The sequence below is a fragment of the Bubalus kerabau genome, chromosome 1 (assembly GCF_029407905.1).
Source record: "Bubalus kerabau isolate K-KA32 ecotype Philippines breed swamp buffalo chromosome 1, PCC_UOA_SB_1v2, whole genome shotgun sequence".
NCBI classification, from domain to species: domain Eukaryota; kingdom Metazoa; phylum Chordata; class Mammalia; order Artiodactyla; family Bovidae; genus Bubalus; species Bubalus kerabau.
This window is the reverse complement of record NC_073624.1, coordinates 33,422,464-33,710,821: the sequence shown is the minus strand read 5'-3', so window position 1 is coordinate 33,710,821 and position 288,358 is coordinate 33,422,464. Positions and strand designations below refer to the sequence as shown.

Genomic DNA, 288,358 nt, shown 5'->3' with positions numbered 1-288,358 from the left:
TCTTTTGCCTATTGTTAACTTCACATGGGTATTCCTCAGGAACTCGTATTATCATTGTCCTTCTCTATACTTTGATGGGGCTTCCCTGGTGGCTCAGCTGGTAAGGAATCCTCCTGCAATGCGGGAGACCTGAGTTCAATTCCTGGGTTGAGAAGATCCCCTGGAGAAGGGAAAGGCTACCCACTCCAGTATTCTGGCCTGGAGAATTCCATGGACTGTATAGTCCATGGGGTCCCAAAGAGTCAGACACCACTGAGCCACTTTCACTTTCACTTTCTTCCACTTTCATACTTTGATGTTCTTGATCTTGGTCAATGGCATCAGAGTTCTTTCTCTCAAGTAATTTAGCTGAAAATTTTAGAATCATATTTTTTTTTTTTGAAATTGCAAATTTATTTATTTATTTTTTAATTTTATTTTATTTTTAAACTTTACATAATTGTATTAGTTTTGCCAAATATCAAAATGAATCCGCCACAGGTATACATGTGTTCCCCATCCTGAACCCTCCTCCCTCCTCCCTCCCCATTCCATCCCTCTGGGTTGTCCCAGTGCACCAGTCCCAAGCATCCAGTATCGTGCACAAAGGAGGCAAGAATATACAATGGATTAAAGACAATCTCTTGGGGAGGGAGGAGCCAAGATGGCGGAGGAGTAGGATGGGGTGGACACTTTCTCCCCCACAAATTCATCAAAAGAGCATTTACACGTCGAGTAAATTCCACAAAACAACTTCTGAATGCCGGCAGAGGACATCAGGCACCCAGAAAAGCAGCCCAACTCTTCGAAAGGAGGTAGGAAAAAATATAAAAGACAAAAAAAGAGACAAAAGAGGGAGGGACGGAATTCCGTCCCGGGAAGGGAGTCTTAAAAAGAGAGAAGTTTCCAAACACCAGGAAACCCTCTCACTGCCGAATCTGTGCCGAGCTTTGGAAGCACAGAGGGCAACATAAAAGGGAGGGGAAAAAAAATAAACAATTAAAAATCGCGGATTGTGAGCCCTACGGTAACTCCCCCAGCGGAGAAGCAGCGCAGATGCCTGCACACGGCATTAGCAAGCGGGGGCTGGGCAGGGAAGTGCGGCGCGGGCTGTGTCCCTTAGAGTAAGAATCCGGCTGAATGTCCTGAGCGCTATCTGAGCGAAATAATTTGGGCTAGCAAACCAGACTGTGGGATATCTACCACGCGAAAAGCCAGCCCTAACCTAAGACACCGCCAGGCCGGCTCACAGAACAAAGGACTGAACAGAGATAGCCGGCTGCAGACCTTCCCCCTCCGGTGACAGGCAGCCAGAGCCGGAAGGGGGCAATCGCAGCCCCAGAGAGACACTATCTATAAAACTGTAAGCAGGCTTCTTTGCTAACTAAAACTTCTTGGGGGTCTGGACGGTCAACAGCTACCTGAGAAGGTGCGCCAGTTTTACACCCAGATAACCGAGTGGCGGGGAGGCGATAAGTCGCAGCATTGGCGCCCGCCAAACACCTCATCACCTGAGCTGCTCGGATCTGGGAAGAACACAAAACGCAGGCCCAACCGAGTCTGCGCCTCTGAGGACTACCCGAGTGCCTGAACCTGAGCGGCTTGGACCTGGGAGCTCAGCCCAGGGCCGGCCTCTGATTGTTCCCGGCGGAACAACCTAGAGCCCAAGCAGTGTGGGCAGGGAGGCTACACGCGCCGTGAGCGGGGGCAGACCCAGTGTGGCTGAGGCACTGCGAGCGCACACCAGTGTTAATCTGTTTGCAGCATCCCTCCCTCCCTCCCCACAGCACGGCTGAACAAGTGAGCCTAAATTAAAAAAAAAAAAAATAGTGTCCTCAACCATCCCCTTTGTGTCAGGGCGGGAACCAGACACTGAAGAGACCAGCAAACAGAAGAAGATATAACAGAGGGAAACGCCTTGGAAGCTACAGGCCATAGATTAAAACCCTGTGGTTACTACGGATTACATAGGAAGGGGCCTATAGATCTTGAGAAATATAAGTTGGACTAAGGAACTGCCAAAAATGAGCTGAACCCACAATACTCACAACAAAACCAGAGAAAGACCTAGATATATTTTTACTATTTTTATGATCAATCTTTCTTTCTTTTTTTTTTAATTAAAAAAAATTTTTTTAAGTCCTCTATTGTCCTTTAATTTTCACTTTTATAACTATTACTTTGCAAAAAAAAAAAAAAAAGACCCTATTTTTTTTTTCTTCTTCAGCAAACTTCATATATATATTTTATAATTTTTTGAGCATGGTTTTTTTTTTTTTTCTTTTTCTTCTTTTCTTTAACATTGTATTTTTGAAATTCCAAACTCTACTCTAGATTTCTAATTTTTGTTTTTATGTATTTGTTACCAATTTTGTACCTTTAAGAACCCAATCTTCAGGACCCATTTTTCACTAGTGTACGAGATTACTGGCTTGACTGCTCTCTCTCCCTTTGGACTCTCCATTTTCTCCACCAGGTCACCTGTATCTCCTCCCTAACCCCTCTCTACTCTACCCAACTCTGTGAATTTCTGTGTGTTCCAGACGGTGGAGAACACTTAAGGAACTGATTACTGGCTGGATCTGTCTCCCTCCTTTTCATTTCCCCCTTTTATCCTTCTGGCCACCACTGTCTCCTGCCTCCTTCTTCTCTTCCCTGTATAACTCCGTGAACATCTCTGAGTGGTCCAGTTGTGGAGTGCACATAAGGAAGTGACTACTGGCTAGCCCACTCTCTCCACTATTGATTCCACCTCATCTCATTTGGGTCACCTCTAACTCCCTCCTCCCTCTTCTCTTCTCCATGTAACGCTGTGAACCTCTCTGAGTGACCCTCACAGTAGAGAAACTTTTCATCTTTAACGTAGATGTTTTATCAGTGGTGCTGTATAGAAGGAGAAGTTTTGAAACTACTGTAAAATTAAGACCGATAACTGGAAGTAGGAGGCTTAAGTCCAAACCCTGACTCCAGGGAACTCCTGACTCCAAGGAACATTAATTGACAGGAGCTCATCAAACGCCTCCATACCGACACTGAAACCAAGCACCACACAAGGGCCAACAAGTTCCAGGGAAAGACATAACAAGCAAATTCTCCAGCAACAAAGGAACACAGCCCTGAGCTTCAAGATACAGGCTGCCCAAAGTCACCCCAAAACCATAGACATCTCATAACTCATTACTGGACATTTCATTACACTCCAGAGAGAAGAAATACAGCTCCATCCACCAGAACATCGACACAAGCTTCCCTAACCAGGAAACCTTGACAAGCCACCTGTACAAACCCACACACAGCGAGGAAACGCCACAATAAAGAGAACTCCACAAACTGCCAGAATACAGAAAGGACACCCCAAACTCAGCAATTTAAACAAGATGAAGAGACAGAGGAATACCCAGCAGATAAAGGAACAGGATAAATGCCCACCAAACCAAACCAAAGAGGAAGAGATAGGGAATCTACCTGATAAAGAATTCCAAATAATGATAGTGAAATTGATCCAAAATCTTGAAATTAAAATGGAATCACAGATAAATAGCCTGGAGGCAAGGATTGAGAAGATGCAAGAAAGGTTTAACAAGGACTTAGAAGAAATAAAAAAGAGTCAATATATAATGAATAATGCAATAAGTGAAATTAAAAACACTCTGGAGGCAACAAATAGTAGAATAACAGAGGCAGAAGATAGGATTAGTGAATTAGAAGATAGAATGGTAGAAATAAATGAATCAGAGAGGATAAAAGAAAAACGAATTAAAAGAAATGAGGACAATCTCAGAGACCTCCAGGACAATATTAAACGCTACGACATTCGAATCATAGGGATCCCAGAAGAAGAAGACAAAAAGAAAGACCATGAGAAAATACTTGAGGAGATAATAGTTGAAAACTTCCCTAAAATGGGGAAGGAAATAATCACCCCAGTCCAAGAAACCCAGAGAGTCCCAAACAGGATAAACCCAAGGCGAAACACCCCAAGACACATAGTAATCAAATTAACAAAGATCAAACACAAAGAACAAATATTAAAAGCAGCAAGGGAAAAACAACAAATAACACACAAGGGAATTCCCATAAGGATAACAGCTGATCTTTCAATAGAAACTCTTCAAGCCAGGAGGGAATGGCAAGACATACTTAAAATGATGAAAGAAAATAACCTACAGCCCAGATTATTGTACCCAGCAAGGATCTCATTCAAGTATGAAGGAGAAATCAAAAGCTTTTCAGACAAGCAAAAGCTGAGAGAATTCTGCACCACCAAACCAGCTCTCCAACAAATACTAAAGGATATTCTCTAGACAGGAAACACAAAAATTGTGTATAAATTCGAACCCAAAACAATAAAGTAAATGGCAACGGGGTCATACTTATCAGTAATTACCTTAAACGTAAATGGGTTGAATGCCCCAACCAAAAGACAAAGACTGGCTGAATGGATACAAAAAGAAGACCCCTGCATATGTTGTCTACAAGAGACCCACCTCAAAACAGGGGGCACATACAGACTGAAAGTGAAGGGCTGGAAAAAGATTTTCCATGCAAATAGGGACATAAAGAAAGCAGGAGTAGCAATACTCATATCAGATAAAATAGACTTTAAAACAAAGACTGTGAAAAGAGACAAAGATGGTCACTACATAATGATCAAAGGATCAATCCAAGAAGAAGATATAACAATTATAAATATATATGCACCCAACACGGGAGCACCGCAGTATGTAAGACAAATGCTAACAAGTATGAAAGAAGAAATTAACAATAACACAACAATAGTGGGAGACTTTAATACCCCACTCACACCTATGGATAGATCAACTAAACAGAAAATTAACAAGGAAACACAAACTTTAAACGATACAATAGACCAGTTAGACCTAATTGATATCTATAGGACATTTCATCCCAAAACAATGAATTTCACCTTCTTCTCAAGCGCACATGGAACCTTCTCCAGGATAGATCACATCCTGGGCCATAAAGCTAGCCTTGGTAAATTCAAAAACATAGAAATCATTCCAAGCATCTTTTCTGACCACAATGCAGTAAGATTAGATCTCAATTACAGGAGAAAAACTATTAAAAAATCCAACATATGGAGGCTGAACAACACGCTGCTGAATAACCAACAAATCACAGAAGAAATCAAAAAAGAAATCAAAATTTGCGTAGAAACGAATGAAAATGAAAACACAACAACCCAAAACCTGTGGGACACGGTAAAAGCAGTCCTAAGGGGAAAGTTCATAGCAATACAGGCACACCTCAAGAAACAAGAAAAAAGTCAAATAAATAACCTAACTCTACACCTAAAGCAACAAGAAAAGGAAGAAATGAAGAACCCCAGGGTTAGTAGAAGGAAAGAAATCTTAAAAATTAGAGCAGAAATAAATGCAAAAGAAACAAAAGAGACCATAGCAAAAATCAACAAAACCAAAAGCTGGTTCTTTGAAAGGATAAATAAAATTGACAAACCATTAGCCAGACTCATCAAGAAACAAAGGGAGAAAAACCAAATCAATAAAATTAGAAATGAAAATGGAGAGATCACAACAGACAACACAGATACAAAGGATCATAAGAGACTACTATCAACAATTATATGCCAATAAAATGGACAACGAGGAAGAAATGGACAAATTCTTAGAAAAGTACAACTTTCCAAAACTCGATCAGGAAGAAATAGAAAATCTTAACAGACCCATCACAAGCACGGAAATTGAAACTGTAATAAAAAATCTTCCAGCAAACAAAAGCCCAGGCCCAGACGGCTTCACAGCTGAATTCTACCAAAAATTTAGAGAAGAGCTAACACCTATCCTGCTCAAACTCTTCCAGAAAATTGCAGAGGATGGTAAACTTCCAAACTCATTCTATGAGGCCACCATCACCCTAATACCAAAACCTGACAAAGATCCCACAAAAAAGAAAACTACAGGCCAATATCACTGATGAACATAGATGCAAAAATCCTCAACAAAATTCTAGCAATCAGAATCCAACAACACATTAAAAAGATCATACACCATGACCAAGTGGGCTTTATCCCAGGGATGCAAGGATTCTTCAATATCCGCAAATCAATCAATGTAATACACCACATTAACAAATTGAACAATAAAAACCATATGATTATCTCAATAGATGCAGAGAAAGCCTTTGACAAAATTCAACATCCATTTATGATCAAAACTCTCCAGAAAGCAGGAATAGAAGGAACATACCTCAACATAATCAAAGCTATATATGACAAACCCACAGCAAACATTATCCTCAATGGTGAAAAATTGAAAGCATTTCCTCTAAAGTCAGGAACAAGACAAGGGTGCCCACTTTCACCATTACTATTCAACATAGTTTTGGAAGTTTTGGCCACAGCAATCAGAACAGAAAAAGAAATAAAAGGAATACAAATTGGAAAAGAAGAAGTAAAGCTCTCACTGTTTGCAGATGACATGATCCTCTACATAGAAAACCCTAAAGACTCCACCAGAAAATTACTAGAACTAATCAACGACTATAGTAAAGTTGCAGGATATAAAATCAACACCCAGAAATCCCTTGCATTCCTATACACTAATAATGAGAAAACAGAAAGAGAAATTAAGGAAACAATTCCATTCACCATTGCAACGGAAAGAATAAAATACTTAGGAATATATCTACCTAAAGAATCTAAAGACCTATATATAGAAAACTATAAAACACTGGTGAAAGAAATCAAAGAGGACACTAACAGATGGAGAAATATACCATGTTCATGGATTGGAAGAATCAATATAGTGAAAATGAGTATACTACCCAAAGCAATCTATAGATTCAATGCAATCCCTATCAAGCTACCAACAGCATTCTTCACAGAGCTAGAACAAATAATTTCACAATTTGTATGGAAAAACAAAAAACCTCGAATAGCCAAAGCGATCTTGAGAAAGAAGAATGGAACTGGAGGAATCAACCTACCTGACTTCAGGCTCTACTACAAAGCCACAGTTATCAAGACAGTATGGTACTGGCACAAAGACAGAAATATAGATCAATGGAACAAAATAGAAAGCCCAGAGATAAATCCATGCACATATGGACACCTTATCTTTGACAAAGGAAGCAAGAATATACAATGGATTAAAGACAATCTCTTTAACAAGTGGTGCTGGGAACTCTGGTCAACCACTTGTAAAAGAATGAAACTAGAACACTTTCTAACACCATACACAAAAATAAACTCCAAATGGATTAAAGATCTAAACGTAAGACCAGAAACTATAAAACTCCTAGAGGAGAACATAGGCAAAACACTCTCTGACATACATCACAGCAGGATCCTCTATGACCCACCTCCCAGAATATTGGAAATAAAAGCAAAAATAAACAAATGGACCTAATTAACCTTAAAAGCTTCTGCACATCAAAGGAAACTATTAGCAAGGTGAAAAGACAGCCTTCAGAATGGGAGAAGATAATAGCAAATGAAGCAACTGACAAACAACTAATCTCGAGAATATACAAGCAACTCCTACAGCTCAACTCCAGAAAAATAAATGACCCAATCAAAAAATGGGCCAAAGAACTAAATAGACATTTCTCCAAAGAAGACATACAGATGGCTAACAAACACATGAAAAGATGCTCAACATCACTCATTATAAGAGAAATGCAAATCAAAACCACTATGAGGTACCATTTCACACCAGTCAGAATGGCTGCGATCCAAAAGTCTACAAGCAATAAATGCTGGAGAGGGTGTGGAGAAAAGGGAACCCTCTTACACTGTTGGTGGGAATGCAAACTAGTACAGCCACTATGGAGAACAGTGTGGAGATTCCTTAAAAAACTGGAAATAGAACTGCCTTATGATCCAGCAATCCCACTGCTGGGCATACACACTGAGAAAACCAGAAGGGAAAGAGACACGAGTACCCCAATGTTCATCGCAGCACTGTTTATAATAGCCAGGACATGGAAGCAACCTAGATGTCCATCAGCAGATGAATGGATAAGAAAGCTGTGGTACATATACACAATGGAGTATTATTCAGCCATTAAAAAGAATACATTTGAATCAGTTCTAATGAGGTGGATGAAACTGGAGCCTATTATACAGAGTGAAGTAAGCCAGAAAGAAAAACACCAATACAGTATACTAACGCATATATATGGAATTTAGAAAGATGGTAACAATAACCCTGTGTACGAGACAGCAAAAGAGACACTGATGTATAGAACAGTCTTATGGACTCTGTGGGAGAGGGAGAGGGTGGGAAGATTTGGGAGAATGGCATTGAAACGTGTAAAATATCATGTATGAAATGAGTTGCCCGTCCAGGTTCGATGCACGATACTGGATGCTTGGGGCTGGTGCACTGGGACGACCCAGAGGGATGGAATGGGGAGGGAGGAGGGAGGAGGGTTCAGGATGGGGAACACATGTATACCTGTGGCGGATTCATTTTGATATTTTGGCAAATCTAATACAGTTATGTAAAGTTTAAAAATAAAATAAAATTAAAAAAAAAAAAACAAAAAAAAACAATCTCTTTAACAAGTGGTGCTGGGAAATCTGGTCAACCACTTGTAAAAGAATGAAACTAGAACACTTTCTAACACCATACACAAAAATAAACTGAAAATGGATTAAAGATCTCAACGTAAGACCAGAAACTATAAAACTCCTAGAGGAGAACATAGGCAAAACACTCTCTGACATACATCACAGCAGGATCCTTTAGAATCATATTTGTACTTTATTTTGTCCACCCTGTGTTCAAAGTACCTCCAATCTAATCTTCTTTTTACTTCTGCTGATATCACTTTGCTTTGGACCCTACACCTGGATTCTGCAGACTGTTGTTCTTGGCTGTCTTGGGTGCATGTTTAGTCTCTTCTGTCATGTCCAACTCTTTGTGACCCATGAACTGTAGCCTGCCAGGCACCTCTGTCCATGGAATTGTCCAGAAGAATACTGGAGTGGGTTTCCATGCCCTCCTCTAAGGAAAATCTTTCTGACCCAGGGATCAAACCCATGTCTCTTACATCTACCTGCATTGGCAGGTGGGTTCTTTGCCACTAGCACCACCTGGGAAGCCCCTTGGTTGTCTTATCCATTGTCAGTTCAGCTACTTACTGTGCCAGAGTTAACATCCTTAAATACATCCTGTTATGGTATTCCCTTCCTCAAAACTCTCCATGGTTCACCAATATAAATGGAATAATCTCTTTAACCTCCTGTAAATTGACATCTGAACTCTCTACCAACATAAAATTAGTTGTTGTTTCTTAAGACCATTCTTCATTATTATCATAACTGTGTTTATCTTTGTTCCTTTACCTGGTAAGTATACTTCTTCATCTTAATTTGCTAATATTTTGGCTGTTTTCCAAGACATTATGCTTAATAAAGCCCTTTCAAAATATCCATTTGCAAATAATCTCTCCTTTCCCACACTCTTATAAAATTTTTTAACCTATTTGTTACACACATCATTTTATGCTGTGCCTGTATTTGCCTTTTGCATTACTCTGAGCTCCCGAAGTACAGGAGCCATGCCTTCTCAGCTTATATTATTCACATCATATAACATAGGTGATGCATAGTGGACGTTGTTCCTTGATATGAATTTAAACAATGTATGTTAATGGGCTTCCCAGGTGGTGCTAGTGGTAAAGAACCCACCCGCCAATGCAAGAGACATAAGAGATGCAGGTTCAATCCCTGGGTTGGGAAGATCCCCTGGACAAGGGCATGACAATCCACTCCAGTATTCTTGCCTGGAGAATCTCATGGACAGAGGAGCCTGGAGGGCTACAGTCTATAAGGTCACAAAGAGTTAGACACAACTGAAGTTTTGGAGCACAGGGACACATGCACACAAGATATGCTAACAGATATGTGTCTAATGGATGGAGATCTCTCTCTCTCTCTCTCTCTCTCTCTCTCTCTCTCTCTCTCTCCTCACACACACACACGGCTTCCATCAGGCTTGCATTGAGCCAAAGAGCTGCAAAGTCCCTTCCTGAAGGGACAATTGACAACACCAATCCAGGTTTGGTGGTCCGAGGTGATGGCTGGAATTATGTGAAACTGGTAAAAATCTAGGGAGAAAATATTTCAGCTTCAGCCCATCCCAAAGTCTCCTCTGAGAGACTCCCTTACTCCTCCTCCTCCCTTACTCCTCTAGCAGTAGAAAATCTCCATTTCCACAGGGGTGAACCGTGGCTTCTGGGCGGCTGACAGGGAAAGGTTTCTTGTGGCTGAGAAGACAATGGTGGGGGAAGTGGAACAGAGCAGGGGAGCTAAGCCTTTAACTTTCTTTCTACCTTAAAAGTTTGATGAGGTAAACTCACCTTTATGATCACACCAACATTTTGCAGTATTTTCTCTAAACCAAAGTCCAGGTTTTTGTTGCTTATCTTGTTTTGTGAGGAATTCTGCCTTCTTTGGAGGTTCATCAGCTCAAAATGCAGCAATTAATTATTATATGATGTATTTTGTTCTATTACAATTTTTAGATTTTTAATTTCTCTTGAGCTTTCCAAGATTAGTTAATGAGAGGCATAATGTCTATGTATTATGGGCTTTATTCTTTACTTCATTACCTTAATGTCAATTCAATACATTGTTCTTGCTCTTAACTCACCCAGTGTTGATGACTTGGTCAAGTCTCTTAATCTACTTGAAGGAAAGTTGTCTCATGTGTTTAGGTAGATACAAAACTACTTGTTTCAAGTTTTAAGACTCTCTAAAGCTGGTGGAGATCCTGATGCTGGGAAATATTGAGGGTAGGAGGAAAAGGGGGTTACATGGCATCATGGACTCAATGGACATGAGTCTGAGCAAACTCCAGGAGATAGTGAGGGACAGGGAAGCCTGACTTGCTACAGTCCAGTGGTCACAAAGAGTTGGACATGACTGAGTAACTGAACAACAAAAAACCCAGTGGGTCATAAAAAAGCACTGAATTACTTGGAAAAAGTTTGTTCTCTCTGGTCTATTTAATCTTGACTTACTTAGACCCATGATAATAAAATATCTCCTTTAATTGAATATGCAAGTAACTAATGAATAATGCTAATAACTTTAATAATTGCTTATCACTATACCAGAAAGTGGCATCAAAACCAATCTTTATTGTCAAATTTTTGAAGTTAAAATATTTTAGTATCCAAATAGTATTTTCAGAAGGTATTTTGTGTTGCTATATGTGAGCATGTTGGCTTTATAAAATACTAAGATAAAGGTCAAGACTTTAAAGATTTGGGTTTAATAACCATATCTGTATACTTTTGTTTTTTATTTTTTTACACATAATCTCAAAGTCTTGAATATCATAAAATTCTCATGTCATTAACAATAACAATTTTATGGGATACAAAATTAAAAGCAAGTTGACCAAATTCCCTACATTATTCATGGAGTAACATAAATTTAGAGAAATATAGAATTTAATCCCATAGCCAGAGCGTACTTCACTTAAAATCCCTGGGAAAAATATGTGTGAATTATCTGATTTTCAGATATAAGAAAGGGTAATAAATTTAGAGTCTAGTTTGCTTAACTTTTAAATAGAAACCAATTTAATTCAGTGGGTACCTGCTGAGAATATATACAGGCTATCTAAGCAGTATAAAGATGAGAAAGTACTTAGAGCCTGGTTAACATGCTGATACAAAATATTTTAATTCACATGTTACCTAAATCAAATTACAAAGCTACTTATATTTATAAAGTATATGTAAATACACTTATGTATAAAAGCTATATTGTATTATGTCATATCTTACCTCCATCATGGAAGGTAGTTTACTATAGACTTATTTTTATTTGCTACTAGAGACCTGGATTAACACTGAAGAAACTCAAATGATACAAAGATAACTAAGGATTTGACATTTAAAAACTGTTCAGTAGATTGCCTTGAATTCCTAAGAAACAATAATAGCATGCATTCTTTCATAAAGAAATCAAAATTGAGTGAAATGAGAGAAAAAAGTCAGTTGTTTACCTAAGAATAATGTCCTGAAAATCTTAACCCAGGACTTTTCCTTCCACCAGGCTCAGAAAATACTAAAAATCTCATCTCGGGCACTCGGATGTCTTTATCATTCCTTTTCTCTGAATGAAATAAACTTCTATTTTGCCTTAATTTATTACCTAAATCCTAATCTACTGTTATAAGTTCTTTGTAGCAATCTTTTATTAATGAAAATTAAAAATCCTAGCCAGAAGTTGTGCTTAACTAGATGTTTACTGCCTTGCTAAAGATATAAGTCAAGGGAGTATCTATTAGAGGGAGCATTTATTTGGGACCTGTTTCACACGGCCAGGATCTGAGTCATTATAACTGCAATCTAAATCCATTGTGAACCCTTTGGGTTCTAGCACTAAACCGTTTTATGGTGTTTCTCATCGTTTGGACTGCTTCTTTGAAAGTCTACATTGCAACCTGCCACTTTCTTTTGAGTTTTGCTAACCTTAATTCACAGACCTTGTTGGCAGAAAAGTTACTAAGAAGCCTTCCTCAGAGATGATTACAAAATGTGATTACTGTGTATATTTAGCTTCTGGATGGTACAACAGATTTTCTAATATTGTTCAGTTTTCTCAGTGAACAAAACTGTGCAAATCTTATATCTTTTTGTCTGCTTTTGATTTGCTCTTTCAAATACAGGTACTCTTTTGTATGCCTCATACTCTTTGGGGAGGTGGGGGGTAGTTATCTCCTACTAGATTTCAGATAGCCAAAGAATTTTTAATCACAACTTTTATTTTTCTCATAAAAGTTTATGAATTGAAGATGAAAGCCGGTTTAGTAACCTGGAAAAGGATTTTATTTCATTCAATGGGATCTGTTTGATAGCACTCATGAAATGACTTTTTATATTTGAAATGATCCCTTAGGTACTATGATAGAGTGGTTTATAGACTAGAACATTTCATCATATGAAATATATATACTTGTATAAAATATAAATGATTGCATTTTGTGTATGTATATATACGCACACAGAATTTTGAATTGAGTGCATTTATATTGTAAGCTTTTAAAGGACAATAGATGCTAAACAAGTCAGTTTGATTTGTGTAACATTAGGTTGTAGACAGATTAATTATGATTTTAAAGATTCAATCTATAAAAAAAGAATGTATATATATGTATTAATATAACTGAATCACTTTGCTGTTCAGCAGAAATTAATACAACATTGTAAATCAACTATACTTCAATAAAAAAGAAAATAAATAATAAACTTTTAAGACTAGAATTAAAAAAAAGATTCAAGTAATCAACATTTATTGATTTTGTTATGTAGAAGATACTAGAATGAGTAAGAGACAGTTTTTATCTTCAAGGAATTATTGAAGGGCATTGTGTAAGTAGAGTTAACAGAAGGTGGGTGGAGAAATGTGAGTACCAAAGGATAAATAATAGAGCTTAGTATTTAAAGGGGAAAGGAAAGAGAAGTCGTTCAGTCCTTTCCGAGTCTTTGCGACCCTATGGGCTATAGCCTATCAGGTTCCTCCATCCATGGAATTTTCCAGGCAAGAGTATTGGAGGGGGTTGCCATTTCCTTCTCCAGGGGATCTTCCTGTCCCAGGGATTGAACCCAGGTCTCCCACATGGGAGGCAGATGCTTTACCATCTGAACCACCAGGGAAGCACAAAGGGAAAACTACCTCCAGTTAGAGCATCAGAAGACTTACAGGAGGACACAGCCTTTAGGAATGAGCCCTGCAGAGGATGGGAGGGGACAGATGCAGGACAGCACGTGTTCTCATTTCACTGTCATGACTACATTTCTTTTCCCCTGGTCCTCCACCCAGGCTTCTTTCTCTTTACCTACTAAGAGGACACAGGTGAGTGTGAGACCTCTTGTTTCTTTAACACAGTGGAGTATTAATGTGGCCTGAAGATGAGCTGGTTGGAGTAGAAATAAAAATGACCAGAATCTTCAACTTGTAATTCTGTCTCTGTCTTCTCCTTGCTGTTCCTGTTCCTATGATTCATTCTTAGTTCCATGAGCCATGGTTTGTTCACCACTGTAAACCCAGAGCCTGCATGTAGCAGGAATTCAGTAAGTATTTGCTGAGTGACTGAACAAATAGAAAGATGGAGGAAAGGAAGGGAGGAAGCATTGTAATTTCTTCATTTGACTTTGCTAAAGTTTGACTTACCTTTAAAGTTTACTATTTACCATTCTGTAAATGATTTGTAAAATAATTAAAGTGTTGGCAAGTGAAGATGATAACATGATTTCCTTATAGATGAGGGGTGCATAAAGCACAGAGAAAACAGTAAACAATGATCTTCTACTATCATAAAAACACAAAGACCTATATCCTAGTGGAGTCGACAGATTGATCTTATCGAATGAATAAAATATTTTTCTGTTGATTCCAAAGGGAGAAAAAATAAGGAAAGAATAAGGAGAGAAGATGTTGAGTATAAAATACACTCAAAACAGATTAAAAACGTAAATGTAAGGCCAGAAACTACAAAACTCTTAGAGAAAAACAGAGGCAGTACACTCTTTGACATAAATCACAGCAAGATCCTCTTTGATCCACCTCCTAGAGTAACAGAAATAAAAACAAAAATAAGCAAATGGGACCTAATAAAATTTAAAAGTTTTTGCACAACAAAGGAAACAATAAACATGATTAAAAGACTATCTTCAGAATAAGAGAAAATAATTGCAAACAAAACAACTGACAAAGGATTAGTCTCCAAAACTTATAAGCAGCTCATACAGTTCAATATCAGAAAAACAGTCTCCCCTCAAAGTGGGAAGAAGATGTAAATGGCTATTTCTGCAATGAAGACATACAGATGGCCAATAAACACATGAAAAGATGCTCAGCATTACTAATTATTCCCTGCTGTCACTTCAGTCGTGTCCAACTCTGTGTGACCCCAGAGACGGCAGCCCACCAGACTACCCTGTCCCTGGGATTCTCCAGGCAAGAACACTGGAGTGGGTTGCCATTTCCTTCTCCAATGCATGAAAGTGAAAAGTGAAAGGGAAGTCGCTCAGTCGTGTCTGACTTTTCGCGACCCCATGGATCGCAGCCTACCAGGCTCCTCTGTCCATGGGATTTGCCAGGCAAGAGTACTGGAGTGGGGTGCCATCGCCTTCTCCAAATAATTAGAGAAATGCAAATCAAAACTACAATGATGTATCACTTCACACCAGTCACAATGGCCGTGATCAAAAAGTCTACAAACAATAAATGCTAGAGAGGATGTGAAGAAAAGGAAACCCTTCTACACTGTTGATGGGAATGTAAACTGATGTAGCCACAATGGAAAACAGTATGGAGATTCTTTAAAAAACTAGAAATAAATCTACCATATGACCCAGAAATCCCACTACTGCACATATACCTTGAGAAAACAATTCTAAAAGACACACGTACCCTAGTGTTTATGGCAACACTATTTACAATAGCCAGGACATGGATGCAACCTAGGTGTCCATCTACAGATGAATAGACAAAGAAGATGTGGTACATATATGCAATGGACTATTACTCAACACAAAAAAGAACAAATTTGAGTTAGTTCTAGTGAGGTGGATGAACTTAGAGCCTGTTGTATAGAGCGAAGTAAGTCAGAAAGAGAAAAGCAAATATTGTATATTAATGCATACATATGGAATCTGAAAAAACAGTATTGATGAAACTGTTTTCAGGGAAGGAATGGAGACGCAGATATAGAGAACAGACTTGTGGACTCAGTGGGGAAAAGAGAGCGGGACGAATGGAGAGAGGAGCATCGACATCTATACACGATCATGTGTGAAATAGATAGCTGCTGGGAAGTTGCTACATTTAACAGGCAGCCCAGGCCAGTGCTCTGTGACAACCTAGAAGGGTTGGATGGGCGAAGAGAGGCTCAAGAGGGAGGGTATATGTGTATCGCTATGACTGATTTGCGTTGTTGTATAGCAGAAACCAACACAAAATTTTAAAGCCATTTTCCTCCAATTAAAACACAAATTAAAAAATTAGAGTTTGCTAAGTTCCATGGATATTTGAAATTAAATGATAATACTTGAACTCAGGTCATTGTCTATTAAAGATGACAAGAGTGTGTGTAACACACATTAACAACCGAAATGTGTTCCTTAGTCTTCTCAGTGTGTCAACATTTACAGACAGACCCCCTCAAAATCCTCCCCTTTTAAACATTTTCCAGTTAAAAATGACTTTGGCTTTTTATACTTCAGCTCCATAGAACATATTTCTCTCTCCTTAGAATGTTTCTATAAGAATATTTTTAATGTATACTACTAAAACTCAACGTAATTTTTCACCCCTTTCACCTTATTTATTGGAATTCCTTTTCATATATAATAGTGTGTATAGTTATGTTGGTGAATCTACTAAACAGAGTATATTTAATGAAGCTTTGCTTCTACTCCTGTTTCCTCTGCTCTAATCTCTTTTTCCTTCTCCAAGATATTGTATTTAAATCTTTAAAAATAGTTTATGTGCTGGTTTTTAAAACAGCACATACATATGTGTTTATAATACACATTATAAGTGTATATAACATGTTTACAATACATATTATAATAATACATAATGTCTTATCTCCATTCTTAGATAAGTTATAGCTTATACACAATTTTCTCTACTTTTTCATTTAATGTTATACTCTAGTGATAATTCTATAGTAAATATAGCACATTAAACAAATGATTAGAGGAAAAGCCAAGTTACATTTCAAAGAAAATTGAAATTACTTGTAGACTTTTGAAAAATATGGCAGCTAATGTTACTGTATACAAAGCAGTTGTTTATTAAATAACCAAATAATTTGTTTGGTAATCAGAAAGTAATGTTTTAAGCATTAATATCCTAACATAGTTTGTTTCATACATGTGTATGCATTCATACATACACACATTTGCTTTGGTGAGCTTTTGTTACATTTTATAAAATTGGTAAGAATTCTGCCTTGATGTGTAATGCATTAGTTGTAATTTTTCCTGATATATTTTTCACATTACTGTTATCACGCAGAATGTCTGATTTCCAGAAAGGGATTACTGATACATGTATTTTATTTCTTTATCTTAATTCACTAGTATGTTATGATCTTACTATCAAACAGTAGATGGCACTCTAAGAATGCACTTGTGTGTGTGTGCTAAGTCACCTTAATCAAGTCCAACTCTGCCACCCTATGGACCATACATAGCCTGCCAGGCTCCTCTGTCCATGGGATTCTCCAGACAAGAATATTGGATGGAGTGGGTTGCCATTCCCTTCTCCAGGGGCTCTTCCCCAGCTAGGGATCAAACCTGGTCTGCTGCATTGCCAGGTGGGTTCTTTAGCACTGGCACCAATCCGGGAACCCCGTAAGTATGTACTCATTAGAAACCAAATCAATTTATTCTAATTTACAATTTATATTGTAATATTTGAGGTTGTTTACCTAATGTTCAAAAAGGAATGGACTGTTGCCTGAGGTCTAGAAATAAAATATTTAGAAAAATATTTTACTAAAAATTTATTTGAAATGCTATCAGTTGTAACTACTAAGGGCTTTTGTGTAGATAAAACTATTCTTTATTTTGTGTAGATTAAGCTATTCCTGATTTTGTATAGGTAAAACTGTTCCTTATTTTGTGTAGATAAAGTTGACATAGGGACCTTTGTTGGCACAATAATGTCTCTGCTTTTCAATACACTGTCTAGCTTCGTCACTGCTTTCCTGCCAAGAAGCAACTGTCTACTGCTTTCACACCTGCAGTCACCATCCACAGTGATTTTGAAGCCCAAGAAGAGGAAATATGTCACTATCTCTACCTTTTCCCCTTCTATTTACCATGCAGTAATGGGACTGGACGCCATGATCTTAGTTGTTTTTTTTTTAATGTTTAGTCTTAAGCTGGCTCTTTAACTCTCCTCCTTCACCCTCATCAAGAGGCTCTTTAGTTCCTCTTTGTTTTCTGCCATTAGAGTGGCATCATCTGTATGGTCAAGGCTATGGTCTTCCCAGCGGTCATGTACGGTTGTGAGAGCTGAACCGTAAAGAAGGCAGAGTGCCAGAGCATTGATGCTGAAAGTCCTGAAAGTCTCTTGGACAGCAAGGAGATCAAACCAGTCCATCTTAAGGGAGATCAACCCCGAATATTCACTGGAAAGACTGATGCTGAAGCTGAAGCTCCAGTATTGGCCATCTGATGAAAACAGCCAACTCATTGGGAAAGTCCCTGATGCTGGGAAGGATAGAGGGCAGGAGGAGAAGAGGGTGTCAGAGGATGAGATGGCTGGACGGTATCACTGATGCAATGGACATAAACTTGGGCAAATTCTGGGAGATGGTGAAGGACAGGGAGCCCTGCGCACTGCAGTCCGTGAGGTCACAAACAGTCGGACAGGTCTAGGCAACTGAACAACAACAAGTTGATATAGATACGATTATACTCACTTCCTTATCCACACTCACTTCCTCACTGATGTCATCTAGGTTTACAGTTTTAAATACAAGAAAAATGTCCACATTTTACATGGAGTTCAAAAGATTCCATTGTGTAAAAAAAAATCACGTCATCAGTTTAAGGCTAACTGAAGCAACCGAGTGGGTGGCACTAGTGGTAATTAATCCCCTGCAATGCAGGAGACGCAAGAGGTGCGAGTTTGGTCCCTACATTGGGAGGACATGGCAACCCACTCCAGTATTCTTGCCTGAAAAATTCCATGAACAAAGGAGACTGGCAGGTTGCAGGTGGTGGGGTTGCAAAGAGTCGAACATGACTGAACCTGCCGGGGGCAAGTAGGTAACTGAGTAGTGGTTGTTAATCAAGTGATAATTAAATTCCCCAAAATCATGGAATCTGTTGTTGTGGGTCATCCAAATTTCGTGACTATCTCTTTGGTGACAATGTTCAAATTAACATCTACATCCTGAACCTCCTCTCTGAATTCTATATTCAGCTGTTTTTCTGGAAATTCTACTTTGATGTCAAATAAAAATCTCAAATGTGCCCAATTTTTTCCCCCATCTCCAAATCTCCTCCACCATAGTCTGATTTATCTGTTGATGGCAGCTCCATAACCTTTCAGTTGATCAGACTAAAACATTGAAAGTATTCTTGTCAATTCCAATCTGTCAGGAAGTCCCGTTGACTCCTCTAACTTCAACATACACCCAGAAACTGACCTTCTCTCACCGATTTCTGCTGTTACTGAATTGGTTTGATCCATTATCATCTGTCGCAAGAATTACTACAATAGCCTTCCAACCCGTCTCTCAGCCTCCACTCTCGTTGCATTATTTTTTAAAAACTCTTGCATGTTCTGTGCAAAAGCATTTGAAGACACAATTGCCAAATTGCTTTCTATTTATTTATTTGGCTGTGCTGGGTCTTAGTTGCCTCATGTGGGATCTTTAGTTGTGGCATGTGGGATCTATTTTCCTGATCAGGGATCAAACTCAGGCCTCCTACATTGGGAGCATGGAGTCTTAGCCACTGGACCACCAGGGAAGTCCCTTTGACTACTTCACAACTTATTTTCAGCACAGCAGCTAGTGTGGTCCTGTTTATGTGACTTTTATGCTCAAAACCCTGCAAAGTTTCCACATTTCACTCACAGTAAAATGCAAATCCGTACGTTGAACTACAAGGTCAAGTGCAAACTGGCCGCTATTCACATCTTTGTGTTCATCTCTTACTACTCTTTCTCTCCCTTGCTTCACTCCAGCCAAGCTGACCCCCTTTTTTTCCTCAAGCACCGCAGATCCACCCCGACCTTAGAGCCTTTGCACTAGTTACTCCCTTTGCCTGAAAGTCTCTCCCCTCTGTGTTTACATGGCTTGCTTTCTTTGCTTTTCAAGTTGATAAGTATATGGAGGGTCCTCTTTACAATGCTGGACCTTATCCCTTGCCCCAGCATCCCATGTCTCTTACCTTAGTCTCTATTTTTCTCCAAAGAACATAGCACTTTTGATACAGTATTTATTATATTATTTCCTAGGCTAATATATAAACTTTGTATGGGCAGAGGTTATTGTCTTTGGGGATCGCTTTTCTGTCAGTGCCTAGAACAGTGCTTGACATATTGTAGGTAATCAATAAGTATGTGTTAAATGACAAATGACCAAGTGAATGCATGATAAGGAGGATAAGGCACCATAATCTTTGCAATATTTAGGGTCTTGGCTTCCCAGGTGGCTCAGTGGTAAAGAATCTGCTGCCAATGCAGGAGACACTGGTTACACGAGTTTTATCATGGATGGGGAAGATCCTATGGAGGAAGATATGGCAACCCACACCAGTATTCTTGCCTGGGAAATCCCATAGACAGAGGAGCCTGCCAGGCTACAGTCCAGGGGACTGACAAAAGAGTTGGACATGACTGAGCAACTAAACAACAAACAAGTATCACTTGTTTTTCACTTGGAAAGTATCACTTGTTTCGAAGGCAACCTTCCGCTAGAATAGGCTTTTTTCTGGGCTTCTCTGGTGGCTCAGCTGGTAAAGAATCCTCCTGCAATGTGGGAGACATGGATTTGATCCCTGGGTTGGAAGGATTTCCTGGAGAAGGGAAAGGCTACCCACTCCAGTATTCTGGCCTGGAGAATTCCATGGATTGTGTAGTCCATGGGGTCGCAAAGAGTCAGACAAGACTGAGCAACTTTCTCTTCATTTTTGAATCTGAGTGAAGCAATAGTGGACTCACTAAAATGAAATTCCAAAATACTAGACAACTGGCCTAGTGAAAAATGTAATTCACACAATTTAAGGTGTATTGCTGCTGCTAAGTCGCTTCAGTCGTGTCCGACTCTGTGCGACCCCATAGACGGCAGCCCACCAGGCTCCCCCGTCCCTGGGATTCTCCAGGCAAGAACACTGGAGTGGGTTGCCATTTCCTTCTCCAATGCATGAACGTGAAAAGTGAAAGTGAAGTCGCTCAGTCGTGTCCGACCCTCAGCGACCCCATGGACTGCAGCCTACCAGGCTCCTCTGCCCATGGGATTTTCCAGGCAAGAGTACTGGAGTGGGGTGCCGTAGGTGCTAATATCTAAGGAATATTTACTATCTTAAAAATCTAGATGTCCTAGTAAGGAAGAAAATTGACATTAATTGGACTGCTAACATATATACATATAATATATAACATAATATATATGACATAATAGGCTTTTCACATATACATTGTCATTTATTCTTTGTATCTCGGCGAGGGAGGTATGGGCATAATTCTGCTGACTTGGAGGTTTTGGCTGAGGTCTAGAGTGAGTGGGAAAGAATAAAATTACTTGACAAACATCACATATGGTAGCTAGTAGCAGAGCTGGGATTCAAACCCAATTTTGATTCCTAAGCTCACTATCTTTTCATCACATTCACTACCATAGCTCCCTTAATTTTTTAAGGGGAAATATATTCACACTGTATTATCCCAGGGCTTCCCAGGTGGCACTAGTGGTAAAGAATCTGCCTGCCAATGCAGGAGATCTAAGAGATGCAGCTTCAGTCCCTGGGTCGGGAAGATTTCCTGTAGAAGGAAATGGCAACCAATTCCAGTATTCTTGCCTGAAGAATCCCGTGGACAGAGGAGCCTGGTGGGCTATTGTCCATGGGGTTGCAAAAAGCTGGACACAAATGCAGCTACTGAGCACACACGAGTGTATTATAACAAGACATGGCATAAATCAAATAGTATAAAAATCAGGTATGTTAAAAATCAAATAGTATAATGATTCTTGACAATTTATATCTCAGAGATGCCTCAGCTTCTGAACTCACCTCTAATTCCAACCTGGTCCAGAGGAGCTTGATTTTTTGTTGTTGTTGTTCACTCAGTCATGTCCAACTGTTTGTGACTCTGTGGACAAGCATGCCAGGCTTCCCTGTCCTTCACAATCTCCCAGAGTTTGCTCACACTCATGTCCACTGAGTCACTGATGCCATCCAAACATCTTATCCTCTGTTGTCCCCCTTCTCCTCCTGCCTTCAATCTTTCCTGGCATCAAGATCTTTTCTAATGAGTTGGCTCTTCGCATCAGGTGGCCAAAATATTGGAGTTTCAGCTTCAGCATCAGTCCTTCCAATGAATATTTGGGATTGATTTCCTTTAGGATTGACTGGTTGGGTCTCCTTGATGTCCAAGGGACTTTTAAGAGTCTTCTCCAATACCACAGTTCAAAAGCATCAGTTCTTTGGTGCTCAGCCTTCTTTATGGTCCAACACTCACATCCATACATAACTACTGGAAAGACTATCATTTTGACTAGATGGACCTTTGTCAGCAAAGTAATGTCTCTGGTTTTCAATATGTTGTCTAGGTTTGGCACAGCTTTTCTTCCAAGGAGCAAGTGTCTTTTAATTTTATGGCTGCAGTCACCATCTGCAGTGATTTTGGAGCCCAAGAAAATAAAATCTGTCACTGTTTCCATTGTTTCTCCTTCTATTTGCCGTGAAATGATAGTACTGGATGCTGAGATCCTAGTTTTTTGAATGTTGAGTTTAAAACCAGCTTTTTCACTCTGCTCTTTCACCTTCATCAGGAGACTCTTCAGTTCCTCTTCAATTTCTATCATAAGGGTGGTGTCATCTGCATATCTGAGGTTATTGATATTTCTCCCGGCAATCTTGACTCCAGCTGTGCTTCATCCAGCCTGGCATTTTACTTCATGTAATCTGCATATAAGTTAAATAAGCAGGGTGACAATATACAACCTTGATGTACTTCTTTCCCAATTTTGAACCAGTCCATTGGTTCATGTCCTGTTCTAACTGTTGCTTCTTGATCTGCATATAGGTTTCACAGGAGGCAGGTCAGGTGGTCTGGTATTCCCATCTTTTTAAGAATTTTCCAGTTTGTTTTTGTTGTGATCCACACAGTCAAAGGCTTTGGCATAGTCAATAAAGCATAAGTAGATGTTTTTCTGGAACTCTTTTGCTTTTTCTATAATCCAATAGATGTTGACAATTTGATCTCTGGTTCCTCTGCCTTTTCTAAATCCAGTTTGTACATCTGAAGGTTCTTGTTTCACATACTGTTGAAGCCTGGTTTGAAGGATTCTGAGCATTACCTTGCTAGCATTTGAAGTAAGTGCAATTGCCCGGTAGTTTGAACATCCTTTGGCATTGCCTTTCTTTGGGACTGGAACGAAAACTGACCTTTTCCAGGCCTGTGGCCACTGCTGAGTTTTCTAAATTTGCTGACATATTGAGTACAGCACTTTCACAGTATCATCTTTTAGGATATGAAATAGCTCAACTGGAATTCCATCACCTCCACTAACTTTGTTCGTAGTGACGCTTCCTAAGGTCCACTTGACTTCACACTCCAGGATATCTGGCTTTAGCTGACTGATCACATCATTGTGGTTATCCGGGTCATTACGATCTTTTTTGTATATGACTTTCTGCGACCTCATGGACTGTAGCCTGCCTGGTTCCTCTGCCCATGGGATTCTCCAGGCAAGAAAACTGGAGTGGGTTGCCACTCTTTTCTCTAGGAGATCTTCCTGACATAGGGATCGAACCCAGGTGTCTTGCATTGCAGGTGGACTCTTTACTGTCTGAGTCACTGGGGAAGCCCAACTTGATTTTAATTTAATTTAGATATATATTAAAAAAGTACATAGATGTGTATACACACATATATATATATACATAAATATGTATCCTAGATTTGAACAAATGGAGGTAGAATACTTCAAATCATGTTGATCATTGAATACTTCAGTCTTTTCCTAAAAAATGAAGCAGTCCACACAGTAAAATTATCCTGACAAGGATACAGCTGCCCTGGTTACTCTGACCATTCTAACAAGCAATCTAGATTTGTTTTGATTCCCATAAAACATTAACCTAGCTCTTGACCTAAATTTGGGTGGGAAAATAATAATAGGACAAAATACTTTTGTCTGAAGTAGATTCTCCTTCCGGTCCCAGACTCTGGATGATAATGAGTCAAAGGGCAAAGCACAGACAAAGTGCGTGCAAAGATCACAAGCTGTTTAGAAGTACAGCGAGGTCCCCCAACACTCCCAGCTGTTCCCCACACCTGGGTCTCTGGAGACTGCTGACGGTCAGGCAGAACCCACGTTCTCCCCATTTCACAGCAATACCACCAGGAAAAGTGTTCTTCCCCTGACACGTACGCTAAAGTTGGAGTCACAGAGAGTTCTCTCCTCTCTCATGCCCCGGTGTTAGTAGAGTGACTTTTAGGCCTGAGGATGTTTCACGTCACTTTTATTTTGGGATCCCATGTCTGGAGACAGCTGGTGAGTGTTAATGACCGGGCCACAGCACTCAGGTCTGCACGTCCACTCTCCTCATTTCAGAACAAGGGAAACATCCTGAGATGTGGTTCTCACAACACAAAGGAGACACAAAAGCCTCAGATGGTCCTCAGTGGGAGAGAAGCTATTTTTCAACTTGGCTTGGGACCAAGCGCTGAAAAACGTGAGACCATTGTTACATATTATTCCTTTTGGCCAAAAAAATAGAAATTATACAAACATGTAAGAAAATCATATTATATTTTTCCCACATTCTTTCTTTTCCCCAGATATATTGTTTAAATGTGAACAGTCGTACAAATATCCCATGGGAGTGACACTTTCCACAAGGACAGCTTCCTTGCTTGTAAGAGACTCAGTTCAATTCTCTGGTGGATGAGGGGCCTATTCAGGGCTTTATTTTAACCATAGACGTCCTTACGTGCCATTAGGTGGGGGAAGGGAAGGGAAGAATGATAAATGCCAAATCTCTATAAGCTGATTAAAAATCGTCCTCCATGATATTGAATTTAGTTGTCTTCATGTTATGCTTGACTGCACCAATACAAAGCCTGGTGACATAAGATAAAAGATAAAGAGGACTCAGACATGCTGTAATTCAGTTCAGATAAAAAAACCCACACATCTAGATCCATATTCTAGGAATTAATCTATTTGCTGAAAAGTCAAAGATGAATTACATTCAGTCCTTGCCATGAGCTTTACCATCCAAGTGGAAAGAATGAAAGGAAGCTCAGTCATGTCTGACTCTGCGACCCCATGGACTATAGCCCACCAGGCTCCTCTGTCCGTAGAATTTCACAGGCAAGAATACTGGAGTGGGTTGCCATTTCCTCCTCCAGCACATACATGGAAAGAATGGGCTAGAATTTAAACATGGTATCTCACAAACCACAAGAAAGGATCATACCTAGAGCAGATAGATATGATTCATTACCTTACAATTCCTTTTGACACAATGATAGTACCCTTGTGGCTGCTGTCCATCACAGGGATGAAAATAATTAACTGTTTCAGCTAATGAACTCACTAGATGAATGAACCGTCCAAGGTACATTGAAAATGAGAAGTTGGGCTTCCCTGGTGGCTCAGTGGTAAGGAATCCACCTGCAGTGTAGGAGACACAGGTTTGATCCCTGACCCAGGAAGGTCCCACATGCCTCGGAGGAAATGAACACGTGGGCCACACTACTGAGCCAGTGCCCTAGAGCCCAGGAGCTAGAACTATGAAGCCCACATACTGCAACTACTGAAGCTGCATACCTAGATCCTGTGCTCCACAAGAGAAGCCACAGCAATGAGAGGCTCTCACACTGCTACTAGAGAGTAGCCCTCACTTGTAGCAACTAGAGAAAAGCCTGCACAGCAATGAAGACCCAGCACAGTAATAAATAAGTAAAATCATATATGTATAAATGAGAAGCAAGCTATGTAGTTTCAGGAGATAATTTATGTTGTTGCGTGACTCTACTATATTCTTATAAAATTCAAATTATGCTCCCTTCTAAACAGAAAAAGATTTGGTATAGGGATAAAATTGAAAAGGTTTAGGGAGATAGTCCAGTTTTTTTTCTTAATAACCTTAGTTGTTATTGTTTTAATCATTATACTATCAGAGCTTTGTAGGGCTACAATCCTCTTATCTCTAAGAATAAGGAGGAACTGATTTCTTTTATGCTATGAAGACTTACTTTACATAAAATCTTGATAGCTCCTGTTTGAGCTACAGACTTCAACCTACAGCAAAGCCTAAAAACACAGCAATTTCTTGAATGTGACTTTACACCAGGCTTTAATTGTTTGTCCATACATAATCTTATTTCCTCTTTGTAAAAACTCTCCAAAGAAGCTAATATTGCTTGTCCTATTCGAAGAAATTGTTTGAGATTAACTAATTTGCCCAAAATTACTAATCAACTAAGTGGTGGCATCAGGATTCAGAGCCAATGTGTCATAAATAGTGAAACTTAATTGTGAATATGACATAATAAAGAAATTATGCTCAGATTTTTTTAAAAATTCATTACAAATACAATTTGTCATTAAATAGCTCTTTTGCTATATATGTAATTGCTCTTTGAGAATATCTGTGCATTTTCCAGAGTAGTTTTGAACTTCACAGAGCTTTAATTCAGCAGGAAAGAGCAGTTTTATCCTTGTAACAAATTAAGGTCAAATACTTTTCTCAAACAAATGATTTAGGGAAGAAGACTGCAAATTTAAGAAAAAGCTGTGTGTGTGTTTTCTAATCTTTACTAGGAAATCAACCAATGCTTTCCTGTTGACATAATTTCTGCCTTGTTAAAAATACCATATATCTAGAATACATATGCTTTATAGAACAGATAAGGAAAGGGAGTAATTTAATCACAACTAAGCGACTAAGCACGTTTGAATGGGAAACAGGAAACTAGGCTTAAAAATAGAGTAGAGTATGTGATTCAATTGGCCTCAAAGCCTAAAACATGCTTTCTCTTTTGTGGTCTTAATAGCTTTCCTCATTCTTTTTTCAGTGCATAAATTGCTTTTTGCTCTGTGAAGAAAGTATTTGTTTGGTAAAAGTATAGGTGAGGATTAAATTTTAATACAACAGTGAAACCCCACAGAGCACAAAATCCATAAAAAATGCACAATTCTTAGAAAGACAGAGAATATAAAAACAAATCAGCTTCATGTCTGTCCTACATCACTATTTTTTCTGCTTTCAGTACCCACTCGGGCTAGAATGAGGGTGGCTGGAAACCAGCTCAGTCTCTGAACACTGACTGGTTCTGGAGATCAATTTAGTTGTACCAATGGCTCAGATGGTAAAGAACCTGCCTGTAATGCAGGAGACCCAGTTCCAATCCCTGGGTAGGGAAGATCCCCAGGAGAAGGAAATGCCTACCCACTCCAGTATTCTTGCCTTGGAAATTCCATGGGCAGAGGAGCCTGTCAGGCTACAGTCCATGGGGTCACAAAAAGTCAGACACCACTGAGGGACTACCACTTTCTTTCTTTCTTTTTAGTTTATTATCTCATTTCACTGCTTCCGTAACATCTGAAGAAAACAACTTCCTTTGAAGTCTTATAGCGATGAGCATCTGCATGATAATGGTAACATTGACTTTTAATATAATTAGGTGTTTTACCTTTAAAAGAGATTGAGTTGTAATATTTAAGCTGAGAAGAAGGTTCTTTCCTTTGGTAGTAAAGCTGGGAAGATGTGAAGCTGCAGCTGCCGCAGGCCAGAACCCCAGCCATGTGTAAGGAGCTGGTTCACACTGGGGGAAAGGAACATGACACAGAAAGATACAAGAATGAGAGGGAGGGAGAGACATATACACATTCTTGGTGGCACTGGATTCTTGTTTCCAGTCCCTGACAGACGAATCTACTTTGACTTTCGGTTTCCTGACACCTGGCTTTTCAGCTTTAATTCTGCAAGTGGCACCAATAGCTTTCCAGTAAATATCATTTGCTTTATTATTGCTACTGCTGTTTTTATTGTAACTCTTGTGTAAGCTAGCTCAGGTTGTGTGTCTGTCACCTGCAACCGGAGGTCCTGATACACAGAGGAACATTTTCATCTCATGGGCTGAGGTATGATCTGAACTCCAGAGGTTCTGTGACCAAGAAGCAAAGGATCACATAGGCTGTTGCCCCAGCCAATGAAATTGTCTTCAGGGGCTGAACATCAAAAGGCCTAGAAGAGTCCATGGTAAAATCATGCTGAATAAGGTCCATGATAATAGGGCTGGCTAATTAAGAGGTAAATCTATACATTGTGGTTTTCCTGGGAAGTCCAAGTTTATACGAGTTGTCTTGGTCTCCTGTCTGGTTTAGCATTAGTCTCAGAGATTTGATTTTCTAAATTAAGCATTGTTATCGATAGTTCCATTAAAATTGTCCAACATTGGTTTGTTAGAGTGCAGCCATTTTTCATTTCTAGCTTCTGCAGTACCTGCCTCATCAGGTAGTATGTGAGATGTGTGTGATGAAGATGCTTTGTAACATGTGATGAGGATGAAAGGCCTCCAGCAACAGCCTGTCTCTCTTCCCCTAATCTACCCACATGCAGTGTGACTCACATGTCTCATGAAATGGCAGAATGCAGCGTGATTAAAGTTGCATCTAAAACAGCAAACTATTGCCATTCTCCAGGGTGGTTGAGAAATATGCAAACTTACTGCCCTCACCAACCACTTAAAGGATTTACCAGTTATGTCCTGGGCCATGCCATTGTGTAAGAGGCAGGAAGCTGCCAGGCCACAGGTTAGGGTACCAGGGTTAGAGTGAACTGGAGGGAATCGTAGGTTGTGTGTGTGTGTGTGTGCATGCTCAGTTGTGTTCAACTCCTTGCAACCCCGTGGATGGTAGCCCACCAGACTCCTCTGTCCATGGGATTTCCCAGGCAAAAATATTAAAGTTGGTTGCCATTTCTTTTTCCAGAGGATCTTCCTCACCCAGGGATAGGACCTGTGTCTCCTGCATTGGCAGGCAGATTCTTTACCATTGAGCAGCCTCAGGGAAGCCCACCTGTTATGTTATAGATGTTTAATAAATACTTGTGGACCAAATAAGGACCTTCTATGGGTCAGTTAGATAGATGTTTGATATCTTTCAAGGACCACTGCACTCTTCAGCAATTTCAAAGCTTTCTGGTGCTTTCATTAACTTGTACAATGACAACATTGAAGTCATTAATACCTGCAAGCTTAGAGATTTCATTACCTAAATCCTAAATATAACTGCAGTAGTTTCTTTTGCTGGTACAGATTATTTTGCAATGGTTACTGGCAAGTTTAAAGAATAACACAATAGCAATTGGCCTAACTCCAGGTTAAATTCAGGAATCCTTTTCTGTATGGGGTTACCATTTCAGGATCTTTTTGGGTGGTATTTTGTCCATAAGTAGGGCTGTATTTCAATTTATTAGATTTGCCTCGAAGAGTTCAATAAAAATCTAACCTTTTAATAAGTCTTCAAAACACAATGCTAATTTTTTGAACTTTCTTCTATCAATCCTCTCCTTTTAGTGACCTGCAAATAAAAAATTACACACTGAAAAGATCTCTAGAATCCTTTCAGAAATTCAGGAAGTCCTTTTATCATGCTAATAATTTCCTAATTTAATAGTTTTATGGGTTGAGTTATTTCTATATCTTTTATGTCATTAAGCAAGGAATCAGGATAAAATTTCTAAATAAGTAAAAGAATTATATAAAGGTTCACTGTTCTTCTTAATTCCAGCTTCTCTCTCTCTCTGTGTTATAACCTTAGACTTTTAATGTATAAGTCACTCCCTAATTCTTTAGAAATCCATGGCAAGCTAAGTTGAGGAGTGTGTTGGGCAATTTTCAATGAATTTAGTCAAAGGAAATAACTCACGCTGATAATTAGCTAATAATTATCCTAAACTCATTGCTTATCCTAAAATCATTGACTAACTCAACTGATAATTGCTCATAACTTTATTTTTCTTTGTTTAAATATTGCATGTTTGACCCAAGTGTATCAAAATATGTTGCTGGTAGAGAGAATCCTACCCATTTTAGCACCCAAACTTGCTTTTACTCTTCCCTTTCAATGTGAGAAGCAATGATAATCAAGACAGAGGCTTAATTACGTATTTCAATTTATCATCTTATTCAAAAAGAGCTATGGTCCAGGCAGGATATCACTGGTTCATGGTTCTCTCCTGTATCCTGTACTTAAACCCTCTTCACAAAACCTAAACTTTCCATTGATGGTTCTTGCATGTGAAGGATAAAGAGGGAATATTTTCAAGTTAAGATAGTGTAGTGATGTGGAAGCCTAAAACTGCACTCCCCTAATACTCACATGCAAGTAGGCAAAAATAATAATGATAAGCAAAGCTAAGGATTCACCAGAAGAAACCAACTACAGGACAAGATTGGGGCAAACATTTCCACCTTTCAAACATTTTATTTTCTAATAACAGAAGCCAAAGAATCTAAGGTGGCCAGGCTTCTTTCTGAGCAGCCTTATCCAAGAAGCAAAAGGGGAACAAACAAGATCCTGAGAAAAACCTCTTAGATTCTTCAACTTGGAAAGAGGTTGACTAAGGGGCTGAGAAGACAGTGCAAGGCGAGAACCCATGCACAGGTCAAGCGAAGTCTCTCGAGAGTAGTGACCTTGAATGCCATCAGAAGACCTCAGCATAAGCTCCATGTCACTGAGTTGAGACAGAGGAAATGAGTCACAGCCCAAAGGGATCACCTCCTGTGTGGACAGAACAGTCTCTGCTATAGAATAATTAAGGAGGAGGATCTTAGAATATTAAACTGAATCCTTTCATTCAGTTCTTTCATTCAGTCTTAACTGGGTTTTCCCACTTCCTTTCTCCACACACCAAGACTATGGCCAGTGTATAGACTATTGAGCACTTTGAGTGTAAAATATAAGGAGGTGGAGGGAATAGCCTGGAATAACTAGGAAGAATATTTTTCTATCCCTTTCTAGAAAAATTTCAAATTTATGAAAATGTCTTTCTAGTGCAGAAAGTTCTGGGATTGGCTTACAAGTTAGTTTCACGTGGACAAACAACCAAAGGGAGAATTTTGATATTAGCTTTTTAAGTTTGGATGTTAATTCTCCAAGTAACCCATAGTTATTTTTTTTTCTAACCCCAAAGTGTATTAACACGCTTTCCCACAGACATTTTGACTTTTCTGACGTTTCCTTTTAATCAAATTGTCATTAACATCTGTTTCAGGCAACAAGACTTTCCCACGGTAGCAAAACTATGATGATTTTTTCATATGGAGAATGTAATGGAAATGCGTGAATTGAGGAAAACAAACCAACAACTTGAAAAATCATGGGATGAAGGAAAAATTTTGATTGAAATATAAGTTGAATATAAATTTTATTCTGTGGGGAAGATTATGAGAAGGATACATTACTCACAGGTTTTTTTTTTTTGGCCTAAAATCTTGTAGAGGACCGACCAGTAGTAGCAGCATTTTGGTTTTCTTGGGACAAGCCTCAATTAACTCCTCTCTTACTGCCCTTCCTGGGGACTTCCCCAAGATGAAAGGAGCCTTTCAAACTTAATCTCTGTTGTCATTAGTGGGTCTTTATTGTCATGAGCTATGAGGCAAGTCAAAAATTTTTTCATTAATAGTACAAGGTAAACCAATGTGTCAAAAACTGTTGGATAAGGAAATTCCTTGGTGGTCCAGGGGTTAGGATTCCATGCTTTTAAGCTGGGGTTTGATCCTTGGGCTGGGAAGAGATCTTGCAGGACTTGCAGCACAGCCAAAAACAAAAACAAAACCATTGAATGATAACTAGTGGGGCACTTGTCTTTGTTATTATAGCCATTCAATGGCTAAAACTGTCTCTAACTCTCATCCCCACTGGCATAAACTTTTTACCCATTTACCCATTCCCATCACCAAGAAAAGTACTGAAAGAGCACAGGTACCCCAGAACTAACTTTGTTCATATATTCTTTTTAGAACAGGTTCTTGATTACTTTCTATGAACAACAGTATTCTTAAGCTCATCAAAATTTACTACAAGGCTCCTGGCTTGTTTTAAACACCATACTTGAGTATTGCATCCAAAACAAGTTTGCTTCAAAAAAGGCAAAGGAAGAATTGTTTAGCAAAAGCATTCTACATAAGTGCCCTGAGAGGTTGACTAACATTCTAGAAAATTCTTTATAGAATTAAAATTAAACAGATTAGAATCTTAGAGCTGGAAAAAATATCCAAGATATCTAGTTTCTCTCTCTCTCTCTCTCTCTCTAGTATACTCTTGTTTGATATGTAATTTTTCCTAATAATCTTTCTTCATTTGTCTGTTCTACAGGTATTTATTGGTGGTGGTTTAGTCACTAGGTGGTGTCTGACTCATAGTGAAGTAGCCCGCCAGGCGCCTCTGTCCATGGGATTTCCCAGGCAAGAACACTGGAGTGGGTTGTCATTTCCTTCCCCAGGGAATCTTCCTGACCCAGGGGTTGGACCTGTGTCTCCTGCATTGCAGGTGGATTCTTTCCCCGTGAGTCACCAGGGAAGCCACAGGTATTGATTAATCTTTGTCAATCTCTGCTAGGTACTGGGTATAGAGGGCTGAGCAAAATGCATAGTCTCTGATCTCATGGAGTTTCAATTCTCCTGAGAAAGACAAAACCAAATTATTATGCAAATAACTCTATAATCCCAATTTGACAAGTTTTGGTTGCTCAAGTTGTATAGGATTTATTATATTTATAGGTAGCTATTCTATTTATATAGTACTATGAGAAAGTTCTTTTAAATATATTTCTATATCCTGTAACTCAGGCCATCATTTTTACATGCTTTGAGGAACCTTCATAACATCATGTTTGCACCATCTTCTTCAGTCTTTGCCAGGGTTTTAAATCAGGAGGGTATTTCTTAGTTGAGTTCATGTCCTACCCTTATTGATCAAGCACTCAGAATCCAGATCCAAATAGAAAACTTGGTCTGAAAGAATACAGGCTCTCCAGTGTTCATTGCAGCACTGTTTACAATAGGCAAGGCATGGAAGCAATCTAAATGTCCACTGACAGAGGAACAGATCAAGAAGATGTGGTACATATAGACAATGGAATATTATCCAGCCATTAAAAAGAATGAAATAATTCCATTTGTATCAACAGGGATGGGCCTAGAGATTGTCATACTGAGTAAAGATACATCAGACAGAGAAGGAAAAATGTCATATGACTTCCCTTAAACTGGGAATCTAAAAAGAAATGATACAAATGAAATTATTTACAAAACAAACTCACAGACTTAGAGAACATACTTAAGGTTGCCTGGGGGAAGGATGGGGAGAAGGGATAGTTAGGGAGTTTGGGATTGACATGTACATGATCTTATATTAAGAACAGATATGGGCTTCCTTGGTGGCTCATTGGTAAATGTGGGAGACTTGGGTTTGGTCCCTGGTTCAAGAAGGTCCCACATGCTGCTAAGAAACTAAGCCCATGCACCACAACTGTTGAGCTTCTACTCTAGAGCCCAGGAACCACAACTACTGAGCCCTGTACCCCAGCTACTGAAGCCTACTCGCCCTAGAGCCTGTGCTCTGAAATAAGAGAAACCACCTCAATGAGAAACCCATGACCCGCAACTAGAGAGTAGTTCCTGCTCAACACAACTAGAGAAAAGTCTGTACAGCAACAAAGATCCAGCACAGCCACAAATAAATAATAAATTTAAAAAAAAATGGATAATCAACAAGGTCCTACTGTATAGCCCAGGGAACTCTGCTCACTATGATGCTGCAGCCTGGAGGGAAGGGGAGTTTCAGGGAGAATGGAGACATGTATATGTACGGCTGAGTCACTCTGCAGGGCACCTGAAACTACCACCACACTGTTAATCGGCTATTGTTGTTGTTCAATCGCTAGGTCCTATCCGACTCTGCAACCCCATGGACTGCGGCATGCCAGACTTCTCTGTCCTCCACTCTATCCCGGAGTTTATTCATGTTCATGTCCATTGAGTCAGTGATGCTATCTAACCATCTCATCTGGCTGTATATAATCGGCTATCCCCCAATACAAAATAAAAAGTTAAAGAATCCAGCTCCCTGGGAATTCTCCCAACTTCTGCTAGTACATGTTGGCTGGATGCTACAGCTCTGTCAGAGTGGAGTCTCTTTTCTTCCTTATCAGGTCCAACACATTCCAGCTGGGTTATTGTTGTCTTTGTGGCCAGTGGGGAAAGTGGGGGTAGATCCTGACTATGATTTAGACTATTTCACAGGAGAACTTCTGCAGAAGTAAAGGGGGAAGTTCAGTCCCTTAATGGGAAGGAGTAGGCTATTCTGGGCTCACAAGGCAGGGGAATCTAGAGATTCAAGAATTTCAGATGACCTCATCCATATGTCAGCATCTCATTCTTTGTCACATAAAGCCTGATCTTGGCCAAACAGGCTGAGAAGAATCTTGAGTTCTTCTCCTCTTAATCAGTGCTGGACCTGGTCATCTGCTTTCATTGCCCACTAGCTATAGAACATTATAATCTTTCATATGTTATTGATACAAAAGATGCCTTCGGGTTACAAACTCAAGTTTTCATTGCCAATTAATAACTTTCTGCCTTTGATCTCTTCCAATTTGTCAATCAAGCTTAGCACTCAATTGTTCCGTCATTATAGTTATGCTTACTTCTATTTCTCAAATGCAAGAAACATCACATATGCATGTGAAATTTCTTTCACCAGAATCCCATTTCAGGCCACCATCAGCGAAAGTTTTAGCCGTAGCCCAGTAAACTTCTGCAGGGACTGTGTTTCAGCTTCTGTCAGTGCTAGAGTCCTCATTACCAGTTGGGTGGCACATAATCTAATCCCCAAATCCCATTTTAGTGTCTGCTTTCTTAGACTCTGGTACTGATAGTTGCACTATTGGGTTTCCCAGGTGGCGCTAGAGGTAAAGAATCTGCCTGCCAATGCAGGAGGCATAAGAGACATGGGTTCAATGCCTGGGCCAGGAAGAGTTCCTGGAGGAGGGCGTGGCAATCCACTTCAGTATTCTTGACTGGAGAATCCCATGGACAGAGGAGCCTCGTGGGCTACAGTCCATGGGGTCACAAAGATTTGGACACGACTGAAGCAACTTAACACACACATTGCAATATTAGTCCCCTCGGAAGCAGACTTCTAGACAGAAATGAGAGAGAGAGGAGTTTATTAAGGTGTGCTCTTAGGATGGTGACTTCAGCCATGAAATTAAAAGACTCTTGCTCCTTGGAAGGAAAGCTATGATCAGCCTAGACAGCATATTAAAAATCAGAGACATTACTTTGCCAACAAAGGCCCATCTAGTCAAAGCTATGGTTTTCCCAGTATTCATGTATGGATATAAGAGTTGGACTATAAAGAAAGCTGAGCACTGAAGAATTTATGCTTTTGGACTGTGGTGTTGGAGAAGACTCTTGAAAGTCCCTTGGACTGCAGGGAGATCCAACCAGTCCACCTTAAAGGAAATCAGTCCTGAATATTCATTGGAAGGACTGATGCTGAAGCTGAAACTCCAGTACTTTGGCCACCTGATGCGAAGAACTGACTCACTAGACAAGACCCTGATGCTGGGAAAGATTGAAGGCAGGAGGAGAAGGGGATGACAGAGGATGAGATGGTTGAATGGCATCACTGACTCGATGGATGTGAGTTTGAGTAAACTCCAGGAGTTGGTGATGGACAGGGAAGCCTCACATGCTGCAGGCCATGGGGTCGCAAAGAGTTGGACACGACTAAGTGACAGAACTGAACTGAATTTAGGATGTACTTCTATGAAACAGAAGAGGAAGAAGGGAGACAGGACTGAACAAAGATATACTGGCCTTGACATATTCTCAACAAAGGCCTCAGCTCATCCTGAGGGAAGTTCTGAAACTGGGATATTCTTTAGTGTTGTTCAAACTTGGGACAAGGTGGCTAGACTTTTATACTCCTAAGTCAACCCATCAGTGAATACAAATCACCCTAGAAGGCACCATGACCTTCGGTGAGATGGTAGAAACACTCACCAGAGAGCTGAGGCTGTCTGCTGGGCATTCCTCCAGCAGCTTGGGAAATAAATCTTTCATTTATGAAAGACCCCATATGCCATGTGGCAAAAAAAAGAAAAGCAAAACAATTAAACAAAAAGAATTCCATGATGACCAAAGAAAGTTCATAGCAGTTCTGAATGCAGATCTTCAGTCCTCTTCTATATAAGAAGGAAATAAATTTAAAAATAAATAAATAATAAAAGTTTATTTGGCAATAATAGTTGACTAGGGAATTTACTGGAGAAAGCAATGGCACCCCACTGCAGTACTCTTGCCTGGAAAATCCCATGGACAGAGGAGCCTGGTAGGCTGCAGTCCATGGGGTCGCTAAGAGTTGGACATGAAAGTGACTTCACTTTCACTTTTCGCTTTCATGCATTGGAGAAGGACATGGCAACCCACTCCACTGTTCTTGCCTGGAAAATCCCAGGGACGGGGGAGCCTGGTGGGAGGCCGTCTATGGGGTCACACAGAGTCGGACACAACTGAAGCAACTTAGAGCAGCAGCAGCAGGGAATTTATGGTTCTCCTAAAAGTCAGTGTTTCAAAGGATGGAGTTTTAAAGAATCACTAATTGAAATGAATATAGCTGTGTTTAAAGTTTTTCCAAACTCTAGTTATTAGACAGTAGTGTTCCATACTTTACATATATATTGGCATACTATTTAAAATGTAAAAATTATTTGCATCTCATCCTTGTTTTTGTATCCATTGCTAAACTCCATTCAAGTGGTAGAAAGAACTTTTTATATGTACTTTCCTGAAGATTGGGCTGATACAACAAATAAGCCAATTAAATGCTTAATAAGATTTGTAAATCTACAGCAGAAACAAATAATCTTGAAAACAAAGCTAAAATTTGCAACAGCAAGGCTCTATTGAAAATAAAAAAAGGATAAGTGAATTCCGGCTTCTCTGAGCCAGTATAACTTGAAGCACATTCAAATGATACAAGATGTGACCTGTGTGCTCAGTCATTCAATTATGTCTGACTCTTTGAACCTCATGGACTATAGCCTGCCACACTCCTCTAACCATGGGATTTTCCAGGTAAGAACACTGGAGTGGGTTATCTTGATTCAGTTCAGTTCTGTTCAGTCGCTCAGTCATGTCTGACTCTTTGCAAACCCATGGACTGCAGCACGCCAGGCCTCCCTGTCCATCACCAACTCCCGGAGCTTACTCAAACTTATGTCCATTGAGTCACTGATGCCACCCAACCATCTCATCTTCTGTCATCCCCTTCTCCTCCCGCCTTCAATCTTTCCCAACATCAGAGTCTTTTCAAATGAGTTAGTTCTTAGCATCATGTGGCCAAAGTATTGGAGTTTCAGCTTCAACATCAGTCCTTCCAATGAATATTCAGGACTGATTTCCTTTAGGATGAACTGGTTGGATCTCCTTGCAGTCCAAGGGACTTTCAAGAGTCTTCTCCAACACCACAGTTCAAAAGCATCAGTTCTTCAGTGCTCATTCTTCTTTATGGTCCAACTTTCACATCCATACATGACTATTGGAAAAACCATAACTTTGACTAGACAGACCTTTGTTGGCAAAGTAATGTCTCTGATTTTCAATATGCTGTCTAGATTTGTCATAGATTTTCTTTCAAGGAGCAAGTGTCTTTTAATTTTATGGTTGCAGTCACCATCTGCAGTGATTTTGGAGTGAAAAAAAAAAAGAAGTCTGCCACTGTTTCCACTGTTTCCCCATCTATTTGCCATGAAGTGACGAGACCAGATGCCATGATCTTAATTTTCTGAATGTTGAGTTTTAAGCCAGCTTTTTCACTCTCCTCTTTCACTTTCATCAAGAGGCTCTTTAGTTCTTCGCTTTCTGCCATTCGGGTGGTGTCATCTGTGTATCTGAGGTTATTGATATTTCTCCCGGCAATCTTGATTCCAGCTTTTGCTTCATCCAGCCCGGCATTTCACATGATGTATTCTGCACATAAGTTAAATAAGCAGGGTGACAATATACAGCCGTGACGTACTCCTTTCCCGATTTGTTGGAACCAGTCTGTTGTTCCATGTCCAGTTATAACTGTTGCTTCCTGACCTGCATAGAGATTTCTCAAGAGGCAGGTCAGGTGGTCTGGTATTCCCATCTCTTTCAGAATTTCCCACAGTTTATTGTGATCCACACAGTCAAAGGCTTTGGCATAGTCAATAAAGCAGAAGTAGATGTTTTTCTGGAACTCTCTTGCTTTTTCGATGATCCAACAGATGTTGGGTTATCTTGATACCAAAGTATAAATTAAACTACCCCCAGGAAAGATATAGGAACTTAATAAGATGAAAGAAGGAAATAAAGATGATGCATTATTGATGAGAGCTTAGAAAAGTTGATTTTCAAGAAAAAGTTCTTTCCTACCTGTTGTTTGTGTAGGAGAACTGAAATTCTAGATGGGTTTAGAAGTATCAGAGAACATATAATCACCATATTCTGGACTCCTGAAAGTGACATAAGAGACCACAAACTTCACAGAGCAGTTTCATGTGTAACTTTACTGTACCTTAGGGATAGATCAGCAGTGACTGAGGGGGATGACTAGGCTGATGGGCTTGGGGTGGCCTTAGAAAGCCACTTGTAGCTGAAGCAGTAAACATTACACTTTTGTGCAATACCCTTTCTCTTTCTCTGTCTCCCTGCTTGCATGTGAAAGAAACGTTTCCCAGTCCTCTTGCAGTTAGATGGGACCATGTTCTTAATTTGGCCAATAATGTGTAATTAGAAGTGATGTGCCAAGTTAGAAGCTGAGTTAGTGAAAAATCCCAAGTTGATTCTCTAGTTCCTCTCTTACCTATCACAGTGACAGAGAATCATGTTGTCTAGATAATATGGCTGCTGCTGCTGCTGCTGCTGCTAAGTCGCTTCAGTCGTGTCCGACTCTGTGTGACCCCATAGACGACAGCCCACCAGGCTCCCCCATCCCTGGGACTCTCCAGGCAAGAACACTGGAGTGGGTTGCCATGTCCTTCTCCAATGCATGAAAGTGAAAAGTGAAAGTGAAGTCGCTCAGTCATGTCCGACTCTTAGCGACCCCATGGACTGCAGCCTACCAGGCTCCTCCGTCCATGGGATTTTCCAGGCAAGAGTACTGGAGTGGGATGCCATTGCCTTCTCCGAGATAATATGGCTACAACATAGTTAGTGAAATCTTCAGCATGGTCCCTGAGAGACCATGGAGCCAAGTCCTCCAGAAAACCTCACCAGGCATAAAGCATTAGTTAGAAACAAACTTTTGCATGCTCAGTCACTGATATTTGGGATTAGTTTTCTTTCTTCCTCTCCTTCTTTCTTCTGTATCCTATCAATAGGTAAATAGATGAAAATTCTCTAAGTCCCAAATGGAGAGAATTCAGAGGGCCTTAACAGACTCAAGGTTAGAATGTAGAGGATTAGTGTATGTGGATTTGGGCAGTAATTCCTGTCTTCATGACGTCAACAAAAAGCCTACATGTGCTATGCATAAGTGCTAAGTTACTTCAGTCATGTCCAACTCTGTGCAACCCTATTATCTGTATTCCACTGGTCTCTTCTGCCCATGGGGTTCTCCAGGCAAGAATACTGGAGTGGGTTGCCATGCCCTCCTCCAGGGGATCTTCCCGACCCACAGATCAAACCCACGTCTCCTATGTTTCCTGCATTGGCAGGCAGGTTCTTTTACTCCTAGCACTACCTGGGATATGTCATATAACAAAGCCCACAGACCCTATTCTTGTTGCAGAATAATGTGTAAGTATCATGTAAGTAATAATTACATAAGTAATATGTATGTAATATATAAAGTGTTCTCTGGAAATATAAGTTTGCACTAAAGGAAAGTAAGAAGAAAAAAGGTCAGAGGGAAAATTTTGAGCAACTGATTTTAAATACTGAATGGTTCACTTTAAAAATCATATATAATGGCATTACTTTAAATGCAGAATTAATTTTTTCCTGTCATCCACAAAAAGTGAGAGTTCATAATGTACATTGAGTAGACCAAGCAGAATCAAAGATAGTACCAAAAATAAATAAAAGGCAGAGTTGGCTTTGTAGAAAACTGGGCCCGTGAAGAATACTTTAGAAACCTGAGAATGAGTGAGGCACAATAATTAAAAAGAAGAGACAGCATTACTTTTATTTCCAGATCATGAAATGACTTTTTTAATATTTATTTTTAATTGGAAGATAATTACTTTACAATGTTCTATTGATTTCTGTCACACAATAACATGAATCAGCCATAAGTATAAATAGGGAGTGTCCCTATTATAACTATAATTGAACTTCCTATTGAACCTCCTATTGAACCCTCCCTATTGAACCTCCCTCCCACCCTCCAACCCATCCCTCTCCTCTAGATTTTCACAGAGCCCTGGGTTGAGCTCCTAGTTTATACAACAATTTCCTGCTAGCTATTTTACGAATGCTAATGTATATGTCTCAATGTTACTCATCCCACGCTCTCCTTCCCTCGCTGGGTCCATACATGTGTTCTTCATGTCTGCGTCTCTATTCCTGCCCTGCAAATATGTTCCTCGGAACCATTTTCCTAGATTCCATATATGGAATCTAAGCATATATGATTCCATTGTATATGCATCAATATATGATATTTGTTTTTCTCTTTCTCACTTAGTTCACTCTCTATAACAGGCTCTATGTTCATCCACCTCACTAGAACTGACTCATTCATTCCTTTTTATGGCTGAGTAATATTTCATTTTATATATGTACCACAGCTTCTCTATCCATTTAGGTTGATGGATATCTAGGTTTCTTCCATGTCCTGGCGATTGCACATAGTGCCACAGTGCACACTGAGGTACATGTTTTCTTTTAAATTATGGCTTTCTCAGGGTATATGCCCAGAGGTGGGATTCTTGGGTCAGATGGCAGTTTTGTTTTTAGTTTTCTAAGGAATAAGATGACTAACTTTAAAAAGTCCGATGATTCAGCAGCAAAACTATTAGAACAACGATAATCTCAGTAACTTATCTAATTTCAATACAAATAAACATTGATTCAATACAAATGAAGCCACCAATTTCCCAAATTTAAAAAGCAGAAGTTATAAAATACAATGTTAAGACATTCTATTCACACCAGTATATCAATTATGTATTTGTGTTGCATTTTGCTGCTAATTACAGAATTTGGTAAGATGTATAGCATTTAAATGATAACTAAAATAATTTTTCTATATAAAAGAATCACAAGCTATAATACACAACTTGAAGAAATTCCGTTTACAATAGTGTATCGGTTTATGAAATGCACTTTGCTGCTTGGGATGGGGACTGAAACATAAAAGCTGTGTAAACAAAATGGAAGTCCTTTTGCTTTTCACTAAAAAAAGTCTAGAGATAGATAGTCCAGGGCTAGTATGGCTCTAAAATTTCAGACTTCTTATCTCTTTCTGTTTTGTCATCCTTGGAAAATGGCTTTCTATCATTAAGTTGGCCCCATGTTTATAATGACTGCTGGAACTCCAGCCATCATGTCCATAGTCCCAACAGCAGGAAGGTGAAAGTTAAATTGTACACTTATCCTAGTTGTCTGTCCTCATCTTAATAAACCTTTCTAGGAGTGTCATCTGAAAACATTCACTCATGTCCCATTGGCCAGAAATTAGCCACAGGCTAGCTATAAGGAAGAAAGTGAAAGTGAAAGTCACTCAGTCGTGTTCAACTCTTTGTGACCCCATGGACTATACAGTCCATGAAATTCTCCAGGCCAGAATACTGGAATGGATAGCCTTTCCCTTCTCCAGGGGATCTTCCCAACCCAGGGATAGAACCCAGGTCTACCCCATTGCAGGCAGATTCTTTACCAGCTGAGCCACAAGGAAAGTCCATAAGGGAGATGGGGGAATGTAATCTTTGTGAAATTTTTTTCAAGAGATGGGAATACCAGATCACCCTACCTGCCTCATAAGAACCCTGTATGCAAATCAAGAAACAACAGTTAGACTTGGACATGAAACAACAGACTGATTCCAAATCAGGAAAGGAGTATGCCAAGGCTATATATCGTCACCCTCCTGATTTCACTTCTATGCAGAGTACATCACGTGAAATAACAGGCTGGATGAAGTACAAGCTGGAATCAAGATTGCCTGGAGAAATATCAATAACTTCAGATATGCAGATGACACCACACTTACGGCAGAAAGTGAAGAAGAACTAAAGAGCCTCTTGATGAAGGTGAAAAAAGAGTGAAAAAAGATGGCTTTAAACTCAACATTCAAAAAATGAAGATCATGGCATCTGGTCCCATCACTCCATGGCAAATAGAAGGGGAAACAATGGAAACAGTGACAGACTTTATTTTCTTGGGCTTCAAGATCACTGCAGATGGTGACCACAGCCATAAAATAAAAAGACACTTGTTCCTTGAAAGAAAACCTATGACAAAACTGGACAGCATGTTAAAAAGCACAGATATTACTTTGCCAAACAAAGCTATGGTTTTTCCAGTAGTCATGTATGGATGTGAAAGTTGGACCATAAAGAAGGATGAGTGCTGAAGAATTGATACTTTTGAACTGTGGTGTTGGAGAAGACTCTTGAGAATCCCTTGGATTGCACAGAGATCAAACCAGTCGATCCTAAAGGAAATCAATCCTGAATATTCATTGGCAGGATTGATGCTAAAGCTGAAGCTCCAATACTTTGGCCACATGTTGCTAAGAGCTGACTCATTACAGAAGACCCTGATGCTGGGAAAGGTTGAAGACAGGAGGAGAATGGGAACAACAGAGGATGAGATGGTTGAATGGCGTCATTGACTCAGTGGACACAAATTTGAGCAAGTTCCAGGAGATAGTGAAAGACAGCAAAGCTTGGAGTGCTGCAGTCCATGGGATCACAAAGAGTTGGACAACACTGAGCTACTGAACAGTAACAGTCTTTCCACTGAACACTTTACCACTTTGAATCAAACCAAGATAATTTTATTAAAGGAGAAAAGGAAAATGGATATTAGTTTTGGCAAGTAGCCATCTCTGCCATAAGAACCATTTGAAAGTGCATAATGTTTAGAATTATGGAAGATCTGTTCTTGGGCATGTAAAATAAGATTTGAATAAACCAAATTTCAGCTAAGTTGAAAAATATCTGAATGTAATTAGAAGTGCAAGGGTGGCTTTGGGTGGGAGAGACCTGAGGATGGAATGGCTTGCTGTCAAGGTTCTAGCTTTCGTTCAGGGTGGCATTTGCAAGTGCTCATTTCATTATTAAAAATTACTGGGCTTCCCTGGCTGTCCAGTGGTTAAGAATCCACCTGTCAAAGCAGAGGACACAGTTTCAATCCTTGGTCGAGGAAGATTCCACATGTCATGAGACAACTAAGCCCATGCACCACAACTACGAGCTCACATGCTGCAACTACCGAAGCCCTGAGTGCCCTAGAGCCCGTGCTCCCCCACAAGAGAAGCCGCTGTAATGAGAAACACGCGCACTGCACCTGGAGAGCAGCCTCCGCTTGCCGCAACTGGAGAAAGCCCATACACAGCAATAAAGGCCCAGAGCAGCCAAAAGTAATAAAATAAATTAAAAATAGAAAAATAAAGCCAGCTTTATTACCAAAAAAACCTAAGAAAAAATTACTAGTAAAAATAAATAGAAGCAGACCCCACATGAGCGAACAATAAGAGTGTGTCACGAGCCAAGGTTTTGTTATTCATACATTTCAAAAAAAGGTGCAATTTTCAAATTCAAATTTTTTAAATTCAAAAATAACTTCAAAGTTAGAGCTATGCATATGGAAAAATACATGGCTGAGAAAGCCAAGAAAACAATGGGAAAAGAGAAGAAAAAAAATGTGCACTGTCAAAATTTTAATGCACCAAGCACACTATTTTAGCTAAGCACTTTGCTTCTTGGAAGAAGGAACCAGATCCTAGTCATAAACCCACACTGTCATAAATTCATGGGTGACATCTTGCGTGTATTTTATTGGGAGTAATGGAAAGGAATTCGTTGTTCTTCTTTCTGCACCAAAGAAAGGTGCTCCTTGCTGTATTCGTTCTACTTCATTCTGCCATGACTCATTTAAGGATTTCAAGGTCTTTTTTTTTTTTTTTTTAATGCTGTATCATTATCACCTTCTGCAAAGACTCTTACTTACTTAGCCCAATATCCATCCTCTATTTCTGCCTTGATCTTATTCAGAACCACCAATGGTGTGGAAGTGAAAGCATGTAACTTCTAGGAAATTTTCTGAAAAGCATGCTCCTTTTGGTCTTTCTACTGTTTCTTCCCTCCTCCTGCCTAAAATGCAGAAATGATGCATTTGTGAGCTCCGTGCATGACTAAAGCATGAAGTATGTGACTCCACAGAGCCTCTGTATCAGGCTCAGGCTGCACACCCTGAACTCCCTCCAACACCAGAGCATAAACTCATGCTTTTTATTTTCCTTAGTAGGGTCTGTGTTATACGCAACTGAACCCAATCCTAACTGACACAGCTACCTTCTCTTGGTTATTTGTATGCTTGCTCAGTTGTTCAGTCATGTCTGACTCTTTGTGACCCTTGGACTGTAGCCCACCAGGCTCCTCTGTCTATGGGATTCTCCAGGCAAGAATACTGGAGTGGGTTGCCATGCCCTCCTCTAGGGGATCTTCCCAATCCTGGGATCGAATCTGAGTTTCCTGCAGTTCCTGCATTGCAAGTGGATTCTTTACCCACTGAGCCACCTGGGAAACCCCTTTCTTGGTTACATGTCAAGCAATTTTAAGAATCACAGGAAGCCAGCCATAGAATGCTAAGCAGAATCTATATTGTGAAGTGGGATCTTAAAGACAGTGATGGAAAAAATTCTTTATCCTGTGCATTGGAGAAGACATCCTCTAAGACACACATGGAGAAGGCAATGGCACCCCACTCCAGTACTCTTGCCTGGAAAAACCCATGGACGGAGGAGCCTGGTAGGCTGCAGTCCATGGGATTGCAAAGAGTCAGACACGACTGAGCGACTTCACTTTCACTTTTCACTTTCTTGCATTGGAGAAGGACATGGCAACCCACTCCAGTGTTCTTGCCTGGAGAATCCCAGGGACGGGGGAGCCTGGAGGGCTGCCATCTATGGGATAGCACAGAGTCAGACACGACAGCAGCAGCAGCAAGATACACATACGTTATATTTTACTGTTCAGTTCAGTTCAGTTCAGTTGCTCAGTCAGTGAACTCCGGGAGTTGGTGATGGACAGGGAGGCCTGGCGTGCTGCAATTCATGGGGTCACAAAGAGTCAGACACGACTGAGCAACTGATCTGATCTGATCTGATCCGACTCTCTGCGATCCCATGCACTGCCACACACCAGGCTTCTCCGTCCATCACCAGCTCCTGGAGCGTACTCAAACTCATGTACATTGAGTCGGCAATGCCATCCAACCATCTCATCCTCCGTCATCCCTTTCTCCTCCCACCTTCAATCTTTCCCAGGCTTCAATCTTTCCCAGCATCAGAGTCTTTTCCAAGGAGTCATTTCTTTGCATCAGGTGGCCAAACTATTGGAGTTTCAGCTTCAGCATCAGTCCTTCCAATGAATATTAAGGACTGATTTCCTTTAGGATGGACTAGTTGGATCTCCTTGCTGTCCAAGGGACTCTTGAGTCTTCTACAATACCACAGTTCAAAAGCATCAACTCTTCAGTGCTCAGTTTTCTTTATACTCCAACTCTCACATCCATACATGACTACTGGAAAAACCATAGCTTTGACTAGACGGACCTTTGTTGACAAAGTAATGTCTCTGCTTTTGAATATGCTGTCTAGGTTGGTCATAGCTTTCCTTCCAAGGAGCAAGCATCTTTTAATTTCATGGCTGCAGTCACCATCTGCAGTGATTTTGAAGCCGAAGAAAATAAAGTCTGTCACTGTTTCCATTGTTTCCCCATCTATTTGCCATGAAGTGATGGGACCAGATGCCATGATCTTAGTTTTCTGAATGTTGAGTTTTAAGCCAGCTTTTTCACTTTGTTCTTTCACTTTCATCAAGAGGTTCTTTAGTCCCTCTTCAATTTCTGCCATAAGGTTGGTGTCATCTGTGTGTCTGAGATTATTGATATTTCCCCAGGCAGTCTTGATTCCAGCTTATGCTTCATCCAGCCTGGCATTTCACACAATGTACTCTGCATATAAGTTAAATAAACAGAGTGAAAATATACAGCCTTGATGTACTCCTTTCCCTATTTGGAACCAGTCTGTTGTTTAATGTCCAGTTCTAACTGTTGCTTCCTGATCTGCATACAGATTTCTCAGGAGGCAGGTAAGGTGGCCTGGTATTCACATCTCTTGACAAATTTTCCACAGTTTGTTGTGATCCACACAGTCAAAGGCTTTGGCATAGTCAATGAAGCATAAGTAGATGTTTTTCTGGAACTCTCTTCCTTTTTCAGTGATCCAATACATATTGACAATTTGATCTCTGGTTCCTCTGCCTTTTCTAAATTCAGTTTGAACATCTGGAATTTCACGGTTCACGTATTGCTGAATCCTGGCTTGGAGAATTTTGAGCATTACTTTACTAGCATGTGAGATGAGTGCAATTGTGTGGTAGTTTGAGCATTCTTTGGTATTGCCTTTCTTTGAGATTGGAATTTTTACGGTTATAGTCTTACAAATAGGAAAATTACCTCTTCTAAAGCAGTCTCTTCCATCTTAAGAGCTCCTTATACTTTTAATGTGGAGACAAGATTTGTATTTACAACTATTAAATGGAATATTAGAAAACAAGAATTCTCTGGGATTAATATTCATTAATCAAAATTAAATCTGCAGGCCAGAAAGCATGTTTGATGAAGTGTAAATTATCTATACAATACACAGGCCCAGGAAAGTATGCCATTCCTAAATGTCTGCACCTCGGCAATATTTTTCAATTTTTGTTGATTAATATAAGAAATAATCTTATTCAACAACAAAAACAAGAGAAATAGCTTATCCAATTCTTTTCGATTGACTACTAATCTGAACAGTAGAAACCCTCAGTATAGTGCCACCTTGCTTTTTTTGTATCCCTTGTGACTAACCTGATATAATATCACCTGACTTTAAACCAGTAGGCCATGGAAGCCAGTTGCTGCCAATGCAGAGGCTTGCTCTCAAATGAGGATTTGTAAACACTGAAGGGAAAGCTAAGAATTAGCTATTACGTCCATAGTTTAAAGAGGCATCGAGAGTGACTTTAAACCTTATGTAAACATTCCAAGAATGGGCAGAGTAAAAATTACCAGAGATATTTTGTTCCCCCAGGGTTGTAAGAGGCTAAAATATTTTTATACAATTTCTGTTCTCCAAACCCAATAAAAACATTTATGGCATGAATTAAAACAATTTAAATACATGTATGTTCTTAACCTCTCTTTTACTTGTACCCACTTAAGTGGCACTAACTCTTTCTGCCACATTGCCTCTCCTCCTCTGTCTCTGAGGAAAGTTTTACCTTTCCCAGCTGGGTTACCCTCAGAAATAAGGAAGAAAATGATAGGCACAGGACAAATACTATGAAAGATTATAGAATTAAGCAAAGATGGAAAAAATAGAGGGGCCAGGTATACAGGGTTTACCTTACAGTGTTTGTGGAAAAAAAGCAAAAACGTGGAGTTATTTTGAGATTACTATTTTTGTATATGGATTGTGTAATTTTGAACTATTGCTCTGAGACTTTAATAAGGTAATGGACTTTAAGCCCTAATCTAGACCCATATTTGTCAACTGTTGAAAACCCATGCTTTTTTAGATACATGCAAAACTTGCACTGCTACCCTCCTGCAGGGATGCTGACATGGCCCCCCAAGGCATAGTTGCAAGTCACTGGGTATCTACCAAGGCAAACTTGTCAAGATTTATTTTCTGTAGACTGAATTATGAAAACAATAGATGCTTTTTAAAGAATATAAGTATCCTGTTATATGCCAAGTGATGTATGACCTCTCATTCCAAAATTGGATAAGTCTCTTATGATCAAGACCATCCTCAAGAAAAAGAAATGTAAAAAGGCAAAATGGCTGTCTGAAGAGGCCTTACAAATAGCTGAGAAAAGCAGAGAAGCTAAAGGCAAAGGAGAAAAGGAAAGATATAAGCATCTGGATGCAGAGTTCCAAAGAATAGCAAGGAGAGATAAGAAAGCCTTTCTCAGTGATCAGTGCAAAGAAGTAGTGGAAAACAATAGAATGGGAAAAACTAGAGATCTCTTCAATAAAATTAGAAATACCAAGGGAACATTTCATGCAAAGATGGGTACATTAAAGGACAGAAATAGTATGGACCTAATAAAGGCAGAAGATATTAAGAAGAGGTGACAAGAATACACAGAAGAACTATACAACAAAGATCTTGACCCAGATAACCACAATGGTGTGATCACTCACCTAGAACCAGACATCTTGGAAAGCAAAGTCAAGTGGGCTTAGGAAGCATCCTTATGAAAAAAGCTAGTAGAGGTGATGGAATTCCAGTTGAGCTATTTCAAATCCTAAAAGATGATGCTGTGAAAGTGCTGCACTCACTATGCCAGCAAATTTGGAAAACTCATCAGTGGCCACAGGCCTGGAAAAGGTCAGTTTTCATTCCAGTCCCAAAGAAAGGCAATGCCAAAGGATGTTCAAACTACCGGACAATTGCACTTATTTCAAATGCTAGCAAGGTAATGCTCAAAATTCTCCAAGCTAGGTTTCAACAGTACATGAACCGTGAAATTTCAGATGTTCAAATTGAATTTAGAGAAGGCAGAGGAACCAGAAATCAAATTGCCAATATGTACTGGATCATTGAAAAAGCAAGAGAGTTCCAGAAAAACATCTACTTATGCTTTATTGACTATGCCAAAGCCTTTGACTGTGTGGATCACAACAAACTGTGGAAAATTCCTCAAGAGATGTGAATACCAGGCCACCTTACCTGCCTCCTGAGAAATCTGTATGCAGGTCAGGAAGCAACAGTTAGAACTGGACATTAAACAACAGACTGCTTCCAAATAGGGAAAGGAGTACATCAAGGCTGTATATTTTCACTCTGTTTATTTAACTTATATGCAGAGTACATTGTGTGAAATGCCAGGCTGGATGAAGCATAAGCTGGAATCAAGACTGCCTGGGGAAATATCAATAACCTCAGACACACAGATGACACCAACTTTATGGCAGAAACTGAGAGGAACTAAAGAGCCTATTGATGAAAGTGAGAGAGGAGAGTGAAAAAGCTGGCTTAAAACTCAACATTCAGAAAACTAAGATCATAGTATCCAATCCCATCACTTCATGGCAAATAGGTGGAGAAACAATGGAAACAGTGACAGACTTTATTTTCTTCAGCTTCAAAATCACTGCAGATGGTGACTGCAGCCATGAAATTAAAAGATGCTTGCTCCTTGGAAGGAAAGCTATGACCAACCTAGACAGCATATTCAAAAGCAGAGACATTACTTTGTCAACAAAGGTCCGTCTAGTCAAAGCTATGATTTTTCCAGTAGTCACGTATGGATATGAGAGTTGGACTATAAAGAAAGCTGAGCACCGAAGCACTGATGCTTTTGAACTGTGGTGTTGGAGAAGACTCTTGAGAATCCTTTGGACTGCAATGAGTTCCAACTAGTCCATTCTAAAGGAAATCAGTCCTTAATATTCATTGGAAGGACAGATGCTGAATCTGAAACTCCAATAGTTTGGCCACCTGATGCAAAGTACTGACTCATTGGAAAAGACCCTGATTGATGTTGGGAAAGATTGAAGGCAGGAGGAGAAGGGGACAACAGAGAATGAGATGGTTGGATGGCATCACTGACTCAATGCACATGAGTTTGAGCAGGCTCTGGGAGTTGGTATTGCACAGGGAGCCCTGGCGTGCTGCAGTCCATGGGGTCTTAAAGAGTCAGACACGACTGTGTGATTCAACTGAACTTACTGTCACCATTACTTCAATGGAAAGGATTTGCTCCCAATCTGAAGTGAGAGATACATGCATCCCACCTAACAACCCAAAAGTCAAAGAGTGAAGTATGGTCGGCTGGGGGATGGAGCTGCATAGATGTAGGAAAGCTAGGGAGGAGAGTGAAAAGTAAAGACTGGAAACATATGGTGGACTGTTGAGTACAGATGCAGGATAACTCTTACAGGGCTTTGTTAGAAGCTACCTCCAGCTCTAAAGGATCATGTGATTCCTGGCTATTCCGTAGCTCTTAGCCTATTACAGGCAAACAGATTCCTCAAAAGTCTGGGGACTCCCTTGGCAGTACAGTGGTTAAGACTTCGTTTCCAGCGCAAGGGATAGGTGTTCTGTCCCTGGTTGGGGAACTAGAATCCCAGATATCTCTTGGCCAAAAAAATAAAATAAAAAATCTGTGAGCACAATATCCAATGGTCAGAGTCACTTTGAGGTTGAAAACTGCTACATTGTTTCTCTCCAAATGTATCTGAATCCTGTTTCTCATTCTTTGAAAATATAAAACAATTTTTAAAGAATTAAATATTCCTTTTTTCATAGCTAGTTAGATAGTGCCATTTTATGATAAGATGTTTCTAAAAATATGCCACCATAAAAGACATATCTTAAATTTAAGGTGAAAAAAATAAAAATTTAAGACAGAGGCGATCTTCATATTTTTCTATTTGGTGAATATGTTCTCTCTGGAGTTTGGTTCAAAGGCTACTGGTTCAAAGGCTACTTGTGCAAAGGCTATATTGTATTCGTTGCTAGAGATACAGTGATGAAGAGGACCATACCCCTGCCTTGTAGAAATACTTTCAGCGTGTAAATACTATCATACTTTCTGCAATTATCTTTTTTATTCATTACTGTTGTTCAGGTACTAAGTTGGGGCTGATTCTTATCAACCCCATGAATTACAGCATGCCAGACTTCTCTGTCCTTCACTATCTCCTTGAGTTTACTCAAATTCATATCTACTGAGTCAGCAATACTATCTAACCAGTCGCTTCCTTCTCCTTTTGCCTTCAACCGTTCCTAGCATCAGGGTCTTTTCCAATGAGTTGGTTTTTCGAATCAGGTGGTCAAAGATTGGAGCTTCAGCTTCAACATCAGTCCTTCTAATGAGTATTCAGGAGTGATTTCCTTTAGGATTGACTGGTTTGATCTCCTTGCAGTCCAAGGGACTCTCAAGAGTCTTCTTCAACACCACAGTTCAAAAGCATCAATTCTTCAACACTCAGCCTTCTTTATGGTCCAACTCTCATTTCCATTCTTTAAATAAGCAAAATGCTTACGTTGTCTCAGGAATACTCAGTCCTTTAACTCAGCACTAGAGGGAGCAACACTGCAGAAGAAAACTGCAAATCTTTGAGTTTCCCAATCACTATAGGACTACAGAAAATTAGCAAGTTTCAGAAACAAATGGCTGAGAAATGGTAGAAAGTCTAACAATCTCTGTGGTGAGCAAATTCTATAACCAGACAGGAAGGCACTTTCTAAGTGAAGTTAGGTAGTGAATGGGGATCCTGCTTTGGATATTTAAAATCTTTTTCAGGACATTTTTTCCCCAAGACTGAGACTTTCAAGTCCATACATCAAATAGTATCCAGGAAATGAGGACACCAGTCTTAAAGATTTTGCTGTCCAGTTTTGCTAGTTCACAGGGATAAGGCAAGAATAATTAGGTAGAAAAGTGTTTGGCTGAGAGCAGTACAAATATGTTGTTGTTGTTCAATTGCCCAGTTGTGTCTGACTCTTTGCAACCCCATGGACTGCAGCATACCAGGCCTCCCTGTCCCTCACCATATCCTGAAGTTTGCCCAAGTTCATATCCATTGCATTGGTGATGCTATCCAGCCATCTCATCCTCTGATGCCCTCTTCTTCTGCCCTCAATCTTTCTCAGCAGTAGGGACTTTTTTAAATGAGTCGGCTGTTCGCATCAGATACTCAAAATACTGGAGCTTCAGCTTCAGCATCAGTCCTTCCAATGAGTATGCAGGGTTGATTTCCCTTAAGACTGACTGGTTTGATCTCCTTGTTGTCCAAGGGACTTTCAGGAGTCTTCTCCAGCACTGCAGTTAGAAGGCATCGATTCTTTGGCATCTGCTTTCTTTATGGTCCAACTCTCACAACTATACATGAACACTGGGAAGACCATAGCCTTGACTATACAGATATTTATCCACAGGGTAATGTCTCTGCTTTTCAACACACTGTCTAGGTTTGTCATAGCTTTCCTGCCAAGTAGCGATCGTCTCCTGATTTCATGGCTGCTGTCACCATCTACAGTGATTTTAGAGCCCAAGAAGAGGAAATCTGTCACTACTTCCACCTGTTCCCCTTCTATTTGACATGAAGTAATGGGGCAGGATGCTATGATCTTATTTTTTTTTAATATTTAGTTTTAAGCTGGCTCTTTCACTCTCCTCCCTCACCCTCATTAAGAGGCTCTTTCGTTCCTCTTCACTTTCTGCCATTAGAGTGGTATCAGCCGCATATCTGAGGCTGTTGATGTTTCTCCTACCTGTCTTGATTCCTGCTTGTAACTCATCCAGCCCGGCATTTCTCATGATGTGCTCAGTGCATAGGTTAAACAAACAGGGTGACAGCAGACAGCCCTGTCGTACTCCTTTCTCAATCTTGAACAAATCAGTTGTTCCATACAGGGTTCTAACTGTTGCTTTTTGACCTGCAAAGAGGTTTCTCAGGAGATAGGTAAAATGGTCTGGTATTCCCATCTCTTTAAGAACTTTCAACAGTTTGTTACAGTCCATACAGTGAAAGGCTTTAGTGTAGTTAATGAAACAGAGGTAGATGTTTTTCTGGAATTCCCTTGCTTTCTCTATGATTCAGAGAATGTTGGCAATTTGATCTGTGGTTCCTCTTCCTTTTCTAAACTGAGCTTGGACATCTAGATGTTCTTGGTTCACATAATGCTTAAGCTTAGCGTGCAAGATTTTAAGTATGACATTACTAGCATGGGAGATGAGTGTAATTGTCTGATGGTTAGCACACTCTTTAGTATTACCCTTCTTGGGAATTGGGATGAGGATTGACCTTTTCCAGTCCTGTGGCCACTACTGGGTCTTCTAGATTTGCTGACATATTGAATGAAACACCTTGATGGCATCCTCCTTGAGGGTTTTGAATAGCTCTACTGGAAGTCCCATCGCATCCACTAGCTTTATTAGCAGCAGTAAGGCCCACTTGACTTCCCACTCCAGAATGTCTGGCTCTGTGTGACTGACCACACCATCCTAGTGTGTGTGTGTGCACGCTAAGTCGCTTCAGTCCTATCTGACTCTTTGTGACCCCATAGACTGTAGCCCACCAGGCTCCTCTGTCCATGGGATTCTCCAGGCAAGAGTTCTAGACTGGGCTTCCATTTCCTTCTCCAGGGGCTCTTCTTGACCTAGGAATCGAACCTGTACCTCTTATGTCTCCTGCATTGGCAGGCGGGTTCTTTACCACTAATGCCACCTGGGATGCTCCATCGTAGTACTCTGGTTCATTAATACAAATATGACTTGGTCATAATAAGTAGGCCCCTGAACACTAAGGATTTTTAAAATGAATGATAATTCTATTTGTATTACACAGGGAACATACTATGTTGCTCTTGATTAAAAACATTTTTTTAAAAAACTGAAAGTGTTTGAATCAGGGACAAAGAATTATGGGTAAAATATTGCAATATTGAAGACAAAATAATAACTATCATGTCTTAAGTGTCTGTCTTCTGTTTTGTATGTTATCCTTTAGGTTTCTCTATGATCCTAATGGAGGCTTCCCAGGGGGCTCAGTAGTAAAGAATCTGACTACGAAGCAGGAGACACTGGTTTGATCCCTGGGTCAGGAAGATTTGGGGAGGAAATGGCAATCCACTCCAGTATTCTTGCCTGGAGAATCCCATGGACAGAGAAGCCTTGGGGGCTACAGTCCATGGGTCATAAAGAGTTGGATGCAACATAGCATGCATGCACATGCATGACCCTAACAAGACAGGCAGTGCCAACCACATTTTTCAAATTAGAAAAATGCTAATTTGAAATGCTTTGTATAATGCTTCATACAAACCAAGCATTATGTTTATACTTAATTATGTGATCATCACACTATATTTACATAATAAATATTATCAGAATCAACATAAAACATGGTTAACTTTATTTTGAAATTCTGTAAAAACACTAAAACTGTATATTGTCTAAGAAAAGCTAATTGTTGGTGTTTGACATTTGGTAGAAAAATTAATCCTTCAAAAGTAAATTGTACAATTTATTACAAAAAGAAAAAGCTCAACTCATACTGTTCTTGACTTTTAAATGTGTTGGTTTTAATGCTAACTTATTTGATCTGAGCGTGTAATGGGATGTGTTTATAATCAGAAGTCACTAATACCCTGTAAAGTCTCTGTAATTCCTTATGACCATTCCAGTGGTGTTGATGTCACTTTCTTTTGGTGCTTTTGTATTATGAATGTGCTAACACGGACATGAGGATATGATGTACTAACTCAGATCCTTTCCAGTAATCCTGTGGCATTACTGACTGGTATGTGGGACTTCCTAAACTCATAATGGAGATCAAAAGATATTATGAGCTCACATTTTGAACACAAAGAATGTCCCCTACTCCATAATCCCATATCATTCTACCATTGGGTTTGCAAAGTGGTCGGTTTCCACAGAACCTTGGGTGAGGGGACAGAAAAGTGACCACCCTCCTGGAGAATATAGTTCCTGAAGCATTTAGCTAATCCCCAATCCCCAAATTGGAAGAGGCACTAGACTTGCATATTCTGAAATCTGAAAAAAGTGAAAGTGCTAGTTAGTCATGTCCAACTCGTTGTGCCCTCATGGACTGTAGCCCACCAGGTTCCTCTGTCCTTGGAATTCTCCAGGCCATAATACTGGAGTGGATTGCCATGCCCTTCTTCAGAGGATCTTCCTGACCCAGGGATCAAACCCGGGTCTCCTGCATTGCAGGTGGATTCTTTACCATCTGAGCCACCAGGGAAGCCCAAATGCCTCATTGCAGAGGAAACAGGTAGTACACATGGAGATGCCAAGGCCCCCGTTACCAAACCCAACCTCAAGAACAAGCACGGACAGGGTTCAAACCCATGGTCTTTGGTTTACCGGACCAACACTTTACCAACTGGCCACTGCACCTGACAGCCAAAAGGTGAAGCACCTAGCAGTTAAAGCTGTATTTGGAGGCTTCTAAAAACTGGGGGATGATGTTGACTTTTCATCTGGAGATTTCTGAAGACAGGAAACACACTGATGAGGGGTTCACTGGAGTAGGAGGCTGGCAGGGCAGGAGAGTGTCGAGTGTCATAAGGTGCCATGAAAGGGAAGCATGAGGGCCACCTTATCCCTGTTCCCAGACAGCATGGAAGCCAGTGCTCAGGGTTCCACCTGCAGGAGCCCAAACCCGAGCAGAGGGACAGGAGCCACTTAGTCTTTGGTTCAGCAGAAGAGCTTGGGCACCACTGGTGAGGGCCTCGGAGAGATGCACATTGGCTAAGAAAATCCCACATGCCACTTCCATGGAGGCCCCCACATCAGCGGAGACAACTGACATCTGACCGAATCTGATTGACTGTCTCGCCTTCCTCTGAAAGGACCTCACTGTGAATTTGTCTTTGCTCAGGAGCTCCAATTCCTGGGGCCGAACCAGAGTATGACATCAATAGCCAAAGTCCAAGGAGAGAAACAGGATGGGAGATGGGGAGAGAAAATCAGGGAGGTAGAGAAGGAAGTCATGAGAAGGTGATATATAGCCCTACGGGACACGTTTCATAACATCAGAGGGCGAAGCTCAGTGGGCAGAGTTGAATTCATCAGAAGGACTGAGTCAGCACGGAGCAGTGGTTCATGGGCTTCAAACCAAACGGCCATGTTCGAAGCCTGGCTACTCCATTGACAAACTAGAGACCTAAAACAATTAATTGTCCCTGCACCAAGGTTTTCTGAGAAAATTTAATGAGTTAGAACAGTGTCTTGAACGTAAGAAACACTCAGTCCATGTTAGATGTAATGATGATGTTGACAAGTTCACCACCCAGACACGAGTGGGCTCATGAAGTTGACCCCAGTCAGGAGAAAATAAATTCTAAGTTTGTACATAATTGAGTTATCAATGCTTGATGTACACCTCTTTTAACGTTTATGTTTAAATAAAACATGCTTTAAAGTTGTTGCTAATAAAATGTTCTTTTAGCAATTGTATAGTTATGCAGTCATAAAACATTATGTTAATTAAAGTCTAGTTCATAAAAATAAATTGTAACCAAAGAGCTTGTTTTGTTTAAACAAAAGAGAAACATTCTTTACTTTCTATAATCAAATCTCAAAGCATGGATTTAAAAGTACCATCTTGTGTTGAAACAAATGGCCAATCACACACAAGACTTACAAGATGAAATGTTAATTCCTTTGTGTGGCGCACAGACTAGTTCTGACCCCTGCCTGCCTGTCTAACCACTTATTCTTCCACCATAAAATCCATTCTCTTGTCTTTATATGGTTTTTTTTCCTGACACAAACCAAGACAGATATGCACAGAGACACACAGAGACACACACACACACCTTTGCTGTAGGCAACTTCTTTTGTTTCCTTCAAATATAATTGCAACCATCCATGAATTCGTTTCTTCATCATTTATTTTGTACTATGGGGTATAGTCACTTTGCTCTGTTGTGTCAGTTTCTACTCTTTAACCAAGTGAATCAGCTATACATATACACACATCACCTCCCTCTTGGACTTTCCTTCCACCACCCCCATCCCATCCATCTAGGTCGCCACAGAGCACCGAGCTGAGCTCCCTGTGCTAACACAGTAGGCTCTCACTAGCTATCTGTTTTACGCATGGCAGAGCACATATGTGAATCCCACTCTCCCAGTTCATCCCATCCAACTGGTGTGTCCACACGTCCGTTTTCATTCAACATTCATTTTCACTCTTTACAGTAATTCTTTTAACAACTATTTCCTTAACACATAATTGGTTCAGGCAGCATTCTGCCCTTGAAGTAGAATGATGAACAAGACAGACAAGGTCCTTCATCTCAAAAAGTGGCACACACGTGGGAAGAGACAATAAATAGGAACACAAAAAACTAAATAACATTGAACTTTAGATTGGCGATCAGAAGAGACTTCCTGAATGATCAAAGATGCCAGCTGCTAGGACAAACACTCAGTGGTAGCAAAGACTTTTGCCTCCTCTGCCCACTGCTATATCCCCAGTGTCAGGAACAGTTCCAGAAGCATAACTGAGTCTCAGTAAACATTCACAAAGAGTTGGACACGAATGAGCGACTGAACTGAACTGAAACATTTGATGCAAACATGTATGTAATTGATACTTTGGGAATGCAAGGGCAAAGCGGTCCACACAGAGGAAAAAGGGAGTGCAAAAGTCCTCCAGGAAGAAGGAGCTTAGCATGTTTGAGGGAGATAAAGAAGCCCAGGGAGCCAGAGGAAGAGCAGTAGGAAGTGGGGTCAGATAGGGAGACAAGGCTTTGTAGATCCTGGTCTGGAGTACACTTAGAAAAACTCACGGTCACTGTCTGAAATGTCTTTATTTTCTCCTTCTTTAGTGATAATTCAACTTAGTTTAGTTTATTTTCCACTTTGAAAGCTTTCTACTGCTGTCTTCTGGCCTCTCTCACAGCTGTGGATTATATGCTCTGGTGGTCTAATTATTGTTTATCTTTGGGTAATCTGTCTTTCCCATCTGATTACTTTTAAGACGTTCTCTCTGCTTTTGTGTTGTGTAATGTCTCTTTGAGGCCCATTGACTTTTTATTCATCCTACGGAGGAATTGGGTTGTTTCCGATCTTCCATGACTTCTGTAAGCCACTCTGACAATATTTCTTCCAATAGATCTTGCCCCTCCACAGCCCTCTCTTCTCGTCTGAGGAGCTGCTACTATCCCTGTGGCAAACATTCTCATCATTCCCCTGTCTTTCTTAAACTCTGTCATCCTTTCCATTTTTAGTTCTCTCCATCTGTATCCTGGATAATTTATATAGTCTGTCAACTTGTTTTTCTATTACACAAAGTCCTGAGTAGCACTAATACTTCTGTTATGTTTTTGCAGACTGTCTCAGAGTTTTTGCCTTGCATATTTTATCATTCTTTTTCTAGAGTGCTTGTCTTTAGAGGTGCTTGTTTGTTTTTTTGACAGAATTCCATGGGAGTCGCGTTCTCTCAAACCAGACACTTGAGAATTCAGTGGCCATGCTTCATTTCGATGTTTGGCAAAACTAATACAATATTGTAAAGTTTAAAAATAAAATAAAATAAAAAAAAAAAAGGAAGTGTTCCAGGAAAACTGGCAAGGGCATGCGGGGAAAAACAGGACAGAGAAGAGGAGGAATGGGAACAAGGGTGTGATCTCAGGATGATCCTGCAAGGGACTCTAGAGTTTAAAGTTTATGCCACAGAGTTGTACCAACTGAGGTGAGATACTGAAAACCATGGGGTAGGGATGTGTATTGGAGGGCAGGTCTCTGAAAAAGGAGATCCAGCAGGGGCTGGATGGGAAAGTGCACCAAAGAGGGAGTCCCCCACCCCAAGGAACAGTCAAAATTGGCTCTGGGGGATCTGGGTGAAGCACACACATTGACATAGTCCACTGCAGTGTCTCCATGGGGTAATTTTGCATTAGATTCTGCCAGGCACTTCAGAGCATGACTGGCTGAGAACCAATATTTATGTTTGCTTCTCAGCTTGGGGATATCATGTAGGTTTCTATTCTGAAAACTGAAGGCTCAGGGAACTGAATTATCATTTAAGACTTATTTTTGCCCTGAGTACAAGCCAAGCTGAGTTTGCAAAGTCAGTTCCCTGGGCAGCTGAGCCATTTTTTTCTTCCTTCTTTACATTAAAGTCACATCTGCAGGAAAGGCTTTTAAGCAAGGTTTCAGTTCCAAACCCTAATCTTCTACTCTCTGCAAGGATTACAATTCAATCCAGGTGTTAGCTGGTCTAACCACACTCTTTCCAACATTCCTCCCATATCACTCTTAGGTATAAACTCAATATAAACTGTCAACTCCTACACCTCTTTTTTTTTTTTTAATTACATCTGGACACCTGAATTACTGGTTTACATATTTATTTTTATTTATCTACTTGACTGTACCAGGTCTTAGCCATGGCACACAGAATCTTTAATTGCGACATGCAAACTATTTGTTGTTACAGTGGGATCAGTCCCCTAACCAGGGATTGAACCCCCAGGAACCCCACATTGGCAGCATGGAGTCTTAGCCACTGGACCACCAGGGAAGTCTGTGCACTTATAAGTCTTTGATTCTGACATTCAGATACTTCCTTTTCTTTTGGGAGAGCTTAGCTATGCATCAATCTTTTAAGTCTAGATTTTCTAGCAGACTGTGGTATGGAATATTTTTCATGTAAGATTTGTCTACCATCTTATAGAAATGAGAAGTCTCACTGTAACTTTTGCCTCTTATCATTATAAGAATAAAATGTAAGGAACTATACTCAATATTTTGTAATAATCTATAAGGGAAATAATACACATATACATAAAGCTGAATCACTTTGCTGTACACTTGGAACTAACACAACACTATAAATCAATTACATTTCATTTTAAATAAATAAATAAAAGTATATATTATACCCTCCTTGAGGGTCTATACTGTATTTTTTTATCTCTATAACCTGGGCCAAATAAACAGTCTTTGATAAATATTTTTCCAAAAATGACTAAGTGGCTCAGAAAACATCTACTTTAAGGAAACAAACACTATTTGGTCAATAGTTCACATTTGAGACCACAAAAAACATTTAAATATATATCTGTGAAAGGATAAGGCTTCTCAGGTGGCTCATTGGTAAAGAATTTGCCTGCCAATGCAGGAGAAACAAATTTAATCCCTGGGTGGGAAAGATCCCTAGAGCAGGAAATGGCAACCCACTCCAGTATTCTTGCCTGAGAAATCCCATGGACACAGGAGCCTGGCAGGTTGTAGTCCATGGGGTCACGAAGTGCTGGACACAAGAGAACGACTGAGCAGGCACGCCCACACATAAAAGGATAACACCAGGTATGTACTAGCAGTAAAGGCATAGATCCTCCCACAGAAAAAGAACTCAGTGCTATTATTTTTCAGTCACTAGGTTAAAAATGAGTTGAAGATAAAAGTGTCTTGGTACTTTCCTCTCTATTACTAAATAGCTTCACTTTCTCATTAATTCAGAGTAATTGGATTCTTTGATATACACATTGTTCTGTTAATAGCTCTATCTCAGAAATTTAGGTCTAAAACCTGAGACAGCTTTTACTTTTTTCTCACTTAGCTCCCAAGTATGTCAAGTTTACCCTTCCGAGTCCTTCCCTCTCAGCCCAACATCTTATTCTTATTTCTGGTCCGTGAAAACCAAGCCAGTCTCACAGCTGGTAGATGTCTCTGCCTCTAACAGGTCTCTTTTCCATCGTCTAACATGCAGATACTATCAGTTTAATCTACCTAAAACACCATTTTAATCATGTCTTTTAATTGTTTAAGAATCTCTTTTATCTAAAGAGTACAGAAACATCACAATCCCTAGGATTTAAGTCAATATCATGATTTTTTTTAATGAAATACTGATCCCTAAATAAAGAACATGATAAACTAAAAAAAAAACTCTAATCATTTCATGATGAAACAATATATTTTCTAATCTGCCATTGAAAGTTCTCCTGGATTTGGATCTAACTCATTTATTTTTCATCTTTTCTTCTTCTCCCTTTCATTTCCCACACCATCCCCAACCCTCACTCTGATCAAACTGAATCTGTTACTGTTTTGATGACAGATCCTGTCTCTTTGCTGAGTTTAGTCCTTTTACTCGAATGTTCTTGGCTTAACCAAAAGTTTCAGTTATGCTCAGCTTTTTAATGAACACATACTTGTGGCATTAACTGTTCTTTGAATTAAGTGCCAAGTCCTGAACTGTGTATGATCCTTTGGCTAATTTGCCCTGCATTTAAATGATAGTGGATGCCACTGGAGCTCCAAGGGTTTTTTAATATTCATTTGGCCAGGAGTCACTGTAACCAAAGAACATTAAATGCTATTAGGACCATGGTAATGAGCTCCTGTTTTTCACTTTGTGGAGTAAAGGGAATTGAGTGTTGATGGCCAAACATGTTTGCACTCTAGTCTGGATAGAGACTTGGCGCTGTGTCCACGAAAGGGCACTTTTCACGTCTCTTTTGGTTTTTCAGCTTATTTAATCCTTCAATTTTGGATCTTCTGTTTCTTTTCTTTCAGACAAGTTTTATTTGGAAAGAACTTCAAATTCAAACTGGCAGTAAGATCCTTGCCCAGCTAGTCTCAGTTTGGATGCTAGGAGTCCTGAACGAACCCTAAATGGGTCCTAACTGTTAAGTTCAGTGATGGAGAAAAGCTGGAGAGAGGAAATAAAGACCAAAGAGTTCCAGGAACTGAAATGTGGAAAAGTTGCTATTCCTGAGAAGGATAAACAGGAAGGACACGTCACCACTATAACCAGAAGGGGAGGTGAATGCATTTGTGTGCTCTATGGCCCACAAATGTATTTCTGTAGCATGAAAGCAATTGGTTTTAAAAGTCTCTCTTTTATACTCTTTTTTCCTAGAAAATAATATGTTTCCAAGCTGGCTGGAGAAACAACCGAAATGCAACTTTTCTTAGCTTTCATTTTATCTCAAAGAAACTGAAAAATCCCCATTTGTTGACTGTATGACAGGAAATGAGACTGAAGTCTTGAATTCTGATTTTTTTTTTTTCTTTAGCACTTTCTTAAAAGTACTGGCATAATATTATCTCTTCTAGTTTTGCCCCTCCTAACATTGTCTTATAAGGTAACAGCCCAGGGAAGGCTGTGTGAGAAGCATTTAGGTTTCCAGAAAGAAAATATTTTAACAAATGATTCAACTGCACCTGACCTCTTCAGCTATGGTTTCAAAGTATTAAGCATTATTTTGATTTCCTCAAATGCAAGTAGTTGGGCTGAAAACATTCCAGCTTGTATTAGTGTAACACATAGAAAAGTCAAATAGAAGCTTAAGACTATTTATGAGGAGGGTTACTCATGATTCTGCCCAGCTTGGCAAACAGACTTGTCACTATCCTGGCTGTATAGACCTACCATTCTGGCTGGAAGAGCTTTTTTGACTAAGACTGAAAAAGGATTTGTTGAGAATAATTCTGTTTACGCCATAGATGATAGTTGTCTTCAGTTTCTTAGAGCGATTGCATGCATGTTCTGTCATGCCAACTCTTTTGCCACTCCATGGACTATAGCCGACCAGGCTCCTCTCTCCACGGGATTCTCCAGGCAAAACTACTGGAGTGGGTTGTCATGCCTTTCTCCAGGGGATCTTCCTGACCCAGGGATCAAATCTGCGTCTCCTGGATTGCAGGCAGATTCTTTACTGTCTGAACCACCAGGGAAAACCCCTTACAGAAATTCAGTTCAGTTCAGTTCAGTTGCTAAGTCATGTCTGACTCTTTGCGACCCCGTGAACAGCGGCACACCAGGCCTCCCTGTCCATCATCAACTCCCGGAGTCCACCCAAACCCATGTCCATCGAGTCGGTGATGCCATCCAACCATCTCATCCTCTGTTGTCCTCTTCTCCTCCTGCCCTCAATCTTTCCCAGCATTAGGGTCTTTTCAAATGAGTCAGCTCTTCGCATGAGGTGGCCAAAGTATTGGAGTTTCAGCTTCAACATCAGTCCTTCCAATGAACACCCAGGACTGACTCATTTACGATGGACTGGTTGGATCTCCTTGCAGTCCAAGGGACTCTCAGGAGTCTTCTCCAACACCACAGTTCAAAAGCATCAATTCTTCGGTGCTCAGCTTTCTTTATAGTTCAACTCTCACATCCATACATGACCACTGGAAAAACCATAGCCTGGACTAGATGGACCTTTGTTGGCAAAGTATGCTTTAGCAATTTTTCATTCTCTAATAACTGGAGAAACTCGTAGGCAAATGCCCTAAGAATCTCAGCTTGCATCCTAACATGTAAGAACAGCTGCATAAGGCTGGAAGATTAGGAGTGCATCGCACAACCAGGAGTTGTTTTTCCTACTGAGAAAAAAAAAAAAAACCTCCTAAGATAAGAGTGAAAATGAACACAGACAGAGTCTGATCAAAATCTAATGTCACTATCAGAAGGGAGTGTGTTTGCATTTGGCACTTAGATGATCAATCAGCCCAGTCTTCCTCAGCCTCAGAGCAAGGGAGCTGCAATGAAAAAGGAAGCGAGATCTCAAAAAGCTGTACTTCTACAGATTCCATGAGAACTTGGGTCCCCTGGAAGTGGCAACACTGGTGGCATCGTGATAGAATGTTAGCAGTGTTAACAACGCCTGCGGTGTTGACAACGCCTGCAGAGTGATATGGATGATGGTGAAGGGCTGGTTTTAGTGCCTTCTGCTCCTGCATATGGCTTCTGGTGACTCAGCAGTAAAGGACCTGCCTGCAATGCAGGAGCCGCAGGAGACACGGGTTTGATCCCTGGGTCAGGAAAATCCCCTGGAGGAGGGCATGGCAAGGCACTCCAGTATTCTTGCTGGGAGAATCCCATGGACAGAGGAACCTGGTGGGCTACAATCCATGGAGTCGCAAAAGAGTCGGACATGACTGAAGGAAAAGAGCACGCGCACACTCCTGCACCTAAGACATCAGAATCCCTGGCTCGAGATCAGAATTCCTGGTCTTGGGCAACTTGGCATCATCAGGGGTACTTCCTGTGGAGCAGTATCTGGATAGTCATGCTGTCCATGGGTAAAAAAGGCATAGCTGCCATTCTTAAGTGAAGTGAAGTCAGTCGTATCCGACTCTTTGCTCACGCTCAGTCGTGTGCGACTCTTTGCGACCCCATGGACTGTAGTCTATCAGGCTCCTTCAGCGATAGGATTTTCCAGGCAAGAGTGCTGGAGTGGATTGCCATTTCTTTCTCCAGGGGATCTTCCTGACCCAGGAATCGAACCCAGGTCTCCTGCATTGCGGGCAGACGCTTTACCGTCTGAGCCATCAGAGAAGCTTAGAACCCTTCTTTACTTAGGTGTAGTTAGACACATTCTCTTGAATCTGTACTGGGAGTTAAGAAAAACCGTAGGTTCCCGCATGGCAGTCAACAGAATGTCATCAGGGCTCATGTAAGACACCCACTGGATATTCTTAAATTTATTTAGGAAGATCTTCTGGAGAATAGATTTCTTGAAGGGTAAGTAGGATTACAGATGGGCTTCCCAGGTGGTGCTAGTGGTAAAGAATCCACCTGCCAATGCAGGAGACCTAAGAGATGAGGTTTTGATCCCTGGCTGGCGAAGACCCCCTGGAGGAGGAAATGGCCACCCACTCCAGTATACTTGCCTGGAGAATCCAATGGACAGAGGAGCCTAGCGGGCTATGGTCCATGGGGTCACAAAGAGTCGGACATGAGTGTCTGAGTATCATCAATGCTGAGTAGGATTACAGACAGCTTTTTCTTTAAAAAGATGTTGGTTTTTGTTATCTTGTTCTTAGATCCAGACTGCTGTGATTCAGGAAATACAGGTGATGATCTTAAGAATGATCTCTGCTTTCTCTTTGCTAGTCTTTCAAGCTCTGCTGCTTTTCTGTGTATCTGTGTAGACGCTGAAGTGTGCTGCTCAAGTCTCCCTTCCAAATGGTCTGCTGCCCAGCCACAAGGAATGTTAGAGCTGATGGTCTCCAGCAGTTGGCTCCCTTGGGATGTACCTCAGCGTTTGAACAGAAGTCAAGTTCTCAGAGAGCCCCTCCAGCCAGTGATGGAGCAAAGTGATGCTACAAGGTGGTATAAGGGCTTAGCTTTGGACAGTCATTGTTCCAGAGAGCCCCAGTGGACTGGCAGAGTTTTGTCGTGACAGGACCCGACAGCACCCCCCGGCAAAATCCTACTTCCTTCTGTTTCCTTTTAAGGTATTATACTTATTAACAAATCATTCACACACACAACTCATCTCAGTATTAGCTTTATAGAGAGTCCAACAGGAAGGGTAGCTCTCACTGTCCTCCTATCCTTTGACTAAGTTATTGTTTTGTTTTCCAATGTGGAGAGGAATTAGCTCTTAGTCTTCATAATTAATAGGCCAGATTTCAGATGTGAATTTTGCCCTTTGGGTTATTTATTGCATTTCAAAAGAGAGATCTCACTCCATTTAACTTCTTCTTTGTCTTTTTAAAATAATTAATTGAAATATTTTCCCTGATGTTTTTCCATAGAAACAAAAAATTGGGAGAGAGATAGAGGAGAAATATGGAAAATGTTTCAAGTGAAGTTAGTTTTTCTTTTTTGCTTTTCACTTTCCTTGCCAAGTTTAAAACCATGAAATCTTGACTAGATACTAAATACAGAAAAGTCCCAAACAAACTGAACCTGGTTTAAGTATGTTTACGTATTCCTATATTATGTTTTGAGAAGGGATCTTTTCAATGTAATGAATATTTATAATAAATAAACACTAAATAATACTAACATCTTATGATTTTATGGTGTTTTACACTTTGCCAAGGACTTTCACTTTATCTTATTTTAATCTTGTGTAAAAATACCCCCAAAGGTTGAACTGTTCCTTCTAGACTTTCCAGTCTTCTTTATACAACACTAAGAAGACTGAAAATGTGTAATAGAACATTAAATGAAAGTCTTGCTTAAGATCTTAAGACCACAGAGCCTAGAGACTCCAGACATACTTGGGACAGTTCTCCCTCAGTGGTAAAGAACACACCTGCCAATGCAGGAGACACGGGTTTGATCTCTGGGTCAGGAAAATACCCTGGAGAAGGAAATGGCAATTCACTCCAGTATTTTTGCCTGGAAAAACCCATTGACAGAGGACCCTCAGTTCAGTTCAGTCACTCAGTCGTGTCCGACTCTTTTCGACCCCATGAACTGCAGCATGCCAGGCCTCCCTGTCCATCACCAACTCCTGGAGTCCACCCAAACCCATGTCCATTGAGTCGGTGATGCCATCCAACCATTTCATCCTCTGTCGTCCTCTTCTCCTCCTGCCCTCAATCTTTCCCAGCATCGGGGTCTTTCCAAATGAGTCAGCTCTCTGCATCAGGTGGCCAAAGTATTGGGGTTTCAGCTTCAACATCAGTCCTTCCAATGAACACCCAGGACTGATCTTTAGGATGGACTGGTTGGATCTCCTTGCAGTCCAAGGGACTCTCGTGGACTACAATTCATGGAGTCACAAAGAGCTGGACATGACTAAACAACAACTATAATATATTAAATATATATATGATATATTAAATATATTAAAATATAGCATAAGAAATGAAGATATTTCTACCACTTAAATCAGTAAGCTTATTCTTAGTAATGTATAGAAAAAATAATTCAACACAAGAAAGTAGATGAATACAAAAGATCTCTATATGGGTTTATATAAAAATAGAAAAAAAAAAAAGAAATCATTTAAATGTTCATCTTCTGGTTGATTTCCTACTGAAATTAGAATAAAATTCACGATCTTTCTTATGACCTTCCCAGGCCTTGCCCATCTGTCATCTCTGACCCTTCTTTGCCCTTACCACACTTTAGCCACTGGCCTTCTGTTAGTGCCTCAAAAGCATGCAGTCCCTTCTACCACAGGGCCTTTGCATATATTCTCCAGGTTTGTTTTTGTTTTTTTAATTATTTTATACTGGAGTATATTTGATTGACAACGTTGTGTTAGCTTCAGGTATACAACAGAGTGGTTCAACTATACATATACATCTATTCTTTTTTAAAATTCTTTCCCTGTTTAAGTTTTTACAGAATATTGAGCAGAGTTCCCACTGCTATACAGTAGGTCCTTGTTGGTTATCCATTTTAAACATAGCAGTTGCACATATTCTCCTGACTTACAACATGATTATCCTCCCTGACCTCTCTTACAGTGTGCCTGACTTACTCCTTCTCATTCTCCATGCTACAGCTGAAATGTCGTTTCCATGGGAAAATTCCCCTGGCTAGGTCTGGTCTGGCAATAACAAGCTGTCACCATACTTTGTATGTTCTGTTTGTAGCACTTATGACAATTTTATCTTTAACAATGTTTCTTCTTATTCCTTGCTAGATTTAAACTTCTAGAAAGGCATGTCTATCTTATGTAATGATATTTTCTCCTGCCGCATGTGAGACACACAGTAGCCCATCAGTAAATATTCATTGACAGAATAAATTAATCCAAGTCTTAATTCTCTTCATTTCAAGAAATGAATGCTCTGAGTGCTGGTGGAACCAAGCACATCAACTGTGGATTTTCAGAACTTCATTTTCATCAAGCTCTAATGAATTGGACTGTTCTTTTGGCTTAAGACAGATATCTTTTTTCCTCCCCCTAAATGAATCGTTAGAAAAGGGAAATTCACTCTCTAAATGGTTCACGTTTGCAAAAGAATAAAAAATCTTTATTACGTGACTCGGTCAATGTAATCTTAGTGCTTATCTGACTTTATTAAATGCCCTCAGGATCTGTTTCCCAGATTAGCCTCTGTGATCTGCTATTCCAGGAACAACATTGGATTTTTTTTTTTTTTACTCTAACCTTATATCCTTTTATAGTATTTCCTAAGGAAGTTCGTCTGTATTCACATCCTCAATAGGAGTGTGTGAATATTCAGTATTACATGCACGTGTCTGAGTCTGTATTTCCAGATTTGCAAGACATAGTTATGGAGATTTAGATCTTACTCATGCTTTTACTTTTGTATAAACATTATGAATAGCCTTTATTCCTACAAACCATCTCTGGGAAGATGGTTCTCTGGTTTCTACTGCTCAACTCATGTAACTATAGCATGATTCAGAACAAAGCTCATTGTTTTATAAACAACACACTGGGTTCAAAATCCTGTTGGGCTCTTACCTGCAAGAGTCCTCACTGATAACTCTCCGAGAACACAGCTCTTAACCTCTGTAATTCTTCCCTCTTAAATCTCTGCTCTCATTTAAAAAAGACGTTAGGACAGGAGAGTATCAAGATATCCATGAAGCTTGCTATGAGGTAGTGGGACCAAAAAAGAAAAAAAAATACAAATTAAATTATTTACAAAACATAAATGGAGTCACAAACATAGAAAATAAGCTTATGGTTACCAAAGGGGAAAGGGAAGGGAAAGGATAAATTAGGAGGTTGCAGTTGACATGTACAAACTATATATAAGATAGATAACCAACAAGGACCTGCTGTATAGCATAGGGAATTAGACTCATGGGGTCACAAAGAATCCGACACAACTGAGTGACTGAGCATAAATGCACATAAGGGAAAAGAATCTGCGAAAGTATATATATATATACACATACATACATATATATATATACATACGTATATATATATACACAAACACACACACATATACATATGTATACACACATGTATATACATATATGTATACACACATGTGTGTATACATGTGTATGCACATATATAGGTATACACACACATGATATACACCTGAAACTAGCACAACATTGTAAATAAACTATACTTCAAAAAAAATTTAAAAGATACTTTACTGTTAAAAAATGCTAACCATCCAAATTAACACATTTAAAAGCTGACTTACTAGAATTTGAGGATTCTAGATTGAGACCCAAGTAAAAGCAATGTTTTCTCCTGTGAATCAGCACATTCTTTTGTAAACAAAAGTTTGTTTCCCATTAAATTAATCTTGTACAGTTGACTGCTTTTGGTAACTATAGATGTGATGGGAATAGGGAAAAATAAAATATGGATAAAAATGGGGGAAAAAATGCTAACCGTCATCCTACAGCACAGGGTTGCCACAAACCGTCAGTTCATAAAAAAACAACACCTGCAAAGTGCAATAAGGCAAAGCACAATAAAACCAGGTGTGCCTGTAAAAAACAAATGTTTGATTAGAGTCCATTGGCCTTTTCTCATTTGTCTTCTGGATCATTTACACTTTGCAATTGAAGGGAGAAGGGAAGTAGCAGGGGACACAAAGACTGCTGTCTTGAGAGGCCAGCTTGACCTGGAGAGGAGTGATCTGACTGATAGCAGAGCCCATGCTGTGTGTGTGTGGAGGGGGTGGGGGGGATGCTGCAAAAGCCACATCGAAGTGGTGCCATGACTGCAGTTATAGAGAGAAAGGGCTGTAGCAATCAGTTTCACATCTACTATGTACTTGATCCACAGTGGAGTGATGCAAAATATGAAGGCATTTGGAAAACAGGTTAGAATTCAAAAAGGGAAAAGAATCAAAGAGATCATTTGGCAGTTGGATAAGCAAAAGTAAGGGTATTGAGGTGGTCAGAGCAGCGGGTGTACTGGAGCTATGTGTAGTAGAGTTTGGTTGGAAAACAAGGGGTCAGGGAGGATGGGGCAACTTTTGCAAGAACCTTAAATGACAGAGTGAGTCATGAGAGATTTGGGAGTGTGGTTATTCTATAACTGAAAATGCCCTGTAGGAAGATTAATATACTATGCATATGTAAAATGCTTTAGGGTGAGAGAGACCATAATTAAATCTTAAGCCTTGAGTGGTTGATATAATAACTAACGAAACTCTAAGATAGAAAGGAGGTAGAAAGAAAGGAAAAAAGTCGGGAAAGTCATTGCTAAGCATAACTTAAGTGATTTAATAACTTTATGAGGATGCAAGATCCTACCAATGCTTTAAATCTGAGTTATTGGAGCAATTAAGGAAAGTTATGACCAACCTAGATAGCATATTGAAAAGCAGAGACATTACTTTGCCAACAAAGGTCCATCTAGTCAAGGCTATGGTTTTTCCAGTGGTCATGTATGGATATGAGAGTTGGACTGTGAAGAAAGCTGAGCACCAAAGAATTGATGCTTTTGAACTGTGGTGTTGGAGAAGACTCTTGAGAGTCCCTTGGACTGTAAGGAGATCCAACCAGTCCATTCTGAAGGAGATCAGCCCTGGGATTTCTTTGGAAGGAATGATGCTAAAGCTGACACTCCAGTACTTTGGCCACCTCATGCGAAGAGTTGACTCATTGGAAAAGACTCTGATGCTGGGAGGGATTGGGGGCAGGAGGAGAAGGGGACGACAGAGGATGAGATGGCTGGATGGCATCACTGACTCGATGGACATGACTCTGAGTGAACTCCGGGAGTTGGTGATGGACAGGGAGGCCTGGCATGCTGCAATTCATGGGGTCGCAAAGAGTTGGACACGAGTGAGCAACTGAACTGAAGAGAGAATAGGGAGGTGGGGCGAGTTTGGGGAAAGAGAAGGAATATACTACAGAAAGTTTACATTTTGATTATGCCTACTGTGCTTAGTCACTCAGTTGTGTCTGACTCTTTGCGACCTCATGGACTGTAGCCCGCCAGCCTCCTCTGTCCACAAGATTTTCCAGGCAAGAATCCTGGAGTGGGTTGCCATGCCCTCCTCCAAGGGAGCTTTCCAACCCAGGGATCAAACCCAGGTCTCCCACATTGCAGATGGATTCTTTACTGCCTGAGCCACCAGAGTTTACATTTCAATTATGCCTGTAGTTCACTCTAATAGAAAAAAGTTTAGATTTTATCAAGTCCTAATGATATGGTTATGGGGTCGCACAGAGTCGGACACGACTGAAGTGACTTAGCAGCAATGATGTGGAGACAAGTTTTCTGTCTAGTATCTTGGTTTCCCCTACAGCCCTCCAAAATTAAGTCTAACCCTTATGGAATTGTGAAGTGAGCATGTTACATTTGCTTATTTGCTTATTTCTACTCTGCAGTGTTCTCTGTGCTAGTCAAATCCTAGCTATATTCCCAGTACCAATAAGTTGCTGGTGGGAGTGGCAAGAAATACGTTTATTATCTTTTCATTCATTTCTTCAATAGATAAGGGATTGTGAAATACTCAGCTGATACGATAGTAGTGAGGTTCAATGAGATGCTTAGCGTAGTGCCTGACACACAGCAATTGCTCAAATTACCTGTCACTGTTGTCACTTCTCATGAATAAAGGAGTGAATTTTTGTGCCTTCCAAGGCAGCTCAGAGAGATTTTCTATTGTCCCCCGCAGACTCCTTCTCTAGTCAAATTACCTGTATAATTTTATTATTTCCCAATACTTTCTACTCTTATCTAAGTTATGAAGATGATTTTTTTTCAGCTTTCTACTTCAAAAAGACTGGACAGAGAAAGTGCTGACAATCGGCAGAAAGAAGAGAGGCACTAACAAACCACCTGGGCAATGGAAAGTGTGGATTTGACAGTTTAAATAGTAATTTCATTATTCCATGGTGAACTGAATAGGAAATGAAAATGAAAGTTAAATTGTAATTACTGTAGCCTAAAAGTGGTATTTTGGTACTCAGCATTATTATCTGTTTTTAGAAGTATTTTCTGGGGACTTCCCAGGCGGTCTACTGGTTAAAACTCCGAACTTCCCCTAATGGGGCATGGGTTTCATCCCTGGTTGGGGGAGCTAAGATCCTACATGAACCATGCAGCATAGCCAAAAAAAATTACCAGAAATATTTTCTGGAAGTTATCCTGGTAAACAATTAGTTGTGAGGCCATTTTACCACCATGTTTCTGAAACGGGGATATGCGCATTCAACACTTGACACCACAGAGCAATCATGGAACATATTCTTAAGGCATGGATTTTGCTTGAAGATACACTTACTCCCCTTACCCACCACCCCATTAACGTCAATTTGGATATATTACTTAGTCATTCAACAAGTATTTGCATTCAGGCAGAATGTTGTTTGCTAGGCAATACTGATTTAGAAAGCAGAGATATCAGTTTGTAAACAAAGTTCTGCATAGTCAAAGGTATGGTTTTTCCAGTAGTCATGTACGGATGTGAGAGTTGGACTATAAAGAAGGCTGAGTGTCAAAGAATTGATGCTTTTGAATTGTGGTACTGGAGAAGACTCTTGACAGTCCCTTGGACTACAAGGAAATTAAACCAGTCAATCCTAAAGGAAATCAGTCCTGAATATTCTGAAGGACTAATCCTGAAGCTAAAGCCAGTACTTTGACCACCTGATGAGAAGAGCTGACTCTCTGGAAAAGACCCTGTTGCTGGGAAAGACTGAAGGCAGGAGAAGGGGGCGACAGAGGATTAGACGGTTGGATAGCATCATTGACTCAATGGACATAAGTTTGAGCAAACTCTGGGAGATGGTGTAGGACAGAGGAGCCTGCTGTGCTGCAGTCCATGGGACTGCAAAGAATTGGACAACACTTTGTGACTGAACAACAATAACAACTGATTTAGAAAATGGATATGGCTCTTGGTGGTTGTGGGGATTACAGGATAAAATGCAAAATCTGTATACATTTTTAAGTTGCAATATAAGACGACAAGAAATTTTGACTTTGTGGGGGACCTCTTTGGATTAAACTGCCAGGTCTATGAAGGTATAAATTCACTTCCCTTAAATTTTGAGGATGACTCTAAGGAAAAGCTTGGCGAGTAAGTATGGAAAGATGGAGCACCATAAGAGAAACAAGCCCTGATAAGTTTTGCTGAAGCAGACACAGCAGTGTAAGTTCCCTGCTGAGTTGTGAGCTTCCAAAACTGTGAGAGGCCAGCAGCCTTCTGGAAATAATATTTTCACTGAAACTAGTGATTAGTTTCTGACCCAAAGAATTCACTTTTCTTATGGCTTTTGATTTAGAAACCTAGACAGAGTATTAAAAAGCAGAGACATCACTTTGGTGACAAAGGCCTGTATAGTCAAAGCTATGGTTTTTCTAGTAGTCATGTATGGATGTGAGAGCTGGACCATAAAGAAGCCTGGAGCACCAAAGAATTGATACTTTCGAATTCTGGTGCAGGTCATTAATGGACCACACTTTGAGAGATTGAGAAAGAAGGCCATGACTAGATCTTTACAAGGATAAGTCTGGAAAATGTGGTAGAAAGGGGGAGGAGGACAGTTCAGCCACAGAATCATCAGTTTGCAGGTATCAAAATAGTCTTAGCGAGAGACATGAAGATCATGAATTAAGGCGGCAGCAGCAGTGAGATGGGGAAGGGCTTCCCAGGTGGCACTAGTGGTAAAGAAAGAAAGAAAGAAAGTGAAGTTGCTCAGTCATGTCCAACTCTTTGAGACCCCATGGATTGTAGCCTACCAGGCTCCTCTGTCTATGGGATTTTCCAGGCAAGAATACTGGAGTGGGTTGCTACTTCCTTCTCCAACGAACTTACCTGCTAATGCATGAGACATAAGAGATGTGGGTTCGATCCCTGGGAGGGGGGTGGGGAAATCCCCTGAAGGAGGGCATAGCAACCCACTCCAGTATTCTTACTGGGAGAATCCCATGGACAGAGGAACCTGGTGGGCTACAGTCCATGCAGTCGCAAAAGAGTCGGACATGACTGAAGTATCTTAGCGTTAGCATGCATATATATATGTTTTTTTTTTTTTCCACAGTTTATTGTGATCCACACAGTCAAAGGCTTTGGCATAGTCAATAAAGCAGAAATAGATGCTTTTCTGGAACTCTCTTGCTTTTTCCATCTCTGGTTCCTCTGCCTTTTCTAAAACCAGCTTGAACATCAGGAAGTTCACGGTTCACATATTGCTGAAGCCTGGCTTGGAGAATTTTGAGCATTACTTTACTAGCGTGTGAGATGAGTGCAGTTGTGTGGTAGTCTGAGCATTCTTTGGCATTGCCTTTCTTTGGGATTGGAATGAAAACTGGCCTTTTCTAGTCCTGTGGCCACTGCTGAGTTTTCCAAATTTGCTGGCATATTGAGTGCAGCACTTTCACAGCATCATCTTTCAGGATTTGGAATAGCTCAACTGGAATTCCATCACCTCCACTAGCTTTGTTTGTAGTGATGCTTTCTAAGGCCCACTTGACTTCACATTCCAGGATGTCTGGCTCTAGGTCAGTGATCACACCATCGTGATTATCTGGGTTATGAAGCTCTTCTTTGTACAGTTCTTCTGTGTATTCTTGCCATCTCTTCTTAATATCTTCTGCTTCTGTTAGGTCCATACCATTTTTGTCCTTTATCGAGCCCATCTTTGCATGAAATGTTCCTTTGGTATCTCTGATTTTCTTGAAGAGATCTCTAGTCTTTCCCATTCTGTTGCTTTCCTCTATTTCTTTGCACTGATCGCTGAGGAAGGCTTTCTTATCTCTTCTTGCTATTCTTTGGAACTCTGCATTCAGATGTTTATATCCTTCCTTTTCTCCTTTGCTTTTCGCTTCTCTTCTTTTCACAGCTATTTGTAAGGCCTCCCCAGACAGCCATTTTGCTTTTTTGCATTTCTTTTCCATGGGGATGGTCTTGATCCCTGTCTCCTGTACAATGTCACGAACCTCATTCCATAGTTCATCATCTGACTCGATGGACGTGAGTCTCAGTGAACTCCGGGAGTTGGTGATGGACAGGGAGGCCTGCCGTGCTGCGATTCATGGGGTCGCAAAGAGTCAGACAGACTGAGCGACTGCTCTGCTCTGATCTGATATATATATTTGTTGTTTAGTCTCTAAGTCGTGTCCGACACTTAGCAATCCCACGGACTACAGCACGCCAGACCTCCCTGTCCCTAACGTATGAAATTTGTCCATATTCATGTGCATTGAATCAGTAATGTTATCCAACAACTCATTCTCTGTTTCCCTCTTCTTTTGCCTTCAATCTTTCCCAGCATCAGGATCTTTTCTAATGAGTTGGCTGTTTGCATCAAGTGGACAAAGTACTGGAGCTTCAGCATCAGTCTATTCAATGAGTATTCAGGGTTGATTTCCTTTAGGATTGACTGGTTTGATCTCCTTGCTATCTCTCTATATCTAGATAATCCAACTTGATTTTGTGTGGTCACACTCAGAGTCTGTCTCTTGGGACTATCTGCACCCCTCAATTCCAATTCGCTCTCCCTAGATGTGCTGGGAGCCTCTGGTTCCCCTAGAGGCTTGTTCACGGGGTCCCTGGGTTCCAGCCACACTCTCCGGATCCCATCCTGGAAGCGCGCTCTCTCCTTGCGCCTGCGTCTGGGCTAACAGCTTCAGGCTGCGCTAGACGAGCTTTCAAAGTCCGCGGGCCCGGGGTCTCTGGAACCCTCCCGGGCGCCACCCCTCGAGTCCTCGCAGACCCGTAGCGGCCGCGGCTTCCAGATTCAATCGCTGGCGGAGGCCAGGCTTCACTAGGGAACGCAACGACCTTGCAAGCGGGAGGCGCCCGGGGGGGAAGCCCGGGGCTGGCAGGAAATAGGACGCTCTGTTCCTGAGTCGGAGCGGTAGCCAGGGTTTGGGGTTCGGGTCTGGGGACCAGCTCCGGCTGCCCGCAGCCCTGGAGCTATGCCCCTCGGGGGTCGCACACCGAGCCCTGGAGGCCCCAGCTCCCTCCCCTGCACCCGACACCCCTCCCCCCGCCACCCCCCACCCCGGACTGACCATCCTTTATCAGATCAGAACAGTTGACGAAAACAATGGTTATTTCAAGTTGACAGCGCTATGACCCCTGATAAAAGCGAGTGTTAATTACAACGGTTGCCTGGGACAGTTTACCGCTTGCATCAAGAAGTGGGGGGGTTAGATCTTGTGGGGTGAGTGTATTTTAAACACGTGATCGCTTTGAGACTTTGCGATCTCTCTGGCGGGGGGTGGGGCAAGAGTGAGGGTAACTGTCTGTAAAACAGTAGGAAGAAAAAGCCCCAGTTTCGGGGGGCAAGGGTTAAGGGTCCCCTTTTGGGAGCGCGGTGCCGGGCACAGAACACCAAGTTACCCTAATTATTCAGCTGGAGCCTGCCTCGCAAGGCGAGACATACGCACAGCACGAATCCAGCCCGGCGGCCGGCTGCTCCGGGTGAAGTGAGCCCTTCATTTTCCCGATCAGCTCAGGAAGCGAAATAGTGAAACCCCCAAATCCGCTTCCTCACGTGGTTGCTAAAAGGGCGCGCGCAGAGCCTAGAGGGTGGGGGAAATTACAAGTGCAAGTGACTTTGGGTATACTAAGGTTAGTGATTCCCCCCACACCCGTTATCTGGGGATAACGGAAGCGTAGATTCTAAGTTTCAGTGTCTAATGAGTTGCGGGGGGCGCACATCACTCTTAAAGCCCTTGTCAGGCGCGCCCCAAGTTTGTGGCTGGCGCGCGGACGGCTGGGCTGAGCGGGGGTGGGGAGGGTCTCCAGTCCCAGGCATTGCGCTCGGGGCTTCTGCTCAGTTTCCTGCTTCGGAGTGGCCGCGTCCGCCCCAGCCCAGAGCAGTGTGTGCAATCCAGAAACTCGATAGGAGGCAGCAGCTGATCACCCACCGCCCTAAAAATAATCCGCTGGGCGCCCGGCGCGCTTCGGCCAGGGGAAGGAAAGCGCTGGCTTCGGGGTGAGTGAGTCCGTGTCTTTTTCATAAATCTCATTTCAAGAGTTTCAAGGATAACCCTCGGTTGTCGATTTTGATCTAACAGCAAGCGGAAGGCTCCAGCGCGCTCTCGCAGCGCTTCGCGGTTGCTATTTCTAGGATTGAAGGGACCCGGCCCCAGCCCTGGGGAAGAGAGGGCGTGGGGATCAGGTTTCCAGCTGTACTTAGAGAACTCTGGCCGGCTCCTGGTTAAACCAAGTGGATAAAGTGCAAAGAGTTAATACAATTGTGTTTTGTTTTGTTTTTCCTTTTAGATATTTCCCGTCTTGTTCACGAAGTAACTTTCTGCTTAATTTCTGTCCCTCTTTGCTTTATAGGAGTTCTGCGTCCGGCTTTGAAATTTATACTTAAAGACAGAGTAGGAAGCTGGTGTTTTGAAGGTAAAGCAAGTGCACCAGTAGGGGTTTGAAGCAGCGTCAAGCGATTACCCAAGGTATCTATTTCTTGCTTTATTTCTACAGCTTGGGATTTTTTTTTTTAAGGCCACTGGACTGTCTGTGTAAGGAATCTTATCTACTTAGTAGTTTCAACATTTCCTTTGGTGTGCAACAGAACTTTGATGGGTGCGTTGAGATCAGACACTAAATCAGATGTCTGTCCTTTTTGCTGATGATTTCCTGCTTGGTTCTGTAGTTCATAGATAAATAGACCAATATCTTTTAATTCATGTTTTATAAACCATGGACTGAATAACTTCAAATAACTTATTATTAAATACATTGGTTTTCCTGAGTGATCCCATCCTGAGCATACCTGAGATGATGATAAAGCCCTGAATAAGTTCTTTAAAATATCGTGTTTCTGTCTCACAAGTGTAATTTGGTTAATCTCTGAATAAGTAAAGGATGAGTTATTTTGTGTGTGAGAATGAAAGCTTTTATATTGCATTTAGTGTGCTTTCTTCAGGGGTCACCAGCTTGTTAAATTCTCTGTGATTACTCTTCCATCAGAACTGATACTGTTTGCTGGGTGAACAGTGAAGAGTGCTGGTTTTCACTTTATATTATATTCATCAACTGAATCCAAATGTTTTCAGTCCTGAGGGTGTGGAACTTTATAAGATGCATTTCAAGGCACAAGAACACTGAGGGTAATATCCATGAAATCATAAGTTTGGTCACCAAGACCTGTAGAAAGATCTGTTCTACAGACCATTCCTGTAATCAGAGTTTCACTTTTGGTGTTTGTGTTCCAAGTTCACTGGGTCAAATTCTCCAACCCTATCGACTGTCATAAACACTTGAACGTCTTTCTGTGTGTTTATGTTTGTGGGGAGAAAAATGTCCTGTCTTCTTCTCTGGCCTGCTTCCCTCTCTCTCCTCTTTGATGCTGGGGCCTGTCAGTGTTAGCTGAACTAGAAAGCTCGAAGGGGCGGGGCTGTCGGGTGTCACATGAGGGCATTTATCTGGGGAGAGCAGCAATTTATACTTTCCCAAAGTATCCCCAACTTACCCTGGGTTCCAGGGAGGGAAACCCTGAATGACAGTTGGAGATTTAAGAATTAGTTTAAAAATCCTGATTGAATAAAATGCCTCAGGTGAACACAAATAATGTCAACAGGTCTGCAATAAGTTTACTTTTTCTCTGTCTTTATTCATGTTGAGTTGTAATAAGAGTTGGCTGTTAAGAGTGTGCCACGTGCAGGCTAGGTGTCTGGAGGAGGGGACTAAAGGGCAAGGGGAAGAGGATGAAAGAAGAGGCAGAAGAAAAAGCAAAAGGAGAGATGCAGTGAGAGACAGTGAGCAGGTTGTGAGCCAAGGGGAAATGTGAGGTTTAAGATTATGGCAGAAGGAAAACAGCATTCTAAAGTTTTTACTCTATCCATATGCACTTTAGTGAGATTATGTCATTATGTATTTCCCAATCTTTTGAATCATAACTTTTACATTATACCAAGACCTTTTGGGTTTTATCTAGTCTGATTTATACAGCCTAAGACCATAGGGACTGTTTCTGCCACGTGCACTGTTGAATTCTTGGTGCCCAAGTTGCATGGTCAGCATCAATAAATATTTTTACACTTAATTAATACCTGAAGTCCCAGACATCAAGTGCATGGCTAAAAATGTTCTTGGACTTTTTCAGGTTATTGTACTTCTCTGATATTTTCTTTCCACAGTTACACAAATTTATCCAAAGGTTACTTAATTGGTAGGTTTCAAGATTGGTTAGATAACTGGCAGGCAGTGCTTATAGCTAGTTAAGTGTGTATATATATACATATATATACACATATATCTATGTTTTGCAAATTCAGATTATATTTTAGCAGCTGCCTTAATGATCATGATGAAATATCAAGTTGTAGCATTGAATAAAGCACTGATATACTATAACTTTCAATAACATTTTAAAACTAGTTTAAGAAAAATGGGAAACCCCAATGGCTCAAGAGGTAAAGAATCCACTTGCAGTGCAGGAGATTCAGGAGATTCAATTCTTGGGTCAGGAAGATCCCCTGGAGAAGGAAATGGCAACTTATTCTAGTATTCGTGCCTGGGAAATCCCATGAACAGAGGAGCCTGGCGGGCTACAGTTCATGGGGTCACAAGAGTCAGACAGGACTGAGCATGCACATGCAATGAAAAAACAAAAAAAAAGTAAGCAAAGGAAAAAAAAGCAAAAAGAATTTCCCAGTTAGTTCTAGGAAACAGTTTATGCGTGCCTTTCAATTAAGTAAGCTTAAAGTTTCCTTTTATCATTTCTATTAAGTAAAGGAAATAGTCTTATAAATTCCATTACAAGCTATTTTTTTGTTTCTGTTTCCTCTATTTTTATCCAAAATATCCAACATATAATTATAAAACTCAGAACTTCCATTTTATTGATAATTTTAAAAGCTCAAGTCCTTTTGATTCTCTTATTAAGCTTAGAATCTTAACAGTTGGTAAGGATTTGGCAAGTGTATAAGCTGATCTTGAGGTTTTTTTTTTTTAATATAACATTTTTTTTAAAAAGATGAAAAAAGGTCTTGACTAGAGAGCGTATAAAAAAGTATTACCAGAAATAATGTATGAGAAGAATTCCATATGACCATTGACAGACTGTCAACACACAGACTTTCTAACTAGTTCTTCTATTCATATGTTTTATAAAAATTTTGTTTAAAATTTGGTTTCTCCAATAGTTTGCCTCTGCTGCCTATCTTTTCTGTATAACACAGTTTGTTTCTTTCTAGGAAATTATATGATTCATGACCATTGCTAAATCAATTATGAATGAAAGGGAAGAGAGAAGAGGTACCACTTTAGTTATCCAAATTGTTGCCAACCTTGAATAATCTAATTCAGAATCCAGGGTGACATAAATATGGAAAAGAAACAAAGTCCAGAGAGGTTGAAATCATAAAATACTACTTATTTTAATATGAATAGATAAGAAGTTTCTTTAAAAAATATAAGTCAGGAGCTATATGATGGAGTGGAATGAACATGGTTTAGAGTCAGACACATGTGGGTGTGGATTCCAGCTACTCTACTGGTTGGGAAGTTACTGAACGCATCTGAACACCCATATCATCATCTGTAAAATTTGAAGAGCTCCACAGATATTGCTTCATTGTTCTGAGGGCTTAAATGGTATATGCAAAGTTCGCAGAATTTAGTAGGTGCGAAGTAAACAGTGCTGCAGTCCATGAGGGGGACTGCTCAGTCCATGGTGTGCTGCAGTCCATGGGGTGGCAGAGTCAGAATTGACTGAGCGACTCCACAGCAATAAATAAATGGTAGGCAGTATAAAGAAGTTTTCCGAACGCTAAAACTCTTGGTGGCATTTCACGGTAGTAAGAATTCATTTAAAATGTAAGTCAGAGCTTGTCACTTCTCTCATCTCCACCCTCTCAGTGGCTCCATTGCATTCCGAGAAGAAGCCAGAGTAGAAGCTCCGTGTCCCACAATGGCTAAGACGACCGTGTGTAATCTTGTCCTCTGTTTCTTCTCCCAGCGTGTCCATGTCTCCTCTGATGGAATACAGCTCTCCAATAAAAAGGCATCCTTTGTTTCAAAATCTGAGTAGAGTGCATTTCATGTAAAAATATTGTCTGATTCTGGGACCTGTGTAGTTTCATTTTCTTGTCACTTGAGTTATATTTAATTGGTCTTAAACACTTGATTTTACTGTTGTTCAGGGAAAGGCTGTATGCTGGTGGACTCCACATTGCTCTCTTGGTATTACTATTTCCTGCAGTGAATGAAATGCTGCAGTAAATTGTGTTCAGCTGAAGTTGTTTGTGAAAGCATTTTCAATGAATGACCATGGGAAAGGATTTGATATTACAGCATTTTGACTTTTCAGTCAGTTTCATCTTCCCCTCCTTTTTCTGTATAAACAACCATTTTTGGTTTTTGATAATTTATTTAGACAAACACTCCTTGGAGGTAGCACTATTGGTAGATATCAATTATAATGTATTTTCCAAATTAAAATGGAATATTTTAATCAGGAAAAACACTATTGACAAGTGGACCTTATAGGATGTATAAGGCCTTTCTAAGTAATTCTCAAATAACTTTGACCACAAAGATTTCCTATTTCTTCAGCTACAAAGATAAAGGGGGTTAATTTTATGAAATAATACCTCTTTAAGGCTATATCCCTCGTAGCTCAGTTGGTAAAGAATCTGCCTGCAATGCAGGAGTCTGCCCGGGTTTGATTCCTGGGTCCAGAAGATCCCCTGGAGAAGGAAATGGCAACCCATTCCACTATTCTTGCCTGGAAAATCCCATGGACAGAGGAGCCTGGTGGGCCACAGTCCACGGGGTCACAAGAGTTGGACATGACTTAGCAACTAAACCACCACCACCAAGGCTATAATTTAATGAAGGAGACTTTTGTAGTAAGAGGCTTTTCTTCCTTTCTCTCCCTTTTAGAGTGAACTATATAAGAAGAAATGAGCCTTTCATTCTGCGGTAACAACATTTCTTCCTATAATATCTATGATGGTGTGTTACAAAATCCCTGCTTTGTGGATGCCCTTAACCTGGTTCCTCATGTCTTCCTGCTGTTTATCACTTTCCCAATATTGTTCATTGGTAAGTAACCTACTTACCAAAGTAGAACATTCTTTTTTGTTGTATTTCTATGGTTAATAATTCCTTCTTGACATCCAGTTAACTTATTGAGAGCAATCGTTATGGCAGTGTTGTTTGCATCTCTGCCATGGAACACAGAAGCTGGCATTCTTCACAAAGGGTATTATAATCAAGTGGAATTAAAATTAACATTGTCAAAGAGAAATGGCTAAAAATGCAGACTATTCATAATCTTGGCTATTTGGGTTAGTGAGAAATCACAAATAAATCTCAAAGAAGTATCAGGTATAAGGAAAATTATAGTGATGCAAAGAAAGCCAGAGCCTGCCTCGAAGAGTTTAATAGCATAAATTATAGTAAAATATGTTAAAAGTAACTAATTTTCAAATAATGAAGTTCTTTTGGGAACAATTTAGAGATGAATCAGTATTCTTTTCAAAGAATGCTTCAGGGGTCCGTTTTGTCCAGAAACAGAAATTTCTTCCTTCAGTACTTTTAGCACTCATATCCCTCCCAACCCCATTCATTCTTGAAGTTTATGGGACTTCTCTATAGTTGAAAAATTGAGAGAGGGAAAAAGAAACAAACAGCGGTGACAAGAGACAGAAGGAGGGTCTTGTCTTAGCACATCATATATGAGTTGGCATTGCACTCTTTTTGAGGGGAAACCATCAACATTTTCTAACATGTAATCTGGTAACTTAATTTTTTTCTTCAATGAAGAGCTAAGGGTGAACAGGTAATGTTCTTGAGCCTCCTTAAAATCTCATCAATGAACAAAGCTTTAGCTTTCTTTCAGAAAATATCAGTAGCGTTATTGAACAGCGCCGGCTGAGTCATGGGTTATGATTTTTATTCCATGGCATGCGTGTGAGTAAGAGCTGACACAGCCAGTCGGCCCTATATCTTGTTACCAGATGTGGCCATTTTATTTTTTTGGTTAGGCCTCCCACAGATCCCATCTTTTGAAAGATTTGAGACTTTGAATTGCTTTTATTAACGTCATCATTAATTTATTTTTATTTTGAATGAATGAGATCTATCAGTAAGAATTGTGATGAGCATGAAATAACCAGGTTGTCACCCAGAGTTTGTTATTCCTGAGCTAGACAGCAAAGTTGATGTGTTAGCTTAGGGAAGCTTGGAAAAATCCTTTGAAATTATTCCTTTTTTTTTTTTTAACATAATGAAAATAGAGAAGGATTTATGTTGCTGCCCTAGAAAGGAATAAGGTTTTAGGACCTCCTCTCCCCGATCTGCAAAGCATATCACAATGTAAATTATTTTCATGATTATAATTAATTCTTTACTTTTTCTCTTTTTTTCAGGGTGGGGGAGTCAAAGCTCGAAGGTACAAATTCATCACAACACATGGCTTCATTTTCCTGGACACAACCTGAGATGGATCCTTACATTTGCCCTCCTGTTTGTGCATGTTTGTGAAATAGCAGAAGGCATTGTTTCAGATTCGTAAGTGACTCCATTTAGTTAATGGGATTACACTATCCTAGTGGACATGTTGATATGGATAGTAGCTAAGAGCGTACCAAATCAGCCTTAACTTTTTGGTTATAACTTATTAGGCGCCACAGCAGTCACCAATTTTATACGATACACATGCCTATTGTCCTGTGTTCTCTGTACTGTATCCTTTCTCTACTAACACAAGTTCAGATCTTGGGGTTTGTGCTCATTGCTGTGCTTTCTGTTTCTTTATCTACATAGCACTGGCAGAAAGTTTTCTCCATTTAAACACCTCAGTGATTATCTTATTTTTCAAAACAAATATAAATGGTAAGAACGACTGTCTGTATTAACATATAGCTCTAACTGGCATATTTGTTGTTGTTGTTCAGTTGCTAAGTCATGCCCTACTCCTTGCGATCCCATGGACTGCAGCATGCCAGGCTCCCCTGTCCTTGATTATCTCTCAGAATCACATCCAGTGAGTTGGTAATGTTATCTAACCTTCTCATCCTCTGTCGCCTTTTCTCTTCCTGCGCTTAATCTTTAAGAGCATCAGGGTCTTTACCAATGAGTTGGCTCTTTGCATCAGGTGGCCAAAGTATTAGAGCTTCAGCTTCAGCATCAGTCCTTCCAATGAATGTTCAAGGTTGATTTTCTTTAGGATTGACTGTTTTGATTTCCTTGTCATCCAAGTCTAATATATTTATGTATAAATATATAACCAGTTCTCAGATATTTCTATTTATTTTGTAAAACTGCAGAGATATATGAGGCAGGCATTAAAAGAGCCTGAGAATCAATGAGGATATGACTACAAATTGAGGCAGAGTACATAATTATTTCAAAATCATGATTTGCTATAAAACCCCTATTTTTAAAGGAATTTTGTCTTTCTTATAAAAGAAGTTTATATTAAGCAGTTAGAATGTAATGAATTCTATTTATAAAGCTGAACATAATGCATGATAATATTTTTATTACATAATAATAGAAAATAAACTCAAGTAATAGGAAAACTTCGATTATGAAATTATGCTAAATGGTGTATCTTTCATTGAAGAATTGATAGGAAAAAATCTTTAAAGTCTATGAAATGAAAGCTTCAAAACTCATTTTCTTCTTATCTAATAAGAACCTCCCCTGACATCTGTTTATGTTTTTCTGTTGCAATTTACAAGGAGTGAAACTTAGAGACTTTTGTCATGGAGCCATCTATTTTGTAATGTTTTATGACAGTTCTTTGCATTTATGTGCACATCTTAGTTTCTGATTAAAAGGAAAATTAAAGACCCTAAGTCTCCTCTCCAAGCATTTAGAAGCTTATCAGCCACTCTTTTATTGAGAATTGCTTACAACTCTTTGGCATATTTATGTTATGTTGTATTGCTGCTGCTGCTGCTAAGTCGCTTCAGTCGTGTCCGACTCTGTGCGACCCCATAGACGGCAGCCCACCAGGCTCTGCTGTCCCTGGGATTCTCCAGGCAAGAACACTGGAGTGGGTTGCCATTTCCTTCTCCAATGCATGAAAGTGAAAAGTGAAAGTGAAGTCGCTCAGTCGTGTCCGACTCTTCAAGACCCCATGGACTGCAGCCTACCAGGCTCCTCCGTCCATGGGATTTTCCAGGCAAGAGTACTGAAGTGGGGTGCCATTCCTTCTCCGTATGTTGTATTAGCATAGCCGATTGTAGTCTTCATTTTTTAATTCCCTTACCATATGGGCTGACCTTCCATGTTATTATGTGTTTGTATAAAGTGGAAGATAGTAGAAGTCCCATGAGTCCTAAAAAGTTGACATCAAGTAGGGAGAGATGGCTCCTCCTTTCCAGCCTCATGGTTGATATGTAGGTTCAGAGACTTTAGGACAGAGGCTGAGGTAATAATGAGGATATATACTTATGGGGGAAACCTGTTTCATAGCGGTAGTGATACAAGAGACCCATGCTTAAAACAAGCAGAAATACGCTCTTGATCTTGTGTAGCCTCTCCCATTCTTTAGCTACAGACTCTGATCCTTGCCCTTTTCATCCAGAACTCCTAAAAAGACGTCTTTCAGGGACTTTTTTGGTGGTCCAGTGGTTAAGACTTCGCATTCCAATGCCAGGGGCATGGGTTCGATCCCTGGTCAGGGAACTAAGAACCCTGCAAGCTATAAGGCAAGACCAGGGGGGAAGAAAAAAAAAAAAAAGACATCTTCCAGTATTTCTGAATAACTGGAAGATATAGTTTGGTTTCTCTCTTACCTTGTCCTAGTATGGAAGCTGCTTCTACAAGAATGCCAAAGAATATTAATGACACTTTCATGGATATCTTTTCCTCTTTAACACACTTATTATATTAAGACCCTGCTGATTATGCCTTCCTTCTTTCTTTTTTTTAAAACAAAACTTTATGAACTATTTTTTACTTAAAATACCACAGATGTTCACTGTAGTTTCACTATAAGTGAAATGATGCAAAGACTTTCCTAATTGAATATTGGATTTTTTAAATTAATAGTAATACAAATATTAAAGCTATTGATTTTTTTTTTATAGAAATACATCCTGTTTTACACAGATTTTCATAAGAAGTGTTCTCTTTTTTTACTTCTGTCTAAATAATTTGTGATTCCAGTGGAGAAACCCGTCTAGGTTTAAGAATCATTTTTAGTTTGCTCTTCAGCATAATTTGATTAGTTTATTACTAAAGCATGTCATTCGTTAAATGAATACCTTTGGGAATTTATTCGCATTTTTCAAGATAGTCATATATTTGGTTAATTAATATAATTAATAAGCATTAAGAATTTACTGATTGGATTACTCAAGTCCTTGTGTTGATTATTTTTTACTATTCTTCAAATTATAAAAGTGTGCATTAAAATCACTATTATTGTGTTTTCATTTAGGTTTTTATTTTCCATCATTTTCTCTTTTTTGAAATTGTTTTCTGTGATATATAGTTTTTGGTTTTCTCTTGAACTTTCCTGACTAAAGATTTTCTACCATAATGGGAGATATATGCTTCAATACTATATATCTACCATTTGAATATTTATACCAGAATACCAAAGTCTGCCAATTATTCTCTAAAAATAGTAGTGTAGTGTAGTATTAGTCATTCAGTGGTGTCCGACTCCCTGCAACCCCGTAGACTGTGGCCCGCCGGACTCCTCTGTCCATGGGATTTTCCAGGCAAGAACACTGGACTGGATTGCCATTCCCTTCTACAAAAAATAGGAGAGGTTAAAGGAAAGGATAGAGTTTGGGGCACCACTCAAAACCTATACTACTTTGTAAGGAGAGCAGTAACACTATGAAAAGAATCTTAATAAAAAGTACTGCTGCTGCTGCTGCTGCTAAGTCGCTTCAGTCGTGTCCGGCTCTGTGCTAGTATGGTTAAAAATCACTAAAAAAAAATACTATAAACATAAACCTTACTGTAGCTTCTGCTGTCTTTATTAATCCTTCATTACTGCCTTCCTTACTGATGATTGTTATTCTTTTTCAAGATAACTTGAATTGACTACTTAATTTATTTATTATAATAATTTCTTATTGAATTTGTTTACGATTACAAACTTTCTTCTGGGTATGGTTTTAAACTGCATTATATAGGCCTTCACAGGTAATATGCTTATTTTTAAATTTTCTAAATATTATTTTTTTTAGTTCTGTCTTTTCTTTAATAATTAAAGAGTATTATAAGCATTTTCAATTTTTTACTGATGAAATATTTATTTCCTATTTTTTCTCTTTGATTATTTGAACTATTTCTGGGAGGTAGTTGGTGTTTTGTAAGCCAACTCTTACATGATCGTAATATTATCACATTTTCATTATCCTGTCAGTATTCATGACTCCAAATCTCTGCATACACTTGCCTGTTAGACAGCTTCTTTTGCAGATTTATTAGAAACCTTCACAATCCACACATTCCTGTTGAAACGTATTAGCTTCCTCTCTCCAATGGGCTTTTCCTCTCTAAATCTTATTTGGTTGTACCATCATCTACTCAAGCACCCTGGGGATTATTCTCCCCATTGCCATCACCATCACACTCATACTCAAACACTATTAAAAGTCCTATCCATGTTGACATTTTCCAAAGGTATTATTTCCTCCATGTTACTGCTGCCAAAGCTTAACTTGGGCTTTCATCATCTCTCATCAGGCCTCTCCCCGTAGTTTCCTAACTACTGTCCTTCCTTTGTGTCTCTCCTCTCACCTCAGACACATATTACCTGCCAACTCCATTATCCATACTACTACTACCAGATTGATCTGTTTCTAAAACCCTAATCTGATGGTACCACTTCCTTGTTAAAGTATTTGTGTTTTCTGCAAGATTAGATTTTAGCTCCTTACCACAGCACATGAAGCCTTTCATAATATATCCAAACTCAAACTTTCTATTTAAGGGACATTAAACTTCTTGGAATTTTGCCCATTCTATTCCCTGCTTATTAAGTGCTCTTCCACCAGTTTCCTGATGAGTGGCTTTCTTTTTATATTTCAGTTCCCATTGTCAGCTATACCTCTTCTGATATGACCTTCCTAAATTGTTTCTCTTTTCCGCATTCGTAGACTACTTACTTTCTTCTTGATATCATCTGTGTACTAATACATTTAAATCATTTGAGAAAATGTAAATGTTTAGCTGTATGGCATTTTTAATACAAATGGAATTGAAGGCTATCTGCCCATTGTCCTGGCATATTTCTGATCTAACTGAAGCTCTTTGTTGCCCTCAGAATGAAGTGTCATGTCCTTGCAGTCACACTGAATTGCTTAAAGTACCCTTGAATGTATGGGCTTCCCAGGTGGCTCAGTGGCAAAGAATCTGCCTACCAATGTAGGAGACGTGGGTTCGATCCATGGGTCGGGAAGATCCAGTGGAGGAGGAAATGGCAGCCCCACTCCAGTATTCTTGTCTGGAGAATCCCATGGACAGAGGAGCCTGGTGGGCTACAGTCCCCGTGGTTGCAAAAGAGTCTGACACAACTGAGCAACTAAACAACAGCAGCCACAACTCTTGAACATATCTAGACTCTCTACTTGGAACAGTCTTCCTATCCTTCCTCTGAGTAGCAGTTCCTCATTCTTAAGGTCTCAGTTTAGAAGTCACTTCTTTCAGGGCTTTCTCTGTCTCAGGCACTAGTTCTACATGAATTCCCAGTCCCTTCACCTATGTTATAATTTCTTGTTTCCAGTTGTTCTTCTCAGTGGACTCTAGACTTTGTGGCCACAGACACTATCTTATCTTGTTCATTGTTGTATCCCACAATCTAATGCAGTGTCTGGACCAACAAACATATACATGTGTTGAATGAATTAATGAATGTGGAGAAATCATTGAAGACCATGAATGAGTGAGTGAAAGTCGGTCAGTCGTGTTTGACTCTTTGCGACCCCATAGACTAATACAGCCCTTAGAATTCTCTAGGCCAGAATATTGGAGTGGGTAGCCTTTCCCTTCTCCAGGGGATCTTCCCAACCCAGGGATCGAACCCAGGTCTCCCACATTGCAGGAGGATTCTTTACCAGCTGAGCCACAAGGGAAACCCATTGAAGACCATAACGTTTGGGAAAACTATCAAAAGAATAAATGTACTTTCACATACAGTAGAGTTCATATTCAGTTTATTGTTTTTACTCGCTTTAGGTTAAATTATTTCAGCAGTTCTGCCCTTCAATGTAGGAATAGTTATCTATTTGCTTTTGTTGTAAGCATTGTAGTGTTTTGTTTAGCTGTATTTATCCAACCCTCCATGTTAGGATAAACCCTTTCAGCAGAATTATATTTCCTTGGGCTTCCCTGGTGGCTCATTGGGAAAAAAATCTGCCTTCCAATGCAGGAGGCATGGGTTCGATCCCTAAGTCAGGTAGATCCCTTGGAGAAGGAAATGGCAAACCATTCCAGTATTTTTGCTTGGGAAATCCCACGGACAGAGGAGCCTGGCGGGCTACAGTCCATGGGGCCACAAAGAGTTAGACATGACTTAGTGATTGAGCACTCAAGGTAGTCTTCCTTATTTGTTCTCTTAGCATTCTGTATATAAAATACCTCATTCTGCATTTTAAATATTGGTAAGGGAGCATTTTAATGAAAAAATTGGAAGCAACAATGAGAAACTGTCTGAACCTTCAGCTGTAGACACTGACACTGTACCACTCTCTGTAGACGGCGGGAGTCGAGGCATCTCCACCTCTTCATGCCTGCGGTGATGGGATTTGTTGCTACCACCACATCCATAGTATATTATCATAATATTGAAACATCAAATTTTCCTAAGTTACTTTTAGGTGAGTATGATCAAGTGCTGTTGTTGTTTTTTCCCAAAGAACTATTTGGTTTTCTTTTTCCTCAGAGTAAATGCTCTCAGCTATGGTTGGACTGGAAGGCATGGGAAAACCATAATAATTTATTCTCTTTAGTCTCCCATTCAATGTGGAGATGAAGTCAGTTGTTTATTGCTCTAGGCTGTGAAAACTCCATCCCCTCAGGACATCTAATGAGCAAGTCACCTCAGCTATTTCTGTGTATTTCTGACTCTGGCTTGGGAGTCTTGAGGCATTTCCAAAGACCCAGGTCTTTCATAATGGATACTGTGGGCATGTCACACTCTTCTTGGGATTTCTGTCGAGACAGATGTAGGGGCACAGGGAGGCTCTTTGCAGCAGAGTGTGCTCCATTGTATGCTAACAACAATACTGTCCTGAGCAACAGCTGCCCCCAGAGCACAGCCCTTCACCTCGGCATCCTGCTTAGCATTATTTTTTCTAAGCCTTTCTTGCCTTCTTGTCCTGTGGAAATCAGAGACTGTCTAAAGTTTTCCCAATTTTATACTCTGCTTTATGCTGAAATGATTGAACTCATCCCAAATAGTTATAAATATAATACTCTGATCCATCCTTGCATTCCTTAATGGACACTTTCATACAGAAAGCTGAGATGAAGATTACAGAACATGGATTATGCATGGGCTGCCGGGGCCTCTGTGTCCTCTAAAATAGTAGGCAAGATTGTATGTGTTTGTGTGAATGTTTAGTTTTCTAAGGTTTATGGATTTGGTTTGATTGCTATTTGATGAAAATGACATCGACTACTACAATTAGGAAAAGGAATAATTAAACCGTGCAAATATTATTTTATTTGCATATCCAGCAGGCATCAAAATTTGAAGTGCATAAGTGATAAGTGCTGTTTATTTAATTCTGTGTTGCATCACGTTATATGATTTGGTAAAGGTAATTAAACAAAGACAAGTTGTCAGAATTAAATATTAATTTAAAAGGCTTGTCCAAATCCTAATTATCTCAATAGAAACCTGTTTGGTTCAACATGGTAGTCAGGCATTATCAGAGAAATCTTTTGATGTAGATGCCCAGAAAGGCAACAGCAAAAATAAATGTAACATTGAGAATTCGATACTCTAGACAATGTTTCTGAAAAACTGATGAGGATATAAGAGTTATAAGATGTGATTAGAAAGGAGATGTGCATTTTAATAATATTTTAAGAGAAATGCAGTCAGAATCCTGCTCTAAATTTTTATGTAGATATAAGCCAGAGGGCACAAACTGATCATATTTCTGAAAGGACTTATAGAATTAAAAGCTTATCTAACTTTTTCCTTACTTTTGGTTCAGTTCAGTCGCTCAGTCGTGTCTGACTCTTTGTGATCCCATGAATCACAGCATGCCAGGCCTCCCTGTCCATCACCAACTCCCGGAGTTCACTCAAACTCAAGTCCGTTGAGTTGGTGATGCCATCCAGCCATCTATCTCATCCTCTGTTGTCCCCTTCTCCTCCTGCCCCCAATCCCTCCCAGCATCAGAGTCTTTTCCAATGAGTAAACTCTTCGCATGAGGGAGGAATATTTGGATCTAGAAGAGTCACACATTTTTAGAACACAGAACTAGTAATTTTGTCCCAACATTACATTATAAACATCACCAAACATATAGAAAATTGAAAGAATTATATGAATACTCATTTTCCTACCACCTAAATTCTTCTATTATTTTCTTCTATTTATCAAGTATCTGCTTTCCTCTATTCATCTATCAATTCATCCCAATTTTTTGATGCATTTTAAAGTATGTTGCAGGAATTGATGTTCATCACTTCCTGATTATTTCAGCATGTACATTATTAGCTAAAGTTAAATATTTGCAGTTCTTTTTGTGAGATAAAATTTACATACCAAAGTACAGAAATCTTAATCTACTAAACGCACACACCTGTATAACTCTGTAATGATCTAAAGTGTTGCCATCATCCTTGAAAATTTTCTTGTGCTCCTTACTAATCAGTCCTTTTTTCATCTCTATAGCGGAACATCTAATCTGATTTTTTTCTCACTGTAGATTAGATTTGCCTGTTGCAGAATTTCACGTAGATTGAATCATACAGTGTAAACTCTTCTAAGACTGCTTTCTCTCAGCAGAATTTTTGGAGGCTCATCCATAACGTAGTTTCAGTTGTATTTTGTTCTTGTGATTTTTGGATCATATTCTGTTATATACCACAAATATTCCATAAATATACTCCAGTTTTTCCATTCTCTTGTTAATAGTCTCCTGGACTGTCTCCAGATTTTGACTATCATGAAAAAAAACAAGCTGCTATAAACATTCATGTGCAAGGGGTTTTTTTGTTTGTGTTTGTGTGTGAATTATGTTTTATTTCTCTTGGGTAAATACCTAGGAGTGGAATTGCCGGGTCAAAGGGTAAGTAACATGAATGTTTATATTTGTGAGAAACTACTAGATCATTTCTCAGTGGTTTATTTTACACACACTAACAGCGTATGGGAATTCCAGTGGTTTCACATCCATTTGAAGATCTTGATTTTCTAATTTAGCCATGCTGGTGTTTACTGATAACACATTGTGGTTATAATCTGCATTTCCCTGCTGACTAATGATCTTGAGCAGTTTTGATGAGTTTATTGGCCATTTATTATCTTTGTGAAGTGCCTGTTCGTATCTCCTGCCACTTTTTATGGCATTACACTTTTATTATGGAGTTGTAGCAGTATTTTGTATATACTAGACACTAGTATGTCATTAGACACATGTTTTAAGAATATTTCCCTCCCAGTCTGTGGCTTGCAAGCTCATTTACTTAATAGGGTCTTTTGATGAGCAGAAGATTTTAATTTTAATGTGGTATAATTTATCATCTTTTCATGTAAAATTACTGCTCTGTCTCTTAAGAAATCTTTGCCTTCCCTCAAAATATACTTCCCACGTATATTCTTGTTTTTTTTTTTTTTAAGACTCTTTATAGTTTCAGTTTTTATTTTTAGGACTGTGACCCATTTGAAGTTATTTGTGTGGATGGTATATAAGGTGTCAAGTTACTTTTTTTCCAAATGTACATCTATGTGTTTGAGCACCATTTGCAAACTTGACTTTATATTTCTCATTGGATTGCTTTGGGACCTTTGTAAAAGATTAAAGCAAGTGCCTGTTTAAATATAATCTATTTCTTGCCTTTATATTTTCCATTCCTTTAATCCATTCATGGACTTTTATGTCATCACTATTCTGTCTTGATTACTATAACTTTGGAGGTCTTGAAGTCATGTATTATGATTATATAGCTTGTTTTCTTTGTTTTTCTCCCAAGACTACTTTGGATAGTTTAATTCTTTTTCATTACCATGTGCAGGTTAGAATCAGGTTATCAGTTTCTACTGAAAAAAAAAAAAAATTCCTGGTGGGGTTTTGATAGGGATTGCACTGAATGAACAGAATAATTTGGGGGACGAAATGACATCTTAAAAATGTTGAGTCTTGCAGTTTATTATCTACTTTTATAGATCTTTCATTTCTTATAGCAATATTTTTTAAATTTTAATGTAAAGGTCTTTTATGTCTTGCTAAGAATTATTACTAGGTTTTTTGTTGTATTAAAAATTTTATTTTCCAATTGTTTTGCCGTTATATAAATGCAATTGGGTTTGTATATTGACCTTACATCTTGCTACCTTGGAAATTCAATTAAAAAATAATTAAAACTACTTTAACTTATTTCTCTGTAAGTTTTTTGGGATTTTCTATATAAACAAACATGCCATCTGAAAATAGAGGCAGTTATATTTGTTTCTTTTCAAACTTTATGCTTTCTTTTTTATTTTTCTTGCTGTATTGCACTAGGGAGAATATCTAGTAAAATTCAGAATAAACATGGTGAGATGAAATCCTTATCTAGCTCCTGATTTTAGAAGAAAAGTAATCTTTTGTACTTAATTACAGAATTGATATAGACTTTTTATATAAGACTTTATCAAGTGAGTAAGTTTGCTGCTATGCAAAGCTTTGCTTTCTCAGAGGTTTCTTTTTTTAAAAATCGTGAGTAGCTCATATTTTACTGACAGACTTGTTTTCTGCATCAGTTGTAACTGTTATATTGCTGTTAAGGTGCTTCTGCTGATGTTCACTGACTGATTTTTCAAATGGTTAAGTAACCATGCGTACTGGGCTAAGCCACACATGGTCATGGTTTGTTACCCATGCTATATGTTGCTAGAGTTTATATGTTAGGGTTTTTACATCAATCATGAGGGATATTGGTTGTTTTTTTTTTTCTCAAAATAGTTTTGCCAGGTTTTTATATGTTGGGATACATAAATGAATTGGAAAATGCTCGCTATTTCTGTTTAATGAAGGGCATTGTGTGAGATTAATTTTACTTCTTAAAAATTCAGTAAAATTCATCAGTGAAGTTATCTGGGCCTGGAGTTTTAACTAAGGAGGGGATTTTAAATTATAGATTTATTTCTTTATAATAGACTCTTCAGAGTATCTGTTTCTGTTTATGTCAGTTTTGATAATTACAGTTTTTGAGAAAATTTCTGTTTCATCTAAATTTTTTTTGATTTATTGTCATAAAGTTGTTCAAGATACTCCCTGATTATCCATTTTAAGTACATAGGAGATACAGGGATAACTTTTCCTTTATTCTTAATATTGGTCATTTGTGTTGTTTTCTTGATCAGTCTAGCTGGGGACTTATCAATTTTCTTGATCTTTTAAATAGTCAACCTTATTGGTTTATTTTCTCAATTATTCTTTTTCTGTTTTATTGCTATTTTTTACTATTATCTCTCATTTTTTCATTTTGTTCATTGTTCTTTCCCTACCTTTTTAAGGTGGAAACTTTAGGTCATTGATTTTGGATCTTTTATTTTTTCTAAAATAAATATCTAAAGCCATAAATTTTCATCTCAGTATTGTTTAAGTTACAATTCCTAAATTTTTAATCTGCAGTATTTTCATTATAATTTAGTTAAAATATTTTCTAACTTCCCCGGTAATTTCTTTTTTAACATATGGTTACTTAGAAATGTATTGTTTAGTTTCCAAATGTTTTGAGATGTCTAGACATCTCAGTGTGTGAAAATACCCCTTCCATTATCTCTGCCTGGTGTTCATACTATATAATCCTCTCTCCTTGAGTGTGAGTGGACCTGTGACTTCCTTCTAGCTAATAAGGTTTGGCAACGATGAAGATATCACATCTGTTGGGATTGCAGCCTTTGTTCATATCTGGATTAATTCAAACAAAATTATCTGAAAATAGAATATCTTAAATTGTCTTTGTTATTAAAAAGTATTGTATTTATATTGAGATTTCAGTAAAATCTTTAAAATAGCAGTGACGGGTTGTATCTTTTCTTTTTCTGTTTAATTTTCCAGCCTTATTCCTGTATTGGGTAATGGCCTTTATCACAAAAACCATAAAGCTGGTCAAATATTGGCAGTCTGGTTGGGGAATATCAGACCTGCGTTTCTGCATCACAGGCATAATGGTCATTTTGAATGGACTCTTGATGGCTGTGGAGATCAATGTCATTCGGGTCAGAGTGGGTATCTAATAATTTTTGTTTAGTTACTGGAGTTCAGAAGCAAATATTAGAGATCATGGCCAGCTTGGCATCATTAGTATTCAAGAGCCTATACAATGATATATCGTTTATGTGTACAAATATAAAGTTGAGCAATTACTAAGTTCAGACCATTAATTTTCCAGAAATCTCAATATAACCCTGGAATCTATTGATTCACTTGCAAATATTGATTGAGTGCCTAGGATGTGCCAAACAATTATGCTTAGTCCATATTATAGATTAAACTGTTTTCATCAGGAAATTCTACCACTTGTAATTGGTCCAAAGCAAACCTGGCTCAATCAAACTAGTGTATTCTCAGAAATGTCAAGCTGATAAGAAGATAACTTAATCCACTTTCTTCACTTCATTGATGAAGAAACTTCTGTAGACAGAACTCTAGCTTTATAAACAAAGTAACATGATCAAATCTCATACCCGGTCTGTGATTACAAATCTGTTCTACTTCCAGCCATATAACACTGCCTGTTACATTGTGTGACATACCAGTGACCTGTTTTTCAATGTTCATTTTCTGTCAGAGCACTCTGAATTTGCTATGAATAGCAAGATACATGTTGCCATGGATAGTGGAAACAGCAAACATCAGCCAGACCACAAATTAATAGAGAGTGACTCAACAATGCTGTTGATAAAACATTTAAGCAATCTGCACAGTGTAAAAATCTTCATTTAGTTGACTAAATATCATGAAATATCAGGAAAGGATATCATGAAAGACTGATTTTTAGTGATAACTCTTTTAAAGAAATAATTGATTTTTTAACATTCACCTAAGTGTAATTAAATATGAAATTCTGGAATTTAACTAGAATCTAGTCACAATAAAAGGGAATTTTTTTCTAAGAAGAATATTTCAGAAAAGGATGGAAAGAAGTATGAAAATGTAAAAATTAGCTTCATTAAATGAAAATGTAAAAAAGTTTAAAAATTTATTTTTAATGTGTGGGAAAAGAATCAGGTTAATTGTTCTGGAATTTTTCTTATCACAGAGATATGTATTCTTCGTGAATCCGCAGAAAGTAAAGCCCCCTGAAGACCTCCAGGATCTGGGTGTGAGGTTTCTCCAACCGTTCGTGAATTTATTGTCAAAAGCAACCTACTGGTGGATGAACACGCTCATCATATCTGCTCATAAAAAGCCTATTGATCTGAAGGCAATTGGAAAATTACCAATAGCAATGAGAGCAGTAACAAACTATGTTTGTTTGAAAGATGCATATGAAGAACAAAAGGTAAGTCAGTAACCATTTTTCATGTCCATGATTGTAAAGAATGGACCTCTTAATACAAAGGCACTAAGCTTAAATAATGTTAAGCTTTTGTTGTTTAGTTGCTCAGTCATGTCTGACTCTTTGTGATCCCATGGGCTATAGCCTGCCAGGCTCCCCTTTCCATGGGATTTCCCAGGCAGAGAATACTGGAGTGGGTTGCTGTTTCTTTTCTCCAGGGGATCTTCCGAACCCAAGAATCAAAGCCCTCTCCTGCATTGCCGGTGGATTCTCTTAAATAACAGTAAATAATATTTAGTGAGAGCAGATTTTCTCCATCTGTCTTTCCCAGTAGTTTTGAGTCATGTTAACTGGACTGCTGGAAATATACTGGAAAAGCCAATGAAATATGTTATGTTAGTTGCCCAGTCACTACATGAAGAGGGAAAGAGTGCTATCTTTTCTCTGGCACCTAATGGAAAGTAAGAATTAAAATCAATAGTCATGTATGTCGAATCCTTGTCACCATATAATATTAATAATCCACAGATTTTTCATTGTTTTGTTTCAAGTATCTTAATAATTTTTATTATTTAAAGGGAAAATAGGTCATATCCATGAATAACTTTTGAGAAATGAAAATCCTTAAATTAGTTATTAATTAAAATTTGAACTCTGCATTTCAAAATTGGGGAACTAAATTAAATAAAGGGGCATCATCTGCCTATTCCATGTATCACTCTATATGTCTGGCAAAATTGATTTCTTCTGGTATTTTCTGTGGATATTTATAACTGCCTTTAAAGATTTAAATATGAGACTATGGATATTTTCAATTTGTCTTTTTATAATTCTGAGTAGTCTTGTGTGCTATTCACAGTGGTAGATGTATTGCTGTCACCTACAAATATTATTGTAACTAAAATATGAATATTTATACCAACATTGGAAGGAAATACTGTATGGTGGATCAGTCAAAGAGTTTTTGGCTGTTCTAAATCTAGATCAACAAAGCATTTATGGTAAATGATGAAAATGACCTCTGTTTTGTGTCAAAAATGTGTGTTATGAAATTAATAATCCAGGAAATGGTTACTACAGATGAACCTGAGTCATCACTCTGGTTTCACCTCTGGGAAAAGTATTGCATTGTTTTTTAACAACTTCTAAATAAAGATTAATAATATAGTCTAAGCATAGCTTTAGTTTTCTGAATGCTCTTTATAACAGATTTGCTTAAATATCAGTAAGCTTTAAAATATAATCGAATTATTCATCTCACAAGGAGTTGAATATGAAACATAATTGAACTCTACTGCATTGAGTTAGCTTCTTTGCCAAGTCATAATTGTGATTGTTTGGGTCTTGAAATCTTTTCAACAAATGATTATAGAAGTGTGAAGCCATGAGTTGGCATAAGTAGATATACCATTCTTCATTTTGCATCTCTTTAAGTAATAACTAGGAGGCACAAGTCTAACATAACTTTAAAAAGTATTGACCCCATTTAATGGAGACAGGAAATACCTGGAGAAGAAGCAGTTTGAAGCTAGGATTGATCTCAGAGGGAGAGCCTGAAGAGACGTGAGTGGTCCTGAAGGGTGGGGTTCCCTTCCTGGTAATTAAACCTGGATAACCTGGATGAAAATCAAGAGTCCTAGCCACTAGACCACCAGGAGCTAGAGACAGAAGCATAGTGGCCCTGGCTCTTGCCCCTATTTGAAAGCAAGAATGTTTCAAGGAGAGAAAAACTGTAATAACAGGTACAAAGTTTATTATTAGAGACATAGCACAATGTATGGGAAAGCATACAGGAAAACAGTTTGTTTATCTAACTCAGAACCAGGGCAGAGATACACACCCAGAGAAAAAGGGTATGGGCATCCTCTCTAGTGAGGAGGGCAGTATGTCAGAAACTACGCAGAGAGACACACCCGGAGAGGAGTTGGAGCATCCTGAGTGAGGAGGAGCTCAGTACAGAGGTGATGTAAATCACTTATAAAACAGTCTTTCTGGGACTTTGTTTACCTTTGGCCAATTACTTTGTTTCTTTCTTCACCCCTGACTGGTCCATGGACCCTCCCCAAGATGTGTGAGCAACTTTTCTCTAAGGTGGATCCCACCACAGAGGCCTATGGGTGCATGTCCACACTTAAGGGGTGGGTTCCCCTCCCTTTTCAACCCCCAAGAAGCCTTCCTGCACATGTGCAAACAGGGAAGTCTTTCTTGACCTCAAGAGCGGGTACTTTATCTCTTTGGTTTAGCAGAGCTCAGCTTTTGCCACTAGCTTTGTCTTTGGAGCTTCTGGGTAAGAACAAAAGCTCAGTTTTACTCCACTTGACAAACACCAGGTGTCTGGCACAGAGGCACATTGTCTCCTATCTCAGGATGATCTCTTTTGTTTAGCTTGTAATAATGTGATAAGTTAATCTCTTGTGACCTAATATCTTAGATCTTAACTAAACTTCAGAAATCTTAACTAGACTGTCAATAACCTGTACTTTGCGTTTCACTACGGAATGAAGCAGGGCAAAGACTAATGGAGCTTTGCCAAGAAAATGCACTGGTCATAACAAACACCCTCTTCCAACAACACAAGAGAAGACTCTATACATGTACATCACCAGATGGTCAACACCGAAATCAAATTGATTATATTCTATGCAGCCAAAGATGGAGAAGCTCTATACAGTCAGCAAAAACAAGACCGGGAGCTGACTGTGGCTCAGACCATGAACTCCTTATTGCCAAATTCAGACTTAAATTGAAGAAAGTAGGGAAAACCACTAGACCATTCAGGCATGACCTAAATCAAATCCCTTATGATTATACAATGGAAGTGAGAAATAGATTTAAGGGCCTAGATCTGATAGATAGAGTGCCTGATGAACTATGGAATGAGGTTCGTGACATTGTACAGAAGACAGGGATCAAGACCATCCCCATGGAAAAGAAATGCAAAAAAGCAAAATGGCTGTCTGGGGAGGCCTTACAAATAGGCCTTCTTTTCTCTTGTGAAAAGAAGAGAAGCGAAAAGCAAAGGAGAAAAGGAAAGATATAAACATCTGAATGCAGAGTTCCAAAGAATAGCAAGAAGAGATAAGAAAGCCTTCTTCAGCGATCAATGCAAAGAAATAAAGGAAAACAACAGAATGGGAAAGACTAGAGGTCTCTTTAAGAAAATCAGAAATACCAAAGGAACATTTCATGCAAAGATGGGCTCGATAAAGGACAGAAATGGTATGGACCTAACCGAAGCAGCAGATATTAAGAAGAGGTGGCAAGAATACACAGAAGAACTGTACAAAAAAGATCTTCATGACCCAGATAATCACGATGGTGTGATCACTGACCTAGAGCCAGACATCCTGGAATGTGAAGTCAAGGGGGCCTTAGAAAGCATCACTACAAACAAAGCTAGTGGAGGTGATGGAATTACAGTTGAGCTATTTCAAATCCTGAAAGATGATGCTGTGAAAGTGCTGCACTCAATATGCCAGCAAATTTGGAAAACTCAGCAGTGGCCACAGGACTGGAAAAGATCAGTTTTCATTCCAATCCCAAAGAAAGGCAATGCCAAAGAATGCTCAAACTACCACACAATTGCACTCATCTCACACGCTAGTCAAGTAATGCTCAAAATTCTCCAAGCAGGGCTTCAGCAATATGTGAACCGTGAACTTCCTGATGTTCAAGCTGGTTTTAGAAAAGGCAGAGGAACCAGAGATCAAATTGCCAACATCTGCTGGATCATGGAAAAAGCAAGAGAGTTCCAGAAAAACATCTATTTCTGCTTTATTGACTATGCCAAAGCCTTTGACTGTGTGGATCACAATAAACTGTGGAAAATTCTGAAAGAGATGGGAATACCAGACCACCTGACCTGCCTCTTGAGAAATTTGTATGCAGGTCAGGAAGCAACAGTTAGAACTGGACATGGAACAACAGACTGGTTCCAAATAGGAAAAGGAGTACGTCAACGCTGTATATTGTCACCCTGCTTATTTAACTTATATGCAGAGTACATCATGAGAAACACTGGGCTGGAGGAAGCACAAGCTGGAATCAAGATTACTGGGAGAAATATCAATAACCTCAGATATGCAGATGACACCACCCTTATGGCAGAAAGTGAAGAGGAACTAAAAAGCCTCTTGATGAAAGTGAAAGTGGAGAGTGAAAAAGTTGGCTTAAAGCTCAACATTCAGAAAACGAAGATCATGGCATCTGGTCCCATCTCTTCATGGGAAATAGATGGGGAAACAGTGGAAACAGTGTCAGACTTTATTTTTCTGGGCTCCAAAATCACTGCAGATGCTGACTGCAGCCATGAAATGAAAAGACGCTTACTCCTTGGAAGGAAAGTTATGACCAACCTAGATAGCATATTCAAAAGCAGAGACATTACTTTGCCAACAAAGGTTTGTCTAGTCAAGGCTATGGTTTTTCCTGTGGTCATGTATGGATGTGAGAGTTGGACTGTGAAGAAGGCTGAGCACCAAAGAATTGATGCTTTTAAACTGTGGTGTTGGAGAAGACTCTTGAAAGTCCCTTGGACTGCAAGGAGATCCAACGAGTCCATTCTGAAGGAAATCAGCCCTGGGATTTCTTTGGAAGGAATGATGCGAAAGCTGAAACTCCAGTACTTTGGCCACCTCATGCGAAGAGTTGACTCATTGGAAAAGACTCTGATGCTGGGAGGGATTGGGGACAGGAGGAGAAGGAGACGACAGAGGATGAGATGGCTGACTCGATGGACGTGAGTCTGAGTGAACTCCAGGAGTTGGTGATGGACAGGGAGGCCTGGCGTGCTGCGATTCATGGGGTCGCAAAGAGTCGGACACAACTGAGTGACTGATCTGATCTGATCTATTTCCATATGGCGTCATTTGGTAATATTCACTACTGATATATTTATTTTCTAAATCAAAGAGAATTAAGCTTAATTTGGACTTTGGAAATTTGGGCTCATTCTTTGACAACTAAAAATAATACAAAATGTTTGAAAAATTTGCCTAGTTACTCTTCATTCTCTTTCTTTCATTAAAATGAATTCAATAATGCATATATATGGAATTTAGAAAAATGGTGATGAACCTCTTTGCAAGAGCAAGAATAGAGATGCAGACATACAGAATGGATTTGTGGACAGAGTGGAGAAAGGAGAGGGTGGGATGAATTGAGAAAGTAACATTAAAATATATACATTACCATGTGGGAAATAGAAAGCTAGTAGGAAGTTGCTATATAACTCAGGGAGTTCAGTCTGGTGCTCTGTGATAACTTAGAACTAAATATATATATTACATACATATAAAGTTTTGGAATGTGTTCAAAATTAAAATAACTAGCTAAATAAATGGGAATATATTATAAATGGAAATATATTAAAAATGAATTAAGTGTCTGTTGGTTGCAAGAATGCAGGAATACCAAACTATATGTAGTATATTGAAAGTGACTCAGTAACATTTATTTTTATCTTTTAAAATATCAGAAATACTAGAAGAGATTTCCATAGTGGCTAAGATTAATTGCCACTCTATCATTTTATTTTGGTTCATCAAATTTTTTTTTTATTTCAGAAAAAAGTGGCAGATGACCCAAATCGGACTCCATCTATATGGCTGGCAATGTACAGAGCTTTCGGGCGACCAATTCTACTTAGTAGCACATTTCGTTATCTTGCTGACTTACTGGGTTTTGCCGGACCTCTCTGTATTTCTGGAATAGTTCAGCGTGTAAATGACACCCAGAATGAAACAAATAACCCAACAGGAGTAAGTTTGTGGTGCCTTTGAATGGAAATATATTATTGGCAAATTTCTTTTGTTACTTTTTTAAAATGCGGTTTTATGAGCAGTGCAAATAATCTTATTAACAGAGAATTGAATGCTTTTTAAAAGAATGAAAATTAATTTTCCTTGTAGAGAAAAACATTAGCCTATGTATTCATTGAATGGATTTGGCCAACAAAATTATTTCTCAGATTCAGAGGCTATAAACATTTAATAGCATTTACTGTGTTCTGCAAATGATGCTCAGAAATTTAACATTGGTTATTTTATTAGATCTTTTTAGCAATCCTGTAAAGAATTTTCATGCATGAGTCCTTGGGGGTGGCTGAATCACTTTTTTTCCCCTGATGGCTCAGATGGTAGAGTCCGTCTGCAATGTGGGAGACCTGGGTTCAATCCCTGGGTTAGGAAGATGCCCTGGAGAAGGAAATAGCACCCCACTCCAGTACCCTTGCCTGGAAAAGCCCATGGACAGAGGAGCCTGGTAGGCTACAGTCCATGGGGTCACAAAGAGTCGGACATGACTGAGCGACTTCACTTTCAATGGCCAGTGATGTGGGCAATGTGATTTGATTTGGTTTCCTATGTAGTGAAAGCCACCTTGCTTCATAATGATCAGGTCAAGTCACATTATATTTTTATTAGACATTATGTTACTATTGGGGACTATATAGTGTAAAATATTTGCTGTTATAAATTTACAACCTTATATTTTCTGTTCTTAAGAAAGTCTGCATCATGAGCTTCCCGATTTCCTTCTAAAATAAGAATTGATTTCCCTAGTTTCACGTGTAGAAACTCTAGTCCAGATGAATCAGTTTTCCTTTTTTACGGTCTCAATCTGATTTCCACTCCTCTTTTTTTACCTTTTGGAATTGTATGCATTTCTAAAGCCTTCAGTAAATGCTGCCTTCTCATTGAAGCTTTTTTTGATTGTCCTTGTTGGTGGAATTTGCTTCTCTTTGGTCATCTCCTAACACATTGTTCGCTTCACATTGGCACTTGCCATAAATGCTATTTATAATGAAGCATGTTATCTATGGATATGCTTATCTTTCTACGTTGTGAGCTCTCTAAACAGAATGACTATGAAGCTCCCATTTTTGCCCTCAAAACCCAGTTCTTTGCATATATTAGTGCTCAATTATTACTAATGTAAACCAGCTATTTTACCATTGAATACATGTTTGTGATGTTTTATCCTTGCTAGCCTGATTATATACAGATATTGAAATTCCACATAGTATCCAATCATCCCTTGTACTTAGGTGTATTAACCATGTATTTTTCTGAGAAAAAAGAAAATTTACACATTTGTGTATATCCCCTGGAAAGACGAGGAAGGGACCAGAAATATTTAGAATTTAACTGATTGAAACCATAAAAAAAAAAGTGGCTCAATTGACATGTTGTGTTTATCTGAGTGTTACTTTTCCCTCATTTCTAACAAATAAGTGACCATATGCTACTGTTACAAACAAAAAGTTATTAATTTGTATATTCTTATGATGACTTCAGTTATAATCTGACTGAAATAGTTTTTAAAGTTATGCTTTGTCACTGAAATTGTCTTTTGGGCAAAATAGCCAATTTATGTTTTTTACCATTTATAATTTATGTTTTCATCATATGAATTAAGATGAAGATCAGAAAAAGTCAACTGTGTAGACTTTATTATTTTTAATTAATAAGGCTATGGAAGTTGTATATTTGTCCCATTGGTCTTGCTGACGTTGTAGGTTCTACTTCTAAATTACAAAGAATCTAAACTAACTTTGTCTTGGTTTACTACTAATGTTTTCCAGTTAACCAAGGTAGACTATATCTTTGTAGAAAATGTATTAACTTAAAAAAATTTAAATGTACCTTTTTTCCTACAAAAAGGCTTTTCCAACAATCTTAATGATCAATTTGAAATTTTTTATGTTCAACTGGTTTGTGTTTGTATCTGTTGACATTATGAGGAAAAGCCAAATCGTCTTACTCTGACTCATTCTACTGCTGTATTATAAAGACATTGAATTTTTATATTAAGCAACCATGCATTATTTGATAAATGCAAACTATATACTGGTATATGAATAGTTTTAATTTATATCTTTTTTTTTCATTTTGGGATAAGGCTTCAGAAACCCTCTCATCAAAGGAATTTCTTGAAAATGCTTATGTTCTAGCAGTTCTTCTGTTCCTGGCTCTTATTCTGCAAAGGACATTTTTGCAGGCTTCCTACTATGTGACCATTGAGACTGGCATTAACCTGCGTGGAGCCTTGCTGGTACGTATAAGCTCTGAAGGATCCTGACCACAAACCATTCAGTGATAGGAATAGTTGAGAATTCAGTTTTATTTTTCTCCTTCCATTTTCAGTTTGATATTATGACATCAATACTTTCAGGATCTACTTAATAAAAAAAACGTAAAGTTGATTAATAAGCCCACTGAATTAAAAATATTCTAATAATATATTAACATATTTTGAAATCTTGCATTTATTTACTTCTGTTACTGTTTGTTCCAGAGATTATGTTTAAATTTGAATATATGTTGAGATTATATCATCAGGAAAAATAAGTTTGTATTTAGTTGAGGACTAAAAGTAACAATGCTGAAATAAAAATAATAGCTGACTTAAGATGGCATTATAGGGTTTTCTCCTTTTTTTCAGAAAATTTAAAAATCTTAGTTTTTTCAATGCAAATAAATAAGGATAGTGTTGACTTTTAAAATTTGATCTTCAAGTATGTTTTTTTCCCTTTTTTGCAGGCCATGATATATAATAAAATCCTTCGGCTTTCTACATCTAATTTATCCATGGGTGAGATGACCCTGGGTCAGATCAATAACCTGGTCGCCATTGAAACCAATCAGCTCATGTGGTTCTTGTTCCTGTGTCCCAATCTATGGGCCATGCCTGTTCAGGTAGATCAATATGAGTAAGATTCTCATTTGCTGAGGAAATAATAAGAAATTGTCAGTTTTTAAATTTGTTTGTGTCCTTTTAAAAGTTTGATGACTGTTTCTGGTCAAAAGCGTCTTGGGGCCCCTCTGCAACTTCATGTAGTAAATTGGTTCGACACCAGTTGTACACATCATGTTGCTAAAAATAAATTCCTACTCCTTAGCCTTCCCCAGATAAATCATCATGAAATCCTACTGTCACAGCTGAGTTGACTTCCAAATAAACTTAATGGTTGTTCAGTTGCTAAGTTGTGTCCAACTCTTTGTGACCCCATGGACAGCAGCACGCCAGGCTCCCCTGTCCTTCACTGTCTCCCAGAGCGTGCTCAAATTTTTAAACTTAATAATTAAGAAATACTACAATTTCACTAAACAATATTTCCTTTTGTGCAGTGGTCCCCACACGCCTGTTCTTTCACCCCTTGCTTGTGTTTTCCTTTAGATCATCATGGGAGTGATCCTGCTCTACAACTTGCTTGGGTCCAGCGCTCTGGTTGGTGCTGCTGTCATTGTGCTCCTCGCGCCAATTCAATACTTCATTGCTACAAAGTTGGCAGAAGCTCAGAAGAGCACTCTTGTAAGTAACATCTCTTGGAAACCTTATTAGGAAAATCTAGTAATGTGGTTTCATTTTTAAATATATAGGAAATTAATACCATTCAGGGTTCTTTGGAAATCATTATACTGAAATGAAACACCAATATTTCTTTTCCGTTCTTGGGCAGTGAATGTGCCCAGGGGTTGCACAACCGGTTTTAAAAGTGGATTTGACATCTAAGATTTAATGACCTTAAACGCTAAATACCACCACAAAGCCTGATGTTTTTACAAGTCATGATGTGATGATGAGGCTTTAGCTCTTGTAGATCACATACTTACACTTAGCATATACTAGAGAATACACTTACTTGTGCATTTGATTACATATATATTGGATGTCAATTACTGACATAGGACAAATGGATCAAGGAATAAAGGGTCAGATTTAGTGCTTCTGAAATTAAATGTTCTGAGGGTTGAGTCAGACCACGTGATGAGCTATGGAGTTACACTGAAATGTTTCAGTAGCAGCTGCTCTGCCTGACTATGTTCATGGTCAGCTTGGCAAGTAAGAAAAAGCTCGGCTATTGACCCTTTCTGGCTTCAGTTGGGCTTCCCAGGTGGCACAGTGGTAAAGAATCTGCCTGCCAATGCAGGAGATGCAAAAGATGAGCCCTGGGTCAGGAAGATCCCCTGGAGTAGGAAATGGCAACCCACTCCAGTGTTCTTGCCTGGAAAATTCCATGGACAGAGGAGCCTGGTGGGCTGCAGTCCATGAGGTCGCAAAGAGTTGGACACAACTGAACACACGCACAAACACACACACTCTGGCTTCAGTTTGCCATGAAATCATTTTTTTTGACCAAGAATTGGCTTCTATTAAAGAAATATTTGCAAATGATAAAATTATTGACATCATGTTTAGAAATAAAGTTTGATTAAACATGAGCAAGTTTGTCTATAAATCAGACATGAAATGTAGAGATGCTACCACTGGTGGACCGTTTTCCAAACTGGTGTTTCCACCATGACAAGCAAGTCCCTTGTTACGCAAATGGTTTTTATCACTTGTTTTTTCTGCTGCTTCTGGTGAGGTTACTCATTACTCTAGGACAGGAATACAGAAAGGTGTGGAAGAGAGACACAAAGAGGGGACATGACAATCTAACATCTGATTCTCATTTTGCCATTCATACTATAGTCATTCACTCACCAGCAATCATGGGTAGGCAGTTAAGAGCCTCAAGAGACAAAAAGGTGAATAAAATCAGATCATTTGCTAATGCCATTTGCAGCAAGAGGGATGTGACGAGATTATCATCATACTAAATGAAGTAAGTCAAAAAGAGAAAGACAAATATTATACGACAACACTTATGTGTGGAATCTGAAATATGACACAAATGAACCTATCTATGAAACAGAAACAGAATCAGGGACATAGAGAATGGACAGGTGGTTCACAAAGAGAAGGGCTTGGGAGAGGGATGGAGTGGGAGCCTGGGGTTAGCAGATATAAGGTTTTATATACAAAATGGATAAGCTACAAGGTCCTCCTGTATAGCACAAGGAACTGTATTCAATATCCTGTGATAAACCATAATGGAAAAGAACATTTAAAAAATAATGTGTATGTATGTATATGTGTGTGTGTGTGTGTGTGTGTGTATATATATATATATATATATATATATAATTGAGTCACTTTGTTGTACAGCAGTAATTAACGCAATACTAAAACTCAGCTGTACTTCACAAAAGCAGATCATTTGCTGCTTTTGCTTCTTCCTATCTTTTGCCACTCTGCAGCTCCTTTTAAGAGTTCACAGGTGATACTGTACTTTCCTAGTAAATCTAATAGAATTTGGAGGAAGCTGATAGAGTTGACCAAAGAGAGGCTTTTGTATCAGCCATGTTTCTATAGTTAATCCAAGTTGTTAGCAATCAGTAAATCTAATTTAGCAATATGTGAGACCAGGTTTGATCCCTGTGTCAGGAAGATCCCCTGGAAAAGGGAATGGCAACCCACTCCAGTAGTCTTGCATGGAGAATCCCATGGACAGAGGAGCCTGGTGGGCTACAGTCCATGGGGTTGCAAAGAATTGGATACAACTGAGCAACTAACACAACACAATAACAACAAAATCTAATTTAGGCTCTGTGACAGAGCTTATGAAGAAGGAGGTAGGAATCTCTTGAAGTTAAAGATTATAGGCTTGGTTTCACTAAGTGTCTTATGAAGACTCACAGTGAATACACGCAACAGTGTACACTCACATTCCCAAATCAGTAGTGACCTAACTTTTTTTACATTCATTGTTTCTCATCTCCTAAGCATGAGTAATGGAGCTGAGGGGAGAATTAAATGATTTAGGTATGAGAAGGCACCCTTGGAAGTCTCTTTATTAACTCCTTACATGTCTGTATGTGTTTTCTGCAGACATCATTCAAGGAAATCGTATGAAACTTAAGACACTGCTTTTATTTAAACCAAAGCAACAGAAGCATGAACAGTTTTTAGGTGGAAAGAAATTGGAGGCTGTCTCATTCAACTCTTCATTTTCACTTTGGAGGCAGAAGCACAGAGAGTTTCACTATTTCTCCCAGGAATCTCAGAGCCATCATTAGAGGCCAAGCCAGGCAGAAATCAAGTTCTTCTCAATCCATATCCAGTAATGGCCTTGCCTCTCTGATTCACTTGGATGCAGCTTGCATTGTTTTTTATTCCTTCCTTTTATAGGATTATTCCACTGAGAGACTGAAGAAAACAAATGAAATACTGAAAGGCATCAAACTTCTAAAGCTGTACGCCTGGGAGCACATCTTTTGCAAGAGTGTGGAAGAGACAAGAATGAAAGAACTCTCCAGTCTCAAAACTTTTGCTCTTTATACATCACTCTCCAGTAAGTTGCTATCGCTCTGAGGACCACCAAAAACATGTGGTCTATTTGGTGTAACTTACGATCATTGAGACATTGTAGACATCAGAGGAAGTACATTTATTTTCTCCATTTGTGAGGTCCTGTAGCCACTAGCTAAACAAGTTTATTTAAATTTTTTTTTTTTTTGATGTGGACCATTTTTAAAGTCTTTTTGAATTTGTTACAGTATGGCTTCTGTTTTACATTTTGATTTTTTGGCGGTGAGACATGTGGGATTTTAGCTCCCAGACCAGGGATCAAAGCCACATCTTCTGCATTGAAAGGTGAAGTCTTAGAGACTGGACAGCCAGGGAAGTTCCTATTTAAATTTAAATTAAAAAGCAAAGTCAGAATGAGCTTAAAATCAAGTAGAACTGAATTTGACTCCTTGCAAGTTTATATCTTTGCCATGTTACTTGACATCTGAAATCCTTGGTTTCTTCATCTGTAAACTGGGGATGGTCTGATCCTTGAAACCCTCGTTTCAGTTGCAGTTGGGATGCATAGTGGGTTTTCAGTAAATATTTGCTTATGGAGAATAGACTTGTGGACCCAGGAGGAGGAAGGAGAGGGTGGAATGAATTGAGAGGATAGCATTGAAACATATACATTACCATATGTAAACTTAGGTAGCAGTGGAAATTTGTTGTATGACACAAGGAGCTCAAATCCAGTACTCTGTGACAATCTAGAGGAGTGACGATGTCACTCCTCGAGAGGAAAGTGGAAGGTGAGGGGGTGGTTCAAGAGGGAGGGGACATACGTATACGTAAGGATGATTCATGTTGATATATGACAGAAACCAACGCAGTATTGTAAAGCAATTATCCTCCAATTATTAAAAAATGTAAATTATAAATATCCATTGTAAAAATATAAATAAGTAAATTGATTTGACTATATTACTATTGATCTTATCCCCTAAAATCCTTAAAAATTATCTGTGGTTGTCTTCCCTGTCTCTTGGGGAGCTTATGATATTATATTTCCTTGAAGATTGTACTTGAAATGCCAGTTTTGGAAACCGAAGAGGAAAAAAGTCAGCATTTCCAGGTGAAAAAAGCCAAACTGCATTTACATAAAACCCTCTTTTTCCAGTACATGCTTAAGACTTTTTAAATACAAAGCTTTTCCTCCACAACTCTAATTTTAAAAACATGATTGTTTCAAAAATATTGTTGTTGTTTTCCTCAAAGGATGACACTGAGTACTTGTAAGAAGAATGAGTTCATATTAGTAGAATTCTTATGAACTTAGCCAAACTACTCCCACTAATGTTTGATTTAATTTGTATGTCAGTTTTGCTTCTTTCTATTGTTCTCAAGATTTTCAACAACTTTAAGTTTGGAGGTTTATAGATGGTTTCCTCTTGAATTCTGAACTACTTGAGTCCTTAGAGATTATAAACACTTCTTTTGTGAAATGAATGTAAGGAAAGTGTTTGGTTTATATAGCTCATTTATTTTAGCCCTAATGCTGGATACATTAGAAAGGAAGCGGGAAGGAGATTTATATTCCAGCTCTGCACCACGACTCATACAGTGTCAAAATACTAGAAGATGAAATGATTGATATCTACTTGCTTATATGATAGAACTGTAAGTTGCTGGCTCCTAAAATCTATTTCTGTCTGCAGTATACTAAAGTTCTCATGGGGTAGATGGATGTGGCCAGAAATGGTGATGATGCTGGTAATAGTAATTATGATAATAATAACAAAAACATTTTGAGATACTCAGCCAATTTTGCCATAAGTGACTTTACATATTTCATCCTATTTAGTCCTCACAGCAGCCCAGTGATTTTGATTCCATTATTAACTTCATTTTGCAAATTAGAAGATTGAAGTTAGAGCTTAAATAACTTGAATTTCCCCAAATCATCCAGTGGCTAAATAATAGAGGTGGATTGTTTAACTCAACCCAGTTATATAAGATTTGGGTTAGTTCTTGAAAGCCAGAGACAAAGGAGGAGAGGACAGAGGAGACCATACTAGAAACAAAAAGAAATCATGAAGGTCAAAGAGCATAGTCACATTTTTATGATTATACACAGCAGGAATTCTTGATGCAATGATGTGAAGTTCCACTTATACCATGTCCAGGTTTTATGATTTGATTACTTTGAGTGTTGGTGGTAGTGAAGAGCTTCCACTATGTGAGCTGAATACAACTGGTTGTGAATCTCACCTCTGCCATGTCATAGCAGGTTCAGTTCAGTTCAGTTCAGTCGCTCAGTCGTGTCCGACTCTTTGCAACCCCATGAATCACAGCACGCCAGGCCTCCCTGTCCATCACCAACTTTGACCAAATCACTACTTCTGTTCTCCAAGCCTCAATTTTTTTCATCCGTAACATTGGATGATAAAAATCTCTATCATGTGGATTGTGGTAAAGATGATAATAGATTAAAGAATGCTGCAGATGTTGATTGACTTGTTGGTTGACTGTATTCCAGGCAGTACATCAAGTGCTTTGTACTCATTGTGTATAAAGCACCTGGCAAGTGGGCTAGTGTTCAGTAACCTCACTCCCTCAGTTTCCTCCTCTAAAAATTGGTATAATAAAAATAATGCCTTTCTCAGGACTTCCCTGGTGGTCCAGTGTTTTAAGACTTCACCTTCCGATGCAGAGGGTGCGGGTTCAACCCCTGGTCAGGGAGCTAAGATCCTACATCCCTCACAGCCAAAAAACCAAAACATAAAACAGAAGCAGTGTTCTAACAAATTCAGTAAAATACTTCAAAGATGGTTCACATCAAAAAATCTTTTTTAAAAAAAAGGAGAGAGAGGATACCTTCTCACAGGTATAGTGTGAGAATCAAATGAAACAGTGAATGTGGCACTGTTCTGTAACTGTTAAAAATATCTAGTAAATGGTATTTGCAGAAAACCATAAAAAAAATCAAATAAAAAAGTCAGCCATACAACATAGTGGTTATTGTTGGGTCTTGGAGTGCAGGCTGACGTGAAATGAAATCCTGCCTCAGTCCCTTGTCCACTCTGCAACCTTGGTCAGCGTTTGGTGGCATCTCGGTTTCCTCATCAGGAAGTTGGGCTGTATTAAGCATGCCTGGGGGAATTAAGTAAGATAATGTACATAAAAATCCTCAATCCATGGTATCGGGAAATATTGAAAAACAAAGTTAAACGGGACAAATGCTAATAGAACAGAAGATCCATCTCTGTGAATCAATGTTCTTGCCACTGGAGATGATATCTGGGGGCAAAAGAAATTCGGTTGAATTATTTCCTAATCTCCACTTCCAAATGGATAAGTGCTGTTTATGGATTTAATTTATTGGCAAAAAAAAAAAAGAATGAACAACACTTTTATTTTTTCTCTCTTCACTTTGATAGAGTTTTACATGAAGAAGTGGGAAGAACATGAAGCTTTTGACCAGAAAAGTGTGGGTTTTAATCCAAGCTGTGTCATCTCCTAGTTTAGAATCTTGCCTGTTACTCATCCTTGCTGTTTTCTTTATTGCACTGGGGTTGTAATCATTAAATAGGAGAATACACATGAAGGTGCTCCTATCATATGTGAGTAATGTGAGTTGCTGGGTAGTGGCAGAATGAAGTGGTGGTGAGCACTGTCTGAGAAGCCCAGCTGTGACCTCGTGTGTCTCATTCTCATCTTTATGCTGAGGTAGAAATGGTTCCACTTCCTGCATTGGGTGCAGGGTGCCAGATAAGTAGTTTTTAATAAAATAGCAGCTGTTCTCGCTCTCCCTTATCAAGAGATTACTTATTTAAAGATATTTAGAATGAGTTATTGGAGAAGGAAATGGCAACCTACCTCAGTATTCTTGCCTGGCGAATCCCAGGGATGGAGGAGCCTGGTGGGCTGCTGTCCACGGGATCACACAGAGTCGGACACGACTGAAGTGACTTAGCATGCATGCTTGCATCGGAGAAGGAAATGGCAACCCACTCCAGTATTCTTGCCTGGAGAATCCCAAGGATGGAGGAGCCTGGTGGGCTGCCGTCTATGGCGTCGCACAGAGTCGGACACGACTGAAGCGACTTAGCAGCAATAGCAGCAGCAGAATGAGTTATAAGTAATGATATGGAGGAAAAGAAAAAGATAAGGTAACTTAGAAAAAAATAAGGTAACACTAGCCTGAAAAAGATGATGGAAACACGGCTCTTCATCTGTACTATTACGACTCTCAGAGCTGTGTTTGGATTGCTGGTACCGTACAAGAAGTCAGATTTGGTATCTAAGCCTCTTCTGGACCTTTAAAAGCACAGGCTAAGTCTGTATGTGATGGTAAGGACAGTTCATGAAAGCAGATCCTGAGAGCTGGTGGTGACTTTGGAAGGATTCTCTTTTTTATTAATTAATTTTTATTGGAGGGTAGTTGCTTTACAGTGTTGTGTTAGTTTCTGCTGTACAGCAAACAATGACTCAGCCATGTATACATACGTATGCTGCTGCTGCTGCTGCTAAGTCGCTTCAGTCGTGTCCAACTCTGTGCGACCCCATAGACGGCAGCCCATCAGGCTCCCCCGTCCCTGGGATTCTCCAGGCAAGAACCCTAGAGTGGGTTGCCATTTCCTTCTCCAATGAATGAGAGTGAAAAGTGAAACTGAAGTTGCTCAGTCATGTCCAACCCTTAGCGACCCCATGGACTGCAGCCTACCAGGCTCCTCCGTCCATGGGATTTTCCAGGCACGTATATCCCCTCCTTTTTGAATTTCCCTCCTGTTTAGGACACCAAGGCACTGAGTTCCCTGTGCTATACCATAGGTTCTTGTTAATCATCTATTTTACACATAGTATCAATAGTGTATATGTATCAATCCCAATTTCCCAGTTCCTCCCACCCCACACCTTTCCCCCTTGGTATCTATACATTTGTTCTCTATGTCTGTGTCTCTTTTTCTGGTTTGCAAATTAAGTCTTCTATACCATTTTTCTAGATTCCATAAATGTGCATTCATATACTATATTTGTTTTTCTTTTTCTGACTTTACTCTGTATAGGTGGACTCTTTTGAGTGTTGAGAAAATTAGATTCTAGTTCTTACTCTGCCATTGCCTGGCTCTGTTACCAACAATGCAGTTGCTTTTTGGTCCTCTGTCCCTAAAACTCTATGTTTTATGACAAAATAACTACAAATCATCAACTTGGCTTTTGATTTTTTTTTTCCCCTATTACTTCCAAATGCAAGTATTTTAGCCTAAATCTGAGTTTTTCTTATTTCGGTTCTGTGTATCGTGTTTACCAAATGATAGTGCACTATAGCCCTGGAGAGATTTAAACAAGCAGAGGGCCCAGGATATGGAGTTATTTTATCAAACAAAAGGTCTCTAAGTGAAAATTAATATCACTTCGGGAAGGAGATTTTTCACATAATGTCAAATTCTTGCTTTTTGTCCGTGTGTGAAAATGAAAGTGTTAACCGCTCAGTTATGTCTCTTTGCAAACTCATGGACTGCAGCCCACCAGGGTCCTCTGTCCATGGGATCTCCAGACAAGAATACTGGAGTGGATTGCCATTCCCTTCTTCAAGGGATCTTCCTGACTCAGGGATCAAACCCAGGTCTCCTGCATTGCAGGCGGATTCTTCACCATCTGAGCCACCAGGGAAGCCCCCCTTTATCTGTGTAATATCCCAGTTTTCATATTTTTAAGTTAGTTTAGTGGGGAAAAAATGTAGATTGTAAATACTCTGAAGAATGTGTATTTGTTAAGTTCTAATAACTTCAGTCATTAAAGGATTATTTTATTTAAACTTTGCTTTTTGTAACATTTCATAAAAATATAATTTTGGGGGACTTCCCTGGTGGTCCTGTGCTTAAGACTCCACACTTCCAGTGTATTCCAGGGCAGGGGGTTCCTTGCTGGGGAACGAAGATCCAGCTTGCTGTGTGGCTCAGCCAAAAAAAGAAATCAATGCTCAAAAATAATTTTTCAATAAACTAGAACATTTTCTGCTTAAGACTCATGTGTGGGAGTTCACAACTGTGAAACAAGAAATACCAACTGGGAAATGTTTGTGGACTCAAAGACAAAATGTTATTTAATGCATTCAATCCTTGATGTCTTCAAGGAAAGTTAAAATAATAATAAATAAATAAAGTTCCTGAAGATGTTTCACAGTTCAATGACACTAATGTCTTTGCTTTCTTTCCACAGTTTTCATGAATGCGGCAATTCCCATAGCAGCTGTTCTTGCTGTAAGACATGTTTTCTTACCTTTAGAAATGGAACCAAATCAGTGTTTAGAAATGACTTAGGAGTAAGCATGTGTGGGTGGTAACATGTATTACCGCCTTTTTGCTATCTCCGGTTTTCTCTTTGCTGTCTCCACTGTGATGGTTCTAATCTGGGGTTTCTCAACCATGGCACTATGGAACTTTGGGCTCAATAATTAATTCTTTGTGTGTTCTGCATTAGGATGTCTAGTAGCATCTCTGGCTTCCACTTATTAAATGCCATTTGTACCATCAAAAATATCCCCAGATACTGCCAAATGTGCCCAGGGAGCAAAATTAACAGAGGCTGAGAACTTACTGTTCTAACATCCAGGACCTGGTTCCTGGACATCTTACAACAAGGATAGTACTAGATCAACAACCCCAAAATGTTAAATGATTACATTTCAAAAGAAAAGGACAAACCCAGGAACTGGTATTACATTTAGAAATGTAAGTTTGCCTTGGATACCAGTGTTGGCGATTTTAGGAAAGAGCCACAATAGGGACCCCCAAACAATGGAATTTTCTTTTTTCTTTCTCAAAAAATTTAGTAGTGGTTGGAAAGAGCCGTACTAGGTGTTAAGAATTCTGGATTCTCTCATAGCTATTCCCCCTTTTCAGTAATTTGACAGAAGTCAGTTTTCTAATCTTTAGAATCTGTTTGGCCCTTTTCTCAAGTTTACTGCTAGAACTCATGTAGACCATTAAGTACTCTAGTATTTTAGTACTTAAGTACTCACGTGTTGTTTTTCTTAGGGAGTAATTTGGATGAAGTAATAGTATTTTTCAGAGTTGCAGTGGGCATGCTGGCATAGAAGAAGGTGTTCGGTTTGCAAAATTTAATGTAAGTATTTGTGAAGCTTTCTCCAGCTTTCTCTAACACCCTTTCTTTGCACAGACGTTTGTGACCCACGCATATGCCAGCGGGAACAACCTCAAACCTGCGGAGGCCTTTGCTTCGCTGTCGCTCTTCCACATCCTGGTCACCCCTCTCTTCCTGCTCTCCACCGTGGTCAGGTTTGCAGTCAAAGCCATCGTCAGGTATGTGCTGGAATGTCTGGGTTTTTTGCTTGATTATAGAAATACTACTTGCTCGTGTTGGCACTGGTTTAGGCACTTCTGTTGTGTCCAACTCTTTGCGACCCCACAGACTGTAGCCCGGCAGGCTCCTTTGACCATAGGATTCTCTGGGCAAGAATACTGAAGTGGGTTGCCATGCCTTCCTCCAGGGAATCTTCCCGACCCAGGGATTGAACCTGCATCTCTTACATCTCCTGCATTAGTAGGCAGGTTCTTTACCACTAGCAACACCTTGAAAGCCCACACGCTCATGATAGTAAGTTAGAAAATGTATAAAAAAAAATCTTAATCACTGCCCAGAGATCACTTGGTATCAGAGATAACTTGTTAAAACTTTGCTATGAGACCTTTCAGTCCCTTATTTCATGTAAAAATAATTACTCTAAAATAAAAATGTTTTGGTTATTTTCTCCCTCATTAAGACCATAGGCATGATATTTACTGGCTACGTGATATTCCATTGTTTGGAACTATTTGAATTTACTTAACAGTTACCACTTTATTGGACATTTAGAATATTTCTGTTTTCACCCTACCATAAATAATGTCTGAGAGAAGCATCTCTTTATCTTCAAACTTTCCTCTGATCATTTTCTAAAGTCAGATTTCTAGAAGTGTCAACACTCATTCTGATTAGTGTGCATCTTCTTAAGGCCCTTAATGAGGATGGCCATGTGGTTTTCCCTTAAAGGAGATATAGGTCAAAAGGTGTAACAGGTTTTTAAGATTTTTTTAATGAGTATAGCCATAATGTTTTCCAGCAAAGCTGGGCCAGTTTATATTTTTACCAACAGTGATAATGTTCACATCAACACATATTTTCTGTTTTATTTTAGTTTAGTTTGGCAAAGAAAAAATAAATAAAATTCCAGACTCACAGTCTCTGCAAATGGGAAGACTTTGCAGAACTGAGTGCAGTGTTTTGTTCACTTTAAGTATATTTTTGTAGTGTTTCTAATCAGTGTGGACCTCACCTTCGACTCACAGTGTCCCATAGTACACAGCTATAAAGAGACGTGATCTGATAGCAATCATTTCCCCACCATTTTGACTTGTGTTATATAATAGATGTGTTAGAAAACTGTATTATACTGCACCGTGTGTGCTTAGTCTACTATATTTGATAGGTATTCTTAAGATAGTATTTTGCTTTTTGCTATGAAGTTTTATACACCTTATAAAACCTCAGCACGTTTCATAAACAGTATTTATCATATTTATATCTGGCCTTTGGAAAAAAAAAAACCAAGATGTTGCAATACAGAAAGAAAACTGGAAAATTGAAGCCTTAACTATACTAAGCGTAGTGTTGCCATTGCTAGTAATATGGAGCATCTATCATAAGACCTTTAAAAATGAGGCAACTTTCCCACTGTTTATGTATTATTGAGAAAACTGGTATTTAACATTCAAAATAACAGAAGCTCCAGTTTTAGGCAATAGTATATAGTGACTTAATGACTTAACCCAAAATGTCATTATGATGTGTGTAACTTGTGTTAGCTGCTCAGCCGTGTCTGACTTTTTGTGACCCCGTGGACTGTAGCTTGCCAGACTCCTCTGTCCATACTGTTCATGGAATTCTCCAGGTAAGAATACTGGAGTAGATAGCCATTCCCTTCTCCAGGGAATCTTCCTGACCCAGGGATTGAACCCAGGTCTCCTGTACTGCAGACAGAATCTTTTACCATCTGAGCCACTAGGAAGCCCCAAAGGTTAGCTCACTGCATTGTCCAGGAAATGAACCCAAGTCAACTGCTTGGGTAGATGGGTGAATTTAACTCAGATGACCACTATATCTACTACTGTGGGCAAGAATCCCTTAGAAGAAATGGAGTAGCCATCATAGTCAACAAAAGGGTCCAAAATGCAGTTCTTGGAGGCAATCTCAAAAATGACAGAATGATCTCTGTTTGTTTCCAAGGCAAACCATTCAATATCACAGTAATCCAAGTCTATACCCCAACAAGTAATGCTGAAGAAGCTGAAGTTGAACTGTTCTATGAAGACCTACAAGACCTTCTAGAACTAACACCCAAAAAAGATGTCCTTTTCATTATAGGGGACTGGAATTCAAAAGTAGGAAGTCAAGAAACACCTGGAGTAATAGGCAAATTTGGCCTTGGAGTAAAGAATGAAGCAGGGCAAAGGCTAACAAAGTTTTGCCAAGAGAATGCACTGGTCATAGCAAATATCCTCTTCCAACAACACAGAAGACTCTACACATGGACATCACCAGATGGTCAACACCAAAATCAGATTGATTATATTCTTTGTAGCCAAAGATGGAGAAGCTCTATTCAGTTAGCAAAAACAAGACCAGGAGCTGACTGTGGCTCAGATCATGAACTCTTTATTGCCAAATCCAGACTTAAATTGAAGAAAGTAGGGAAAACCACTAGACCATTCAGGTATGACCTAAATCAAATCCCTTATGATTATACAATGGAAGTGAGAAATAGATTCAAGGGATTAGATCTGATAGAGTGCCTGATGAACTATGGATGGAGGTTTGTGACATTGTACAGGAGGCAGAGATCAAGACCATCCCCAATGAAAAGATCAGAAGGAGGCCTTACAAATAGCTTAGAAAAGAAGAGAAGCAAAAAGCAAGGGAGAAAGGAAAGATATACCCATTTGAATGCAGAGTTCCAAAGAATAGCAAGAAGAGATAAGAAAGCCTTCTTCAGTGATCAGTGCAAAGAAATGGAGGAAAACAATAGAATGGGAAAGACTAGAGTTCTCTTCAAGAAAATTAGAGATACCAAGGGAATATTGCATGCAAAGATGGGCACAATAAAGGACAGAAATGGTATGGATGTAACAGAAGCAGAAGATATTAAGAAGAGCTGGCAAGAATACACAGAACTATACAAAAAAGATCTTCACAACTCAGATAAACACGATGGTATGATCACTCACCTAGAGCCAGACATCTGGAATGCAAAGTCAAGTGGGCCTTAGGAAGCACCACTACAAACAAAGCAAGTGGAGGTGATGGAATTCCAGTTGAGCTATTTCAAATCCTAAAAGATGATGCTGTGAAAGTGCTGCACTCAATATGCCAGCACATTTGGAAAACTCAGCAGTGGCCACAGGACTAGAAAAGGTCAGTTTTCATTCCAATCCCAAAGAAAGGCAATGCCAAAGAATGCTCAAACTACTGCACAATTGCACTTATCTCACACACTAGCAAAGTAATGCTCAAAATTCTCCAAGTCAGGCTTCAAAAGTATGTGAATCATGAACTTCCAGATGTTCAAGCTGGTTTTAGAAAAGGCAGAGGAGCCAGGGATCAAAATGCCAACATCCATTGGATCATGGAAAAAGCAAGAGAGTTCCAGAAAAGCATCTATTTCTGCTTTATTGACTATGCCAAAGCCTTTGACTGTGTGGATCACAATAAACTGTGGAAAATTCTGAAAGAGATGGGAATACCAGACCACCTGACCTGCCCTTGAGAAATCTGTATGCAGGTTGGGAAGCAGTTAGAACTGGACACGAAACAACAGACTGGTTCCAAATAGGGAAAGGAGTACGTCACGGCTGTATATTGTCACCCTGCTTATTTAACTTATATGCAGAGTACATCATGAGAAATGCTGGGCTGGAGGAAGCACATGCTGGAATCAAGATTGCTGGGAGAAATATCAATAACCTCAGATACACAGATGACACCACCCCTATGGCAGAATGCAAAGAGCTAAAGAGCCTCTTGATGAAAGTGAAAGAGGAGAGTGAAAAAGTTGGTTTAAAGCTCAACATCCAGGAAACTAAGATCATGGAATCTGGTCCCATCACTTCATGGCAAATGTATGGGAAAACAGTGGAAACAGTGACAGACTTTATTTTTGGGGCTCCAAAATCACTGGAGATGGTGACTGCACCCATGAAATTAAAAGACGCTTGCTCCTTGAAAGAAAAGTTATGACCAACCTAGACAGCATATTAGAAAGCAGAGACATTACTGTGCCAACAATGGTCTGTCTAGTCAAGGCTATGGTTTTTCCAGTAGTCATGTATGGATGTGAGAGTTGCACTATAAAGAAAGCTGAGCACTGAAGAATTGATGCTTTTGAACTCTGGTGTTGGAGAAGTAAGTCCCTTGGACTGCAAGGAGATCCAACCAGTCCATTGTAAAGGAAATCAGTCCTGAATATTCATTGGAAGGACTGATGCTGAAGCTGAAACTCCAATACTTTGGCCACCTCATGTGAAGAACTGACTCATTGGAAAAGATCTGGATGCTGGGAAAGATTGAAGAAAGGAGAAAGGGATGACAGAGGATGAGATGGTTGGATGGCATCACCGACTTGATTGACATGAATTTGAGTAAACTCCAGGAGTTGGTATTGGGCAAGGAGGCCTGGTGTTCTGCAGTCCATGGGGTCGCAAAGAGTTGGACATGACTGAGTGTCTGAACTGAACTATACATCTGCTTGGATGCAGCTATGCTCACCACTATACTGCCACACCTTATCTTATTATAAATCAAATTGTGATTGGTTATGCTGATTCATATCATGATCATTACAATCCTATTCTGTAAGATATGTCATTAGGAACAGACTCTGGGGCTGTTCAGCATTTAAAGCTCAGGCCCTCTGGACTCATCTGCCCTCATTTTCTTTACTCATTGTTCTGCCTCCTGAAACATTCATACGGATCACTGACTGATTTCTGTAGCACCACTTCCAAATTAGGCAGTGCCCTGGAAGAGAAGCCACTTCAAACAATAAAACTGATAAATGGCCAGAGTCTGCTATTTTGGTTCTTATTTTCATTTTCTCCATTTAATAGTTGCCCCTCTCATTGCTGCCTTCTTAATCGAATTTGACTTTGTGCTACAAGTGGAGATAGAAAACAGTTGATAACTAATAATAGATCACTCCTCTGAAATCAGGAGGTTACCAAGCAGTGAAAGGACTTTAACTATGTTGCTATGAAAAAAAAAAACCTAATTAATCTAGGGGTGTGTGTTTCCCCAAGTCCACAGTATATAATCCTGCTGTAGTGCATCCTACTGAAACTGAGAGTGGATCATAATCCCTGTATACACTGCACTGCATTGCACTCTCTCTTCTGTATGTTCCAGGGAACAGGCATTTGCCAGTTTGATAAAGACCAGCCCGTTTTCAGGGCTCAGCTCCAGATTTCCCAAGCCATAGGCCAAATGAAATCAGCTTATAAAAGCTTGCTTCTCTAAAGTGAATTTCAGTGGTTGATTTGTGGGTCCTAGGGAAATGACCAGTCAACAGAAGAGGCCAGTGCTTTTTCCCACTGTATGCTGGTTCTTGGAACCTAAATGAGCATTTTTCCCAGTGTGGACTGGGCTCGGCATTTTCCTCTGCGCCTGGGATCCCATGACCAGTCTTGAATGCCAGTTGGCCCACAGCGAGTTGAAGCAGCCTGTTTATAATTGGAGACTTTGGTTAGCTGATTTTGAAACTGCTTCTCAGGACTGGAGAAGTCCAAGTTATTTGCTACATTCAGATGCATTCTGAAATTTGGTGGGTTAGAATGGGGTGCACCATATACCCCGACATGTGCTACATGTGCATGGAAGAGACATCTGAACTTCTCTGCTATAGGGAAATTCTGTGCCATGGGAAATGTGTTGCCTTGAGAAAATTCTATGCTTTCTTTTAAAAATGTTTAGCTTGTTAGATTCAATTGCTTGTGGTGCTCAGTGGGTGGGACCTTATACATACATAATAAAATGGAAGAAAGAGGCAATTAAAGATTCAGGTTATCACTTCTTAACTCCAGCATTTTACATCATTTGAGTTCTTCCGACCTTTTACGATGATATGTTCCAGTCTGCATTTGCAAAACAGAAGGAAAGAAGTGAAGAAAAAGTAGGAAAGTCACTAATTTCTTAAATATTAAAATACTTGAATAAGAGTGGTCTTTTTCTGGACGCTTGCCTTTCTTGTCCTCTTTAGTTTCTTTGTAAGAAAATAGTTAATGTAAATTGCTTTTCTGGAGGAAAATGTCAGTTGCTATGTTGTATCCTTTATAAATAATTTGAGTTTAGGTTTCTGGTATTTGAAGTATAATGCAGTATCTATGTCCAAAGATGTCATTTGCCAAGGAAAAAATGTGTAAAACGAATCCCTTGCTTTGTTGGAAGATAATTTTGTGTCCTTTCTCTCATGGACCTCCCAGAGGAAAGTATATTTGGCTAGTCTACTGTGATTACCTTCAATCAAATAAATTGTTACTGATATTTATCATAGAGCCTGCTCACAGGTTGACCCGGTCTGCATTTACAAAACTTTCATGGTTCCGACAAGAAAAACATGTAACTGCCAGTAAAAAAAATCAGTTATTCCCCCAAAACATAGTACCTGTCCGAGATACTCATATATATGTATATGCTCAGTCATGTCTGACTCTGTGACCTCACAGACTGTGTAGTCCACCATCCTCTGTCCATGGGATTTCCCAGACAAGAATACTGGAGTGGGTTGCCATTTTCTCCTCCAGGGAATTGAACCCACATCTCTTGAGTCTCTTGCATTGGCAGGTGGATTCTTTACCAGGAGTGCCACCTGGGAAGCCCCAAGGTACTCAAACTGTATCTAACCACACAAATTTGAAAAGTGAAAAAATACCATGGGTAACATAAATTTAAATACTGGGACTTCCCTGGTGGTCCAGTGGTTAAGAATTCACCTTCCAATGTAACGGTTGGAAATTAAATCTGTGGTTGAAGAGCTAAGATCCCACATGCCAAGTGGCCAAAAAACCAGAGCATCAACAACAGAAGCAATATTGTAGCAAATTCAATAAAGACTTTAGAAATGATTCATATCAAAAAATTCTTTTTAAAACCTTAAATACTTTTATGAATTACCTAGTCAAATAAGAAATTAGTAAAACGCTGAACAATAAAGGTGATGGAGGCAGGATAGGAAATTGGTCGGGATCAAATTTACCTGCTTGCAATACCTGCATAGCAACTGTTCAACCGCAAGCTCTGTTACTGTTCAACTACAGGCATGTTATTTGGTGCCTCTGTGGGTCAGTTTCCTCGCTTATCAGATGAGCATCATAAGGCCTCCTGCTTATGGAAGTTGGGAGAATTAAATGAGATGATACATGAAAAATGTCCAGCACATTGCCTAAATATATTAAATATTGAACAAATCTCCATTTTACTAATGTGCCACTATTTTACTAAATTCCATTCCATGCTTCAGAGAAGTGTGTTTCTGTGGGTCCACATTCAATTATTAAGTGGTGTAGGTATCTTGCTAAACGCTGGGGATGGCAGCGATGAAAGATGGAGTGAGATCCACAGGAGTCCACAGTCTAGCTGGAGAAACTGGGCAGGGAAGCTAGTTATACCATGGTGCATAATGCTGTGATAGAGCACTACTCAGAATGCCATGGGCCATATCTAAGGCTCACTGAAGCTTATCGAGAAAGAAGGGAGACAGTCCAGTCAGTACTTTCTGGGGACTAAACTTAATTGCATGGAGTGGGAGAAAGGTTCTGATGTGGCAAGCAATAGCGGATAAAGCTGGAGAGTAAAATCCCAGTGAGCAGATAAAGGATGCCAATGATGCTGAAAAGTGCAGGGTGGCCATTTGTTATTTTAAGGCGAGGACTGTTTGAACAGATTTGCATTGTAAAAATACAACCCTGGCAGCATGGTGGCAGTTACTTCACCCTTGGTCAGGATTCATGCATTTTCCATAATTGTTTTGCCTCTGTGAGTTCTAAAAGGCCCTCATATGAACAGGAAATGCTTTTTGTATTACCTATTTATTCATTCAGCAGACATATTTGAGGAATTGCTATGTTATATTTTTGGCACTGGGCTAGATTCTGAAGATGAAGATCTTGTTTTAAAGACTTCACAGTCTAGTGGGAGAGATAGACAGTAACAAAACAAACAAAACAGCAGTTCAGGGGACCCTTAGCCAGAAAGCCTGGAATAATGGGGACAAGGGAGGGGAAATGGAGGGGGAGGTTCAGAAAAGTGCTAGTACTGGGTCCTCTGAGGTTCACTAATTGGAGATCCAAAGTGGGATCTTATGAAAAGGAAAGAAAGTCCTACCCATGCTCCAGTCACACTCTTTCACGACCCCATGGACTGTAGCCTGCCAGGTTCTTCTGTCCATGGGATTTCCCAGGCGAGAATACTGGAGTGGATTGTCATTTCCTTCTCCAGCAGAGCTTCCCAATCCAGAGATCCAACCCATGTCTCCTGCATTGGAGGCAGACTCTACCACTGAGCCACATGCGAAGACCTTCAGCCAGAATGGGGCTCGTTAATTTCATAAAAACTTCAGTAAGATTTGCATGTGTGCTAGAAATGGAAAATTGAGTCAACTGAGCTTACTTGAATGTCTGAATCATTGGTTTATACCTTCTTTGACTGATTCAACAAGCATTCATTGAGTAATGTGTGCCAGGGGCTACTGGACTTAGAGTTACAAAGACATATGAACCCGGCCGCATACTTTGTATACAGAGACATAGTGTGAGGTTGTTTAAAAGGTATTCCTTTGATTGATAAAGCTGTACTCCTTAAAATCCAATCTCTTCAAGACATTAGAACAGAATGACAAAGTCTACAAAAGTAAAGAAAGGAACGTCTTTTCCTAAGGCATTTCTATGCCATCTTTCAAGTCTGTGTGATCAGGCTTTGCTGTCAAAGACTTAAAGAGAGTGCAGAACCCCAAACTCTCTTTTTTTCTTCATTGTTTTTTTTTTTTTTTTTTGGTTCTGAAATTATTTTTAAAATATCAGTAATATATATACAACATACAATTTATCATTTAAACCACTTTAAGTGTACAGTTCAGTGGCTTTCAGTACTGTCATGTAAACATTACCACAGTCCATCTCCAGAACTTTTTCATTTTCTCAAAATGAAACTCTATAATCACTAAACAGTAACTCCCCTTGTGCCTCTCTTCCAAGGCCCTGGTGACCACCACTGACTTTCTGTCTCTATGAATCTGTATATTCTAGCTACCTCATAGAAGTGGAATTAAGTAATTTTTGTTTTTTTGTGTGTGTGCCTGGCTTATCTTATTTAGCATAATGTTTTCAAGGTTTATTATCCATGTTGTCATAATTCAAATATATTTGAGTCAGGAATCCAGAACCATGGAAAAAAAAGTATGGCAGATGCTCAAAAAATTAAACATAGAATTACCATATGATCTAGCAATTCCAGTTTTGGGTGTATACCCAAAAGAATTGAAAGCAGGGACTTGAATAGATGTCTGTACACTCATCTTCATAGCAGCAGTAATCACAATAGCCAAAAAGTGAAACAACCCAAATGTCCATCAACAGATGAATAAACTAAATACAGCATATACATACAATGGAATATTATTCAGTCAAAGCTTTCCTTAAACATTTCTTTTTAGTGAAATCTAAAAAATATTGGGTTGGCCAAAACATTAGTTCAGGTTTTTCCTCAAGATGTTCTGGAAAAGCCTGAACAAATGTTTTGGACAACCCAATACAATGAACTCGTGAATATAAAAAAAAAAGAGGTTCACAGATATATAGAGAACTAGTGGCTCTCTATAGTATTGTAATTACCACTGGGGAAAGGGAAGGAGGGAAGGGCTACAAAGGCATAGGGCATTAAGAGGTCCAAACTTTTATGCATAAAATAAGCTACAAAAGATATATTGTATAACACAGGTAATATAGCCAGTGTTTTGTAACTATAAATGGAGTATAACCTTTAAAAACTGTGAGCCACTTTACTGTACACCTATAACTTATATAATATTGTATCAATTAAACTTCAATTAAAAATTATTTCTCATATGAAATTAACATATACATACTACTACTGATATATATAAAATAGATAACCAATAAGGACCTACTGTATAGCACAGGGAACTATACATAATATTTTGTAATAAACTACAAGGGAAAAGAATCTAAAAAGTATGCGTGTATATATATATATATATATATATATATATATTCAGATATATATATCTCGATTCCTGTGCTGTACACCTGACACTGACATGATATTATAAATCAACTATTGTTGTTGTTGTTGTTTAGTTGCTAAGTTGTGTCCAACTCTGCAATCCCATGGACTGTAGCCTGCCAGGCTCCTCTGTTCGGGGATTTCCCAGGCAAGAATACGGGAGTGGGTTGCTGCTTCCTTCTTCAGGGGATCTTCCTGACCCAGGGATCAAATCCAGGTCTCCCACATTGCAGACGGATTCTTTACTGTCTGAGCCACCAGGGAAGCCCAAGAATACTGGAGTGGGTAGCCTATCTCTTCTCCAGGGGATCTTCCCAAACCAGGAATTGAACTAAGGTCTCCTGTATTGCAAGCAGATTCTTTACCAGCTGAGTTACCAGGGAAGCCCCTACTTCAGTTAAAAAAAAAAAAATTTTTTTTAATGATTTGTTTTCTGTAAATGAAATTTAGAAGTTTAATAGATAGACTGCCCCAGTGGGTTTTATTTACCTTCATGTTTCAGAAGAAAGTAAGCAGTTTCTATGGAATACGAGGCTATAGGGCTTAAAGTTCATGGGCAACAAACTGAATTAAATTTACTTTTCTTCTCTTTTTTATTATCTGTCTTTTTAAATTTTGTATTATATTATCTTTTTAAATTTTGTATTGTCTCTTGTGTCTCCTGCATTGCAGGCAGATTCTCTATCATCTGAGCCACCAGGGCATCTCCCTTTATTAATAACCGCTGTACAGCAAAGTAATTCAGTTATACATACAGATACTTTTCTTCATTTTATTAGTCTGTCACAAAAACAAACTACTGAGACCTACCTGGGGGCACTTGACTACCAGCTCAAATGAAAAATAAAAAAGAAATCTTTCGTTTGAAGTATATATTTCCTAGTTTCCTACCAATGGCAGTTTTTCCTCTATAGGTGATGCAGTTTTTCCTCTATAGGCAGTTTTTCCTCTATAGGTGATGCTGCCTGTACCAAGCCAGTTTGTCTACTATTAGCATCCTAGTGTGTTGAAAGGAGCATTTCTCGTCTTTCAAGTTCACTGACTTTTCTTTAGTATATCATTTTATTGATGGAAGGGTGTTTTCAAGTTATGTTATTGTTTTCTTTGATTCTTTCTTTTTACTCTGATGCTGTGTTGCAGGTTTGAGAAATTTAGGGTGGGTGGGGTCGGTGGGGCAAGGGGTCTTGTGTCCAGCCTTTGGAGAACACAGGAAAGGATGTTTGTGAACTCCTCTTCTAGAGCAGGGCTTCTTAAACTGTATCATGCTTATGAAGCATCTCTGGAGCCAATTAAAATACAAATTTTGCTTCAGGAGGTCTTGGGGGATGGGGGGCTGAGATTCTCTGTTTTGAGGAAGCTCCCAGATGATGTTGATACCACTGATCTTGGCCGACATTTTGAGGAGAGGACCCTCTCTATGCAGGTTGTTGGAATATGGGCAACATATAAATAATGCTTATGCAAGGTTGTATAGTGGGTGAGGACCCTTGATCTCTGTGTTATATGCTACATGCTTTTACTTACTTCTCTGTACCTTTTTTCCCCCTCACTTTTAAAATTAGAATAATGATACTTCCTTTGTTAGTAGTAGTATTATTTTTAACCACCTTGTTTCAAGTTCCTCTGCAATTCTGTTGTCTTGAACAAGAAATACAGTTGCAAAAAAAAAAAAAAAAAAAACAGTGCAAGAGTGATTTGGTTGAATTTAGGTTCTCATTTTTCTAAGATTCTTCCATTTTAAGCACTGAAAGGCTCAAGTCCCACGAGGCCATCAGTCCCTGGCATTCCCTAGCTGAATTCCCAGTTGGTCTTGAAAAATGATTCTTAGAGCTGACTTGCTTACCATGGAAATGGTTGGGGGAAAAGTTTGTTTACTTAGGTAGAACTTCTTTGGTGGTGGTTTTATTTTTAACCCTTATCCTGTGCTTGTTTGCCTTTTGTAGTGTTCAGAAGCTGAATGAATTTCTCCTGAGTGACGAGATTGGTGAGGACAGCTGGCGAACTGGTGAAGGGTCTCTTCCATTTGAATCCTGTAAGAAGCACACTGGAGTCGTAAGTGTTTTGCTTGTTACGGGAGCTGTGAATAAGGGACCATCCAGAGGATGGATAATTTAAAATGCGTGCAATTAGAAGAAATTGTCAGCTTTACTTGTAACCTATGTGAAGAAAAGGGGCTTCCCAGGTGGCGCTGTGGTAAAGAACCCACCCGCCAATGCAGGAGACTTGAGACGTGGGTGCAGTCCCAGGATTGGGAAGATTCCCTGGAGGAGGGCATGGCAACCCACTCCGGTATTCTTGCCTGGGTAATCCCATGGACAGAAGAGCCTGGTGGGCTACAGTCCGGGGGGTGGCAAAGAGTCAGACATGACTGAGTGAGCACACACGTGAAGAAAAATTACTACCTGCTTCTGCAACAAACTTATAGGTTTAGAATCAATAAAGAAATGTATAAGGCTTATCTTTATAAATTATCAAAAGGTTATCCCAAGAAGGACAGCTCATGTTTAATTCAAAAGGAAACAGAGAGGTTGTCTACCCCAAGCTTTATATAAAAATAATACAAAATAAAACTCATGTATCATATTCTTATAATACCTTTAATTGTATTATACTTTTTAGTTTAAAACTTGCTTTTTGATGCATTATGTCTTTTGATTCATTTAATATATTACATTACATTACCTGTATTATTTTCTAGATGAATAGTTTTATTTGCATGTTGTTTTAGAGTCATAAGATTGGTGAGTGACAGAGTCAGAATTGGGTCTTCCCTGGTGGCTCAGTGGTAAAGAATCCACCTGCAAGGCAGGAGATGTGGGTTCGATCCCTGGGTCAGGCTGATCCCCCGGAGAAGGAATGGCAACCCACTCTGATATTCTTGCCTAGGAAATTCCATGCGCAGAGGAGCCTGGTGTGCTACAGTCCATGGAGTTGCAAAAGAGTTGGACATGACTTAGTGACTAAACAACAATAGTCAGAATTAAAACCCAAGTCTTGTGACTCCTGAACCCGTTTGTTCATCCATTTCAGAAATATTTACTCATATCTCTGTAAAGCCTGGAAACAGTTGATATTATTTTTCATATTTTACATGAAATGTTACAAGTATTATATATTAGCTTGTGTTTCCAGACTTAGAAACTGCCCTATGCATTGTGTCAAGACCTGTCGATGTAGCTCTGAGCAAGGCAGGCAGGATCTTTCTTGTCTCAGAGTTTGCTTTCTTGAGGCAGGAGTCAGATGATAAAAAGTAAAAAGATGAGATCATTTCCCTGTTGGAAGAAAATTAAAGAAGGTGTTAGAGAGCAACTGGTGTCCTCAGAGCAGGGTAGTCATTCTCCAGAAGGTCCCTCTGAAGAGCTGTCATTGGAGCTGAAACCTGTCGGTACCTCTTCTGCAGAGGCCTAGAAAGGGGCCAGATGATTTCTCGGCAGCAGCTGCTTGTGACAGTGAAGTGGGAATTAATTTGGTGTGTTCAAAGAGCAGAGGGGCACTATGACTGATGCCTGGTAAGGAAGAGAGAGATAAAATGAACTAGGAGCAAGGATTAAGTGCTAAAAGTTGCTTTGGTTGTGTCCGACTCCCTGCAACCCTATGGATTGTAACCTGCCAGGCTCCTCTGTCCATGGGATTCTCCAGGCGAGAATACCGGAGGGGGTTGCCATTTCCTCCTCCAGGGAATCTTCCCAATCCAAGGACCGAACCTGCATCTCTTACATCTCCTGCATTGGCAGGTGGGTAAAGAACAAGGATTGCAGGTCCTTTAAACCAGGGAGAGAGTTTGGATTCTATTGACAAGCAATAGGAAACCGTTGGAGGGTTTAAAGTAGGGACGCATGTAATTTTGTTTATATGCTTAAAGGATCACTATAACTACTGAGGGGAGAGTGGTCACTAGGGACAAGAGTAGAACAGATGGACCAGTAAAGAGGTCATTATAATGGCATAGCAAGAAATGGGGATGGTTAGAATTTGTTTTGGTTGCAGTGGACCTTGTGAGAAGTTATCCAATTCAGCATACATTTTTTTGGGTGGAGCTGATGGAGGCTTGCTGATGGATTAAATGGAGATGAGGAAGGAGAAAGAAGACTCAAGGATGAATCCTAGGTGATTGGCTTGACTACTGAGTAGATGGCAGAGTCAATAACTGAAATAGGGAAGCTGAGAAATGAGTAGGTTGCTGTTGAGATGGAATCAAGAGGTATATTTTGCACATGATAATTTTGAGATATTTATTGGCATCCAAGAAGAGAAGTCACCCTTGGAGGTGTAAATTTAAGAGCCATTGATCATCAGATAATACTTAAAATAATGGGACTAGATTATACCACTTTCTTGAAAGCTGTGTCTGAACAATTCCAAAGAAAGTCTTTAAAATTAATATGTCTATTTCATAAGAGTAATGTAGAAAAGAGTTTGTCTAAAATTAGTTGCAAGTTAATAATTATTCATTTACTATTAGAGAATATGTGAATATATCTACCATTTGGGTAACGAAACAAAAATGGACATGCAGTCTCCTGACAGGAAGGAGTTGAGGCTTGGAGAGCCTTCATAGGAAGTCATTCTGCATTAAATTTTCTTCACAGTGTGTTTAAAACTGCTAAAAATACTTAAGACAAGCACTGGGCTGTCTTAGACTTGTTGATTTCTTCTGCTTTCCTGAAGTTATTTTTTTACTCTCTGTTGAGCTATTTTGTTAAGCAGGTGTGATTTTTTTTTTTTTTGTCTGAGAAGGAACTACCATTCATGCTTGTAGATACTGGAGTGACAAAGTCTGAGATGCTTGTGTGCTCTTGTGTGGACACAGACACCGAGATGGGAACACGTCATAGAGCGTCTACACTTTGAAGCAAGAGGAAACTCAGGCAGTTGATGAGAACCAACCTTGTCACCTTTTGGGTGATAGGTTCCCAAAGAAATTATTAGATCATCTTCCAGAGACGTGGGGATGAGTGGAGGGAGATGACCTCAGCAGAAGGGACAGAGGAGGTCAAGTGTGCAGAGTGAGGGGATTCTGAAGAGTCTTTTGCATGAGAGGAGGGATGCATGAAAAGTTAAACTGAGTGAAGGTTGGATGGAAAAAAGAATCCCCTTTAGATGCCGCCAATATCTTTGGGGTTATTGAAACCAGACTGGACTTCTGATGTCTTTTGGGGCCATTCATCAACTGCCGATGCGCCAAACCACAAATGACAAACTTTTAGAAATGGAGAGAAAAAAAGCTATGTGTTTGAAAAGAACACGAATGGAAACTCCTTCTTGAGAGTGCTTAAGAAGCTATGTATTCTGTAAAAGCTTAGAGCTAAGTGGTTTTGGCTGCGGAAGCTCCATGGAGAATTAGTGACTTTCTAGTGCCAGAGCCTCTTCAAATTACATCTGTGAGATTCGGACTCAAATCTCTGTCAACACATCTCCTCCTCCCACCCCTCTCCTTAGGTTTGCGAAGAACATGAAGTCATCCCTTTGGACCTCTGGGGGTGATACTACTATAGAAGTTAAGACTCTAGAAGACAGCAAATATATGTACAGATGTAGACAGGTCTTGTGTGGGGAAAATACTCAGCTGAAAGGATAGTTAGTGACTCTCTGCCCCATCCCCTGTGAGGTTATCTAGGAGGACTCTGAGAAGAAAAACAAAACTAAAAATGTCGTGAACATTCTCTTTTTTTCTCTCTTTCTTTTTCAAGTTTAAAATGCATTCAACAGTTTCTGTGTGACAGAACCGTTGCTAGTTCTTCTCCGTGGCTTTTTAATCTGCATATTGATTGGCATGTAGCCTAGCATTTGTTACTTAATTAGTTTGATTATGGTCTGAGCCGCCAGTGAAGCCCTAAAGTGAAAGTGTTAATCACACAGTTGTGTCCAACTCTTTGCAACCCTGTGGACTGTAGCCCTCCAGGCTCCTCTGTCCATAGTATTCTCCAGGCAAGAATACTGGAGTGAGTAGCCATCCCCTTCTCCAGGGGATCTTCTCGACCCAGAGATTGAACCCAGGTCTCCTACATTGCAGTCAGATTCTTTACCATCTGAGCTACCAGGGTAATGCGGTTGATACACTAATGGATGTAAACTGGACAGCATTATCTTGTTGGGATTAAATTGCTGATTATTTGAGGTCATGCATGATTCTCATAATAGAACTCGACAGATTTATCAAAAAAGCTAAACCTAATGTTCCAAAGCCAAAAAATCAGTTTTTCAATTATAGAATCTTTTGTTTTTGTTTTCTCTTAGGTTATTTGATAGTTTTGAAGTGTATTTATCTTTGGTAGTCTCCGTAAGTACTACAGATAGTTATTTATGTTAAAATAGTTGCTTACAAGATTTCTGGGACAAATTTTGAGCTTATATAATTTATGACTTAGAGGTTAACAGAGCTGAATTTCCTACCTTTCTTCAACCATTTGTCTCTATCTGTGTGAAATTAAATTCAAAATGAGAGAATAACAGAAGCTTCTAGTCATGACCTAATTCAAGTTTAAGTATAGGAAGATTGTCTAGCCTTAGCTGACATCCTCCATATTATGGATGCTTTAGTACTTTGGCTCAGAACAATAATGCTGTAATATTTGAGAAAGACTAGATCATTCTATAGTGCTTATAGATCTCCTTATGAAATAATATGGGCTTCCCAGGTGGTGCAGTGGTAAAGAATCTGCCTGCCAGTGCAAGGGCGTGTAGCTCTGAGGTAGAGTGCATACTTCACATGTACAAGGCCCTGAGTTCATCCCCCAGCTCCTCCATCTGTGTCTTTCGGGCTTCCCTGGTGGCTCATATGGTAAAGAATCAGGAATGCGGGAGACCTGGTTTCAATCCCTGGGTTGGAAAGATACCCTGGAGAAGGGCATGGCAACCCACTCCAGTATTCTTGCCTGGAGAATCCCCATGGACGGAGGAGCCTGATGGGCTACAGTCCATGGGGTCCCAAAGAGTCAGTCATGACTGAGCAACTAAGCATAGCACAACCAGTGCAAGAGATGCAAGTGACGTGGGTGCAATCCTTGGATCAGGAAGGTCCCCTGGGGGAGGAAATGGCAACCCACTCCAGTATTCTTGCCTGGAAAATCCAATGGACAGAGAAGCCTGGTGGGTAACAGTCCATGGGGTTGCAAAGAGTCGAACATGACTGAGTGACTGAGCACACATGAAATAATATACATGTTTGAGCAAAGAAATCCTAGATCGTTATGCTTTTCCTCATCCCACCATGGATCTTCGGGTGACATGTAGTCTCGTCTGATTTATGTGAGTGTATCAGACTCAAAATCCTCGTAATTCAGAGGGTGACCAAAAATGTACTGTTGGAACACTTACAAGCCTGATGGCCTAACAAGTAGACTCTAGTTTAACCTAAGTTAGCCTGCTTGTCTTTTGCCATGACACACACTTTTTTTAATCGCCTGGGTCTATTCATCCAGAAAAGTAGAGAAAGACTAGCCAGAGCCTAGTTTGGTGCTCAGCATTTTAACTTCCATCATTTACGAATATCACATCTTCATATTTTCATTTTTCTTTAAAAAGTTTGTGAATTAGGTTTAAAATGAGTGTATAACACTTTTTGATTATTGTTTGCTTTGCGGGGGAGTGGAGGGATGCCATAGAAATAATTAAAATATGACAATTCACTTTACTTCTTTTTCTTAGACTGTAAATGCAGCAGCAACCTTGTGAGTTAATGTTCAGTAAAACCTCAGTTTTTTTCATAGCACTTCAACTTGTGTTCTTTTCCGTTTGGAATGCAGCAGCCAAAAACTATAAACAGGAAGCAGCCTGGAAGATATCACCTGGACAACTACGAGCAATCAACACGACGTCTGCGTCCCATGGAGACGGAGGATATTGCAATAAAGGTTATTTTATTTCCTGGATTTTTATATGAATAGAAACATTGGTGTTACCATTTTTTTTTATTTTATTTTTTAAACTTTACATAATTGTATTAGTTTTGCCAAATATCAAAATGAATCCGCCACAGGTATACATGTGTTCCCCATCCTGAACCCTCCTCCCTCCTCCCTCCCCATTCCATCCCTCTGGGTCGTCCCCGTGCACCAGCCCCAAGCATCCAGTATCGTGCATCGAACCTGGACTGGCAACTCGTTTCATACATGATATTTTATGGTGAAGTTCTGCCAAGTGTCCCATGTCGTGTCTTTAAAGTCTCTCTAGAGTGGTCACTCATCCTCATAACATTTTCAGAAAATATTCTGCTGAGTTTATGATTCTCAATGCTGCCTAACCTCCCAACCACAGCTTTGCTCCAGGAGTATGTTTAGATAACTGGAAGATGAATCTTTCTTCTGAATCTGTGGTATACAGGATACACCTAGTATCCAGTGTATTTCCTCTCATACTCTTACTTCATCTACTCTATGTTAATTTCTATAAATTAATTTATAAAGAATGCTGATACTATAGGTCCAGGTTTAAGGAAGTAGATTACATAGCAATTATTTTCAACCAGGCTTAGACCAGAGCTGTATCTGTCCACCCAGCTTCCCAATATGGCCTTTGACTCATTTCAAACTCAGACTTTCAAAAAAGTTTTATTTTATCGAGATATAGTTAATTTAGGCTTCCCAGGTGGCTCTAGTGGTAAAGAATTCGCCTACCAATTCAGGAGACTTAAAGAGATGTGGGTTCAATCCCTGGGTTGGGAAGATCCCCTAGAAGAGGGCATGGCAACCGACTCCAGTATTCTTGCCTGGAGAAGCCCATGGACAGAGAAACCTGGCAGGCTACAGTCCATAGGGTCACACAGAGTGGGACACGACTGAAGCAATTTAGCATGCATGCACAGCCATGGTAGATTTATAAAGTTGTATTGATTTTTGCTGTACAGCAAAATGATTCAGTTTTCCCAAACACACACATATATACACATTCTTTTTCACATTCTTTTCCATTATAGTTTGTTACAGAATATTGAATACAGTTCCCTGTGCTATATAGCTCTATATTGCCCAGCACAGGTAGAGTGAGAGATGCTCAGGGAGGTGTACAGTTAAGCCAAGAGCCACATAGAATTCTTCTCTCTCTCCTCATTGCCTGATGCCGTACCTGTCCCACAATAGGCACTTAACAATTGGAGTAAATGTGTTATTGGATGGAATAAGCTAGTGCTGGCTTTCACTTTGTCATTAATTAGATGTGAATTTTGGGCAAAGTGCTTGTCTAAGCCATGGTTTGCCCCGTTGAGGTGGGGATGCCATACCTACCTCAAGTATGATTACTTTGAGGATAAAATATATCACCTGTGAATTTCAAAGAGCTGTAGTGATTCCTAACCTTGGCTGTATGTTAGAATCACCTAGAAGTCTTTATATATGTAAAACCTGGGCATCATTTTTTGAAAACAGCTCTAGTAGTTCCCTAGACAATTATAATTTACCAATAGGATTTGAACTAAACTATGAAAAAGTAAGTAATGAGAGACTAGAAAGGATCCTCTATGCTGCCAATTCACAAATATGCCCAGAAAACAAGTTATATTAGTAACTAAAAAATCAGTTTTTTAATTGGCATTTTCTATGCAATATTGTGGGAACCTAAAATATACATATTTTTCCATGTGCCTTATTCAATTTATTTTTGTTCTGAATGGGAAAAAAGGAGGCTATCATGATTTTTTTCCTGCAGAATTAACCCTCCAAGCACCAACTCCCCACCTCCAAAAAAGCCAAAAAAAAAAAACCCTGCATATCAATGGCCTAGAGTCCCCTGAGTGGGCACGATAATTTCAACCTTGAATTCATTGTTTATTCATGGTGGAAATAGCCAATTGGTAATTAACTCATTTGTCCTTTTGAATCTTTTTTGTTGCAAAATACAGAAGTAAATATAACATATATGTACTGTTAAGTGAAAAAGTAAATGTTTGTGCAACTATCACCAAGTAAAGAATATCACCAACTTCCTCCAAAGACCCTCCAACACACCTTTAACGTCACTGTCTTTATTCCTTAAAATATAATTACCACTTTGACTTTTATGGTCATCATTTCCTTGAACATTTTGCTATGTATGCCTCCAGTATTCTTGGGCTTCCCTGGTGGCTCTGACAGTAAAGAATCCGCCTGCAATGCTGGAGACCTGGGTTCTATCCCTGAATTGGGAAGATCCCCTGGAGGAAGGCATGGCAACCCACTCAAGTATTCATGCCTGGAGAATCCCCATGGACAGAGGAGCCTGGCGGGCTACAGTCCATGTGGTCAAAAAGAGCCAGACAAGACTGAGCGACTAATCAGAGCACAAGCATAGCTCATGCCTCCCTAAAGACGTACTTCAGCTTTCTTTCAAGTTTGAATATATGCATGTATATGTATGTGTTTTTCTTCTGCTGCTCAGCGTTATGTGGCTATAATTCATCCTTTTTACTGTGTGAAGCTGTAGTTCATTTATTCTCATCATTGTGTAGTGTTTCATTGTATGAATATCCCAGAACTTATTGATCCATTCTACTTTTGATGGGCTTTTGGTTAATTTTTATTTTGAAGCCATTGTGAAGAATTGCTGAGTCATGGGATCTGTACATCCTCAACTTGCCTTCATTATGGCCAACTTTTCTCCAAAGTGATTGTGCCAGTTTACACTTCCATTAACAGTGACTGAGAATTCCTGCTGGTCTCCATCTTCCCCAGTGCTTCCAATATTTTGCGAAAATGCATGTTTTGTATTGGGAGGAAGTGCTAATGTATCTTGCTGTGGTTTTTATATGCATTTTTCTGATTTCTAATGAGGTTGAGCACCTTTGCCAATGTATATATAGGCCATTTGTGTTTGGAGCTCCTTTTGTGAATTGCCAGGTTATTTGTTCCTCTTTTTTTAAAAATTTCCGAGTACTATTAATACTTCTTTGGCAGTTGTATATGTTGCAAAATTCTTTCCCCACTTTGCAACTTGGCTTTCCACTCTATGGTATTAGAAATTCTTAATTTTAATGTAGTCTAGTTTATAGAGCTTTTCCTTTATGACTAATGCTTTGCTTTTTGCCTCTTTTAAGAAAACTTTCTCTACCAAAAGTTATAAAGATGTTCTATATTGGTTCTTAAAAATCCTTGATGCTCTGCCTTTTCCTTGTATTACTTTAATTGATTTAGAATTGAGTTTTGTGTTGGTAAGAAGTCAGGTTGAGATTTAGCAGGGAAATCAGTAATAAATAATTTTAGCCATAAGTTTAGCAGTAGTAAACTTCCTGGTAGTAATTTTACTGTACTCAGTAGTAAGTCAGTAAGGTCAGACTTCATTTTTTATGTGATGTTGGGTTGTCCTGTATCAATGTATCATATATCAATGATACCATGTATCAATCTCTGTCCCCACTGACTTTTAGTACCGTTTTGTGAGTCTGGGTGAACTCCAGGAGTTGGTGATGGACAGGGAGGCCTGGCGTGCTGCGATTCATGGGGTCGCAAAGAGTCGGACACGACTGAGCGACTGAACTGAACTGAACTGTCACATACATTTCCTTGTTTATTTTTCTCTGATTTATTTGCCTGTTCAATATTCCACTGCTGTGATTATTACAGCTTTCTAATAAATATTGACTTTTTTTAGGACAAGTTCTTACACCTTATCTTTTTTCTTCTAAAATGTCTTAGCTATTCTTGGCCCTGTTGAGGGGAAAGAAGCTTAGATCCTCCAGAGCTTACATTTCTTTTTGTACTTCTCTTAATACTTTCACTAGACATTTCCTTACTCCTTGATTTAATTAGTTTTTTTTACAAACTATTTTATTCAGCATTGTGCTTCTTTTCAGTGGGAGAAAATGGAAATGGTGTATGTAAGGTCCCACCTTTAAATTTTTAAGCAATTATTTCATATTCAATACCCTGTAAATAAAACCATAAGAATATTGAAAGGAATATCAGAAAGAATATGCATATGAATATATGTAACTGAATGGTTTTGCTAATACACCAGAAACTAGCACAACATTGTAAATCAATTATACTTGAAAAAGAAAACAGTTATTTCAACTGAGGTGAAATTCACATAGCATTAAATTAACCATTTTCAAGTTAACAATTCAGTTGCATTTAGATTTACAGTGTTCTGCAACCATCCCCTCTATCTGGTTAGAAAATATTTTATCACCTCAAGAGGAAACCCCATACCTATTAATCAGTCATTCCCCACATCCCTCTCTCTTGTGCACCCACCAACCTCCAATCTACTTTCTGTCTCTGCAGATTTACCTATTCTCACTATTTCATATAAATGGAATCATAGAGTAGGTGACTTGGTGACTTTTTGTGTCGTGTTTGTTTCTGTCTTTACATTTTTTTTCTTTTTTTAAAATTTTGGCTATATATGAGCTCTTTGTTGTGGCGCCTGCACTTTTTCTAGTTATGATGAGCGGGCTTCTCTTGCAGCACACAGGTTTAGTTGCCCTGGGGTATGTGGGATCTTATTCCCCTACTTGGGATCAAACCCATGTCCCCTGCCTTGGAAGGTGGATTTGTAACCACTAGACCACCAGGGGAGTTCCTGCCTTTACATTTTAATTCATTCTTTCCCTTTATCCTGTTCCTCATCCCTGTATCCCTTCATCCCTCGTACAACTATGGTGCCAGCATAATGTGCTCCATCAGCTCAGTTCAGTTCAATTGCTCAGTCATGTCCAACTCTTTGCGACCCCATGAATCGCAGCACGCCAGGCCTCCCTGTCCATCACCAACTCCCGGAGTTCACTCAGACTCACATCCATCGAGTCAGTGATGCCATCCAGCCACCTCATCCTCTGTTGTCCCCTTCTCCTCCTGCCCCCAATCCCTCCCAACATCAGAGTCTTTTCCAATGAGTCAACTCTTCACATGAAATGGCCAAAGTACTGGAGTTTCAGCTTCAGCATCATTCCTTCCAAAGAAATCCCAGGGCTGATCTCCTTCAGAATGGACTGGTTGGATCTCCTTGCAGTCCAAGGGACTCTCAAGAGTCTTCTCCAACACCACAGTTCAAAAGCATCAATTCTTCGGCACTCAGCCTTCTTCATAGTCCAACTCTCACATCCATACCTGACCACAGGAAAAACCATAGCCTTGACTAGATGGACCTTTGTTGGCAAAGTAATGTCTCTGCTTTTGAATATGTTATCTAGGTTGGTCATAACTTTCCTTCCAAGGAGTAAGCATCTTTAAATTTCATGGCTGCAATCACCATCTGCAGTGATTTTGGAGCCCCAAAAAATAGTGTGACACTTTCTCCACTGTTTCCCCATCTGTTTGCCATGAAGTGATGGGACCAAATGCCATGATCTTCGTTTTCTGAATGGTGAGCTTTAAGCCAACTTTTTCACTCTCCTCTTTCACTTTCATCAAGAGGCTTTTTAGTTCCTCTTCACTTTCTGCCATAAGGGTGGAGTCATCTGCATATCTGAGGTTATTGATATTTCTCCTGGAAATCTTGATTCCAGCTTGTGCTTCTCCCTGCCCAGTGTTTCTCATGATGTGCTCTGCATATCAGTTAAATAAGCAGGGTGACAATATACAGCCTTGATGTACTCCTTTTCCTATTTGGAACCAGTCTGTTGTTCCATGTCCAGTTCTAACTGTTGCTTCCTGACCTGTACATAGGTTTCTCAAGAGGCAGGTCAGGTGGTCTGGTATTCCCATCTCTTGAAGAATTTCCCGCAGTTTATTGTGATCCACACAGTCAAAGGCTTTGGCATAGTCAATAAAGCAGAAATAGAAGATTTTCTGGAACTCTCTTGCTTTTTCAATGATCCAATGGATGTTGGCAATTTGATCTCTGGTTCCTTTGCCTTTTCTAAATCCAGCTTGAACATCTGGAAGTTCATGGTTCATGTATTGCTGAAGCTTGGCTTGGAGAATTTTGAGCATTACTTGACTAGCGTGTGAGATGAGTGTAATTGTGCGATAGTTTGAGCATTCTTTGGCATTGCCTTTCTTTGGGATTGGAATGAAAACTGACCTTTTCCAGTCCTGTGGCCACTGCTGAGTTTTCCAAATGTGCTGGCATATTGAGTGCAGCACTTCCTCAGCATCATCTTTCAGGATTTGAAATAGCTCAACTGGAATTCCATCACCTCCACTAGCTTTGTTCATAGTGATGTTTTCTAAGGCCCACTTCACTTCGCATTCCAGGATGTCTGGCTCTGGGTGAGTGATCACACCATCGTGATTATCTGGGTCATGAAGCTCTTTTTTGTACAGTTCTTCTGTGTATTCTTGCCATCTCTTCTTAATATCTTCTGCTTCTGTTAGGTCCATACCATTTCTGTCCTTTATCGAGCCCATCTTTGTATGAAATGTTCCCTTGGTATCTCTAATTTTCTTGAAGCGATCTCTAGTCTTTCCCATTCTGTTGTTTTCCTCTATTTCTTTGCATTGATCGCTGAGGAAGGCTTTCTTATCTCTTCTTGCTATTCTTTGGAACTCTGCATTCAGATGCTTATATCTTTCCTTTTCTCCTTTGCTTTTTGCTTCCCTTCTCTTCACAGCTATTTGTAAGGCCTCCCCAGACAGCCATTTTGCTTTTTTGCATTTCTTTTCCATGGGGATGGTCTTGATCCCTGTCTCCCAATGAATGTGAGAGTTGTACTATAAAGTTGAATGCCAAAGAATGGATTCTTTTGAACTGTGGTGTTGGAGAAGACTCTTGAGAGTCCCTTGGACTGCAAGGAGATCCAACCAATCAATCCTAAAGGAAATCAGTCCTGAATATTCATTGGAACGACTGATGCTGAAACTGAAACTCCAATTCTTTGGCCACCTGATGGGAAGAACTGACTCATTTGAAAAGACCCTGATGCTGGGAAAGATTGAAGGCGGGAGGAGAAGGGGACAACAGAGGGTGAGATGGTTCATGGCATCAGTGACTCAATGGACATGAGTTTGAGCTAGTTCCAGGAGCTGGTGATGGACAGGGAGGCTTGGTGTGCAGCAGTACATGGGGTCGCAAAGAGTCAGACACGACTGAGGGACTGAACTGAACTGAACCACCAAGTACTGTTGCTTCATTTTGTACTTTTTTCCTTCCTCCACTCTACTCTTTCAAGATCAATGAATAGCAGTAAGTCCACATAGTTCAGGAAATTCATTCATTACAAAGCCTTCATCCTTAGCTAACAAGTCATTTGTTGCAGTAATTTGTAGTTATTTCTCTTCTTGGCTTTACCTCACCAGGTTTCTGGCAATTGCAGCAGTGAGAGAATAATCCATGTCAGAGTTACACTGGATAATATTTGAGTGATTGCTTTTTAAATAATGTTCACATATAAACGATCCAGTTGTCGCACGCTTTCAGGGAAAATTATTGTAATTTCTAGCATTCTTCATAATATCACTGATTTAAAGATCTTCTCCCTTCCCTTCTTTTTTGTTTTTCATCTATGCCTCTAAATAGTTGTAACTCTATTACCACTGTGTGTTCTACTGTGTTGAAAGTCTTCCAGTGCTTTATAAAGAAAATTTATTTTAATTGGACTTATCCTGTGACACCACATATTTATGTAGTGTTATAATTAAATTTCTGTACTCATTTTCTAGGTCACAAATGGGTACTTTTCATGGGGCAGTGGTTTAGCAACCTTATCCAATATCGATATTCGAATTCCAACAGGTAAAAATCATTTATTACTAGTTTGTAACTGTTTTTTTTTTAAGGAACAAATTTCTTTTTGTGAATTCAGGGGGAAAATATTTGTCACCTTCAAAGCATTAGTTCTTTCATTTGAATAATTCATCATGAAATAATATAAAGCCACATTGTGAACTAGCATCAAGTTTATATCTGTTCATTATCATGACCGTGGTTTTCCAAGATAACTAAGCCTAACAAAAGGAAAGACTTCTTAAAGACAAACATTACTGATAGTTATCTGTTTGCACTGTGGAGCTCATGAATCCCTGTATCTCTGAGATAATGACTGGGAATTATAAGACCTGCCTATCACTACAGAGTGGGGACCTTGAACAAATTATTTACCATCCAAATGAACTGTTTTTACTTTATTTGCTGATTTGTGGCATTTAAATAATGGAGTAGTTGATTTCTAATTTTGTTGAAGAAAGATTTTAAAGAAATAGTGTTTGAGAAAATAGTTTTCTATCCCCAAAGAAAACTGATGAAATTTTCAGATATTTAAGACTCAAATACCCTATAGTTTTTACTAAAGTGTTTGGATAATTGAATATAAATATTTTTTGACTTGGCCTCATGGTCAATAACTTGGAATTTTTCTGTTAAACATGCAAATCAAAATAAGAACTGATTAAAGTGATTAATTATCTGTTTTAGTCAAAATTACCTTTTTCTCCAGAATGAATTGAATAATAAAGATAATACTAATCTAGGTGACTTAAGCAAGTATTTCACTGCTGCTTTTACTAGAGTCAGTTATTCTCATAATTTAAAAATAATACATCAAGGGACTTCCCTGGTGGTCCAGTGGCTAAGACCTCAAGGGCTGAGTTTGATCCTTGGTCAGGGAACTAAATCCCCCATACCACAGCTAAGACCCGGAACAGCCAAATAAATAAGTATTTTTAAAAATAGCATATCAAGACCTATAGATTTTAATTTTCCTTCCCTTTTCCAGAAACCTTATGTATCAGGAAAAGAAGCTGTTTAGAATACTATTTCTGGGGACCAAAAGTGGGCCATAGATTGTGAAACATCAGCCTTTTCTAAATGTGCTTTGGTTTTATTTTATAAGTGAATTCCTTCTCATCCTGTTATTATCCTTTATTTCTTTTCTCTAGGTCAGTTAACCATGATTGTGGGCCAAGTGGGATGTGGGAAGTCCTCTCTTCTCCTTGCCATCCTCGGAGAGATGCAGACCTTGGAAGGAAAAGTTCACTGGAGCAAGTATGTGTATTTTTAATCAGTTTCTGTTGGTGTCACGCATCCGATGATCTCCCAAGGGAAGGAATGAGAACAGTAGATTCCCATGTTCGAGGTCTGAGGGCCCCTTGGAAATAAGCACAGCTTTAAAAAAACAAATTAGTGGGAACTTTAAATGGTATAAATTTAAAAAGATAAAACAATTCATAATAGAGGTTTATATTATGTATAAACTAATATATTGCTTTTAGCAAGATAGGGATTGTAAAGGTAAATTTTGAAAGTTAAATGGACAACACAGATAAATAAAGTTTAAAAACTTATCCTATAATCAAAGAAAATTTGCGTTATTTATAAAGTTTAAATGCACACAGAGCCTTAGTGGTCCAGTGTTCAGAGAAGAAATATCAAATAATCTTTCTGAAACTCTTCCTAAGAGACTGAGAAATCATTCATTTCTCTTCACATCCAACTTAAACTAGAGACTTAAAGTGTCTAGTTAGGGATGTGGCTATGTCAGGCTAGTGTGTTGTGCATCCACAAAGACATTGTGCATCTTCTGAATGTTTGAATGGTTGTTTTGGGTTCTTAAAAAAACATTGTAGTAATAAGGTGACTCAGGAACATACTAGTATATAATTGTGTAATAATGAATAAGTCATATTTATTTATTTAGTTTGATCTACCCGGTAGACAGGCTTCCCAGGTGGTACTAGTGATAAAGGACCCGCCTGCCAGTGCAAGAGACAAAAGAGACTCGGGTTCGATCCCTGGGTCGGGAAGTTCCCTGGAGGAGGGCATGGCAACCCACTCCAGTATTCTTGCCTAGAGAATCCCATGGACAGAGGAGCATGGTGAGCTACAGTCCATGGGGTCACAAAGGATAGGACATGACTGAGTGACTTAACATGCACACACACACCTGGTAGACCACCCCAACCTCCATAGTCATTATGGAGAAATTGCTGACAGCTTATCTATGATATTGGACTGTAGACTTTCAGTCTACAGTCTACAGAAAATCACTGCAGTGATTTTCATCCAGGTTATCCCCAGGGAACACTGGACAATGTCTAGAAACATTTTTTGGTTGTCATACTAAGGGAATTGGTCTGCTTACTGACCTAGTTGGTGGTGGCCAGTTCAGTTCAGTTCAGTCACTCAGTCGTGTCCGACTCTTTGCGACCCCGTGAAACGCAGCACACCAGGCCTCCCTGTCTATCACCAACTCCAGGAGTCCACCCAAACCCATGTCCATTGAGTTGGTGGTGCTATCCAACCATCTCATCCTCTGTCGTCCCCTTCTCCTCCTGCCCTCAATCTTTCCCAGCATTAGGGTCTTTTCCAATGAGTCAGCTCTTCGCATCAGGTGGGCAAAGTATTGTATTTTCAGCTTCAACATCAGTCCTTCCAATGAACAGCCAGGACTGATCTCCTTTAGGATGGACTGGTTGGATCTCCTTGCAGCCCAAGGGACTCTCAAGAGTCTTCTCCAACACCACAGTTCAAAAACATCAATTCTTTGGCACTCAGCTTTCTTTATAGTGGCCAAAAATGCTACTATATATCCTCCAACACAGTTTACTGTGTGGACCACAATAAACTGTGGAAAATTCTGAAAGAGATGGGAATACCAGACCACCTGACCTGCCTCTTGAGAAATCTGTATGCAGGTCAGGAAGCAACAGTTAGAACTGGACATGGAACAACAGACTGGTTCCAAATAGGAAAAGGAGTACATCAAGGCTGTATATTGTCACCCTGCTTATTTAACTTACATGCAGAATACATTATGAGAAACACTGGGCTGGAAGAAGCACAAGCTGGAATCAAGATTTCTGGGAGAAATATCAATCACCTCAGATATGCAGATGACTCCACCCTTATGGCAGAAAGTGAAGAGGAACTAAAAAGCCTCTTGATGAAAGTGAAAGAGGAGAGTGAAAAGTTGGCTTAAAGCTCAACATTCAGAAAACTCAGATCTCAGCATCTGGTCTCCACTTCATGGCAGATAGATGGGGAAACAGTGGAAACAGTGTCAGTATTTTTCTGGGCTCCAGAATCACTGCAGATGGTGATTGCAGCCATGAAATTAAAAGATGCTTACTCCCTGGAAGGAAAGTTATGACTAACCTAGATAACATATTCAAAAGCAGAGATATTACTTTGCCAACAAAGGTCTGTCTAGTCAAGGCTATGGTTTTTCCTGTGGTCATGTATGGATGTGAGAGTTGGACTGTGAAGAAAGCTGAGCGCCAAAGAATTGATGCTTTTGAACTGTGGTGTTGGAAAAGACTCTTGAGAGTCACTTGGACTGCAAGGAGATCCAACCAGTCCATCCTAAAGGAGATCAGTCCTGGGTGTTCATTGGAAGGACTGATGCTGAAGCTGAAACTCCAATACTTTGGCCACCTCATGCGAAGAATTGACTTATTGGAAAAGACTCTGATGCTGGGAAGTATTGGGGGCAGGATGAGAAGGGGATGACAGAGGATGAAATGGCTGGATGGCATCACCGACTCGATGGACATGAGTTTGAGTGAACTCCGGGAGTTGGTGATGGATAGGGAGGCCTGGCGTGCTGCGATTCATGGGGTCGCAAAGAGCTGGACACGACTGAGTAACTGAACTGAGCTAAACTGATCCTCCAACACAGGACAGCCCTCCACAAGAATCCTCCTGCAATGCCGGAGACCTGGGTTCTATCCCTGGTTGGGAAGATTCCCTGGAGAAGGAAATGCTAACCCACTCCAGTATTCTTGGTCTGGAGAATTCCATGGACAGAAGAACCTGGCAAGCTACACTCCATGGGGTCGCAAAGAGTTAGGCACAACTGAGCAACTAACACACACATTCTCCAACACACAGGACAGCCCACCACATCAGGGAATTATCTGGCTCCAAATGTTAGTTGTGCTGGGGAGACCTTGCCCTAGACTTGCACATGTCCATTTAGTTCTTATCATTGTAAGTTCCATTGTGGCTTAATCTACTGTTAACATACACAGACATCTCTTCAGAATGAGTCAAAACTATTTACAGGCATTTTGAGAATAGGTTCTATTTTAAACTCCAATTAAGAGACGGAAATGCTTGGATGTGAAATTTGAGCTGGAAACAGCTGAACTGTAAATCCTATTTTTGGTATCGTTGGTGGAATAAGAAAGCTGAGAAATGTGGAGGGTACAGTTTATTCCTGTTGCAGTTGTAGACATGAAACTGTTTAGTATATATCCAGCAGTGAGCTCGGTGAATAACTGCCCCTTGCAGTTTCGTTCACTCGGGGGGCCTGTTGATCACTAAAGCCAGATGCTGTGTGATGTGTGCCCTACCACCGTCACCTTCCATCTTGGATGGATGCAGGTTTTGAGGAGCAAGTTTTACTGAATTAAATTATATCATGTGACATGTATGGCCATAATGAAGTTATTTGGGTTTTGTTTTTACCTGGTTTCATTAGCATTAAAACAGAAAGAATTAGAGACCATGACAGAAAAAGCTTGAGATTTTATTTTCATGCCTCTAGAATGTTCTTATGATCTAATCTTCTCTAGTATTACTCTACCTGGGCCAAATTTACTCCCAGTATTATCATTAAGAATTATTATCATTTTGTTAATAGATAAATAAATGATTTGAGAATTAGGAAAGCATTTTATACAGTCTGTTTATTTATTGAGTTTTCTAAACAAGATACATACATGTATATAAGTATACATATATATTTTTTAGACAAATTTATACCATTTATAGCCTGATTTCTTAAAAGTTGTAATGTATTTTATTTAATAAAACATATATAATGAAGCTTGAAAAACAAAGATATCAAGAAAGAAAATAAGGTTTAAATAATAATCTGAGTAATTAATAGGTAGAAATGCATGTATTGGAGTCCTGCATATTTATATAACATAGGCCACAAATTCTACTCTGAGTTCCATGGAAGCTAGTCAAAGAGGGAAGTATGAGATAAAAATAGACATATACTTAATAAAGGTTAAGATTTATTTTTTTAAGAAATAGAAAAGAAATATCTCCCATAAATCCTAATTTTTAAAAAGTTAAGAAAAGGTTATATCTTAAAGTCAGAGTCAATAAAATTAAAATATGAGAAAGGATTTAAGAAAATTCTAAGTATTTATAAAATCACTATAATTTAAAAATCATCTCTTTATGAATACTTGCCTTAAGAATATCCCATCTCTTCATAGCAGAAAGGGCTAAACTTTTCTTCAAAAAATATTTGGGTTGGCTCTGACACACACACAATAAAAACTAACCCCTAAAAATTGGATAAGCTAATAAAAAAATTTCTATTTTTCTTTATTTACAAGAACTACTTAATTTTTTCCCATGATATCCATGATTTTCTGATAAAATATATTTTCAAATCAAGAATGCTTAGAGGATGCTGACCTTTTTTTAAAGAAGTATTTGAAATAACTCTTTATTCTGGGAAAAAAAACTGTTGCACCTATTCCAATAAGGAAAGTTATATAAATGTTATTAGAATAAAGCTAATTTAGAAATTATTCATATTGATAGGTTGATTTTGTGTAAATGCTGAGAAGTACTTTACCTTGGGCTGAATTGTTTGCTGTTTTTTAAAGCTCAAGACAAAATAAAGTGAAACAGTAAATGGTATGGTAAAGTACCAAGCCCCTTGCTGTCATTCTTTCATCATTGCCTGTATCTCTGGTTGCATGAATTTTATTTTTAAATGTGCCCTCATGGTTGGCAGGAACAAAGTGCTGTAAAGTACCCTGTCCTATTGCAGGAAGAAATATTTACTTTGGACGGGAGAGAAGGCACTGGTCCTCATGCAGGACAGACCTACATGGATAGAACTTGGTACACAAAATTCATCTAAATTTAGATGCCTCCTCGGCAATTGCTACCTTTAGTGTAGCCTGACATGCAGTAGCCCCAGAAGAGAAAGAAGAGAGAGGTGAGGGAGGGACTTAAAAATTCTACAAGCTTGTCGGAAGGCCAGGGTTCTTGCTCTTGCATCTGGTGTGCTCTGTATTTGTTGAAAAGCAAGTGTTCTGCCTGATTAAAGTTGTCTTTTCCTAGTTGTCATGATAAATAATAATTCCTACTGATATCCCAGAAACTAGAACTCAATAAAACGCTTCACCTGTTGGATGGTCCAGGGAGGGAGTCCAGAATATGTAATAACCCCAGTAATTATATAAGACATAACCATCATTTATCTCTGGCTTCCCTTACTTTTTCTCCCACCTTGTCCATGCCATCAGCCATCCTGTCAGACCCCATCTGTTGTGGTGGTCTATTTTCTGATGTCTTAGTGTAACTGCCTTAATAGCAGTGACTCAATTACTCTAAGACTTGGCCGGGCATGAAGGGATAATAACACAATGAGTCAGCTTTCCTGGATCAGACATGACATAGCATGTTTGTGTCCACATCTAGCTTTCTTTCTTCCAAATACTGTTCCTGATTTCAGCTTGCAGAGGTCACTCTTTCCCATTCCATAAGATTCCAACCATGAACTTGGAAGCTGGTAGAATACCAAGTTTTAACTTTTACTGTTGAAGGAAAGTACACACAAATCCTGCATGCAAAAAATTGGATGCTATTTTCCAGAAGGAGATTTTCTACCTGACATGTTTTGAATTTCAGGTGTTTCAGAAATGATGGAGTTCACCTAAAATAGGAATAATAAAATCAGTAAGTCCTTAGGTGTATTTTTCCCCTTGGTATAGGTATAACTAAATTTAATTAGTCAAATGCCTCATTTTACATTAATCATATAAATCAGTAATTAATTATACCCAAATGTTACAATGTGACCTATATGCAGGTCTGTCTTTCTTTCCAGCTCCTTAAGGGCCAGGCTGTGTCTCAACCCTTCAAGTTTAGAGTATAAAAAGTATTTCTTCCTCTCCTGCCTTAGGGTAACTAATAAGGAATTTAAATAGATTAAATTTGAATTTTAACAGTAGGGAGTGCCTGCTGCTAAGTCGCTTCAGTCGTGTCCGACTCTGTGAGACCCCATAGACGGCAGCCACCAGGCTCCCCCATCCCTGGGATTCTCCAGGCAAGAACACTGGAGTGGGTTGCCATTTCCTTCTGCAATGCATGAAAGTGAAGAGTGAAAGTGAAGTCGGTCAGTCGCATCTGACTCTTAGCGACCCCATGGACTGCAGCCTACCAGGCTCCTCCGTCCATGGGATTTTCCAGGCAAAAGTACTGGAGTGGGGTGCCATTGCCTTCAAATTCTAATATAGACTAGGAAAATATTCCATAAAGGTTATCCAAACTTATACAGCTAGTTGGAGCAAAGTTGGGGCTAGAATATGGCTATTGTGTGAACCCAAATTTTGTATGAAGGAGAACAGTGCTATCTTTTGGAAGCTTAATCATTTCCTAGTTGATGAGGATATAAAAGAAGACTGTCATTTATCTGGTTTGTCTTTGGGATTAGTATCAACAATCATTTGAAAGTGTAGCTATTTAATACATACAATATTTATCTCTTACCTGATATGTACACGCATTCATCCTATATTTATATTTCATAATTAATGAACGTTGTTTGCCATACTTGCAGTGTAAATGAAACTGAACCTTCTTTTGAAGCGACCAGAAGGTATTATTTCTATTTTAATCTGCATTTAATAAGAATAACTACCTTCCTCAGACTTTTCCTGATATTCCATTTCTTACTCCTAATCATTTTATTCATTCTGATAATGTACAAAGTTGTTTATTAAAATGGACTAGTAAATTTCTGATCGCAGTAGTTCCCAACATCTGGAAGCTGCTAAAAGAATTAATTTGCTGAACTAAATGGCCCAACATGTTAATTGTTGTCTTCTCCATGAGTCACACAGATCTCAACTTTGACTAAAACTCAACAGTTCTTAGCAAATTGGATTTGGGATTTCATAAAATAAAGATGAAAGAATTATTATGTATATTATTTATGAGTTAAACAGTGATGAAATCTGTCTGTAAGCTAGAACTGGAGAACCAAGTACTTCATCTATTTAAAGAAAAAAAGAAAAGAAAACCTTAAAGAATGGGGGTGGGGGCAGGAGGGAAGCAGATGTGCCAGAGGTTGGGAACCACTGTTTTAATGCACAGATGGTTATCTAAGAGACTACCAGCATACTATATATTATCATGCCCTCTAAACGCCTAAGACGTTATGTTTCAGGATGATCACTGGGCCTTTCTAACTACCTTTTTTCTACACTTTATTCTCTTTTAACCTTAATTCCTAAATTAGTACTTACAGACCATAACTAACTATGAAAGTGTGAATTTTAAGCTGACCCTTTCCCTACCCCAAGCTCATCATCCTCTTTATCTTCAACTCACATGCATTTTCCTAATTACTGCAAATTAAAATATGATGTATGGACATCTGGTAGAGTTTGCAAGCCAAAAAGTGGGGCACAGGGAGGAGACTATCATTTTTTAAAAATAAACTGCTTCAATATGTATTGAAATACATGGTTTTTAAATGTGTATTTATTACATTGTTGAAACGGACTCCTCAAAATTATTCTTTGCTTTGAAATATTTATATTATCTATTACCTTAAAATATGTTCATGTGAGTAAACCACAAACACATAATTACAGTATCAGTTCACATCCCTTTTAAAGGTATTCCTGTAAAATTCATAGTTAATGTAAAGTGCTTTTAATATGAAGTAAAATATCTGTGGTTTTTAGAGTTAACTGTTATTTAAATTATTGTAAAAATTGTAGTCATTTCAGAAAATAAAATTTTAATTAATAGTTCATACCTCAAAATATTTCTTTAGCATAGCAAAATCAAATTTGCACGTTGTGTGTTATTTTAATTAAGTTCCAATCCCTTTAATTTAGTGGAATATTTAACTACTAATTAATAAGGTTGATGGTCATTAAAATATTCTTTTAGAAATTCTTCATTTCTGTCTTTGAGATATTTTATCAACTTTCATTTTCCTTAGTTATACAAAAGTACAGGCACAGCACAGCACTCTTGGGTAATTTTGGTATTTTGTTTTTCTTTTCCATTTTCCAGTAGGAACAGGTATTCTGTGGCTTATGCAGCTCAAAAGCCTTGGCTATTAAATGCTACAGTAGAAGAAAATATTACCTTTGGAAGTCCTTTCAACAAGCAGAGGTAATTTTGAATGTATAAAATTTAGAACTAAAAAGAACAACTATTTCTAATCCCTATGTTTAGTTCACAGTTTCTGGAGTCTTTTCTAAAAAAAATTATTGGAGTATAGTTGATTTACGGTGTTATGTTAGTTTCAGGTGTACAGCAAAGTGAACCAGTTTTATTATACATATATCCATGTTTTTAAAGATTCCTTTCCTGTATAGGCCATTACAGAGTATTGAATAGAGTTCACTGTGCTATACAGCAGATGCTTGATATCTATTTTATGTATAGTAGTACGTATATATCAATCCCAATATCCCAGTTTATCCTTCCTCCCACCCATCCCCTCGTTCTTAAATCTTTATATCAGGACTTCCTTTCTTCTCTGTTTGCCCTGCTTCTTTCCTCATCACCAGGTCTATTAAGTCAACTTTTGTAAGAGAAGCCTCACTGGGATTCAGCCCATCATATGCACTTGCTGAGAACAATTTGTGCAACAAAAATAAACAGCTGAAACAGAAGTTGTGTGGGGGGGGGGGTGCGGGGGGTGTAGGGTGAGGGTGGTGCTGAGGTTATTGGTAAACAGAAGAAAAATCCCAGTAAGTTGCAGAAGGAGGGTTAACCATGGAAAAAGAAGAGAAGGAATACGGGATCTGAGGGGTCTGATTACTCAGAGCAGCCAGAGTATGTCTTCTTTCAATCGTCTTCTAAACACCCATTGGAGCAAGGAATGACTACCCACTCAAGTATTCTTGCCTGGAGAATTCCATGGACAGAGGAGCTTGGTGGGCTACAGTCCATGGGCCTCAAAGAGTTGGGCACAACTGAATGACTGACACTTTCACTTCCAAACATCCACTGGAGTGTGCAAAGGCAAGACCCTTTCCTGAAGCCACCTTCACGAGGGGTAGGGAGTGTCCTAAGACTCAAAGCAGGGTCCTGAGAGTTAAGGAGAATTAGACCTGGGGAGAGGCATGAGGAAAGGGGAGGTGAGAGGAAAGTGTGGGAGGAAAAATTCAAATTACATGGGATTGTTTGGGGCCTGGGAGTAAACCAGACAGAAAGGGATCTGTGTACATTGACAGTGGCAAACTCCATTGTGAAGGAAGGCTGAGACGGGCAGTAAAGTGCCTTAGAAGCCAACCAATATAAATCCAGAGGCCCAGCAAAGTGTTAGAAAGAGGACTTACAAAGTAAATGTAATTTGCCCATATCATGACAGATTTATATAAGGTGAATCTGAATTAGGAGCAAAAAGACATTTGGAAGGTTGTTGGGCACATGATTTGGGCATGCTGTGTTTGTTGTGTGTATTTGGCAGTGACTGTAGAAATGGAAGAAAAAGAGATGGCTGACAGAGAGCATTCTGGAATAAGAATGGGAGAAGAAAATGGAAGAATCACATGGAATCTAGAAAAATGGTACAGATGAACCTATTTGCAGGGCAGGAATAGAGACTCAGATTTAGAGAACAGATACGTGGACATAGTGGCGGGGAGCTGGGGGATGAATTGAAAGAGTAGCACTGACATATATACACTACCATGTCTAAAACAGATAGCTAATGGGAAGCTGCTGTGTAGCTCAGGAAGCTCAGCCTGGTGCTCTGTGATGACCTAGATGGGTGGGATGGAGGTGGAATGGGATGCAGGACAAAGAGGGAGAAGATACACACGTACACATAGCTGGTTCACTTTGTAGTACAGTAGAAATTAACACAACATTGTACAGCACCTATACCCCAATTTAAAAACAAAATCACTCAAATATTTTAAGACCAGGTGATTGAGAAAATGAAACCATTGATATTTTCCCCAGAATTCCCAGTCTCCATGCTTCCTTGAATTTCCAGTCAACCCCAGTTTCCGGATCCAGCCTTAGGTCAACTTTATGTCAGTCCTTATCGATTTCTGTTTTCTTCTCTCTTCAGCATCATGAGTGTGGACACAGATTCCTCTCCCCTGTCCCCACTTCCCCCCGCCCCATAACCCATGCTCTAGCCCCAGTGAGGCTCCTCTTATCCTTCACGCATACCATGAACTTGTCCACTGTCATACAGTTCCTTTCTCTCTCCCCTCATTGTCATTCCTGGGAAATTACAGTTCATCTTTCTGCAGACACCTCACAAATCACCTCCTCTGCAAAGATGTCACTGATTTCTTAGTCATTCCTTCCTGCATATTCTAGGAGCACTTTGTAACTACCCATCTACAGTACCTAACAAGGTACATTTGTATCGTATGTTTCTGTGTCAATTTTCTGCCACATTTAATAGCTGTTTTTTAATTTTTAACCATTTTTCATTGAAGTATAATTAATTAACAATGTCATGTTAGTTTCAAGTGCACAGCAAAGTGATTTGGTTGTATGTATATCTATTCTTTTTCAGATTATTTTCCATTATAGGTTATTACAAGAAATTGAATATAGTTCCCTGTGCTATACAATAGTTTTACAAGAGTGGGAACCAATATCTATTTGTCTTTGTATCTACAAGCCTAATGTAGAGGCTAGAATATACTAAATTCTTCAATAAGTGTTTTATTTCAGCTTCCGAGACATTGAACCTGGGACTTGGTTTATGGGCAGTATATTAATCATGATGTAAAAACTTAAAACCACCTCTTCCACAGGTACAAAGCAGTCACAGACGCCTGTTCTCTTCAACCAGATATCGACTTACTACCATTTGGAGACCAAACTGAAATTGGAGAGAGGGTAAGCTATGTGTAGTGTAATTACACAATGAACACAAATCCAGAAAAGTCTTCCAGTTATCTTTAACCTTTAATGGAAAATTTAAAAAATCTGAGAGCACCGGAATTATGTTTTCCTAGTGACAAGTTCTAGAAACAGAAGCATAGGAATTCTCGATGCCACTCTTTTAAGGATGTGTTGAGTAACTAACATGAACTTCACATTTTGCTAGCCACTCAGGAGTTCTCAAGGGAAAAGAACCAGTCCCTGCTTTTGATCAAATGTATTTTTACTTAACTTGGAGTTTACTTTAAATTGGTTTGGAAACCAAGATTGCTTCCGACAACTTTTCCCACTCTTGTCAACATCCATTTATTCTTGTTAAAGTGTTCCTTTTGCTTTGTATAAACAGGTTTTACATTGACGTCATACTGTTCCAACTAGCCGAAAAATATTTATACCTGTATATAATCTTTATAACAATGTTGGCTAAAGTGTTTGACTCTTATAGGGTCAAATACTAAGCAAAAGACTTTATATGCATTATTTGCTTTTACAACATATCTGTTACATAGGTGTTTGTTATCTGCAAATTGCAGCTGAGAAAACCAGGGGAGAGAAAGGTTAAAGAACTTGCCTGGTCAGAGTCACTGGGACAGTTGAGATTGGTCTGACTCTGTCATTTGTGTTATTCATTGCTATTTTTTATTGCAGCATGGTATAGTGTTTAAGAACATGACCTGAACTTCTCTAAGCCTTAGTTTCCATGTGGAGAGCAATACATTGATATTGCTATGATAAGAGAAATAAGGAATGGAAAGCCATATACAGCAGCCTGACACATTTTACTAAAGTGTTGGTTGCTCAGTCATGTCTGACTCTGCAACTCCATGGACTGTAGCTCATTTGTGCAAGGAATTCTCCAGGCAAGAATACTGGAGTGGCTAGCCATTGCCTTCTCCAGGGGATCTTCCCGACCCAGGATTGAACCCAGGTCTCCCACATTGCAGGCAGATTCTTTACCATCTGAGCCACCAGGGAAGTTCATCACATACTAGTTCAGTTCAGTTCAGTCGCTCAGTCATGTCCGACTCTTTGCGACCCCATGAATTGCAGCATGCCAGGCCTCCCTGTCCCTCACCAACTCCCGGAGTTCACTCAGACTCACATCCATCGAGTCAGTGATGCCACCCAGCCATCTCATCCTCTGTCGTCCCCTTCTCCTCTGGCCCCCAATCCCTCCTGGCATCAGAGTCTTTTCCAATGAGTCATGGCCACACATGAGGTGGCCAAAGTACTGGAGTTTCATCACATACTAAGTGCTCAGTAAATAGTAGTTTTTCACATTTGTATAATTAACACTTGATTATAAAAGCATACTGCTGTATAGCTCACTTGAAAGAAAGTGAAGTCACTCAGTCATGTCCGACTCTTTGCGACCCCATGGACTGTGGCCCACTAGGCTCCTCTGTCCATGGGATTCTCCAGGCAAGAATACTGGAGTGAGTTGCCATTTCCTTCTCCAGGGGGATCTTCCCGACCCAGGGATCGAACCCAGGTCTCCTGCATTGCAGGCAGACGCTTTAACCTCTGAGCCACCAGGGAAGCTCACTTGAACACAACTTATAATATTGAATTTAAGAGACATGTATTAAGCATACTACAGACACAATTCATGAAACCAGAAACAATTTCGAGATTACTTCCAGTCTTCAGCACTCATTTTGGTTTTTCGTTATTAATATTTTTGTGCAGCAGAGCCAACTATCAGAGTGAAAAGAAGATTAACGTTATCAGTCAAAGATGATCTTAATATAATTCAAGTGTTGACCACTAGAAAGCTTGCGTTTTTATCTTCCTGATGTTATCACTGTTTAATTAATAAACTACATAAATTTATTAAATTTATTTAATAAATAAATTAAAATTAATTTAAGGTTTTTAAAGAGAAGTTTGTATTTTTAGGGAATTTTTTTTTAACTAGCAGATTATTTACTACTGTAAATGGTGGATGTTACTGGGTATTTCTTCCCTAGGGCATCAACCTGAGTGGAGGTCAGAGGCAAAGAATCTGTGTGGCCCGAGCTCTCTATCAAAATACCAACATTGTCTTCTTGGTAAGAATGTATGGTCTTCCCTTTCTTTCTACTTCATCTTTCTCTCTGGACAAATGAGTCTTTAAGGAGAATAAGTAACTCAAGGAAAGATTTAACTTGTGAAATCACAGAGAATTAAGGCAAAACAAATCCTCAAAGTACAAATCAAATCAACATGTAAGACGTATGTAAGACGTGAGTGAAGGACCCCGAGGGACTGAGGTTCCCAAATGATTGCTTCTATGAGTTCTTAAACCATGAGGATCATTGATGAAAGGGTGTGGATGGTGCTGAATGAACTGGACAGGATTGTAAGTCTTCTCATTTATATTTGCTGGTAGAAAGAGGGGCTGGAAAATATACTTTTGGTGGGCATAAGGGTTAGTAAGGATGCAACTCAGGCTGTGATTAAGGTTTATCTGTAAAGTTTCCTGAAATTATTCTTAGAAATCTTGATACCAGCCTAGATCTACTAAATCATAATCTATAAAGACAGAGTCTAGAATCTGTATCTTAAAAAAAGCTCTGTAGATGATTCTCTAGTATATCCTGGGTTGATAACCTATGGATATACAAATAAAAATGGATGATTATATTGATTATGAATTTGCTCTAGTTTTATTCCTCCAGCAGATTGTAGCAAAAATCACTTAGTGTACAACTAGACAGTGCCTAGAGACCAGCAGGCTATGTAAATCCATCCTTCCCCCGCCTTCTCCTTCTGTGCATGTGTTAACCATGTGTATATCTGGTTCTCAGACCTTTAAACTTTTCACTCCATCTAATGAACATCTTCAGAAAGTGGCTTCATTTTAGAGTTTCCCACTCCAAAATTCTGGATCCATTACAGGGTATGAAAGTAGAATTTGGGCATAGTACTGGAAATGCACTTCAGGTTAATGTCTCTAAGAATTCCTGCCCCCAAAATTTCCAGAAAACAACACTATAAAAGACAGAGCAGGATCTAGCAGTAACCTGTTAAAACTCAACATTAAAAAGACTAAGATCATGGCATCCAGTCCCATCACTTCATTTTTCATCACTTCAGATTTTATTTTCTTGGGCTCCAAAAATCACTGTGAATGGTGACTGCATCCATGAAATTAAAAGACACTTGCTCCTTGGGGAAAAAAAAAAAGCTATGATAAACCTAGAAATCATATTAAAAAGCAGAGACATTACTTTGCCAACAAAGGTCTGTCTATTCAAAGATATGGTTTTTCCAGTAGTCATGTATGGATGTGAGAGTTGGACTATAAATAAGGCTGAGTGCTGAAGAAGTGATACTTTTGAACTATAGTGTTGGAGAAGACTCTTGAGAGTCCCTTGGACTGCAAGGAGATCAAATCAGTCCATCCTGAAGAAAATCAACTCTGAATATGCATTGGAAGGACTGGATGCTGAAGCTGAAACTCCAATACTTTGGCAACCTGATGCAAAGAACTGACTCATTGGAAAAGACCCTGATGCTGGGAAAGATTGAAGGCAGGAGGAGAAGGGGACGACAGAGGGTGAGATGGCTGGATGGCATCATTGACTCAATGGACATGAGTTTGAGCAAACTCTGGGAGATAGTGAAGGACAGGGAAGTCTGGCATGCTGCAGTCTGTGGGTTTGCAAAGAGTTGAACACAACTCAGCGACTGAACAGCATCAACAACCAAACTGTGACACAGAGACATGAAGTGAGCAAATGTTGGAGAAATGGCGCAATAGACTTGCTGGACACGGGGTTGCCACAAACCTTCAATTTGAAAAAAAAAAATGCAATGTCTGTGAAGCACAATAAAATGAATTGCAATAAAATGAGATATGCCTGTATCTGCAAAGGCACATCTGCCATTCAGATTTCATTGTCACAGGTTCTGGTAATTAGAACATGGGCATCTTTGGGGACTGTTATTCTGCCTGCCTCAGATAGCTCTTATTATTGGAAAGTTATTATGGGATTAAAATCTGCTTCTGTATATTTTCCATTAATTGGCTTCCATTGTGCTTCTGCAACAGCAAATATATTTCTTTTATATGGCCATAACTCAATATTTTAATATTATTGTCATAACTTGCCATAATTTACTTTTCTGTAGGCTGAGAAAGCTTAATATTTTTAATTCTTCAACAGTTATGTTATCTTTATAACTTCCCTTAATTCTGGGTATAATAGTGTTTGTTAGGGTCCCTTTGAAAAAACGTGTACTAGATGCACTCTGATCAACTCAGACAGTCTTAAAACTAATGGAGCTTATGATCTAAATATTATACTTTCTTCATAGCAGCCTAAAATTGAATAATGTTTTAGCAGCAACAGAATACTGTTGATCAATCAATTCAGTTCAGTCGCTCAGTCGTGTCCAACTCTTTGCAACCCCATGGACTGCAGCACGCCAGGCCTCCCTGTCTATCACCAACTCCCAGAGTTTACTCAAATTCATGTGTTTGAACAATCTCTCTTAGATAAAAATATTTTACCCTTCGATTGTTTAAAAATTCACAAAGCACTTTGAATCGCAGTATTATCTCATTTGATTCTTATGACGGTGCTGCTAGGGTAGGTGGTTTCCTCATGGGAAGAGAGGAAACTTATACATAGAAAGGTGGAATGCCTTACCTGAGAGCTAATGGCTGGTAAGTGACAGAGTATGAGCTAGAACTTCGTATCTTTTGAGTACTTTTCCTTTTTTTCTGTTTTTGTGATCAGCTGTTTCTTTTTTTTCTTCTTTTAATTATTACTCTCAAGTTACTGTGTGGTCTTTTGCTCTCTTTTTGTCTCCCTCCCTCCTTCCCTCCGTTCCTTCCTATCCATCCATCCGTGTTTCATGAGTGTCATCAGAACCATCTTCTGTGCTGGGTACAAAGGAAACAAAGGAGAAAGAGACATCATTGTTATCTATAAAGATCTTACATCTATCTTTAAAAGATCTATCTATAAAGACCGTACAAACAATTAGTTGAAAGGTTTTAGATTTTGCTGTAAACTCTAATTAAACTTTATCAAATTAGCCTTTACACCTCCATACTTTTTTCCATGGTGGCTGCAACAATTTATATTTCCAACTACAATGCAAAAATTCCTTTTTCTCCATATTCTCACCAACATTAGTTATTTCTTGTCTTTTTGATAATAGCCAATCTAACAGGTATGAAGTGATATCTCATTGTGGTTTTGATTTGTATTTCCCAGATAAATAATAATATTAATATTAATGATAATTAATGATGTTGAGTACTATTTATGTATACCTTTTGGCCATTTTTTCACTTTTTTGGAAAAAATGTCTATTCAGATCCTTTGACCATTTTTTAATTGGATTGTTTGGATATTTTGTTATTGATTTGTATGAGGTTTTTATATTTGGGGGGCATTAACTACTTATAAGATACATGATTTGCAAACATTTCATCACATTCCATAAGTTGCCCTTTCATTTTGTTGATGATTTTCATTAATGGACTGAGATGTTTTAGTTTGACATAGTTCTGTTTATTTATTTTTGCTTTTGTTGTCTTTGTTTTTGGTATTAAAATTTTAAAAACATTGCCAAGACCAACATCAAAGAGCTTATCCACTATGTTTTCTTCTAAGAGTTTTATGTTTTCAGATCTTAGGTTCGTGTCTTTAATCCACTTGAGTTCATTTTCGTGTATGATGTAAAATAGTGGCCCAGGTGTGTTTTTTTTTTTTGCACACTGCTGTCTACTTTCCCCAATATCATTATTGAAGAGACTACTCTTTCCACATTGTATCTGTACATAGAGACAGTTTAACTTCTTCCTTTCCTATTTGGATGCCATTTCATTTTCTTGACTAATTGATCTGACATAGTACTTCCAGGGTATGTGTGCCCAGTCACTCGGTTCATTTCAGTTCAGTTCAGTCTCTTAGTTGTGTCCGACTCTTTGCGACCCCATGCACTGCAGCACGCCAGGCTTCCCTGTGCATCACCAGCTCCCAAAGTTTGCTCAAACTCATGTCCATCGAGTCCGTGATGTCATCCAACCATTTCATCCTCTGTCATCCCCTTCTTCTGCCTTTGATCTTTCCCAGCATCAGGGTCTTTTCAAATGAGTCAGTTCTTCACATCAGGTTGCCAAAGTATTGGAGTTTCAGCTTCAACATTAGTCCTTCCAATGAGCATTCAGGACTGATTTCTTTTAGGATTGACTGGTTGGATCTCCTTGCAGTCCAAGGGACTCTCAAGAGTCTTCTCCAACACCACAGTTCAAAAACATCAATTCTTCGGTGCTCAGCTTTCTTTATGGATGTCTGACTCTCACATTCATATATGACTACTGGAAAAACCATAGCTTTGACAGATGGACCTTTGTTGGCAAAGTAATGTCTCTTTTTAATATGCTGTCTAGGTTGGTCATAGCGCTTCTTCCAAGGAGCAAGTGTCTTTTAATTTCATGACTGCAGTCATCATCTGCAGTGATTTTGAAGCCCCAAAAATAAAGTCTGTCACTGTTTCCACTGTTTCCCCATCTATTTGCCATGAAGTGATGGGACCAGATGCTATGATCTTAGTTTTCTGAATGTTGAGTTTTAAGCCAACTTTTTCACTCTCCTCTTTCACTTTCATTAAGAGGCTATTTAGTTCTTCTTCACTTTCTGCCATAAGGGTGGCATCATCTGCATTTCTGAGGCTATTGACATTTCTCCCAGCAATCTTGATTCCAGTTTGTGCTTCATCCAGCCTGGCATTTCACACGATATACTCTGCACATAAGTTAAATAAGCATAGTGACAGTATACAAACTTGACATACTCCTTTCCCTATTAGAAACCAGTCTGTTGTTCCATGTTCAGTTCTAACTGTTGTTTCTTGACCTGCATACAGATTTCTCAGGAGGCAGGTAAGGTGGTCTGATAGTCCCATCTCTTTACGAATTTTCCACAGTTTGTTGTGATCCAGTCACTCAGTGATGTCCAATTCTTTGGACCCTGTGGACTGTAGCCCACTGGGCTCTTTTGTCCACGGGATTTCCTGGGCAAGAATACTGGAGTGGGTTGCCATTTCTTCCTCCAGGGGATCTTCCTGACCCAGGAATCAAACCCACATCTCCTGCACTGCCAGGCAGATTCTTTATCACTAAGCCACCTGGTAAGCCCCATAGTATTGAACTTTCAGTACTGTGTTGAATAAAAGTGGTAAGACTGGGTATCCTTGTCTTATTCCTGATCCTAAGGGGAAAGCTTTCAACTTTTCACCATTGAGTGTGGTATTAGCTGTGGGCTTGTCTATGATCTTTATTATGTTGAGGTATGTTTTCTTTATACCCATTCTATTCAAAGTTTTTATCATGATTGAATGTTGAATTTGGCAAATGTATTTTGTGCTTCTATTGAGTTGATCATATGATTTTTATCCTTTATTTTATTATTGTGGTGTATCATATTGATTGATTTGCAGATGTTGAACTATCCTTGCATCACTGGAATAAATCCAACTTATTCATGGTGTATGAATCTTTTAATGACTGTTGAATATGGCTTGTTAATATTTCGTCAAGGATGTTTGCATCTGTGTTCATCAGAAACACTTGTTTGTAATTTTCTTTTTGTGTATGTATGGTGTCTTTGGTATCAGGGAATCATTGGTTTTAATATCAGGGAATTACTAGCTTTGTAAAATGTTTGGAAGTATACTTTCCTCTTCTATTTTTTGAAAAAGTTTGAGAAGGATGGGTTTAAATCCCAGTTTAAATGTTTGATTGAATTCACCAATGAAACCATCTGGTTCTGGGCTTTTGTTTGTTGGGGTGTTTTTGATTACTAATTCAATCCCCTTACCAGTAGTTGATCTATTCAGATTTTCTATTTTTTCATGATTCAATTTTTGTAGATTTTTTTTTTCTGGGAATTTATCCATGTCTTTTAGGTGTCAAGTTTCTTGGTGTTCTGGGGTCTTTCTTTTTTCTTAATGTAGGAATTCATTGCTATAAAATTCTCTTAGAACTGGTTTTGCTGCATCCCATAAGTTTTGATGCAGTGTGTCTCATTTTCATTTGTTTCAAGATATTATTTGATTTCCTCTTTCAGTGTCTCCATTGGTTGTTCAGGAGCATCTTGTTTTATCTCCACGTATTTGTGAATTTTCCAGAGGTGGGGTTTATGATGAGAATGTGTCTTAACCTTTCCTACCTGTTTTGATGTATTTTTCTGTCACTTAAAATGTAGAAATCACTCAGTTTCTGGATCTCTTCCAAAGGGAATTGCTCCATGTGCAGCTGTATATTCAGTGTGTCCGTGGCAGGAGGGAAATTCAGGAGCCTCCTATGTTGTCATCTTGGTCCAGAGTCTGTGCCTGTTTTTATTCATGTCTAAAGTGAATCGATGTCAACTTTAACACTATCATATTCTTTGTTTTGGTTTATTGTTATAGGTTGTCAGGTTATGTTGGCTTTTGAACTTGGAGATTCTATATATAAGAATTCAAACCACTCCAAATATTGTTATTTACTTTTAACATTATTTTTAAGGTGAAAGAGAAAATAAAATCCTCATTTTTAATTTAGTAACTTTTTGTCATTTAAAGCTATTAAGAGTCTGTTTATTATAAATTGAATTTTGTGGGATAATTTGCCTTTAGTTATTTGTATTTCTGTTTTCTGGAGGAATTTCATTACAAAGAAAATATGAAAATTGTTCATTATGTCTCCATTTTACTTATTGTAGGATGATCCATTTTCTGCCTTGGACATTCACTTGAGTGATCACCTAATGCAGGAAGGAATTTTGAAATTTCTCCAAGATGACAAGAGGACACTTGTTCTTGTGACTCACAAATTACAATATCTAACACATGCTGACTGGGTAAGAGTTGAAAAGAATTTTTATATTACAGCTATATAAATGCTTCCTGAGATAAATATAATTCAATTGGCCAATTATGGATTTTTGTCGTAATTCTAATATATGCTTTCCTTAGATCATAGCCATGAAAGATGGAAGTGTTCTAAGAGAAGGGACTTTGAAGGATATTCAGACCAAAGATGTAGAGCTTTATGAACATTGGAAAACACTAATGAATCGGCAGGATCAAGAACTGGAAAAGGTAATTGCTCAGATTTAGAAGAGTTCAGAGTTCAGTTAAGAAGAGTCAGAAATACAGTGCAAAATTACTAAAAATACTTCTAAAGAAGTATTACATTTAATTTTTGATTATATAATAATCTCATGTGAAATATGAAATAATTGAATATTTATATTCCATTAATTGATAAACTACTTTGAAACTAAGAAAATTCTAATGATATCTTTTATTATCAGCCCTTTAGAGGATTTTTATTTGAATTGGAGACATATTATAATTATATGTGTGTTTAAAACAATCATATATGCGTTTTAAACTTGCTCAAGCATGCTCTTTCCTCATTTTATCTTATTTTCCCTTATGTATGTCCTATTTTACTCACCTTCAATATGAGTTTTTCATTCATCACTTACAAATGAAGGGTTGTGGGCAAAGCAAAATCTTAGATGATTTTGAAAGAAAGAAGAGTGGTTAGCTGTGGGTATAGTGCTAAGTATGCCTGGGATAGAGTTGGGGGAGGTGAAGGAAGGTAATCAGAAAGAAATAACAGTAAAACTTTATATTTAGATAGTTTTTAAAGTCCACAAAACCGTTTTACATGTTTTAAAGTCCACAAAACCTTTTTACATGTCTCTTTTAATTCTCACAAAATAAGCAAAAAATAGGAGAAATAAGCAAAGAAAATATGATCTCACTCTTACAGATGGGAAAATTGAGGCTCAGAGATCTAAGTAACTTGCCTAAACTTGTACAGTATATATAATATTTTGTACCAATTGGATTTAAAACCAGGTTCATACCAGTGTAATGTATTTATATGATGTAAGTATAATATTGAATGAAATGATAACAGAGTTGAAAACCAATTGATTGTGATGAAAGAAAATCCATCATCATGGCTGAGAGGTAAATTGGAAATTGAATTAGTAAATTTTTAAAATGTTTTCTCTTGAGTTATGGGACTAGAAAGGGTCCAGAATTCAATAGTCCTGGTCAGGAATGAGCATTATAAAATGAAAATGTTTATATCAGCAAATTTCTGAAAATGTCAAGAAGTTAAAATGTATTATTTCTTAAAGGGAAAAAAATAATCTTGTTTCAATAGCAGAAGAAAGATAAAAAGTCAGACAAACCATCAGATTGCTCTGTCTTCTGTGAGCTTGCCAAAGATATCAAAAGCCAATTACAAACGTCTCAAAATAAGAAAGAAAAGCCGCATGTCAACGTCTTAGTAGAGTAGGACAAATCATAGAACCTTTGAAAGGAGGATATTCATCAAAACATTACAGTGTACAATTGGCAAGAGCTCACTTAGAAATTATGCAGTGAGATGCTTGATAATAAACTTACTGGGATGACTCCAAATGACATTTTTTTTTCAGTGGTCTAGGTGCCAGGGACAAAAGAATATGATGTAAGCTTAAGGAGTGGACCATTTATGGTTCACTTTGAAAAGAAAATCTGGAAAAACTGCAAGAGAGAAAGGGGGGTGCTTGTGGCTTGATTTTGAAGTAATACTGCAAGCCAGGAAGAAAGTCTGTTACATTGTGTTTAGAAATGAAGTGATCACTCAAGATACCATAGTTCTATAATTAAAGACACATCACAGGGTTATAGGGCTTCCCTGGTGGCTCAGACAGTAAAGAATCTGCCTGCAGTGTGGGAGACTAGGGTTTGATCCCTGGGTCTGGAAGATCCCTTGAAGGGAATGGCTACCCACAACAGGGGAGCAAGGGCTACTGGCATCTAGTGGGTAGAGGAAAGGGCATGCTGTTAAACATTCTACAATGTACAGAACAGCCCCCACAACAAAGGATTTTCTGACCCAAAATGTCAATAGTGTCAAGGTTGAGAAAAGCTGGCTTAGCACCAGAGCAGATCAAGCAAGTGGAGAAGGAGGTGAAACTAAAGGATTCAAAAAACATCCCATCTTTGGTCTTTAGACAGATCAGTCAGTTTAAAGGTTCAGGAATAATAGGAAAGTATGCTAAAGAGAATAGTAATGACAGCTTTGAGAAGAAGTTGATAATACTTTTAGCTGATTTAAATGTTGTTAAAAATTCTGCCTTGCATGACATCACCCATTATCTTCATAATATTATTAAGCAAAATAAAGTAGCGTTTTTGGATGTTTCTTTCCTCAGCCTTCAACCCTCACTTTGATTCAGCTCTTCTCAGGCATTCAGTAAATATGTATTTGATTGTTGTTGTCATTTAGTCGCTTAGTTGTGTCTGATTCTTTTGCGACCCCACGGACTGTAGCCCGCCAGGCTCCTCTGTCCATGGAATTCTCCAGGCAAGAACACTGGAGTGAGTTGCCATTTCCTTCTCCAGAGGATCTTTTCCACCCAGGGATCAAACCCACATTTCCTGCTTGACAGGCAGCTTCCTTACCACTGAGCCACCTGGGAAGCCTTATGTATTAGATAAGTGAAACTAAATTTGTATTTACTTAATCCATATATCAAAACAACTTAAAATATTTTATCTCAGAGCTTAGTATGAGCATTTTACTCATAACGAAAATGACTAAGATTAAAGTCCCCAAGACGATAACTCGTTTGCTCACACAGATTGGCTATTTGAAAAAGAACCAAATCTTCTGTTTTCCCATGTACAGGTTTATTTCATTTCAATACATTATCCACAAAAGATCAGTTCTTTTTTAATTTTTTTTACTCTCAAAAAATACTTTACAGTGTACAAATATTGCTTTTCATATCATTAGGCACAACTAAAAGCTAATGTGAAATTATCTCTCAAAAATGCTATTCAAGAGACACTTTTGCTTTTACTTTTTTTGTAAAGCAGGAACTTGGAAGCAACAGAGCTTTCTAGAAGAGCAAGTCTCCTAAATCACACATTGTATGAGGCCAAACAAAAACAAAACAGGACCATTATCTAGAGACTGATCATCAAAGAATTATTGGTTTATCCCTGTAACAAACATTTTATATATATATATATATATATATATATATATATATAGTAGCATGTACAGGAAGCCCTTAATTTACTGTCGATTCCAGAAGTCAGTGGGTCAGTTATTTGGAACTCAGAATGCATTTCCCCACAGAAGCAGAGATACGGGTAGTTTCCCAGACTGTCCTGCGGAAGCTGATTTAACCCACACTGTAACTGAACTGATGCTACTAGTCCAGTTCCAAAGCCAAGACGGAGGAGTGTTGGAAGCAGAGAATTGGAGAAAACAAAACGCTTTTCCGTTTCTTAGCACAGGATGAGTCTGGAGCAACCCTTAAAATTTTGCAGTTTGTATTTGACATCTTCCCTTCTCTCCTTTCCCATTTACTTCAAAATAACCTGCCTTCCTTTTGTTTCTATTGAAGTCTCTTTCTTGAATCCCCTGAGTGAGATCCTCAGTCAGAAATTCATCTTCATTTGATAATTCATAATAGTGTATGACCAATATTGCCTTAACCAATCCAGAACTACCTTCCAGTTTTAAAAGAAGATGTGTGTTAACATTGATGAATCGTTAGAAAAATTCAGACAGTTCAGTTCAGTTCAGCTGTTCAATTGTGTCTAACTCTTTTAGACCCCATGCACTGCAGCATACCAGGCCTCCCTGTCCATCACCAACTCCCAGAGTCCGCCCGAACTCATGTCCACTGAGTCACTGATGCCATCCAACCAACTCATCCTCTGTCATCCCCTCCTCCTCCCGCCTTAAATCTTCCCCAGCATCAGGATCTTTTCAAATGAGTCAGTTCTTCGCATCAGGTGGCCAAAGAATTGGAGTTTCAGCTTCAGCATCAGTCCCTCCAATGGATATTCAGGACTGATTTCCTTTAAGATTGACTGGTTGGATCTCCTTGCAGTCCAGGGGGCTCTCAAGAGTCTTCTCCAACACCACAGTTCAAAAGAATCAATTTTTTGGCACTCAGCTTTCTTTACAGTCCAACTCTCACAGACATACATAACTACTGGAAAAATCATAGCTTTGACTAAATGGACCTTTGTTGGCAAAGGAAGGTCTCTGCTTTTGAATATGCTGCCTAGTTGGTCATAACTTTTCTTCTAAGGAGCAAATGTCTTTGAGTTTCATGGCTGCAGTCATCATCTGCAGGGATTTTGGAGCCCAAAAAATAAAGTCTGTCACTGTTTCCATCGCTTCCCCATCTATTTGCCATGAAGTGATGGGACCAGATGCCATGATCTTAGTTTTCTGAATGTTGAGTTTTAAGCCAGCTTTTTCACCCTTCTCTTTCACTTTCATCAAGAGGCTCTTTAGCTCCTTTTCAATTTCTGCCGTACGGATGGTGTCATCTGCATTTCTGAGGTTATAGATATCTCGCCCAGCAATCTTGATTCCAGCTTGTGCTTCATCCAGCCCAGCGTTTCTCATGATGTACTCTGCATATAAGCTAAATAAGCAGGGTGACAATATACAGCCTTGATGTATTCCTTTTCCTATTTGGAACCAGTCTGTTGTTCCATGTCCAGTTCTAACTGTTGCTTCCTGACCTGCATACAAATTTCTCAGGAGACAGGTCAGGTGGTTGGTCTGGTATTCCCATCTCTTTCAGAATTTCACAGTTTGTTGTGATCTACACAGTCAAAGGCTTTGACATAGTCAATAAACCAAAAGTAGATGTTTTTCTGGAACTTTCTTGATTTTTCCATGATCCAGCAGATGTTGGCAATTTGACCTCTGGTTCCTCTGCCTTTTCTAAATCCAGCTTGAACATCTGGAACTTCACAGTTCATGTCCTGTTGAAGTCTGGCTTGGAGAATTTTGAGCATTACTTTACTAGCATGTGAGATGAGGGCAATTGTGCGGTAGTTTGAGCATTCTTTGGCCTTGCCTTTGAGACAGGAATGAAAACTGACCTTTTCCAGTCCTGTGGCCACTGCTGAGTTTTCCAAATTTGCTGGCATATTGAGTGCAGCACTTTCACAACATCATCTTTTAGGATTTGAAATAGCTCAACTGGAATTCCATCACCTCCACTAGCTTTGTTCATAGTGATGCTTTCTAAGGCCCACTTGACTTCACATTCCAGGATGTCTGGCTCTGGTTGAGTGATCACACCATCATGATTATCTGGGTCGTGAAGATCTTTTTTGTATACTTCTTCTGTGTATTCTTGCCAGTTCTTCTTAATATCTGCTTCTGTTGCTGCTGCTGCTGCTGCTGCTAAGTTGCTTCAGTCATGTCCAACTCTGTGTGACCCCATAGACGGCAGCGCACCAGGCTCCCTCGTCCCTGGAATTCTCCAGGCAAGAACACTGGAGTGGGTTGCCATTTCTTTCTCCAGTGCATGAAAGTGGAAAGCGAAAGTGAAGTCGCCCAGTCGTGTCCGACCCCTTGCAACCCCATGGACTGCAGCCTACCAGGCTCCTCGGTCCATGGGATTTTCCAGGCAAGAGTACTGGAATGGGGTACCATTGCCTTTTCCGGCTGCTTCTGTTAGGTCCATACAATTTCTGTCCTTTATTGTGCCCATCTTTGCATGAAATATTTTCTTGGTACCTCTAATTTTCTTGAAGAGATCTCTAGTCTTTCCTATTCTATTGTCTTCCTCTATTTCTTTGCACTGATCACTGAGGAAGGCTTTCTTATCTCACCTTGCTATTCTTTGGAACTTTGCATTCAGATGGGTATATATTTCCTTTTCTCCTTTGCCTTTAGCTTCTCTTCTTTTCTAAGCTATTTATAAGTCCTCCTCAGACAACCATTTTGCCTTTTTGCATTTTTTTTTCTTGAGGATGATCTTGATCCCTGTCTCCTGTACAATGTCACGAACCTCCATCCATAGTTCATCAGGCACTCTGTCTATCAGATCTAGTCCCTTGAATCTGTTTCTCACTTCCACTGTATAATCATAAGGGATTTGATTTAGGTCATACCTGAATGATCTAGTGGTTTTCCCTACTTTCTTCAATTTAAGTCTGAATTTGAAAATAAGGAGTTCATGATCTGAGCCACAGTCAGGTCCCGGTCTTGTTTTTGCTGACTATGTAGAGCTTCTCCATCTTTGGCTGCAAAGAATATAATCAATCTGATTTCAATATTGACCATCTGGTGATAACCATGTGTAGAGTCTTCTCTTGTGTTGTTGGAAGAGGATGTTTGCTATGACCAGTACGTTCTCTTGGCAAAACTCTGTTAGCCTTTGCCCTGCTTCATCTGTACTCCAAGGCCAAATTTGCCTATTACTCCAGGTGTTTCTTGACTTCCTGCTTTTGCATTCCAGTCCCTTATAATGAAAAGGACATCTTTTTTGGCTGTTAGTTCTATAAGGTCTTGTAGGTCTTCATAGAAGCATTCAACTTCAGCTTCTTCAGCATTACTGGTCGGGGTATAGACTTAGATTACCGTGATATTGAATGGTTTGCCTTGGAAATGAATAGATCATTCTGTCATTTTGAGATTGCATCCAAGTACTGCATTTCAGAATCTTTTGTTGACTATGATAGCTATCCATTTATTTTAAGGGATTCCTGCCCACAGTAGTAGATATAATGGTCATCTGAGTTAAATTCACCCATTCCAGTCCCATTTACTTCACTGATTCCTAAAATGTTGACGTTCACTCTTGCTACTTCCAACTGTTTGACCACTTCCAATTTGCCTTGATTCATGGACCTAACATTCCAGATTCCTATGTACTATTGCTCTTTAAAGTATCAGACTTTACTTCCATCACCAGTCACATCCACAACTGGGTATTGTTGTTTCTTTGGCTCCATCTCTTCATTCTTTCTGGAGTTATTTCTCCACTGATCTCCAGTAGCATATTGGGCACCTACCTACCTGGGGAGTTCATCTTTCATTGTCCTATCTTTTTGCCTTTTCATACTATTCATGGAGTTCTCTAGGCAAGAATACTGACGTGGTTTGCCATTCCCTTCTCCAGTGGACCATGTTTTGTCCACAGAAAAATTATAAGAGTATATGAAGATGATATAAAAACAAAACAAGGAGCAATGATGGGACCAGGCTTAAGGCTAGAAGAGGTGTCCGCCTACCCCTGGGGTCAGCTCTATCACATCGTTACTACTTTTCCTGGCTTCTTACTGCCCTAATGCCTCTGAGCTCTGATACGTTTCCCACGAGCCTCAAGTGGTACTTCACACCTTCTCCTATGATAGGAGTTGTCCGTATGTCTGCAGTTGTCCATCCATCTTGAGCAGAGATCTCCAGACCCAGAAAGGTAACTAACGGTTGGTATTTGCTACATGTGGGTCACTGACTGTAAGTAGAACTTGCCTGTGGCTGTGAGCTCCTTGCATGACAGCACCATGTTTCCTGTAGGATATGGAAGCTGACCAAACAACTTTAGAAAGGAAAACACTCCGAAGAGCCATGTATTCAAGAGAGGCCAAAGCCCAACTGGAGGATGAAGACGAAGGTAGATCTTTTAAAAAAAAAAACATTCAAATGGGTAATAGGATATGGAAGTCTTCTTTGGCAATTGATGTGTGTCTATGTCAGTGCAGAATGACTAGCCACTTTGCAGAGAGGTGAAGGCAAAATCAAATACATGAAACTGAAAATGGACGGAATAGGAGTGAAATCAATATGTGTATATAGATGTATGTAAATAGGTGTATGTTGTCAAACGAGGCATCTTGAGGGGTTCCCCACAGTGTGTACGAGTGTTTTTGTGCTGTGTGTGTGAGAGCTGACAGGACAATGGGTCTAGACCCTTGTTCAGATAAACTGCAAAGGTCTAGTAAAATAAAATGTCAGTCCTTGGGAAATAAACAATACATGGGGAATACAGCGAAAATACTGCTTTGAAAGATTTATACTTGAGTCTGTAAGTTTTTACAGGGGTCTCATGATAATATAGCAATGAAGAATAAGAGAGTTAGAAAGCTACTTGTTGTGTTTCAATTTTCTGGATCTAATAAAATACAGTGGGTGAAAAAAAGGTTTACTGGAAATTTGAGGAATAAAATGAAATAGTTACATTGCTTTGACATTTGTTGCCAAGATGTTTGTAAGATAAACCATAAAAGTCCATAGAGTAAGTGTACTGTACTTCAGTCTTCCTACATGGATTTTGCCTAGGACCACATTTCCATGGGCCAATTAAGAGAAGATTATCATTTCTAGCAGAAGGACACCAAAATGTGCTATCTTTACATTTCGGATGATAATTATTCAGGGTTTCAGTGAATACTCATTGAGTAAAGGAATGAGTGAATGAATTTTGCACTCCCATTTCTTAGATTTTAAAATGTTTTAAAAGAATATTTGGGGACTTCCCTGCTGGTCCAGTAGTTAGTGTTTTCACTGCTGTGGCCGCATGTTCGATCTCTGGTCAGGGAACTAAGATCCTGTAAGCCACACGGGGCAGCCAAAAAAAAAGAGACTGTTTGGTACTGTAAACAGATAGCCTTTAGAACTGCAGTTACTCTCTCCAGTATGTCAGTTTAGGTAAATGCAGCATTTGCAGGGCTGACTCTGTCCTGGACTTGCTGTGTTTATTCAATTGTTCATGTGTAAAATAAGATAATGATACTTTTGTTTCAGAGTAAAAGAGGAAATGTATAAGAAAGATCCCAGTACAGTACGTATCACCTGCTAGGTTGCTGGTGCTATTCTATGTCTGTTGAATCCACCAGGAAGGAAAGAAAAGTAGTTGCCCATGTTGTTTCTGCTACTAACCATTGGCTAGATCATCATGTGGACAGACTAGGTTCTGAGGAAGTGAAGAAATGCTGCCTTTAGCTGGGTAGCCATAGGAAAGGTAAAATTTCAATTAATATGGAAACAAAATGGATATTGAGGAGAAAGGTAGCAATCTGCAAGTGTCTACCTCTTTGATCATGCAAATTTCTAACTTTCACTCACAGACCCACCCTCACCAAAGTGTAGATTATCTGACACCTGTTTTTTTTTTTTTGTCCTTGAATATCTGAAAATGTCTTTATTTGGTACAGAATTCTAGGTAAAAACTGTTTTCCCTCAGACATTTGAAGGCCCTACTGCATTCCAGTGTTGATTGATCCCTCGTATCTGATAATAGTGATTGCATGACTCTTTGTTGATGACATATCTTTTCTCTCTGGAAGTGTTTACAATCTTCCTTTTGTCCTTTATGCTCTGAAATCGCAAAAGGATGTGCAGCTGTGGATCTTTTTCATTTCCCCTTTTTCAGTTCTGGTCTTCCCTGGTGGCTCAGATGGTAAAGAATCCGCCAGCAATGCGGGAGACCTGGGTTTGATCCCTGCATTGTGAAGATCTCCTGGAGAAGGACATGGCAACCCACTCCAGTATTCTTGCCTGGAGAAACCCCATGAACAGAGGAGCCTGGCAGGCTACCGTCCATGGGATCCCAAAGAGTCGGACATGACTGAGCATCTAAGCACAGCATTTCTCAGTTCTAATGCTGAGGTCTGTTCCTCTTTTGTATCTGGCTCAAATGTGAAGATCCTTGATGATAGATCAGTCTTCCCATCATATCCATACTTAGATCTCTGTTGTCTGATAATTTATAAACCAAATTATCTGTCTTTCCTACTCATAGCCTGCTCATTCTACAGTAGTGGAGTACATACAAGATGACTACAGTGAAAACTGTCTTTGGAAAAGAAAGGATGGGAAATACACCACAGTCACTAAACCATTTGTTGTTTAGTTGCTAAGTTGTGTCCAGCGCTTTGCAACCCCATGGACTGTAGCCCACCAGACTCCTCTGTCCATGGGATTCTCCAGGCAAGAATACTGGAGTGGGCTGCCGTTTCCTTCTCCAAGGGATCTTCTGATCCAGGGATTAAACCCATGTGTCCTGCTTTGCAGACAGATTCTTTACCACTGAGCCACCAGGGACACCCTCACTAAACCATACAAATGATCAAATTTTACTGCTCAGGAAATACCATAGTTCCCTGTCCTTGTAATGGAATATGTTCTTAAAATAGCTGTCTAGAAGTTTCCAGGTGGTTTAAACAGCTGAGAGGAGCTCCCTACCCATTGTCCTCTGACCCCTAGCTTTGCCTTCAGGAAGGTTCCATTTTCCTCATGCACCTCCATGACCACAGTTAAAACGAGCCATAGAGATTATGGATTATGCTCTCTTGAGCTATGCACAAATTTCAAAACCTATTTCCTCCTGGTGCAGTCTTACACATTCAGAAATATAAAGGCCAAAAAATTATAAATGTTTGCAAGTCTGGCATGTGGTTTTATTGACACACATTTCCTTCAATAACTTAATAAACTTCTAGTCTGTAATTCTAGTTAGTTTATTGTAATAAATTAACAAGTTTTCTCATCCAAACATATACTTTATATTTTCATTTACTCATTCATTTATTCATTTTCACATATTTTTACATTTCTTTTGTATTGGGGTGACACTGGTTTATAACATTATGTAAGTTTCATGTGTACAATGGCACCCCGTCCAGTACTCTTGCCTGGAAAATCCCATGGGCGGAGGAGCCTGGTGGGCTGCAGTCCATGGGGTCGCTAAGAGTCGGACACGACTGAGTGACTTCACTTTCACTTTTCACTTTCATGCATTGGAGAAGGAAATGGCAACCCACTCCAGTGTTCTTGCCTGGAGAATCCCAGGGACGGCGGAGCTGGTGGGCTGCCATCTATGGGGTTGCACAGAGTCGGACACGACCGAAGCAATTTAGCAGCAGCAGCAGCAGCAGAACCAACAATATGCTCATCACCAAAAATGTATTTCCGGTCTGCCACTATACAGTTCAGTTAAGTTCAGTTCAGTCGCTCAGTTGTGTCCGACTCTTTGCGACCCCATGAATCACAGCAAGCCAGGCCTCCCTGTCCATCACCAACTCCTGGAGTTCACTCAGACTCACGTCCATCGAGTCAGTGATGCCATCCAGCCATCTCATCCTCTGTTGTCCCCTTCTCCTCCTGCCCCCAATCCCTCCCAGCATCAGAGCATCCTCTATACAGTAGATCCCCTTAATCCATTTCATCTTCCCCTCCACCTCTTTCCTTTTGGTAACCGCTACTCTGTTCTCTGTATATCCATGTGTGTTTTTATGTGGTTTGGACTGTTCACTTACTTTGTTTTTTTTTTCCTTTGGTTGTGTTTTAAATTACACATATGAGTGAAATGGGACAGTATTTTGTGTTTGTTTGTCTGACTTGTTTCACTTAGCATAATGCCCTTATCAAGATCCATCCCTATTGTCACATATGGCAAGATTTTGGTCTTTTTATGGCTGAGTATTATTTCACTGTATATATATACCACAGCCTCTTTATCCATTCATCTGTTAATGGGCACTCACCTATTTTTTTTAATGTTTATTTATTTATGTGACTGTGTCATCTTAGTTGTGTCACATGGGATCTTTGCTGAAGCATGCAGGGTGTTTAGATACAGCACACGTGGGCTGCTCTGTAGTCATGGCACATGTGCTCTGGTGCATGTGGGCTGAGTCGTGGTGGTGCATGGGCTTAATTGCCCCATGGCATGTGTGATCTTAGTTCCCTGACCAGGGACTGAACCTGCATCCCCTGCATTGAAAGGCGGATCCTTAACCACTGGACCACCAGGGAGGTCCCTCACCTGTTTTTTTTTTTAAATGATGCTTTTCTCTGCTAAAAAACATTTAAATTTCTAAGACTTGTATTTCTAAAATTTGATGAAGGTTTGTTGGTAGGTGGGAATAATACAAATTCTGTATCTACCTGTTACCTGTCAGAAGATTAAACAAGTGCTTCTTATGCAGAGGAAGAGGAGGAGGAAGATGAGGATGATAACATGTCCACGGTAATGAGGCTGAGGACTAAAATGCCATGGAAGACCTGCTGGCGGTACCTCACTTCTGGAGGATTCTTCTTGCTCTTCCTGATGATTTTCTCTAAGCTTCTGAAACATTCCGTCATTGTAGCAATAGACTACTGGCTGGCCACATGGACCTCAGAGTATAGTATAAACAGTACTGGAAAAGCTGACCAGGTACAGTGGGTTTTGTTTTTACATTATCTAAGAGATGTTGAGATTTTACTCTTATCTAGTTAGATACAAATAGCCCAGATGTCACAGGAATTCTGTGAGGTTTTTTGTTTTTTTTTAGTTTATTTTATTGGAGTATAGTTGATTTACAATATTGTCTTAGTTTCTGCAGTACAGCAAAGTGATTCAGGTATATATATCATGCATTCTTTTTCATATTCTTTTCCATTGTGGCTTATTATAGGATATTGAATATAGTTTCTTGTGCGATAGAGTAGACCTTGTTGTTTATCCATTCTATGTATAACACATTACAGCTGCTAATCCCGAACTCCCAATCCATCCCTACACTACCTGGCTCCCCCCTTGGCAAGCACAGGTCTGTGCTCTGTGACTTGTCACAGTACTTGTAATGATTCAATAGGTTAATTAGGGCAAGACCTGAAATATCATAAGAAATATTTAATGGTAATGCTTGGGTTTGGATTCAAGGGAGTTATATACATGATGTGTGTGTGTGTGTGTGTGTGTGTGTGTGTGTAATATACACACAGGACTTTTGTTCTTGTTCTGATGGTATCTGATTTTAACTGCTATACCAATGAATTAGCTGGTCATTCTGAGATTAGGGATAAAAAGAATGAACTTTATGATATAAAAAGTCAAGACTATTTCAAACCAGAAAACTAACTCTAATGTTTCTTCTACCCTTTGGCAAACCCTGAAAGAGAATGAAGAGAGCAACTAGGGACTCAGCCATGGGATTATGGTGGGGATACTGCCCTGAGTATCTCCAGGAGTATCCCCAGGAGAACTGCCCTCCTTCCACTGTGTAAATTAATATGAGATAATAGAAATTGACAATATTGCCAGACTTTGACATTTGGTGTCCTAGCAAGAAAAAACTCAGTTGATAATGTCATCTGTGCTTTTTTGTATCGGTTGCTTTTTAGACCTACTATGTGGCTGGATTTAGCATACTTTGTGGAGCAGGTATTTTCCTCTGCCTTGTTACATCTCTCACTGTGGAATGGATGGGTCTCACAGCTGCTAAAAATCTTCACCATAATCTCCTTAATAAGATAATTCTTGGACCAATAAGGTAAAAAAAAAAGTAGTTATTTATTTTACAATATCATAAAACTATGCATTTTTACGTTAAAGTGAAGTGTGAAATTTTAAATAATTTATTCAGTCTTTCAGCAGATGAATAGGGATCTTCTCATTTTTATGACACCAAGATGTCTATTAGCAGTGTTTAGGTTCCAGATCATTTAGAATTATCATACATCCAATCTGTTTATTGCCTAGATTCTTTGACACCACACCACTGGGACTGATTCTCAATCGCTTTTCAGCTGATACAAATATCATTGATCAGGTGAGTGACTGAATTACTTCCAAGTTCAAAAATACATTTCTCAGTATAAGTTAAACAACGTTTTAAGATAAATCATGGATGGGATGGGGAGGGAGGATGGAGAGGGGGGTTCAGAATGAGGAACACATGTACCCCCGTGGTGGATTCATGTCAATATATGGCAAAACCAATACAATATTGTAAAGTAAAAAAAATAAATAAATAAAAAGGAATTTAAAAAAATAAGATAAATCATGATTCCTGTTAACAGTAGAGGATTTCTAAAACCTAAATAAAAGCTAAATGCAAACCTAAATAAAATAAACCTAAATACAAATTCATATCAATATTACATATATACATAAAATTCTAGACTATGCAATCTATGAAATATGCACAGATTTCTAGAATGAAATCTTAAAGGAAATAGATCAATTCAAAATAATTTATCCACCTGGAAGAGGATACTTAGAGAATCAGCATGAAATAAAGAGAAATAGAAAATAATGAATATTAAACTTTTTTTATTGTAAAAATAAGTGATTTTAATATGTTGTATCTCCATTCATAGTAACGATCTTAAAGTTTAGAATTAATGCAGAGCGTCTCCCAGAAGTAAAGAATGGAATACCAAGTTGTCTTAGATGTCCTTTCCTTTTATTAGGTTGAAGTGATATTAGATGATGTTGTATTTTAGGAGGAGCAATATTGCATTGGAACCTGGAATGTTAGGCCCATGAAACAAGGCAAATTGGAAGTGGTCAAACAGGAGATGGCAAGAGTGAGTGTCAACATTCTAGGAATAGTGACTAAAATGGACTGGAATGGGTGAATTTAACTCAGATGACCATTATATCTACTACTGTGGGCAGGAATCCCTTAGAAGAAATGGAGTAGCCATCATGGTCAACAAAAGAGTCTGAAATGCAGTATTTGGATGCAATCTCAAAAACAACAGAATGATTTCTTTTCATTTCCAAGGCAAACCATTCAATATCATGGTAATCCAATCTATGCCCCAACCAGTAACACTGAAGAAGCTGAACCTAAATGGTTCTATGAAGACCTACAAGACCTTTTAGAACTAACACCCAAAAAGGTGCCCTTTTCATTATGGGGGACTGGAATGCAAAAGTAGGAAGTCAAGAAACACCTGGAATAAGAGGCAAATTTGGCCTTGGAGTACAGAATGAAGCAGGGCAAAGGCTAATAGAGTTTTGCCAAGAGAACGCACTGGTCATAGAAAACACCCTCTTCCAACTACACAAGAGAAGACTCTACACATGGACGTCACCAGATGGTCAACACTGAAATCAGATTGATTATATTCTTTGCAGCCAAAGATGGAGAAGCTTTATACAGTCAGCAAAAATAAGACCAGGAGCTGACTGTGGCTCAGACCATGAACTCCTTATTGCCAAATTCAGACTGAAATTGAAGAAAGTAAGGAAAACCACTAGACCATTCAGGTATGACCTAAATCAAATCCCTTATGATTATACAGGGGAAGTGAGAAACAGATTCAAGGGACTAGATCTGATAGATAGAGTGCCTGATGAACTATGGATGGAGGTTCGAGACATTGTACAGAAGGCAGGGATCAAGACCATCCCCAAGAAAAAGAAATGCATAAAAGCAAAATGGCTGTCTGAGGAGGCCTTACAAATAGCTGTGAATGAAGAGAAGCAAAAAGCAAAGGAGAAAAGGAAAGATATAAGCATCTGAATGCAGAGTTCCAAAGAATAGCAAGGAGAGATAAGAAAGCCTTCCTCCAGGATCAATGCAAAGAAATAAAGGAAAACAAAAGAATGGGAAAAACTAGAGATCTCTTCAAGAAAATAGATATACCAAGGGAACATTTCATGCAAAGATGGGCTCAATAAAGGACAGAAATGATATGGACCTAACAGAAGCAGAAGATATTAAGAAGAGGTGGAAAGAATACACAGAAGAACTGTACAAAAAAGATCTTCACGACCCAGATAATCATGATGGTGTGATCACTCAACCAGAGCCAGACATCCTGGAATGTGAAGTCAAGGGGGCCTTAGAAAGCATCACTACGAACAAAGCTAGTGGACGTGATGGAATTCCCGTTGAGCTATTTCAAATCCTGAAAGATGATGCTGTGAAAGTGCTGCACTCAATATGCCAGCAAATTTGGAAAACTCAGCAGTGGCCACAGGACTGGAAAAGGTCAGTGTTCATTCCAATCTCAAAGAAAGGCAATGCCAAAGAATGCTCAAACTATCGCACAATTACACTCATCTCACACGCTAGTCAAGTAATGCTCAAAATTCGCCAAGCCAGGCTTCAGCAATACATGAACCATGAACTTCCAGATGTTCAAGCTGGTTTTCGAAAAGGCAGAGGAACCAGAGATCAAATTGTCAACACCCGCTGGATCATCGAAAAAGCAAGAGAGTTCCAGAAAAACATCTATTTCTGCTTTATTGACTATGCCAAAGCCTTTGACTGTGTGGATCACCACAAACTGTGGAAAATTCTTCAAGAGATGGGAATACCAGACCGCCTGACCTACCTCTTGAGAAACCTATATGCAGGTCAGGAAGCAACAGTTAGAACAGGACATGGAACATCAAACTTGTTCAAATAGGAAAAGGAGTACATCAAGGCTGTATGTTGTCACCCTGCTTATTTAATTTATATGCAGAGTACATCATGAGAAATGCTGGTGTGGAAGAAGCACAAGCTGGAATAAAGATTGCTGGGAGAAATATCAATCACCTCAGATATGCAGATGACACCACCCTTATGGCAGAAAGTGAAGAGGAACTAAAAAGCCTCTTGATGAAAGTGAAAGAGAACAGTGAAAAAGTTGGCTTAAAACTCAACATTCAGAAAATGAAGATCATGGCATCTGGTCCCATCACTTCATGGCAAATAGATGGGGAAAGAGTGGAAACAGTATTAGACTTTATTTTTTGGGGCTCCAAAATCACTGCAGATGGTGACTGCAGCCATGAAATTAAAAGACGCTTACTCCTTGGAAGGAAAGTTATGACTAACCTAGATAGCATATTAAAAAGCAGAGACATTACTTTGCCAACAAAGGTCTGTCTAATCAAGGCTACGGTTTTTCCAGTGGTCATGTATGGATGTGAGAGTTGGACTGTGAAGAAAGCTGAGGCCGAAGAATTGATGCTTTTGAACTATGGTGTTGGAGAAGACTCTTGAGACTCCCTTGGACTGCAAGGAGATCCAACCAGTTCATTCTAAAGGAGATCAGTCCTGGGTGTTCATTGGAAGGACTGATGCTGAAGCTGAAACTCTAGTACTTTGGCCACCTCATGCGAAGAGTTGACTCATGGAAAAGACCCTGATGCTGGGAGGGATTGGGGGCAGGAGGAGAAGGGGAAGACAGAGGATGAGATGGCTGGATGGCATCACCGACTCAATGGACATGAGTTTGGGTGGACTCTGGGAGTTGATGATGGACAGGGAGGCCTGGTATGCTGCGATTCATGGGGTCGCAAAGAGTTGGACACGACTGAGCGACTGAACTGAACTGAACTAAACTGATATTTTAGGGAATATTTCAAGGATGCCTGGTTTAGTCTCAGGTACTTAGGCCTCCAAAAGTTTGTCCTTAAATTAAAGACCTCAGAGTCTGAAATTGTATCTCTCTATGAACAGACTCTTTAGGGTGATTGAGCAAAGATTTAGCAAATACAGCTCTTTCCTTTTCTGATATTCCAAAATGGCCTTAAGAACACCTAAATTACCATCAATTAAGGTAAAGAATGATGCATGCAGCTGACTAAAATATATGTTGAAAAATTTTTGTGTTTTCACAGTATTGGTGTCAGATTGTGCTGCACCTAAAACACTTCCTAAGGCGTACATATTGGAAAAGAAGAGACAGAACACTCCTTATGTGGAAGATGGCACTATTAGTATCTAGGGAGTTCAAACAGTTGGTATGAAAGAATCAACTAGGAAGTTCAGCAGAGCATTTACATTAGACATGTAATACAAAAGCTAGTAACTTTCTCTGCACCAATTAAAAAATTTTGTGAAAATTACATTTAACCTATAATAACAGCAAAAACTATGAAAATAGAAATAAGCCTAGTATGAAAAAAAGTGATTCAACTATCCTAAAAATCCAGGAAATCATAAAAATCCTGTGTGTGTGTGTGTGTGTGTGTATACTTTCCTTATCAGATACCTAAGAAATACTATGAAATTAAAACACTCTGGTGGTTACAGAAAACAAGTTGATGTAAAGAATGAAATTGAGAACTCAAAAACACCAGTTTATCTTGACTCAGGGAAAAAGTGTTTTCAGTAAAGGATGTTGGGGCAATTAACTATAAAATACACAGCAAATTCACATGTAATAAAGGAGGCCATCTAATAACAGAAAACTATAAAATAATATGTAAAAGAGTAATTTTAGAAAACATGGGAAGTGTCTTTATAAGACACAGAACTCAAAAACAATAAGAAAAAAGCCAACAGAAATGGCTTTAAAATTTTAAATTTCTATTGAAGTTAAAGCATCATATTCAAAATATATTATATTCTTTGGGAGAAAAACTGGCAACTCATGTAAAGAAAGAGGATAAACAGCCATGATATGTAAAGCGCATCTAAAAATCAATACGGAAGATAAACAATCCAGTTGAAAAGCATGCAAAGAATATGAGGAAGCAATTAAAATTATTAGAGGGATAGCTAAAGAGTTTTTAAATACTATTCAGCCTTTAAAAAGAAATAGATTTGTATAGAGTGGCATGGGAAGATTTACAATCCATCTTATTCAGTAAAACAAAGCAAGCAAATGGACAAACAAGGTTTGAGTTTATGTTTATGCTATTTATATAAAATGGTTTGTGCTATTTGTTTAAAAATCCCATAAGATATTAATACATAGGTAGATAGGTAAATAACTGACCACTGGTTAAGCAGATAGGTAGAAAGATGGATAAATATGCTAAACAATGGGAAGTGAGTGAAATTGAAGGAGTGATGAATTGCTTACAATGAAAATGTTTATATATTAATTTTGGAACTAATTATGTAACAATATAAAATTAATGTGTTGTTGCCTTATTACCAATGTTTTATTTGAGCTAAAACATTTTCCTTTCAAACTACCGTCTTAACAGCATATCCCTCCAACTTTGGAATCTCTAACTCGGTCAACACTGCTCTGCGTGTCTGCAATTGGCATGATTTCTTATGCTACCCCTGTGTTCCTGGTTGCACTTGTGCCTCTTGGGGTCGCCTTTTATTTTATCCAGAAATACTTCCGAGTGGCCTCTAAGTGAGTAAAGCACTGCTCTGTTCATCTTCAAAAGCCTGTATATTTGATTGACTGTGATTCAGATTTGTTATAATGTTTTGGTGGCTCAGATGGTAAAGAATCTGCCTGCAATGCAGAAGACCTGGGTTCTATCCCTGGGTCAGGAAGATCCCCTGGAGAAGGGCATGGCTACCCACTCCAGTATTCTTGCCTGGAGACTCCCACGGACAGAGGAGCCTGGCAGGCTACAGTCCATGGGGTCACAAAGAGTTGGGCATGGCTGAGTGACTAACACTTTCACTTTTCTCCAGATAAGGTATGGAATTTGGAAAAGAAACTTAATTTAACTTAATGAAACCTATCCTGATATTATGTTTCATTTAGCGAGATATTTTGCTTCCATGGCTTCCCTGATAGCTTAGTTGGTAAAGAATCTGCCTGCAATGCAGGAGACCCCGGTTCAATTCCTGGGTTGGGAAGATCCCTTGGAGAAGGGATATACTACCCACTCCAGTGTTCTTGGGCTTCCGTTGTGACTCAGCTGGTAAAGAATCCGCCTGCAATGCAGGAGACCTGGGCTCAATCCCTGGGTTGGGAAGATCCCCTGGAGAAGGGAAAAGGCCACCCACTCCAGTATTCCAGCCTAGAGAGTTCCATGGACTGTATAGTCCATGGGGTCACAAAGAGTCAGACGTGACTGACCAACTGTCACTTTCATTTTGCTTCTGTAATTGGTTGTCTGAGCCTTTACATAGTACTAGACATATGTGAACAAGTTGATTGATCTGATTGAGTTTTAAGTCCACAGACTATGCCCAATTTTTCAATTTTTTTTTTCTTTTCAAACCACGATTTCCCCATTTATTTTGGTCACCAAACAGTCCTATTCTTCAGTGGCCTTAGACTCACTACCACCTACCCCCCTGGGGGGTACAAATGAAGGACCCCGTAGGCTGGCCCCAGTAACTCACAACTAAATGAGAGGAGGGGCTGGCAGCCTCCTGGAGACTAAAACATCAATCAGAAACTAAACCTACCTTGCCGAGGATGGAGAATTTATTCAGGTCATATTTGAGAATTCATGTATGCCACAACAGGATAATAGGAATTAAAGGTAAAAACCTCACTCTTCCTTATACCTGTCTACTGCCCAACTAGATTCCAGGCGCTGCATCACCGTCACTGCATTTTGCTAAACGGAGGCCCCTAGGCACTAATCACACAGGCAACTGCATGTGCCATAAAAACACACCACAACTTTTCCACTAAAAGCTGTACATCTCGTTCTCTGGCTACACTGATGATTCTCCTGTTAGTTCAATACTTTAAAGGCTGCAGCAGCATGCAAAAGAATTTCATTTCATTTTGTGTTTTTTTAAAAAAAAGTTAAGCAAGGTCTCCAGGAGATGGTGAGTTTTATTTTGTCTTGTGTGGATAGAGGTTTGATTTGCTCTCGAATGTTCCAGGGTGGAGAGAGATTAGGAGAAAGCACAGAATTCAGAGATCTATTCGGTGTAATCTCCCTCATTTTCATCTTCACCGTCAATGGCGAGAGCAGCATATTTGCTTGCAGAACTGAACTTCGAGGCTGGATTTTCTTCAGCTTTCTTTGGCTCAGGTGCAGATCTGGAGTTGTGATCCTTTTTGCCATCTTTCCTGTCTGCCTCCTTCCAGTGGTCTTTGTTCCCCCCATCTCCCGGACCACGGCTGGAGCTCCCACTTTGGCCTTTTGGGGCACTCACCCCATCTACTTTATTTTCATCTTTCCGTGCTGATCCTTCCTCAGATAGTTGAGCTGGACCTACTTTCCCTCCACCCCTTGTAGGGGACTGCTGCTCTGTGTCTGGCTCTGAGATCGAGCAGGAGGGTTAGAACTTCACTTCACCCAAGCATTCTCCTTTGGTGGAGGGGCTGGCATTACCTTTAGAGGCTGTTCAGGTTTGGGAGGCTTAGAAGTTGGAGACTGACAGTCTTCCTCTTTATTGGGGGTTTCATTTTCTAGAGACTTCTCACTCTCTCTTCTTCGTGCATCCTGGTCTGACTTACTTCTGCCAGATGTGGCTGAGGTCCCAGTCTGTGATGACTCACTTCCTGTCCTCGATTGTTCCCGTTCCTGAGTTTCTTCACTTCGCCAGCTTGGGTGTCTCTACCGAGGCCGTCGTTCTAGTTTTGGCTCATCCAGCTGACGCTGAAGTTTCTCCTGTTCCTTCTGTAGCCGCTCTTCTACTTCTCGTTCTCTAGCAGCTGTGTCAACAGGCTTTGCCCCTCCAAAGATAGAGGCTGCACGACTGCACTGGGAGGTGCTAGCGGAGGAATCATCTTCCTTAGGAGTACTCCGAGGCTTTAGGTTCAGTTTGGGTCTTTGAGGGGGACCTCTTATCATCCCGCCTGTAATCATCCCGAGAGTAATCATCTCTGGAACTCCAGGACCGGTCATCTCGTCTGTCGTATCTGTCTTCATAGCGGTCCCCGCCTCCTCTGCAGTCGTCATCCCTCCGGTACCTGCTACCGAATGCTGTTCTGCCACTGCCTATCCTGGAATCGTAGCCTCTGTCATAGTCTCTGCCACCTCGGTCATCATAGCAATCTCAGCCCCCGTATTGATCCATGTCCCGGCGTGGGCCATCACGGTAACTGTCCCGATACCCATCACGATATCTGTCTGAATCGTAACGATCTCGATACTTGTCTCCAAAGCTATCATCACCCCTTCTGGGCGGGTAGTCATCAAAGCTGTCTGCAGCAGGACGGGCCCTCCTGTCTGTATCTGTTTTGTCAGAATCACGATTTCTATCTTGGCCAAAAGAACGATCATCCCTGTCTTTATCCTGTGCTTGATCAGCAACGTCCACTCGAATTCTCCTGTTACCTAGAGACTCTTCGTTGAGGCTCAAGGCACTGAGCAAGGAATCCAGGTCCTCAAACTCAGCATAACCAAAACCTTTTAACCTCTCAGGATTGCTGGGTTCACGTGGTAAACGCACCGCACTGATATTTAATCCTCTAAAGAATTCCTTAATGGAGTCTTCTGTCACATCATAGGGCAGGTTCCCTAGAAAAGCAGTGTAGGGTGGAGATTTGGGAAGACGGCTCCGGTCGATATTGGGTTCCCGAGCAGCCCGTGGAGCAGTGGGCAGGATGGAACGGTCAATTGGAGGTGCCCGATACACATCATCATCATTACTATGCCAAGTGGTTGAAACATCCCCTTCCAGATCGTCTGTTTCATCAGCCCAGCTGACTGGTTTGGGGACATAGGTGCTGCCTCCACCAGTCCCTCCATCCTCAGCCAGAAAGTCTGTTAGGGAGATAGTCTTCCCCTTCTTATTCTTCTTTTTCGCTGAGGCCGCCATGTTGGGAGAGGGAGAGAGAACGCAAAGGCCCAATTTTTCATTCCATGGTCTTTCTCTGAACATGGCAATGACAGAAAATTTTATGAAACCAAAGATAGTCCCAAAGGATAAGTAATTGAATATTATGTTCTGCAAGTGGGGAAATAAAAATATTTTCAAATGAGTAAAATGCACTCTGTAAAAGATTAGTAGAAGTAAAAAAAGTTAAAGGGATAAATCAGAGTGATAACTATAAAAGTAGAGAATCTTGAATGTCTGGTAAGAGTACTGTAACATTAAGAGGTTGGAAATTTCCAGATTGGGTTATTTAACATGCCTTTGAATATCCAGCCAAATAAAAGATAGCCGTGAATTTTAAATTCTTCTGCTAATATAAGATTTATCATTTGCTGAGATGTTGAATAATTAAGTGAAATATAGTACTAGTTGTTTTGAAATTTCCAGTTTAACTTTGAAGTTCTGCCTTAATAGTATTGTAAATTTTATATCATTGCAGTAATCTCTTTATTTCAACAAACACTTATTAGGCATTTAGTGTCTTGTAAATAACTGCACAAGCCATGTGGCAGAGGAAGAGATCAACATGGCAAGAAGCAGTTCTCAAGAAATTTACAGTTTCTTGGGAAGATAAAACATAAATAAGATAACCCTTATATGTGGATTAAGTGCTAGAATAGGAAGCCAGACATAGAGTTTATTCAGTAAAATGAAAAGATTTAATTGGACTTGAGTGCATATATATATATATATATATATATATATCAGTTAACAGGAAAAAGCAGGATTAAGATTGGGAATCTCTGGATTATACCTGCAAATTTTTTTTTCTTGCTACATTTCATTATTCATTCAATTTAGAGACAGGCTAATTTACCATTAATCTCTGTAGTCTTGTCTTTTCCAGAATGTTACATGATTGGAATCATATAGTATGTGGTCTTGTCAGATTAGCTACTTTCTCTTAGAAATAAGCATTTAATATTCATCTGTGTCTTTTCATGGCTTCAAAGCACATTCATAAAATGGAATATTATAAAAATAATTTATCATTGAATAATATTCTATTTTATGAATTGCCATATTTTGTTTATCCATTTACCTATTGAAGGACATCTTAGTTGCGTCTAGTTTGGGGTTATAAATATTATGAATGTGTGTGTGCATACATGCTCAGTTGTGTCTGAATACATGCTCAGTTGTGTCTGACTCTTTGCAACCCCTTGGATTGTAGCCCTCCAGGCTTTCTGCCCATGGAATTTTCCAGGCAGGAATGCTGGAGTGGGTTGCCATTTCCACCTCGAGGTTATCTTCCCCACCCAGGGATCAAACCCACATCTCCAGAGTCTCCTGCATTGGCAGGTGGATTCTTTACCACTGAGCCACCAGGAAAGCCATTACTATTATGAATAAAACTACTGTAAATATTTGTATGGAGATTTTTGTGTGGACATAGGTTTTAAAATTAGTTGGGTAAATACATAGGGGCATGATTACTTGATAGTATGGTAAAACTGTTTAGTTTTATGAAAAACTGAAAAATTGTCTTCCAAAATAGTTGTTTATTTGCAATATTTCTGGAAAAAAAAAAGTTGTTTCTCCCTTGGGGCTATGAATTAGGATCCTTCAAATGTTAGGAACATATGTTAAACCTAGAGTGATTTTTGATCTCTAGCCCCTTCTCTTTGCTCATAGAAAATTCAGACCAGAAGGAAGAAACTAGCCATTACATTTGCTCTTTCATTTCTTCTGGTATTACTGTTGATGTTGCTTGCTGGAGGGGCAGAAAAGTTCAGTCACTTCCTTTCTGCTGGCTGTTTCCAAATCTCTTCTTGCCTTCTCACCAGTGATACTCAACAGTCATGTTTTACTTCAGATTCATGCTCATGTTGGCCTGTTTTCATCCCTGGGCAATAGAAATCGAGTACAGAGGCCAAGCAAATAACCTTAGTTCTTTACAGATTTTAATTGCTAAGTCTTTTCATTATAGTAGATTATTAAAATATGGAAGGGATGGTCATTTTTAAAGAATGAACTTTGATAATGGATTATAAACCATTTTTATTTGAAATTCTCTGGTCGTTTGCAAATAGGACCACATGATATTAAATCTCATCCATAAAAAGAAACCTCTAGATGCTGAGGTTCTAAAGAAAACACTCATATTGAAAATCTTGAGCAATTTAACACACTATTTTGTAAACACCAAAGGGAATTAAAGTGGGGGACTTATTGTTGTTCAGTCGCTCAGTCGTGTCCGACTTTTTGCCACCCCATGGACTGCAGCACGCCAGTTCTTCCCTGTCCTTCACTGTCTCCCGGAGTTTGCTCAGATTCATGTCCATTGAGTCGATGATGCCATCTAACCATCTCACACTCTGCCACCCTACTCTCCTCCTGCCCTCAATCTTTCCTAGCATCAGACAGGAAATGCCATTGAATTTCGAATATCTAACATCAAAGACCCATGTGTGGCTAGCTCTGTAAGTAAGCTTTCCTATTTACAGGAGAATAAGGTCAAGCTGTACTCTCACCTTTCTGGTTTCATAAAACACTGTCCTATAAAAAGAGGTTCCTCCTTCCTCAACTTTTCCCCTTCATGTCAGACCTAAATGTAGTGACCACCTGTTGCTTGTGTCAAATTTACAATTAGCCACTGAGTTTTCTGTTTAATAATCACAGACTCTTTACATTCCTTCATATTCATCCTCCTCTTCACCCCTCTCCTTCCCTCCCCTCATTGAGTTTCTGAAGTGAGAAATTCATTTTAGAAACTCACAAAAGTACTTTGCCTTTGGTCATGGGAGAACTCAGGCAGTCCCCAAAGATCTAAGATTATTTAACAGTCGAAGATTATGTAACAATGTAATCAGTTCCATTGACTGACAGGTGAATATCAGCGCTGCTACTCTTGATTCCCTCCACCCCAAAAACCTAAGAAAGACAGAAAAAAGGCTGAAAAGAAAAATAAAAGCATGTTTTGAAACGTGTGATAGAACTGTGAGCCTTCTAGAAAGGCTAGCTTGTGTGATTTACAAACTTGTCTAGAGTGTGCATCTTTATAGAAAGGGTCTGATTCAGGCATTTGTCCACCAGCCATTCACTGAACACTTTATTGACCTAAAAATATATATTGACACTTGGAGGACCAGTGAATGCCAGTTCTATTTAGGGAGGAACTCAATCTCATTGTGGCTGAAGCCAAATTCATTATCTGTCTCTTCTAGTGTCTTTATTCTCTGTCTCCCATCCTGGTAAATAGCACTGTCATCTTCCAAGTCTGCTGAGTAACAAACAAGCCATATTTGACTCCCCTCTCTTTTTAAATTTATTTTATTTTTAATTGAAGTATAATTTACAATATTGTGTTAGTTTCAAGTGTACAGCAAAGTCGTGTCAGACTCTTTGTGACCCTATGGACTGAAGCCTACCAGGCTTCAATGTCCATGGGATTCTCCAGGCAAGAACTCTGGAGTGGGTTGCCATGCCCTCTTCCAAGGGATTTTCCTCACCCAGGGATAGAACCCACGTCTCTTACGTCTCCTGCATTGGCAGGCAGATTCTTTACTGCTAGCCCCACCTGGGAAGCCCATGCATATACATGTATATACATACTTTTTCAGATTCTTTTCCACTATAGGTTTTTATGACACATTGAGTATGGTTCCCTGTGCTATACAGTAGGTCCTTGCTGTTTACCAATCTATATAGTAATGTATATATGCTAATCCCAGATTCCTAACGTCTCTCTTCCCAATCACCTTTGGTAGCCATAAGTTTGTCTTCTGTGTCTGTGTGACTCTTCTCTCTTATTCACTCTGCTACAATGAGTTGATTGTAGCAGTTTAGAAGGCTACTTCTAATAAGCTATCTCACAATCTCCCCCTATATTAAATTGTACCAGCATCACACCTAATTCAGAATTTACAGTTATGTAAAGTTTAAAAATAAAATAAAATTTAAAAAAAAAAAAAAAAAGTTCTGATAAACTGTCCTTACTCATTCTCTTCCATCCTTTACACTGTCTCCAAATTATGTTGATTTAAACAAGCTCTGGTCGTTTTATTTCTAGTCCTCAGTGATTTTTCCCAGCCCATTCAGGATCTTCTACAGTCTAGCCCCTCCCCCCATTGCTTGTCCAGCCTTTTCCCATGACAACATCCCCAAAGGACTCTGGTCACCAGCCAGACTGAATTCGCCAGTTCTTTAGTCCTCTGTACTCGCTCTGGTTTGTTCCCTTAGCTGGAATGCACTTCTTGTCTGTTTGGTTGAAGCACACCGCTCATGCTTAACGTTTGGCCTAAGTAACACCTGCTCAAAGAAAACATTTCCCATCTCGTACATTAATTGCTCCTTCCTATGTGTTCCCATAAAAGTTTACTTTAACTGTGATACAAAATTGATGTTTTTGTACAACACATAACATTCAGCCTGGACCCATGTTTATTATGTAATATTTATTTTTCTCTTCCTCTTTAGATTATAAGCTGTTGGATTTTTTTTGTTGAATGTTGGAGGAAAATATGTGGGTTGGCCAAAATTTTGTTCATATTTTTCCAAAAGATGTGATGGGAAAATCCAAATGAACCTTTTGGCCAACCCAGTAGTTACTCTGACAAAAAAAATAACCTTAATTTAGAATGAACAAAGCTCCCAGCTCAGACAGTAAAGAATCTGCCTACAGTGCAGGATACCCAGGTTCGATCCCTGGGTTGGAAACAACCCCTGGAGAAGGGAATAGCAACCCACTCCAGTATTCTTGCCTGGAGAATTCCAGGGATAGAGGAACCTGGCAAACTATAGTTCTTGGTGTCTCAGAGTTGGAAACGACTGAGTGACTAACACACACACACAGTATTCTTTGAGTTTGAATGAGTGTAAAGTTTATTTTTGTACTTGTCTCTGTCCTAGGGACCTCCAGGAACTTGATGACAGTACCCAGCTCCCTCTGCTTTGCCACTTCTCAGAAACTGCTGAAGGACTCACCACCATTCGGGCATTTAGGTAAGTAAACATATTTTCATTTTGTTGATTAGGCAGTTACATTATCAACAAATATTTGCCTACAAATAACTGATCATTGCTCCCATTTTCTGATGCCCACTGTGTGTGTGCCTGTGTTCTAAACTAGTAGTAAGAAAAACATGACAAAAAACGATCACAGAGGGCTTCACACGTGGCTCACTGGTAAAGAATCTGCCTGCCAGTGCAAGAGATTCGGGTTCAGTCCCTGGGTCAGGAAGATCCCCTGGAGACGGAAATGACAACCTGCTTCAGTATTGTTGCCTGGGAAATCCTATGGACAGAAGAGTCTGGCGGACTACAGTCTACAGAGTTGCAAGAAGAGTTGGACATGATTTAGTGACTAGACAACAACAACAAATGATCATAGAGTTTAGTTATTTGAAATTTTAACAAGAATAAAGAAAGAATTCAGCATCATGTCGGTTAGATACTACCTGTGTGATTTAGACTAGGCTTTTGAATTCCCTAACCTCATCTGTGAAATAGGGAAAACAATTTTGCTTTTTAGGGTTATTGGACTAATTGATATAATGCATGTAAAGCATTAGAGCTTCCCTGGTAGCTCAGCTGGAAAGAATGCACCTGCATTGCAGGGGAACCTGGTTCAATTCATGGGTCCAGAAGATCCCTTGGAGAAGGGATAGGCTACCCACTCCAGTATTCTTGGGCTTCCCTGGTGGCTCAGATGGTAAAGAATCCATCTGCAATGCAGGAGACCTGGCTTCAATCCCTGGATTGGGAAGATCCCCTGGAGAAGGAAACAGCAACTCACTCCAGTATTCTTGCCTGGAGAATCCCATGGACAGAGGAGCCTAGTGGGCTATAGTCCATGAGGTTGCAAAGAGCTGGATAGGACTGAGCAACTTTCACTTTTCATATGAAGCATTGGCTTCCCCTGTGGCTCAGTGGTAAAAACTCTGCCTGCAGTGCAGGAGGCGGTGGTTTGATCCCTGGATTGAGAAGATCCCATGGAGGAGGCAATGGCTACCCACTTCAGTGTCCTTTTTGGACAATCCCATGGACAGAGGAGCCTGGCAGGCTACAGTCTGTGGGGTCACAAAGAGTTGGATGCAACTGAGCACACACCTAAAGCATTAACCACAGTGATTAGCAAAGAAGTAATAGAGAAGCTAAAATACATGCATTAATAATAATAATAAAAGAAATATTATTACACCAAAGTTACTTCAGACTTAAATAGTTTTCTTCAATGTTGGTAAACATTGAAGTAATATCCCAAGATTTTCATCAAAAGAGTTTGCTTAATACTCAAAAAATTACCTGAACTCTATTAAAGGAGATCAGTCCTGAGTGTTCTTTGGAAGGACTGATGCTAAAGCTGAAACTCCAGTACTTTGGCCACCTCATGCGAAGAGTTGACTCATTGGAAAAGACTCTGATGCTGGGAGGAATTGGGGGCAGGAGGAGAGGGGACGACAGAGGATGAGATGGCTGGATGGCATCACTGACTCGATGGACGTGAGTCTGAGTGAACTCCGGGAGTTGGTGATGGACAGGGAGGCCTGGCGTGCTGCGATTCATGGGGTTGCAAAGAGTCGGACACGACTGAGCGACTGAACTGAACTGATTAAGACATAATTTGTGTTCTAATAGTAGCCAGCAATGCCCAGTGGTAATCATAAGTACACCATGTTAAGAATTTCATTTTTTCACCAAAGTTCTTTTGAGTTAATTTATTTGAACACATGCCAAGTGCTAGTCTTGCAATGGATATAGAAAGACTCCAAAGATACGGCCTTTTATTTCTACCCCAGATAAATACCACAGGGAAAATAGTTAGGATAACATGGCAGGTGGGGAAGAAGCAGTGACCTGATTCAGGCAAGCTGGCAGGTGGAACAGAAAACAGCCTCTGTCTTCTCCCTGAAGAACAAGTGAGGTCATTTACTGAGAATGATGAAGACTGGACTATGTAAAACATCTTGAAGAAAATGAGCCTGGTCTCAAATGAAAGAGAAACTTGACTGAAAGTCAAGGTTTAGATTTTTCATTTAATCATCTATTCTTCACTAGACACACAAGCAGAATTTGGCTTGACTGTTCCTAATTTTACATCGGGAAAATTCTAGGGAGCTCTAAGAAGAACAAACTATTACATGTCACCGAGGACTTGAATGAGGCTTCCCAGGTGGCTCAGTGGTAAGGAATCCACCTGCCAATGCAGGAAATGCAGGTTTATCCCTGGATCAGGAAGATTCCCTGGAGAAGGAAATGGCAACCCACTCCAGTATTCTTGCCTAGAAAATCCCATGAACAGAGGAGGCCAGTGGACTACAGTCCATGGGTCGCAAAGGGGCAGACACGACTTAGCGACTGTTAAGAATCAAACACATGCTTTTCCATCTACTTCTTCCTCTCTTTCAGGCTAGTAAGAGTCCCCAGAGTCATCAGCTCTCTGGAAAGTTTGTATTTACTGATTAGGCTGCTTTCCTCCCCTGCGTTCAGGGTTCATGGTGTACTCAGAGGCAGCATGAACTAACCTCAAGTAGTTTACCACCAGAGGATCACAGTTAAATTAGACTGAGATTTCAGTGACCTTTCCTACTTTTTTTTTGGTCTGACAGAATAAAGGTCTAAGAATGTTCAGAAGATGAGCTGGATGTGGATGAAAAGATACAGACTGAGTGTGTCAAAGTTTCCATTAGGAAAACAGAAGGGTTCTTGCCAAATAGAAATACACAGAAAGAATGTTCACTGCATTTCCACCCCTCCCCTTTCACTGCTGCTTCAGACTGTTGCCAGCTCCATTTACAAACTCCTTAAGAGTGTATCTGCAACAATATCCCCAAACTAGAGGGAGAGGAAGAAGAGCCCCAGACAAAACACTTTGTCACAATGATGTGTTGGATGTTCGTCTCAACTGGAGTCCACAGGCTTTGGTCCAAGTTTCCCCCTCCCCACGTCTCTCCATCATCACAGCCCTCTAGGAAGGGGGACCCTGTCTCCACCTCCTGGACTTGTTTTCTCATTTCTGCTCCTTAGCTCATATTGTTCCTGATACTTCCAATGCTTTTGTCCCTCCTTGTCCATCCGAAAAATTCTGTGAACCAGTGAAGTTGCTCAGTCGTGCCGACTCTTTGCGATCCTATGGACTGTAGCCTACCAGACTCATCAATCCATGGAGTTTTTCAGGCAAGAGTGCTGGAGTGGGTTGCCATTTCCTTCCCCAGGGTATATTCCCAACCCAAGGATCGAACCCAGGTCTTCCGCATTGCAGGCAGACGCTTTACCATCTGAGTCACCAGATCAGATAAGATCAGATCAGTCGCTCAGTCGTGTCCGACTCTTTGCGACCCCATGAATCGCAGCACACCAGGCCTCCCTGTCCATCACCAACTCCCGGAGTTCACTCAGACTCACGTCCATCGAGTCAGTGATGCCATCCAGCCATCTCATCCTCTGCCGTCCCCTTCTCCTCCTGCCCCCAATCCCTCCCAGCATCAGGGTCTTTTCCAATGAATCAACTCTTCGCATGAGGTGGCCAAAGTACTGGAGTTTCAGCTTTAGCATGGTTCCTTCCAAAGAAATCCCAGGGTTGATCTCCTTCAGAATGGACTGGTTGGATCTCCTTGCAGTCCAAGGGACTCTCAAGAGTCTTCTCCAACACCACAGTTCAAAAGCATCAATTCTTTGGCGCTCAGCCTTCTTCACAGTCCAACTCTCACATCCATACATGACCACAGGAAAAACCATAGCCTTGACTAGACGAACCTTTGTTGGCAAAGTAATGTCTCTGCTTTTGAATATGCTATCAGGGAAGCCCGAAAAAATTCAGCCCATTTCTTAAAACCTCATTCAGTCCATCCCAGAGATGGCTTTATCCATCCCTCCCCACCTTCCACCCTATTCCCTGCCATTCTTTTCTTCTAGCCAGTGCAAACTTTCATCTTCCTTGATATTCACGTAGCATTTTTCACATAGGGCCATATGATTGGCTTCTGTGTTGAGCCGTCTTTTCTTGTTCATACTACAACAACCCCATGCTTACCTCTTTCACTAGACAATGTGCTTCTCTAGGGCAGAGGTTGTGTCTTGTTCATACATATATGTTGTAATGTCTCACTTTGAGTTCAAGCTTGCTAAATGTTCCTGAATGAGTGGGTGAAAATCCGCCCAATAATGCAAATACAGAATTGGATATATCTGTTCACTGTTGAAATCCACTATCTCAGTAAATCCTATAACTCTGTGAATCATCCTCTGTTAATTATTCACTCTGTCCCTGGTGGCTCAGCTAGGAAAGAACTGGCATGCAATGCAGGAGACCTGGGTTCGATCCCTGGGTTGAGAAGGTCCCCTGGAGGAGGGCATGGCAACCCACTTCAGTATTCTTGCCTGGAGAATCCCCATGAACTGAGGAGCCTGGTGGGCTACAGTCCATGGAGTCGCAAAGAGTCGGACACGACTGAGTGACTAAGCTCACACATCTGTGTAAGGGTCATGATGAGGGTAGTCCTGTTTCTCTGTCTGCCTGGTCCCGCCCAGTGTATTGCTATTCAGTGCAGGTCCTCCTGTGCATGGCATTTGGGTCAAAGCTATATAACTCAAAGTGAGGTAATTATTTGGCTCTGATTGTCAAACCCTTTGATTATCGTAGATCAGATGTTGCTGTCTGACTCAATTATCTGATTTTTCTGGTTTGGCATGTTGGAGTGATCGGATTGACTGGATAAATTTCAACTATCTGCTTTATATTGGCCTGTATGGATGGCTTCACGGGCCAAGTGAACACCCCACCCCGGACTTCTTCATTTTTGACATAGTGATAGTTTATTGTAAACTTTTGCAAATTGATTTGAAGATTTGGGGCGGTGGGGGCGGGGGGGTACTTGGAGCAGTCTTTTAACAACTAGGAATCACCATCAGGCTGTCAGATGAAATTTGGTTATTCTCTGCAAACATAACACATAGACAGGAGGTCTCTGTAAGATAAGCCGAAGCCACAGAAAGTTGAATTTGGCACTTCCTCCAACCTTCCAATCAGTTATTTTGTTTATATGATCCAGCTTTCCATTGTTTCTGTTACCCAGGGAAAATAACTGAAAAACAAAAAGAGACTATTTTTGTCATGTAGAAAAGATTTATCAACATGGAACATGAGTTTCTATGAGAAGTAGCTCCCATGTTCAAATGGATGAAGTTTCTTTTTAAAAAACATTTATTTATTTTTCTGCATCAGGTTTTAGTTGTAACGGTTGGGCTTAGTTACTCTGCAGCATGCAGAATCTTAGCTCACTGCCTAGAGATCAAACCAGCATCCCCTGCACTCCCAGGCAGATTCTTAACCACCAGACCACCAAGGAAATCCCTGGATGAGGTTTTTATTAAAAGTTTCCTTTACAACAACGGTTACAAAGAATTTGGTCTGATTATGTTGACTACCAAGAATGAGCTTAATTTGACCCAGTATCAGTATCTGAACTGTGTGTGTCATGTTGTTTTTTAATTGCTCAGTCATGTCCGACTCTTTGCAACCCCATGGACTGTAGCCCGCCAGGCTCCTCTGTCCATGGGATTTTCCAGGCAAGAGTACTGGACTGGCTTGCCATTGCCTTCTCCAGTGCATGAAAGTGAAAAGTGAAAGTCAAGTCGCTCAGTCATGTCCGACTCTTCGCGACCCCATGGACTGCAGCCTACCAGGCTCCTCCGCCCATGGGATTTTCCAGGCAAGAGTACTGGAGTGGGGTGCCATTGCTTTCTCCGATATGTGTCCTAGATCCCCGTAAATACTACACACTAAGAGTTTCTTTCATGCAATGACCATTCTTACAAATAATTTGTAACTTTGAGGTGTAAGATATCTTGCTTAACAAGGACATCTGCAGTTCCCAAAGACCCTCATTCTCGACCTCTTGCCACCTCGTTGTCCTCCTTTGATTTCCAGAAACTGAGCAAAAAGAACATTTTTAAGGTATATACTTGCCTGTTACAAACCCATAGTTTCCTGCCTTTCGTGAGTCTCTTCTAGCTCCTGCTACCAACTCCAACCATGCATGCCTTGTGGAAAAGTAAGATATATGCAGTAAAATCTAGGTCAAGTATGTTGCATTTCTGTACAACTTCTTCTGGGTTTTGTAGGGCCCTTGAGACATAGGCCGTGCCTTGTTTTCACGGTTACCATCCTCATGTAGAAAGTTATGAAATGATCTTTAATAAGACTTTGTCATCGGAAACATTCCTTTCTGTAGCAGAGGTTGAGAAAGGAACTACGCTCCATGCCATCTCTCAGGAAGGGTGCAGGAGAGCAGTAGCAGCTGGCCTTCATTTGCAAGTAGTCCGTTTACTAGTCATTCCATCCCACCAGTTCGTCACCGTGTTGAGTAAATAATGTAGTAGGAAGTGTGACTGTTTTTTATTATTTCTCCTGTTGTGTGGCTAACATCATAATATTTTTGTTTTCTGCAGGCATGAGACCAGATTTAAGCAACGAATGCTGGAACTGACAGACACTAACAACATTGCCTACTTATTCCTCTCAGCTGCCAACAGATGGCTGGAGGTCAGAACGGTACGTTCATTTCATGATTTCGAAATGGAAACCACACAGAGAAGAGGCCTGATGCAAAGAGGGAGACAGTTGTAGAAACTAGGCTTCCACTGATGTTCAGCACTCACTCCACATTTTCTGGACTTTAGCTCAGGTTTATTTATGGTACGGATGAAATTTGTCATGATGTTTTTAGCTAATGGCAAGACAGATAGCCCCAAAAGCAAAAATTCAGTTTGTGTTCATTAGTGGCCAGATGACATAAGTTAATGGAATAGCAAATATTTGTATAACTTCAGGTTTTTGGTTTTTTTTTTTTTTTTTTCAAAATTTGACAAGTGAATAGATGTACTCACTTCTACTGAACTGGACCAGCCTGGAAGAGATGGCAGCTTTCTATTTTAAGCCAGTGGAGGGTCATGTTAGCCCAAATGTAAAAAACTGCAGTTATTCATCTGTTGCCTTCTTCTGTCCTGTATAAAGGAGGAGAATGGGTATAAGCTTCGGCATTGTGCATACTTGGTCTAGTAAGTTAACAAATTTATTTCGGTCCCACTTTGCCATTTGTAAACTAGGAGTATGATCTCATGGGTGTGTTAGGTTTAAAAATAGTAATATAAGTCCTGTAGCTCACTTTTTGGCAGGTACACTCAACAAATGTCTTTTGAATGGATGGATGAATGAATAAATCAATGGAAATGGTACCTGCTTTGGTAAATGGTTAATAAGTCAACCACTCCTAATAAATGAAAGAGGAAATAGGCTAGATCCAAGTTCCAGAGGGAAGGAGATGTCGTTTGCAGACTGGGCTGTGTAATCTGCAGTATGAATAAGCAACTTTGGTAAAAATGATGACTTGATTGTCATCTTTTCTTAAAAAATAATTATTAGTTTGTGAAAAGGAAAAGGAAGTTTATCTGCATTATTGTTAAGAACCTCACTTCCACTGATTAAGCATCCCAGTCATATGGAGGCCCTCTTTCAAAACTCAGTGGATCAGAGAGGGCATCTGGGAATGGGGATTTGATAAAGTGAAAGGAAGGAGCCCAAATTAAAATCTGAGTTGGTGATGGATGGATAACATATTGATAGAGAATCTTGGGCCCCCTGTAAGCTGTAGTTGTCGTAATTGGTCACTAATAACAGAGACTCTGTACCACTATATTGTTTTGTGTTGTGTTATTGTGTAGAAATTATCCAGCAACATAACACAATTATATTTCACAAATTTTAAACAGATAAGAAATTTCTTCCAGATCACCGTGGGGGTTGGGAGGGGCAGGGCAGAGATTTTCCAATTACATATAAGTAACAGAAAGGCAGGCGAAGTGTTTAGGATTTATAACAGAAACAAACTACTATTCCTAGATCTTACCCAGACCCTAAATCCTTGCTTTAAGCTTCTGTTTGTTTGCTCAAATCTGTTTTCTCTGAGGAAAAGAAATCATATCTGAATAACAAAGCTAGTGATGAAGTAGCTTAATCAGAGAATGTCCTAAAATCACAGGGGTGAAATGTCAGTAGTTTCCTCTGTGTTTGATTTTCCTGATGTTGACGATCAAGTGTGTTTCTTAGGGGCGCGTGTGTTTGCTCTGGACTCGAGGTGAGTCTGGGTTGGCTTCTGCTTCTCCTCGTTAGCGCTTCCCACTGTCAGGCTGATGGACAAATGTTTAACAAGAATCTTCAAGCAAACCATATGTTCTGCTCTTGTAGCCAGAAGACAAGATATTAGAGTGTTCAGACTGCCAAGAAAGGGGAGGTCAGGAAAAATGAGAGAGAAACAGCAGCCAGATTCAGAGTGGGTTAGTTTAGCTTGCCTCGTACCCTGCTACTTAACTCCCCCATTAAAGGCAGCTGGACCTACTTGAATATAAATGAATTCTAGTTCCACTTGTAGAAACCTAATATATATATATATATATATATATATATATGTGTGTGTGTGTGTGTGTGTATGTATGATATTTGAAAAAGGAAGGGTAGAATCTGCCATTCATTCTATTACCTTATAACACATCTGTTTTTGTGTCTTTTTTTTCTTTTCTGTGTATTATCATCTTTCCACAACTTGCTATTTGGTCTCATTACCAGATCTGTCCCTTAAAAACCAACACAAAAAAGTTATAGAGTCCTTTGCTCTATTTCTGATGAATAAATATAAAATTTGGTAAGAAACCTGTTGATTTATAGCAACATTCCAGGCATATCTGCTGATAGAATTCAAGGTCCAGAGTCTTTTGTGGATGATTTTGTCTCTTTCATCTCTCATATTTGTTTATCAATAAGTTTGCTGCTACTGCTGCTGCTAAGTCGCTTCAGTTGTGTCCGACTCTGTGCGACCCCATAGATGGCAGCCCACCAGGCTCCTGCGTCCATGGGATTCTCCAGGCAAAAATACTGGAGTGGGTTGCCATTTCCTTCTCTCAATAAGTTTATGTGGGCCTAAAGAACCTGCCTGCAATGTAGGAGACGTAAGAGACCCTGGTACGATCCATGGGTTGGGAAGATCCCCTGGAGGAGGGCAAGGCAGCCCACTCCAGTGTTTTTGCCTGGAGAATCCCATAGACAGAGGAGCCTGGTGGGATACCGTCCATGGGTTGCAAAGAGTTGGACATGACTGAGGCAACTTAGCACACACACACATACACAAACACTCACACACACACATACCCTTCTAGACAATCCCAGAAATTCAACTTGAAACCAGTCAGATTTATTCTCCTATTCTGTACACTGAAAGTACAGAGTTTTCATTAGAACCATAATATTTAGAATATTAGAACATTAGAATGTTTATTTGAATATAAATGCTATAATCCAAGAACATATGTGCCACAATAGGAGTGTTGAATAAATAGAACAGATAACTCTAATTAGGAAATAACCTTTCTCCCAATTGTACACATGTAAATGACCTCATTACTACTGTGCATCACTGGAGACACAATTTCAGTTTGAAATAAATGGATCTTGTTTCAGAAATATGAGAAATATAAGTGTTCAGATATAGGACCTTGGAGACTGGGGTGTGAACTGCTCTCTGAACCCCACAGCTGGATATTTTCTGCCTCGTAAGTCATTTACAACAAGATAAGTAATGAAAACCTCTATCTGGCCCACTGATGCTGCATTGATCTTATCTCCAGTATCAACACAGCTGCCTCCATTCCCTATTCTTTGATATGTTAACCAGCAAATTAACAAAAATATCTGCTAATCGCAAATAATCTGGAAGCTCCCATAGCAGAAGCGCAGCCAATCGGTACCAGGATGGGAGCAACCTTGGGCAGAGCTCAGAAGAGGCCAGCAGGTCTCCTGATGCGGATCTGAGGAGCTCACCAATTCAGCATATTCAAAAGCAGAGACATCAGTTTGCTGACAAAAGTCCATCTAGTCAAAGCTATGGTTTTTCCAGTAGTCATGTATGGATGTGGAAGTTCCGGACCATAAGGAAGGCTGAGCACTAAAGAATTGTGGTGCTTTTGAACTGTGCTGCTGGAGAAGATTCTTGACAGTCCCTTGGACAGCCAGGAGATCAAGCCAGTCAATCCTAAAGGAAATAACTCCTGAATATTTATTGGAAGGACTGATGCTGAAGCTGAAGCTCCAGTACTTTGGCCACCTAATGCAAAGAGTCAGCTCTTTGGAAGAGACCCTGATGCTAGGAAAGATTGAGGACAGGAGTAGAAGGGAGCCACAGAAGTGGAGAAGGTTGGATGGCATCACTGACTCAATGGCCATGAGTTTGAGCAACTTGAGAGATAGTGAGGAACAAGGAAGCCTGCCATGCCACAGTCCATGGGGTCACAAATAGTGGGACACAACTGATGACTGAACAGCAAAATGACCTCCATGGAGAGAAAGGGGAGAAAGCTTATCATAGTTTCCCGTGACTGTTTTTCCTTTTTTCCTCATTCTCAATTTTAGTTTTCTGGAGCAATGCCACTGAATTCTGTGGACAGACGATCTCCAAGAGAAGTAAGGGATAAAAGGATAAAAATACCTTTTTTGAATTCGGGAAGATTCCTGAGCCCCATCCAAGTTTTATTATCTTTTTTTTTTCAATATATGGCTTTCATTTCTTTTTCTGGTCATGCTAAATAAGTGTTAAGGCAATTACAGAAGCTTCCCTGGTGGCTCAGTGGGTAAAGAATCTGCCTGCAATGCAGGAGACCTTGGTTCGATCCCTGGGTCAGGAAGATCCCCTGAAGGAGGGCATGGCAACCCACTCCAGTATTCTTGAGACTCCCCATAGATAGAGGAGCCTGGTGGGCTACAGCCCATAGGGTCTGTAGGAATCAGACACGACTGAGTGACTAACACACATAAGACAATTACAAAGTATTCCCTTTTTCTGGCTGAAGAGTGTTAGCCATGGAAGATGTAGCCTGCCCACCGTGTTCCTTTCATACTTATTCTGAATTGGGGGGGAGGAAATAAAGGTCACAGCACACAGGCCTCAGAAAAGGACCAGAACCTAAAAGAATAATTTGGCCGGTAGGAAAGTAGCCAGACTGTGGCCACCCAGGTGGCTTTGGCAGCGGAGGGGAGTGTTTCTCCTGCGGGTGCCAAGTGAGTGGACCACAGTCATGTGCCGTGTGTCACTGCAGCCTAACCTTTGAATGATGCTTACGTTCTTTTGTTCAGCACAGCATTTTCTGTTCATCCCTCTGCACTAAACAGTTCCAGTTCTTTGGCATTGGCGTTTCCATTTGCAAAAATTGTGTAACTCTATCTAAAGGGTGTCTTTCCAAGGCTTTGTCTTGCTGTGTGGTGAAAGGATAAAAGAGAAATCACATCAAGAAGCCAAAAAAGAAAAAAAAGTCTTTAGAATCAACAGGCTAAAGTGAAAATAATCTTCAGGGTGAACTTGTATGAGAGTCTATTTTGTGAAACAGTACAGAGCTGTTTTGAGTGTTTACAACTCTTATTATAGACAGGTGTGTGTTGATCTTGTCATGTGAAGACCCAGACACTCCGTGGAACCATAAACATCGACTTCTTGTTTTTAGACATGTATTTCTGAAGACTATGAAAAAAGGGAGAGATGGTATTCCTATTAACTACTTATAAGGTTGTTTTATGGAGAATTATTATTTTCACTATAATTCCACATAGAGATAGAGGTCATTGAATCACTGGAAATCTGACCAGACACCTCTCTTTTGACCTGGGGATCAAAGGCTTCCCTTCTGGAGGGGAGTGTTGAATTCCCAAACTCAATGGAAGTTATAATTTATCACTAATACAAATGTCCTGTGGTTGGGCCCTCTTTAAGAATGGAAATTCACACGTGTAGTAGCTTCTCTTTCCTAAGCAGACTCTCTCTTTCCATTGTATCATTATGACTGAACGTGTTTTCTTCAGTGAATTGATTGGGTAGGATATAGAAAGCCTTACTGGGAGGACACGTGCTGCTAGCGTGTGAGTGAATTCAGATGATCTGCGTGTCCTTTCTTACTGCTTTTAAGCCATTTTGTTGTTCACATGTTTGCAGTGGAAAGGAAAGGAGGTGTGGAAAGGTACAATCACTGTATAATTCATTAAACTGAAGTTTAATGGTAAAGGAAGTGGAAATGGGCAACTAACATAAACTCTTATATTACCTAGCAATTTCACATGTCTGTTACTATTACAGTACTATCGGAAGGGAAGTGATTGGAATTTAGTTATTTTGCTATGAGGTTTCTTGATAAACATGCACAAAGGGGCTTCCTCTCTTGTTCAGATGAGGTAAAATTCTGATCAAATGCCTCCAAAAAATCTCGTTTCTTAGGAAAAAAAAAAACATTATTGAGCAGGGGGTGGTAATCCAGGAATGAACTGGAAAGTATCTCACTGATATAACTAAAAGACAACACAAATAGCACTAAAAAAAAAAAGAAAATGATAAAAAATATTTTTATGAAAAATGAAATAACTTTGTTTTAGATACTAAACTGCAGACCTGTGCCTGTGCACTAAGTCGCTTCAGTCGTGTCCGATTCTTCATGACCCTGTGGACCGTAGCCCACCAGACTCCTCTGTTCAAGGGATTCTCCAGGCAAGAATACTGGAGTGCGTTGCCATGCCCTCCTCCCAGGGGATCTTCCTGACCTACGAATTGAACCTGAGTCTCTAATGTCTCCTGCATTGGCAGGCAGGTTCTTTACCACTAGTGCCACAAACGGTAGACATACTGGGTTTTAAATTCTTACTTCTATTTGAATTTACTAGATTGTGGAATTTGGCAATGGATTCGTCCCCTGAAAAATCTGCTCTATTATGTACTTCAAATATCTATGCCTTGGGCACTTTACTGGCAGTCCAGTGATTTAACACTTCACCTTAACATTTCAGGGAGTGCTGATTCCTTAAATAGGTTGAATGTGGGGATGAATTGCTGGGTTGAGGAGAAAGAGTAGCTTAAGTGGTCCGCCCACCCCTTTGATGGTGCTGTGTGCAGGGATCATACACAGTACCATGCTTCTGTTCCAGGCACCTTAGAAATGGCAGTTGATTTGCAGCCTTTTTGTATCTTATTGTAAGTCATGACCCCAGTGGCGCGTGTGTGCTGTTATTTTTAGTCCCTTTCAGTTTCTTTGTACTCTCTTGCTGAAGGATTCGTTTGTTCAGGTTCAGGCACTGCAGTAAAGGGTCCCAGGTCCCAGTTTATCTAACCGAAGACAGGAAGACCAGCATGATTGGAGCACGGTGAAGGAGTAGAAACGGAATCTCAGATAAGGGCAGAGGAGGCAAGGTCTAGAACCCAGACTTTGCATCATCTGCGGCTTTGTAATTCATCAGAGTCTGAATTTATTGCAAGTGCAATAAGAAGGCATTGATATTCTAAACAGGGAAGTTATATATACCTTTAAAAGACCATTGAATGAATGGAAAGATGGATGAATGCATGAGGCCCTTCTGAGGTCATCTGGGAGGAAGTGGAGAATAGAAACTAATAAAAACATATATTGTTTCAAGCCCTTAAAGCAGGGGTCCCCAACCTTTCTGACACCAGGGACCAGTTTCATGGAAAGCAATTTTTCCATGAACCAGGGAACGGGGGGTGGTTTAGGGATGATTCAAGCGCATTACATTTACTCTGTACTCTATTTCTATTATTATTACATCAGCTCCACCTCAGATTATCAGGCTTAAAATACTGGAAATTGGGACCCCCTGTCTTAAATTGTATGTTGCCCACAGTAATTTCTCAGACACAGACTGGAATATTTCTTTGTATCATGCTGGGAGCATCTTGCTGGAAGTATCTCCTAGTGCTAACTTACTTTCTGAGACTTATCACATAAACTCTTTATGAGTCTCTTTAGAAAAGCTAATATTGGGAATAACAAATTTATAGCATAATGTTAAAAGTATTAACTTTAACGAGAGAGTGGGAAGGAAAAATTCATATTGTCGTAAATATTTTAGAAGTATTTAGGGGAACACATTGGTGTTTATAATATATAAAAAAGCAGCCCAGGCTGGTTAGATTCTACATTCATATAGTTGTTGCTTCAAATAAAGGGGGGTCTGATTGGTGACAAGCTGTTAATAAATGAATACACTGGATACAACGGAAGGAGCTATCAAAGGAATATTTACTAACTCTATGGAATTTACTGCCTCGAGGGATTAAATCTCATGATTTCTTTCTTTATTCTTTGTAAAGACCATGGGAATCATGACAGAATTAAATTTTAGTGCCTGTTTTAACCTTTGGTGTTTTATGATGCACATAAGCTTTTAAGCTTGCTTCAAACATTTGAAAATCATCCAGAAGGGAAAAGGACATCCTGTTACATGGAGGTGGGAAAATCTAACTGATTTTTTTTATTATTCCTTTCAAAATCCCTGTAAATTAGGTACTATTTCTATTTTCCAAAGAAGAAACTGAGTTTCCAAGAAGAAACTGACTCATCTAAATGTATTAGCTTGTAATTGACAAAGGCATCATTTGAACCCAGACCTGTGATTCCAAGGCTGGGATCACTGATTGCTCCCCAACAAGTTGATCTTTGGGGCTAATTTAAAAATTGCAGAGGGACTTCCCTGGCTGCCCAGTGGTTAAGACCTCACCTTCCAGTGCAGGAGGTGTGGGTTCGATCCCTGTTCAGGGAAATAAGATCCCACGTGACTCGTAGTTAAAAAACCAAAACATAAAAGGCAAGTGATATTGTAAAAAGTTTAATAAAGACTTTTAAAATGGCCCACATTAAAAAAGAGATCTTTAAAGAAAATAGAAATAAATAAATAAAAGAAAATAGATGCTGGGATGCACACATGTGAGCTTATTTGAGAAACCATTCTTGATTTCAGCATGTTAACCACTCTCTTACGGTCATTAAAGTCTTCTCACCTAATTACTAGGTTTTTTTTAAGGTATCAGAGGTGTATCTTGCTAGAGAAGATCATCACCAGTAAGATGAGACTTGAGATAATTCTAGAAAGTGTTCATGCCTGAAATTTGACCTGCTTCTGGCATATCTGACACATCAGCCTGACAAATTTTAATGATTCTATTGACTATGGAAAATTCCATTAACATTTTGTTAACATTTATATTATCTTTAAGAAATAAATAAAAAGTAAACACATAAAATGTATATAATCTTTTATAATTTAAAAATCCTGCTGCATGTTTTATGCCTGGCATTTTTTATTCGATGTAAAATGATGACCATTTTTCATTATTAAAATGTTTAAAACATTATTTTTAATCACAGCAAAATATACAATACCATCACATGTCTGTATGATGATTTATTTATTCATTCTATGCTTCCCTGGTATAGGTATTCTAGGGCTTCCCTGGTAGCTCATCTGGTAAAGAATTTGCCTGCAGTTCAGGAGACCTGGGTTTGATCCCTGGGTTGGGAAGATCCCCTGGAGAAGGGAAAGTCTACCCACTCCAGTATTCTGGCCTAAGGAATTCCATGGGCTGTATAGTACATGGGATCGAAAAGAGTCGGACACAACTGAGCAACTTTCACATAGTAGGAAAATTTCCTTTTTTTTTTGAATTTTTTCCAATAATAACAGCACTGAAATAAATCTCCTGATATTCAAATCTAAAAAAAAAAAAAGAAATTTCTTTTTCAAAGGATAAGATATAACAATGCCTAAGAATGTTGGGAAATGGAGGAGGAAGAAGGTGTAGAAAATAGACAGGTGCCCCCCATCTCTCCTTTGAGTTTAAAGGTTGACCTCAATTAATTTTTAAATTTTCTGGAAAAAGTTTATCATTGAGTCATAATTAATTCAGATATTTTAAGACATGTTCATATTTCTAATTAAGAGAGAAAAATTACACTTATTCCTATTTCTATGCAATCTTTAGATTTAATGTCCCAGACTCTGAGTCCATATTGACAAAGAGTTCAGATATTGATACAAATCCTAACAAGCTAACTAGATACAAATTTCTGCAAAGGCCTTGAATTAGCATATAAGAGAGCTAATCCCAACCCTGGTATAAGTGCACATGAAATTCAAGGTAGAAAGTTAAGTTAAAAATAATTGCTTGTCTGGTAAAATGCAGTAGATAAGAAAAAAAGAAAGAAAGAAAGAAAATATTTCATCTGATCCTGGTCATGCCAAAAATTGCAGCTTAATTTCTGACCAGGTAGTTACCATCTCTGAAAGAATTATCTGCTTTCAGATATAATCAGAGCCTTGCATCACTTCCCTTCCAGCCCTAAGACTGTGAGTTATTATTCTTCCCTACCTTCTGTAACCTGGTTCTGAAACCTCACAGGACACGCAATGAGTAACGTCTATTCTGTTAGTGATCACCCACGTTGATCGGGATCCTTGGTTTTAAGAACTTAGGGAAAATCTTTTAACATTTTTTCTCACTCTTTTTTAGGATTATCTGGGTGCTTGCATTGTCCTCACTGCATCTATTGCATCCATTAGTGGGTCTTCCAATTCTGGATTGGTGGGCTTAGGTCTTCTGTATGCACTTACGGTAAGTATGGATGAAAACCTCTCTCTCTCTCTTTGTACCGCACTTGAGGTACTTTCCATAGTTATCATCAACTTTTATTCGTGGATGTTAGAGGACTAATTAGAAATTCATAACAAGATGATAGCCTGCAGATAATAGTAGATTTGGGCCTAAACCCGGCGTTTTAGGATGGCATGGATTCATTTCTGACATTTTGAACCAATTTTTAGAAACTCCTCAAACACTGTGGTCAGAGTTCTCCCAAGGTTGTTTGGTATTCTTGTCCTGAGTTGCTCACCACCCATTTAGGAACACTAACTCCCATGTGAGCTTCCCTGATAGCTCAGTTGGTAAAGAATCTGCCTGCAATGCAGGAGACACTGGTTCAATTCCTGGGTCAGGGAGATCTGCTGGAGAAGGCATAGGCTACCCACTCCAGTATTCTTGGGCTTCCCTTGTGGCTCAGCTGGTAAGGAATCCGCCTGCAATGCAGGAGACCTGGGTTTGATCTCTGGGTTGGGAAGAGCCCCTGGAGAAGGGAAAGGCTACCCACTCCAGTATTCTGGCCTAGAGAACTTTATGGATTGTATAGTCCATGTGGTCACAAAGAGTCAGACACAACTGAGTGACTTTCACTTCACTTTCACTTCAACTCCCATGTGAATATAAATGAGGTAAGTGGAAGCATACAACTATCCACCGGGCAAGGAAGTCAGGACAGTCCACAAATCAATGAAATTAGAGGACCACTGAAGAAGAGCAGATACCTCCTTTGCCAGCATTAGCCCATGACATCCTCTCTGATCTCTGATAACCTGTAGTGTTTATGAACTGTACCCACGTGAACAGTCCAAGTCATCCTATCCCCTGATATCCAGTGTTCACAAAAACTGTTACTTTATTTGCTATGTGCTCATTGTTTTTGTCACCTGACACAGATAACCAATTATTTGAATTGGGTCGTGAGGAACTTGGCTGATGTGGAGGTCCAGATGGGCGCAGTGAAGAAAGTGAACAGTTTCCTGACTATGGAGTCTGAGAACTATGAAGGAACCATGGGTATTGTTCTGAATATTATGGTGTTTCACCTAAATAGTTATTTAAGAATATTAGTTGTGTGTCAGGCACATTGTCATTTTTGCTTTTGTTTTCCATTTCAATAGCCAGAGAATCCTCTCTCATCTTGACTTTGCCTGATAAGGTACAACTGCATTTGAAAAGATGTGATTATTTAGGCCTGAAAAAAATCTTAGATACAACCAGAGTCCAAATAGATTTACCTAGTAATATTTAGAGAGAATTATAAAGAAACTTGCTTCCCAGGTGGCATAGTGGTAAGGAATCCGCCTGCCAATGCAGAAGCCTCTGGAGGCTTGGGTTCAATCCCTGGGTTGGGAAGATCGCCTTGAGGAGGAACTGGCAACACTCCAGTATTCTTGCCTGGAAAATCCCATGGACAGAGGAGCCTGGCAGGCTGCAGTCCATGGGGTCACAAAGAGTCAGTCACGACTGAGCACACATGCAATGGCATAAAGATACTTGGATTTTATTATATTAATTACCAACCTCAGCTATGAACTATTGTATTCTTTTTCTCAAGAGCTTATTAATTTAGATGCCAAGGAGCTTAGATCTTAAAATAACCAAGATTCTTAGCCTTGCTAGAATAAAACTGGCAGGAAGTTCAATACTGAGGACAGAATAATCTTCCTTAACTGCAAATCTCATGCTTAATATGCATTCTGTTGCCTAAATCCTTCAGTACCTCTTCAGCTCTTCAAGGACATGCAACCATTCATTAGTCAATCTTTCCTCACCTGTCTAACCTCATCTTTCATTATCCACCTACATACCTTTCACTCTGGCCATACCAACATTCTGTGCTTTCTTTTTATCTTTGTTCTTCTCTCTCTCTCTCTCTCTCTCTATATATATATATATATATATATATATATATATATATATATATATATATATGAAATAAATTTCCCCACCTCTTATCCTTTAAGATCCATCTCAGGCACCACCTCCTCTTGAAACCCTGCTGGAACTCCTGGGCTGCCACCATCTCTGCTCCCAGAGCACCTTGCGTCAGCCTCCGTCCTGTGATTCTGCGTGCAGTCCTATAGGGGCTGACTCACTTGCAGGCGGTCCCCTGGGACACACTGAGCACCTCGAGGCATGTCTTCCCTCTCAGCTCCCTGCATAACACCTCTCACATCTGAATCACTCAAATGTTTGAGGACCAGCTGACTGAACAAATGAATTCATTGACAGATGAACCACCAGGAATAGAATTGAGCAATAGAGTGCTGAGAGACGTGATGCCAGTTAATGCTCCAAAACAAACACACAAAAACTATTTTTAAAGTTCTTAACAAGAGACTTTTACTCTGAATGTAATGTTAATTAAAAGAAAAAAAACCCATATGGGAATTCCCTAGTGGGCCAGTGATTCCATGGCCAGTGAAACCACTGGCCATGGAGCATAGGGCTCCATGCTCCCACTGCCAAGGGCCAGGGTTCAATCCCTGTTTGGGGAACGAAGATATTTCAAGCCACGCGATGCAGCCAAAATCCAAATAAATAAATATAATCTTTTAATTAAAGAAATTTTAAACCCAGAAGTAGGCTTAGTATGACCTTAAATTTAGGAAACAATGATTATGTGTGTATGTATAAATGCATATAAGTATGTGTGCTTTTCTTTCTGCCTCTTTCTGTGTCTCTGTCTCTCTTCCTGTACTCCATCTCCACCCTCCAGATCCTTCTCAAGTTCCAGAACATTGGCCTCAGGAAGGGGAGATCAAGATTCATGATCTGTGTGTCAGATATGAAAATAACCTAAAACCTGTTCTTAAGCATGTAAAGGCTTACATCAAACCTGGGCAGAAGGTATGGAGTTCACTGTCATTTGATTTAATTCATACAGAATCTCAGATGGAACCACCCCATTGCCACTTGAGCTCCATAGACATGTCAGCCAAAGATCTTCTCACTGGGCTCCCATTATATTCCTTACACTTTATAGGTCAAATTATGTGCATAAAGGAGAAAAGGGAAAGAGTGGATCCAGATAAAGTATACGTTCTCTAAACTGTATTGCCATTCATTCATCTCCCATGAAGATCAGAAAAGTGAACAACAGGCATGTTTTTCAAAATTTCTAGCCTTTGGCTCATGACCATTCCAGATGTCCCCTTGAGAACCTTTGTGTTTGTACTAGCTCTGGCCTCACAATGATTTATTTTAGTTATTGTAAAAAGAGCAAGTGTGCATAAAAATGGACTCATTTTACTTCTTGTTATATAATAAAATCATCACTTCTGAGACAAAGTGGAGTACTTGTTTAATAGGTCAATGATACACTAAATGGAAAAATGAAGCCACAGAGGTAAAAAGCACAACCGCATAGAAGTAGAAAACAGTTGATGAAGACTTGATGAAGATCCTGTGTTATCTCAATAATGATAACTCAGAAAGGAGACCTGAGAGGAGAACGACAATTTTAATGTAACTGTTTAAATAGAGTTGCAGTTTTATCATGGTGTCTTATCTAAGTTAAAAATGCTTTGCCTACTTTTTTCTTTTGTCTGAGTCCTCTTTTCTCTGAGTGACAGTTGCTTTCTTAGGTGGGCATATGTGGTCGCACTGGCAGTGGGAAGTCATCATTATCTCTGGCTTTCTTCAGAATGGTGGATATATTTGATGGTGAGTTACTAACTAAACTTTTTCATTAGCCATGTGATACTCTTCCTTTAAAAAAAAAAAAAAAGCTACGTCTACTTACTTCAGTTCAGTTCAGTTCAGCCGCTCAGTTGTGTCCAACTCTGTGACCCCATGAATTGCAGCATGCCAGGCCTCTCTGTCCATCACCAACTCCTGGAGTTTACTCAAACTCATGTCCATCGAGTCGGTGATGCCATCCAGCCATCTCATCCTCTGGCGTCCCCTTCTCCTCCTGCCCCCAATCCCTCCCAGCACCAGGGTCTTTTCCAGTGAGTCAACTCTTCGCATGAGGTGGCCAAAGTATTGGATTTTCAGCTTTAGCATCAGTCCTTCCAAAGAACACCCAGTACTGATCTCCTTCAGAATGGACTGGTTGGATCTCCTTGCAGTCCAAGGGACTCTCAAGAGTCTTCTCCAACACCACAGTTCAAAAGCATCAATTTTTCGGCGCTCAGCTTTCTTCACAGTCCAAACTTCACATCCATACATGACCACTGGAAAAACCATAGCCTTGACTAGACGAACCTTTGTTGGCAAAGTAATGTCTCTGCTTTTAAATATGCTATCTACTTACCTAGTCCTGCAATAATAAAATATATTTAGAATGACTTCAGTATTCTTGCCTGGAAAATCCCATGGACAGAGGAGCCTGGTGGGCTACAATCCATGGGGTTGCAAAGAGTCTGTCACGACTGAGCACGCATTACTACTACTACAACTACTATTGTGTCCTACATACCATGGTTTGAGGCAGGTATTCCAGATAAATGGGCTTCTTGGGTGGCTCAGTGGTAAAGAATCTTCCTGCCAATGCAAGGAGATGCAGGAGACAGGGGTTTGATCCCTGATCCCCTGGAGGTGGAAATGGCAACCCACTCCAGCATTTTTGCCTGGAGAATCCCATGGACAGAGGAGCTTGGCAGGCTATAGTCTAAGGGGTCACAAAGAGTTAGACACAACTGAGCATGTATGCATCCCAGATAAACAGTTTAGGAGTAAAGAAAAAAAGGAACTGGAGAAATAAAATTATTAGCCCTAAACTCAGCTCTAGAAATTATTGTTAAAGAATTTTATTAAATTAGTAAAATGAAAACAAAGCCACTCATTATGAAGAGCAGCAGATGGAAGTGGCATTTCAAGAAGGAAGAGAGAAAAAGACTGTCTAATTTCCTACAAACTAAAAGCACATTTCTTTCCATTAAAGGAAAAAAGGAGATAAATTAGCTACATTTTAATTTTAGTGTATGACTCTTATTATCATCTTCTTAATAACGTGGTTTAATGATGTTGGATGTTTTGGGAAGAGGTGGCCGTTGCTAATAAAGTGCCAAGGACACGCTGACAATATACAAAAATATTTATTCATCTGCAAAATTATTAATAGTATCATACATGGAAGTAATCTAATATTTGTTTTAGAAAAAATATGTCACATTATTTAGTCTATTAAGTGACCTATAAATAGGCCAGCACATACGCCATCTTGAATGAAAGGGGAGCCATCAGCTCGAGAATTGCTTAAATATTATTATCTCTAATCATTGTGATAATAGTGGTAGTACTTTACATTTTTATTATACTTGACAGGTTACATTATTTAATCTACACAACAACTCAGTGAAATAAAGAGGTCAGTTTATGAACAACAAAGTTGAACTGTGGTCATTGAAGGGTTTGGGACTTAGATTTAGCAAAGAGATAGCTATCCACCTCTAGATGAGCAGCCTGCTCTTTCCATGGCTGGTAATAATACACAGATCCTTTAAGGATTTTCTGTGGGATTTGCATTATAATCCAATTACAGGATCCAAGACAGTTGATTGAAACTTTTCATTAAAAAAACTGTCACTATGATGGAACATATTAGATTAGCCATAGTCTCATGAATTCAGAAACATCATTTCAGCTCCCATGAGGACTATGATGACTGATTATCTTTTTAATATCATTAAGCGATTGAGGTTTTAATAGATAATATATTATACCCAGAAGAAAGTTTAAGCTAATCACCTTACCTGCTCTTGAATCTAAATCCAGCAAAGGGACTCTAACTGCCATCCTTCACTTAGCATGCTTATCTCATAGAGCAATATTATCTTTGCACAAAACAAGATCATAAACTAAAGCTATCAAAGTAAGGAAGAGTCATCAAGATTGTACAAGTTCATGTACAGTGAAATTTATTAAGAGTTGATACCTATGTCATAGAATTTTCTTTCTTACTTGTACTGTACTGTACTCCTCAATCAATAAATGAGCAAAGAGACTTCTCTGATGGTGGTCTAGTGGTTAGAAATAGATGCCCTCACCATTGTGGCCCAGGTTTGTTTCCTGGTCAGGGAAGCCTTTCTTCTTGGGGCTTCCCTGGTGGCTCAGATGGTAAAGAATCTGCCTGCAATGCAGGAGACCTGGGTTCGATCCCTGGATCAAGAAGACCCCCTGGAGAAGGGAATAGCAATGCACTCCAGTATTCTTGCCTGGAGAATTCCATGGACAGAGGAGGCTGGCAGTCTACAGTTGCAAAGAGTTGCAAAGAGTTGGACATGACTGAGCGATTAACATGGACAGTCCAGTGGTTAAGCATCTGAACGTCCATTACAGAGGGCACAGGTTCCGTCCCTGGCCACGGAACTGAGAGCCAGATTGTCACTTGGTGTGGCCAAAAAATAAATGAAAACAAATATTAAAAATAAATAAATATAACATGATATTGTTAATCAGCCATACCCCACTACAAAGTAAAAAGATTTTTGAAATATATAAGTAAATAAATAAACAAGTGAATAAGACAGACAAAAATGTCCATCTTCAATAACCTGATATTCTAGTTTGGGGAGAGTGCTATGCTTAGTCGCTCAGTTGTGTCTGACTCTTTGTGATGCCATGAACTGTAGCTCCAGACTCCTCTGTCCATGGGGATACTCCAGGCAAGAATACTGGAGTGGCTTGCCATGCCCTCCTCCAGAGGATCTTCCCAACCCAGGGATCGAACCCGCATTACAGGCAAATTCTTTACTGTCTGAGCCACACAATTAAAAAGATCTATGGTGGTGGTTTAGTCGCTAAGTCATGTCTGACTCTTTGCAACCCCATTGTAGCCTGCCAGGCTCCTCTGTCCATGGGATTTTCCAGACAAGGATACTGGAGTGGGTTGCCATTTCCTTCTCCAGGTGATCTTCCCCACCCAGAGACTGAACCTAGGTCTCCTGCATTGCAGGTGGATTCTTTACCAACTGAGCTACCAGGGAAGCCCCCAAAAGATCAATAAATGTGTATAATAGAATGTCCTATGAAGGAAAATAGAGCTGGGAACAGTATAAAGGAATACTGTAAAGAAGACCACTGAGGGAAAAGAGTACCTTTGGTTTGTATGAACCACATAAACAGTAAAAAGTGGAAATCCCTTTAGGAGAAAATATAATACATAAGAAAGAAAATATCTCCAAAATACCTATTTTTCTTAGAGGCATATCAGATCATACTTACATGGAAAGCATCATCTTCTGAATTTCAATCCTGAACTAGGAAAGCACTTCCAATTGGTAAACAAATATTATTTTACTTGTGGTTTTATGACAGACTTGCCATTTTTGTTTTTCTTTAACAGGAAAGATTGTCATTGATGGGATAGACATTTCCAAACTGCCGCTGCACACACTACGTTCTAGGCTTTCAATCATTCTGCAGGATCCCATACTCTTCAGCGGTTCTATTCGGTAGGTAATGTGTTCAACAGAAACTCATGTGCCTCAGTATTTATCCTTTGGCTCATAGGAGGGTTTTTCTCAGAGTTGCTTTTCAGGTAGATGTGAAAGGTCGTCACCAGGATGATGAGGTCAAATGTTCTGTCCCACAGTTTGGATTGAGGCACTTAGAATGGCTGGATTAACCTAAAGAAGCCCATCCCTTGTTGTTGTTGCTCAGTCGTTCAGTCAGGTCTAACTCTTTGTGACCTCATGGACTGCAGCATGCTAGGCTTCCCTGTCCTTCACCATCTCCTGGAGTTTGCTCAAACTCATGCCCATCCTTTATGTATGCCCCCAAAGTTCATCTCTTCTGTTCAACTCCACAAACACCACCCTTCCCTCTGTTCTTGGCAGACATTTTTGAGGTGTCCATCCTACAGATGCCCTGCCTGTCTCTTGTGTGTCTAATTTGAGCTCAACAGATACTAAGTTTGGTAAATACCTTGATTCTCTTCCACCCCTCACAATTTTTCTTCCCACCAAAATTGCTCTGAAGAAGCTGCCACATTCTTCTCCATGCCTGGTTTGCAGTTTCTCATGAAAGAAAAGAGAGAAAGAGAATGGAGGTATCTACTCTTTGCTGAGTCCTCACAGCACTGCTCTAGTGTTTATATTATTGTCCCCATTTTACAGATGAGGATTTTGAATCTCAGAGAAGCTGTGGCTTAGCCATGTTCATACATTTAGTTGGTGGTAGAACTGCCATTCCGAATAAAGTTTGTCTGACTCTAGAGTCCACTGTTACTGTCCATCAGATCATGTCTATCATTCCATCCAGTCTCTTTTCTCTCTTGCTCCTCTACTCCATATACTTCACTGCAAAGTATTTGTCACCTTTTACTAAATATTCCTTGTCTCAAAGAGAAAATGTGTGCAAGATTGTTCAGTATTTAATAGTAAAATTGTTGTTATTTAGTTGCTAAATTCTGTCCAACTCTTTGTCACCCCATGGACAGTAACACTCCAGGCTCCTTTGTCCTCCACTATCTCCCAGAGTTTTCTCAAATTCTAGTCCATTGAGTCGGTGATGCCATCCAACTATTTCATCCTCTGCCTCTCTCTTCTCCTTTTGCCTGCAATCTTTCCAGCCTCAGGGTATTTTCCGCTGAGTCAGCTCTTCACATCAGGTGACCAAAGTATTGAAGCTTCAGCTTCAGTCCTTCCAATGAATATTCACAGTTGATTTCTTTGAGGATTGACTGGCTCCTTGCAATCCAAGGGACTCTCAAGTGCCTTCTCTAGCACCACAATTCGAAAGCATCAGTCCTTCAGCACTCAGCTTTCTTTAGGGTCCAACTTTCACATCTATACATGACTACTGGAAAAAACTATACATTTGACTTTGTTGGCAAAGTGATGTCTCTGCTTTTTAATATGCTGTCTAGGTTTGTCATAGCTTTCCTTCCAAAAAGCAAATGTCTTTTAATTTCATGGCTGCAGTCACCATCTGCAGTGATTTTGGGAACCCAAGAAAATAAAATCTGCCACTGTTTACACTTTTTCCCCATCTATTTGACATAAAGTGATGGGATTAGATGTTCTGATCTTAGTTTTTTGAATGTTGAGATTTAAGCAAGCTTTTTCACTCTCCTTTTTTACCCTGATTATGATGCTTTTTAGTTCCTTTTCACTTTCTGCCATAAGGGTGGTATCATCTGCATATCTGACATTGTTAACATTTCTCCCAATAGTCTTGATTCCAGCTTGTGATTCATCCACCCCATCATTTTGCATGATGTACTCTGCATGTCAGTTAAATAAGTAGAGTGACAATATACAGTCTCGATGTAGTCCTTTCTCAGTTTTGCATAAGTCCATTGTTCCATGTCTGGTTATACCTGTTGCTTCTTGACCTGCATACAGGCTTCTCAGGAGGCAGGTAAAGTGGCCTGGTATTCCTATCTTTTTAAGAATTTTCCACAGTTTATTGTGATCCACACAGTCCAAGGTTTTAGCATAGTCAATGAAGCAGATGTTTTCCTTGAATTCCCTTGCTTTCTCTATAATCCAGCGGATGTTGACAATTTGATCTGTGGTTCCTCTGCCTTTTCTAAATCCAGCTTGTATATCTGGAATTTCTCAGTTCATGTCCTGTCAAAGCCTAGCTTGAAGGGTTTTGAGCATTACCTTGCTGGCGTGTGAAATGAGCACAATTGTACAGAACATTCTTTTGCATTGTCTTTCTTTGGGATTGGAATGAAAACTGACCTTTTCCAGTCCTGTGGTCCTTGCTGAGTTTTCCAAATTTGCTGGCATATTGAGTGCAGCACTTTCACAGCATAATCTTCTAGGATTTGAAATAGCTCAGCTGGAATTCCATCCCCTCCACTAGCTTTGTTCATAGTGATGCTTCCTAAGGCCCACTTGACTTCACACTCCAGGGTGTCTGGCTCTAGGTGAGCGACCACACCTTAGTGGTTATCTGAGTCATTCAGAATTTTTTTATAAAGTTCTTCTGTGTATTCTTGCCACCTTTTCTTAATCTCTTCTGCTTCTGTTGGGTTCTTGCCATTTCTGTCCTTTATTGTGTCCATCTTTGCATGAAATGTTCCCTTGGTATCTCTAATTTTCTTGAAGAGATCTCCAGTCTTTCCCATTCTATTGTTTTCCTTTATTTGCATTATTCACTTAAAAATGCTTCCTTATCTCTGCTTGCTGTTCTTTGGAACTCAGCATTCAGTTAAGTATATCTTCCCCTTTCTCCTTTTCCTTTAATTTCTCTTCATTTCTCAGCTACTTGTAAGGCCTTCTCAGACAATCATTTTGCCTTGCATTTATTTCTTGGCGATGATTTGGTCACTGCCTCCTGTACAGTGTTACAAACCTCTGTCCATAGTTCTTCAGGCACTCTGTCTACCAGATCTAATCTCTTGAATCTCTTTGTCACCTGCACTATAAAATCATAAGGGATTTGATTTAGATCATACCTAAATGGTCTAGCATTTTTCCCTGAAGAAGTGAGTGAAGTGAGTGAAAGTCACTCAGTTGTGTCCGACTCTGAGATGCCATAGACTACACAGTCCATGGAATTCTCCAGGCCAGAATACTGGAGTGGTAGCCTTTCCCTTCTCCAGGGGATCTTCCCAACCCAGGAATCGAACCCAGGTCTCCCGCACTGGAGGCAGATTCTATACCAGCTGAGCCACAACAGAAGCCCAAGAATACTGGAGTGGGGAGCCTATCCCATCTCCAGTGGATCTTCCTGACCCAGGAATCAAACTGGGGTCTCCTGCATTGCAGGCAGATTCTTTACCAACTGAGCTATCAGGAAGACTTTCTTCAATTTAAGCCTGAATTTTGTAATAAGGAGTTCATGATCTGAGCCACATTGTAAAATTACTTTAGTTAAAACTTCTAGATGTGCCAGATTATTTAGCAATATGATAGAAATCTCTATCTTTGAATATATTTATTATGAATTCTGTTATTGTAGTTGATACAGCATAACTCATCTGAAATAGCACTGTGTATTTCCATATAGATTTACGTATTTAACATTAGTTCTGTAGGGATAATTAGCTAGATACTATTCAAGTTACATTAAACATAATATGACTTACTTTACTCTGTCCAAGTCTCTAGGTCCATCAGTATTTCTGGAAATGACACAATTTCGTTCCTTTTATGGCTGAGTAATATTCCATTGTGTATATGTGCCACATGTTCTTTATCCATTTCTTTGTTGATGGACATTTAGATTGCTTCCATGTTCTGGATATTGTAAATGGTCCTGCAGTGAACATTGGGGTGCATGTATCTTTGGGAATTACGATTTTTCTCTACTCAGTTCTCTGTGGTGACCTAAATGAGAAGTTAATCTGAAAAAGAAGGGATATATACATATACATATACATATAGTAAATTCACTTTGCAGAATCTAACAACACTGTAAAGCAACTATATTCCAATAAAAAATTTTTTTAATAAATTTAAGAATATTAAGGCATGAAGTGAATGCCTGTTCTATCCTAAGCACTGTTGTAGATCCTGGGCATACAGCAATAACCAAAACAAATAGGATTTCCATCTTTAGGGAAGAACAGCAATAAGCAAGCACTCATTAAACAGTCATTTTAAAAATTTATTCACTAACTGATTTTTTTCCCTACAGATTTAATTTAGATCCGGAATGCAAATGCACGGATGACAGACTCTGGGAAGCTCTTGAAATTGCTCAGTTGAAGAACATGGTCAAATCCCTACCAGGAGGTCTAGGTATATCTTCTAAATGATGCATTAATTTTTTTATATCTGCAATGAATTCTACATATCTACATTTTATTCTAGAATCACATAATTCTAGCACTAAAGCTCCTTATATTTATTTTTGTTTATTTTTGGCTGTGCTGAGTCTTTGTTTCTGCACAGACTTTTCTCTAGTTGTGGCAAGTGGGTGCTATTCTCTAGTTGTGGTTCTCCAGCTTCTCACCGCAGTGGCTTCTCTTGGGGAGTACAGACCTTAGAGTGCGAGGACTTCGGTAGCCACAGCTCTCAGGCTCTAGAGCACAGACTCAGTAGTTGTGGGACATGGGCTTAGTTGCTCCATGGCATATGGAATCTTTCTAGATCCCTGATATGAATTCAGTCCCAGAGGTGGCATCAGTTCAGTTCAGTCACCCAGTCGTGTCCGACTGTTTGTGACCCCATTGACAGCAGCATGCCAGGCCTCCCTGTCTCCTCAGCTCCCGGAGTTTATGCAAACTCATGTCTATTAAGTTGGTGATGCCATCCAACCATCTCATCCTCTGTCATCACCTTTTCTTCCTGCCTTCAATCTTTCCCAGCAGCAGGGTCTTTTCCAATGAGTCAGCTCTTCACATCAGGTTGCCAAAGTATTGGAGTTTCAGCTTCAGCATCAGTCCTTCCAATGAACACCCAGGACTAATCTATAGGATGGACCGGTTGGATCTCCTTGCAGTCCAAGGGACTCTCAAGAGTCTTCTCCAACACCACAATTCAAAAGCATCAATTCTTCAGTTCTCAGCTTTCTTTATAGCCCCACTCTCACATCCATACATGACTACTGGAAAAACAATAGCCTTGACTAGACGGACCTTTGTTGGCAAAGGTCTGCTTTTTAATATACTGTCTAGGTTGGTCATAACTTTCCTTCCAAGGAATAAGCGTCTTTTAATTTCATGGCTGCAGTCACCATCTGCAGTGATTTTAGAGCCCCCAAAATAAAGTCAGCCACTGTTTCCCCATCTATTTGCCATGTAGTGTAATTTCTGATAAATAATTGATAACAAAAACAAAGAGCAACGTGAATAATGAAAGAAAAACATGATTAATTAAACAAGGGAGAGTTCATGATATAGTCTTTCATTCATGAAAGTTTTGGACTTCTGTTTCCTTAAAGTCTAAACTCATTTAAGAAAGCATCAGAAAGATAATGGTTGATATTCTAATTTTAATGCTTAATGTGTAGCTGCCAAATTGATTGTATTGTTGCCATCTAGTTTATCAACCTACAGAATAAATTATATTTATTTGTTAGCTTATTTGGGAAGTGGGGCCTACTCGAAAACAATACCTTTTATGATTATAATTCAGTCAGAAGGAAAAGACATCCCACAAAGGTGGAGACAGCATGTCTTTAAGGATATTTTTATTGACCTTGCCAGTGTCAGACAATGGGAATAATTCCAGAGGTCTGGATGAACTTTCCCATAATAATTTTTGATGTCTCCTCTGGAAAGTCCAGCAAGCACTTGAAAAATTGAAAAGCCTACTTGAGATAATGCTTGTAGACCTTTTTCCCCTAGTGATTTTCAGACTCTGCCCTTCCCCCATTAGTACTTGGAAAGATAATTATATCTATATAGTTTTCCTCACTAATACGAGACCTGCATGTACCTGTTTTGAATTGTGGGCATAGTATTTGGAAATTATGGAACAGTGTAAGCAACAAAGAATTATATTTATACTCTGTAATTGAATGTTGTTTATGCTCATTGTCTTAATAAAGATTTCATCAATGGTTTGCTAATGATCTGGTTCAGACCAGCTCTAGTGAATAACATTCATCATTTCATGCTTCCTTTTTATTTATTATATACATTAAAATTTGGAGAATAGATGTGTAGCCCCCAAGCATGAGAAATTATAAGAATTTGAAGCAGTGAGACAATAATCAATAGAAATTGCCCCTCGGAGCCCTACTACAGTGTGTTTGAATCCTAATAAAATAGATCATTTTGGAAATAGCATTTAAGCTAAACTCACAGCAGTAGTTTATAAAATATGATTGAAAACCCAAAAAAAGGAAACTATAATGAGGACATAACTCACTTATCCACGCAACAAGGTTTTCTTTTCAGCTACTATGTCAGATACTGGGTGATAAGTACTGGGGATTCATTAATAAGTCCCTACCGACTTGGAGCTTAGAGTCCAAGGGGACGATATAATGGAAAGAGAATAGGTATTGGAATTGAGAACATTCTGTTTCTCACTAAGCTCTACTACCAGTTAGCTGTGTCATCTTGGGCAAGTCATTTTATTTCTCTGGGCCTTGGATAATTACATCAGATAATTAAATCATCTCGAAGGTCTTCCAGTCTTTAAAATGTTTAACAGTACTTTATGTCCTGCTATAAGGAGACAATTTACCACCTATTGTCAGGCATAAGATGGCCCAGGATCATCTTCATTTTCCCCAAGTAAAGTTTTTCTTTGCTTTTTCCAAAATGAAATCCTTGCACCAGTACAAAGTGATATCAATAGGTTTTTATAGGACATAATGTGTTTTCCACTATGTTGCCTAAGGAAAATGTTAATATCATTTCTTTAGTGAAGTCTTTGCTTTTTTTTTTTTATTTAGATGCAGTTGTCACTGAAGGTGGGGAGAATTTTAGTGTTGGACAGAGACAGCTGTTCTGCCTTGCCAGGGCCTTTGTCCGCAAAAGCAGTATTCTCATCATGGATGAAGCAACGGCTTCCATCGACATGGCCACAGTGAGTGCATCATCTAAGCTGCTTTCAATTGATGAGTCGAAAAAATGCGTGCAAAAATTACAATATTTTTTTCCTGACTGGGTTCTGAATATCCTCAGGGCTATTGTTTTCAGTGTCTTCTCAGCTACCTCATTGATCAACCAGTGGTATATAGCACATTGAGAATTTCAATAAAGGAGACTTGACTCTTGTTTTAAAGAAGCTCCTGTTGTCCAATAAGCATCAAATAAATTTGCCATCACTTTGTGATTAATCCTCATGAGAGTAAAATTCCAGGGCTCAGTTGATGAGACTGCTGTATTCAAGTATTCAGGTGTGTTGCCATGGAAGTTCTAAAATGAAATATGCAAATCACTGTTTAATAGAATCTATTGATAATCAAAACCAATCATCTTCTAATGCAATTTGAAGAGGGATTCACTAAAATTAATACCGGCTAGAATTAATAATGGCCCTCTCAATGTATTGATGATAATAAGGCAGAAACTTTCCCTTTTGAAAGAGATCATTTAAAAGTATCAAATGAGGGGAGAGATAAATTAGGAGTTTAGGATTAACATATACACACTACTATATATAAAACAGATAATCAAAAAGGACCTACTGTATAGCACAGGGAACACTACTCAGTATTCTGTAATAACCTAAAAAGGGAAAAAATCTGAAAAAGAGTGGATATATGTATATGTATAACTGAATGACTTAGCTGTATACTTGAAACTAACACATTACAAATCAACTGTACTCCAATATAAAATGAAAATTAAAAATTTTTAAAGTATCAAATATGTCCAAGAAGGATCTGTTTGGAAGGTTGTGACTGAGTAGGGAAAATGTCACATTGAACTGCAAATGTTATGAGCTATCTATTAATGTTGTTCTTATAAAATGAACTTGATATTAAAAGTTTGGCATCAGAAAGGACAAAAAAAAAATCTTATTTCTTTTCTTGCTGTACACTTTAGATTGAATAAAACTATCCAAAAAGGTGAAACAGCTTCAAGATTATTAAGAACCAATTATATATGGAGATGTTAATTTGACATCATTTCTTTGTATTGTTGTTGTTGTTGTTGTTCAGTCACTAAGTTGTGTCCAACTCTTTGTGATCCCATGAACTGCAGCACACCAGGCTTCCCTGTCCTTCTTTGTATTAAGTAAGACTAATTAGTTAAACTGGTCTTTCCCCTGTGGCTCAGTGGTAAAGAATCCGCCTGCAATGAAGAGACAAAAGACATGGGGGTTTGATCCCTGGGTAGAGGAGATCCCCTGGAGGAGGCAACCCACTCCAGTATTCTTGCCTGGAAAATCACATGGACAGAAGGAGGCTGGTGGGCTACAGCCCATAGAGTTGCAAAGAATCAGATTGAGCGACCAAGCATAGAGTGCAATCAGTTAAAGTATCTATATGAAGTTATGTGTCTTCTCCAAGTTAAGATAATTTAAAGCAATGAAGTTGTTTCTAATGAAGCCATTTCACTAAATGTAACTACATTAAAATTAGTATTAATTACTAAGTTCTGATAATATTGTGAGTTATTATAAGGATAGTACTGCCTCAGTAGAAATGAGAGAGAGAAAAAAGGGGAGAATAAGAATGAATTAATTGGCAATAAGCCATGTGATTGGAAGAAATAACAACTTCACATAAAGATTTAGGTAATTGAGCCTTTTTATTGAGGTGAGAGGAAGAATCTTTACCCCTGATATCTTTTAAAATATAATAACAGTTTGGACCATAAAGAAGGCTTAGCACTGAAGAATTAATGTTTTCAAACTGTGGTACTGGAGAAAACTCTTGAGAGTCCCTTGGACAGCAAGGACATCAAACCAGTCAATCCTAAAGGAAATCACCCCTGAATATTCATTGGAAGGACTGATGCTGAAGCTCCAATATTTTGGCCACCTGATGCGAAGAGCCAAATCACTGGAAAAGACCCCAATGCTGGGAAAGTTGGAGGGCAAGAGGAGAAGGGGACGACAGAATATGAGATAGTTGAATGGCATCACTGACTCAATAGACATGAGTGTGAGCAAACTCCGAGATGGTGAAGGACAGGAAGCCTGGCATGCTGCAGTTCATGGGGTCGCAGAGTCAGACGTGACTTGGCGACTGAACAACAACAATGGTTTGTGGTGGGAATAAAAACAGTTCCTGCCAGGAATGTACTTTTATGGGTCAAAATCCAAATTTTTGGCATGTATTTTATTTTCTCCGTTTCTGACCCCAAACTTAACACTGTTTTAGGGTTATATTAGTTTTGAATACATCCTTTTTGTGGCATAACCTTAAGTGAGCATTTCTCCACCCATTTGGTTTCATTTTCCTCATTCATTTTCCTGGCAATAAATCTATCAGTCATTCCTAGTTGACCAACCGAGTTTTCTTTGCCTTTTGAAGACACTACAGAACCCAGCCTGAGCTCCCTGCTGGGCACTGCTCTCTGTTAGACCTTCTGCAGAAGACAGGAGTGAGAATTCTCAGAAGAGATTGGGCATGTTGAAGCATTGTTCTTGGGAACAAAATACTTTGGCAACAGAAAGGAGTCCAGAGAAAATTCAGACTCTATTTATTTTTTGGCAGGAAAACATTTTGCAGAAAGTGGTCATGACAGCTTTCGCAGATCGCACCGTTGTTACCATAGCTGTAAGTACAGGAGAGTGCTGATTTACTCCTCTTTGGTTGCTGTTTGAAGATTCAGTATTCTTTATTTGGGGGCAATTAAAAGTATACTTATGTTGAATCATTTCTCTGCTAATACTTCGGTATCTGTGCCAAAAAAAAAAAAAAAAAATGCTATGCTTTGAATGCCATTACACTGTTTTTTCCCCAAGCTGTCTGCTCTACCTTCCTCTCCTAGTTTACAATGAAAGAGCATTCTAAATTTCAGAATTCCAGCAGGTCATGGCCTGGACTATTTCACCAGATACAGACGGTAGTTCATATGGGATGATTCTTTTTTGAATAATCGAATTGTATGATGATCAGTTTCAGAACCAAAATTCATCAGTTTGATTGCTGATACTATTTACACTTAATTTCTGTGTTCCTGTTTACTCAGCCGTTTGCAAAAAGAAGGCCGTGAGATACGAGCAGATACTTTCTCTGATTTTTAGATAGCCCCAATCAAATTGAAAACTTGCTTAAGTGTTTGTAATGCCCATTATAAGTTACTGCAAAGAGGCCATGGTTTTGTCTCTTCCTCTTTGCAGATGGATGGGTTCTTACTGACAGGCTTAAAATTTAACAAAACTCTTTTTAAAATGAATTGCTTGGACATTTCCCTCTTGCTGATTCTCTTCTTTCCTTTCCATTTTTCTTTTCTCTCCAGCACCGTGTCTCTTCTATTTTGGATGCAGGCCTTGTTTTAGTCTTATCTGAGGGTATATTAGTAGAGTGTGATACTGTTCCAAACTTGCTTGCTCTCAAGAATGGCCTCTTTTCCACTTTGGTGATGACCAACAAGTAAACCTCAGGAGCTACCCTGCCAAGTATCCCATTCTCTGGTAGTTATCTTAGCCACCTCCCCCACAGTAAGGCAAGAAGAATGCAGATTAAAGGGGAGGAATGGGGGAGGGAACTAACTACAAGGTGTTATTATACAAATCAGTTCAACTGGGTTCTTCTGTTGTGCTCAATACAAATGAGGTATTTGCATATATTTTCAAATGTATCAGTGCACCAGAGAGAGTGGTCAGGCAGAAAGTGGCCTTGACAGCTTTTGCAGACCACACCATTGTTACAGTAGCTGTAAGTATGAGAGAAAACCTGTACCCAGATTTACCTCTGTCCTAAGGACCAATTTCACTGCTCCTTGGAGATGTTCTGTAACTGTCCTTAAAGTACCGCACACATAGTGTCCCCTACCTGCCCTGAAGAGAGCATCGCTCAATAATTACTTAAGTTTTTAACAGTTGAGTCATAGGAGTTATGTGTGAAGTGCTTGCTTGTGCTTCTGGTTTTGTGAATGATGCTTGGGAGAAAGTATATCCTTGGGACTTCCCTGGTGGTCCAGTGGCTAAGACGCCATGCTCCGAATGCAGGGGACCCAGGTTCGATCTCCAGTCTGGGAACTAGATCCCATATTCTGCAACTAAGAGTTTGCATGCCACAACTAAAGATTTTGTGTTCTGCAATGAAGGTCAAAGATCTTGCCTGCTGCATCACAGACCCAGCACAGCCAAACAAATATATAAAAATATTAGAAAGAGCACCTTGTGAAGTGCAGCTTTCTCAAGGTAGCTGGAAATGATTCCCCATCAAGGCTCTGCTTCTGTAAACTGGGCCTAAGTAAAGAGATAGCACTTTCACTTTCCCAGTGAACTCTGTGAATCCTTCTGCCCTGGAGTTGCCTACAGGGAGACTTGAGAAAATTGGCTAACTTGAAAAATGATTTTATAACATTTTCAAGAATTTTCTCACTGGAAAGATGGGGAGAAAGAGCTTCTTGCTCCCTTTAAAAAGGCAGGTTAAAAGGGGGGAAAGCAGACCCTTGCCTACTCTGAAGACTATTTTTCTCTGCTCTGCATGAGGCATGGTACTGATGGGTGGTCATAGTTAGTTGACAGCTGGAAGATTTCTTGAGCATAATTTGTATATTTTCACCAAAAAATTATGTTATCTCACCTGACTTCTGCTTTTCTACATTCATTGAATACTTTTCTGTTTACTTGTACGTCTTTTACCCATTGCTCATTTCAAGACCCCCCAATGTGGAGGTGGCCACCAGGATACCAAGAGCTCTTTCCCCAGACACAGAAATTTGTGGGAAAGGACCAAATACTGTGGGACCAACTCCTTTTACCAGACTCATAAGAGGGAGAGCCAACTTGTGGTGCATCCTTTGCATAATACTCCTCAACTCTGTTAAAAGCTTCATCAGCTCTGTTGGGCTTTCCAGGTGGCTCAGTGGAAAAGAATCCACCTGCCAATGCAAGAGATGTGGGTTTGATCCCTGGGTTGGGAAGATCCCCTAGAGAAGGAAATGGGAACCCACTCCAGTATTCTTACCTGAGAAATCCTATGGACAGAGGAGCCTGGTGGGCACAGTCAATGGGGTTGCAAATAGTCATCAGGACTTAGCAGCTAAACAACAACAACCATTAAGAGTAATTGGAGCTTTGCTGGTGGTCCATGGGTTAAGACACTGACTTCTAATGTAGGGGGCACAGATTTGACCCCTGGTCAGGGAGCTGTGATCCCCACACTGTGTGGTGCAGCCAATAAATAAATAAATGAATGTATTGAGTAACTATTTTTCCTTCCCTGATAAAAGTTGTTCTGTTATTTTTGTTAACTGCCACTGAAAATTATGGAATAACTTCAAAAGATAACTTTTTCGGGTTTCTAAAAAGAAGCCCTCATGCCCCAAAATAGTGAGTGGCATTTTTTAATGAAAGTAATCTATACTTCACTCTTGTTGAGGTTTATTTCTCTGGAGCATTTTGAAAATTTCATCAATGCTATGGCAGTTGACACTTTGTCAAGCAGAAATTAATTTGGAGTAATGGAATAAACACCAGATATGTTTACTTCTATAGGCCAAGTTTTTCAACATTTTTAAAAATAAGCATCATTTTAGAATATCAAGGCAATATTTATAATATCCTATTTATGGGTTTATAAGCCAGATTTTTTTTTTTAATTTTAGAAGCCAGATTTTTAAAAATAACTATGATATGGGTATTGAAGAACTAATTTTTTGAAGGAAATGAACAGCGGATATTAAACAGCTCATTAAGTTTATTTTCTTCTAAATGCATGGAGATGCAAGGGGCTCTGGCCCTTTCTTAAAGATAAAAATTGTCCTTTAAAGTGTGATATTCCTAAACATATACCATTGTTCGTCACTCAGTCATGTCCAGCCCTTTGCAACCCAATGGATTATAGCCTGTAACCCGCCAGGCTCCTCTGTCCATGGAATTCTCCAGGCAAGAATACTGGAGTGGGTAGCCTTCTTTGGGGGATCTTCCCCACCCAAGAATCGAACCCAGGTCTCCTGCATTGTAGGAAGTTTCTTTACCATCTGAGCCACCAGGGAAGTCCATTAACTACCAGTATTTAGTGAATGATATAGGTTTGTCTATGGATGTGGAAACTAGTGGTGCATATTCTAAGCTGGCATCTCTATCACTCTCCATATATGTGCTGCTTTGCCCCTTAGTTGTGAGTTCCAACCAGGACTGCCTGCTTTTCTGAAAGCACAAACACTGAGAATACCCTGTCTGCAGGTCCAGGGCAAGGGATAAGCTTTTGCTTTGGGGACTGCCCTAGGTTGAACTTTGGGTTGTTACTAACATACATTACTAAAACAAATTCCACCTGTTTATTTGTGCTTGTAAAATATGGCTCCTAAGAGATTTGAAATTACATGTGCCGCATATTTGTGGTTCACATTATATTTCTATTGGACAGCGCTTAACTTAGCAAGAGTAGCGAAAAGGCTCACTGCAAAGACAAAGTGCTGAATTATTTTTACATGCATTATCTCATTTGAACCTCACCACCATTCCCCAGCCATCATTTTACTGATGTGAAAGTTAAGGCATACAAAAGTTAAGTTTGTTGCTCAAGATTGCACAGCTAACAGGTGGGAAAGCCAAAACATGAATCCATTCTGACTGACAGGTGAACAGCCCTCTGAAGGACCAGATCCTCCCAACAAAACATCCTATGGCAGAGTGGAAGTAGCTCAGAAGCGAATAAGCCTGGTTTGGATGTTGATTCTGCTACTTACTATCTGTGTGATTTGATTTTGCTTTATTTATTATGAACCCCAGTGGTCTCCCCCATAAAGTGGGGAGGGATTAACACCCACATTTGTGGACTGTTCTGATGATTAACAAGTATGTCTGTGGAGTAGCTAATGTATAATATACATTCAGGAAGTGGTAATTTTGATTATGATTAATTACTAACACTAGAGCTTCTCTCCAAAAGGTACCATGTGGGAAGAGAAAATGGCTGAGTGGGTGGCAGTGATCTCTAAAGACAAAAAGACAGCATGCCGACCTAAAGTCTTAGATAATACCTTCTAACGCTGCATGCCAGAATGGACTTCCCCATATGGTTTTCTCAGAATTAAACCACCTTCTGGGATTCTTCAAATTGTGTGTTATCCCAGAGAATTAGTTGACTCTACTAAAAAACTAATTTTAGTCTAGACTAAACTATAACTAAACTGGTTCACAGTGACTCTTCTTATCATTTAATTATTTGACAAACATTTGTTATCCTATTCACAATTCCATGAAAACGATGAAACTACATTAGGTGCACTCAATTTAATACAGCCTATATAAGACCCAGTCATACTGGCTGGGTTTAAAAGTATGTAAATAAATCATACTTTACATAAGAAAGAAAAAGAAGGGCTGTGCCCAAGATAAAGAAATGCCCTTGTATAAACAGTGAAATATGCATTTTCCATTGCTTTGGCTGGTGCCCTGAAATTTATAATGAATACATTTATTCTTTTCTTACTCACAGCATCGGGTTCACACTATTCTGACGGCAGACCTAGTTATTGTGATGAAGCGAGGAAATATTTTAGAATATGACACTCCAGAAAGCCTCTTGGCCCGGGAAGATGGAGTATTCGCTTCTTTTGTTCGTGCAGACATGTGACGGAATGTCCTAAAACCATGCTTGTATTTAAAATAATGCTCTCATAACCTACTTAATGGATCATCAGCTTGGCCTTTGGAAAGTGGCATCTTAAACTTTTACACACTTTTGTGAAGTTTGATTGTTATGTTGTGGAATTTGTAATTAGTAACAATATCACTGTACCAGTGAATATTGCATTTTCTATATTGACATTTCTTCTTCCTCCGTTTTGTTTGTTTTGCTTTGTTTCCCAATCTGTGACTGCTTATTATGTTCATTACTGATGTTTTTCTAAAGATTAAGCCACATTACCTTTAAGAATAACCTTTAAGTTTGTATTAAAACAAGTAAGCTACTTTAAGTGGTAAATCAACCACTCTGCTTAAGTCTGGAAAATATCTCTCAAGCATAGAAGTTACAGTTAGCATTCAGTATTATTTTACTCTTACTTGTAAGAATATATTTCCTTTTTGTTGGTGTTTCTAGATATTATTGGAAGAAATTAAAAGAAGGACAGGTTTTCTAATCAGTTAGAAAATGAAACACTCAAATTCATTATTTACTGTCTGAGAATATGTTCTGTATTCATTAACATTAATAATACTGATGTTTCTTATAAAAGTCTCTTTTTTTTCATCTGAATTGTTTCTGGTCACCAAGACTAGAAGTTATTATTACATTTATAATAACTCTGTAAATCTAAAACCTTCATTAGAATGATCATGATAATAAGAGTTTGAAAATTTGACAAATTATACCCAAGTTTCCATTTTTCCTTGTCTAGTAAGAGGAGAGTTCTTAAGATATCGAGCATAATGTGCTTTTCCAGACTGAAGTTCAAAAATAATAAGGCTCAACCCTTCAGTGACAGGTCACTACAGCTTTCCATGGTTTAATTAATCATTAGATGTGTTCTTCCCTGATGGCTCAGATGGTAAAATGTCTGCCTACAATGCAGGAGACCCGGATTCAATCCCTGGGTTGGGAAGATCTCCTGGAGAAGGAAATGGCAACCCACTCCAGTACTCTTGCCTGGAAAATCCCATGGACGGAGGACCCTGGTAGGCTACAGACCATGAGATTGCAAAGTCGGACACGACTGAGTGACTTTCACTTTCACTTTCACTTTAGATGTGTTTATGATCCTCAAGGCCTAAAATTCCATATTATTCAAGACTGGAGAGCATAAGCAAGTGGCCTTATTTTCACAGGATATATCTATACAAACATACATACATACATAAACATAGGTAGACATACACATATATGTAAAACATGTGTCTATTTCTAGGTGGAAGAATGTATATTTCTTTTAATATACCCAGTGGTGTCACACAGGTACATATTTGCTCCTGCTCTAATTTTAATGTACATGTAAAGAGTGTATCAAAATTTTATTCTGATTTTAATGTGCATATTCAAGGTGCATCAAAATTTATGGCATATTAGTGTCATGCTTTCTTAAATGTAAATGAATAAATTGAAAAAATGCTAAAAGTTACTTTCACTGTCATGCTAGCAGCCAAAGATTTATACTGTAATTTTGTACCCATTTGTATCAATATTGATTTTCATGTCAAGGTCCATGTGCATTGTAAGATTTTGAAGAATTATAACTGATGGAAAAAGAGAATGTAAGCTCCCTTTCTATAGTTCCTGTGTTCAATTTATTGTGTATTCATGCTTGGAAAATTCGTATACTTACTTACGCAGAACTTATGCCTGGGCCTTCCCCTGAATTTAGAGTCTTGATGTTTACCTAAAATAAGTTTCACAAGGATGAACAAAAGTGTTCTATGTTACTTAGTGCAAACCATCAACTCATCATATACATAAAACTTCATTAGGAGAAAAATCCTCTTATTCTTCCCTGAAAGTTAAACAGAATAGAATCATGAACTTGAAAATATTTTCTAAATGTTCCACCAATCTACTCAAAGAGTTTCTGGCATGCAAATGCTTTGTAAGGTTGAATTCACACCATGCTTTTTACCAAGTTATATATTTCAGTGTCACAGAGAAAGGGCTTCCCAGGTGGCAATAGTGGTAAAGTACCTGCCTAAGCAGGAGACTTAAGAGATGCGGGTTCGATCCCTGGCTTGGGAAGATCCCCTGGAAGAGGGCATGGCAACCCACTCCAGTATTCGTACCTGGAGAATCCTACGGATAGAGGAGCCTGGTGAGCCATGATCCATCAGGTCACAAAGAGTCCGACACGACTGAAGCTTCTTAGCACCCACACACATCAAGAGAGATGAGGATTTACCCACTGAAATAATCCCTCATGATATCTGTAAATATTCTACTGCTATCCAGGCAGTGTCAGCAGAAGCATATCTAATTACACAAAACAGAAAATCACATTTACCATTTTTACAACTAAGTGATCACTGGTTTCCTCATAACTTGCAGTCACTTGAGTGTTTAATTGTTTACAAAACTAAATTGACTGAATAAAGTCAAGGATGATCTCTTAAATTGTTTAATCATGTATTGTGTTATATGTGTGATCTATTGAATATGGAAATAACTAATCTTGAGATAATTTTTTATTAAATAGGTATATATCTATAAAAGAAGACCAGCCTTTACTTAATCAAATTTCATATCACAAATTTTACATTTAATTAACCAAATCATTTTTACCAATTTTAGTTCCTTAATATTTGTGAAAAGCAGTAAATGCTGCTGCTGAGTCGCTTCAGTCGTGTCCGACTCTGTGCGACCCCATAGACAGTAGCCCACCAGGCTCCCCCGTCCCTGGGATTCTCCAGGCAAGAACACTGGAGTGGGTTGCCATTTCCTTCTCCAATGCATGAAAGTGAGAAGTGAAAGGGAAGTCGCTCAGTCGTGTCCGACTCTTAGCGACCCCATGGACTGCAGCCCACCAGGCTCCTCCATCCAAGGGATTTTCCAGGCAAGAGTACTGGAGTGGGGTGCCATTGCCTTCTCCGAAGCAGTAAATACCTAAAGCTTTATATGTAAATAGGTTACTGATATTGTTAAAAGAGTAAAAAATACTTCTTTAAAGGACTGTGCACCCTTTACTTTTAAGTGCTCTTTTCGATCAATTTAAAAGTCAACTTCGCTCTAGATTAGATAGATAAGAGAAGATCCTTCTAAGTAACTGATACTTGAGGTCTGGGACCATGTCTTGTCTGTCTTTGTGCCCTTGGCATATAATACAAGTACCTGAACCACAGCAGGCCCTAATAAGTATAGTTGATTGGTCCATAGATTAATTTTACCACTAGCCATGTGCCTATAACTTTTCACTGTCTGTGCTGTGTTTCTTCTGCTATGAACATATGCTGCTTTGGTATTATATAATAAATTACTTTTTCTGTTTGCTTAATTAAAAAGGATGATTATTCTTTTACTTACAATACCATTGGGCATCAACCAGGACTGATCAATAGATGTAAATCAACACAAGTTGACAAGACAGTACCTGATTATGCTTTGACAGTTTTGTTTCACACCTGAAACAGACTCAGGTTTATATATAGGCTTTTGGGAAGTTTTCATCAGGTGGAACAACTATATCAATAAATTTGATTACATCTCTAATTAAATAGTTGGATGTCTGGACATTTCTCCAAGGTTTATTGATTAGTTTTTATGGTTGTCTTCCAATATATGTTAAATGACTATTTTGTACTCCATTCTTTGGAGGTCTGTGATTTATAATATTTTAATAATTCCCTAATTAACCCCTTATCCAAAGTTAAATGCAGTCTTATAATCCTAGGCTTTGATAATAAGAAACTGTAGCCAAGAGGCTATATTCTGTAACTTGAGTTTAATTTTTTTCTTTAGTAACTACACATCATTTTCAAGATTTGCTCAGGCATTAGTAAGACTCCTCTAGCTCAAACTCCCCAGTGAAAGGGTTTATATCTGTATTTATAGCAAATGCTTTCAGACGAGATTCATAATTAGCCAGGTTTGGGAATTGTCAGTCTACCTTGGTCACCACTCTCATTTCTTTTTATTATGCATAATGTGGAGCCATAAGATGCTGGAGGTGATATCCACATGCTTCCTAGCTTTGCTGACATTAACCTATCCTGGACGGCCAGAACAAACCTCTTGGTATCATTGAATCAACTGCCTTAATTCCGTCATAAAGGAAAAAGTGAAATGAACTGAATCTCAGCTGAGAAGATATAAACAGGGATTCTGAACACTATTTTACTTTATGTTGTAGTTTAATCAACAATTTGTGATCTAAAGGGAAATTTTTTTGAAAAGAGGCAAGCTTTTTTTACCCACATCTGAATTCCCTGTTGAATTATTTGCATGTTACCCTATTGAGTTTGAATTCATAGTTTCAAATGTGTCTAGTGTGTAAATGTGAGTAGTTTTGAATAGGTTTCACTATTGATGTTTCACAATGTGGAAGGATGGCAAATTACCTGTGATGATTATTCCCCTTGCCACCTTCACATTTTTTCTGTTGGTATCATCATCATTGACATATGAAAGTTGATATATTAATTCTACATATTCACTACATAGGATTTATTTTTTTTTCTTTTTCTATGGGCTGGAGCTCATTTCCCTTAGTCATTTACACTATGGTCACCAATGCCCTTTCTAAATTGACAAAGATCAAGGGAGCCATACCTAGCTAAATAAGTTAATTGGCTCCAAGAAGAAAGCCTTCCGTGATCACAGTGCCATCAACCATCACAGACCATCTCAAATATATGCTACACATTAATGGCAAAAAGCATTGCTTTCAGACAGTAATTTCTATCACTCAATCTGCCCTTAGCATAAAATAAGTAGCTTGTCCATAAAACAACAGTACAACACTGGCTAATGCTGCTTTGTTTGCATTTTTCCCCTAGACAGGGCTACAGTATGTGCTATTTATACACGTTATCAGTTTTAATTAAGTGAAAGACTATTGACCTTTAGTTTTATCAGGGCCACGTGGATTTAGGCCAACAGTTTCATATCTAAGTATTTGCACTTTGACTAATACTAGTTGGAGCTTTGTTCCAACGCTACTTAAGCAAAGAGCATGCTTCCTTGATAGCTCAGCTGCTAAAAAATCCGCCTGCAATGCAGGAGACCCCAGTTTGATTCCTGGGGCAGGAAGATCCCCTGGAGAAGGGATAGGCTACCCACTGTAATATTCTTGGGCTTCCCTGGTGGCTCAGATGGTAAAGAATCTGCCTGCAATGCTGGAGACCTGGGTTCAATCCCTGGGTTGGAAAGATCCCCTGGAGAAGGGAATGGCAACTCACTCTAGTATTCTTGCCTGGAGAATTCCCCAGACATGGGGTCACAAAGAGTTGGACACAACTGAGTGACTTTCATAAATTTTTTTTTAATTCCTAATCTCTTTCTTTCAGATACCTGAAATATTCATCAATCCTTTGAAAGCAGGCATAAATAGAATCCACCAACAAAGTTTACTGTTAACCCTTTTTCACTGGTTACAATCTAGCTCCTGACCTCTCAATGTATGTGGGTGCTGCCTTCAACAAACACACATCTGAATATGTACATTCACATCTATCTTAACTGCCTTAAAGAAGTATATAGTTGCTATAAATTTTTACAACACGTATTAACACAATGCATAGATAAGTCAAATACAGTGTTTAGAATGGATGGTAGAAAGATGCTTACAATTTTAATAGTCTTTAAGGGTTTCTTCTAGACAAAAGAGTCACCTTTAGGAATAAGTTTTTAATAAACTGTGAGATGTATTTCCAGACTTGGTCTTAGCCAAAAGGCTGAGAAGAAGTGATGATAAAATGTATTTTCAGTGATAAGAAGTTCAGCCCACCTTTTCTACTAGTTTTTAAGATAACAGTGGCAATACATTGCTGAGTTATGGTGGGCAGGTTCTTTTTAGTTCAACAAAGGGATGATAATAATTGTTATGGGGACCTTTCTGGCAGTCCAGTGGTTAAGCCTTCAGGCTTCCACTGCAGAAGGTCATGGGCTTAATTTCTGGTTGGGGAACTAAGATCCCACATGCCACATGATGTGGTCAAAAACTTTTTCTAAATAAATAAATAAAATAATTTTTATGAAAGCTAGTGAACTGGGCATTTTTGAAAGATGGTTGTCCCCCTACTAAAGGAGGTTGCATGAAAATAAACTTCAATTATTTCATCTTGATTGATGGTATTTGTTTAGTATCTGCTAAGTCTCACTTCTGAGTGATAAAATGTGATTCAGAGAGATTATTTGTCAGAGTAATACGAAGCGTTCTAGTATATTAAAATTAGTATAAAATCTTCTGAAATAACTATTTTCCTAAGTTTTTTTCTGAAAAAAATTTTTCTGAAAAAACTATCTTTTTTTTTTGCATTGTACTTAAGTTATAGATGAGAAAACTGAGGCTAGAAGGTAAATGAATTACTCCCAAATGGTTGATTTAATCACTGATCTCTGTCTGACTCCAGAGATGGCACTTCTATTTTTGGAAGTATATATTTTTATTAAGAAAATAGTTTTTACTAAGAAAAGCTAGTGTATTATATCCTATTTAATAAAGTATAATTATCCTCTAAATTTTATATTTGAAGTGGCAAATTAAATAAAAAATTAAAATTGAGCTCAAAGGAAAAAAAAAAATTGAGTTCCAGAGACGGTACTTCCAAACACCAGAGAAGGGAGGAGGAGTAAGATCGGGGTGTACTGAAGAGAGATTCATGCATTAGAATCTAAGAAATGCAGAATTATTGGGCATCAGTAAGCATGAGGACAGGGTCAGGTCTAGAGACTCCCCACTCTCTAATACTATTTCTGTCAGGTTTCTCGGCTTCATTCTTCCCTTCCGAGCTGTCATCTCCACCCCTCTCTCCACTCCTTCCTCCTCTTACATGTAGACTTTCTGACCATTCTGATCTCAGATGAAATCTTGGAGCACCTGCACCCACAGTCACTTTCTTCACTTCTCAGATTGTCTATTTCCAAGTATCAAGCAAGAAATCTCCTGTGTCCAGCTCATCATTTGATCTTACATATGACTGGACAAATTTACACGACTTCACTTTGGGTCAAGGATCAACCTTTGGCCTAAAAAGCTGTGGTCAGAAGGTCTGAGCCAATTTAAAGTAGTATCTTCTGCTGAGGGGAGTTTCACAGTCTGGAGAGTGACATGAAAATCAGAATACAAATTCAAATCACAACCAGTAGTTCCAGAAAAAAAAGAGTGATGGGACTGGGCTGGCTACTGATTTTTGGGGGGAAAAAAAGAAAAATTGAAAAAAGGGAGGGAGAGCCATTCTTCAATTACTTGAGTGAGGTAGCTGACTAAACTCTTGGGCATTCCTTCTATGTTAAAATCCCCTACATTTGCTCCAGAGAGAAGGGAAGTCCAAAGAAAGATATAATTTTCTTTTAAAACAAGAAAACAAGACAAAAATCTCCTGCCATAAGTAATCACTTCCAAATATTGACTTTTTAAGCCCAAGTTTTATTTCCCTGTGGAATGACTGCATAACACACAGCTTGGGAGACATTTTATCCCACTGCCCATTCAAAATGAGCAGTAACACTCATCTAGAATTGCACCATCCTGCTCATTTCAGGATCCCCAACACATATGACAATCACAAGCATACTTTAGATAGAGGAACCCGTTTCTCCCGGTGACCTATCACTTCCAGTGCCAAGGACTTGGCCCAGGCACAGAGTTTGCTGTGTCCTTGACAAAGAGGAGAGAGAAAGTGGCAGAAGCAGATTTAGGAGTAACAAAATTTCACCTGAAAATAGGAGCTTCTTTTCTTTGTTCCCACTTGACAACTTCTAGCCTATATTAAATGCAGTATAACATTATATTGGAAACACAAGGCATCTAGGCTTTTGGCCAAAAATGTAGGGAAAAAATTAGCAAGCCTAATATTTCATGGAAAATTCTTGGCTTATATAATATTTTAATAAAGCTTAGTTATATGTGCCAATAAGGCATAGAGATGACAGAATGATTTATGATTTAAATATCATATAATTGCTGTAGTGTCTAGTACTGCCTTGTATCAGACAACATGAGAGAAGAAAATTCCTGGGGGCAAAGAAGAGTGAAGCAAAGCAAAATCAATGCAGATACCAGTAGAGTACATATGGCATAAACCGTCTCATTAAAAATCTGATGAAAGGATAATAATAGCTAACACATACTAAGAAGATACGAGCTTTATAAGTATACTCTCATTTAATCTTGACAAAAATCCTATAAGGTAAGCATTATCACCTCCTTTTTACAATTGAGATCCAGATTGGCTAATGTGCCAAAGGTTTAGTTGAATTGAGATGCAAACTCAGGCAACCTGATTTCCAAGCTCATGCTCATGCTCGTAGCCATGTGCTATACTAGACTACTGCTGTAGTGAATGAGTTAACTTCTCTTGGGATTAAATGATTTATATCTACTACTGCGGGCAGGAAACCCTCAAAGAAATGGAGTGGCCAAGATGGTCAACAAAAGAGTCCGAAATGCAGTACTTGGATGCAATCTCAAAAACAACAGAATGATCTCTGTTCGTTTCCAAGGAAAACCATTCAATATCACAGTAATCCAAATCTACGCCCCAACCAGTAATGCTGAAGAAGCTGAAGTTGAACGGTTCTATGAAGACCTACAAGACTTTTAGAACTAACACCCAAAAAAGATGTCCTTTCATTATAGGGGACCAGAATGCAAAAGTAGGAAGTCAAGAAACACCTGGAGTAACAGGCAAATTTGGCCTTGGAATACGGAATGAAGCAGAGCAAAGACTCATAGAGTTTTGCCAAGAAAATGCACTGGTCATAACAAACACCCTCTTCCAACAACACAAGAGAAGACTCTATACATGGACATCAACAGATGGTCAACACCGAAATCAGATTGATTATATTCTTTGCAGCCAAAGATGGAGAAGCTCTATACAGTCAGCAAAAACAAGAATGGGAGCTGACTGTGGCTCAGAGCATGAACTCCTTATTGCCAAATTCAGACTTAAATTGAAGAAAGTAGGGAAAACCACTAGACCATTCAAGTATGACCTAAATCAAATCCCTTATGATTATACAGTGGAAGTGAGAAATAGATTTAAGGGCCTAGATCTGATAGAGTGCCTGATGAACTATGGAATGAAGTTCGTGACATTGTACAAGAGACAGGGATCAAGACCATCCCCATGGAAAGGAAATGCAAAAAAGCAAAATGGCTGTCGGGGAGGCCTTACAAATAGCTGTGAAAAGAAGAGAAGTGAAAAGCAAAGGAGAAAAGGAAAGATATAAACATCTGAATGCAGAGTTCCAAAGAATAGCAAGAAGAGATAAGAAAGCCTTTAGCAATCAATGCAAAGAAATACAGGAAAACAACAGAATAGGAAAGACTAGAGATCTCTTCAAGAAAATCAGAGATACCAAAGGAACATTTCATGCAAAGATGGGCTTGATAAAGGACAGAAATGGTATGGACCTAACAGAAGCAGAAGATATTAAGATGAGATGGCAAGAATACACAGAAGAACTGTACAAAAAAGATCTTCACAACCCAGATAATCATGATGGTGTGATCACTGACCTAGAGCCAGACATCCTAGAATGTGAAGTCAAGTGGACCTTAGAAAGCATCACTATGAACAAAGCTAGTGGAGGTGATGGAATTCCAGTTGAGCTATTCCAAATCCTGAAAGATGATGCTGTGAAAGTGCTGCACTCAATATGCCAGCAAATTTGGAAAACTCAGCAGTGGCCACAGGACTGGAAAAGGTCAGTTTTCATTCCAATCCCAAAGAAAGGCAATGCCAAAGAATGCTCAAACTACCACACAATTGCACTCATCTCACACACAAAGAGTCGGACACTACTGAGAGACTGATCTGATCTGATCTGATGATATACGATCTATCAGTTCAGTTCAGTTCAGTCGTTCAGTCATGTCCGACTCTTCACAACCCCATGAATCGCAGCACGCCAGGCCTCCCTGTCCATCACCAACTCCCAGAGTTCACTCAGACTCACGTCCATCGAGTCAGTGATGCCATCCAGCCATCTCATCCTCTGTCGTCCCCTTCTCCTCCTGCCCCTAATCCCTCCCAGCATCAGTCTTTTCCAATGAGTCAACTCTTCGCATGAGGTGGCCAAAGTACTGGAGTTTCAGCTTCAGCATCATTCCTTCCAAAGAAATCCCAGGGCTGATCTCCTTCAGAATGGACTGGTTGGATCTCCTTGCAGTCCAAGGGACTCTCAAGAGTCTTCTCCAACACCACAGTTCAAAAGCATAATAAGGAATTATGTCCGTCTAAATAGAATACATTGAAAAAAAAGAACTGGACCAAGAATTAAAAGACTTGAATTCTAGTCTTGGTCTGATCACACATTGAATGTATGGCCTTGGACTTATCATTGAAAGGCTGTTTCCATTTCCTCATTTGCAAAAAGAGAAAAAAAACAAGAAAGCATGATAACAACTGCCTGCTCGCATCACTGTTTTTTGTGAAGCTCAAATTAAATGATTTTGAAAAAAGTTTATAATTTGAAAAGCATGTTCTGATATGAAATATTAACATTGAGAACTCACTACATATATCACATCTTAATAGTATTATAGGGATTCCCTGGTGGCTCAAACAGTAAAGAATCTACCTACAATATGGGAGACCTGGGTTTGATCCCTGGGTTGGGAAGATCTTCTGGAGGAGGGCATAGCAACCCATTCCAGTATTCTTGCCTGGAGAATCCCCATGGACAGAGGAGCCTGGCAGGCTGCAGTCCATAGGGTTGCAAAAAGTCAAACATGACTGAACAACTAAGCACAATAATATTATAAGGGATTGTTTAAGTCAGAAAATAAACTTTTTCTGAAAGTTTAAAATTTGCTACGATTTTTAAATTTTTGATATGATTCCAACTTTACAATGTTAAGATCATATATTCAAGCTGAAATATTATATAAAAATGGCTCCAAAATATTGAAATCCTTGGAATTCTGGAAAGGGCAAATGCAAAATCAGTCTGCTGAGATAAAACCTAGATCTCCTGGGAAAGATGAATAAAATCAAATTAACTCCCATTCAAAATTAAAATCACCAGGATAGGAATTAAGAGACATAATAAATAATGATATTAGCACAAAAACTAGAAAAATAAAATGATCTATAAGATATTAAAAATATGTATGTTTTTCAAAAAAAATGTGAAAATGTGCTCAATATAATTTTTCATCAGGAATGCAAATAAAAAAACAGCTACCTACCCACTAAAATGACTAAAACCACGAAGACTAACAATACCAAGTGTTGGTGAAGGTGGAACTGTCACACAGTATTATTGAGAGTATAAATGGCACAACCAATATGGAAAACTGGCTGTTTCTACTAAGGCTAAAAATATGTGCCTCTGCCAGGACTCAACATTTCCACTTCTGGGCACATATCCAAGAGAAATGAGTGCTTATGTCCACAAAAAGACTTGTACAGAAATGTTAAGAGCAGCTTTATTCCTAAGAGTGAAAAGAAAACAAAAACAGCCCAAATCCCTGACAACGGGAAGATGGATGAATAAATGGTGGCTAATCCACACCAGGAAATAACTATTCCTGGTATATGGAACAACATGGCCAAAGCTCACAAATATTATGTTGAGTGAAAGAACGCAGATACCAAAGAGTATCTTTATATGTGATTCCATAAGAGTATCTTTATACATGATTCCATGTTTACCAAGCTAAGCAACAAGCAAAACAAACCAATAATAAAATAAGCCATACAAAGTGAGCTCTGGTGGGGATCAATTACAATCTGGAAAGGGGCAGAAGGAAATTTTCTAGAGTGATAATATGTTTTATAGTTGGTCTGTAATCTGTATGGCAGTTACATAGTTGTATACATAGGTTTTTTGGTTTTTAATATTACATTTTTTGTTATATTCTATAGATTCCTGAGGCCGTGCTCATTTTTTTCAGTCTCTTTTCTCATTTTTTAAATAATGTTATTCATTTATTTCTGGCTCTGCTGGGTCTTCGTTGCTGCTCAGGGTTTTTCCCTAGTTGTGGCAAGTGGGGTCTACTCTCTAGTTGCTGCATGGGTTTCTCACTGTAGTGACTTCTCTTGTTGCAGAGCACAGGCTCTAGGTGCGTGGGCCTCAGAAGCACATGGATTCAGTAGTTGCAGCTCTGGGCTCTTGAGCTCAGGCTCAGTAGTTGTGGTCCAGGGGCTCTGTTGCTCTGTGGCATGTGGGGTTTTCCCTGATCAGGGATCGAACCCGGGCCTCCTGCATGGGCAGACAGATTTCTTAACACTAAGCCACCAAGGAAACCCTACAAAGGCTTTTTAAAGGTAAGAAAAAAGAGCAAATTAATTTAAAATAATCAAATAGGGACCTTCTAGAAAAGAAAAAAGTGATTAAAATTACCAATTCAATGGAGAGGTTAAACAGCAATTAAGTTTAAACTATGAGAGACTTCTTTGCACTGGAGACAGATTTAGAATGTAGCACAGAAAAACTGATAGAAAATAAAAACACTGAAATGTAGAAAACTAGTTACCAGTGGGAAGAGGGAAGGGGGTAGGGGATGAAGAGATACAACTATTATGTATAAAATAAGCTATGGTATATTGTACAATATAGAGAACATAGAAAATACAATAACTATAAATAGGGTATAACCTTCAAAAATTGTGAATAACATATTATATGCACATGCGTGCTAAGTCACTCCAATCGTGTTCAACTCTGCAACTCCATGGACTGTAGCCCATCAGGCTCTTCTGTCCATGGGATTCTCCAGGCAACAATACTGGAGTGGGTTGCCATGCCCTCCTCCAGGGATTGAACCCATGTCTCTTATGTCTCCTGCTTTGGCAGGGTTCTTTACCACTAGCATCACCTGGAAAGCCCACTATATTGTACACCTGTAACATATAATATTGTACAGCAAATATACGTCAATTAAAAAAAAAAAGACACTGAAATGATGTGGAGGCTAGATTTAGAAGGTCTGAAAGAAAGATCCCAGAGGGAAAAACTGAGCATGAAGAGGACTCAGAGAGCCAAGAACTATTGCTAAAAATTTGGACTCAGATGATTTCAGGAAGTACCTAATCCCTATTCTATTTAAACTATTACCATCCATAGAGAAGGGATATGCATCAATTCTTTCTACACTCATAACATTTATCCAAAATCAGGCAGAGATAACACAGAAAGAATAATACTAACTCACTTAAAGCTATCAATGCAAATATCCTAAGTATATATTAGGAAAACAACCCAATATTATATTAAAATAATAACTTACCATGACAAAGTGAAGTTTATCACAAGAATGTAAAAATAATATGACTTTTTTAACCTGGTAACTTAATTCATCCTATTAACTGACCAAGGAAGAGGAAAAAAAAAGGTCACTCTGGTATATGCTATAAAAGTCTCTTATGTAATTCTTCATTCCTTTTTGATTTTACAAATATAGAAAAGTTAGACTTCTCTGATGCTACAGTGGATAAGAATCCTCCTGCCAATGCAGGGGACATGGGTTCGATCCCTGGTCCAGGAAGACTCCACATGCCACAGAGCAACTGAGCCCGTTCACTACAACTACTGAAGTCCACGCACCTAGATCCTGTGCTCTACGACAAGAGAAACCACTGCAATGAGAAAGCCATGCACTGCAATGAAGAGTAGCCCTCACTCACCACAACTCAAGAAAGCTAGCACACAGTAGTGAAAACCCAGTGTGGCCAAAAAAAAAAGCTTTAAAAGAAACACAGAAAGGTGGAAAAAGCACAGTACCTCAAAATAATAACCATGTGAACTATATATTCTGGAAGCATTTTCTCAAAATCACTAAAAAGAAAAGCATGTCTATTAGCATCATTATTATTTACTATTGATCTGAAAATACCAACAAATGCAGGTTAAGAAAAAATACACAAATTAAAAATTAAATACTAATTAAAGAAGTAGCATGAAAGTTATAATTATTATAGAAAATATTATGTTTTAAGTGTAATTAGTCTGTGCTAAATCCTTTTACACACTTGCCTCATTTAATATAAAACTCTTGAGAAGCAGATATTAGTGTCTTCATTGTATACATGTATACATGTGTCTTCCACAATTTCTCAATTTAAAGAAAAAGAGACGACTCAACTGCATAATAAATTTCTGTAGATTTACAGAGAGGAGAGCATTTTATTATCCCATTTATTCTAACAATAAAAGAGGGAATTTGACATTTTAAATTAGCAACAAATACCAAATATTTCATTCTAATTTGAACCTGTTTAGAAAAACAACCTTGTGAAAGCTTTTCTGGCATAGGTCATTTTTACCTAAAGGAAAATTCAGGCTATTTAACAGCAGAAAAAATCCTGGTAAATGATCACTGGGACCAATGAGTCTACATGTCACTTTAAAATGTTCAACTTCTAAAAAGCCCTTCTGCAGCAGGCATTTTTGAAAGGTGGCAGTAAGGAGTACCCTCCTGAGAGAGTTCTGGAAAATATCAGGTTCCCCTTTCCAAGAACTGCATGAGTCACTGATTTTTCAAAACATAGTGACGTGAAAGCTTAGCAATGGATCAAGACATTGTTGGGAATTGCTGTCTCCCTAAGAGCTTCAAAAAAGCCTATAGCAAGACAGACCTGAGGCTTCTGCAAACTTGCCTGTCTTTGGCCTGAGAATATCATGGCAAAATTTCACAGCTTGCAGTAACAGTGACAGCGTCTATTCTCCATCTTCTCTTAGAAAATGCTAGTACCCGCTTTGTTTAGTACTAGCATTTTTCACCCTACCAGTAGAAAATAATTACCATGGGGAAGCTCTACTTGACTGATGAAACCACTTTTCTCTTGGAGACACTATTACAGTAAACCAGACATGCTGATTTCTTGGGTCTCTATTTTATTACCAGTATCTTGGCTGACTCGCTTTCAGTCTTGATTAAATTCAAGAGTTGAGGACATGCCAGTATAAGTGCTGGGTAGTTGGGATTCTGAGGTTGGTGGGGGTCCCAAAAATAATACTCGAACTGACCTTTATTAAGTATTTACAACAGACCGGCCATTAAGTGCTTTGTATGGATTGTGTCATCTTGGTCTCATAATCATTCTATGAGTTTCTTAAACCTAAGTGGGCAATAGATTCTCCAGGGGCATTCTTAAATGTGCCTCATTAGAAGTGTTTATACCATCTCATGAAAGATATTTCAATCTAGGGACCAAAGAAATTATCTTATTTTATCTTTCCTTCCATAAAAGCTTGGAGGAGCCTAAAATAAGGTAACCATGTGTCTCTCATGTAGTTGGATGACGGATTAACAATCCTCACTTTGATATTGTTCACTAAAAAGGGTTTAGGATTATGGATCAGATGTTTTAGGGCTTCCGTGGTGGCTCAGATGGTAAAGAATCTTTGCAATGTGGGAGACCCGGGTTCGATCCTTGGGTCAGGAAGATCCCTGGAGAAGGAAATGACAACCACTCCAGTATTCTTGCCTGGAGAATCCCATGGACAGAGGAGCCTGGCAAGCTACAGTGGTAAAGAACCCGCCTGCCAATGCAAGTGACATAAGAGACATGGGTTCGATTCCTGGGTCAGGAAGATCTCCTGGAGGAAGGAATGCCTACCCACTCCAGTATTCTTGCCTGGGAAATCCTGTAGACAGAGGAGACGGGACGGCTACAGTCCATAGGATGGCAAAGAGTTGGACACGACTGACGTGACTTAGCAGGCACACATACAAAGAGGTCTATTCTGAACTCTGTAAAATGGCTCATCTCTGGCCCCAATTACTCTCGTTCCTTTTCCTGCTTTACTCTCTTTATAAATTTCAACACCACTGATAATTATAGAATGTATTACTTGTCTACTTGTTTGCTAACACCTTCCTAAGAATGCATTGGAGCCGGGGCTTTGTTTTGTTCACCTGGTTGTATATTAAAAGATAGTCATTGTTATGAATGCCCCCTTCCTGGCTCACAGATTCACACCTGTGAGCTGGCAGAAGTTTGAGGTGTTGCACATGCAAGCCGCATGGAAATTTTTTTTTCACTGATGGCTCTAATTGATATCATTGAAGAAACGGGTAACCTAATTTGGAGAGTGAGGTTCTTTTGCACATAATAGATATATATCTAAAAAAGAAATGTTCTCTGAAATCACTGGAACAGATAAGTACCAAGGGTTATATTGTCATTCCCATTTCATGATAACTCCAAAAAGTGAGTGTATAACATGTTGTTTTGATTACTAGTTTATGTAACAGTTTTACTAAGTTGATTCCAAAGCAATATGTTCCAAAGTGGTTTATATGAGGACACTAATAAAGCAGCAGATCAAGCAAATAGACGAACTGTTATTTGGGCTGCTAACATGAATCGTTTCCATTGTCATTTGAAGACTCTCCAAATTCTAAAATCTAATAAGACTCAGACAAACCAAGAGTTCTAAATTCACAAGTCAAATCAAAGGCAAGGTCATCAAATGCAAGGCCTTTACCTTTTACCTGAGATAAGAGGGAGGTTCAAGAGGGAAGGAACATATGTATATCTATGGCTGATTCATGCTGAGGTTTGACAGAAAACAAAATTCTGTAAAGCAATTATCCTTCAATTAAAAAATAAATAAAAAAATTTAAAAGGGTCCTTTCAAGGACTTCACTGATTTGTATTTGATAATCAAAGCAGCAGACAAATGGGGAAAGGATCAGCCTTTCTTGTTTGAAGTCACCCGACCAACTCTGTTTCTTAGGAGAATGAGAACTGCAGAAATCTTTTTATCTGCAAATAAAATGCACATAAAGTCTAAAAGGAATCTAACAGATGTTTACTTATAAGTAAATAGATATCCTTAAATTGTTCCCCGATTACTGTATAAATTTCTCTGGAATGTAACGAGCAGATTCTTACTGGATTCCTAAAGTCAAGAAAATCATAAAATTTAAAGTTAGCTCTGTTCATTAGAGGTCTCCTCTAGGAATAATGCACAAATCAGTCTTCATTCTTAAAAGGGCAATCAGGACATTATAGAACAGTTAAGAAAATTTAAAGTGGATGACAGCAAGAGTGATTAAATAAACAGGCCAATAAAATAAGCCTGAAGTAGTAAATATGTTCTTGAAAAATTGATTTCCCTCACAAATTTCTCAGAAGTAAATTTAAATGTTCATTATTTGGCCTATAATATGAGAAAAAGGGGATCATAGGGGGAAGAACTAGAATCAATTAATAATAGATATTTATTTAGCAGCTACTTGTGTCCACAAAGATCTCTGGGGATACAGGTATATCTCCATTAGGTTCAAAAGTTGTCAAGAGAAACATAGCCGGCAAATGCCAAGTTTAAACAAGTTTCAAATGTAAACAAATCTAAGTGCTGGGGACCTGGAGTAGTGAGGACAGTTGCTGAGGAAGGAGGAGTTTGAAGGGAAGAGAAGGAAAAGATAAACAAAGAAGGGAGAGATGATAAGTAATGAAATCTTCGCAGACAGATATGGCCCCAAATTTCAAGGAGGGCTTCCCAGGTGGCTCAATTGTAAAGAATAAGCCTGTCAATGCAGGAGACACAGGTTTGATTCCTGGGTCGGATAAATTCCCTAGAGAAGGATATGGCAACCCACTCCAATATCCTTGCCTGGAGAATCCCATGGACAGAGGAGCCTGGTGGGCTACAGTTCATGGGGTTGAAAAACAGACTCAACTTAGTGACTGAACAATGACAACAATAAAGACTTCAAGGAGACCCCCCCAAGCTTCAGATTATCTATATGGGCTATGAGAAATGGTTGTAAATACACAAAGACAGAAAGATGAGAGTTAGAGTAAGTGTAAGACAGAAACACAGTGTTGCAAGCACTATTCCTTCTTTCCTTCATTTGACGAGTATTTGTTGAGTACCCATTTCCAGGAGCTGGGAACAATTCCAGACACTGGGTCTGTGGTATTAACAACAAACTATGTGTCCTCATGCAGCTTCCATTCAGTACAGAAAAATTAGAGGAAAAAACCATAAAGACTTGGTTTAAAAAATGTCAGGAAGGAAAGAGAAAAGAAAAAGAAAGCCTGTGATGCTTTTATAGTACACAATCTCCATCTGGATGGCTGCTATTTGTTTTTAGGCGTATTATTGCCAAAACTTTACTTATCAGTTTCTTAATTTTAACCTTTATTATGTGTGTTCTTAGTGCCCTTATTTTGAATTAATTTGAAGCACTGACTACTAAAAAGTACAGTACAGAGTTTATCATTCCAAAACAAGTCAAAACTTGAAACTGCGTATTTGGAAGAATTACATCTCACTAGGAAAAAAAACTGAATTCTAAATATTATTATTATCACAAAAGACCAGAATTTCCATAACATTCTGATATGGATTTGTGACTAATCTTCTTGTAATTCTCCTCAACAATTCACCATTTCCCATTCAATTTCCCTATTTCTCTTTCATCACAATGTCACAGTCCTCTGTGACTTTACCCTCCAAATATTGACTCTGTAGCATTCTTTTTGTATACATTTGTATATTGTCTACTGACATTGCTTATTAGCCCTAGACCTCACTCCTTCTCTAATTAACACGACAGTTTCCAGTGTCCCCTCCTGCCCATCACAGAATGTTGGAGCCTGAAAGGACTCTACCTAGAAATGCAACCTTCAAAGCCATCTTGGTCGTGACATTGTACAGGAGACAGGGATCAAGATCATCCCCATGGAAAAAAATGCAAAAAAGCAAAATGGCTGTCGGGGAGGCCTTACAAATAGCTATGAAAAGAAGAGAAGCGAAATGCAAAGGAGAAAAGGAAAGATATAAGCATCTGAATGCAGAGTTCCAAAGAATAGCAAGGAGAGATAAGAAAGCCTTCTTCAGCGATCAATGCAAAGAAATAGAGGAAAACAACAGAATGGGAAAGACTAGAGATATTTTCAAGAAAATTAGAGATACCAAGGGAACATTTCATGCAAAGATAGGCTCGATAAAGGACAGAAATGGTATGGACCTAACAGAAGCAGAAGATATCAAGAAGAGGTGGCAAGAATACACAGAAGAACTGTACAAAAAAGATCTTCACGACCCAGATAATCACGATGGTGTGATCATTCACCTAGAGCCAGACATCCTGGAATGTGAAGTCAAGTGCGTCTTAGAAAGCATCACTATGAACAAAGCTAGTGGAGGTGATGGAATTCCAGGTTGAGCTATTTCAAATCCTGAAAGATGATGCTGTGAAAGTGCTGCACTCAATATGCCAGCAAATTTGGAAAACTCAGCAGTGGCCACAGGACTGAAAAAGGTCAGTTTTCATTCCAATCCCAAAGAAAAGCAATACCAAAGAATGCTCAAACTACCGCACAATTACACTCATCTCACACGGTAGTAAAGTAATGCTCAAAATTCGCCAAGCCAGGCTTCAGCAATATGTGAACCGTTAACTTCCTGATGTTCAAGCTGGTTTTAGAAAAGGCAGAGGAACCAGAGATCAAATTGCCAACATCCGCTGGATCATTGAAAAAGCAAGAAAGTTACAGGAAAACATCTATTTCTGCTTTACTGACTATGCCAAAGCCTTTGACTGTGTGGATCACAATAAACTGTGGGAAATTCTGAAAGAGATGGGAATACCAGACCACCTGACCTGCCTCTTGAGGAATCTGTATGCAGCTCAGGAAGAAACAGTTAGAACTGGACATGGAACAACAGACTGGTTCCAAATAGGAAAAGGAGTACATCAAGGCTGTATATTGTCACCCTGTTTATTTAACTTCTATGCAGAGTACATCATGAGAAACGCTGGACTGGAAGAAACACAAGCTGGAATCAAGATTGCCAGGAGAAATATCAATCACCTCAGATATGCAGATGACACCACCTTTATGGCAGAAAGTGGAGAGGAACTCAAAAGCCTCTTGATGAAGGTGAAAGTGGAGAGTGAAAAAGTTGGCTTAAAGCTCAGCATTCAGAAAACGAAGATCATGGCATCTGGTCCCATCACTTCATGGGAAATAGATGGGGAAACAGTGGAAACAGTGTCAGAGTTTATTTTTCTGGGCTCCAAAATCACTACAGATGGTGACTGCAGCCATGAAATTAAAAGACACTTACTCCTTGGAAGGAAAGTTATGTCCAACCTAGATAGCATATTCAAAAGTAGAGACATTACTTTGTCAACAAAGGTCCGTCTAGTCAAGGCTATGGTTTTTCCTGTGGTCATGTATGGATGTGAGAGCTAGACTGTGAAGGAAGCTGAGCACCGAAGAACTGATGCTTTTGAACTGTGGTGTTGGAGAAGACTCTTGAGAGTCCCTTGGATTGCAAGGAGATCCAACCAGTCCATTCTGAAGGAGATCAGCCCTGGGATTTCTTTGGAAGGAATGATGCTAAAGCTGAAACTCCAGTACTTTGGCCACCTCATGCGAAGAGTTGACCCATTGGAAAAGACTCTGATGCTGGGAGGGATTGGGGGCAGGAGGAGAAGGGGACAACAGAGGATGAGATGACTGGATGGCATCATTGACTCAATGGATGTGAGTCTGAGTGAACTCCGGGAGTTAGTGATGGACAGGGATGCCTGGTGTGCTGCGATTCATGGGGTCACAAAGAGTCGGACAGGACTGAGCGACTGAACTGAACTGAAAGTAGGCACTTCTGGTGTTCTCTAATCAGCTTCCTTCCATGGCTTACCACTACCTCCTAAAGACTGTTCAAACTTCTTTTTTTGAGCATTTAAGACTGTCTGGTTTTTTGGGTTTTGTGGGGCTTTTTTTAGGTATCAACATGGTTTTCAACTTTACCTTTCCCATTCATTGACTCAAAAGTATTCTTTGAGCCCCTCTGATGTTTAAGCTGTGCTTGAAAGTTGAGTCACACAGCCCTGCTCTCTAGCAGCCCTCAGTTTCATGGACTACAGGGAAGAGTGGAGAGGGCATGGGACAAGGACAGGAATAACTCCTAAAGTGTTCAGAGTGGTGGTGACAGAGGTTGTTCAGGGAGCACTGGACCCACACATCCAACCCCACTCTTTTGCCTACCTTGCTGCATCAATGCTGATTACTTTGTTACTAAAACATGGCTCACTCTTGTCAATGTTCCCTCACACTCTTCCTTCCTGAGAAAAGTGGAATGTCTTTTCTCAGTTTTGCTCCTAACCCAAATATATCTGGTCTTTCAAAGACTAGTGATCATGTCCTACTCTTTTCTTTTTTTTAATTAATTAATTTATTTATTTATTTTAAATTTTATTTTATTTTTAAACTTTACATAATTGTATTAGTTTTGCCTCATGTCCTACTCTTTTAGACCCCATGGACTGTAGCTCACCAGGCTCCCTGTCCATTGGGATTCTCCAGGCAATAATACTGGAACGGGTTGCCATGCCCTCCTCCAGGGTATCTTCCCAACCCAGGGATCAAACCAGTGTCTCCTGCACTGCTGGCAGATTCTTTACTGCTGAGTCACTGAGGAAGCCCCTCAGACTAGATCAGATGCCAAATAATCTATGCTGATTTCCTTCCTTAGTCTTCTAGTCTTAATATATCTTGATTAGTTCTATTTCTACTCACATTCTAATTATATCCTTACTAGTATTAGAGTTTATTATCAAACCCATGTCTCTTACTACAGCTGTCTATCTCTTAAGAACAGCAACTGTTATTAGATATATATATATACCCCTTGCCCAAATAGGTATTTGATGAATGTTATCCCAGCTAAAATAACAGGGAATAAATTGTACACCAATTGCAAAATGGAGTAATGAGGGGATTAACTGTACAACTGGATCCCCACATATGTAGTAAAACTACTACACAAATTACTGTAAAAATTCACAACAGTGGAGAACAGAGCTACTACTAATAGACTAGGATCCCCAGGCTTGAAGGGGTTAAGCAGGTCTATCCACTAGGAGGAAAAAACGATTCTTCATTTGCCTTCATTAAAGACTAATTTTAGGTCTCTTGGTAATTAAATGAACACATTGTTTATGCTCCATACTGCTTTCTGCTCTGAGTCTTGGAAAATACATGAAATTTCCAAGAATTAAAGTTTCCATTAACACAAGTGCCAAATCAGGAGGCCTGACCTGTGGGAGAAAGCACATTTGTCTTTGCTGGCTCCTTTTCAAAAAGCTATAGAAAGATATTTACTATATAACCTTTCTTGTGCACAGTTGCTCTATTCTATCATCAGGACATCTACACAAGAGGGAGAAGCTGCAACATTTCAGAAAGCCACCAATTACTGAAGACGACGGTTTGAGTTCTAAAGTGTTGACAGCAGTCCCTGTTCAGGATAAAAATTTTTTTATTGGAAGAGACTTTGAGTGGTTTTTTTTCTTCTACTTTTTTTTTTTTTTTTTTTTTTTGGTCGCAGTTTTGTGTGTGTGTGTGTGTGTGTGTTATTCCCTGAGAACCAGCTTTGGCTGGTGAAGAAATATACAAAGTGGGTTTCAGAACATCTACTTGGATCATCCCTACCAGGCGGAAATTAAATGTAAATAATCACATGTGCACATAGCCCGGACGCCTCTGAAGAATATTTGCTGATCTCTATCTCGGGTTTTACTCGATCTGAAGTAGCATAGTTACCTACCCAGGTTAAAAAAAAAAAAAAATCTCTTTACGTCAATGCACTCGAACTCTAAGTTCTCTCCTCTGAGCTGGGAGCCTTTCAAATTCATGCTGGCGGCAGGGGGTCTCGGCTACTGGGGAAAGAGCCGGTTGTACAGGCCCCGCCCTCCCCCGCCGCCCCTCCCCCAGGCTGGTTCCCTAACTTCCCCGGACTCGCCTACCCCCGCCACCCTCTCCCGCCCCCATCTCGGAATTTCGGCTGCCTCAGAGGGCTGGCGCGCGTCAAAGCCCGAACTGGGAGACTGATTTGTGGAGCATCACCCTCAGCTCCTCTCCCCGCAACCCCTCCTCCGCCCCCGGCAGCAGCCCAGGGCCAGAGCCGAGCAGGGGGAGGGGGAAGAGCGACAACCATCCCCCTTCCTCCAGCCCGCCCCAGTGGGTGCAGATTCAATTGCACCTTTTATTACTTTAACTCTTCTCCCTAGGACACGCGGCCCCGGATCGGTCCCTCCAGCAGTCGCGGTTACCGCTCCTGCGCACGGAGATGGGACAGCAAGGGACCTGTCCGCGGCCGGCCGGCGAGTGCGGGGACTTGCGGCCGCCCAGCCAGCGGCCCGGAGTCTGTAAGTTTCAACACTCCTCCGGGGGAGGGGAGGGGAGGCTGAGTGCGTACCCGCAAAAGATTTAAAAGGTTGACAGCGTCGGAGGGATTTTCGGGGCACATTCTTTTAATGAACTCTTTACGCAGTCGGCAGGCTGTTATCCGGGTTTTTCCTGCAGCTTGTATGGTTGATCCCATTGTCATAAAGAAGTTCAAGTTATTACATTATGAGTTCAAATGGGAATTTTTTTAAAAAATGCAACTCATACTTCTTTCAAATGTAAAATACCTCTTCGTAAAATTACATAGCACACTGCTTATTATTTTGTCGAGTTATTTATACTGTGCAGGAGTGTCCACGGCCTTTTCTTTGCCTACTTCTAAAAATAACAGAAAAAGAATTCCCCCTCTCTACTTTTAATATTGCTACATCATGTGAATAGCTTACTAAATAGATCGTGATACCAAGCTGGCCTCAGTTTTCCTCGCTGTCGCGGTGCGCTTGGGTTTTTGCAGTAATCTACAGACGCGGGTAATCTCAGAATTATCATTAAATAAGCTGCTGTTTACAGGAAAGCTCCTGATTTTAACTAAGGTTGTGCCCTTAAGGGTTCAAAACGATAAGGACTATTAAAGCAGTTATGGTTCAGACCAAGTAATTTTCCCGAGATCTAAGAACTCAAGCACTATAAGATCATACCTTTAGCTTTGGACTCCACCTGTAAGATACAGATACACACCTCCATGCAAGGACGGAAGAGTCGAGGAAGGGTGGTGGGGTGGGTAGTTCTTAATCTTGGTTTCCCTCCCGCAGGACGGGTCTCGAGGGAAGGAGAGGCAGGTCGCAGACAGGTGCCTAGGCTGGCTATGGTGACGGGACGATGTTGGCCAGGAAGAGCATCATCCCGGAGGAGTATGTGCTGGCGCGCATCGCGGCGGAGAACCTGCGCAAACCGCGCATCCGGGACCGCCTCCCCAAGGCCCGCTTCATCGCCAAGAGCGGGGCTTGCAACCTGGCGCACAAGAACATCCGGGAGCAAGGACGGTTTCTCCAGGACATCTTCACCACCTTGGTGGACCTGAAATGGCGCCACACCCTGGTCATCTTTACCATGTCGTTCCTCTGCAGCTGGCTGCTCTTCGCCATCATGTGGTGGCTGGTGGCCTTTGCCCACGGGGACATCTATGCTTACATGGAGAAAAGCGGGATGGAGAAAAGTGGCTTGGAGTCCACCGTGTGTGTGACTAACGTCAGGTAAGAAGGCGTCGGGCTGAGGTGGGGTGGAAGACAGTACAGAAAAATAGATGAAATTGCCCTTTCTGTCTTCTCTCTGTTGTTTTGTTGACAGTGAACTAAAGACTTTATTTTAGTATGTTCAGAAACAAAAAAATAAAAACATAACAAAACAAAAAACGAATCTGATGTATTAAAATTTGGGGGGGGGGCGGTACAGCCTTGAATGAGGAGGCTTTGAGAATGTAGTTTCAATTCCTTGGGCTAGCCTTGAAAATATTATACTGGTTATTTAAAAAGGATTTCACTGAGTGCCTTCCTCAAAAAAAAAAAAAAAAAAAAAGCACACATTTAGTTGTCCATCTGAAAAGCTGCTGTCCATAGTTCCAGTATCCAAAAGGAAATATCTCTGATCAACAAAAAATGTTGTGCAAATGCTAGTAATGTTCCATGACTTCTCTTCCCGTGACATTTTCGGAAATAATGAAAAAAATTAGGAAAATACTGGTGGAGAGGGGATCTAAATTTTAAAAATAAATCTACCAGAAATGAAATAAATATTAAGCCCTTCTTTATCAAGATGATCTTGAATAGCTGATTGCCTGCTTTAATTCCAAAATTAAAAGTTATGTTAACATTCGGAACTAGAAAAAAGCTAATCTTTGATAGAAATTGATGCAAATGTTTGATGGAAGAGATTACGTAGAAGTGACTTAACATTGTGGTTTTCTCTAAAAGCTTTAGTAGGATAGGAAGGCAGTTCTTAGATTGCCCTGATTTTTTTTTCTTATATCATAAATATTTCAAAGATAAGTGAATTTGGTTTCAGTGATTCTCTTCTCATATTTTCACATGGCCTAAGAACATTTACTTGGGGGTGATTTGTCTCTTAATTTTTTTGTTTAAAGATGGAAAAAGATAACATCAATTGCAAAAGTATTCTTCCTGAAGAGAAATATTTGTAATAATACTAGCAATTTTTCCAGGACATTTTTTGAATAATATCCCAAATTCACAGAATTCATAAAACAAAGCAACTTGAACAGGCACCGTTCTGTCAGGAAACTGGAAAGAATAAAACCTTTACTGATCCTGAAATGTGAAATTAGCATACCACTGCAAGAAGCAGAAACCCAGACTGTAAACTTGCCCATTCTTCCCTTCCCTGACTAGTTGCGATGCCAGGTTATCAAAATGGGCGTGTAATATTTGTCACAGAGATCACATACCCCAGATTTCAGCTCAAATTTTGAGGAAAGCCAAATTGAATTGATCCATTGCCTTTACCATCAAGTTAGATAATATTTTCTTGACTTAAACTTGTCACAAACTATTGCCTCAAAGAAAATACAGGTAAAGAAATGTACGTGATCATCAGTACACCAAATATAAAGGAAACAAGATACTATGTTTAACAGATATGTATAGGTCAGATGTCATTATAATATTTCTCTTTAAGAAATTTATTGGCACTGCTATTGGTGAATCATTTTCCTATCGAGGTACACTTTTAATAAACTTGAAGTAGACCCACATGAAATGAGATAAAAGAAACAGACATAATAAACCTTGAAAAATAAATGACAGATTTTATTCACAAGATGAAAATACTGGCTTTCCTTGTGGAAAAACTCATTAGGCAATTGATTAAAGTTATGTCATTCCAAGGGAGATATTTTCAGTGATTTTGTAAAATAACTTGACAGAGTGCTCTGGTTATTAAAAGCTGTTTTACTGCTAGCTTTTATTGTTCAACAAGAGGTGTTTTGAGGTATGTTCATTCTTCTGATGGATTCCTGCTGGTGTGAACATTCAATTCACTGTGAGAAATAGTGTTGCAGATACAATGAAAGAAACTTGATTTTAGCAGTGTGACAATTTTAGCATTTTATTTATTCATTTTTCATTAGATGATTATCTAAACATTTTTAAACTTTTTATTGAAATATAGTTGATTTAACTTTAACATTTTAAATTTTACTTCTTACCTAAAAAATATTATTGAACATCTTTTAATGTTAAAAATCTTACTGGTTTTATTTTAATATTGTGGTACTATGTATACTTCAGTGCAATATAAATTTTAATCATAACCAACTGTACATAATACTTTTTCACCAAAAAAAAGTAGAAACAGAAAAATTTCTATTTTTTCCCCAAAGGATATTTAAAACATGACTAATAATATGTCTAATTTTTTTGCATTTCCTTTCCTTTCATAAGTTCAATGTCCCCCCTTGTCATCAAAACTGAAAATAACTTATTATAATGAACATTTTCTAGTGTATCCAAATAATATTTAACATTCTCCTTCTAGGCTGGTTCACCTTCCCTTTCATGTAGATGACTTTCTAACATGAGTCAGAAAGTAAACCAATGTATTTCTTCTTCTTATTCAGCATAAGTCCCTCTGTAGCAGAACAAACCAGAAGCTAAACACTTTCATCTCTTGAGGTTGTTTAGCACAACAGGTGTTCATTAAAAGGCTGAGTCTTGCACCATATAATGTTTGGAGCAAGTTCGTTCATAAATAAATAACATACACAAATCGCATATGAATAGTCTCTTATCTGGGCATATTCATCATTACACTGCTCCATGAAGCATGTATGTTGTTTAGTTGCTAAGTCGTGTCTGACTCTTTTGTGACCCGCATGGACTACAGCCTGTCAGGCTCCCCTGTTCATGGGATTTCCCAGGCAAGAATACTGGAGTGGGTTGCTGTTTCCTACTTCAGGTTGTTATTTCCTACTTCTGACCCAGGGATCGAACCTGCATCTCCTGCATTGGCAGACAGATTCTTTACCACTGAGTCACTGGGAAAGCCTGAAGTATGTATAAAGTCAAAGTGAAGTCGCTCAGTCGTGTCCGACTCTTTGCGACCCCATGGACTGTAGCTTACCAGGCTTCTCAGTCCATGGGGTTTTCCAGGCAAGAGTACTGGAGTGGGGTGCCATTGCCTTCTCCAGGGGATCAAAGTATGTATACATTATCAGAAATCAGTGTTGTGTCCGTGCCCCTTCTCTGGGGTCTCTTCTTTGCCATGGTTTTGGTTTATACAGTATATCTTGTTTGTAGCTAGTGCAAAAAGCAATCGTTGTCATTTTCCATGAATCTTTTTAGCAACAGAAAGGATAAGAAAGGCACTTTTTCATTTAAAAGTTAAAGGAATCATCTGCGACATCAACTATGCTTCAATTAAATAAAAAATAAAAATCCCTGATTATGAGCCTAGTAGAAAAAAAAAATCATCTTATGTGTGCTTGCTTACCATTCATGGTGTCCCACAAAAATATAGTGTGTATATTCAGAACCCAAATATTTAAACATTTTGCTCACTTGTGTGTGGCATTAAGAAACAGCTAATGCTTTGGCAGTTAACCTATCATCTATAAAATTAGAGAAGTTTGAAATTGGAGTGGAGGGCAGACATGACTAACACTGTTTCTATTAAGAAGCCACAGCAGTAAGGGTAAGGGTTATGTACTTAAGTGAATAAATTAAAGAGAAAAATGACCAAATGCGGTGCTTCTCAACTGGGGAGATAAATCAGAATTATCTGCAAGCTTTTCAAAAGTCTTGCGCAGGTCCACCCTAAACTACCAAATCAGTGTTTACACTGTGATCAGAAAGAGAAGCACAGTTTGAAAAATCTTCCCAAGAAAATCCTTACACATGTTGGCCCCTTCCTTGTGTCTTTTTCAGAAACTAGGCCAGAAATGAGAGGATTTGTGTCCTTATTAATTATGATCTTGACATAGTCACTTAATAATATTTACCTCAAATCCTTCCTGTAAAAGCATCAGTATTCTCTAGATCACTTAGAGAACAAAATGAAACAATCAATAAGAAAACATGTTTGGTTCCAAATAGCACAGCATTCTTTTTTTATTTAAAAATACTAGTATTTTGAAGGACATGTTTTGTACCACTCTTTTGCACTGTGCTTTCTCTATATAAGGTACATAGTGTTCACTAATGAATATGATTTTAAAGGTTGTAAATAATAAAAAGTTCACTCAGGACTCAGTATGTTCCATATAACTTGAGTCACTTAAACACAGCTTGGCAATAAATAATAGACATCAGCTTGAAGGATTTTAACAAAATAAACTATGCCTTTGTGAAAGTGAAGGGCTTCCCTGATAGCTCAGTTGGTAAAGAATCTGCCTGCAATGCAGGAGACCTGGGTTCAATTCCTGGGTCAGGAAGATCCCCTGGAGAAGGGATAGACTACCCACTCCAGAATGCTTGGGCTTCCCTTGTGGCTCAGCTGGTTAAGAATCCACCTGCAATGTGGGAGACCTGGGTTCGATTCCTGGATTGAGAAGATCCCTTGGAGGAGGGAAAGGCTACCCTTTCTAGTATTCTGGCCTGGAGAATTCCGTGGTCTGTATAGTCTATGGGGTTGCAAAGAGTCGGACACGACTGAGCCACTTGCACTTTCACTTTTCACTTGTGAAAGTGAAGTATTTCACAATGATACATGCAGATAAGAGAGAAAATGAACAAGTGCTTATGTTTAGAATAGGGCATTTGATACATTAAGTTGGCTAGTGTTTCCAAAAGTAGTTAATAGCCTTTGGACATGAACAGGTGAATGGATAAAGAAGATGTAGTACACACACACACACCAGGCTCCTCCGTCCATGGGATTTGTCAGGCAAGAGTACTGGAGTGGGCTGCCATTGCCTTCTCCAATGGAATATTACTCGGCCATAAAAAAAGAATGAAATAATGCCATTTGCAGCAATGTGGATGGACCTAGCCAGACAAAGAAAGACAAATATCATGATATAGCTTATATGTGGAAATCTAAAAATATGATACAAATGAACTTCTTTACAAAACAGAAATAGTTTCACAGATGTAGAAAATCAGGTTATGGTTACCAAAGACGAAAGGAGGGGAGAGGAATAAATTAGGAGTTTGGGATCAAAATATACATACTACTATATATAAAACAGATAACCAACAAGGACCTACTGTATAACATGGGGAACTATACTCAATATTATATAACCACCTATAATGGAAAAGAATCTGAAAAAGAACATATATAACTGAATCACTTTGCTGTATACCAGAAAGTAACACAAAATTGTTAATCAACAATACTTATGAAAAAAAATTAGCCTTTGAAAGAAGAACATGAGAAATTCAGCTTCACGTGTTATTTCATGATTCAAAAATCTGAACTGATGGCACTCTTTTCTGATCTCATTCCTTACAGGTCTTTCACCTCTGCCTTCCTCTTCTCCATTGAAGTTCAAGTGACAATTGGATTTGGAGGGAGAATGATGACTGAGGAATGCCCTCTGGCTATCACAGTCCTGATTCTACAGAACATTGTGGGTTTAATCATCAATGCAGTTATGTTGGGCTGCATTTTCATGAAAACAGCCCAAGCTCACCGAAGGGCAGAAACCTTGATTTTCAGCCGCCATGCGGTAATCGCCGTCCGAAATGGCAAACTATGTTTCATGTTCCGCGTGGGGGACCTAAGGAAAAGCATGATCATCAGTGCCTCTGTGCGCATCCAAGTGGTCAAGAAAACCACGACCCCGGAAGGTGAGGTGGTACCTATTCACCAACTGGACATTCCTGTTGACAACCCACTTGAGAGTAATAACATTTTCCTGGTGGCCCCTCTGATCATCTGCCATGTGATTGACAAGCGCAGCCCCTTGTACGATATCTCGGCCACTGACCTGGCCAACCAAGACCTGGAGGTCATCGTGATTCTAGAAGGAGTGGTTGAAACTACTGGCATTACTACACAAGCTAGAACCTCCTACATCGCTGAGGAGATCCAGTGGGGCCATCGCTTCGTGTCCATCGTGACGGAGGAGGAAGGCGTGTACTCTGTGGATTACTCCAAATTCGGCAACACCGTGAAAGTAGCTGCTCCAAGGTGCAGTGCCCGAGAGCTGGACGAGAAGCCTTCCATCCTTATCCAGACCCTCCAGAAGAGTGAATTGTCCCACCAGAATTCTCTAAGGAAGCGCAATTCCATGAGAAGAAACAATTCCATGAGGAGGAACAATTCCATCCGCCGGAACAATTCTTCCCTCATGGTGCCCAAGGTGCAATTTATGACTCCAGAGGGAAATCAGAACACTTCCGAATCCTGACAGCAAGACAACCCCCAGAAAGTCTTTGATCTGCTGTTGAAGAGTTTCTGCAGGGCATGGACATTGCACTGGAGCTGAAACACAATAATTTGTCCTTGTTTATCTTATTACACTAAATGATATGCATATTCCAACAGCAGCACTTTCTGTGTCAATAAATGGTAACTCACAAGGTGGAGGGTTCCTGTCTTACACTTGCTTCACCCTTGCAATATCACCCTGTCACCCTAAGTGATAAGCTTAGGTTATGCAGAGGAAATGCTCTCATTTCTGTCCACTTGAAACACAGGAATTACACGAATAGTAATAGACCTTGAATATAAAAGTGGGTCAAGAAATGATACTGCTTGAAATGCTTAATGGGTGACATCACAGATGTCTGTTTCTATGGTTCACCCTGGAAAAGGGATAGAATGGGCAAGAGGACCCAAAACTGTGTTTTTCCTATCTCCCTTTCCCTCTCTTTTTAAAACTGCACCAGGTAAAAAGCTTGAGGCAAAAACTGCTTAGTTCCTTTTTGTTTTGTTTTGTTTATTTTGCTGATTAATTTTTAAATATTGGATTGTATTTGTTCCTCAAATTGTATATTATGAGGAGAAATAGTATTAGGAAAATTGCACTTAAATGTTAAGCAGGAACATCTGTGAAATTGGAAAACAACAACTGAGTTCAATTCTAATCATGTTCCTACATGAACATAATGGAATCTAACTAGAAACCAAAATTCCTATTCTGTTAAATCAGCTTATTGCAGTGTAAGGCTTGATGTTTCAAAGCTAGAAATCACCCCACAATATGATTGATGAATGAAAGTTCCTGTTAACTTCTCATTCAGGCTATTGAAAACATGAACAGAAACTTGCTAATTTATTTTTGGATTTCCCACAGAAAAACTGCTTAGTTCTAATCACTTCTAAGTGGATTCTGTTCATTCACTTGGTTCTTCACAGTGACCTCCAGAGGTTTCTTTGTCCCCTTCATGGCCACCTGTTGGCAGAACCAGGCAAAGAGCTTTGGAGAACAGCTAAGAACATTCCTGTCTCACTTAGGACTGAATTCCCCAAAAGGACATATACTTCTTTTGGCTTCTCACTTCTTAAGAGCCTCCATTATAGTGAATATTTTATTAAAATATTTTCTTGTATTCACTGTAGTTTTGCAGTTTCTCTTTCACAAAATTATCCCTAATGAAAGCTGAAGGAAAAAAAAAAACACTCATTTTTAGAGTCATATGAAAGAGACATCACACCATGTTGATACTCACCTCTGAGGGTCCCTCTCTTTGAGATTTGTTCTTCCAAAGGAACTATGTTTTTAAAATTTCATGTTGATTTCATTTCATTCCAAGTTTTGGAATGTTCTATGGGCTTCCCTGGTGGCTCAGATGACAAAGAATCTGCCTGTAACGTAGGAAACCTGGATTCGATCCCTGGGTTGAAAAGATTCCCCTGGAGAAGGAAATGGTGACCCACTTTGATCTTGCTTGAGAAATCCCATGGACAGAAGAGCCTGGCAGGCTACAGTCCATGGGGTTGCAAAAGAGTCAAACACAACTTAGCACCTAAATAACAACAAAGACTCATGCATCTTACCAGATGAATGGAAATTGTTTCTCAGGTTACCAAGTCAATCATTTCTAAAAAATTTTAACTACTCCTTTGAATCCAAGACTTGTATATCAAACAGGTACCTGAAGCTCCACTTGGATACCTGCTGCTGCTGCTGCTAAGTCACTTCAGTCGTGTCCGACTCTGTGAGACCCCAGAGACGGTAGCCCACGAGGCTCTCCCCGTCCCTGGGATTCTCTAGGCAAGAACACTGGAGTGGGTTGCCATTTCCTTCTCCAATGCATGAAAGTGAAAAGTGAAAGTGAAGTCGCTCAGTCGTGTCCGACTCTTCGCGACTCCATGGACTGCAGCCTAATACACATTTAAAAGTTACCATTTCTAAAACTAAAGGTTTCATTCCTACTAGCAAAATCTGCCCCCCTCCCACAGCCTTTCTTCCAGTTACTCAGGCCAAGACTGGGAGTCCTACTTTACACCTCTCTTTTACATCTCACATATTCTCCATTAGCAAAATTTCATCCAGAGTATGACAAGTTTTCTATAACTTTATTGCCTCCTTCAGTCCAGTCTGGGTACTCATCACTTAGTATATAGGGATGCAGTGTACCAGTTGCTAGTATATTGAAACATTTCTATAGTGTTTGCTAAAGAAAAATCTACCTTAATAAGACTTAGCCCACCAATGATTATGGAGTTGAATATCAGACCTCCTGGCAGTTCTGAGTTAGATACGGGTCCCCCATTCCTATCCCAGGGCGTTTGAACAGACCCAGGAGGCAACCGCCGCACCAGTAAGAACATGCCAAGTACTTGCCTGTTGCTCCATGCAGTGGCAGCTCCACGTTTGTAAATGTGACACGGGCTGCGGAGCAGGTAATGTCCTGACGTAAGTCAGTGAGGCTGAGATGCAGGATTTCTGAGGCCAGGTGAGCCCTAGCACCCAGGGGCAAATCAAGCAATGGAGTAGGAATGGTTTCCCCAGCCACCTTCCAGCTGCAACCAAAGACTGGTGCCAAGGACCTCATGGCCATCAATTTCATGGGGAAGTCAATGGAATAGTCTGGTGGGGCCCATATAGCAAGTCATGGCTCAGACGGGGACATCATTTAGCTAGTGATAGTCACATCAAACAAAAGGTCACATCAATTTCTAAAACTCCACAAATGTTTTAGAACATTGCAATGATTTCAGAAGCTATTTTTGTTGAAATATATTTAACTGGCTAGGCAGTTTCAAAACTACTTTGTTTTAGAAAATAAGATTCTTTATGTGTGTAAAAGTCACTCAGTAGTGTCCAACTCTTTGTGACCCCATGGACTATACAGTCCATGGACTTCTCCAGGCCAGAAAACTGGAATGGGTAGCCTTTCCCTTCTCCAGGGGATCTTCCCAACCCAGGGATCAAACACAGGTCTCCCACATAGCAGGTGGATTCTTTACCAGCTGAGCCACAGGGGCAGACCAAGCATACTGGAGTGAGTAGCCTATCCCTTGTCCAGTGGATCTTCCTGACCCAGGAATCAAACTGGGGTCTCTTACATTGCAGGTGGATTCTTTTATCAGCTGAGCTACCGGGGAAGCCCCCTTTATGTATGTGTGTGTATAATTTTGACTTATGTATTGAATTTAGACATTATTTGATATTAAATATTTAGATTCTTTACTTGCATCCTAGTCATCCTACAGCAGCCACGATATTCTTTTACGTCATATTACATCATGCCTCTGCTTAACACCCGCCTATGGCTTTCCATTTTTCTAAAAATGAAAATAGAAACTCTTCCCAGCACCCATAAGCCACTACATCTTATTGCTACCTCTTCCCCTGGAGCATTTCCACCCCACTGCAGTGGTCTTGCTGTTCTGTGAAACAGACCATACATACTTTCATATCTTGAGTTTACTTCTCTGGAACATTTCTCTAGAAAGCATTCTGGATCTCCCTCTTTGATTATTTAGGATCTCTGCTCTAGTACCATCTCATGAGACAGTGCAATATAGCGGTTAAGAAAAAGAGACTCTGCAGCCAGACTCTCTTGGTTTAAATTTCAACACTTATCATCTATGAGGTCTTGACAAAATTAATTTTTTGCACCTCATTTCCCCATATATAAAATCAGAATGATCATAATACCTACTGCATACGTTTTTGTCAGAACTAAGGGAACTAACGTGTATGCTGCTGCTGCTGCTGCTAAGTCGCTTCAGTTGTGTCTGACTCTGTGCGACCCCATAGATGGCAGCCCACCAGGCTCCCGCGTCCCTGGGATTCTCCAGGCAAGAACATTGGAGTGGGTTGCCATTTCCTTCTCCAATATGTATAAAGGACTTAAAATAGTTTAATTCATTCACAAAAGACAAAAGCTTGAAATGAAGGACTGCCTTGAGATTATCTGGATTCTTAGTAAATGACTAATTCAAGGCATTATATTTTCTCAGGACAGAGGAAAAAAAATCTTTGCAACATGAATCTGATCTCTTAAAAATTCTGCAGCAGAGACTTTAAACCTGCCCAATTCAGTTACTTTTCCTGATTCTTGGATACCTACCTACTACCTGTCATCAAATAGTATTACGTGCAGAATACTACAACGTGTAAAGACAAACATTTTACATACAGAAGACGTTTCTGGTTTCTTGTATCTATCATTCATTTGTTCATTCACTAATATATATTGAACTTCTACCACCTCTGACATTCACCATCTGGCAAAAATGACTGTCTTTCTTTTCTTTATGGAGGAGTAGAGATTTATAAGCAGGGTAGATGCTGATTCTGTACCCAAGTACTCTGAGATGGAAAGTATCAGGAGAGAAAAACTGGCTTCGGCGTCAGAATTGGAAAAACCAAACCTGAGGCCTACCCTTGGTTACTGGGCAGGCGTGGAAAGACAATGGAAGATACAAAGCTTTCCACAGATAGCTTTGCAGGGAGCTGGGTAAGAAAAGAGAACACTGCTCAATCTTAGGACTATCATTTTTTCCTGCCCTAACTTATCCCAATCCCACAATTTTATTCAATTTCATCACTTTCCACTTGACTCAAGACTTTCTCTGAGTAAAAAAAATCCTCTTCCCCTAGATAGATTTCTAACTATCTTGCCAAGTGTTCTGACAGTCAAGTGTCTCAGAACCAGCAGTGACTTAAAGAAATGACCTCAGTTCCCAAAGTCTAACTCCCAGGGAAGTTGTTATGCATGCATGCTAAGTTGCTTCAGTTGTGTCCGACTCTGCGACCCTGTGAACTGTAGCCTCTCAGGCTCCTCTGTCTATGGGATTCTCCAGATTTGAATACTGGAGTGGGTTGCCATGCCCTCCTCCAGGGAATCTTCCCAACCCAGGGATTGAACCCACCTCTCTTATGTCTCCTCCTGCACTAGCGCCACCTGGGAAGGCCAGATGTTATCCACTTGGTAAACATGGGCACAGCTTCTCCCTGTCCATTGGTTGGAATCATTTTTTTATTGTTGCTCAAAGATTTGGCATTTGTGGAACAAAAAATTTCCTCACTGATAATAAAATAATTACAGATAAAGAAGAAAGAATGAAAAGATATCTCTTGGGATTCCCATCCTCAACTTTTGTCATCTTCACCACATCACAAGTAGAGGCAGAACTGAAAATCGTGTCTCCAAGGACCAATGCATTAAAATAACCATAACAAATCCTACAGGCTGTTTAAGAGGAAATCCAAGGGCCACGCTCTTCCCATGATCTTTATGCACAGTTCTCATCAATGGTGATGGGAATTCCCCATGGACCTAGGAAGGAAGTGACTCTAATTACACCCCCTTGATAATTTCCTGCACAGATTCAAGTTCACGAAAAATCTTAATCAGCCTTCAACTTCAGATCAAAATACTACCTCAGAACCTGATTTCATTTTAGGGTGTTTCACTCGTACTCATTTTCAACTGTGTTCCCAGTTCTCATGGAGATTCCGTTGGTTGTACTGTATGATACCCTCCCCCAACTCTAATACTCTCGGGTTATTTAATTGAAACTCTTACTTTTCACAGTGTTTATTTTAATCACTTGAGAAAACAAAAATGTTAAGGCTGAATTTCCACATACTATTGGACTACTTCAGTTTGTTTTGAATAAATATTGAAAAAGTGGAAAATAAAATAGTTACCTGTAAAGCTGAAGTTAAAATATACTTTTTACTGAAATTCTACATATTAGCAGATTTTTTGGGAGTTTTCAATTACTCGCCATTGACTATTGAAAAAAGTTTACATTTTTTAAGCATGATAGTCCAGGGTCTTTGCAGTTTGATTCCAACACACTTTACAATCTTGTTCCCTAAACACTTCAAATAGTACAGTGTGTAAAATACTACAGGGTATAACATAAATGCTTCAAGTTCACTATTTCACTCATATTCTGCCTCCCATACAAGTCTAAAGTCTCTGAGGTTGAAGCTCTGCTTTATCTACCAAAATTATTGCTTTTACAAAGCCTTCCCAAGTCCTTCATCTAAATTACTTCTTCATCTCTGTAATTTGTACCTTTGTTGATTGGTTATTTCATAATAACCGGCTGTATATCATATATAACTTTCTGATATCATATACACCTCTGCTCAGATTGTCTTTTCCCCAGACTATTTATCACAGTGCTTGCCTGAAATAGATGGCGAACAGCCTGATCATTATCTACTCTAAATCCTCTCTTCCTTTCTTTCACAGCAAACAGAGCTGTTCGGTTAGAGCTACCACATTTTCCTGCCTCTAATGCTGTTAGCTGTGGCCAAGGGCCTGATTTGGGGCCAATGGCCTGTGAATGGAAGTCAAATGGACCACTTTCCATTCTTGATTTTTAAAACCCTGATTTTAAAAACCCATTTCTGTACCTTCTTTCCCCTCCCATGGACCAGACACACATGTGGTAGAGACCAGAAGGGACCAGACTGATGATGTAAGAAAATGTAGTATATGTGAGTGGGTGTATGGGGGTGTGTGTGTAGGAATATTATTTTGCCATAACAAAAATGAAAAAAAGCAGAGTGGATGGACCTAGAGAGTATTATCCTTAGTGAAATAAATTAGAGAAAGACAAATACCCTGTGATATTACTTACATTTGGATTTGAAAGAAATACAGACGAATTATATGCAAAACAGAAACAGGTTCACAGATAACAGAAAACACACCAGGGTTTGCTGGTGAGGGGAGGGAGGAGGGTGCAGATTAGGGGTAGGGGATTAAGAAATACAAATCACACAGGAATTTCTTGACAGTCCAGTGGAGAGGCCTAAATGTTTTCACTGCGAGGGCCTGCATTTGATTCCCTGGTTGGGGAACTAAGATCCCACAAGGTGTGTAGTGAGGCCAAAGAGAAAAAAGAATGCAAACTACTATGTGTAACATAGGGCTTCCTTGGTGGCTCGGTGGTAAAGAACCTCCTTGCCAATGCAAGAGGTGTGGGTTTGATCCCTGGGTCAGGAAGATCGCCTGAAGAAGGAAATGGCAACCCACTCCAGTATTCTTGCCTGGGAAATCCCATGGACAGAGGAACCTGGCAGGCTACAGTCCATGGGGTCTCAAAGAGTCGGACATAACTAAGAGACTAAAAAACAACAACAACATAGACAACATAGATAAGCAACAAAGATTATTGTGCAGCACTGGGAATTACAGCCATTATTTTGTAATAACTTTTAATGGAGTATAATCTATAAAAATAGTGAATCATTATGCTGTACACGTGAAAACAATACAACATTGTAAATCAACTATGCATGTGTGCTAAGCCACATCAGTCATGTTCAACTCTTTGCAACCCTATGGACTGTAGCCTGCCAGGCTCCTCTGTCCATGGCAGTCTTCAGGCAAGAATACTAGAGTGGGCTGTCATTTCCTCCTCCAGGGGATCTTCCTGACCCAGAGATCGAAACCATGTCTCCTGTGGCTCCTGCATTGCAGGAAGATTCTTTACCACTGAGCCACCTGGGAAGCCCCAAATCAACTATACTTCAATTTTAAAAAGAAGAAGAAAATATGGAAATAACCTAGGACACTAAATGGTTTTGTGGGATAGAGATATATCAGTCTGGACTGTCTAGCTTTTAGGCAGTTACATAAGAAAGAAATATACATTTTATGTTAGTGTCATGTCAGTTTTTTAAGCTGTTTGTACATCTTGTTGCTAAACTACAGCTTAGCATTAGATCAAATGGGAAGGCAACGCACAGAATGCCAGAAGACATTTGTCATTCTCGTGTTCTACAAAAGATGCATATCTATAATCCAAAAGGAACTCTAGCAAATCCATAAGAAAAATACAGATAACCAAATAGAAATAATTGACAAATAGCATTAAAAAGTATGTCTTAAGGGTCCAAAATCCCAATACACGTATCAAAAGGTGCTCAATGTCACTAATGCAAATGCAAATTAAAACCATGATGCAATGCCATTTAATAACACCAGAATGGTTAATCCAAAAAGGATAAAAGCAAGTGTTGGGGAGGCTGAGAAACTCAAATGTACTACTAGTGAAAGGGTATATTGCCTCAATCATCTGGAAAGACTGTTTGACAGGGTCTTTAAAACAAAATATGACAGATTCTATGATCCAGCAATTCTACTTTGGGTATATACTTAAAAGGCTTGTATAGAATGTTTATAGTATCATTGTTACTATAGCCCCAAACTGGAAATCACCCAGATATTCATCTCTAATAAGGTGGATATGTGAATTACATTATAGTTATACAATGGAATACTGTAGAACAATGAGAATGAATCATTTACAACTTCTTACATTGGTAGATACTTCAAACACACTACTGAGAATTCAAGAGTTAAAAACAGGCAGCACAACTGTGTGGTGTTTACCAGTCAGGACATCATTTATCCTTGGAGGGCCAAGGGTAATAACTGGAACACAGCATGCGGAGGCTTTGAGGGTTCTGTTTCTTGAACTCTGTGCTAATTACTCGGGTGTAGTCACCTTGGAAAAACCCACTGAACTGTATATTATGACTTGTGAGTTATTTTATATGCACAGTTTTCAAAGAAAATTTAAAAGAATTTAAGCAAATAATATTTAAAGAGAGGAAAAGGAGTGGTAAAAAAATGAATCACTTAAAACTAATCAATTCATTAAACTACTTTTCTAATGGTGGTAAGTGTATTAAATTTTCCCATATTGATTATTAAGTGACCCCATAAAATTGATTACATTTAAAATGTAATAATCTGACAATTTTTAGATTTATATCTCATGTAGGAGCATAACTGTGATCATTCATTTAATGATTATTTTTTAGCGACCGTTCTGTGCCAGGCATTGTGTTAAATTCTGGGAATACAAATTATAAGTCAAGTCATCATAAGATGCCTAGGGACTAACAGATTAGGCTCAATTATATTATTGTACATGCAACATATAATGTAATAGCTATGTTACATATATAACACACATATATACATAATATAAAATGTATATAATTATATATAACATATATTTAGTGCATACATTATAACAATATAATCTATAACATTCATTTATATGTGTTATATATAGTGTTTAGTATATACATATTATTATATGTTATATATTAATATTTTATACCATGTATTATATATACAGAATCATATATAATTATAATATAACAACTGCTTATTTTACATAACGTATACTCCATACAGAGGGTGTGTGTGTGTATACTCAGTCATATGTGACTCTTTGCGAACCCATGAACTGCAGCACACCAGGCTTCCCTGTCTTTCACCACATCCTGGAGCTTGCTCAAACTCATGTCCATTGAGTCAGTGATGCCATCCAACCATCTCATTCTTTGTCGTTCCCTTCACCTTCTGCCTTCAATCTTTCCCAGCATCAGGGTCTTTTCCAATGAGTTGGCTCTTTGCATCAGGTGGCCAAGTATTGGAACGTCAGCTTTAGCATCAGTCCTTCCAATAAATAATCAGGACTGATTTTCTATAGGATTGACTGGTTTGATGTCTGTGCTGTCCAAGGGACTCTCAAGTCTTCTCTAGCATCACAGTTCAAAAGTATCAATTCTTTGGTGCTCAGCTTTCTTTATGGTCCAACTCTCACATCCGTACATGACTACTGGAAAAACCATAGCTTTGACTAAACAGACCTTTTCCAGCAAAGTAATGTCTCTGCTTTTTAATACACTGTCTAGGTTTGTCATAGCTTTTCTTCCAAGGAGTAAGCGTCTTTTAATTTCATGGCTGCAGTCACCATCTGCAGTGATTTTGGAGCCCAAGAAAATAAAGTCTGTCACTATTTCCATGGTTTCCCCATCTATTTGCCATGAAGTGATGGGACCAGATTCCATGATCTTAGTTTTTTGAATGTTGAGTTTTAAGCCAGCTTTTTCACTTTCATCACTTTCATCACCATCATCATGAGGTGAAGCTCTTTCACCTTCATCAAGAGGCTTTTTAGTACCTCTTCACTTTCTTCCATAAGGGTGGTGTCATCTGCATATCTGAGGTTATTGATATTTCTCCCGGCAATCTTAATTTCAGCTTGAGCTTTATCCAGCCCAGCATTTTGCATGATGTACTCTGCATAATGGCATCACCGACTCAATGGACATGGGTTTGGGTAGACTCAGGGAGTTGGTGATGGACAGGGAGGCCTGGTGTGCTACAGTTCATAGGGTCACAAAGAGTCAGACACGACTGATTGACTGAACTGGAACTGGAACCCTGCATATAAGTTAAATAAACAGGGTGGCAATATATAGCCCTGACACACTCCTTTCCCAATTTTGAACCAGTCTGTTGCTCCAGCCTATGCTCTACAGTAGAGGCCTTTGTTGGTTATCTATTTATATATATATATATATATATATATATATATATATATATATATAATATTGGAGAAGGCAATAGCAACCCACTCCAGTACTCTTTTTTTTTTAATTTTATTTTATTTTTAAACTTTACATAACTGTATTAGTTTTGCCAAATATCAAAATGAATCCGCCACAGGTATACATGTGTTCCCCATCCTGAACCCTCCTCCCTCCTCCCTCCCCATTCCATCCCTCTGGGTCATCCCAGTGCACCAGCCCCAAGCATCCAGTATCGTGCATCGAACCCCACTCCAGTACTCTTGCCTGGAAAATCCCATGGATGGAGGAGCCTGGTAGGCTGCAGTGCATGGGGTCGCTACAAGTCAGACACGACTGAGCGACTTCACTTTCATTTTTCACTTTCATGCATTGGAGAAGGAAATGGCAACCCACTCCAGTGTTCTTGCTTGGAGAATCCCAGGGACGGGGAAGCCTAGTGGGCTGCCATCTATGGGGTCGCACAGAGTCGGACATGACTGAAGCGACTTAGCAGCATTATATTTATTTAATATTAGCATATGTTTCTTAATCCTAAACTCCAATTTCAGCTGAGACCTGCAAGATGAGAAGTTGCCAGAGGAAAGGCAATGAGAAGGATGCAAGCCTGAGACAAGGCTTGTTCAGAGGAATAAGACAAAGGCCATATGCCTGAAGAGTGAACATTTGAAAAGTCAGAATACTACAGGCCTCCACTTTTACTCTAGAAACAATGGGGAGATATTGAAAGGATCTTGGCAGGGAACATCATGTAATTTATATATGGCTGGATGGCATCACTGACTCAATGGCTGTGAGTCTGAGTGAACTCCGGAAGTTGGTGATGGACAGGGAGGCCTGGCGTGCTGCGATTCATGGGATCGCAAAGAGTCGGACATGACTGAGCGACTAAACTGAACTGAACTGATATATTTATATTTAGAGTTTATTGTGGTAGCTGCTAGTAAAATGGGAAAGAAAGGGACATGCTAGAGAACAGCAAGAAGGAGTAAGATGAAGTCTTGATGGAGGAAATGAATGAGAAAAAGGACAGAAATTAAATTCAGAGATTAGGGTCATATTATGAAAACTTTTTATACACTTCATTAGGTTCTCACGGCAAGTATACTGGGGTGGTTTGCCATTCCCTCCTCTGGTGGATCACATTTTGTCAGAACTTAACACTATGACCCATTTGCCTTGGGTTGCCCTACACAGCATGGCTCACAGCTTCACTAAGTAATGCAAGCCCCTTTGCCACGACAAGGCAAATATGCAAATGATACCACTTTGATGGCAGAAAGCAAAAAGGAACTTTAGAACATCTTGATTAGGGTGAAGGAAGAGTGAAAAAGCCAGCTTAAAGCTAAATATTAAAAAAAATAAAAATAAAACTAAGATCATGGCATCTGGCCCCATTATTTCAATGCAAATAGAAGGGGAAAAGGTGGAAGCTGAACAGATTTCTTCTTCTCGTGCTCTAAAATCACTGCAGATGGTGACTGCAGCCATGAAATCAGAAGACAATTTCTTTTGTGGCAGGAAAGTTATGACAGTGTGTTGAAAAGCAGAGACATCACTCTGCCAACAAAGGTCTGTATGGTTTTCCCAGTGATCACACACAGAGCTGGACTGTAAAGAAGGCAGAGCGCCAAAGACTTGATGCCTTTGAACTGTGATGCTGGAGAAGACTCCTGAGAGTCCCTTGGACACTGAGGAGATCAAACCAGTCTTAAAGAAAATCAACCCTGAATACTCATTGGAAGGACTGATGCTGAAGCCGAAACTCCAGTATGTTGGTCGCCTGATGCTAAGAGCTAGTACCTGATGCTGGGAAAGATTGAGGGCAGAAGGAGAAGAGGGCAGCAGAGAATGAGATGGCTGAATGGCATCACTGATGCAATGGACATGAATGTGGGCAAACTCTGGGAGATGGTGAGGGACAGGAAGGCCTGGCGTGCTGCAGTCCATGGGGTCCCAAAGAGTCGGACACAACTGGGTGACTGAACGATAACAACATGAAGACTTTTAGTGTTGGGGTGGGGAGTATGGATTTAATTTATAAGGAAAGAAAAAGTTTAAATCAAGGATATGATTGTGGTTTCACTTCATGAAAATGATTTTATTAACAATGTGTTGGACAGTCCTGAGAACAGAGAGGCATGAAGATCAAATTGGAGGTAATTGTGTGAAGTGAAAAGTGAAAGCTACACAGGTAATGAGGAGTTTGACGAGGATGAGAGTAAGGAGAGTACAAAAAAAACAGACATGCATGCACAGAACACTGTGGGAGAGGAAATCTTTAAAATTTGGAAATTTATGGATGAGAAAACAATCCCCTATTGATGAGTAGGGGATCAAAGAGTAATTATGCTTTATGTTGGGTTTTTCATCAACCAAAAAATGGATGATAAGGGACAAATGTGTGTGTGTGTGTGTGGCACCTGCATAGACAACTCAGATGACACCTCAGAAATGTATAGTCCTGCCAGAGGAGAGAAGAAAGAATGCCTAAGTAGAGAGAGAAAGAAAATATGCTAAACTTCAGAGAGACAAGAAGAGGGAAAATTCTGTGGAAAAAAAATATACAAGAAAGGGAAGAGAAAAACCTGGAAAATTTATCACAGAAACTCCAAAATAAGAGAACTCTCCAAAGGAAAGGAAATATCAATAGTATTAAAGTGACAGAGAAAACAAATCTCTTGCATCATTATGGCCACTTTTCAAATCTTATTTTCACTTCAGTCGCTCAGTCGTGTCCAACTCTTTGTGACCCCATGAACCGCAGCACACCAGGCCTCCCTGTCCATCACTAGCTGCTGGAGTATACCCAAACCCATGTCCATTGAGTCGGTGATGCCATCCAACCATCTCATCCTCTGTTGTCCCCTTCTTTTTAAGACAATTTAATATCCTGACTTGATTCAGCTGCATATGAGTCAAGAAGTGTCCTAGTCATGCTTCATCAGAGGTTACATATAGGTGCTGACAAACTTGTCAAACGTAGAAATTCCACGTTTTATCAGTTGGTTGCACATCAGTGGACAAGGACAGTTCTTGGTGCTTCTCAGCTATTGAAGCATTTGTTACAGTTCAGACCCTAAAAGTCCTGTTCCAAGGTATCCTCCAGTTCCCGTAGCCTCAGACTCCTTGGCTTTGCTCATGCATTACTCATTTAGCAAAGACTCTAACCTTGGTGAAGATATACAGGATGTGCACGAAACAGATTAATTATCCTGTCCTATGTTTTAGTTGTTCAGTATCTATGTGCTAAGTCGGTTCCGTCTTGTCCAACTCTTTGTGACCCTATGGACTGTAGCCTGCCCAGGCACTTCAGATTCTCCAGGCAAGAATACTGGACTGGGTTGCCATGCGCCTCCTCCAGGTGATCCTCCAGATCCAGGGATCAAACCTGCATCTCTTCTTTCTCTTGCATTGGCAGGAGGGTTCTTTACCACTAGCACCACCTGGGAAGCCTAAGAGTATTAGGTGGGCATTTTTCTAAATCCTTCTCCTCACCATAAACCTAGGTTGATAATCCAGGACTCTTTTTTTCATTTTTTAAAAATTCACTTTTAATTGGGTTATAATTGCTTTGCCATGTCGTGATCCAGAACTCTTGTAGCTGATCCAAGTACTGGTCCCATTAGCACCCTACCGTATTCCATCTTCAGTTCACATTTTTTTTTAATTTTTTACATTTTTTTAAAGATGGTCACTTGGCCCAGGGTCCTACTGAGATGTTGGCTTTGCACTTTTGTTCATGCCCTCTCTACTCTGTGTCTATTCATTCCCCTAAAGCAAAGGAATCTTCATCCACTTCCAAATCCTCAATTATTTTATGACTCGGGAATCTGAGCCTGCATCACATCATTTTCACATCCTTATATTTAAACACTTTAAGTGCTTTCTAGTAGGGCAGGCATAGGAGAGCTTAGAAATGTTGAGTTATTTCTCATATGCCATAGAAGAATGAAGAATTATAGATTCTTAAGTAGTGCCCATTCACCTCAACTAGAGAAAGCCTGAGTGCAGCAACAAAGACCCTGTGCAGCCAAAATAAATACATAAATTTTCTTAAAAAGAAGAATTGTAGATTCTTAAGATGTTAAGATTACAAGGAAAAAAAAAAGATTACAAGGAAATTCTGAGGTTATGTAAGGCAACACTCTTCATTTTGTGAGTGAGCATCCAAAAGGCAGTGTTGTTTAAAAGAAAGTTGAATCAATTTGCCTGCTTCTCAGTATCCTTCCACTGTACAATATAGTTGTTTGGGGGGAAAAGGGCAGAAATATTAAAGCCACACCATATCTATTACAATTACATGTATCACGTATAGTACACAATTGATATCATGTCATATATATGAAGTGATTTTAACTGTTAGTTGCTATATTTTTAAACTGGCTTGAAAGGCTTTCCCAATTTTCTGTATGATAAGTGAATGGTGCTACTTTGTTTCAATGTGCATTGAAATCAGACCACTCAAACAATGCTTACAGAAAGTACTTGCTTCTCCTGTTTCGATGCTTAGTGACCCAAGTTGAAGGTGAGAGGGCAATTGAGTCACCCAGAATCTGGGAAAAGAAGCTTCTCTATTGCATCTGCCAAAAGGGAGACTCCATTTTAGTTAATAAGAAGTCTGCATTAATTCAACATTTGGATGAGGTCCAAAGTCAGTTGCAGTAAATCTCGATAACTACTGCTCATTTCAAGCCAGAACCAGGCAGTTTGTTTATTTTAAACGTTTGCTCGATGGGTTACTCCCCTGGGAAAATGACCTTATTTTCATCTCAGGCCCAAGGGAAGCTTCTTACACTGTGGAATCTTCTTCTAGAACATGTCTGGAAAGATGAAAGTTATAGCTTATATTCAGCATCATAGGGTTCACTTCATTAACAAAGTTTTTTTTTTATTTTTAAAAATAAAAGTAGGACGACTGATAATATTGAAACCCTTCCTACTCCCTGCCCCCACCTCCAGTCTGAAATCAGACTAGAGAACTGCTAAATGGGATTCCCAGGTAGTGCTAGTGGTAAAGAACTAGCCTGCCAACGTAGAAGACTAAGACATTCGGGTTCCATACTTGGGTCGGGAAGATCCCCTGGAGGAAGGCATGGCAACCCACTCCAGGATTCTTGCCTGGAGCATCCCACGGACAGAGGAACCTGGCTGGCTACAGTCCATGGAGTCGCAAAGAGTCAGACATAACTGAAGCAATTTATCACACTTGCACACAAATACCATCTACACTAGGGCATTCTCTTTACTTTCAGTGCCTCAGAGGGACTAAGATCAGCTTTAAAAGTACTCTTATGGGTAAAGTCAAAGGAAACCCCAGAGGTGACAGAGGTACCAACCCTGTAAAGCGAAAGCAAACTCAAAGATTTCTATGGACCATGGGTGGGTGTGAAGCAATGTGACAGGTGAACTAACTGCAAAAGACACCAGCTTCCAGAATGGGCAGGAAATGAGTTTGGAATGATCTTGTGTAAATGTGAGATGTGTTACTCTAGAATTCTCCCTCCTCTCCATCTTCTCCCTCCTTCTTCCGCCTCCCATGCCTCCTTCCCTTTCCCACTTTCTTCCCCTTCCCCACCTCTTTTTCTTCATCTCTGTCTACAAAATTACCAGCTAAGCAGGTGTTTGCTGCACTTGCCTTTGGTTAGGAACCAGGTCTCTCTTGCCTATTCATCTAAGTTATAAATGCCCCTTGGAAGATAACAGCTTATGTTACATCAGTCACTAACACAACTCTGTGCCTTGGTTAATTTTTTGACTTTTCTTAAACACCAAGCTGAGAAAAGAAAACTGCAGAAAAGGAGCTTTGTACTTGGAAGTAAAACACCATAAGCACAACTCTGGAGCATCTGTCTTCACCTTCTTAAAAGGTTGAATAGGAAAGCTATACAAACATAGATGTAAGCCATGTTCTCAGCATCCTCAGAAATCCTTGGGTCTGGAGAGAGGGGGTGATGGAGCGAGGGAGGGAAGGGAAAAACAAGATGACAAAAGAAAAAGAGAAAAGAGTAAATAACATAGTGGTGAAAAGACTGGATCACCATCTCACTTAGAACACCAAGCCATCAAGTTTACACCTTGTCAAAAATCACTCCATTTCTGGAGCCAGACTTCCACTGCATGCTCAGTCACTCAGTTGTGTCTGACTCTTTGCAGTGTTTTGAACTGTAGCCCACCAGGCTCCTCTGTCCATTGGATTTTCCAGGCAAGAATACTGGAGTGGGTTGTCATTTCCTCCTCCCAGGGGATCTTCTCAACTCAGGGGTTGAACCCAGGTCTCCTGTGTCTCCTGTAGTCTCTGCAATACAGCCTCTGCACATACATACAGCCTCTGTACATACATATAGCCTCTGCACATACACACAGCCTCTGCACGTACATACAGCCTCTACACATTCAGCCTCTGCACATACATACAGTCTCTGCAAATACAGCTTCTGCACATACATATAGTCTCTGCACATACACACAGCCTCTGCACATACATACAGCCTCTACACATTCAGCCTTTGCACATACATACAGTCTCTGCAAATACAGCCTCTGCACACACTGTCTTGTCCTCCATCTGAGGTCAAAAAAAATCATTTTGACCAGGATGCTTACCAAAGATACATTGAGACTAGACACCTTGTCCAGAAACATGGTGAAAACAGGCTCCTAGTGACAATTTCAAGATGCCTCAGTGTGTCAGGTAAAGCAAAGTAGGCTGGTGAATGGCAGCCTGTGCAAGATAAAATCTGTCAATATGCCAGGCCAACCCTGCTTCTTCTGCTGGTGTCTATTACAAGCCAGAAGCAGAAAAGGAGAATGGAAAACGAGAAGTGACCCCATAAAGCTCTGTGTCCAAATTCATAGACTAACCTTCCTAATCACTCTTCAGATACCCTAGACACAAAGTCTATACAAACAAACAAACCCCCCAGATATAAATATTAATAGGAAATTTTTTTCTAGTACTCCATTCTCTCAGAACATTTACTCAAGACATCTTGGTTAGAATAATAATCAGGAATTAAAAACAAGTATAAGTCCCTTCTTCGCATAATCAAAAAGTTTCCCATAAAAAAATGCACTACCTCTCCAGCAATATTGGGATATGCTGAAAAGGAGATAGTGTTTTCTTGGCGGAAAAGATTTTCAAAAACAAGGGTTGTCCTCCTTCATGTTCTATATTCACAGCATTCAGTGTGAGCTTTATTACATTCAAGGCATTAATAAAAAAATAGTGCATCATAAAAATAGCTTCTTCAGTACGCTACCCATATTTTTTCAGGGTCTAGGCAAACCGCTTAATGACCTATGATTTGCCCACTAGTAACTGAGATACCAAATAAACTTTGGCAAGGATCTAACCAGGAATCTATTGCTGAAGCCATAATTGTTTCCATGTTTAAAGTAATGGTAGAAGACAGCCTATATTGGTTTTAAATTTCATAATGCTTGAAAAATAACTCAATAAAAAATTTGCATTTAAGCCATTGTTTAAAAACACTTTGCAGTTGTAAATTTTATGCGAGAGAGGTTTTCCCAAATGGGTAGAAATTATAGCATAATATAGAAAATACTGGCTAGCAACTTCACTTGTGGTTTCCCATATGTAAAGAGAACAGATAAATGTGCTGGGAAGACACCATGCTAAGACTCTAGTGTTAACAATATCGGTTTAGGTTCCTCAGAGAGGCACAAGCAGCAGGTGGCAATGAAGCTCCCATGGTAGTATATTCAATCTTAAGAAAAATAAACTTGTAATATCAGGGATTTAAAAAACAAATTAATTTGAGATAACCATTCATTATACAAAAGACAAGCCCATATAGTGACCTAAGCAAGATGAGAAACTAAAAAGATCCAGGCCCTCCTTCCTTCACAGAAACAGAGTTAACAATGATATCAGACCAGAATACTTATGTGACAACTCTAGAGACCAGTTGAGAAGCTACACCATTCAAACCAGTGTAAACCAAGAAGGAATTTCAGGGAAATGGGTAGGCTGAGAATTTTGTCAGTTTTGCACGTCAGTCCATGCCTCTCCCACTACGCGGCATAATGCTACTGAAGTGCAACTGTGAGAAAGCCTCCCGTAATGGGACTTCCCTCCTCTCTCTGGACAGAAACAAAAGAGGAGGCCAAGCATCCAGTGTTCAAGCTTGTCTGGAGGCTACCCGAGAGACTGGTTTCTGTCTCTCCTGACTCCAAATGCTAACTGGACCGGTGGCATAATTTGGAAGATGCTGAAAATAGGCCAGAAACTAGTCACATTAGAACTACAGTTCCACATGCAAATACCAAGAAGAATAAGAGATCAGAAAATGTTTGAAAGGTCCTGGATCCTCTAGCCAGGGTGATTGGTGAAGGTCTTCTCCTCTAGAAAGCCACTATGCAAAAATTAGGTGAATCAGGTCTTTTTTTTTTTCCCCCAAATGCCCAAATCTCAGCAAAAGATTAACAGGAACACAAATAAACAGGAAACCCTGGCTCCATTAATGGAACCAAATAAAACTCTATGAACTAAATCTAAAAAGATGCAGATCTTTGAGCTGCCTGAAAATGAATTTAAAATAATTGTCAAAATAATGTTCAATGAACTAAAAGGGAATATAGATACACAGTGGGAAAAAAATCAGGAAAATTATGTATAAACAAAATAAGAATATCAATAAAGAGATAGAAACTACTAAAAAGAATCAAAGGGAAATTTTGTAGCAGAAAACACACACACACACACACACACAATTGGGGTGGAATATTCACCAAAAAGTTTTAACATCAAACTTACCAACCAGAAGAAAGAATTAGTGAACTTGAAGAAAAGTCATTGAAATCATCAAGTCAGGAGCAAAAAGAAAAAAAAAGAAGAAAAGTGGAAAGCGCCTACAGGACTCATGAGACACTATCAAGTGACCAGTGTATGAATTATAGGACTCCTAGAAGGATAAGAGAGGAAATGGCAGAGAACTTATTTGAAGAAATAGTGACTGAAAACTTCACAAATCTAAGGGGAAAAAATAAACATAGAAATTCAAGAAGCTTAGGAAAAAGCAGAATCTTAAAAACAGCAACATAAGCAACTTGTCACAGAAAAGGGAATGTCCATATAATTACCAGTGGATTTGTTAGCAGTATTTTTGCAGGCCAGAGGCAGTGGGATAATGTGTTCAAAGTGCTGAATTTAAAAAATCTGTCAACCAAGAATACTGTATCTAGAAAAACTATACTTCAAAAATAAACAAGCTAAGATTTTCCCAGATAAGCAAAAGCTGAAGAGATTCCTTAACACTAGACCTGCTCTAAAAAAAAGAAAAAAAAAAAAGAAAAGCTAAAGGGAATCCTTCTAGTTGAAACAAAAGATAGGTAGACAGCTACATAAAGCCACATGAAAATATAAAGTTTTCTGGTAAATTAAATATACATTTTGGTGCATAGAATTTAAATGACAAAATCACAAAAAGCAGCTCTAACTACAAAAAAATCAACTATGTCAATTGGTATACAATAAATAAAGATGTAATTTGTGACACCAATAAAATTGTCAGGGAGTAGAGAAAAACATTCTAAACCCCAAAATAACACCCTGGAAAAAATTAAAAAGATTAGAGCAGAGATAATAGAAAATAGAAAAAAAAATCAATGAAGCTAATAAAAATTTTTTTGTCTGTTAAATTCATAAACCCTCAGCTAGATTAATGTCAGAGAATAAGAGAGAGAGAGGAGACTAAACAGTTAAAATCAGGACCAAAAGAAAGGACATTATACATATGCAGGGAAACCACAACTCTTCTGCTTTTAGGTAATCACAGAGTAAATAGTTCAGAACTACCTTCTTGCTGAGAACAAGAAAAAATTGGGAAAGCATTTTTAAAACTGTCTGAAAGCAATAGAGGGTTAATAAGCTAGTAAAGAATGATGAGACAAAATCCATAGAAAGATAAAGGTTTAAAAAGGTGAGCTAGGACCACTTTTCTTCTGCAGGAATTCTTAAATTCTATGCAGGTAGTGATAACACAATGACACACTAGGAAATAATATGAGTTAACCAGCAGAAACAACAGACAGTAGAAACAGACTAACAAAAAGCTCCAGATATTGGAGTTATCAGAGAGGTGCTTTAAAACAACACTCACTAGATTCAAGGAAATGATGAGATTAAAAATTTTGGCAGTGAACTGAAAATAGGCATATTTATATAATAGATTAGGGCTTCCCAGGTGGCACTAGTGGTAAAGAACCCACCTGCCAATGCAAGAGACATAGGAGACATGGGTTCGATCCCTGGGTGGGGAAGCCCCCTGGAGGAGGGCATGGCAACCCACTCCAGAATTCTTGCCTGGAGAATCCCATAGACAGAGGAGTCTGGCAGGCTACAGTCCATAGGGTCACACAGAGTCAGACACAACTTAAGCAACTTAGAACTCAAAGAGTATAGCAGCAGGTGTGGGAAGAGTGAGATAATTAGTGAACTGAGAGATCAAAATTCACAAATCCATAATGAAACATGAAGAGACAAATGGGTATTAAACCTAAAAGAGAAACTACAAGACAGAGGAAAGAGTAACAGTCTAACAAGTAATAATACTTGTGCTTGGAGTTCCAGAGAGAGATAGAAGAAAATGGTCAAAGGCAATGTTTGAGGAGATAGTGGCTGGGAGCATCTCGAAATTAATAAAACCACAGATTCTAGAATCCCTTACATAGTCAACCAGAGAAGTAATTAATCAACTTTCCAAGGACAAATTTGTGAAATGTAAGCATACTTTGGGAAATATTATCTGTAGAACTGAAATAATACCCCTTCACAGGATCGTTGTATGGTCAAATGTGGTAACATATATGCACACCATAAATAAGTTCATTGTTATTTTGACTATTTTATTTTAATAGTCTGAACTCTTTCATTTACTGAGCTAAAAAATCTTGTAAAGGCCTTTATTTCATACGTCTTGAAAATACTAGGTTACATACCCACCTAACTTATAGATTCGACTCATGTAACAATACCCATTATAATACATGAGTTTCACGTTAATTATTCTCCCTCTTGGGGTTCCAGGTGGCTCAGAGGTAAAGGATCGGCCTGTCAATGCAGGAGATACTAGAGACACACATTCGATTCCAGGTCAGGAAGATCCCCTGGAGGAGGAAATGGCAACCCACTCCAGTATTCTTGCCTGGATAACTCCATGGCCAGAGGAGCCTGGCAGGGCTACAGCCCGTGGGGTCGCAAAGAGTTGGACACGACTGAGTACACACAAACACATTCTCCCTCTTAGCCTTTGTAATTTTTGAGTGTAATATTTATCAATCTTAAAAAGTTGCTGGAATGATTTGGAATTACTAGAGCCAAGTGTGGTTTTTCTGGCATCAAGGATGGAATGTGGAAGAAAACCAGCAAACTAAACCAAAACCTGAAATTCAATAGTCCTTCGATGACTGTGGTATGGGATCAATATTGGTTTATATGCTTGTGAAGATAAAGATCATGAAAACTCCATGGTTTATGTGATGCCCAAATAAATCTTTTTTAAAAATCCATATCCTTTTCTTAAAAACCACTGTAAGATAATTACTGAACATTTATAATGCCAGGGAGTTGGGAAAGCAGAAAACTTGAAACTCATAAACATTTTAATGATCTAATAAGAGTTATTTTCACCTACAGCTATTGATCAAACTCCAGGAGAAGAGAGATTATTCAGCCAAGTTTACTATCCTCACATGACCTATGTTGGCTGTTTATCTTTTTTGCCCTCTGTTGAAATTCAAATCAAGACTTTCATGTTAAAATAGGAGGATAATTTACTGAGTGAATAAAGGAATTGACTTGCAGAGCCAAACGAACAAGAAAGCATCACAAACATTTTGGTTTTTTCTGGGATGTTTACTTTCAAAATCATAGATATATGTACGTTAATAAGAAATTATTTAACCAATAGCAAATCATCGACCCAAAGTTTCACTGTCATAGTTGCTTGCACTCACTACAGAAAGATACAATTTTCTCTCCACATCAGATGTCATGACAATGTTTTCATCCGGGGCCAAGTTTTCAAAAATGAAATACAACAACCAGGAAAGTAAACAACTATTATTATAACTATAGAAAATTAATACACTTTAATTGGAGTCAAATAAATTTTAAATTAATTTGTTTAGCAAATATGTATTTGGGAATCAACTACAGAAAGACAAGGACCAGAGAAAAAGATGAGAAGATACAGAGCAAACTTGAAGGGTTGTACTCTAGAGGTCAGCACCCATGCAACCCACAATTACAGGGTTGTTCAGTAGCTAAGATGCACAGTTTTCGCATAAGATATTATGGAACCATAGATACAGGTATTTCTAAGTATTCTTGGCGAAATCCACAGAGAGTACAGAGAGGTCCACCAAAAAATTGAGAGTGAGGAAAAGGGGGCAGCATTCTAGTCTGTAAGAATAGTTTGTACAAGTGAATTATATTAAATGCTTAAGCATAAAAATAACGACAAGGGGAAAGTAGTCAGTCAGTCGGTTCAGTCACACAGTCGTGTCCGACTATTTGCGACCCCATGAATCACAGCACGCCAGGCCTCCCTGTCCATCACCAACTCCCGGAGTTTACTCAGACTCACGTCCATCGAGTCAGTGATGCCATCCAGCCATCTCATCCTCTGTCGTCCCCTTCTCCTCCTGTCCCCAATCCCTCCCAGCATCAGAGTCTTTTCCAATGAGTCAGCTCTTCGCATGAGGTGGCCAAAGTACTGGAGTTTCAGTTTTAGCATCTTTCCTTCCAAAGAAATCCCAGGGCTGATCTCCTTCAGAATGGACTGGTTGGATCTCCTTGCAGTCCAAGGGACTCTCAAGAGTCTTCTCCAACACCACAGTTCAAAAGCATCAGTTCTTCGGTGCTCAGCCTTCTTCACAGTCCAACTCTCACATCCATACACGACCACAGGAAAAGTAGTAAATGAGATTAATTAGGTAACTGGAGGGCTTCCCTGATAGTTGAGCTAGTAAAGAATCTGCCTGCAATGCAGGAGACCTGGGTCGAGTAGATCCCATGGAGAAGGGATAGGCTACCCATTCCAGTATTCTTGGGCTTTCCTGAAGGCTCAGACCACAAAGAATCCGCCTGCAATGCAGGAGACCTGGGTTTGATCCCTCGATTGGGAAGATCCCCTGGAGGAGGGCATGGCAACCCACTCCAGTATTCTTGCCTGAAGAATCCCTACGGATAGAGGGGCCTGGCGGTCTGCAGTCCATGGGGTCACAAAGAGTCAAACACAATTGAGCAATTAAGCACAACACTGCACAGATATTCAGGGACTAGATATTGAAGGAGTTGAGACTTCAACCAAGAGGCCAGTTGTTTTCGAAAGAAACCAGTGGTTCCCCAAACCACTCCACTCTGTGGAGTCCAAGAGGAGACCTAGTAGATGGCCCTGCAGACCAGGCCTCTTTGAGTAAAATGATGTCATTTTATATATTGAGGATTCCAGCAACATTTTAATTGAAAATCACTGCTGAAAGCGATAGGAGCTACAAAGGACAGTTACCCAGGTTTTCTCAAGAACTGAACTAATTAAAATATATTTCACAGAATTAGTTTCAAATTGTTTCAATATATTCCTGTTTTAAAAGCCATATAATTCATTTTAAAAAGACAAGGTAAAATGACAAGAAACAGGCAGGGACCCAGAAGATGACTGAGAACACCAGCTGAATTCTAATAATCTGCATTTTGCTGTGTTAGATCATCTTTAAGTGAGTTGGCAACACACTTAATATGACACACATCATCTGTTCCATTGAAAGTTGCCGTGTCTGACAATCACAGATATAAATGAGAGCTCGGTTTAGTGATGATACCTTTATATCTTATAGTTCTTAAATATCCTTCAACATATAGGAAGAATAAAGAAGTTATTAACAGCAGACTATCCTACCTTTAGGTATAATAATTCTAAATTCCACCCACTCCAGTACTGTTGCCTGGAAAAGGTCTGTGGACCCTGGCAGGCTACAGCCCATGGGGTCACAAAGAGTCGACACAACTGAGCAGCTGAGCACAGACAAGGGCCCACCTTAATCCAGATTGAGCTCATCTCAAAATCCACAATCACATGTACAAAGATTGTTTTTCCAAATCAGGTCCTCTTTGTAGGTTCTGGGGGTTACAAGTTGGGCATACCTTTGGGGGCAGCTATTAAACCTGCTGCAGTCTGGTAAGAAAAAAAAAAATTCCAAATATTGTGTGAAATTGATCAACATGACCTTTAACAAAACTAGATTCTCACTTAAACAACAGAAGTTCCAATACTTGAGGGTATCCCAGGCATTAATCATTAAACAAAATCAATAGGGAGAGATAGCAACTGCTTATCCCGTGCTAACTATACCATGAAGACACTCTTTGTTAAAATGTAGTTGGTGTGAAATTAACTTTCAAAACCCTTAAACCAAGCAAAGTATTTCTAAAATATTCTTTATTATAAAATATGATTCCCAGAATGGTTCCCATTTGGTTATTTTGAGAAGCTGTGATTTTAAACAAAAATCTACATATAAATCTCAAAATTAATTGTGCTATTATTGATGAAAATATAGAAACTAGAACAACCACATGGAAGACTGTCTAGACAAGAATGCTGAGGCTTACGACTGAAATAATTTATTATTTGCTCAAAGCCAGCAGTATGCTTAGCATGAGGCAAGACAGCCAGAGAACAGGATCCTCGCCATTGGTCTCACAACTTAAGCCAGACACACAACCAACCAAATCATAAATCACAACAGCTAAAAAATGGTGTAAATTTCACAGGCGTGAATTCTGGTGTTGATACACTTTCTTGGCAATAGATACCAGAAATAATCATCATAAAGATTGTCAATGCATGTTATTAATCCAGTCCCATAATCGGCTACCTGACTGAATTATAAAAGCAGATTTTTGACATTTACACGCAAGCATGGGAATGCATATTTTTAGCAGCAGCACTTATAAAACATTTTATTACATGATGATATGCAAACAAATCATACTTCAGGTCCTTCACTTCTTCTTGTGTGTACATTCATCTGTTCCCACTTTCTGTTCTTTCTTACCTTCATGATCAGTGGTCTTTTTTAATAAATAGGAGGGAGCAGTAAGCCAATAAGATTAATTTTTTCCCTGCTTTTTTTTTTCTCTTAGGGTAAATTTTTTATATCCAGTCATATGGATATTAATATCACTGTGGCTCAAGACATCAGAAAAGCAAGAACCAGGGACATCCCTGGAGGTTCAGTGATTAAAAATCCACCTTGCAAGGCAGGGGATGTGGTTCAAGCACTAGTCCAGAGACTAAGATCCCACATGCCCTAGAGCAACTAAGCCCACATGTCACAACTGCTGAGCCTGCTTGCTCTGGAACCTGAGTGCCACAACTAGAGAGGCTGCATGCTGCAACAAAAGATCTCACATGATGCAACTAAGATCCCATGTGCCGTGGCCAAATAAATACACATTTTTAAAAAGAAAGAAAAGCAAGAACATCAAATATTTTCCCTGTTGTCACCTTTCCAAAGAGTGACCAAAATCTTGATAAATAGCTTTGAGATTAGAAACCTACACTTGGGGACAATTTGCAAAATTTCTGTCTTTATCCTTCTGTAGAAATTAGGTGATATTTAGGTTTTGACTATCATAGAACACCTTTGGACCTCTGTTTCCTCACCTGTAAAATGGGAGTTGGTATGCATTCGATAGGGCTTCCCTGGTGGCTCAGAGGATAAAGCGTCTGCCTGCAATGCAGGATACCTGGGTTCGATCCCTGGGTTGGGAAGATCCCCTGGAGAAGGAAATGGCAATGCACTCCAGTATTCTTGCCTGGAGAATCCCATGGAGAGAGGAGCCTGGTGGGCTACAGTCCACGGGGTCGCAAAGAGTCAGACACGACTGAGCGACTTCACACACACATGCATTCGATAAAAGGGAAAAGGAGGTTGGGCTCATAAAGATGAGTTTGGGGGGATGATGTGGGAAGGAGAGTCATTTTTTTTCCTCTTAGCAATGGAGACCCTCAACAAAAGACAAAAGAGCTCATAACTGCTGTGGTCATGACGCAATTCCACAGCACCTGGTGTCATCATGGCCACTCAAGGCCACTGTGGCATGTACTTGAGATGGATCCCCTGAGTCCTTGGTCCCATCCTGCCCACACAACATGCTTTTATTTTGCCCTCTTTGTACCCAACTCTGGGCCTCAGCAGTGAACTCTATTCCTTCCCTGACTCTCATCTTTCCTGCCGGTCGTTTCATTTCAGTCCATTGCAGGTACTTCCGCTCACATCACTTCACATGACTAGCTAGTCCACAGTAACCACACTGCCATCTTACTGTGGCCCTTGGCACGGATCAGTCTACATTACCAGACTACTACCAAGACACACACAGCATTTATTTTTTCATAACGTCAAGCAAAATCATAACATGGATTCTACTGTCAAGTAAGTGAGTTGAATCCAGAGGTTAAAGTTGTTGTTAATTACCTAGAAACTTGCCTTCTGTATTTCACAAGGAAGAGAACACAATTCAGAGAAAGAAAAAAGCCAACAGTTCATAGTATGTGCATTACAATAGTGCGCTAAATCTCTTCTACTGTTTCCCGAGTTATACAGTTCATTTTCATTGGCTCACATAAACACTCAATGCTGTTAAAGTTAGCAGTGTGACCAGCACCAGGCTAAAAGTAGACTAGAAAGAATTTGCTTATATACACAACTATAATAATTTGAGAAGCTGTAATGAGCTATGCCTTAGCCTATCATTTACTCCCTCCATCCCACCATAATCTTTTTCTGCAGCCATTCTGAAGAGATTCATCCTTTTTCTTCCCTGGGACAGATCTCAGCAACTAAAGCTCCAAGTCTCTAAATTATTAAGCATTCACTGAAGGCTAGGCCCCAACAGACGGGGGCTATGTAAAGTGCCTCATTTAAAATTACCATTACCCTGGGGAAGAAAGTGGAAAAAAGTTAAGCTCAGATCAGGCAGGTAACTTGTTCAAGGTCACACAGTTTACAAGTGCCTAAACCAGGAACCTGGTGGGCTGTAGTCCATAGGGTCACAAAGAGGATGACATGACTGAGCATGTATGCACACATGCACACAAGCCAAGATTAAACCACACAGCCAGAGGATGCTAGAGCTTGAGATTTTGACTATATTCTCCATGTTCTCAAATGTTAATCCTGATAGGAGAACAGATCAGGCAGAGGAAGGCAGTGTCCTGATAGTAATAAATGGCTTCCTTTCTGGGGCAAATATTTGTTATTTGTCTTTTTTCCCCTAGTCATAGAAGCCTGATGTTGTTAGGTGTGGGAATGGAGCATACATTCTCAGTCATGTCTGACTCTTTGTGACCCCATGGACTGTAGTCTGCCAGGTTTCTCTGTCCATGGGATTCTCCAGGCAAGAATATTGGAGAGTGGGTTGCCATTTCCTTCTCCAGGGGATCTTCCGTACCTACCCAGGGATCAACCAGGCATCTCCTACATTGGAAGCCAGATTCCTTTATCACTGAGCCATCTGGGAAGCCCAAGGTGGGATGGGAATGTGCCTAGCTAAATACATTTTCATCTTTCCTTGCAACTAGAGATGGCCACATAACACATGGCTAAAAATATGTAAATTAAATTCTGCTAGGCTGTTCTAGAAAAGGTTGTGTTTTCAAGCTTTCCCAGAAGGAAACAAAGGACAAGCTTAATTAGAATCTTCCCCCCTCATTTCTTCCAAATCCAAATGTGAAAAAAAAAAAGGCTGGAGGAGCTTACATTTGCCATTTCAAGACTATAAAGGAAAATCTAAAACAAAGTAAAGACAAAAACTCCTGGATACCTTGGCAATGAGATTGGAACCCACACCAGACCACCTCCTCAAGATAGCCTGTAAAAAGATAAGACCTTCTTTATATGCTCTGTTGCTGGCTGGGTGTTCTGTTTCTTGTAGGTAGACACTGGCAGCAAACACAGGCTCTTAGAAACCAGCGTACCCTAAATTGGCGCTTCTCTACATGGTTACTCTTCCATCCCAAACACATATTACCAACCAAACATTTAAATGATGTATAAACTATAGAATCAATGTTTAGCTATGTACCTTGAGGTCAGCTGTTTCCTTACTCCACATAGATGCAATGATTTTCCTTTCTGTCATTTATTTGTTCACTCCTCATTTATTTTCTGTGCATATGTTTGTTTCCTTCCCCTAAATATTATATTTCTTCTGGGACAACAGAGGGTTTTGCATGCGTGAGGAATTGATAAATACTTGTTAAGTGAAATGCAATAAATCAAAAGGTCACTTTTTATACGTTTTGGTGAATTTTGTCATCTCTTTAATGTTCAAAACTTGCTTTCAGGCTGAGGTTTTATTTGTTTCCTACTGCATGTAAGAGTTATGTGAAATACTTGTCAGTGTTATTTAAAATCATGTAATGATCTCTTGTTTCTATCTTCCCTTGATTCTCATTTAACTAACTGAATCAAGGAATATATTGAAATTTAGTTTTGAGTTTCTTTGGTTCAACTCAGTGGAGGACCATGCCCTGACACAACATTTTCAGGATGGCCAAGGCAGAGGACAAATCCAGTCTAGTGAGAGATATTCTTTCCCAGAGTTACTGGAGCTGTCTTTCTGAAATCATCCATCTATACATGTGCTGGGACATCAATAGAGAAATGAAGTCACCAAAAGGTGAAAACAGTCTTCAGAGATGAGTTGTGTTATAATTTAAAGCCATAGTATTGGAGTGGGGTCCCCAGACTGGCACCATCAGCATGCTCTGGGAACTTGTTAAAATTTAAAATTCTCAGACCTTAAAAATATGTATTTTAACAAGTTCTCTAGGTGATTGTGGTAATGCTAAAGTTTGAGAACTACCACTTTTTTTTTTCAAACTGGATAAACAATAGAAGGGACTGACCTGGCAGTCCAGTGGTTAAGACTTCGTTTTCCAATGCAGGGGATGAGGGTTCAGTTCCTGGTCAGGGAACAAAGATCCCACATGCCTTTTGGCCAAAAAACCAAAACATAAAACAAACAGTATTGTAACAAATTCAATAAAGGCTTAAACAATAAAAGAAGGAAATAATTAAAGTGCCTTGAAGAATCTGGAAAGAGAAAAGGAGATGTGAGAAGGAAAAAAAGGTAAGTATGTTGGCTGATCACTATGGGACATCTTTTCGTGGTTATCCCCCATACCACCTTAACAAAATGTTTTTGTAAAATCTATAAAAGATATCACAATGGCTTTTGGGAAAATTGATGTGACAGAATGTGTGTGTACGTGTAGAATCTGGTCAGGGTGGGGACCGAGTTCTGGGCATAGGTTGATATGGTGGGAGGGGGAGGGAGAAACTGCATGATCCAACAGAAGGGACAGGAAAGGCCGCATTGACATCTAAGTTACACGGGGAATTTCCCTAAAGAAGTTCTCCTAGTGACATCTGACACAGAAGCTACATGTGTTGCAAACACTTCCCTTCCCGTCCTTCTTCACTCCTGGCACCCCTGCATAAGTGCACCGTCACCCTACATACAGAAACACATAGAGACCTTCCTAGATGTAGGAAAACATCCATATTGCTTCAGCACTTCTTTAATTGGACATTTTTATCAACTTTTATAAACGCCCTGCTATCAAGTCCTGATGTAACATCCTGATATTGTTTTTCCTCCCTGATCACGTATCAGAGTCAAGGTTCTTCCTGAAAAGTGGATTTCCTGTTATCTTTAGGGAATCTTGGGAGGAAAATATACTCTTGAAAACAGTTACAGAAATCCTCCTTCAGAAGTTTTGTCATTTATTTGGAATTTTAACCTTCCACCTAGATACAATTTTCGCTCTTGCATTGATTTGTGATCCCCTCCATCTAGCCTGTGAGCTTCTTTCTATCTCGGACTTGGCGTCAATTCATCTTTGGGTTCTCAACAACTAGTAACAGTGCCTGACACATACTGAATACTCAGTAAATGGGTTTTTATTATATTATTTATGTATTTAGGCCACACTGTGAGGTGTGTGGGATCTTCAACCAGGGATCGAACTTGAGCCCCCTGCAATGGAAGCATG

At 39.4% G+C, this 288,358-nt stretch overlaps 2 protein-coding genes and 1 pseudogene across 9 annotated transcripts; 2 read left to right on the top strand and 1 right to left on the bottom strand.

Annotated features, from left to right (window-relative positions):
- Window positions 1-75,901: 75,901 nt before the first annotated feature.
- On the top strand, window positions 75,902-237,170 carry ABCC9 (ATP binding cassette subfamily C member 9). 8 transcript variants are annotated; one of them, XR_008711639.1, is made up of 42 exons: window positions 75,902-76,054; window positions 76,408-76,523; window positions 80,959-81,120; window positions 82,449-82,590; window positions 88,750-88,871; window positions 94,278-94,444; window positions 95,482-95,724; window positions 101,286-101,480; window positions 103,621-103,773; window positions 104,262-104,417; window positions 104,899-105,033; window positions 107,737-107,899; window positions 114,061-114,101; window positions 115,021-115,163; window positions 127,131-127,239; window positions 132,933-133,040; window positions 140,700-140,772; window positions 141,915-142,020; window positions 148,571-148,609; window positions 150,040-150,141; window positions 152,760-152,844; window positions 154,860-154,940; window positions 161,595-161,732; window positions 161,848-161,973; window positions 169,232-169,328; window positions 173,644-173,873; window positions 174,824-174,972; window positions 175,182-175,251; window positions 180,366-180,523; window positions 188,764-188,856; window positions 195,304-195,406; window positions 205,239-205,340; window positions 206,258-206,378; window positions 208,084-208,214; window positions 208,952-209,030; window positions 212,656-212,764; window positions 216,906-217,009; window positions 219,618-219,751; window positions 222,336-222,398; window positions 223,084-223,258; window positions 226,380-226,462; window positions 227,241-227,259. XR_008711639.1 is itself a non-coding variant. In XM_055571683.1 (41 exons), the coding sequence occupies exons 3-40, from the start codon at window positions 80,979-80,981 to the stop codon at window positions 223,219-223,221; spliced, it is 4,650 nt and encodes a 1,549-aa protein (XP_055427658.1). In that variant the 5' UTR covers window positions 75,902-76,054; window positions 76,408-76,523; window positions 80,959-80,978; the 3' UTR covers window positions 223,222-223,258; window positions 227,241-227,378. The 8 variants fall into 8 exon arrangements, 4 of the variants coding, with proteins under 4 accessions (XP_055427658.1, XP_055427663.1, XP_055427655.1 ...); XR_008711662.1 differs by lacking the exon at window positions 75,902-76,054 and adding an exon at window positions 76,098-76,306; XR_008711663.1 differs by lacking the exon at window positions 148,571-148,609.
- On the bottom strand, window positions 181,903-183,880 carry LOC129646050 (eukaryotic translation initiation factor 4B-like; annotated as a pseudogene).
- Window positions 237,171-250,189: 13,019 nt separating the features above from the next.
- On the top strand, window positions 250,190-258,032 carry KCNJ8 (potassium inwardly rectifying channel subfamily J member 8). The gene is made up of 3 exons (XM_055571732.1): window positions 250,190-250,512; window positions 251,305-251,745; window positions 256,958-258,032. Exons 2-3 carry the CDS (start codon window positions 251,372-251,374, stop codon window positions 257,856-257,858), a joined length of 1,275 nt encoding a protein of 424 aa, XP_055427707.1. The 5' UTR covers window positions 250,190-250,512; window positions 251,305-251,371; the 3' UTR covers window positions 257,859-258,032.
- Window positions 258,033-288,358: the final 30,326 nt, after the last annotated feature.

Excerpts from the sequence above, each read along its gene's own strand:
- ABCC9 (XM_055571680.1), top strand. The coding sequence starts at position 80,979 with ATGAGCCTTTCATTCTGCGGTAACAACATTTCTTCCTATAATATCTAT. Across the intron at positions 95,725-101,285 it reads ATGCATATGAAGAACAAAAG|AAAAAAGTGGCAGATGACCC; the intron begins GTAAGTCAGTAA and ends TTTTTATTTCAG. Across the intron at positions 107,900-114,060 it reads TCTTTATACATCACTCTCCA|TTTTCATGAATGCGGCAATT; the intron begins GTAAGTTGCTAT and ends TTCTTTCCACAG.
- KCNJ8 (XM_055571732.1), top strand. The coding sequence starts at position 251,372 with ATGTTGGCCAGGAAGAGCATCATCCCGGAGGAGTATGTGCTGGCGCGC. Across the intron at positions 251,746-256,957 it reads GTGTGTGTGACTAACGTCAG|GTCTTTCACCTCTGCCTTCC; the intron begins GTAAGAAGGCGT and ends CATTCCTTACAG.